We start from the raw sequence: 288,358 nt of genomic DNA, 5'->3' as shown, positions 1-288,358 counted from the left end.
AGTTGTGTGTATAAAATAACACTTTCAGTTATCTTTCCTTGATTGGTTTTTTCTAAGGGTTTATCAATGTTATTAATCACTGCAAAACATCAATTTGACCTTGTTGCTTTTCTTTATTTTATGCTTGTTTTCTGTTTCATTATTTCTGCCTTTATTATTATTTATGCCTTTATCATTATTTCTTTTCTTTTTTCATTTACCCCAAGTTAAGATGTAATTGACATATAACATTGCTTAAGTTTTAGGTATGCACAGCCCAATGATTTGGTGCACGTTGTGGAATATTACGAAATGATTACCACAATAACATACCACAATAACATCTCCATCACCTCACATATTTGCCTCTGTGTGTTTGTATACAGTGAAAACAATAAGATTTAATCTCTTAGAAACTTTCAAGTATTAATGTTGTACTGTTAAGTATATTTACCACACTGTACATTGGATCCCCAGAACTTTTTCATCTTATAACTGAAACTTCGTACCTTTTGACCAACTTCTCTCCATTTCTCCCCACACTAGCTCTTGGAAACCTGTTATTGCTGAATTGCCAAGTTGTGTCTGACTCTGCGACCTCATGGACTGTAGCCCTCCAGGTTCTTCTGTCCTCCACTATCTCCCAGAGTTTACTCAAATTCTTGTCCATTGAGACAGTGATGCTATCTAGCCATCTTATCCTCTGCTGCCTCCTCCTTTTGCCTTCAACTGCCACTCTATTTGTTTCTATGAATTCAGCTTTTTAGATTTCACACATAAGTGAGATCTTAGAGTATTTGTCTTTCTCTGTCTGATTTGTTTCACTTAGTAGATATACCCTCAAGGCCCTTCCATGTTGTTGCAAGTGGCAGGATTGCCTTCGTTTTTATGGTTTCCATAAAGTGGCTTCCTTGTCTTGGTTATTGTGAATAATGTTGCGATGAACATGGGAATGCAGGTATCTCTTTAAGAAACTGACTTCGTTTCCTTCAGATATATACCCAGGAAAGGACCTTTTAGTAATATGGTAGCTCCATACTGTTTTCCATAGTAGGCTGTACCAATTTACAGTCTCTCCAACAGTGCACAAGGATTCCCTTGTCTCCACATTCTCATCAACACCTGTTATCTTTTGTCTTGATGGTGGTAGCCATTCTGACAGGTGTGAAGTGATGTCTCATTGGGGTTTTGATTTTCATTTCCCTGATGATTAGTGATGTGAAGCATCTTTTCCTATACCTGTTGCCCTTTTGTATGTGTTCTTTGGAAAAATGTCTATTTGAGTCTTCCACTCGTTTTTTTCAACTGGGTTATTTGGTTTTTTGCTGTTGAGTTGTATGAATTCTTTATGTTTGGATATTAATCCTTTATCAATCATAGATGGTTTACAACTATTTTCTCCTGATTCATAGTTTGCCTTTTCATTTCGTAGAAGCTTTTCAGTTAAAAAAAGTCTCAACTGCTTATTTTTGATTTTGTTGTCATATTTTAAAATGTTATGTAGACCAATGGCAAGGAGTTTTCCCCTATGTATTCTTCTAGGTGTTTGACAATTTCAGGTCTTACTTTAAGTCTTTTTTTCTTTTTCAATAAAGTTTTTTATTTTATTTATTTATTTTCAGCTGCACTGGATCTTTGTTGCTGTGTGTGCATTTCTCTAGCTGTGATAAGAGGGGGCTACTCTCTAGCTGAGTGTGGGGTTCTCCTTGCAGTGGCTTCTCTTCTTATAGAGCATGGCCTCTCGAGTGCAAGCCTGGTAGTGGAGCACTGGCTTAGTTGCCCTGAGGCACGTGCAATCTTCCTGGACTAGGGATCGAACCTGTGTCTCCTGCAATGACAAGTAGATTCTTAACCACTGGACCACCAGGGAATTCCTTACATTTATGTCTTGAATTCACTCTAAGTTAATTTTTGTGAGTGGTAGAAGAGAGGGGCCCAGTTTCACTCTTTTACATGTAGATATCCAGTTTTCTTAACACTCTATTAAAGAGACTCCCCCTTGCTTATTGTGTGTTCTTGTTGCCCTTGTCAAAGATCAATTGACCTATACATGTAGGTTTACTTCTGGGCTCTTGATTCAGTTCTATTTGTCTATGTGTCTATTTTTATGCTAGTGCCATACTATCTTGATAATATAGCTTTGTAATAAAGTTTGAAATTGGAAAGTATTTTGCCTCCAACTTTGTTCTTCTTTCTCAGGATTGCTTGTTTTTTTTTCTTTTATTATTATTATTTTTTACTTTACAATATTGTATTGATTTTGCCACACATCAATATGAATCTGCCACAGGTGTACACGTGTTCCCAATCCCGAACCCCCCTCCCACCTCCCCCACCTCGCCCAACATCATCCCTCCAGGTCATCCCCGTGCACCAGCCCCAAGCATCCTGCACCCTGCATCGAACCTAGACTGGCGATTCATTTCTTATATGATATTATACATGTTTCAAAGCCATTCTCCCAAATCATCCCACCCTCTCCCTCTCCCACAGAGTCCAAAAGACTGTTCTATACATCTGTGTCTCTTTTGCTGTCTTGCATACAGGGTTATCATTACCATCTTTCTAAATTCCATATATATGCGTTAGTATACTGTATTGGTGTTTTTCTTTCTGGCTTACTTCACTCTGAATAATAGGCTCCAGTTTCATCCACCTCATTAGAACTGATTCAAATGTATTCTTTTTAATGGCTGAGTAATACTCCATGCTATATATGTACCACAGTTTTCTTATCCATTAGTCTGCTGATGGGCATCTAGGTTGCTTCCATGTCTTGGCTATTATAAACAGTGCTGCGATGAACATTGGGGTACACGTGTCTCTTTCAGTTCTGGTTTCCTCGGTGTGTATGCCCAGCAGTGGGATTGCTGGGTCATAAGGCAGTTCTATTTCCAGTTTTTTAAGGAGTCTCCACACTGTTCTCCATAGTGGCTGGACTAGTTTGCATTCCCACCAACAGTGTAAGAGGGTTCCCTTTTCTCCACACCCTCTCCAGCATTTATTGCTTGTAGACTTTTGGATCGCAGCCATTCTGACTGGCGTGAAATGATACCTCATTGTGGTTTTAATTTGTATTTCTCTGATAATGAATGATGTTGAGCATCTTTTCATGTGTTTGTTAGCCATCCGTATGTCTTTGGAGAAATGTCTGTTTAGTTCTTTGGCCCATGTTTTGATTGGGTCATTTATATTTCTGGAATTGAGCTGCAGGAGTTGCTTGTATATTTTTGAGATTAGTTGTTTGTCAGTTGCTTCATTTGCTATGATTTTCTGCCATTCTGAAGGCTGTCTTTTCACCTTGCTTATAGTTTCCTTTGTTGTGCAGAAGATTTTAATTTTAATTAGGTCCCATTTGTTTATTTTTGCTTTTATTTCCAGTATTCTGGGAGGTGGGTCACAGAGAATCTCAGGATTGCCTGTTTATTTGGGGGTCTTTTGTGGTTCCGTATGAATTTTAGGATTGGTTTTTTTATTCTGTGAAAAATGCCATTGGAATTTTAGTAGGGATTGCATTGACTTTATAGATGGCTTTAGCTAGTATAAACATTTTAACAATATTAATTTTTCCAGTCTATGAACACAAAATATTGTTCTCTTTGTGTCTTCAATTTCTTCCATCAATGTCTTATAATTTTCATTATCCAAGTCTTTTTCCCCCTTAATTAAATTTATTATTTTATTGTTTTTGGTGCTATTTTAAGTGGGGTTGTTTTCTTAATTTCTCTTTCTGATACTTTGCTGTTAGTGTATGGAAACTCAACTGATTTTTGTATGTCAAGTTTGTATTCCGCAACATTACTGAATTATTTTATACTAACAGATTTTTGGTGGCATTGCTTTTGATTTCTTCCTTGACTCATTGATTGTTCAGAAGTGCGTTGTTTAATTTCCATATATTTGTGAAATCTTCAGTCTTCCTCCTGTGACTGACTCCTAGTTTCATACTATTATGGTTGGAAAAGATACTTGGTATGACCTCAGTCTATTTAACTTTGCTAAGACCTGTTTGTGACTTGATATATGATCTATTCTGGAGGAGGTTCAGTGTGTGCTTGAGAAGAATGTGTATTCTGTTTTGTTGCATAGAATGTAATATATCAGTTCTTTTTGTTCAAAAGTGTGGTTCAAGTCCAATGTTTCCCTGTTGATTTTCAGCGTGGTGATTTATCCATTGTTGAGAATGGGGAACTGCCTCCTACTATTATTGTATTGTTGCATTTTATTACCTTTATTAAATTAAATATCTGTTAATTTGCCTAATATATTTAGGTGCTCTTATTGGGTGCATTTATTTACAATCATTTACCCTCTTGCTTCATTGATCCTTTTATCATTAGATAGTGTCCTCTTTGTCTCATAACATTTTTTGCTTTGTCTATTTTTCTGATAGAGTTTAGCTCACCTGCTCTCCTTCTGGTTTCCATTTGCATGGGATGTATTTTTTCATCTTTTTACTTTCAGCCTATGTGTGTCTGTAAAGCTGAGGTGAATCTCTTTTAGGCAGCTTATAGTTGGGTCTTGTTTTTTTATCCATCCAGCCCCTCTGTCTTTTGCTTGGAGAACTGAATACACTTATGTTCAAGGTAATTATTGGTAGATAAAGACTCACCATTGCCATCTTGTTCATTGTTTTCTGGATGTTTTACAGTCCCATCTTTCCTTTCTTTTTTTCCTGTTGTCTTCCTTTGTGGTTTGATGATCTTCCATAGTGGCATGCCTCGATTCCTTTCTTTTTATCTATTATGGGTTTTTATTTTGTGATTACCATGAGGCTTACATAAAACAACATATAGTTATTAATATAGCAATTTTATTTAAGCTTATAACTGATCACATACAAAACCTCTACTTTTTTATTGCTCCCCCATTTTATGATTTTAATGTCACAATTCACATCTTTTTATGTTGTATATTTGTTAAAACTATTATAACTATAGTTATATTAAACACTTTTGTTCTTTAACATTTACACTAGAGTTAAATGGATAACACTTAACCGTATCACAGTAGTAGAGTATTCTGAATTTGACTATATACTTACCTCTATCAGTGAGCTTTATACTTTTCAATGTTTTCATGTTACTAATTACTGTCCTTTCATTCCATTGAAGAACTCCCAGTTCTTAGAACAAGTAGGTCTAGTGGTGTGAACTAGTTTTTGTTTGTCTGGAAAAGTCTTTATCTCACTTTCATTTCTATAAGACAAGTTTGCCCGCTGAAGTATTCTTAGCTGAGCAGTTTTTTATTATTATTGTTCTTAGGTGGAAAGTTTTTTTTTTTCTTTTAGCACTTTGTACATATCATTCTATGATCTTCTTTTTTGCAAGTTTTCTGCTGAGAACTTTACTGATAGCCTTATGGGGGTTCACTTGCATGAGATGAGTTAAATAATTTTCTTTCTGCTTTCAGAATTCTCTCTTTGTTTTTGTTTTTTGACAGTTTTATTGTAATGTGCCTCAGTGAGGTCTTCTCTGAGTTGAATCTATATGGGGACCTATGAGCTTCATGTATCTAGATGTCCATATCTCCTTCCAGATTTGGGAATTTTTCAGCTCCTTTAAATAAGCATTCAGCCCTTTTCTCATTCTCTTCTCTTTCTGGGACTCTCATAATGCAAATATAGTAAGTTCCCTACATATGAATGAGTTCCTCTCTGAGAGCATGTTCATAAGTTCAGTTTGCTTATAAGTCCAACAAAGTTAGCCTAGGTATCCAGCTAACACAATTGACATATAGTACTGCCCTTTAATAGATGTATAATACTCTTCAGAATATTATCTATAGAGCATATGATAATAATAATATACAAAAATAATATATAAAAATAACATATAGTAATATATAAAAGTAAACAAGTAATATATAAAAATAAACACAAAAATAAAGAAAATATATTAAATCTTACAGTATAGTACCTTGAAAAGTACAGTAGTACAGGGCAACAGCTGGCATCAGGGGCTGGCTTTGAGTGATTGGAGGAGAGGCAGGAGATGGTAGAGCTAAAGGACTGTCAGCAATAGGAGAAAGAGGGCAAGCTGCAGTTTCACTCAAGCCTGACAGTGATAGAACGCACATGTGCATCTTCGGAAGCTCTCAACTTAAAGGTTCATGTGTACGAGTCTTGCTGCGTTGTTTGCACGTATGACATACTGTGTCATATAATTCATGCAGGCTTTCTTCACTCTGTTTTTGTTCTGTAAGAATGTTCAAGAATGTTCTTTGTTCTCCTCTAGCTGGATAATTTCAAATATCCTGTCCTCTACTTTACAGGTTCTTTTGCTGTGTCCTGTCTGCTCTTTATGCTCTCTATTTATTGCATTTTCCATTCCATTTATTGTATTCTTTACCTCCAGAATTTGTTTGGTACTTTTTTTTAAGTTCTTATCTCTCTATTGAACTATTTTTCAATATTTCAATATGCAATGATTCTACTGAATTATTTTGTTCATGTATTGGTTTCCTGGTTCCATTGAATTGTCTTTTTTGATATTTACTTATAGCCCACCAAGTTTCCTTAAAACAGCTATTTTGAATTCCTTATTGGACAAATTGTAGATATTCATTTCTCTGAGGTTGGTTACTAAAAAATTATTATTTTTTTTTGTGGTGTCACATTTCCTTGCGTTTGCGTAGCTTGAAGCCGTGCATTGCTCTCTTCCCATTTGAAGTGGCAATCACCGGTTTCATTCTTAATGACTGGCTTTGGGGTAGAAATATTTTCTGTCACCCCTGCTAGGCATTCTGGGGCTTTCTCAGACCTTTTCTAAGGGTACACTGCTCCATACTTGTCCCCTCTTGTGGTAGAATCCTTTAGCTTGCATACTTTCTCAGTAATGGTACTGAAGGCTAAAGTTTGTGATTTCCCCCAGGCCTACAGAGTTGGACTGGCTTTCTCGGTGGGCTTGCTTTGTTGTTGCTCAGTTGTTCAGTCATGTCTGACTCTTTGAGACCCTATGGACTGCGGCACACCAGGCTTTCCTGTCCTTTACCATTTCTCGGAGCTTGCTCAAACTCATGTCCATCGAGTCAGTGATACCCTCCAACCATCTCATCCTTTCTTGTCCCGCTCTCCTCCTGCCTTTAATCTTTCCCAGCATCAGGATCTTTTCCAATGGGAAAAGTCAGCTCTTCCCATCAGGTAGCCAAAGTGTTGGAGCTTCAGCTTTGGCATCAGTCTTTCCAATAATCAGAACTGATTTCCTTTAGGACTAATTGGTTTGATCTCCTTGCTGTCCAAGGGACTCTCAAAGTTCTTCTCCAGCACCACAGCTCAAAAGCATCAATTCTTTGGTGCTCAGCCTTCATTATGGTTCAATTCTCACATTCATACATGACTATTGGAAAAACCAGAGCTTTGGCTATACGGACCTTTGTTGGCAAAGTAATGTCTCTATTGTTTAGTATGCTGTCAGGTTTGCCACAGCTTTTCTTCCAAGGAACAAGCATCTTTTAATTTCATGGCTGCAGTCACCATCTGCAGTGATTTTGGAGCACAAGAAAATAAAGTCTGCTGGTGTTTCCATTGTTTCCCCATCTATTTGCCATGAAGTGATGGGACCGATGCCATGATCTTGGTTTTCTGAATGGTGAGTTTTAAGCCAACTTTTTCAGTCTCCTCTTTCACTCTCATCAAGAGGCTCTATAGTTCCTCTTCAGCTCAGTTCTGTCACTCAGTTGTGTCCGACTCTGTGATCCCGTGGACTGCAGCACGCCAGGCTTCCTTGTCCATCACCAACTCCCAGAGCTTGCTCAAACTCACATCCATCGAGTTAGTGATGCCATTCAACAATCTTATCCTCTGTCAGCCCCTTCTCCTCCTGCCTTCAATCTTTCCCAGCATCAGAGTCTTTTCCAATGAGTCTGTTCTTTGCATCAGGTGGCCAAAGTACTGGAGTTTCAGCTTCAGCATCAGTCCTTCCAATGAATATTCAGGACTGATTTCCTTTGGGATAGTTCCTCTTCACTGCCATAAGGGCAGTGTCATCTGCATATCTGAGGTTATTGATACTTCTCCCAGCAATCTTGATTCCAGCTTGTGCTTCATCCAGCCCTGCATTTTGCATGATGTACTCTGCATATAAGTTAAAAAAGCAAGGTGACAATATACAGGCTTGACATACTCCTTTCCCAGTTTGGAACCAGTTCATTGTTTCATGTCTGGTTCTAACTGTTGCTTCTTGACCTGCAAACAGGTTTCACAGGAGGCAGGTGAGGTGTTCCGGTATTCCCATCTCTTTAAGAATTTTCCATGGTTTGTTGTGATCCACAGTCAAAGGCTTTAGCTTAGTCAGTGAAGCAGAAGTTGGTGTGCTTGCTAACCAACTGCAAAAGTTCATTCTCACCGCTGCTGGGAGCACTGACAGGGAACCAGTCTTGAAGTGGGGGTGTGTGGCCCATGGAGTTCTGGGGGTGATGCGGGGCAGTTGGGGGGATTTGAAGGTGAAGCATCTCCAGTGGCCCATGCACAGATCTCCTGATGGAGTTTGTGGCACAGTTACTAGGATCTGTGTCCCTTGGAAGCCCTGTGTGGGCTCTATCTGCTGCTCCCTACCTTTCTGTTGTGCAGCACACCTCAGGTTTTGGGATGGAGCAACAAATAAGTGGGAGTCTTTGGCAGTGACCTGCACAACTGAGGATGCTGGGCATTCACTCACAAGCTCACTTTCCTCCATGGGAGGAATCATGGGCCAAAATGGTCCCTCTTAGCACTGAGCTGTGCCTCTCTGGGGGAAGTAAAGCAAAACTTGTCCTCTTATCATCTTTGTTCAATGTCAAATTGCCTAAATGGTTGCTTTTTGAGAGGAAGATGGTAGAAAGCTCTTATTCTGCCATGATGATAGCATAACTCTTTTGAGTCCCTTCAATGTTATACTATAGTCCAATACGATTTATTAGTTAATTCTCTAGGGGATGTACCTTTGACTTGCTATTACTACTAATTACAGCCTAGATTCATTGAAGTTACAAGTTGACTTGTAGATTTTGCCTCATAAAGGTGTAAATGATATTTGGCCAGTAGAGAAGATACCTCCAAATGTAGCGCAGTTCATTGTTCTGCTATAACACAGTACCATAGACTGGGTGGATTATAAACAATGGGGATTTATTTTCCACAGTTCTGAAGGGTGGAAGTCCAAAATCAGGGTGCCAGCATGGTCAGGTTCTGCTGAGGGCCCTCTTCTGTGCTGCAGACTGCCGTCTTCTCATTATATCCTTAATGCCAGAAAGAGAGGGACAGAGCTCCTTGGGGTCCCTTTCATAAGGGCACTAGTCCCATTCATGAAAAAAAGTGAGCAGAATGGGATTCATAAGTATGTTTAAGAAATAACTATGTTCTTAATTTTTTTTAAATGATCAGTATGGATATGGAATAACACCACATCGAGGCATATGAAAGTGAAAGAGATTTACCATACTCACAAGCTGTAGAAGAGAGAGGCAGGCATGCCATACAGGGGGCTTATGTGGGAGGATCACTAAGGGAGCCTGCTCAACCAAGCTGGGAGAGACTGAAGACGGTGGGCAAGTTCCTCCCTGAGGATCAGGGTTATGTACACAGCAAAAGGAATGAAGGGATTTCACTGGTGTGCTTGATGCCACTAGGTCACAGTCAGGATAGGACAAGAAGGGGAACTTGTGGCAGGGACCAGCCTCCTCATATCATGCACCTTTTCTCCCGGGCAGGTGGCTCACAGACGGTGGGGCTGTTGAGGCAGCAGGAAAGTATGATAGCTAGTCTGTCCCAGGTGGTCTCATACATCCTAAATGGTTTCAACTCTGTTATCTACACCTCCAGCCTAGACTTTACTTCCCAAGCATCTGACCCATATATCTATCTGCCTCTGGAATATCCCTATTTTGCTATCTCATGTGCTGTGCTGCGCTTAGTTGCTCAGTTGTGTCCGACTCCTTGCAGCCCCATGGACTGTAGCCCGCCAGGCTCCTCTGTCCATGGAGATTCTCCAGGCCTGAATACTGAGTGAGTTGCTATGCCCTCCTCCAGGGGATCTTCCCAACCCAGGGATTGAACCCAGGTCTCCTGCATTGCAGGCAGATTCCTTATTGTCTGAGCCACAGGGAAGCCCATGAATACTGGAATGGGTAGCCTATTCTTTCTCCAGGGGATCTTTCCCAACCCAGGAATCAAACCAGGGTCTCCTGCATTACAGGCAGATTCTTTATCAGCTGAGCTACAAGGGAAACCTGGCAATCTGATAGGTAACCTCAAAGTCAACCTGTTCAAAAATGAACTCATCATCTGTAACATGCCCTGAATCTGTTCCCCTTCCAATGTTCCCTATATCTTAGGGAATGACATAAGCAAGCTCCCAGAACTCAAGGTAAACACCTGGGAGTTTCCTTGGGCTCGCTTCTCTTCTCCAGCATTAACCTAACACAGCACTAAGTTCTGTCTATTTTATTACCTTAGGATAGACACATTTGTCAACTGAATTCACTTTTTATTCACTTTTGCATTTATTCAATGTCTTTTTATACTAGAACCTGTCCTGGCTTCTGGGAAACAAAAGCCAGTGCTTCTCAAACTATCCTAGTGAAGGACCATTTCTTTTCTTCTTTCTTTTTCCAACCAGTCAAGAATGGATTCTTTTGGGACTTCCCTGGTGGTCCTGTGGTTAAGAATCCACCTTGCAATGTAGCAGACTCAGGTTTGATCCCTGGAGAACTAAGATGTCACATGCCTCAGAGCAACTAACCCACAGGCCTCAACTACTGAGCCCACATGCCAGAACTAGAGAGTCCCTGAGCCACAGTGAAAGATCCCCGTAATGATGCAACAAAGATCCCGTGTGCCCTCACTAAGACCTGATACAGCCAAATAAATAAATGAATATTTTTAAAAAGAATGGATTCTTTTATAGAATACAATGAAAGTCAGTTACTAGAAAAATGAAAGGACATAAAAAATACAAGTCCCAGTTTTTCATTACTAGATTCAATCAACAGAAATTACTTGCCAAATTACTATAAAAGTTCATAAATGTTTCTCTCGATTCCTGTACCTATCTCATTGCAGACTGGTTAAGTTTGCAAACTGGTGTCATCCATGGACCACACTCTGAGTAGAACAGAGGAGAGAGAGAGCAAACAGAATGGAGGATGTATATGTGGGCCTCACAGTGAGAGGGGGGAAGGCAGAAAAGAAAGACTCTTAAGCAAATAAATAATAACCACATCATCAACAAAAAAGCAGTTAGTTATTTGCACCAAGATGTGGCTAACCCAAGGCAATGGGAGCCCAGAGAAGGCAGGTAGCCCAGTCTAGGTATCAGGGAAGACTACCTCATAGGAGGTGCAGGACAGATAGGAGTTAGCCAGATTGCAGATGCTCTAATGATGCGCAGGAAGGATACTCTTGCCAGAGAAACACGCTCTGGAGACATTAAGTAGCATATGGCTTTTGGAATTACCTTCCTATGATTTGAAGGACTGCTCTTCTCTGAGCCTCAGTATGTATAAATGGATGTGATAATCCTCTCTGAATGATGAAAGAAGTGGTGGTAGTGGTCCAGTTGCTCAGTCGTGTCTGACTCTTGTAGCCTCATGGACTGTAGCCCACCAGGCTCCTCTGTCCATGGGATTTCCCAGGCAAGAATACTGTAGTGGGTTGCCACTTCCTTCTCTAGGGGATCTTCCTGAACCAGGGATTGAACCTGGGTCTCCTGAACTGCAGGTGGACTAAGCCACCACAGAAGCCCTGAGAGAGATAAGGATGAAAGTGTAACAATATAACAATGCCCAGTGCTTGGTACCATGCTTTTCTGTCTGTTTGGAATACTTACAGGAATTAGAGCTACCTTGGATGGTGGGGTAGAGTGGGTGAAGTGACAGGTCACTGACCCAAGACCGGAGTCCAGAATGACCCAGGCTGAGGGGAAATAGGGCAGCATGCCTGCCCCTGAGTCATTCCCAGGCCTGAGGCATATTTCTCTAGGACAGTCAGCAGACCATGAGTGTAGTTTTAGGTGGGGGCAGGAGGCAGGACCCCAGGATAATCTCTTCCTCTCCAGTCCCTGGTGTTCCAGATGTCCACAACAAAAATATGTTCTATATTAAAAGACTGAAGGGTGGGTTGTCTCTGTCCTGTTATGCCTTGCCCTGGGGGAAGGGGAGCTGATGAAATAAAGACATGAATGGATTGTTCATGAATCACAGAGCTAATCCTCTCAAGTACTGGTTGCTAATAGTGAGAATCAGGAAGATTAAGCCAGAGATCCCAAATCTCAAAGCCAGAGTGATGTGAAATTGACATGAAATTAATTAATACATTTGATTTATGAAAATAATTTTCCCTGATGGCTCAGAGGTTAAAGCGTCTGCCTGCAATGCAGGAGACCTGGGTTCGATCCCTGGGTCGCGAAGATCCCCTGGAGAAGGAAATGGCAACCCACTCCAGAATTCTTGCCTGGAGAATCCCATGGGCGGAGGAGCCTGGTGGGCTACAGTCCACGGGGTCACAAAGAGTCGGACACGACTGAGCGACTTCACTCACTCATAAGAGGAATGTGGTGTTAAAAAATGACCGACTCTGTCAAATATGCTTCATTTCACAAATATTTTCTAAGTGCCATGTTAGAAGAAACACTAGGTGTAAGGTAACTGGAAGAGGCATCAAATGGGAGTTAGAGAAGGCCCATAAAGAGGTGATACCAGAGCTGACACCTGAGCAGGTGTTAGTTATGGAAGCATTGGAGCACTACTTCTCAAAGGCCTGCTCTCAGTCACACCCTTCTTAGTGAAGACACTGATTCTTTTTTTTTTTTTTTAAGACAGTGATTCTTAAGACTTATTATCTCACCTGTTACAATAGAGCAGAAGTCCCTGCTCTCACCAAAAGCTCTCTTGTCTATTTGTACCTTGGGTCCTGTCTATTCTTCCCTTATTATTGTCACCCCTATAATTGAACCCTCTCTCTGCTTAAATGTCAGTTTCAGACTCCTTGGAAAAGGAGTGTGTCTACCTCATCAGCACCTGTTCCCTCCTTACGCACTCCAGTCCGGCTTCCATCTCCTCTGTAACTGCCAAAGTCATAGTCAAAGTCACCAAGGCTCCCACCTTGTCAAATCTCATAGGCTCTTACCTGGTTCTGAGCAACATTCGATGTAGTTTAACATTTCCTCTTTTACATACATGTTTCCTTGTTTTTTTTTTTTTTTTTCTCTTGCCACATGGCTTGTGGAATCTGGGCCCCCTACCATGGAAGCCCAGAGTCCTAATCAATGGACTGCCAGGGAATTCCCTCTCTTGGCTCCTTGAAATATAATTTCCTGACTTTTCCTCTGTCTGGTGGTTATTTCCCAATGTCTTTGGATGACCTCACTGTTATACCTGATCTTAAATGTAGGGGGAACTTGGGTTCTGTCCTGTTATCTTCCTAGTTGATATCATCCATTCTTATGACCTTAAAACCACCATCTCTATGCTGACAACACCTAAATTTACATTTACACCCCTGATCTCTCTCTGAACATATTTGTTTGTTGTTTGTTTTAGTTGCTAAGTCGTGTCTGACTCTTTTGCAGCCCCATGGGCTGTATGTAGCCCACCTGGCTCCTCAGTCCATGGGATTTCGCAGGCAAGAATACTGGAGTGGGTTGCCATATTCTTCTCCAGGGAATCTTCCCGACCCAGGGATTGAACCTGTGTCTCCTGCACTGGCAGGTGGGTTGTTTACCTCTGAGTCACCAGGAAAGTCATCTCAAAGTCAACATGTCTAAAGTGGAATTCTTGTCTCAGCAGCCTCTATATCTTCCCAAATCCCTATCTTTCAGTATTACCAAATGGTGCAGTCAGCACTTGGTTGCTTCCCCAGTAATCTAAGGGTCACCTTTAATTCTTCTTTTCCTCCCAGTCCTTTACCATTCAAACCCACTACCAAGTCCCATCTTTAAAAATTCTAAAATATTCCTTAATGACCATCATCAGCACCCCCACCCCTGCCGACCACTGAACAGTGACTTCTCTTTCTTGGAGACCTCCTTTAGCTTTTTAACTGGTGTCCCTGCTTCTCTCTTGTCCATAAGCCTCAAAGGAATGGAAGGATTATTTTCTTTTTATCAAGGTATAGTTAATTTACAATGTTGTGTTAGTTTCAAGTGTACCGCAAAGTGACTCAGATTCTTTCCCATGATAGGTTATGGCAAGACACTAAGTATAGTTCCCTGTGCTATACAGTAGGCCCCTATTATTTTAAAATTAATTTTAAAATAATTATTTTAAAAACTTAGATCATACCAATTTCTTGCTTAAAAATCCTTCAGTGGATTTTTCACCCCTAGAATAAAACCCAAACTACTTTCCACAGTCTCCAAGGCCCTGCTTATCCCTGCTCTCATGTCACTCCATCCTCCCCCTTTATTCACATCACTGAGGTCGCCTGGCCCTCCCCTGCCCCACTGGCTCACCAAGTTCTTGCTTCTTCCACCTTCCTCCAATCTTCCTGTGTCTGGTTCCTTTCGGGCACTTGGTTCTCAGCTCACCTGAGAACAGCTCACTTGTCCTGCTTTGTTTTCTCCACAGTGCTCACCCCCATCTAAAATTATGTTTATTATATTTTTTTCCTGTCTGCCCATTTAGGATGAAAATTCCCTGATCGCAAGGACTTGGTTCTGTCTCGTTTGTCATTGTATCCCTAGTTCCAAAAGATAGCGCCCAACACACAGTGGGTAGTCCCGAAGTACCATAGGAAAAAAAAGGCTTTGTTTCCGAGAGCTCCCAGTTTTCAGCTGGTACACTCAAGGACATCGGTACCTGGCCTATAGCGGAGGCCACGGCAAGAACCCCGAGCTGGTGGGGTGGTGCTGGAAGCTCTCCTGTCTGCAGACGCCCCACACCCCGGCCTGCTGATCCCTCCAGCCTCCTTCCCTCGTCCCTCCGTAATGTCCACGTGGCCTGCCCGACGTCTGAAACCTCGGGGTCCCCACCCTCACTTAGGCCAAATGAAAATGCTCAGAAAGGCGGGTGGGGTAGGTAGGGTGGTGGAGACGTGAGCCGCAAGTAATGAAAGTCTTGAGGTCCCCTGTTAGTGACCCTGCGGCCTTAGGGCAGGCAGCGCGAGGCTGAAGCGCGGCAGGGTGGGGCAGCGGCTGCTGGGTGGGTCGGTGGGTGCGGCCCTTGGCTCCGCCCCCCCGCGCGGAGAGAAGTCGAAGCTGAGCGCGGTGATTGTGGCGTGGCAGTACCTGCGACGCGCCGCGCGTCTCAGCTCTGCTCGGGTGTGGGTCTGGACCGGAGCGCAGTGTCAATGTGCAACCCGTCCCAAGTTCAGATGGAGCAGGGGGCCGAGGGCCTGAACCAGTGGCGTGTGGCTTCCCACCAGTTCACAGAGGTGAGTCAGGGCGTCACCCCAGGACACCGCGTGGGGGCTGAGGGCACGGAGGTTGGGGTAGTCGAGGGAAGCAGAAATCTGGAGGATTAGGGGTCCGAGGAATAGGTTGGGAAGGGAAGGGATGCGAGGAAGAAAACATTAGTCATGTGTCGTTTGTTCCGTTAGTAGTCTTAGGGTTGGGTGCTGGGAGTAAAGATTTCAGGTAACTTCTGATAGAGACTTTTCTGAGTACTCTGGAAAGAAGACAAAGTTGGCGGAAGCAGACAGAGAGGAAAAAATTACTAATTGGCAGGCCTTTGACAGACACTGGGAATAGGATGGTGAGTTTACCATCAGATATTTCATCGATCGTTTTGTTAATAAGTAGCCGGATGATTGGAAGTGTAGAAATAACTGTAAAGAAGAAATATAGGGGCCACAGTAACAGAGCAGAGGTGTGTGATCTGATTTAGGATGTGGAGGAGACAGCTGAGTATTCATTCTGGAACGGGAGAGAAATGGTTAGGTGAAGGGTTGGCGGGTCCCGAGCCCGGAGACAGAATGCCTCCACCTTGGAGATAGTAAGGATGCAGGAAGAGACCGAGGCTAAGAGAGTGATGGGAGAGTGGTCAAGGGGAGGGGAGGCTGGGACTCTGGAACCACCTAAGTCCTGCTGGGCTTGAGTTGGTTGTTCCAAGAGCAGGGGAAAGCCATTGAAGAGTTTAAGTATGATCAATCACAATTAGATTTATCTTTTAAAAAAATACTGATTAGTAAATGGTAAAATATATGATGGTAAACTTACATTGTACTTCAAGTATCTGTCAAAGGCCTGCCAATTAGTAATTTTTTCCTCCCTATCTGCTTCCTGTCAACTTTACATGACTTTACAACTTTGTCTTCTTCCCTGAGTACTCAAAAGTCTCTATCAGAAATTACCTGGAATCTCTTTAATCCCAGCACCCAATGCTGAGACTATTAACTGAATAAATGACACGTGATTTATGTCCTGGTGGGTGTGGGCAGAATTCAAGGCAATAATTAGAAGCTATCATGATAATCCAATCAAAGTGGTGGCTGAACTAGAAAGGTGAGAGTGGAGAAAATGGAGTAGATCTTGGAGTCATTTTGGAGGTAGAAATCACAAGAATTGGTAATTAACTTGGATTGGCGACATTTTCTGGGAGCAAAGGATGAGAAGGAACAGGAATAATAGTTTTTTTCTCCTGGGGGTAGGTTGCGGGGTGGGTGAGTGGATAAAGCTGATCCTGGGTTTTGGACTTAGTCCAAAAACTAAGTGCCTTTGGGCTATCCAAATTGACTGAGCGTTAAGCATCTGGAAGATTCTGAACAGGTCTGCCCTGGAGCTATTGATTTAAGAATAATTGACTATAAACAGAAGTGGATGTATTAACATGAGAAAGGTCGCCCAGAGAGTAGCATAATGCAAAAGGGGACTGAGGAGGAAGGCCCCAGTGAAGGGAAGAAGAAAAGCCCGGCCAGTGTGTCCCTGTGTTCCAGAGGCCAGGGGGAAGGGGCCATTTAAGGAAACAATGGCCATTATCCTTTTTATGGGAGAAGAATCTAAAAAAGTGTGGGTGTATGTGCGCTGCTGCTGCTGCTATGTCGCTTCAGTCGTGTCTGACTCTGTGCGACCCCATAGACAGCAGCCCACCAGGCTCCTCTGTCCCTGGCATTCTCCAGGCAAGAACACTGGAGCGGGTTGCCATTTCCTTCTCCAGGTATATGTATGTATATAGGTATAACAGATTCACTTAGCTATACAGCAGAAAATGATACAACATTGTAAATCAACTATACTCCAATAAAAATTTTTAAAAAGAAAGAGAACAATGGCCAGTAGTCTCAGAAACTCGTGACAGGTCAAGCAGGGGAGGACTCTGACACGTGTTTGGACTTGATAACATGGAGATCATCAGTGACCTTTATGAAAGCTGTTTCTGTGGAGAGATGGGAGCCATCTGAGCTTGGAGGAATAATAAATTAAGATAGTGGTAAAGTGTTGTAGACATCCCCAAAGAAGTTTGCCTGTGAAGAATCAGGAAAGGAAAAGGGAGGGAAAAGTGGCTGTGTACCCCAGAAATACCCATCCAGTAGATCTCTGGATGGGTATTTAATAGGCACACGCCTATTATGTGCCTACTTTATGTTAGTTACTGAGTGTAAGGGGTGAATTAAATGGATGGAGTTTTGATAAAACGATAGGATGGCGATTTCTTTTCTTCCATAGTCAAAACACATGATCACATCTTCAGAGTTAATGAATGATAATTTCTAAATATCATCTTAGATGTAGTTCTTTCAAAATTAAAAAAAAATTGTTTTGAAATACAGTTGATCTACAATGTCTTGTTATTTTCTGCTGTTCAGCAAAGTGATTCAATCATGCACACTTATATATTCTTTTCCCTTATGGTTTATCAAAGGATATTATATCTAGTTCCCTGTGCTATAGAGTAGCAACTTGTTTACATAGATGTAATTCTTATTCAAATTCCCTAGTTGCTCTTAAAATGTCCTTTCCAGTTAGTGTGTCCAAACCAAAATCCACTTTAAGTCTCTTTGAAATTAGAAGAGTTTTCTTTTTTCTTTACTGACCTTTCATTTTTCATCATATTAACTTTTGCCTTGTAGACTATTCCTCCTTGTAGACTTATCAGATTGCTTTCTTGTGGTATGATTTCAGTTCAGTTCAGTCACTCAGTTGTGTCTGACTCTTTGCGACCCCATGGCCTACAGCACACCAGGCCTCCCTGTCCATCACCAACTCCCGGAGTTTACTCAAACTCATGTCCATTGAGTCATCCAACCATCTCATCCTCTGTCGTCCCCATCTCCTCCCACCTTCAATCTTTCACAGCATCAGGGTCTTTTCAAATGAGTTGGTTCTTTGCATCAGGCGACCAAAGTACTGGAGTTTCAGCTTTGACATCAGTCCTTCCAATATTAGTCCTGAATATTCAGGACTGATTTCCTTTAGTATGGACTGGTTGGATCTCCTTGCAGTCCAAGGGACTCTCAAGAGTCTTCTCCAACACCACAGTTCAAAAGCATCAGTTCTTCGGTGCTCAGCTTTCTTTATACTCCAACTCTCACATCCATACATGACCACTGGAAAACCTATAGCCTTGACTAGATGGACCTTTGTTGGCAAAATAATGTCTCTGCTTTTGAATATGCTATCTAGGTTGGTCATAACTTTCCTTCCAAGGAGTAAGCGTCTTTTAATTTCATGGCTGCAGTCACCATCTGCAGTGATTTTGGAGCCCCAAAAATAAAGTCTGTCATTGTTCCATTGTTTCCCCATCTATTTGCCTTGAAGTGATGGGACCAGATGCCATGATCTTAGTTTTCTGAATGTGGAGCTTTAAGCCAGCTTTTTCATGCTCCTCTTTCACTTTCATCATTATGATTTAGCTTGGTCTAAATGATTATATATTGTATTCCTTCTAAAGATCTTAAAGCTAATTGGATTCCTTATTTGGGGTAAAGATGTCTCCAAGGTAGTATCTGGAGATACATCTGGCTCCCACCTTTGGTGACATTAGGTGTGGCCCTTGAATTTGGGGAGAGAAAAGCCTCATTGATCTGTTTGAACTTATATTTCAGCTTTATTGTCAGAAAGTAATCTGTAATTTTACCTTTGATCCATCCAAATGTCCCCCTCCCAACTTATCATTCACTTTCATTTAGACAAATACTAATTTTTCCTTAATCAAAAGTTCCCTTAGAGGTTATAAATTGATTTTCCAATTCCACCATTCCTTCTGTATTAGTTTGTACTCTTCTGTAAAGTAGGATTTTTCTTAAACAACTGGAATCATTTGGTGAATTTGAAGTAATAGTTTCCTATCAGACAGAATAAATGCTTAATTTTTCACTTCAATTCACAATGTTCAGAGCTGGGGTAATAGCTGACCCATTGTCACTTTTGGTTCATGAATTTTCATAGATTTAATCTATTAAAATCAACAATTGTTCTTTTTGCATCTCAAATTGTTACAAATGTGGCCAGTGGGAATCCCTTCTGTGCCCCTTCTTAAACATTTAAAAAATTATGGTAAAATCTGTAAAACATAAAAATAGTATACGTAGTTATGTTTATATAGTTCAATGGGATTAAACACATTCACATTACTACTTTCTGTCTCCTTGAATTTGACTTCCTTAAGTATCTCATGAGTGGAATCATACATTGTTTTTTGACTGGCTTATTTCACTTGGCTTAATGTCTTAATGTTGAAGCCTGTGTCAGAATTTCCTTCCATTTTAAGACTGAATGCTATTCTACTGTGTATATATATATATATATATATATATATATCATATTTTATTTATCTGTTGATGGACACTTGGCTTGCCTCCACATTTTGTCTATTGTGAATGATGCTGCTCTGAATATGTGTGTTACATATCTATTCCAGTCCTTGCTTTCGAATGGGTTGCCTTTAGGCTCTTTTGATAGTGTCTTATGATGCACAAAGGTTTTAAACTTTGATGAAGTCCATTTTGTCCATATTCTCTTTTGTTACCAGTGCCTTCAGTATCATCTCTTAGAAATTATTGCCAATCCAATATCATGAAATTTTTCTGTTTTTTCCCCAAGAGTTTTATAGTTTGGCTCTTACATTTAGATTTTTTTAATCCATTTTGAGTTAATTTTGTATGTTTTTTTTTTTTAAACCCTTGCCTGAGATCAGCATGTACACACTGCTATATTTATTAATTTATATGATTTATTTCTTTTTGGCTGTGTGGGGTCTTCACTGCTGCATGTAGGATTTCTCTGGGTGCAGAGAGCAGGGGCTCCTGTCCAGCTTTGATCGCTTCTCTGGAGCACAGGCTCTAGGCCTTCTGACGTCAGTAGCTGCAGCACGGGGGCTCATTAGCTGTGGCTTGTGGACCCTGGAGCATACAAGCTTCAGTAGTTGTGGCCTGTGGGCTCCACACTGGGGCTTCAGTAGTTGAGGTGCATGGGTTTAGTTGTTCTGAGGTATGTGGACTCTTCCCAGACCAGGGATCAAAACCGAGTCCCCTGCCTTGGCAGGTAGATTCTCATCCACTGCATTCACCACCAAGGAAACCCATGTATATGGTGTTAGGTAAGGGTGTAACTTCATTTTTTTGCATGTGAATATATCCAATTATACCAGCACCATTTATTGAAAAGATTGTCCTTTCCCCTATTGAATGGTCTTGGCATCTTTTGACAATCATTTGACTATATATGTAAAGATTTATTTCTTGGCTTTCTTCCTTTCTGTTGGTCTGTCCTTAATGCCAAAAATAGGTTTTGCCTTTTGTGTTGTTTTTTGGATTTTTGTACCTATATTCATAAAAATGTTGGTTAATAGTTTTTTCTTACTTGTAATATCTTTGTCTAGCTTTGGTATCAGGGTAATGCTTAGCTCATAGATTGGATTGAGAAGTAGTCTCCTTTTTTTCAGTTTAAAAAAAAAGTGTTTAGCTGCATTGGGTCTTAGTGGCACTTGGGATCTTCGTTGCATCATGCAGGATCTCTAGCTGTGGAGCGTGGGCTCATAGTTGGCAGCACGTAGGCTTAGTTGCCCTGCAGAGTGTAGAATCTTAATTCCCCAACCAGGGACTGAACCCGGATCCCCTGCATTGTATGGTGGTTTCCTAGCCACTGGACCACCAGGGAAGTCCCCTTTGCAATTTTTTGTTAGAATTTGAGAAGCATTGACATTTTTCTTTAAATGTTTAGTGTAGGATTCAGCATGAAGCCGTCAGGTTCAGGATCTTTCTTTGTCCTGGAAGCTTTTGGTTACTGATTTACTAGGTGTGGGGGTATTCAGATTTTCTATTTTTTCATAATTTGGTGTTGGTATGGTTTTTCTATGATTTTATCCATTTCATTTAGATTATCCAATTTGTTGGCATGCAGCTGTTCATAGTACTCTATTCTTAACATTTTCATTTCTGTATAATTCGTAGTAATGTCTTCACTTTCATTTCTGTGATCAGTAATTTGAGTCTTCTCTTTTTCTTGATCAGTCTAGCTAAGGGTTTGGGATTTTGTTAATCTTTCCCAAAAGCCAACTTTTGGTTTCAGTAATATTTCTCTAGTATTTCTTTCCTGCTAACTTTGAGTTAATTTGTTCTTTTTCTAGCTAGGCTGTTGGTTTGAGATCTTTTTAAATTATAAGCATTTATGGTTATAAATTCCCTCTTAGCACTGCTTTTGCTCTACCTTGCAAGTTTTTTTAGTGTTGTTTTCATTTTTGTTTGTCTAAGTATTTTCTAATTTCCCTTGTGATTTCTCTTTTGACCTATTGGTTTTTTAAGAGTATGTTGTTTAATTCCATAAATTTGGATATTTTCCAGCATTCTTGTTATTATTGATTTCTGTCTTTTAAAATCTCTTGAGCCTTAATTTGTGACCTGACATATGATCTATTCTGAAGACGAATGTACCATGTGCATTTGAGAAGAATGTGTATCTTGTTGAGTAGAGTGTTCTGTGTATGTTTGTTGTATCTAGTTGGTTCATGTTTTGTTCAACTTCTGTTTCCCTACTCATCTTCTGTCTGGTTGTTCTATTTATTATTTAGAGTGAGATATTGACATCTCCAACTGTTACTTAGAACTGTTTATTTGTCCTTTCAACTGTCAGTTTTGGTTTCAGATATTTTGACTTATTATTAGGTGTAAATCTTTATAATTATGCATCTTTTTGCTATGTTGAACCTTTATTAATATACTGATATATAATATCCTTTGTCTCTTGAAACTGTTTTTGTTTTAAAGTCTATTGTGTTTGATAGCCACTAGTGTAGCCATGCCAGCTCTTTTGTTTACTATTTCCATGGAATATCTTTTCCCATCTTTTCACTTTCAGCCTATTTTTGTCTCTGGATCTAAAGTAGTCTCTTGTAAACAACATATAATTAGACCATGTTTATTTGAATCCATTCTTCCAACCTCTGTCTTGATTGGAGAGTTTAAACTGTTTATATTTAAAGTAATTAATGATAGGGAGGGACTTCTGTCATTTTGCTCTTTGTTTTCAGTATGCATTTAGCTTTCTTGCCCCTTGATTCCTGTATTATATCTTTTGTGTTTAGTTGAATTTTTTTTGTAGTGAAACGTTAATTCCCTTCTCATTTCCTTTTGTATATATCGTACAACTATTTTCTTTGTGTTCACTATATGGATTAAATTTGACATCCCATAATTATACTAATTTGAATTTATACTACTTTAATGTGATTAAAATAAAAGCTCCATCCAGTCCTGTCCCCATTTCAGTTCAGTTATTAATGTCACAAAGTTACATCTTTATGTTTTGAGTACAAAAATACAAACTAGTACATTTTTTATGCATTGGTACCTAAGAAAACTGTTTTCCTTCATTCTCACTCTCACAACACTTATGACAGCACATATGTGGGTTTTCTGCAACAAGAAACTAACTGCCTGGAATTAGTGCCCAGTCCTGCAGGTTAAGGGCTTAATCCCACAGACAGTCCCCTACCCTTTATTTCCTCTTTTCTTTAATATTTATTTTTAAATTTAAAAAATAATTTTATTTATGTTATTTATTTTTGGCTGTGCTGGGTCTTTGTTGCTGTGTGGATTTTTCTCTAGTTGCAGTTTGAAGGCTTCTCATTGCAGTGGACTCTCTTGTTGTGGAGTACAGGCTCTGTGGAGCTCAGGCTTCAGTAGTTGTGACACATGGGCTCAGCAGTTGCAGCTCCTGGACTCTAGGACACAGGCTCAGTAGCTGTGGTGTACAGGCTGAGTTACGCCATGGCATGTGGGATCTTCTCAGCCCACAGATAGATCCCACGTCTCCTGCATTGGCAGCCGGATTTTTTTACCACTGGGCCACCAGGGAAACCCTGTTATTTTTATTTATTTGGCTGCACTGGGTCTTAGTTGTGGCATGCAGGATTTTTAGCTGAGGCATACGAGATCCTCTAGTCGCAGCATGTGGGACCTGAGTTGTGGCCTGGGAACTCTTGAGGCATGTGACATCTAGTTTCCTCACCGGGGATGGAGCCCAGGCCATCTGCTTTGGGAGCATTGAATCTTAGCCAAGGGACAGCCAGGGAAGTCCTTGGCCCCGGATTCAGACACCAACAGATTCACAAGTCCAGGTTGTCACCTTGGCTTCGGACCAACTGTCTGTAAATTGGGACCCGTTTCTATGAGCTCCTCCTGAGATCTGATAATTTTCTAGAGCAGCTCACAGAACCCAGGAAAAGTTTATTTACTATTGCGGATTTATTACAAAATGATATCTTAAAGAATACAATTGAACAGCCAGGTCAAGAGCTACATAGAGGGTGAAGTACGGGAAAGGGGCACAGAGCTTCCATTCCCTCTCTTAGGTACACCACCCTCTGAGCACCTCCATATGTTCAACAACCCAAAAGCTCCCAGAGCTCTGTACTTTGGGGATTTTTATGGAGACTTGATCATGTAGACATCATCAATTATTAATTCACTTTCTAGGCCCTCTCTTGTCTCTGGAAAATGAGGGATACGGCCCAAAAGTCCAAGCTTCTAGTGATGGCTTGGTCTTTCTGGTGACCGGCCCCTATCCAGAAGGCCACCAAGAGTCACCTCATTAGAACAAAAGATGCTCTAATGGTAATAAACTCTTCCAGCATTTATCTGGGAATAACTCAATATCTCCTTCATATTTGAAGGACAGTTTTGCCAGTTATAAGATTTTTGGTTAGACAGTTTTTTCAGCATTTTGAATATATCAACCCACTGTCTTTTGGCATCCAAGTTTTCTAATGAGAAATCTGTTAATAGTCTTATCTGTGATCCCTGATATGTGATGTGTTACTTTCTTACTGCTCTCAAGATTCTCTTTGTCTTTAGACAGTTTGATTATAATGTGTCTCAGTGAGGATTTCCTTGATTGATTTTATCCTACTTGAAGTTCACTGAGCTCTTTGGAGGGCCATATGCATGCCTTTCATCACATTTGAGATGTTTTCACCCATTATTTTTTCAAGCAGTCTCTCTGCTCCTTTCTCTCTCTCTTCTAGGATTCCCACAATGCATATGTTGATCTGCTTGATATTGTCCCACAGGTCCTTTCGGTGTTCATTTCAGTTTTCTTCAATCTGTTTTTCTTCTTGTTCCTCAATTTGACAATTTCAATTGTCCTGTCTTCAAATTAGCTGATTCTTCTGCCTACTCAAATCTGCTTTTGAATCCCTCTAGTCAGTTTTATTTTAGTTATTATATTTTTAAGCTCCAGAATTTCTTTTTAGTTTATTTTTAGGTTTTCTGTGTTTATCAAAATTACCATTTTGTTCAAACATCAGTTTTGTGACTTTGTCAACATCTTCTTTTAGCTCTTTGAGCATCTTTAAGACAGATAGTTGTTTTAAATTCTTTGTGCAGAGGAGGGAGGTGGGAGGGGGGTTCATGTTTGGGAACACATGTAAGAATTAAAGATTTTAAAATTAAAAAAATAAATAAATAAAAAATAAAAAAAAATTCTTCGTGTAGGAAGTTCATCATCTCGTCTTTCTTAGACATTTATGTTTATTTTTTCCCCCCTTTGAATGGGTCGTAACATCCCTGTCGTTTTATGACTCATGATTTTTTTGTTGTTGAAAACAGGACATTTGAATCTTATGATGTAGGAACTCTGGAAATAAAATTCTTCCTCTTCCTCGGGGTTTACTGATTTTGTTTATAGTTAATTTAAATTGATGTATGTTGTCTCTGTGACAGCATCAGCCTGAGAGGTAAGCTTAAGGTTTCCCAGATATTTTATGAGTCTGGATCTTTTCTTAGGTATGTGTGGTGACTTTCTAAATTTTCCATATATGTGGTTGCTCTGGAGTATGTGAGTGTGTGTGTGTGTGTGTGTGTGTGTGTGCACGTGCGCGCGTGCGCGCGCTCAGTTGCTTCAGTTGTGTCTGACTTTTTTCGACTCCAAGGACTGTAGTAGACCAGGCTCCTCTGTCGTGGGATTCTCCAGGCAAGAATACTGGAGCAGGTTGCCATTTCCTCCTCTAGGGTATCTTCCTGATCCAGGGATTGAACCCTCTTCTCCTGTGTCTCCTGCACTGCAGGCAGATTCTTTACCCACTGAACCATCTGGGAAGCTTTTAACTATACTAGTTCACAAAAGGTGAAAAAGGGAAAAATAAAGGGAGAAAAACACAGATGCCAGGGACTTCCCTGGCTGTCCACTGGCTAAGACTCTGTGCTTCCACGGCAAGGGGCACAGTTTCCATATCTGGACTGGGAACTAAGATCCCACAAGCCATGCAACATGGCCAGAGAGAGAGAGAGAGAGAAATAGGTGCCGGTCCTTTCAAGTCCCCTGTGGGCGCTGTCATTTGGAGGAGGAGGTTTGTGACGATTGCAGTGGGAGCTGGAACAATGGCTTCCCATCTCTTTCTGCACCTCATGATCAGAAGCAGCAGTTAGTGATTAGAACACAGAATACCCATTATTTGGAGCACAAAGTTTTCATTGCCCACTCTGGTTCCCACAAGTTGAGGCAGGCTGCTCCAGAAATGTGTGCACAGCTTCCTTGTATGGGACCCAGGATGTTTGGGGATAGCCACTAACTACCTAAGAACTGAAACTGACTGAAATTAACTGCAGCCTACCTTTCACACCTTCCCTTGAAGTCACAAGCATTTAATAGACTCCATTGTTCCAAAGTAATTATATCAGGCAAATTCTACAGTCAGAGACGTGAATTTCTGGTGCTTCCTACTCTACTATCTTCCCTGGTGTCAACTTCAGCTGTGTCCATTTTACGCGTTTGAAGTGTGGTGTTGGAGAAGACTTGAGAGTCCCTTGGACTGCAAGGAGATCCAACCAGTCCATTCTGAAGGAGATCAACCCTGGGATTTCTTTAGAAGGAATGATGCTAAAGCTAAAGCTCCAGTACTTTGGCCACCTCATGCGAAGAGTTGACTCATTGGAAACAACTCTGACGCTGGGAGGGATTGGGGGCAGGAGGAGAAGGGGACGACCCAGGATGAGATGGCTGGATGGTATCACGGACTCAATGGACGTGAGTCTGAGTGAACTCCGGGAGATGGTGATGGACAGGGAGGCCTGGCGTGCTGCGATTCATGGGGTCGCAAAGAGTAGGACACGACTGAGAGACTGAACTGAACTGAATTATCTTGGGAAGTTCCCATATTTTCTGGCACAATAAGAAGCACCAGGTTCATTTATTCATTCCTTGCTCCAGACTTGGAGTCAGGAAATTCTCCCGACTCTTCCTTTTAGTAAGGAATGGAATTGAAGGCAAAAATCTGAGCATGAGGAATTTGTGCTTGTATAAAATATTTCCTATATCAATATATCATTATTTTTGTTTCTGATTTTTATAATTTCACTTATGCTGAAAATCCAGATTTCTCACAGTATTATGTTAAAACCTTTTTATTGTGATAAATAGCACTCAAACAAAAGTGTGAATGTAAGTGCACAGTTTAACAGATTATTACAGAATAAGACCTTTGAAACACTGTTAGCACCATGGCAGCCCCTTTGGTTTCCCTTATCATTGTCTCTTTGCCTCCTTCCCCTCTATTATTACTCATAGTCTATTGTGTGGACATAACTTCTTCGAATTCCTCTGTCTACCCTGTGGTGTTCCTGTAATTGGTAAAAGCTGCAATTGCTTTAAGTTTTGTTTTCCTTTTTTTTTTTAACTTGTGTTTAAATGTTGTTCATTTTTCCTTGATCTTCAACAACACTTTTCTGGTGAATTTTCTCTCTCTTTTGAGAAATTACAATCTTCAATTTCTGTTTTGGTGTTTTAGTATCTTCCATGGATACTGTATTTTGCTCATGTTTTGGTTTTCATATTTGAATGGATTGGTCTTTTCTGGAGAGATACTGGGGTTGTGTTCCCAGTCTCTCAGCTCAAGAGCTCTCTCTATTGCAACAGTAATTGACAACTTTAAAAAATATGATTCTTGGATGGTGTCCTGTTTCAAGAAATTCTACCACCAATCTCTTCTCTTTTCACTTAATATCAGTCAGTCAAGGAATACTACCCTTGACTTGCAAGACAATCCCCGACCCTTTCAAAAAGGGCTCTTAAAAGTCATCCCCTTTTCTTTACTTCCTCCAATGCTTGATCTCAGACTTAACCACTGCATTCCAACTCAGATGAGAGCCTTTTTTTCCCCCCCTAAATTAGGATCTCTAAAGTTTTTAAATTTAGTTTTGGTTGTGGTGGGTCTTTGTTGCAGCCCACAGTCTTTCTCTAGTTGTGGTGAGTGGGCTCCTCATTGCAATGACTTCTGCTGGAGCATGGACTTTAGGAGAGAGGGTTCAGTAGTTGTGGTGCACAGGCTTACTTGCTCAGCAGCATATGGGATCTTCCTGGACCGGCGATCCAACCTGTGTCCCCTGCACTGGCAGGTGGATTCATAACCACTGGACCATCAGGGAATTCCTGAGAGCCTCTTCTGTAGGTAAATGTTTGTGAATGGTTTCTAAGTTTTGCCAAAGCCGAGACCTGTCTGAACCTTCCATTCTTCTTACCTTTATGGTTTTCTGAACCTGTTCTGCTAGTTTGGGATGATCTTACACCCTCACACTTAAACATTATCTGGAATTTGAGAGTTTTCTCAAGAGTCATAGCTGAAAGTACAGATTGTGGAATATTTTATTTGCCCTTTATACTTTATATGAAATAAAACTGAAAGCATGCTAAGCAGGTAGAGTGGCATGGGTCCCTTCTGGGCTTCCGCCATGCTTCTGTCAGCCAGACTGGCATTTTATTTATTTATTTGCCACACTGTGTGGCATGTGGGATCTTAGTTTTCTGAACACGGATCGAACCCAAGCTCCGTGCAGTGGAAGCAAGGAGTCAACTACCGGACTACTGGGGAAGTCCCTCAGACTTGCATTTTAGGAAACCCAAACTGGAGAATGGCCTGAAGGTGTGATAATTCAGACAAGAGATGATGAGGGCTTGGATTAAGGGGAGGTCTAGAAATGGGGACACGTGGAAGTGTGGTTTAAGCTATGATGAATCTCCCCTGACTTTCTTTCTCCAAGGATGCTGAGAAGTCAATGTCCATCTTGAACATGTCTTCATCTCCCGGAAGCAGTGGAATGCACACCTCTTGGAACCATAGTCCATTAGGCATTCAACACATCCCTCAGTGCACAGAGCTGCAGAGGATCCCCTTGGCTTCTGCTGAGGCACCCAGGCAGAATGCCAGTGAAATGGGGCCACAGTTCAGTATGGCACTGCCTGACCACCATGTGAGCTACTGCCCCCAACTGACTTTCACCCCTTCCCAGATGACTTTCACTCAAGGAATGTCTCCTTCACAGCCAGGAATGATGATTTTCGAGGAACCCCAGATGATGCCCCTAGGAGAGCCCAATATTCCAGGGATGGCCATGACCTTTGGGAATCTAAGGATGCCCCTTAATGGGCCACCAGCCTCACCTCCCAGTGGAATCCCAATGATGTCCCACATCAGAATGCGAACAATGTCTTATCCTGGCCTCCCAACAGTAGCTTCTAACAGAGACCCTTTACCACCTAAAGCATTATTAAATCCAACCGTGCCTTCCACTGAGGCCCAAGCACTGCTCCCTCCTGTGGCTCAGATGTTGCCTCCTAGAGCGCCCCACAACTTTGGGATGTCCCCAGGTGGATCTCCAGTATTGCTGGCTTTTAAATCCCAGGGCTCTTTTGTGAACCAGCCAGTCTCCCAAGAAGACCCCTTCCTACCTAGGCAGCCCATACCTGCTCCACAAAGAGCAGAGCAGCAGTACTCCAGGACCCAGGAAAAGGCACCTAGGCAGAGATCCCCAGTTTCAAGGCCTTACCGCTGCGACTATGAGAACTGTGAAAAAGCTTACACTAAGCGCTCCCACCTCGTGAGTCACCAGCGCAAACACACAGGTAAATGAAGTATCAGACATGTAGGGTGGGTGGAGAAATCTCTGGGTTTTAGATTTGTGGGGTACCCCTGGTTTGTAATGGTTTGGAATTAGCCTGTCATCCTTAAAGCTTGGGATCAAGCTCTGTTGGCCCCACTGACCTGCTTTCCCACAGTCTGGCACGCCTGTGCTGAGATGATGGAGACTGCTCGTTACGCTATCTCCTCACTGCCTTCCTACATTTTTCCTTCTGATCCCTCAGCATAGACAGCTCTGCTTCATCAAGTCAGACCCCTTTCCTCCGACCTGCTAGCCTGTTCCTCTAAATCCCTTCTCTCCCTTGTCATTCCCCAGGTGAACGGCCCTATAAATGCACCTGGGAAGCCTGTACTTGGTCCTTCTTCCGTTCTGACGAACTTGGAAGACATACTCGGATACACACCAAACATCGACCACATAAATGTGACCAGTGCGGCCGACAGTTCATGAGATCTGACCATCTCAGGCAACACCAAAGGACTCATATGAGGACTCCAAGGTCTCCAGACCCACCGGCAGACAGTGGATGTGTGGCTGGTCTTCCTCCTACTCCTGGTCTTTAGGTCAATCTGCTCATCCCCTCATTTTGGCTTCTCCACCCAGATCATGCGTGCCTCTGACCAGCTAGTCTCTTTGGTGGGTGTAGGCTTTGATGAAGACACTAAGATTATGAGGCAATGGTGAAGCCCATATGAGCTCTGGACCCAGTCAGGGCTCCTCAGAAACTGCTGGATGCCCTCACATCTCTGGGGCCACCTACTTGTGCCAAGTTCAGCCACATGGGAAGATGGAGCAAAGTAAAGAATTGGAGCTTTATTCAAAAGCTCTTTATCTTATGTCACTCCCAGCTTGAAACCCTTTAGCGACTCTCCTTTGCCTGCTACCCAAAATCCAAGTTCCTTATTTTGGTCTTTGACAGTTTCCAGAGCCAGACTATGTTCAAATCCTGAATTTACCACTTACTAGCCATGTGACCTTGGGAAAGGTTTTTGACCATTGTGCCAGGTTTCCTCTTCTGATAAGTGAGAAAAACAGTATTGGACTGTTGTGAACACGTCTTATGTACAATATCAAATGCTCTCTGGCACTCACTAGCCACATATCCAGTTTGTCTCCTTCCATCATTTCCAGACTTGGATGAAATGCTCCCCACAGGACATGGGATCTGATATCTCAAGTAGCCACTAGCAACCCAGGAGTGTGGAAGAGTTAATGCTCCAGGCATAGTGTTTGACTGTTGGGAGCTGGGAGAAATCCAGGCAGATAAATTGCCTCTTCTTCCCTCCCTTGCCTGAACTGGTGCAGGATTTCTCCCATGGGGAGGCCATTTCTCCCATGGGGAGGCCTCACCGGCAGCCAGTGCGCACAGCTTCTGCGCCTCTTCCAGGCTTGTCACGGAGCAGACTGTGCTGTCGCCTCCCATTCTTCCTTACCTTGTGCCCCTTTTCTCATCCTCAATGCCCTGGGTTTTTGTCACCCAAATAAAACACTGATACTTAGTTCATGTTCCACGCTCTGTTTTCTAGGTGACTTGTGGGTGGAGGACATTAGACTGGGACAGAGAAGGATGAACCCCACTGTAATTTCCCCTCTGCTCCCCACCAAGCCCAGGTACCTGGACTCCTAAATCAGCTATCACAGGGCCTGTTCTGCCCTGTCCCTCCCCTGGGGTTAAGGGCATAATGACTCCCCTGGCAGCTCAACCACAGTTAGTTCAGAACCGCATTTCTGGACCTCAGCCTTACTGTTTTACTGACCAGCAAACTAATAGGAACTGGCCTAAGTCCTCAAGTAGCAGAGCTGGGATCCCAATCAGGAGCTGCCCACTTCAGAGGTGGATCGCTTACCTTAGAGGTGATATCTTCTGCAGGTGTCTCCTAGGCCCAGCACTGCCAGGAGATGGCCGCAGTGAAATGAGTCAGGTCTGGTTCCTGTGGCCCAGAGACCATCTTGGTCTAGAGGCTGAGAGGTCCACCTTGGTGCAATGGCCATGGAGAGGAGGAATACCTGAAGGGGGAAGATCAAAGACTTTCTGGAAGAGGTGACTTTGGAGCTCAGTAAGGAAGGGTATATAACATCTAGTAACCCCTTAGTGTTGAAAGAAACCCATTGGATGAAAGGAGAGAATTCCAAGCAGAGGGAAGCTGGATCTGGTAATCTGCTCTGAGGAAAGTCAACCTGCAAGCTTCCTTTCATTCAGCACATGTTCTTGAAAGAACCCACAATACAGACAGCACCACAGCTGTGAGGAACAACTCATAGTGAGGGGCTCAGAGAAAACGAAAGGATGAGTCAAGGAAGAAAGACTTCTCAAAGAGGTGCCTGACTCAGACCTAAAGGGTTTATGGGGGCTAGTTGGGTCTCCCATTTCCTGGATGTCTGCCTTTGATCATGCTCTGTGCTGGACAGTAAGGACTCAGAGAATGACAGTGCCTTGCTGGAGGGCAGAAAGATCATGGACGAAAGTTCTGAAAGTGCTCCATGCTGCCAAGGAGAAGAGTCAAACCTCTGTGGACTCAGACTTCTGGGCATCTGGGGGCATTCTCGTGGCCTTGCTTGTGCCTGCCTCTCTCCCTTCCACCCTGACCCTGTCCTGCAGGACACCTTGGTCTGTTTCCTAAGTGACTCCCTTATACCTGGGCCTGGCATCCTGGTGGCTTTCACCCCAATTGTGAGCCAGGGTAATGGATCTGATTTTTTAAAATTGGGGCAGAGGGCAATCTGCTGTGACCAATTTCTGGCCCCAGGGACATGAGTCTTAGGTATCCGAAGTCCCTTTGGTTTCTACCTGAGCACTGAGTCCCTTCCATGGAGTGGAGCATCCCAGACTTAGTGGGCCAGAGCTGGTCTCTTGGCATCCCTGCTGGTAAGGTCAGCAGGACAGGTTGCTGTTGGTGTGCAAGAAATCTGTTGGTGACCCATCACATTCACTGAGGAACGGGAGCAGGTAGGAACCAGAGTGGGCAAGAGTGCGCTATGTATACTGCAGTGGTGGGAAAAATAGGCTTCCACCCCTTGGAGGTCACAACCTCGTAGAGGAGGGATGTAGGAAATATACAGCATGCTGTGAGGACAAGTATCTGAAGGTGACTATACTAGGCCAAAGTATTCTTGCCTTGAGAACCCCATGAACAGTATCAAAAGACAACATGATAAGATACTGAAAGAAGAACTCCCCAGGTAGGTAGGTGCCCAACACCCTACTGGAGATCACTGGAGAAATAACTCCATAAAGAATGAAGGGATGGAGCCAAAGCAAAAACAATACCCAGTTGTGGATGGGGCTGGTGATAGAGGCAAGGTCCGATGCTCTAAAGAACAATATTGTATAGGAACCTGGAATGTCAGGTCCATGAATCAAAGCAAATTGGAAGTGGTCAAATGGGAGATGGCAAGAGTGAACGTCAACATTCTAGGAATCAGTGAACTAAAATGGACTGGAATGGGTGAATTTAACTCAGATGACCATTATATATCTACCACTGTGGGCAGGAATCCCTTAGAAGAAATGTAGTAGCCATCACGGTCAACAAAAGAGTCTGAAATGCAGTACTTGGATGCAATTTCAAAAATGACAGAATGATATCTGTTCTTTTGGATGGCAAACCATTCAATATCATGGTAATCCAAGCCTATGCCCCAACCAGTAATGCCGAAGAAGCTGAAGTTGAATGGTTCTATGAAGACCTACAAGACCTTTTAGAACTAACACCCAAAAAAGATGTCCTTTTCATTATAGGGGACTGGAATGCAAAAGTAGGAAGTCAAGAAACACCTGGAGTAACAGGCAAATTTGGCCTTGGAATATGGAATGAAGCAGGGCAAAGACTAATAGAGTTTTGGCAAGAGAACAAACTGGTCATAGCAAACACCCTCTTCCAACAACACAAGAGAAGACTCTACACATGGACATCACCGAAATGGTCAACACTGAAATCAGATTGATTATATTCTTTGCAGCCAGACATGGAGAATCTCTATACAGACAGCAAAAACAAGACTGGGAGCTGACTGTGGCTCAGATCATGAACTCCTTATTGCCATCTCAGACTTAAATTGAAGAAAGTAGGGAAAACTGCTAGATCATTCAGGTATGATCTAAATCAAATCCCTTATGATTATACAGTGGAAGTGAGAAATAGATTTAAGGGCCTAGATCTGAAAGATAGAGTGCCTGATGAACTATGGACGGAGGTTTGTGACATTGTACAGGAGACAGGGATCAAGACCATCCCCATGGAAAAGAAATGCAAAAAAGCAAAATGGCTGTCTGGGGAGGCCTTACAAATAGCTGTGAAAAGAAGAGAAGTGAAAAGTAAAGGAGAAAAGGAATGATATAAGCATCTGAATGCAGAGTTCCAAAGAATAGCAAGAAGAGATAAGAAAGCCTTCTTCAGCCATCAATGCAAAGAAATAGAGGAAAACAACAGAATGGGAAAGACTAGAGATCTCTTCAAGAAAATTAGAGATACCAAGGGAACATTTCATGCAAATTGGGCTTGATAAAGGACAGAAATTGTATGCACCTAACAGAAGCAGAAGATATTAAGAAGAGGTGGCAAGAACACACGGAAGAACTGTACAAAAAAGATCTTCATGACCCAGATGATCACAATGGTGTGATCACTTACCTAGAGCTAGACATCCTGGAATGTGAAGTCAAGTGGGCCTTAGAAAGTATCACTACGAACAAAGCTAGTGGAGGTGATGAAATTCCAGTGGAGCTATTTCAAATCCTGAAAGATGATGCTGTGAAAGTGCTGCACTCATTATGCCAGCAAATTAAGAAAACTCAGCAGTGGCCACAGGACTGGAAAAGGTCAGTTTTCATTCCAATCCCAAAGAAAGGCAACACCAAAGAATGCTCAAACTACCACACAATTGCACTCATCTCACATGCTAGTAAAGTAATGCTCAAAATTCTCCAAGCCAGGCTTCAACAATATGTGAACTTCCAGATGTTCAAGCTGGATTTAGAAAAGGCAGAGGAACCAGGGATCAAATTGCTAACATCTGCTGGATCATGGAAAAAGCAAGAGAGTTCCAGAAAAACATCTGTTCCTGCTTTATTGACTATGCCAAAGCCTTTGACTGTGTGGATCACAATAAACTGTGGAAAATTCTGAAAGAGATGGGAATACCAGACCAGGTGACCTGCCTCTTGAGAAATCTATATGCAGGTCAGGAAGCAACAGTTAGAACTGGACATGGAACAACAGACTGGTTCCAAACAGGAAAAGGAGTACGTCAAGGCTGTAAACTCACCCTGCTTATTTAACTTCTATGCAGAGTACATCATAAGAAACACTGGGCTGGATGAAGCACAAGCTGGAATCAAGATTGCCAGAAGAAATATCAATAACCTCAGATATGCAGATGATACCACCCTTATGGCAGAAAGTGAAGAGGAACTAAAGAGCCTCTTGATGAATGTGAAAGAGGAGAGTGAACAAGTTGGCTTAAAGCTCCACATTCAGAAAACGAAGATCATGGCATCTGGTCCCATCACTTCATGGGAAATAGATGGGGAAACAGTGGAAACAGTGTCAGACTTTATTTTTGGGGGCTCCAAAATCACTGCAGATGGTGATTGCAGCCATGAAATTAAAAGATGCTTACTCCTTAGAAGGAAAGTTATTACCAACCCAGACAGCATATTCAAAAGCAGAGACATTACTTTGCCAATAAAATCCGTCTAGTCAAGTCTATGGTTTTTCCTGTGGTCATGTATGGATGTGAGAGTTGGACTGTGAAGAAGGCTGAGCACTAAAGAATTGATGGTTTTGAACTGTGGTGTTGGAGAAGACTCTTGAGAGTCCCTTGGACTGCAAGGAGATCCAACCAGTCCATTCTGAAGATCAGCCCTGGGTGCTCATTGGAAGGACTGATGTTAAAGCTGAAACTCCAATACTTTGGCCACCTCATGTGAAGAGTTGACTCATTGGAAAAGACCCATCAGCAGGGAGGGATTGGGGGGCAGGAGGGAAGAGGATGGCAGAAGATGAGATGGCTGGATGGCATCACCGACTCAATGGACATGAGTTTGAGTGAACTCCGGGAGTTGGTGATGGACAGGGAGGCCTGGCGTGCTGCGATTCATAGGGTTGTAAAGAGTCAGACACAACTGAGGGACTGGACTGAACTGAGGAAGATAAAGGAGGTAAAAGGATGATTGGAGAAGAAATAAATCTATCCTTCACATCCCCCAATGTTATCTTGGTTTCAACACAAGACAGGATAATGGATGGGTAAGACACTGTGGGCTCTCGAGTAAGTCTAAGTTTTAATCCTGCCTTTGCCATTCCCTAACTCTGTGTGTGTGTGTGTGTGTGTGTGTGTGTGTGTGTGTGTGACTCAGTGTGTTCGTCTCTTTGCGACCCCATAGACTGTAGCCTGCCAGGCTCCTCTGTCCATGGGATTCTCCAGGCAAGACTACTGGAGTGGGTTGCAGTTCCCTTCTCTAGGGGATCTTCACAACTCAGGGATCAAACATGGGTCTCCCTCATTGCAGGCAGATACTTTACTATCTGAGCCACAAGGGAAGCCCTTGGGCAAATTAGTTATCTCTGCTTCAAATAGCAGTGAGGCCAGATTAATAGATTCAAGTTCAAGAGAGACAGTTCAGTTCAGTTCAGTTCAGTCACTCAGTCGTGTCCAACTCTTTGCGACCCCACGAATCGCAGCACGCCAGGCCTCCCTGTCCATCACCATCTCCCGGAGTTCACTCAGACTCACGTCCATCGAGTCGGTGATGCCATCCAGCCATCTCATCCTCGGTCGTCCCCTTCTCCTCCTGCCCCTAATCCCTCCCAGCATCAGAGTCTATTCCAATGAGTCAACTCTTCACATGAGGTGGCCAAAGTACTGGAGTTTCAGCTTTAGCATCATTCCTTCCAAAGAAATCCCAGGGCTGATCTCCTTCAGAATGGACTGGTTGGATCTCCTTGCAGTCCAAGGGACCCTCAAGAGTCTTCTCCAACACCACAGTTCAAAACCATCAATTCTTTAGTGCTCAGCCTTCTTCACAGTCCAACTCTCACATCCATACATGACCACAGGAAAAACCATAGCCTTGACTAGACGGACCTTATTCAGCAAAGTAATGTCTCTGCTTTTGAATATGCTATCTAGGTTGGTCATAACTTTTCTTCCAAGGAGTAAGCGTCTTTTAATTTCATGGCTGCAATCACCATCTGCAGTGATTTTGGAGCCCCCAAAAATAAAGTCTGACACTGTTTCCACTGTTTCTCCATCTATTTCCCATGAAGTGATGGGACCAGATGCCATGATCTTCGTTTTCTGAATGTTGAGCTTTAAGCCAACTTTTTCACTCTCCTCTTTCACTTTCATCAAGAAGCTTTTTAGCTCCTCGTCACTTTCTGCCATAAGGGTGGTGTCATCTGCATATCTGAGGTTATTGATATTTCTTCTGGCAATCTTGATTCCAGCTTGTGTTTCTTCCAGTCCAGCGTTTCTCATGATGTACTCTACATAGAAGTTAAATAAGCAGGGTGAGTTTACAGCCGTGACATACTCCTTTTCCTATTTGGAACCAGTCTGTTGTTCCATGTCCAGTTCTAACTGTTGCTTCCTGACCTGCATACAGATTTCTCAAGGGGCAGGTCAGGTGGTCTGGTATTCCCATCTCTTTCAGAATTTTCCACAGTTTATTGTGATCCACACAGTCAAAGGCTTTGGCATAGTCAATAAAGCAGGAACAGATGTTTTTCTGGAACTCTCTTGCTTTTTCCATGATCCAGCGGATGTTGGCAATTTGATCTCTGATTCCTCTGACTTTTCTAAAACCAGCTTGAACATCAGGGAGTTCACGGTTCACATATTGCTGAAGCCTGGCTTGGAGAATTTTGAGCATTACTTTACTAGCATGTGAGATGAGTGCAATTGTGTGGTAGTTTGAGCATTCTTTGGCATTGCCTTTCTTTGGGATTGAAATGAAAACTGGCCTTTTCCAGTCCTGTGGCCACTGCTGAGTTTTCTTAATTTGCTGGCATAATGAGTGCAGCACTTTCACAGCATCATCTTTCAGGATTTGAAATAGCTCCACTGGAATTCCATCACCTCCACTAGCTTTGTTCGTAGTGATACTTTCCAAGGCCCACTTGACTTCACATTCCAAGATGTCTGGCTCTATATTAGTGATCACAACATCATGATTATCTGGGTCGTGAAGATCTTTTTTGTACAGTTCTTCCGTGTATTCTTGCCACCTCTTCTTAATATCTTCTGCTTCTGTTAAGTCCATACCTTTTCTGTCCTTTATTGAGCCCATCTTTGCATGAAATGTTCCCTTGGTATCTCTAATTTTCTTGAAGAGATCTCTAGTCTTTCCCATTCTGTTGTTTTCCTCTATTTCTTTGCATTGATGGCTGAAGAAGGCTTTCTTATCTCTTCTTGCTCTTCTCTGGAACTCTGCATTCAGATGCTTATATCTTTCCTTTTCTCCTTTACTTTTCACTTCTCTTCTTTTCACAGCTATTTGTAAGGCCTCCCCAGACAGCCATTTTGCTTTTTTGCATTTCTTTTCCATGGGGATGGTCTTGATCCCTGTCTCCTGTACAATGTCACAAACCTCCGTCCATAGTTCATCAGGCACTCTATCTTTCAGATCTAGGCCCTTAAATCTATTTCTCACTTCCACTGTATAATCATAAGGGATTTGATTTAGGTCATACCTGAATGGTCTAGGGGTTTTCCCTATGTTCTTCAATTTGAGTCACAGTTAATCATATTCAAAAATGGTTTGACCTAAAAAAGAGGGAGGGATTTTTGTACTCCAGGTGAGAGTGGAAAGTGGATTTGACCAGGTTATGGAAATAGAGGTAGAGGGTAGTAGATTTAGGAGAGAAAATTAACCCTGGTAAAATTAATTGAATTTGGTTGGTAAGGGAGTGGTCAAGATGACACCTAGGTTTCTGGCTTGTGTTGTAAGTAACACAGAAGAGAACTGGATGACAATCATTTATTTTTATTGTGATATTTAATATGTGCAAAAAATCATATATATATATATACACACACACACACACACACACACACACACAATTAAAAGACTAATTAAAAAAAATGAAGATCATGGCATCTGGTCCCATCACTTCATGGGAAATAGATGGGCAAACAGTAGAAACAGTGTCAGACTTATTTTTTTGGGCTCCAAAATCACTGCAGACGGTGACTGCAACCATGAAATTAAGAGACACTTACTCCTTGGAAGAGAAGTTATGACCAACCTAGATAGCATATTCAAAATCAGAGACATTACTTTCCCAACAAAGGTCCATCTAGTCAAGGCTATGGTTTTTCCTGTGGTCATGTATGGATGTGAGCGTTGGACTGTGAAGAAGGCTGAGCGCTGAAGAATTGATGGTTTTGAACTGTGGTGTTGGAGAAGACTCTTGAGGGTCCCTTGGACTGCAAGGAGATCCAACCAGTCCATCCTAGAGGAAATCAGTCCTGGGTGTTCTTTGGAAGGAATGATGCTAAAGCTGAAACTCCAGTACTTTGGCCACCTCATGCGAAGAGTTGACTCATTGGAAAAGACTCTGATGTTGGGAGGGATTGGGAGCAGGAGGAGAAGGGGATGACAGAGAATGAGATGGCTGGATGGCATCACGGACTCGATGGACATGAGTCTGAGTGAACTCCGGGAGATGGTGATGGACAGGGAGGCCTGGCGTGCTGCGATTCATGGGGTCGCAAAGAGTCGGACACGACTGAGTGACTGAACTGAACTGAACTGAAGCTTCTTTAAAGTTTTATTGTCTTAATAAAATTTGGAAAAAATTCGGCCATTGTTTTGTCAGTTTTTTGTCACCCCTGCTCTCCTTCTGACACACAGACACACAGTCTGACACGCAGTCCAACAAAGGCGGACATTTTAGTCATGTCCGACTCTTTGTGACCCTCTGGACTTTAGCCCACTAGGCTCCTCTGTCCATAGGATTCTCCAGGCAAGAATATTGGAGTGGGGTCCCTGGCCTTCTCCAGGGGATCTTCCCAACCCAAGGATTGAACCAGCATCACCAGTGTCTCCTGTATTGACAAATGGGTTCTTTAGCACTAATGCCACGTGGGAAACACTGCCCCAAAGATCTGCTGCTGCTGCTAAGTCGCTTCAGTCGTGTCCAACTCTGTGTGACCCCATGGACTGCAGCCCACCAGGCTGCTCCTTCCATGGGATTTTCCAGGCAAGAGTATGCCCCAAAGATCAGTAATACTCAATTTTTTTTTTCAGTCTTTGAATGGCTGACTATTTATTTTCTGGATGTCAGGAAATTGTGAATTTACACTGTTGATTGTTGGATTGTTTTATTCTTTTAAGTGTGGTGTTAGCTTTTATTTCTAGCGTGAATTTTACTTGGAATTAGTTAGATCTCTTTGAGGCTTACTGTTTTTCTCCCTTTGTTGTTCAGTCGCTCAGTTGTGTCCGACTTTTGACGACCCTATGGACTGCAGCACACCAGGCTTCCCTGCCCTTCACTATCTCCTGGAGTTGGCTCAGACTCATGTTCATTGGGTCCGTGATGCCATCCAACCATCTCATCTTCCGTCACCTTCTTCTCCTGCTGTCAATCTTTCCCAGCTTCATGTTCTTTTCCAGTGAGTCAGTTCTCATCAGGTGGCCAAAGTATTGGAGCTTCAGCTTCAGCATCAGTCCTTCCAAAAAACACCCAGAACTGATCTCCTCTAGGATGGACTGGTTTGCTTTCCTTGCAGTCCAAGGGACTCTCAACAGTATTTCTTCAGCACTACAGTTCAAAAACATCAATTCTTTGCAGCCATCTTTGTTTGTCGTAACTTTTCTGCCAAGGAGCAAGCGTTTTCCAATTTTGTGGCTACAGTAACTATCTGCAGTGATTTTTGGAGCCCAAGAAAACAAAATCTGCCACTCTAACTTTCAAATAATGAATGACAACTAGATTTCTTTTCATATAGTTATTTCATATATTTTAGCATTCAGTTACTTTAGTACTGAACCCTTTTATTTTACCCTCACTGGCTTCCCTGGTGTCTCAGATGGTAAAGAGTCTGCCTGCAATGCAGGAGACCTAAGTTCGATCCCTGCATCTGGAAGATCCCCTGGAGAAGGGAATGGCAACTTACTCCAGTATTCTTGCCTGGAGAATCCCATGGGCAGAGGTGCCTGGCGGGCAATAGTCCATGGGGTCGCAAAGAGTCAGACATGACTGAGTGACTAACACATTTATGGTCTATTATTCTTTGATGTGAATTATCTGTTTATGATTTTGTCCATTTTTTCTTCTTGGTTTTGATGTATTTTCCCCTCATTTTTAGAGTTTGAGTTGTTTTTTGATTTTATCTACCATCTACTTATATATTTATGGCCATGTAAAAGATTTTTATTTTCATGCAATCAATTTTCCTCACCTACTTTTATCACATCTGGATTTGAGTCATAGTTAAAACCCTTTGTCTAAATTCTGGTTATAGAGGAATTCACCTATTTTTTTCCTAGTAATTGTATCTTGAATATTTTGCTTTTAGATTCTTGATCCATTTGAGATTACTTTTACTTATGGAATCAGCTATAGATCTAATATCAACTTTTGCTAGTAGGTTAAGCAGCTATCCCAGAACAGTTTCTTTTCTTTCTTATTTATTTTGTCCATACTGCACAGCATGTGGGATCTTAGTTCCCCGACCAGGAATTGAACCCGTGCCCCCTGCGTTGGAAGTCCAGAGTCTTAACGCCTGGATTGCCAGGAAAGTCCGTCTTTAATAAAACAATTCTATTGATTGATTTTTGGCTGCTCTGGGCCTTTGTTGCTGTGCAGGCTTTCTCTAGTTCCATTGAGCAGGGGCTACCTGTAGCCACAGTGTGGGCTTTTCCCTGCAGTGACTTCTCTTGCTGAGGAGCACAGGCTTCTGAGCACAGGCTCAGAACTTGTGGCACACAAGCTTAGTTAGCCCGCAGCATGTGGAATCTTCCCCCGGGATCGCATGTGTGTCCCCAGCACTGGCAGGCAGATTCTTAACCACTGGGTCACCAGAACACCCTCAGGCCCTCTGCTAACTCCCAGGGTTGTCTCCTCTGACTCCCCCAACACCACAGCCCTCCCACCGTGGACACTGTGTATTCTGTGCCTCAGGCTACACTAGCACCTCCTTTCCCTCCATTCTCAGAACTTCATAAAGTTCATTTTTCTTCCAGTGATTTGTTACTTTCATACTTATTTCCCCAATATCCTTCTATCTATTTATAGGCTTTCTAGTTTATCCCATTGATCCGTTTCCTCATCCACTGGCTCCACATTACTCTTTGTTGGCCTTGCAGCCAGAGCAGAGCCCAGAGATCACCCTCCCGCAACCCTGTCAATGCAGACACTGCACACTGCCGGCCTCCACCCACACCACCACCCTCAGGCCCTCTGCTCACCCCCAGGGTTGTCTCCTCTGACTCCCCCAACACCACAGCCCTCCCACCATGGACACTGTATTCTGTGCCTCAGCCCACACGAGCACCTCTATTCCCTCTCAGGCACCCAGCCCCTTTCTACAGCTCACCTGCATCCTGGAGGGTTCCTTCCTGCTTAATCAGTGACGGTGGACCAGCTCTGCTTCTGCAATGACTGCAAACCTGCAAAGTTGTCTGCCATCCACCTTCTGCAACTATACCTTCTTCAGTGAGCTCTGAACCCCGACCTCAGAGAGAGGGCCCATCTGCCAAGCTTATCCTTACTCTTAAGCTTGTCTTAAGAAACAGTTAGAACTGGACATGGAAAAATAGACTGGTTCCAAATAGGAAAAGGAGTACGTCAAAGTTGTATATTGTCACCCTGCTTATTTAACTTATATGCAGAGTACATCATGAGAAACACTGGGCTGGAAGAAGCACAAGCTGGAATCAAGATTGCCGGGAGAAATAGCAATAACCTCAGATATGCAGATGACACCACCCTCGTGGCAGAAAGTAAAGAAGAACTAAAAAGCCTCTTGATGAAAGTGAAAGAGGAGAGTGAAAAAGTTGGTTTAAAGCTCAACATTCAGAAAACCAAGATCATGGCATCTAGTCCCATCACTTCATGGTAAATAGATGGAGAAACAATGGAAACAGTGACAGACCTTATTTTGGGGGGCTCCAAAATCACTGCAGATGGTGACTGCAGCCATGAAATTAAAAGACGCTTGGTCCTTGGAAGGAAAGTTATGATCAAGTTAGACAGCATATTAAAAACCAGAGACATTACTTTGCCAACAAAGGTCCGTCTAGTTAAAGCTATGGTTTTTCCAGTAGTCATGTATGGATGTGAGAGTTGGACTATAAAGAAAGCTGAGTGCCAAAGAATTGATGCTTTTGAACTGTGGTGTTGGAGAAGACTCTTGAGAGTCCCTTGGACTGCAAGGAGATCCAACCAGTCCATCCTAAAGGAGATCAGTCCTAAATATTCATTGGAAGGATTGATGTTCAAGCTGAAACTCCAATACTTTGGCCACCTGATGCAAAGAGCTGATTCATTTGAAAAGACCCTGATGCTGGGAAAAATTGAAGGCGGGAGGAGAAGGGGACAACAGAGGATGAGATGGCTGGATGGCATCACTGACTCAATGGACTTGACTTTGAGTTAACTCTGGGAGTTGATGATGAACAGGGAGGCCTGGTGTGCTACAGTCCATGGGGTCACAAAGAGTCAGACACGACTGAGCGACTGAACTGAACTGAAAGCTTCTCCTTTTTCAGTCTCAGAGTCCCATATAGTGTTCCCTTATATCTTAGAGTTTCTCTTTTATTACAGTCTATTCATTCTGTGTATCAAACTTCTCTTGTGTAAATCACTGTTTACTGTCTCCTGATTGGACTCAGAATGGTGCAGTCACAGAGCATGTTTTTTGTGGTGTGAAAGGAAAATGCAATTAGTATCCCAAACTGTACTGTATCATTGCCTACTGCATACAACTGTGTCTACTAATGAGTTTATTACATTAGAAATATATGGAATTGGTTTTAATGCTTCATATAATATGAAATTCTTAGTGTGTTTTTATATGAATGTTTTAGTGAAATGTGAGGAAAGTAGCTGAGATATTTAATGGGGTGAGAGTGTGTTACTATTTTTCATATTTAGGTTAATGTCTAGAATTCATTGTCCAGCAGGTTAAACTTGGATAATGAGGGATGGCTGTATTATCTTTTCTCTTTGTGGTGGCTGCAACTGACATAAGATCCTAATGCACTCTCGTATCTCTCTGGTCTCCTTCCCACCCCGTTGAATTGATAATTTTCCTTGGCAGTTGTTACTGAAGATTTTGGAGGGAGGTGGGGCCTTTCCTCTTGGCATTCAGAATCTTAGTTCCCTGATCAAAGATGGAATTCATGGCCCCTGCAGTGGAGGCACTGAGTCTTAACCACTGGACAGCCAGGGAAATGCTTCGAAAAGCTATACATTTTTAAAATACATACATTTGTGATAAACCGATATAAGGAAAATCAAGGGAATTTACATATACAAAATTAGGAGTAGTAGTTAATCCTAGATGATAGAGAGTTGGATGGGAGAAGCATATGAGTAGATACAAAAGTGTCAGTAATATTCCAGTTCTTAAATTGGGTGAGGATTCTAATTCCAGTCCAAACCCTATGTGTGATTTTTTTCAGGGCTGACCTCAAGGCTGTGCCTGGCTGGTCTCCTGGGGGAAGCTGCCCTCCCCACACCAGACATGGTACACAGCGGGGCTCTGCAGTTTCTGAAGGGAGATGAAGGACCCGGGGTCCCTGGGAGCAGACAAGCTGGTGCATGGTTGTATTTCTTGCCTGCTCACCTCCATCCAGAGGCCTTCTTACCGGAGCCCTGGTGAGACATTCTTCTTCACCCAGTACTTTTCTAGTCTTAGCCCTTCCTCCCCAGACTCCCCAAGTGCATGAAAAGACAGCAAGTGTTTGTTTGTGCACCTTTGGCAGTGAGATCATTCCAGTCGGCCTGCATTATCTGACCCTTGACTGGTGCTGTTCTGAGAGAGTGTCAACCCAAATAATCGATAAACAGTCTATAATAAGGAATAGAAGAGAGTGTGATTCTAGCCATACTGAGGACTAGCCTGGGGGTGTAGTCTCCACCAAGAAAGAAAGTGCCCTGGAGACAGGTGGGTGCCATTCAGCACAGCTTTATATCTTCTCAGAACAAGAATATACATCAAACACAACATAAGTATATTCCTTCAAGGTCTCAAAAGAAAGAAACTAGCATGCGGTGAGTCAGTGTGGCCTTGGCACCTGAGAAGGGAATCTTCCAGTGAGTACTATCATTGGTGTCATGGGAAGGGTGGCATTGATCCCTATTCTCAAGACATTCTTTTCCCTTCTAGACAATGCATGCTGCTCTTCTAGACTTAAAGCGGATGTACAATGGATGTTTGGCCAAAAGCCAGGCTGCTGTAGCCACAAAAAGTTCAGGCCAAATGTTGCATATGCCAGAATGCTTTCCCCACATTCCAGTGGGTGAAAACCTTTTCCATTTTGGAAAATGGAGCATCAGGGAGCCAGCACCTCTTTGTTTCACCTCTTTCTTGCAGGGTCACAGGAAGTGAGTAGATATTTGACTTTTACCAGCAGTTTGACTTGTTGTCTTAATTAACCATCTTGGCACCTGGCAACTCAACAAATTCATGCAGCTGGCAGGGTGCTCCATTGAGCCCTAAGCCTTTCTGGAAGAATGAAAAGCCTGGGGGTTCCATGGGCATTTCCATAGCTCTGCCAGTGGACCTTGGGAGCACTAGTGAATGAGATGTGGCAACTTTTAGTTCTGAGAGGAACTGTTGGTCTTGAACTCCTTGGCTGAGTTTCCCTGTGGGTCAAATGAGCAATCCAACAGAGGGGCTCTGGGAAAGCTAGGGAAGCAGCTCCCTGGCCACTGCTCATGGTTCTGGGACCAACAACTGTCAGAGACACCTCCCACTGTGCAGTAACTGTTGTTGAATCCGAGCAGGTCCCTGGTGCCAAGATAAGCCTTGCAACCCCGTGTGTTATCGATTCTCACATAGTGCTAGCATGTGCAGGCGTGTGCTGTCATGTCCGACTCTTGCCACCGCATGGACCACCAGGCTCCTCTGTCCATGGAATTTTCCAGCCAAGAATACCCGAGTGGGTTGTCAAAAAACAAAAACTGAGATTCATGGTTTCTGTCAAAGAGTATAGACTCCTCCAGGGTCACTTTCTTCAGCAGCTCAAAGAGACCTGGAGACTTGGTTAGACTGCCATCACCGTGGCAGATATCACCTTGTTAAGCTTTGTGCTGGAGGGATTTCCCTGATTGTCCAGTGGTTAGGGTTCCTCGCTTCCACCATAGAGAGTATGGGTGTGATCCCCGGTGGGGGGATTAAAACCCCTCATGCCTCGCAGCCAAAACAAATAAACTGTGTGGTGGAGAGTCTGTTTTGGGGTGCATTACTACAGACCCTTCTTTCAGAGTGCCCTGACAGTGTTCGCTTTGGCTGGGAAGCATGAGGAAGATGAAGAGGAGAGGGCCCAACCATCTGAGACCTCCTTCTTCTACGAGTTGCTATTTGGCTCCCTTAGGTTTGATCCACCCGTGACAAGTTCCTCCTCTGGACTACGCTTGCAGAGGCTAGAGCCTCCTTGCCGCCATCCCTGTGGTCCTAAGGGAACCAACGATAGGGATTGAGGACAGTAGGTGGTAAGACTTAGCCAGATTCAGATTTCTAGGTTTGTAGATGCTGCTTGAGTTGGTCCTGGGCAGTTGGTCCAAGACACAGTTCAAGTCTTAACTGACACATTCTTAGATGTGGAAAAAGCCGCCACTGCCAAAATAGCGAAGATTGATGGAGAGAGCAGGTGTTAGAGTAATGACCTGGCGCCCTCTCCTGGGCAACCTGGGCTAAGGCCTCCTCAGAAAGTTCCCTGAACTTGATTCTTCGCTGGCAGTCTCAAAGGAGATTGACCTAGGCCAGGGAAACCCAGACCAAGGGCTGGCCATGGGTCACCTGATGCGGGGGCTCCTGGGGAGCCGGGAGATGAAGAGTACTGCCGCTCTTACGTGGACCTCCTGATGTTCAAAAAAAACAAATCAACAAGATTATGGGCCATGCTAAGATCCCTCTGTCACCACAAGGGATCGAAGCCCTAGGCCAAGATCAAGGTTCAACAAGGATGTGGGGGAGAACTGCACTTCTTGACCTTTTTTAAAAATTGAAGTTGACTTACAATGTGTTCATTTCTGGTGTACAGCAAAATGATTCGGATATCTATATGTGTATCTGTATGTATTCCTTTTCAGATTATTTTCCATTTTAGGTTATTACAAGCTATTGAATATACTTCCCTGTGCTGTACAGTAAGTCCTTCTGTTTACCTACTTTGCTTTTTTAAAAAATATTTCTTTGGCTGCACGGGATCTCAGTAGTAGCACATGGAATCTTCATTTCGTCACGTGGGATCTTTGGCTGCTTCATATAGACTCTCTAGTTGTGGCATGTGAGTTTAGTTGCCTCGTGGAATGTGGGATCTTCCCAGACCATGGGTTGAACTGCTGTCCCAGCACTGCAAGGCAAATTCTTAACCACTGGACCACATTAAGAAAGGAAACATCCTTTCCCTGGCAGCCAGCTCTTGACACCACCACCACCACCGCTGTGTCCTGACAGCATTTGGGGAAGGCAGAGGGGAAAATGAAAACGCTTTGCCTAAGAGAAAAACAGTTGAGACAACTGTTGAGGAGGTTCCATTTTTTTAATAGATTAAATTCATCCAAATGAGCCTCATTTAATCTGAGACCGCTTGACACTGAAGTGACCAAGTGTCCCCCTCCTCTTAACTCCATAGACATGGACTTTCAAAAAAATATGAGCTCAGAGATAAAATGCTACATTCTTTACACATTTGAACTATGAATACAATTCTCTACATATAAACATTTTTACATGTAGAAATAGAAGTAAATACACAGATAGTGATCTACAAGGATTCATAGCACGCTGATGAAAACATTCGCTATGTACAGGAAATTCAATGCAGAGTGCTTCTGATTCTACTGAAATGCATACACGTATTCATTATGTTTCAGAAAAAAATAAATGAAAACTTTACAACTAATATTAAGCATCTACTATATGCTGGCATGATGCTATTTGCCAAGCAAAGTCTTAGCAGGGAGACTCTTTCAGTTCAAGACATTTCCTCAAAGGCTGCTGGGTTTGTCATCATGGGAGAAATTCATCTGTGGACTCTCTGATGCTGCTTTAAGTGATCGGATCGGGCAAAGTCTTTGTTGCATATAGTACACCGGTAGGGCCGCTCCCTGGTGTGCCTTTTCTTGTGTCTGAGGAGCTCATCCGAACGGGAGAATGCCCATGTGCATCCATTCACGTTACATTTATAGGGCTTCTCTCCTGGAACCAAGAAAGAAAGAGAGACTTGTTATGATTCAAGGTAGCATGGGACAGGGAAGTTGGAAAAGAATGGAGAAGAAAAACGCTGGGCATGTTGCAGTGGGACAGAGAGAGACGGAAGACAGGACTGGACGATGTGTACGGGAAAGGAAGAGGAGGAGGGCAGGATAGGCTAGAGGGCTGAAGGAAGAAGAGGAAGAGAAAAAGAAAAGTAGGAGGGAAAGCAGGAAGGTAGTGGTGGATAGAGAAGGTTGCGTGGGGGTCATCTGTTGGGACTCTGGGAGTCCATAAAGAGACAGTCCCAGAAGAGGTAGGGTCAGGACCATCCTAAGGGCTCACACAAAGCCCTCCACTTCTTCCATCATCCCAGGCAGTCAACACCACAAAGCGCTGCAGCCAGGTTGCCTCTGGAGCAGAACTAGGGTCTGTTCTTAGGACTGCTTTTTATACCCTTGCAGACTGGCCGACCTTTTCTAGAGTCCTCTGGGTCCCAGACTTAGAGGGAGATGGCAATGATCTCAAATGATCCCAACGTTTTGTAAAGGCAGAGGCCTTTAGTTATTTTCCTGACACCCCGGTGCTTCAGTCTTTACTCACCTGTGTGCACACGCTCATGGATTCGCAGGTGGGAAGATTTGGCATACGCTTTCCCACAGTTATAGGTGCAGATGTAGGGCCTCAAAATGTCAGGCCTCTTCTGCAATGGGCACCTCTGAATCTTGGGATTCCACTTCTGCATTTCCACAGGTTGTCCTTGGATCAAATGAGAACTGGCAACATACAGAATTCTAGGATGTAGCAATGATGATGAGGATTGTGGCGTTATATGGGCTTCATGGAGAGTGTCATCATTGACTGTCTTCATCTGACCTCCATAGAGAATCTGGTCCCCACTGAAGTTCATCTGTCCTACACTGAAGGTCTGGTGTTCATCCATGGTCTCCATCTGAATCCCACAGATGGTCTTGTCTGCAGCGAAGGTCATCTGGGTTCCACTGAGATTCTGGCATACAGTGGGGCTCTTCATCTGACCCCCATAGAGGGCCTGATCCCCACTGATGGTCATCTGGCCTCCACAGAGGCTCTGGTCATCACTGAGGGTCCCTACCTCGCTACCCCCATTGGAGATTGTCCTCTTGTTTGCATTAACAACTGTTACTTGACAATCAGTGATAAATGTCGTTGGGGTGTCAGTGACATCCATTAACTGGGATGCTCCTGTTGGGTTTCTCTCAAAGGAGGTCACCTTGGGGCCAAAAAAAAGTCACTTTAGGTTTTCAAGGGGCAAATCAAGGTTTTAACATGGGTTGTGATTAGTTCTGTCCAGATGCGAGAACAAGCATAAATCATCATTGTGGGCCTCAAAGGATTCATTACCTGGCTGTTCACGGACTCCATTTGGCTGACATCATCATGGGCAGTCAGAGGTACGCAGAGCTCCGACTCTGGTGCAGGTGGGGTTTTTGCCTCGTGTATTTCATTGATCTCGTGAAGAAACTCCTCAATGTCCTCAAGTGTCACAAAGAAAGAAGTCGTGGAAGCTTCTTTGCTGGTGCCTGATAACTGAACTAGATCTTCAGTTGTGGGTTTCTGCAAAAAAGTTAAAGTTCAGATACCCTATCCTGTTCAAATTCCGATTCCGTACACCCACCATCACTGCTTAGATAAAAGCCTACAGTTGCCTCTTAATTGGCCTCTGTGAATCTGGAGTTGACTCCACCCTGTGTGCCCCCCACCACACACACATAGAGTAATATTTCTGAAATGAAAACACTTCCTTTGCACCTCCTATCTATTGGTGGAGGTGGGAATCTAGATGAATGCAAACATCCCACTATTCCCTGCAGATACCTTGCTGTACAGACTTCTTAAAAATTGATGTACCCTTGATGTACCATATTATACATCACAGGTGTACACTCTAGTGATTCACAGAAGTTAAAGGTGAAGCTCAAATTGTAGCTTATATAAAATATCAGCTTTATTCCTTGTTTTGTACAATACATCCTTGTAGCTTACCGTATACAAAATAGTTTGTATCTCTTAATCCACTATCTCTATATTGTCCCTGTTTCCACGCAGAGACTTTTCCAAAGCTGCCCCATCTCCCAGATATCCTACTGGACATTTGGTTAAATTAATGAACTCCCAACCACATTATCTCACTTTATTGACATTATTACCCCAGAAAGAGGAGCCATGATAAAACCCTATTAAAGAAGAACTCACAGAAGTTCGAAGAGGTGAAATGACTTAACTTGAATTGGACCTATCTTGCTCTGGGTGCTCACTGACCAGAAGCACTGTAGAAAATACCTGCTGAATCTTCCTGGGATTCCCTCTGGCATTGCAGCTTCCTGAGAACTATCCTGGAAAGCATCAGCTTCCAGAAACCAATCCAGGAAGAAGCTACTCTACAGGCAGAGGCTTATGTGCACATGCCCAGACTCTATGCTTCTCTTCTCAGTAGCCACCCTTATGCTTCCAGATCCCTATGCATTTGGTAGAGAGTTTACAGTTGACTGCCAAGAGCCATGGTGTCAGTAGCCTCACAGTTTTCACCCTGAGTGCCTCTTTGTAGCTCTTGTCATACTCTAGTCAGAGAAGTCTGCTCAGTTTTGCCATATCCCTGCCCTGTCTCGAGTTCAGCCTACCTCTGTCAGCGAACTGTCTTGGTACTATAACCTGTCTTATCAAATATGATCTCCATTCCCATCCTGCCACCAAAGCCTGGACACCATGCCTTGTCCTGACTCTCAGAACAGAGACACAGATATCATAATTCTTCCCAGGTTATGTTCAAAACTTATGACTATACAGCCATTGAATACGGTAGACTGAGGACACTCTGAAGTCTTCTTCTACACAAAATCCATAGAAGAAATAGATGGCCTTACATCTGTTATCTACAATCACACTCTGAAAGAAGTGGAATTTTCAAAGCCACAGTGTAGCAGAGGTCACTGTCACTTGGAGGTGTGGAAATGGATACTTTCATGAGGCCAATGTCATTGTGGAGACGCTCTACCAGAAGGACCATCAAAACCTACAGACTGTCTGAGATGAAGGCCTCACTGAAAGTCAACTTCTAATAATGTCTTACTTTGGCATTTCCTTTCCTCCCATTTTTACTCTTGAAATGGTGTCATGCCTGTCTGCTCCTCTTCCCCCATCACTGAACTTAAAGTTCCTCAAGGCTAGAGGACTCTATTTTTTCCTTAGAAGGGTCTGACAGATCCAGTTGGACATACATCAGAGTAAAGGGACCAAATGAAGGATTTCTGATTCCCACCCCCCCCCCCCACCCAGTTCTCAGTCTGCATCCAGCCTCTAAAGTCTCAGGATGTATTTGGCATGTCAATGACATCTGTCATCTGGCACGTTAGTTACTTGGATTTACTCTCATCAAAGCAGTTCCCAGTGGGGTCAAAAATTGGTCTCACTTAGGTTTCCAGGGGGCAAAACAAGAGTTTTAACATGGGTTGATGTTAGTTCTGCTTGAGAACTGTCCCAGGGATGTTCAAGCATGCATAAATCATCAAAGGATTCATTACCTGTCTCTGCATGGACTCCTTTCGGTCATCTTCCTCACGGGCAGTCAGAGGCTCTGGGGCAGCTGGGGTCCTTGCCTTACGTGTCTCATTGGCTTCCTGTAGAAATGCCTTAATTTCCTCAACTGTCTGAAGATAGGAGTACCTCGACACCTCTTTGCTGTTGCCTGATACCTGAACTAGATCTTCAGTTGTAGGATCCTGCGAGGAAGAAGTTCATGGGTCGTACCCAGATCTAATCCCAGTTCCACACTCCTTTCTTCTCCGTCCCTGCTGATACAGTCCGAAGCCCACCAACATATGTTGCCCAAAGTCCGTAATTGCATCTTAATTGGCTTCTATGAATTTGGAGTTGACTCCAGCTCATACGCCCTCCACACACACTAATATTTCTAAAATGAGAACTGTTCCTATGCTACACTCCTCTATTGGTAGAGGGGGGCCTCTGATGAATGCGTGGGTGCTCCACCATCCCCTGCAGAGGCTTTGCCCCGCAGACTATTTTTGAAATTGATGTATACTTGGTGGGTGATATTATATGTTACAGGGGTACAATATAGTGATTCACAGTAGTTAAAAGTATACCCCCCAAAAAAGTTATACCCAGTTTTAGTAATTATAAAATATTGGCTGTCTGTTTTGTACAATATATCCTTGTAGCTTATTAAACACATAAGAGTTTGTAACACTTAATCCCCTCTCTCTGTATTTCCTCCCCTCCAATCCCCAGAAAGACTTTTCCAAAGATGCCCCATCTCCCAGACATCCTACTGGAGATTTGCTTACATCAATGGAAGTCCAAACACAGTATCTCGTTTGATTCACACAACGACCCCAGAAACAGGAGCCATGCTTAAACCCTGTGAAAGAAGAATTCAGGACTTGTCTGGTGGCCCACTGGTTAAGACTCCACCTGCCAGTGCAAGGGATCACTTCCTCTTCTCTCCTTTCCTTTCTTGAAATAGTGTTTAGCCTGTCTACTCCCCTTCCTGCACCACTGGACTGAAAGCTCCTCAAGACTAGAGAGCTCTATTTCCTCCTTAGAAGGGTCTGACAGAGATAGTTGGGTGGTCTTTAGAGAAAAGGGATCCAATGAAGAACTTCTGATTTTGCTCCCAATTCTAGGTCCCCATCCAGCCTCTAAAGTCTCATAAGGTGTTTGAGGTGTCAATGACATCTATCATCTAGGGTGTTACTTGGGTTTACTCTTATCAAAAGACTTCACTTTGGGGTTAAAAAACAAAAAGGCCTCACATACATTTCCAGGGGGCAAATCAAGGGCTTTAACATGGGTTGATGTTAGTTCTGCAGAAAAAGTGTCCCAGGGATGTTCAAACATGTGTAAATCATCATTGTGGGTCAAAAGATCCATCACCTCATTCTGCATGGATTCCTTTTGGCTGTCCTCTTCATGGGCAGTCGGAGGTACACAGGGTTTTGGCTCAGGTGCAGCTGGACTTCTTGTCCCATATATCTCATCAAGTTTCTGTAAAAATTCCTCAAGCTCTTCTATCGTTTCAAGGTAAGAGTCTCTTGAAGCCTCTTCGCTATTGCCTGACCAATAAACTTGGTCTTCAGTTGTGAAATCCTGCAAAAAAAAAAAGGTTTGAAGTTCATGTTCTCTACCTAGCTGAAATCCCAATTCCACACACCATGTGCCTCCCTCTCTGATGACCTAATTCTAGTCTAGCCCACCATCATTGCTTGCCTCAGTTCAGTTCAGTTCAGTTCAGTCGTCAGTCATGTCCAGCTCTTTGCATCCCCATGAACAGCAGCACACCAGGCCTCCCTGTCCATCACCATCTCCCAAAGCCTACCAAAATCATGTCCATTGAGTCCGTGATGCCATCCAAACATCTTATCCTCTGTCATCCTGCCCTTCTCCTCCTGCCCTTAACCTTTCCCAGTATCAGGGTCTTTCAAATGAGTCAGCTCTTTGCATCAGGTGGCCAAAGTAAAAGCCTGCAATTGCCTCTTAATTGTCCTCTGTGAGCCAGAGGTTGACTTCATCTTGTGTAGCCTCCAAAGACAGTCAGAGTAATATTTCTGAAACTAAAACTCTTTCTATGCTACCCTTATCTATCAGTGGAGGTGGGAAACCCGATAAATACATGAATACCCTACAATCCCCTGCAAAGATATTGCCTTACAGAGTTTAATAAATTGTAACATAGTTTTGATGTTTAAAGTTTCAGGACCCATATAGTCTGAAAATGAAGATGAAATATATTCCATGGAAATAGAAATCAAAAACCAGGGTAGCTAAACTACCTCAGAAAATTTGCTAATCAAAGCTGTTGCATGAGACAAAGAAGGTCAGTACGTAATGAAGGTGAACAATTAATCAAGAGATATAACAACTATAAATAAATGGACTCAACATAAGAACACATAAATGTGTTAAACAATACTACAGTTCTGAAGCCAGAAAGAGACAATGACACAACAGTAGTCAGGGACTTCATTCTCCACTTTCAACAACAGATAGGTCATCCAGACAGAAGATCAATACAGAAATGTTGGACTTGAACTGCCTGTTAGCTCCTATGAACCTAACAGTCATACTCACTACATTCAGTCCAGAACAATCTCCAAGATAGATCATGATCAAATTTCACAGAACAAAAACAGACTTAAAAATTTATTAAGACTAAGATCATACCCAGTATCTTTTCTTACCAAAATGGTGAAAAAGTAGAAATGAAACAGAAAGATTGGAAAATTCACAAATGTGTGGAAATTAAACAACACTCCCGAGCAGCCAATGTATCAAAGAAAAGATCAAAAGAAAAGAATACATTGAGACAAATGAAAATGGAAATATATATATAACATACCAAAACCTAGGAGAGCAGCAGCAGCAGTTCTAGAAGAGAAGTGTCTAATGATAAATGCCCTTATTAAAACTCGCAGGATACAAAGTCAGCATACAAGAATTGGTAGTGTTTCTGTACACAAGGAACTCTCAGAAAGAGAAATTAAAAAAAAAAAACCCTTACAATGGCATCAAAATCATAAGATACTTAGGGATGAACTTAGCCTTAGAGGTGAAAAATCTGTACAGTGAAAATTATAAGATGGTGATGAAATTGAAGAAGACCCAAAGAAGTGGAAAGATATCCCCTCTTCTTAGACTGAAAAAATTTAATATTGTTAAAATGTCCATATTACCCAAGTTGATCTACAATCAAAGGGATTCCTATCAAAATTCCAATGGCCTCTTTTCACAAAATAGAAAAAGAACAATTCTGAAGTTCAACTCAACCCATCAAAGATACTAATTACAAAAGCAATTTGAGAAAAAAAATTAAAAAGCTGGAGGTAGAGCATCTCCTGATTTCAAACTTATATTATATAGCTATAGTAATTTAAACAATATGGTGCTGGCTGAAAAACAGACACACAGATGAATGAAACAGAATAGAGAGTCAGAAATAAAGCTATGCATGTAGGTCAACTCATCTTTGACCAGGGTACCAAGAAGACACAATGCAAAAAAGATAGTCACTGAAATAAAGGGTCTTAGCAAAACTAGATTCACACAGGCTTAAGAATGAAACTGGATACTTATCTTATAGAACTTACAAAAATTTAACTTGAAATAGACCAAAGAATTAAATATAAAATTTGAAACCATGAAGTTTCTAGAAATAGACATGGGGGGAAAATCTCCTTGACATTGATCATGGCATTGATTACTTTGGATCTGACACCAGAAACATGGGAAACAAAAGCCAAAATAAAGAATCAGGACTCCATCAAACTGAAAGCTTCTGCACAGTAAACAATGAACAAAGTGAAAAAAACAGCCTGTGGCTGGGAGAAAACCTTTGCAAACCATTTACCTGAGAAGGGGTTCATATCTAAATACACATGGAAACCATACCACTCCATAGCAAAACAACAATCTGACTTGTTCTTATAAATGGACAAAGGACCTTCGTAGACATTTTTGCAAAGAGATACAGTCAATAGGCACATAAAAAGATGCTGATCATAACTAATCATCAGAATAATGCAAAGAGAAACCACAGTGAGATAGCACCTCATACTTATTAGAATAGCTATATTAACAAAAAGAGAAGATATAAATTTGGGGCAGGATGTGGAGAAAAAGGGGTCCTTGTACACTGCTGATGGGAATGCAAATTTTTGCAGCTGTTGTGGAAAACAGTATGGAATTTTCTGAAAAATTTAATACTAGAACTACTATGAAAGTGAAGTCTCTCAGTCATGTCTGACTCTTTGCGACCCCATGGACTGTAGCCTACCAGGCTTCTCCGTCCATGGGATTTTCCAGGCAAGAATACTGGAGTGGGTTGCCATTTCCTTCTCCAGGGGATCTTCCCGACCCAGGGATTGAACCCAGGTCTCCCACATTGTAGGTTGACGCTTTACTGTCTGAGCCACCAGGGAAGTCCTGAACTACTATATGATCCAGTATTCCACTGCTGGATATTGAAAGGAAATGAAATTTATATCTGGAAAGAGATCTACTCTCAGAGGTTCGTTGCAGCCCTAGTCACCATAGCCAAGATATGGAAACAAGTGTCTGTCCACAGGATGAATGATAAAGAAAATGTGTTCTTTAGGTATCCAGAGTTTTTGGAAAGTTTTGTGGTCAATAATCTAAAAAAAAAAAGAAAAGAAAAACCCGAGAAAGAATTTTTGCTTTTACAAAAAGGGGTGAAAATGAAAATAGTGCTCATCATTTGTTTCGCAGTGAACTTGAGTAGAGTAGCAGCTCCTCCCTGGGGAAGTACACTCAGCATCTCCTTAGCAGCACAGCATTGAACTCTGTCTGTGATCTTCTGTGGTTTATTTCCATTTGTTCTGCTAATCCTTGTGCAAGAAGTGTCCTAAACTAACGGCCTCATTGCTGTATGCCATTTCAGCTTACACATGTTTTCATAGGAATGTGCCACTTTCTGAGAGCAAAGAAAGCCCGTATATATACTAGAGAACATTATTCGGCCATCAGAAAGAAGGGAATCCTGACATTTGTGACAACATGAATGAATCTAGAAGGCATAATTCTATGAAATGTCAGAGAGAAACATGAACTTCATGGTATTACTTATAGGTGAAATAAGAAAAGGGCGTTCCAAGTGGTGCTTGTGGTAAAGAACCAGCCTGCCAGTGTAGGAGACGTAAGAGATGCGGGGTCAGTCCCTGGGTAGAGAAGATTCCCTGGAGGGGAGCATAGCAACCCACTCCAGTATTCTTGCCTGGAGAATCCCATGGCCAGAGAAGCCTGGCAGGCTCCGTAGGGTCCCAGAAAGTCAGATGCAACTGAAACGGCTTTACACGCATAGGACTGGAGAGAAGTGTGGTGGTTGCTAGAGGCTGAGGGTTGGGGAAATGGGGGATGTTGGTCAAAGAGCACACAAGTCATAAGACAAATAAGTTCTGAGGATCTAAGGTACAGCCCAGGAATGACAGTTAATCACACTGTATTGGACACTAGAGATTTGCTAAGAGAGTGAATCTGGAGCATTATCACCCAAATTAGAAAGGTAACCACATCAGGTGATGATTGTGTTAACCACTTTGAGTGTGGTCATCATTTCACAACATACACATACATCAAATCAGCATGTTGTACACTTTAAAACTATGGGGAGTTCGTCAGTTCAGTTCGGCTCAATCCAGTTGCTCAGTCATGTCAAACTCTTTGCAACCCCATGAACCTCAGCACACCAGGCCTCCCTGTCCATCACCAACTCCCGGAGTTTACCCAAACTCACAGCCATTGAGTCAGTGATGCCATTCAACCATCTCATCCTCTGTTGTCCCCTTCTCCTCCCACCCTCAATCTTTCCCTGCATCAGGGTCTTTTCAAATGAGTCAGCTCTTTGCATCAGGTGGCCAAAGTATTGGAGTTTCAGCTTCAACATCAGTCCTTCCTATGAACACCCAGGACTGATCTCCATTAGGATGGACTGGTTGAATCTTGTTGCCATCCAAGGGACTCTCAAGAATCTTCTCCAACACCACAGTTCAAAAGCATCAGTTCTTTAGTGCTCAGCTTCTTTATAGTCCAACTCTCACATCCATACATGACTACTGGAAAAACCATAGCCTTGACTAGACGGACCTTTGTTAGCAAAGTAATGTCTCTGCTTTTGAATATGCTATCTAGGTTGGTCATAACTTTCCTTCCAAAGAGTAAGTGTCTTTTAATTTCATGGCTTCAGTCACCATCTGCAGTGATTTTTGGAGCCCCCCCAAAAAAGTCAGCCACTCTTTCCACTGTTTCCGCATCTATTTGCCATGAAGTAATGGGACTGGATGTCATGATCTTAGTTTTCTGAATGAGCTTTAAGCCAACTTTTTCACTCTCCTCTTTCACTTTCATCAAGAGGCTCTTTAGTTCTTCTTCACTTTCTGCCATAAGGGTGGTAGTTATACCTCAATAAATCTGGGTTTAAAAATATATTTTTTTCAAGGAAAGGGGAAATCAGTGCCCCCTCGTGGATTATAACTCCCTCTCTAGATTGTCCAGTTTCTACCAGAACTCACCCAGGCCCCTCCACACATGGCTATGCATTTTGCACCTCCTTCTATCCTTCCCACAGAGGTTGCAGCCACCCTGTACCACGCAGTGATCTGGGGACTCTGGGGACCATCCAGGCAGCAGCCTTGCCTTCAAGGGGCATTTGGGAACCGGAACCAACTGGACAAATCTCAACACTGTCCACTCTGCAGGAATGGGACTGTCTGGACCAGGGCACCCCCTGGTCAGTGCATGCATGCAGGGTTGCCCAGTCAACAGGGCCCCAAAGAAATGAACCATTTCGAATATTTGGGTTCCTCTTCCCCAAGTCCTAGCCCCCTGCTAGGATTCATGACTGTCCACCTAGGAGTTGCTGACCTTCCACCCCAGCGCACAGATTTCGGCCCCTCTGTTTAGCAAGTTCACACTCACCATTGACGTATCCATCATGTGCTCAGGGTCCTCAGTGTGGTGTGTCAAGAGTTACCAGGACTGGGCTGCTGGCTGGAGTGCCTGCCATTTTATAGAGCCTGGGAGGGATGTACCGGGGTCCCAGACCAACATTCTTTGGTTGGCCACGCCCTGCTGGGCGGATCCCAGCCGTCAGAAACCAATCACCTGGGAATTCTCGACCTCTCAGGGTACCTACCTGATTAGGTCACCCACAAGGCACTTCGGGACATTTTTAGTCTTTTGCCAGGTGTTCAAACAGTGTGGGGTAAATGAGTTACACAGTTCGCCTATTTAATCCTTACCATAGTCCTATAAGGTGGAATTTATAAGTGTCAGCGTACGATGCAGAAACTGAGGCTCAGAGAGGTTAAACAGGTTGCCCGAGGTCACACCCAGAGTCAGTCACGTGTTAATTCAAAAGATTTAGTGTTTGTAATCCAGGTCCTTAAACACATCAGAGGTGTCAACCCAGGATCCAATCAGCCACTGAGTTCTGTATATTTCATCTCTTGGCTATAAACAAAATCAGAAGTACCTCCAGGGTGAAATCCTGGATTTGATGAGAAATCATTTCCATCTCCCCTCTCCTATCCCCAAGTGTCACTGTAACTTGTTTCATCCCGGCGCAGTGATCCACGTCTGGGGTCACAAGAGTGACTTCCGATCCTCTTGCAACTCCGCTCCAGGTCCGTGTCTGGTCCCCACCGCCAATAACAAGCACCCAGGCTTTAACCATTCATAGACCTGCTCAAGGGGCCCCCCACCAGCCTCCGATCTGTAAAATTTTAAAAGCAAGCAGCACACGTCCCTTCACCCGTGCCCCAAGAGGTGAGGCTAGAGAGGTAGAAGGAGCCTTCCTGGGTTCTTGGGCCGACATCTAGGTCCTTGCTTCTGCTCAGGCTGCTGGAGGACGTCTCCTCCTGAGCATCTCCAGTCCTCTTGCCCTCCACTCACTCAGAGGCTACAGCTCTCCTGGGATCACGACTATATAATCCTAAGGTATTTGATTTAGGTCATACCTGAATGACCTAGTGGTTTTCCCTAATTTCTTCAAATTAAGTCTGAATCTTGCAATAAGGAGCTAATAATCTGAACCATAGTCAGCTCCGGGGTGTTTTTGCTGACTGTATGGAGCTTCTTTATTGTCAGCTGCAAAGAATATAATCAATCTGATTTCATTATTAACCATCTGGTGATGTCCATGTGTAGAGTCATCTCATGTGTTGTTGGAAGAGGGTGTTTGCTATGACCAATGCGTTCTCTTGGCAGAACACATTCTCTTGTTAGCCTTTGCCCTGCTTCATTTTGTACTCCAAGGCCAAACTTGCCTATTACTCCAATTATCTCTTGACTTCCTACTTTTATATTCTGGTCCACTATGATGAAAAGGACATCTTTTTTTTTTTTTTGATATTAGTTGTAGAAGATCTTGTAGGTCTTCACAGAACTGTTCAACTTTAGCTTCTTCAGCATTAGTTGTTGGGGCATAGACTTGGATTACTGTGATATTGAGTGGTTTGCCTTGGAAATGAACAGAGATCATTCTGTCCTTTTTGAGACTGCATCCAAGTACTGTATTTCAGACTCTTTTGTTTACTATGCTGGCTACTCCATTTCTTCTGAGGGATTCTTGCCTACAGCAGTAGATAAAATGGTCATCTGAATTAAATTGACCCATTCCAGTCCATTTTAGTTCACTGATTCCTAAAATGTTGATGTTCACTCTTGCTGTCTCCTGTTTGACCACTTCCAATTTGCCTTGATTCAGGGACCTAACATTCCAGGTTTCTACGCAATATTGTTCTTTACAGCATTGTACTTTGCTTTCATCACCAGACACATCCACAACTGGGCGTTGTTTCCACTTTGGTTCAGCCTCTTCTTTCTTTCTGGAGCTATTTCTCTGCTCTTCTCCAGCAGCATATTGGACACCTACTGACCTAGGGAGTTCATCTTTCAGTGATATATCTTTTTGCTTTCTCATATTGTTTATGGGGTTCTCAAGGCAAGAATGTTAAAGTGGTTTGCCATTCCCTTCTCCAGTGGACCACGTTTTGTCAGAACTCTCCACCATGACTCATCTATCTTGGGTGAGATATAATATAATATTCTAACTGATTAGTAACATAGGCAAGGATGTAGCCATTTCATTCTCAGTCGCTTTTGCTCTTATGATTGTGAACTACACCAGTTTTTCTGGCACTTTTGACTTAATCTTAGCTTTCTGCTGGATCCTGCTCTCTTTTGCATCCAGATTATTTCTGTGGTAACTATTTAGACCTTATTTTTATTTTTGCTTGTGAGACTGCCCAGAGAGACACTGAATATCACCAGAGGTTTGCTGCTCACTGCTTGGGCATCCTGAGGCAATGCACCACAAAAGGAATTTTAGAAACAAACAAACAAACAAACTACTAGGCTCCTAATTCTTCCAGAGTGGTTCAACAGTATGGTAAAAACTGCTTTTATTTGTTATTCCCACAATGTGAAAAAGACTGTTAAGACAAAGAGAAAAATGTCAGGGCTGCTGTGAGGGTGTCTCTACCCAGGAGTAATGTCATGTTCATGTCATATACCCTAACAGCACACTTCACCTCTGTGATGAAAAGGGGCATACATCCAATCTAGTCATAGAAAACTTCCGAAAACCTTTAACTGAGGGACATTCTATAAAATACCTGGCCAGTGCTCTTCAAAAATGTCCAGATGGGGAAAAACAAGGAAATAGAGAAACTACTATAGATTGGAGAGGATCAAAGAAGCATGTCAATGAATGCAATATGGGATCCTGGACTGGAATTTTAAACAAACAAAAAACAATAGTGGAAAACCTGTCAAAATTAAAATATAGTCTTCTTAAGCATTCTAGCTAAACATGTGTCCATTTTGTGAAGCTTTTACAAGAATCAGCTTTTGGTTTCACTGATTTCCTGTATTCTTTTTCTATTTCATTTATCTCTACTCTAATCTTTATTTATTCCCAAGCTGTCTTTGGATTTAGTTTGCTCTTTTCTAATTCCTTGAGGTAAACATTTAGATTGTTGATTTGATATGTTTCTTCCTTTTTAAAGTGAGCATTCCCTCTTAGTACTGTTTTTACAACACCTCACAAGTTTTTATTGTGTATTTTCATTATTATGCAAATGAAAACTTTTTTTTTTTAAGATTTCCACTTATCTCTAAGTATTTATTTCTGTTTTTATTTCTTTCTTGACCTGTTGGTTGTTTAATTCAAACAGTTTTGGGAATTTTCCAGTTTCCCTTTTGTTATTGATTTTAACTTCATTCTATTATAGTCAGAGGAAATACTTGGTAACTTTATCCATCTTTAAAAAAATCTATTGAGAATTGATTCGTGGTTTACTAAATTGTGTGTATTAGAGAACGTCCCATGTGGAGGTGGGAAGAATGTCTGTTCTGTTGTCGGTTCTTTGTTAATACTGATTGGTTTTTTGTGTTGTTCAAGTTGTCTTACTTCTGCCTGGTTCTATCCATCATTTACAATGTGATATTGACATCTCCAACTATATTACTGTGGGACTATTTCTTCCCTCATTGCCTTCAGTTTTTGCTTTATATACCTTGGTGGTCTGTTATTATGTACTTGCTGCTGCTGCTGCTAAGTTGCTTCAGTCCTGTCTGACTCTGTGCGACCCCGTGGACTGCAGCCTACCAGGCTCCTCCGTCCCTGGGATTTTCCAGGCAAGAGTACTGGAGTAGGGTGCCAGTGCCTTCTCCAATTATGTACTTAAATGTTTGTAATTATAATTACCTTCTTGTTGTATTGAACCTTTAAAAAATATGTAATAAAGCGCTCTGTCTCTTGTAAACTGTTTTGATTTAAAGTCTCCTATCAGCATAGTTACTTCTCGTTTGGCTACTATTTGTAGGGACTATCTTTTCTATTCTTTCAGTTTCAATCTGTTTGTGTACTTGGATCTAAATGGATTCTCTTGTAGACAGCATTTAGTTGGATCATGCTTTTTACTGCACTCCACCAGCCTCTGTCTTTGGAGTGTTTAGTCAGTGAAAGTAATCACTGCCAAGAGGGCATCACTTCTACCACTTTGCCGCCTCTTCTCTTCTCTGTGCTTCATAGCGGTTTTTGTTGCTCACTTCCTCTATTACTGTCTTCTTTTAGATTTAGTTGACCTTTGGTATGCTTAATTCCTTTCTTTTGTATCTATTGTACAGCCATTAACTTGTGCCTACCACGGGGACTATGTTTCACATTATGAAGCTTTATACTCTAATTTGAAATTATACTAGCTTAATTCCAAAAACATATGAAAACTTCGCTCCTCTGCAGCTCAATCTCCACCTTCTTTCAGGAAGAGCTAATGGGAACAATATTCCCTAAATTCTGGCCTGTTTAAAATTGCTTTCCGACAGCCTTGATACTATAGGTAAAGGATTCCACAGTTTCTTTCCTTGTGTAGGTGCTATCCCACTGTTTGTGTGTTGTTGCTTTTACAGATTATTTACATCAAGAACATAATTTCAAACTGATTTCTTCCGCTTGAGTCTTTCTGCTTGAAGAAAAGGAGAAAAAAATATCTGCTTATGGAAGAATTACTTTTTACTTTTAAAGTTTAAGAATTCTATGAGGATACATCTCAGAGTTCACTGTACCAAGCTGATTTCTCTAGATAAAGATGGTGCCTTTTAAATATATGCAGATGAATCCTATTTAACGTCAAATGTTTTCTTGAATTAGAATTTTAAAAAATTAGTTCCTTGACTTCTTTGGTTGTCCAGTGGTTAAGAGTCTGCCTGCCAATGTGAGGGACACAAGTTTGATCTCTGGTCTGGCAAGATTCCACATGCCTTGGGGCAACAGCTACTTTTTTTTTTCTTAATTTATTTATTTAGTTGGAGGCTAATTACTTTACAATATTGTAGTGGTTTTTGCCATACACTGATATGAATCAGCCATGTGTTTACATATGTTCCCCATCCTGAACCCCCCTCCCAACTCCCTCCCCGTCCCATCCCTCTGGGTCACCCCAGTGCACCAGCCCTGAGCACCCTGTCTCATGCATCGAACCTGGACTGGCGATCTGCTTCACATATGATAACATACATGTTTCAATACTATTCTCTCAGATCATCCCACCCTCTCCCTCTCCTACAGAGTCCAACAGACTGTTCTATGCATCTGTGTCTCTTTTGCTGTCTTGCATACAAGGTTATTGTTACCATCTTTCTAAATTCCATATATATTCGTTAGTATACTGTATTGGTGTTTCTCAACTGCTAAGCCAGCACTCGAGAGTCAGTGCTCTGCAACAAGAGAAGCAACTGCGATGACAGGCCTAGACAACACAACTAGGAAGTAGCCTGGCTCTGCACGGCCAGAGCTCCTTTCATTTTGTTCTCTATACCCTTTACTATATTTCCATCTTATTTATTCTCACTGACACCCTATAGTGTAATTTTCATTTCTGAGATCACTTTGTCTTTTTCAATCTGTTTCCTGCTTTAGTAAATAAGCTACATTTTATATGATCCTTTGGTTTGGCCCGTTTTTGTATTTTTGCATCTTTGTTTCTTGAGATCCCCTTCCCCCATATTGACAATTGCCTATTTAAATATTTGAGATTCAGGTTAGGTTCTTCTTTTGCAACTTTCCTCTGCCAGGGACTTTCGGGGGGCTTCCTTTGGTGGCTCAGATCGTAAAGAATCCACCTGCAATGCAGGAGACCTAGGTTTGATCCCTGGGTGGGGAAAATCCCCTGGAGGAGGGCACGGCAACCCACTCCAGTATTCTTACCTGGGAAATCCCATGGACAGGGGAGCCTGGCAGATTACAGTCCCTGGGGTCAAAAAGAGTCAAGCATGACTGAGAGACTAAGCATATGAGAGGGACTTTTTAATTGTCTTTTTGTCTGAGAAAAATAATTGCTTCTCATTTTTAACAATTATTGTATCTTTGTATCAAGGTTTGATTTTTCTTGTTTATGTTTAGAATGTTTTGGGTTTTTCTGGACCATTTATTTGAAAGGAATTTCTGAGATCAAATTTAGTACTTTTCAGTTCAAGACTGTCCTCTTTTGTTTGCACAACATAGAGCTATTTCTTTAGTACATGAGCACTTTTATTTCTGCTTGCTTTCTCTGATTCTTAGATCTACTCTAAGTAGAATCTTTATTCTGGGCTGTTTCCTTCTTTCTTTCATCACCTGCTTAAGCTTCCTGGAAACACTACTGTCTTCTAGGGTGCCCCCTCTCTCTTTTTTGCATTCTGCTACTGCTGCTAAGTCATTTCAGTCATGTCCGACTCTGTGTGACTCCATAGACAGCAGCCCACCAGGCTCCCCCATCCCTGGGATACTCCAGGCAAAACACTGGAGTGGGTTGCCATTTCCTTCTCCAATGCATGAAAGTGAAAAGTGAAAGTGAAAAGCTCAGTCGTGTCCAACTCCTAGCGACCCCATGGACTGCAACCCACCAGGCTCCTCCGTCCTTGGGATTTTCCAGGCAAGAGTGCTGGAGCGGGGTGCCATTGCCTTCTCTAATCACACATTTATTCAACAGAACTCTTTTACTCTGCCCAACAAAGTACAAACACAATATTATCTAACAAGCTGCAAAGTTACAAAACTCAAAAAAAAAATTCATAGTACTGAGTGTACAATAAAAGCCAAAAAAGCAATGTGCATGTTGCTAAGGTAACCTGCACCAATACCATGAATATCAACACAACAGGGAGTTCTGTGATGACCAGGCAGTTATTATTGTCAACTTACCAATTTCAGCGAGAGAGACATGTGTGTGTGTGTTTGTGTGTGTGCGTGTGTGTATGCATGCACGTGAATACATGTGAAAAGAACCGTTTGGGGCAGATAACAGGGTATTTAGATCCAGAGGTCAGAAGAGGACTCAGGCAGGGGAGCAGGGCCAGGCTACCAGGAAGGACAGCTGGGCATGCCCTTTCCTGTGGGACTCTGCCACACAGATAACCAGATAGGCCTCAGGTCATCTGTGGAATGGGGAAACATGCTCCCAGGTTGGGACGGTACCACCACCTACAGCCCTCTGCTCATCCTTGCATCTTTATAAGCATTATCCCAAACCAACAACACGTCTGCAGCTGGAACCCTGCCACCTGGGAAACATCTCAATTGCTGCCTTCACCTTGAGGGTGGGAGGGAGTTCAGCTGGGAAAGAGACAAAAGTGAGCTGGCTGAGATATAAGTCACAGGGGCAGAACTTTGGTGGCCCTGCTTATCCAGAGGAGTTGGAGCTCGAATGGCTCCTATGGAGGGAGTGGCAGGGGGCGGGGGGTCCCCATGGGAGGCAGTGGGAGCATTCTCCTTGGAGGGCTGGCTCACCTGGGGGATGGCTGAGGCCAGGGGGCGGGCACAGCAGTAGCAGTGATCTTCTGGCCATCAATCTTTCCTCTGGCCATGTGCTTTCAGAACCTTCCCAGCCTCACCTGGATTCTCAAACTTCACATAAGCCTAGCCTTTAGATGGATAGGGGTGCATCTTTTTGGCAGACATGTCAGTCATTTTGATTTTTCCACAGGTGGACAATATCTCCACGATGGGACCCTTGGTCACATTCCTGGTCAGCCTCCCACTGTGGACTTTGGTGGATTTAGGGAAAGGGCTCTGCCTTTTCCTCCTCTTTTCATCTCTTTTGGGTGGTTTGGATTTGGAACAAGAATGCCACTTGTCCTGTCTGCCCCAAAAAGGACTTGGAGAGCCTGAGGAGCCTCTGGAGCTGGAGCCATGGGAGGTGCTGGGGCTTCCGGAGTGGCTGGAGCCAGGCCTGGTGCTGCTACCACCGGAATCACTGAACCTCTTCCACCATCTTTCCTTCTTGCTTGATTCATTGAGGGGCCATTTATCTTTAGAGCGATCCTTTGACTTCTCATTAGAGCAGTCTTTGCGTTTGGTAGGAGAAGGAGCCCTTGTTATTGTTTTTGAGTTGTTCAGTTGTGTCTGACTCTCTGTGACCCCATGGACTGCAGCACACCAAGCCTCCAAATCCTTTACCATCTCCCGGAGTTTGATCAAACTCATTTCCATCGAGTTGGTGATGCCATCCAAACAACTTGTCCTTGGTCGTCCCCTTCTCTTCCTGCCCTCAATCTTTCCCAGCATCAGGGTCTTTTCCAATAAGTCAGTTCTTCAAATCATGTGGCTGAAGTATTGGAGCTTCAGCTTCAGCATCAGTCCCTCCAGTGAATATTAAGTGTTGATTTCCTTTATGATTGATTGGTTTGATCTCCTTGCAGTCCAAGGGACACTCAAAAGTCTTCACCAACACCACAGTTCAAAAGCATCAATTCTTCAGTGCTCAGCTTTCTTTATAGTCCAACTCTCACATCCATCCGTACAAGACCACTGGAAACACCATAGCTTTGACTATATGGACCTTTGTAGGCAAAGTACTGTCTCTGCTTTTTAATACATTGTCTGGGTTTGTCATAGCTTTTCTTCCAAGCAGCAAGTGTCTTTTAATTTCATGGCTGCAGTCACCATCTGCAGTGATGTTGGAGCCCCCAAAATAAAGTCTGTCACTGTTTCCACTGTTTCCCCATCTATTTGCCATGAAGTGTTGGGACCAGATGCCATGATCTTCATTTTCTGAATGTTGAGTTTTAAGCCACCTTTTTCCACTCACCTCTTTCACTTTCATCAAGAGGCTCTTTAGTTCTTCTTTGCTTTCTGCCATAAGGATGGTGTCATCTGCATATCTGACGTTATTGATATTTCTCCTGGCAATCTCGATTTCAGCTTGTGCTTCATCCAGCCCGACATTTCGCATGATGTACTCTGCGTATAAGTTAAATAAACAGGGTGACAATGTACAGCCTTGATGTACTCCTTTCCCAATTTTGAAGGGGCCCTAGTGCTGGACTTTTTATTATTTTTTTTTGGCTTATAGCATGCTCTTGTTTTTCACTCCTGATAAATTCGTTCTCCCCTTTAGAGGTGTTCAAAGCAGAATGGCAGCCTCACTTATGTGAACACTCACTTCTAGCTGGAGTCTGAGAAAGGATCCCTAATGAATTGCAGTTGACGCCAAAGTGCAGCAACTTCCCGCTGCCGCTACCTCCTCCAGCTCTCCTCAGCCTCTGAGGCCAGCACCGCCAGAGGTGCTTTTATTTACTCTCAATTCTCTGTTTGATTTTTAGGAAGAAGTGTGTGAAGTATCAGATCTGTTACCCACTGCCTCAGGTAGATGCGATGTCCAAAAAATACCTAGAGTGATTTTTAATAAATGCCCCCAGAGAAAATGGTGTTTGCCCCAGGCAAACTTTGAGTCTGGTCAAATATTGTCAGTTTTGCAACTGGGGTCTTCCAGGGACCCACCAGACAGGTCAAATAATGAGAGTTCTCTGGGAAGGGGTACTTTACAAGAATTCCAGCCTTGTTCTGTCCTCTATAATGGCTGCCAGGCTGCTAATTTTCACCATGACAGCAGGCTGTTAGTTTTCAAGTCCACAAGGAAGCCTTGATGGATGGAAACAGGACAAGCTGAAATACCACAGAGCTTGTTGTTCTTTTCATGTAAGCCATTTTCCTCATATAAATGCTCCCCAGTCTCAAGTCTGCGACTAATTTCTTGAGTTTAAAATTTTTTATTCTAATCCATTGTCATTACTTTTATGGAGGAGAGGATTTTAGAAGGTCCTTCACCATTTTCACTGCCTTCATTCTTCAATTGTAGTTTTCATTTTTACCCTTCAAATTATAAATGATAGATTTCTTTTCATATATGTACAGGCTATAAAAGTATATTTTCATGTAAATTGTCTATTCAGTGATTTTGTCCATATTTTCCTCTGGGTTTTGGTATATTTTCCCCTCAGTTTTTAGAGTTTGCCAGTTGTCTCTTGATTTTATCTGTCTGCCTGTTAATCTCTCCATTGTTTGCCCTGGGAAAGACTTTTATTTTCATACAGACAGTTTTACCAACTCTCTTCTTTTATTGCATCTGGACCTGAGTCTTAGAATTCTTTCTATAAATTCTGGTTATATGAGCCAATTCATTGGAAAATGAGCACCCTGCTGCTGAGAAAGATTGAAGGCAAAAGGGGAAGAGGGCAGCAGAAGATGAGATGGTTGATAGCATCACCAACTCAGTGAACATGATCTTGAGCAAACTCTGGGAGATAGTGGAGGATAGAGAATCCTGGCGTGCTTGCAAAGAGTAGAACATGACTTATCAACTGAACAGCAACGTAGAGGAATTCACCTATTTTTTTCTGGTGCTTGTTGTTCAGTTGCCCATACGGCTGCATGTTTTACTTTTAAACACCTGATGCATTTGTGTTTACTTTTACATATGGAATGAATTATAGATTTAATTGCAGCTTTCGCTACTAAGTTAAACAGCTATACCCACATTTTCTTCCTTTCTTTTCATTTTTTTTTTTTTTGGCTGCACTGCAGCCAGTTCTCTGACCAGGTATTGAACCCAGACCACAGCAAAGAAAGCCCAGAATCCTAACCACTGGACCACCACAGAACTCCCCCAGCACAATTTCTTAATGTTCATCTTTCTTCTATTGATTTGTCACTTTTGTACTTATTTCTGATATGTCCTTGTGTCTCTTTATAGGCTTTCTATTTTATCCCATTGATCCGTCTCCTCATCCACTGGCTCCACATTACTCTTTGTTGGCCTTGCAGCCAGAGCAGAGCCCGGAGATCGCCCTCCCACAGCCCTGTCAATGCAGACACTGCACACTGCCGGCCTCCACCCACACCACCACCCTCAGGCCCTCTGCTCACCCCCAGGGTTGTCTCCTCTGACTCCCCCAACACCACAGCCCTCCCACCATGGACACTGTATTCTGTGCCTCAGCCCACACGAGCACCTCTATTCCCTCTCAGGCACCCAGCCCCTTTCTACAGCTCACCTGCATCCTGGAGGGTTCCTTCCTGCCTGATCAGTGACGGTGGACCAGCTCTGCTTCTGCAATGACTGCAAACCTGCAAAGTTGTCTGCCATCCACCTTCTGCAACTATACCTTCTTCAATGAGATCTGAACCACGACCTCAGAAAGAGGGCTCATCTGCCAAGCTTGCCTTTACTCCTTAGCTTGTCCTCTTTCAACCCTAGAGTCCCATAAAGTGCTCCCTTATATCTTAGAGTTACTCTTTTATTACATTCTGTATTTTATTCTTCCACTGCTTTCAGTTCAGTCACTCAGTATTGTCCAACTCTTTGTGACCCCATGGACTGCAGCATGCCAGGCTTCCCTGTCCATCACCAACTCCCAGAGTTTACCCAAACTCATATCCATTGAGTCAGTGGTGCCATCCAACCATCTCATCCTCTGTTGTCCCCTTCTCCTCCTGCCCTCAATCTTTCCCAACATCAGGGTCTTTTCGGATGAGTCAGCTCTTCACATCAGGTGGCCAAAGTATTGGAGTTTCAGCTTCGGCATCAGTCCTTCCAATGAATATTCAGGACTGATTTCCTTTAGGATAGACTGGTTGGATCTCCTTCCAGTCCAAGGGACTGTCAAGAGTCTTCACCAAACCACAGTTCAAAAGCATCAATTCTTCAGCACTCAGCTTTCTTTACAGTCCAACTCTCACATCCATACATGACTACTGGAAAAACCATAACCTTGACTAGATGGACCTTTGCTGGCAAAGTAATGTCTCTGTTTTTTAATATGCTGTCTGCTGCTGCTAAGTTGCTTCAGTCGTGTCTGACTCTGTGAGACCCCATAGACGACAGCCCACCAGGCTCCGCCATCCCTGGGATTCTCCAGGCAAGAACACTGGAGTGGGTTGCCATTTCCTTCTCCAATGCATGAAAATGAAAAGTGAAAGTGAGGTCAATCAGTCGTGTCTGACTCTTTGCGACCCCATGGACGGTAGCCTACCAGGCTTTTCTATCCATGGGATTTTCCAAGCAAGAGTACTGGTGTGGGATGCCATTGCCTTCTCTGAATATGCTGTCTAGGTTAGTCATAACTTTTCTTCCAAGGAGTAAGCAACTGTCTTTTAATTTCATGGCTACAGTCACCATCTGCAGTGATGTTGGAGCCCCCCAAAATAAAGTCTGTCACTGTTTCCACTGTTTCCCCATATATTTGCCATGAAGTGATGGGACCAGATGCCATGATCTTCATTTTCTGAATGTTGAGCTTTAAGCCAACTTGTTCACTCTCCTCTTTCACTTTCATCAAGAGGCTCTTTAGTTCCTCTGCACTTTCTGCCATAAGGCTGGTGTCATCTGCATATCTGAGGTTATTGATATTTCTCCTGGAAATCTGGATTCCAGCTTGTGCTTCATCCAACCCAGCGTTTCTCATGATGTACTCTGCATAGAAGTTAAATAAGCAGGGTGACAATATACAGCCTTGATGTACTCCTTTTCCTATTTGGAACCAGTCTGCTGTTCCATGTCCAGTTCTAACTGTTGCTTCCTGACCTGCATATAGGTTTCTCAAGAGGCAGGTCACCTGGTCTGGTATTCCCATCTCTTTCAGAATTTTCCACAGTTTATTGTGATCCACACAGTCAAAGGCTTTGGCATAGTCAATAAAGCAGAAACGGATGTTTTTTTGGAACTCTCTTGCTTTTTTGATGGTCCAATGGATGCTGGCAATTTGATCTCTGGTTCCTCTGCCTTTTCTAAATCCAGCTTAAACATCTGGAAGTTCATGATTCACGTACTGTTGAAGCCTAGCTTGGAGAATTTTGAGCATTACTTTGCTAGCATGTGAGATGAGTATAATTATGCAGTAGCTTGAGCATTCTCTGGCATTGCCTTTCTTTGGGACTTGAATGAAAACTGACCTTTTCCAGTCCTGTGGCCACTTCTGAGTTTTCCAAATTTGTTGGCATATTGAGTGTAGCACTTTCACAGCATCATCTTTCAGGATTTGAAATAGCTCAACTGGAATTCCATCACCTCCACTAGCTTTTTTCGTAGTGATGTTTTCTAAGGCCCACTTGACTTCGCATTCCACTGCTTGACATAATGTAAAATCCTTAATGGATCTTAGTTTTAGTGAAATTTCAAGAAAATGGCTGGGATTTTTAATGGGGTGGGAATGTGTTACTATTTTTCATATTTAGGTTAATGTCTAAAAATTCACTGTCCAGCAGATTAAACTTGAATAATGAAGAATTGTGTATTATCTTTTCTCTTTATGGTGGTTGCACTTGATAAAAGACTCAATTGCATGCTCATATTTCTTTGGTCTCCTTCCCACCCCAGTGTGTTGATAATACATTGAATTTTTCTTTGGTGATTGTTATTGAGGGTCTTTTGTTTGTTTGTTTGGCCACACCTCACAGCACTCAGAATCTTAGTTCCTTGCTGCTGCTGCTGCTGCTGCTACGTCGCTTCAGTCATGTCTGACTCTGTGTGACCCCATAGATGGCAGCTCACCAGGCTCCTGTATCCCTGGGATTCTCCAGGCAAGAACACTGGAGTGGGTTGCCATTTCCTTCTCCAATGCATGCATACATGCTAAGTCGCTTCAGTCGTGTCTGACTCTGTTCAAACCTATGGACAGCAGCCCACCAGGCTCCTCTGTTCACAGGATTCTCTAAGCAAGAATACTGGAGTGGGTTGCCATTTCCTTCTCCATTAGTTCCCTGACCAGAGATCAAATCTGTGCCGCCTGAAGTCTTAACCACTGGACAGCCAATTCCCAAAGCTATACATTTTTAAAATACATACATTTGTAATAAATCCATAGAAGGTAAATCAAGGGGAGATATACATATATATATATATATATATATATATATATATATATATATATATATATGCAAAATTCAGAGTAGTAGTTATTCCTAGATGATAGACAGAGGGTTAGATGGGAGAAGCACATGAGTAGATACAAAAGCTGTCAGTAATATTCCAGTTCTTAAATTAGGTGAGGATTCTGGCTCAAGTCCAAGCCTTATGCGTGATTTTTTTTTCAGGGCTGACCCTAAGGCTGTCCCTGGCTGGTTTCCTGGGGGAAGCTACCCTCCCCACATGGGATGTGGTGCATACCAGGGCATTGCACTTTCTGAAGGTGACCCATGGCCCCTTAGATCAGACAGGCTGATGAAAGATTTGTTTCTTGCCTGCTCACTTCCATCCATAAGCCTCTTTACTGGAGGCACTGGTAAGGCACATCTCTTCACTATGACTCATATCTCTCCACATCTAGCCCTTCTTCGTCTTCCTCTCCAGGTCTCCCAGGTCCATAAGAAAGTAGACGACTTTTGTCTGGGGCCCGAGGTGGCTCAGTGGTAAAGATTCAGGAGCTGTGGTTTCCATTTCTGGGTCAGGAAGATCCCCTGGAGGAAGAATAGCAACCCACGCCAGTATTCTTGCCAGGATCATCCCACGGACAGAGCCTGGTGGGCTGTAGTCCATGGGGGTCACAAAGAGTCATATATGTCTGATCACACAAACGCACAGCAGTAAAAACATTGCTCTCTACCTGCAAACATCTGACCCTTGACTGGTACTATTCCGGGTGGTTGTCAACCCAGATAATCATTACATAGTCTGACATAAGGAATAGAAAAGAAAGTGAAAGTGAAAGAGAGGAAGTGAAGCCACTCAGTCGTGTCTGACTCTTTGCGACCCCATGGACTGTAGCCTACCAGGCTTCTCTGTCCCTGGGATTTTCCAGGCAAGTATACTGGAGTGGGTTGTCGTTTCCTTCTCCAGGGGATTGTCCCAACTCAGGGATCGAACCTGGGTCTCCCACATAGCAGGCAGACGCTTTACCATCTGAGCCACCAGGGTAGCTAAGGGATAGAAGAGAGTGTTATTTTAGCCATACTGAGGACTAGCCTGGGAGTTCAGTCTCTACCAAGGAAGAAAGTGCTCCGGAGATACGTAGCATTCAGCACAGTTTTATATCTCTCAGAACAAAAGCATACATCAAACATGACAAATATTCCTTCAAATTTTCAAAAGAAAGAAATTAGCATGTATACGGTAAGTCAGTATGGCCTTGGCATCTGGGAAGGGAGTCTTTCAGGGAGTACTAGCGTCAGTGTCATAGGAAGGGCGGCATTGATCCCTGCCCTCAAAGTAGATGTTTTTTTTACTTCAGGACAATGCATTCTCTTAATCTATGGTTAAAGCAGGTGTGCAATGGATGTTGGACAAGCCAAAAGCCAAGCTGTTCTAGTTGCAGGCAGTGACTGTTGCTGACTGTGAGCAGGTCCCTGGTGTCGGTAGACTTTCTGCAGCTCAGTGTGTTAGTGAGGCTTATGCTTTCCAGAAAAGAAAGCAAAGTCCTTCAGGGTCACCTTCTATAGTAATTCAAAGAGACCTAGAGAGAGACCTTGTTAGTTTGTCTTTTCCATGACAAAGATCATTTTCTTATACCTTGTGATGGAGCATCTGTTGATGGGGTGCATTGCCACAAGCCCCCTCTCTCAAAGTGCCCCCACACAGTACAGTTTGGTTGGGAAGGAAGAGAAAAAAGGGGACGAGAGGGCCCAGTATTTGGTGGGAGGCTTTAGAACTGGTGCCCTCCCACTGACCCATTTGGGGATCTTGATGGTATTTGTCTACTGGGTTACCAGAAAGGCTGCTTCCTTAGAGTGGGGACTCTACCAATGAAATGCCAGGAAGCCATCCAATGGCCCACCCAGTCACCCTTTTCCTGGGCCCCATTTATCTACATTTACTCTTGTCTTACATGTCTCCACAATCTCTCAGATTGGGCAAGAGAACAGTGTCATAGGCCAGGTGTGTTAGTTGGCTTTGGATTCATCAACTCTGATTTGCTTGAAAAGTGCATCTCTTTTGATAGGCAATTAGGGCCTTTCTAGTACCTCAAGTGCAGCAGCACCATCAGTGTGACATTCTTTGTTGATGCAACTGGATTCTGCAGGAGCAAAACACCTCCCTAAATGTCAGTTCACGCCTGTCAGAGAAGGAGGCCACTGGAACATCTGGAAGAGCGGTGGAAAATCCATCGTCAGAGAATTTTGGCCACACTAGTGGTGGCCTTCCTACACTCCTACTCTGCCCAGACTGGTAGTTTCTCTCACTGCTGGAAGCCTCCAACTATTAAAAAGTTCTATGCAACCTGCCATAGGCCCTTGTTGAAGTTAGTAATGATACTTTTTGAGCATTGAAGGCACAACAGAACCGCCCCCACTCCTTGGCCTGAGTAGCGCTGGCTAACTGCTTAGTCCTTGGCTTCCAGCTGCCCAGTCAAGGAGGGGATCTGTGCTATTGCCAACACTTGGATCAAGAAAACTGGCAAATTAGGGCAGTCCATTAGGAGGCTGAGGCAGAAGTCCTTCTGGCCCTCTAGAATAGACCCTAATGGGTTATAGGCCATCTTTATCTTGCTTAACAAACATAGGGGCTCATGGGTACACTCACTCCTCCAGGCAGGCCTAAGCGTTCAACTTGGAGTGGCTTAGATAATGGCCCTCATACCAGTCAGCATGGTCACACCCCCTCAATGTCTGGCTCACAGAGGACCTGATGGTGTAACCTTTGCTTCTCATTCAGATCCTAAAGGACCCAGGAATTAAGGAGTCCAGTTCCAGGAGGTCAATACCTATTTGTGATCTTCTGGGCCAGGCCATTACAAGACTATGGATGGCTTCATGCTGGAAGCTCCCTTCCCTACACCAGACCTGGGGCAGATCCCTGCAGTGCAAATCTCTGAAGCAAGTGGCTGCAAGGACACCCACACCTCCTTACTAGGGGTCTTGGCTGAAGCATTCTTCTCCCATCTGACTCAATATGTTTCCACTCCTAGAATTCCCCTTTCCCACCTCTCTCTCCCTTCCACAAAATGGTAGGGGTCTTTTGTTGGAGGCAATGAGAGAACTCCCCCGTAACTGTATGTAATGTAACCCTTGCCTGGTGTTTCACAAGGAAAGAAGGCACGTTGGAGAGCTGCCACCTCTTCTTCTGGTTCCCTGCTCAGTCTCCACAGTAAGTGAATAAAGCCTTGATCCCTACTTTCAGGTCGGCTCATTGTCCTGATTGATCATCTCAATACCTGAGTGCAGGCCATTGGGTGATGGGCTCTCACAGATGTTTATTTTTGTGCTTACATTAATTCATATCATACTTAATACCACATTAAGAGATAATTAATGTGAGACCCTCAAAGACCCAGGAATCTAGCTCCTGGGGCCTCTGGAGTGAGAGTGGGTGGGTCAAGTAGAACTTTAAATGCTGCAGGACAAACTGAAGCCCTGGGATTTGCAGTCTGCTTCTTTGTGAAGTCTTGCAGTAGAAAGTGCCTTTCTGAGGGGGCCCAAACTTGGAAATAAATGGAGGGCTTAGCCAGACACTTTTTCAAAGGAATATTATTCAAGCTGGCACTTGGAAGAGGGTTCAAGTCAGACCTAAGAGGACAGGGCCTGCAAGAGCTGGGAGAAGGACCTAAACAGCAGATGAAGATGGCTAAGCTCCTTAGGAGCAGGTGTTCAGTCATGCCCAGGACAAGAGAGACAGACCCCAGGTCACTGCAGCTGGAGACGTGTCAGCAGAAGCCTGAGGTCCCATGGAAAGGAAACATCTTTCCCCTGCAGCCAGCACTTGACCAGTCCTCCTCCTCCAACACCCCCACCTGCTGTATCCTGAGAAAGCAGAAGGGGAAAAGAGACACTTTGCCTTAGAGAAAAACAGCCGAGACAGGAGGTTCAACTCTTTAATAAACTTTATCCAAATGAGTTTCATTCAACGAGACCGCTTGACACTGGAAGTGACCAAGCGTCCCTTTCCCCTTAACTCCGTAGAAATGGACCTCCAAAGAAATAAATGAGGCGCTCAGATATGAAATGCTACATTCTTTCTTCTTTCTTTTTAACTGAAGGCTGACTGCTTTACAATATTGGTTTGATATCTGCCATACATTGCCATACAAGCCATAGGTGGACATATGAGCCTCCCTCCCACCTCCAGCTGAAATGCTAATTTCTTAACACATTTGACCTATGCATGCATTACAATCATCTACATAAAACATCTCTACATGTACAAATAGAAATAGAGAATTTCTATTAAAGGAATAAAGGATTTCTACAAGGATTCATAGCACATTGATGAAAACATTCACTAGGTACAGAAAAGTAAACGCAGAGTGCTTCTGATTCTACTGAAGTGTACATACATATTCTTTACACATTACATTTATACAAAAATTAATGAAAACCTTAAAATTTACAACTAATATTAAGGAGTTACTATATGCCGGCATGGTGCTATTTGCCAAGCAAAGTCTTAGCAGGGAGACTCTTTCAGTTCAAGTCATTTCCTCAAAGGCTGCTGGGTTTGTCATCATGAGAGAAATTCATCTGTGCACTCTCTGATGCTGCTTTAAGTGATCGGGTCGGGCAAAGTCTTTGTTGCATATAGTACACCGGTAGGGCCGCTCCCTGGTGTGCCTTTTCTTGTGTCTGAGGAGCTCATCCGAACAGGAGAATGCCCATGTGCATCCATTCACGTTACATTTATAGGGCTTCTCTCCTGGAACCAAGAAAGAAAGGGAGACTTGTCATGATTCAAGGTAGCATGGGACAGGGAAGTTGGAAAAGAATGGAGAAGAAAAACGCTGGGCATGTTGCAGTGGGACAGAGAGAGACGGAAGACAGGACTGGACGATGTGTACGGGAAAGGAAGAGGAGGAGGGCAGGATAGGCTAGAGGGCTGAAGGAAGAAGAGGAAGAGAAAAAGAAAAGTAGGAGGGAAAGCAGGAAGGTAGTGGTGGGTAGAGAAGGTTGCGTGGGGGTCATCTGTTGGGACTCTGGGAGTCCATAAAGAGACAGTCCCAGAAGAGGTAGGGTCAGGACCATCCTAAGAGCTCACACAAAGCCCTCCACTTCTTCCATCATCCCAGGCAGTCAACACCACAAAGCGCTGCAGCCAGGTTGCCTCTGGAGCAGAACTAGGGTCTGTTCTTAGGACTGCTTTTTATACCCTTGCAGACTGGCCGACCTTTTCTAGAGTCCTCTGGGTCCCAGACTTAGAGGGAGATGGCAATGATCTCAAATGATCCCAACGTTTTGTAAAGGCAGAGGCCTTTAGTTATTTTCCTGACACCCCCGTGCTTCAGTCTTTACTCACCTGTGTGCACACGCTCATGGATTCGCAGGTGGGAAGATTTGGCATATGCTTTCCCACAGTTAAAGGTGCAGATGTAGGGCCTCAAAATGTCAGGCCTCTTCTGCAATGGACACCTCTGAATCTTGGGATTCCACTTCTGCATTTCCACAGGTTGTCCTTGGATCAAATGAGAACTGGCAACATACAGAATTCTAGGATATGACAATGATGCTGAGGAAAGTGGCGTCATATAGACTCGGTGGGGAGTGTCTTCATCACTGAGTTTCTTCATCTGACCCAGATAGGTAGTTTGGACCCCACTGAAGGTCATCTGGCCTCCATAGAGGCTCTGGGCATCACTGAGGGTCTTCATCTGGCTACCCTTGCTAGGGATTGTCAACTTGTTTGCGTTAACAGCTGTGGCTTGACAATCAGTGATGAATGTCTTCAGAGTGGCAGTGACATCCATCAACTGGGATGCTGCTATAGGGTTTCTCTCATCAAAGGAGGTCACCTTGGGGTCAAAAAGAAAGTCACTCTAGGTTTCCAAGGGGCAAAGTAAGGCTTTAACATGGACAAAAACTCTCCCAGGGATGACAGAACATGCATAAATCATCATTGTGGGCCTCAAAAGATTCATCACCTGCTTCTGCAGGGACTCCTTTTGGCTGACGTCATCACAGGCAGTCAGAGGTACACAGAGCTCTGACTCTGGTGCAGCCGGGCTTCTTGTTTTGTACGTCTCATTGACCTCCTGGAGAAACTCCTCAATGTCCTCAAGTGTTGGAAAGTAAGATGTCATAGAAGCCTCTTTGCAGTTGCCTGATAACTGAACTAGATCCTCAGTTGTGGGTTTCTGCAAAAAAAGTTAGAAGTTCAGATGTTGTGGTGGTGGTAGTTTAGTCACTAAGTCAGGTCCAACACTTGCAAACCCATGGACTATAACCCACCAGGCTCCTCTGTCCATGGGATTTTCCAGGCAAGAATCCTGGAGTGGGTAGCCATTTCCTTCTCCAGGGGATCTTCCTGACCCAGGGATCAAACCCAGGTCTCCTACATTGCAGGCGGATTCTTTACCAAATAAGCCACCAGTCAAATGTTGTACCCAGTTCAAATTCTAATTCTACACACCCACCATCACTGGGTGTATAGGTTTCCTGAACATCTGGTAGAAAGTTTACAATTGACTGCAAGAAGCCATGATGTCGTAATCTCACCCTTTTTCACCCTGTGTGCCTCCCTGCAGCTCTTGTTTTACTCTGATCAATCAGTCTTCTCAGTTTTGCCATGTCCCCATCTGGTCCCTTTCTCAGCAAACTGTCTCAGTGACTGTAGCCTGTATTACCAAATATGATCTCTCATTCTCATCCCTGCCAAGAAAGCTCAGACTCTTCTACATTGTTCTGACTCTCAGAGCAGAGAGACAGCCGTGATAATTTGCCCAGGGACTATAATCAAAACTTATCATGATACATCCATTGATTAAGTAAGCTGAGGACATTCTGAAGTCTTCTTCTAAACAAAATCCATAGAAATGAGAGATGGCCTTAAATTTAACTGTTATATATAATTATGCCTGAACCTAAGTGAAAATTTCCCAGCCACAGTGGAGCAAAGGCCAATGTCACCTGGAGGTGTAAAAATAGGATATGCTCATGAGGCCAATGTCACGGTGGAGACACTCCATCAAGAAGGACCATGAAAACTTATGGATTCTCAGAGATGAAGGTCTCATAGAAAGTCAACTTCTAATGACACCTTAATCTGGCACTTCCTTTCCTCCCATTCTCACTCTTGAAATAGTGTCATGCCAGTCTGCTCCCCTTCCTCCATTACTGAACTGAAAGCTCCTCAAGACTAGAGAACTCCTTAGTGAGTTCTGACAGATATAACTGTGATGACCTCGGAGAAAATGGATGCAATGAAGGACTTGATGTTCACTCCCCCAGCTCTAGGTCTGCATCCAGCCTCTAAAATCTCAGGATGTGTTTGGGGTGTCAATGACATCTGTCATCTGGGATGATATCTACCGTCCTCAAAAGAGGTCCCCTTAGGTCAAAAAGGATCTTGCCTAAGTTTCCATGGGGCAAATCAAGGGCTTTAACATGGGTTGATGTTAGTTCTGCACAAGAAGCATCTGAGGGATGTCAGGACACGTATAAGTGGTCACTGTGAGTCCAGAGCCGCTTCACCTGGTCCTGCATGGGCTCCTTTTGGTTGTCCTCTTCACGCGCAGTCAGGGGTGCACAGAGTTCTGCTTCTGGTGCTGCTGAGGTTTCTGTCCCATATGCGTCATTGAGTTCCTGGAAAAATGCCTCGAGCTCTCCCATTGCTTCAAGGTAAGAGTCTCTTGAAGCCTCTTGGCTATTGCCTGATAGCTGAGCTTCAGTTGTGGAGTCCTGAAAAAAAAAAAAGGAAGCTCATGTACCCTGCTACCGCTGCTGCTAAGTCACTTCAGTCGTGTCCGACTCTGTGTGACCCCATAGATGGCAGCCCACCAGGCTCCCCCATCCCTGGGATTCTCCAGGCAAGAACACTGGAGTGGGTTGCCATTTCCTTCTACCTAGCTCAAATCCCAGTTCCACGTTCATGCTTCTCCCTTCCTATTGATCCAGTTTTAGTCTAGCCCAAAAGCCTGCAACTGCCTCTTCACTGGCCTCTGTGAATCAGAGAACTCCATCTTATGTAACCTTCAAGACAGTCAGAGTAATATTTCTAAAATGAAAACTCCTATGCCACCCTATCTATCACTGGATGTGGGAATCTAGATAAATGTAAAAATATCCCACCACCCCTACATAGATATTGTCCCACAGAGTTTTAAAAATCATAATATGATTCATGTTTAAGATTTCAGGACACAAGTAGGCTTGTGAAATGACGACCAAATATATTGCATGGGAAAGGAAAGCAAAAACCAGGTTAGCTACACTATATGAGGAAAATTCACTGGCCAAAACTGTTACATGAGAGAAAGAAGGTCATTATATAATGAAAGGGAACAATTAGTCAAGAGATAGACCAACTGTCCCCTGGAAGAGGAAACAACAACCCACTCCAGTATTCTTGCCTGGAGAATCCCAGGGACAGAGGAGCCTGGCTACAGTCTATAGAGTTGCAAAAAATAGTAAGACTGAAGCAACTGAGCATGTGTGCACAGATGTCCAATGGGCACGTGAAAAGATACTGTTTATTCAGTTCAGTTCAGTCACTCAGTCACTCGCATCCAACTCTTTGTGATCCCATGAGCCACAGCAAGCCAGGCCTCCCTGTCCGTCACAAACTCCCGGAGTTTACCCAAACTCATGTCCATTGGGCCAGTGATGCCATCCAACCATCTCATCCTCTGTCATCCCCTTCTCCTCCTGCCCCCAATTTTTCCCAGCATCAGGGTCTTTTCAAATGAGTCAGCTCTTCACATCAGGTGGCCAAAGTATTGGAGTTTCAGCTTCAGCATCAGTCCTTTCAATGAACATTCAGGACTGATTTCCTTTTGGATGGACTGGTTGGATCTCCTTGCTGTCCAAGGGACTCTCAAGAGTCTTCTCCAACACCACAGTTCAAAAGCATCAATTGTTCAGTGCTCAGCTTTCTTTACAGTCCAACTCTCACATCCATACATGACTACTGGAAAAACCATAACCTTGACTATATGGACCTTTGTTAGCAAAGTAATGTCTTTGCTTTTTAATATGCTATCTAGTTTTGTCATAACTTTTCTTCCAAGGAGCAAACAAGTGTCTTTAATTTCATGGCTGCAGTCACCTTCTGCAGTGATTTTGGAGCTCCCCAAAATAAAGTCTGTCACTGTTTCCCAATCTATTTGCCATGAAGTGTTTGGACCAGATGCCATGATCTTCGTTTTCTGAATGTTGAATTTTAAGCCAACTTTTTCACTCTTCTCTTTCACTTTCATCAAGAGGCTCTTTAGTTCTTCACTTTCTGCCATAAGGGTGATGTCATCTGCATATCTGAGGTTATTGATAATTCTCCCCGCAATCTTTATTCCAGCTTGTGCTTCATGCATCCCAGGGTTTCTCATGATGTACTCTGCATATAAGTTAAATAAGCAGGGTGACAGTATACAGCCTTGATGTACTCCTGTTCCTATTTGGAACCAGTCTGTTGTCCCATACCCAGTTCTAACTGTTGCTTCCTGACCTGCATATAGGTTTCTCAAGAAGCAGGTCAGGTGGTCTGGTATTCCCATCTCTTTCAGAATTTTCCACAGTTTATTGTGATCCACACAGTCAAAGTCTTGGGCATAGTCAATAAAGTAGAAATAGATGTTTTTCTGGAATTCTCTTGCTTTTTCGATAATCCATCGGATGTTGGCAATTTGATCTCTGGTTCCTCTGCCTTTTCTAAATCCATCTTGAACATCTGGAAGTTCACAGTTCACGTATTGCTGAAGCCTGGCTTGGAGAATTTTGAGCATTACTTTGCTAGCATGTGAGATGAGTGCAATTGTGCGGTAGTTTGAACTGTTTATTAAGGAAACACAAGTAGAAACTCCAGTGAGGTAACACCTCTACCTGATAGAAGAGCTATATCAAAAAGACAAGATATAAATCTGGGGCAGAATTTGGAGAAAAGGGAATTCTCAAGCACTACTGTTGGGAATGCAAATTTTTGCAGCTGTTGTGGAAAACAGTATGGAACCTCTTGAAAATTTAAATACCAGAACTACTGTATGATCCAGTATTCCACTCCTGGGTGTTCAAAGGAAATGAAATTCCTATCTCGAAAAGAGATCTAAATTCCGAGGTTGATTGCAGCCCTAGTCACCATAGCCAAGATATGGAAACAACCCAAGTGTCTGTTCAGCAGATGAATGATTATGTGTTATTCAGGTATCCAGCACTTTTTGAAAGATTACCATTTTCCTTTTATGGAAAATCTACACTAGTACTTGTTTTCAGTAATCTACAAAAGAAAATTTTTTTTTGCTTTTACAAAGAATTGAAAGTGAAAATAGTGTTCATCTTCTGTTTGCAGTGAACTTGAGTAGACTGGCAGACCCTCCCTGGGGAACTACACTCAGCATCTCAGCATGAAGTGCCATAGCCTTGAACTCTCTCCGTGACCATCTGTGCTTTGTCCTCATTTGTCTTGCTAATCCTTTAGCAAGAAGTGTCCTGAGGCTTTATACCATTTCAAGAGGTTTCATAGGAATGTTGCACTTTCTGAGAACAGAGGAAACCTGTGTATATATTACAGAACATCATTCAACCATCAAAAAAGAAAATCCTGACATTTGTAACAACATGGATGAACCTAGAAGGCATTATTTTATGTGAAATGTCAGAGAAACCTAAACCTTATGGTACTATTTTATATGTAAAATAAGAAAAAGCATTTGAACTCATAGAATCAGAGAGAAGAGTAGTGGTTGCTAGTGGCTGAGGGGTCGGTAAATGAGAGAGATTGGTCAAAGAGCAAAAAGTCTTAAGACAATTAAGTTCTGAGGATCTAATATATAGCTTGGTGATGACAGTTAATTGAATACCAGAAATTTACTAAGAGATTAAGTCTTAAGCATCATCACCCCAAACAGAGAGGTATCCATAGCAAGTGATGACTGTGTTCACCACTTTGAGTATGGTCATCATTTCACAACATATACATACATCATATTAGCATGTTGTATATTTTAAATCTATGGGAGTTTGTCAATTATACTCCAATAAAATGAAAGCAAAAGTCACTCATTCATGTCCGACTCTTTGCAACCCCATGGACTATACAGTTCTTGGAATTCTCTAGGCCAGAATACTGGAGTGGCTAGGCTTTCCATCGGAGAAGGTAGTGGCACCCCAATCCAGTTCTCTTGCCTGCAAATCCCATGGACGGAGGAGCCTGGTAGGCTACAGCCCATGGGGTCGCGAAGAGTCGGACATGACTGAGCGACTTCACTTTCACTTTTCACTTCCATGCATTGGAGAAGGAAATGGCACCCCACTCCAGTGTTCTTGCCTGGAGAATCCCAGGGAAGGGGGAGCCTGGTGGGCTGCCGTCTATGGGGTCACACAGAGTCGGACACGACTGAAGTGACTTAGCAGCAGAGCCTTTCCATTCTCCAGGGGATCTTCCCAACCCAGGGATCAAACCCAGATCTCCCGCATTGAAGGCGGAGCCACAAGGGAAGGCCTACTTCAATAAAGCTGAGCATAAAAATACATTTTTTCAAGGTAGGAAGAAATCAGTGCCCGCTCCTCATAGATTATAACTCTCTCTCTTAATTGTCCGGTATCTGTTAATGCCATAATACACCCAGACTCCTCCATACACGGTCACGGTCACACATTTTTCACATCCTTCCATTCTAAGCAGAGGTTGCAGCCACCCTGTTCCACACAGTGATCTGGGGACTCAGGGGACCATCCAGGCAGCATCCTTGCCCTCAAGGGACCTTCGGGGACATGCAACTGAACAGGTCTCAGCGCTGTCTGCTTGCAGGAACCTGTCTGTGTGAGGGCATCCCCTGGACAGTGCATGCACACAGGAGTGCCCAGTCAACAACCCCCTGAAGAAATGAGCCATTTCGAATGTTTGGGTTCCTCTTCCCCAAGAGTATACTCCTGCTAGGCCTCATGGCTGTCCACCTGGAAGCTGCTGACCTTCCACCCCAGCGCACAGACTTTGGTGTCTGGTTTAAATGGTGCAGACTCACCATTGGTGCATTCAGCGTGTGCTCAGGGACCTCAGCGTCGTGGGCCAAGAGTTTCCAGGACTGGGCTGCTGGCCGGAGCACCTGGCCTTTTATAGAGCCAGGGACAGATGTACTGCAGTCCCAGACCAGCTTTCTTTGGTTGGCCACGCCCTGCTGAGTGGATCCCAGCCTCAGAAACAAATCACTTGGGAATTTTCAACCTCTCAGGGTATCTACCTGATTAGGTCACCCAGAGGCACTTCTGGATGTTTTTTTAATAGTCATTTACCAGGTATTCAAACTGTGCAGGGAAAATGGTTTACACAAAATGGCAACCCACTCCAGTACTCTTGCCTGGAAAATCCCATGGATGGAGGAGCCTGGTAGGCTGCAGTCCATGGGGTCGCTAGGAGTCGAACACGACTGAGTGACTTCATTTTTACTTTTCACTTTCATGCATTGGAGAAGGACATGGCAACCCACTCCAATGTTCTTGCCTGGAGAATCCCAGGGATGGGGGAGCCTGGTGGGCTGCTGTCTCTGGGGTCTCACAGAGTTGGACACGACTGAAGTGACTTAGCAGCAGCTTAGCAGCACAGTCATATGTGGTAGAATTTATAACTGTCAGCGTGTGCAGAAAGTGAGACTCAGAGAGGTTAAGCAATTTGCTTGAGATTACACCCAATGTCAGTCACAGGTTCTAGATTTGAACTCAAAAGGTTTATAATCCAGGTCCTTAAACACATCAGAGGTGTCAACCTAGGATCCAATCAGCCTATATATTCAATCAGTTCTGTATATTTCATCTCTAGGCTGTAAACAGAATCAGAAGTGCTTCCAGGGTAAAATCCTGGATTTGATGAGATCACCTAGAAATCATTTCCATCTCCCCTCGCCCACCCCCAAGTGTCATGGAGACTGTTTTATTCCAGCAGCATAATCCACGTCTGGGGTCACAAGAGTGACTCCTGACCCTCTTGCAACTCCACTCCAGGTCTGAGTCTGGTCCCCACTGCTTATGGCTCATCCATCAAGAGTAAGCTTCAGGGCTTTAACCATTCACAGACCTGCTGGAGGGGTGCCCCACCAGCCTCGGGTCTCTAAAAATTTTCAAGCTGCTCATGCCTGTTTTCCTGGCCTGATGTGGGTTGAGAGGTGAGGTGAGTGGGACGGAAGGAGCCCGATCGGGTCCTTGGACCCACTTCCTGATTCTGGCTTCTGCTGTTGGCCGCTGGCAGGCTTGTCCTTATGGGCATCTCCAGGGCTCTCGAGCTCCACTCACTCAGAGGCTGCTCCTCTGGAGAGATCAGTTGATAATCCAAACAGTTTTCTCACACAGACTCTTTTATCCCCAGGCAAGCACTGTTCTGTTTTTTCTCACTGTCCCACATACGTGAATGACAAAGTATAATGTTTCTTTGTGTTTTTAGACTCATACGGATGGCATTGTTATTGTTCAGTCGCTAAGTCATGTTTGATTCTTTTTGACCCCATGGACTTCAGAACGCCAGACTTCCTTGTACTTCACAGTCTCCAAGTTTACTCAAATTCATGTCTTTTGAATGGGTGATGGAACCATCATACTGAACCACTCACTATGTTGGAACCATCTCATCCCTTGTCCCCACCTTCTCCTCCTGCCATCAATGTTTCCCAGGATGAGGGTCTTTTCCAATGAGTTGGCCTTTCCCATCAGGTGGCCAAAGCATTGGAGCTTCAGCTTCAGGATTAGTCCTTCCAATGAATATTCAGGGTTGATTTCCTTTAGAATTGACTGGTTTGATCTCCTTGCAGTCCAAGGGACTCTCCAGAGTCTTCTCCAACCAAAAACATCAGTTCTTCAGCACTCAGCCTTCTTTATGGTCCAACTCTCATATCTATACATGACTACTGGAAAAACCATAGCTTTAACTATACAGACCTTTGTTGGCAAAGTAACATCTCTGCTTTTTAATATGCTGTCTAGGTTTCTCATCGCTTTTCTTCCAAAGAGCAAGTATCTTTTAATTTCATGGCTGCAGTCACCATCTGCAGTGATTTGGGAGCCCAAGAAAATAAAATCTGGCACTGTTTCCACTTTTTCCCCATCTATTTGCCATGAAGTGTTGGGACCAGATGCCATGATCTTAGTTTTTAGAATGTTGAATTTTAAGCCAGGTTTTTCACTCTCTTCTTTCACCCTCATCAAGAGGCTCTTTAGTTCCTCTTCACTTTCTGCCGTTAAGATGGTGTCATCTGCGTATCTGAGGTTGTAAATATTTCTCTCTGCAGTCTTGATTCCAGCTTGTGACTTATCCAGCCCGGCATTTCCCATGATGTATTCTGTATATACATACATGATGGCATGGCGTTACTCAACTCGTATTCTGAAACTGGCCTTTTCTCACTGGACCTTGTATCTTCTGTCTGTTCTTGTGGATAGTCACTTAGTGCAATGCTTTTACTGTGGCTTTTTTTCACTTTGTATGAGTAGAGTAATGAGGAGATGCATCCAAGAAAATTTGGGCACCTCAGGAGGGAGTGGCTTTTCTTTTTAAAATTTTTTAATTTGGGGGACATGCCACGTGGCATGTGGGATCTTAGTTCCCTGATCAGGGATGAACCTGTGCCCCTTACAGTGGAAGCTCAGAGTCTTAGCCACTGGACCACCAGCATATTCAGGAGGCATCTGGTGTGAGCCCACCACCAGGACAAAGGAGACCTGGTTCCTTTCTAGGTTATCTTCAAATAAATTTGGAAATTGCTTTTGGTTAAGGACTAACGGTCTGTCCATGTTCATGGCAAAACAGCGGGCTCAGGCCTCTCAAATCCAGTGTCACTGACTGAATTTGCATTGATTTGTAAAAGAAATATAGTAAACAGTTTTAAGAAATTTTAGTCTGAATCTTATGATAGCTTTGATTTTGAAAAAATGTGTCTGCCTATTGGAAAAAGTAAAACTTTGGTTAAAAGATAAAAGTTACACTCTGGCAAAAATTTAAAACGTCATGTGAATAACCATATAAGCATCTAAGTACTGGCAAAAATTTAAACATCATTTCTCTGATATTTTTTTGCTTAAAGACTTTTTTTTAATAAGAAAAGAGAAAAGCTACCTGTAACATAGAATGAACATATGGGAGACAACATCAGCTCAATAATTCATAGTCATGAATGGAATTCTAAGAAACTCCTCTCTCTAAGATTTTTAGCTGATTTAGAAAATAAACTATTGGGTTAGCCAAAAAGTTTGGATTTTTCTGTACCATCTCATGGAAATAACTGAACAAACTTTCTGACCAACTCAATAAAGCCAGGAAATTAAAATTTCATCAAAGTTCATTTTTTATGCCTAGTCACAGCATACCTTTTGATAAATTAAATTTGGAGGCTGAATCTGGAGCTTAAAAGATGGTTATATGACTTCTTGATTTTACCACTGAGAGAAATAAATCTGCAAATATGTCATTTTAATTTATGTAGGATTTGGTTTAAATAAAAAGGTTAAATTAAAACAATCACCTAAATTCCTCATGGTTACCTCATGAGTCATATAGTTTATTATTACTTACAATAATGTTAAGGATTCTAAATGTAAAAATGGGTGTCTAATTAAGTTGGATCATAATTTGGATCACTAGCATCTTTTTATGGAGAAGGCGATGGCACCCCACTCCAGTATTCTTGCCTGGAAAATCCCATGGATGGAGGAGCCTGGTGGGCTGCAGTCCCTGGGGTCGCTAGGAGTCGGACATGACTGAGCAACTTCATTTTCACTTCTCACTTTCATGCATTGAAGAAGGAAATGGCAACCCACTCCAGTATTCTTGCCTGGAGAATCCCAGGGATGGGGGAGCATGGTGGGCTGCCGTCTATGAGGTCGCACAGAGTCGGACACAACTGAAGCGACGCAGCAGCAGCAGCAGCATCTTTATAAATTTTGTCCTTCTAAATCTTGGAAAATATAAAAATTATGTGAGTCTATGGAGTTATGCTAACTAAACTGAATAAAGTCATATTTCTTCATCAGATACTTATTATCAGCAGTTGTATTATTTTTTAGTGATAATTTAATTATGTCATGTAAAGTTGCTAACTGACTTTAGGATCTTGGACTAATCCAATACTGAGATAACAGTAGTCATTTTGTATCTGAAAGCCTCATAGAGGTTAAAATCCAGAGAGGGGGAGAAAATAAATTCTTAATTGCCATACAATCTTCAAATGATTTTTTTACAGTATAAAACAAATTTATTTGCAGGAATGCATAGTTTTAGATTGTTTGCCATGAGCATTTTGAATTTATGACAAGTCTCATTTTCTTGTTAAATGTGCATTTCCTGGAGAAACTGGTGTATAAAACCTTAATTAAGTATAAGTTCAAATGAGTTTTTAACCTATATGTATGATTTTTTTACCATATATTTCTTCTTCACGAGACTCAAAATAAGATGGAAAGTTATTCCGAGTATTAAAAAGTGCTTGTTCTAAAATAGTGCATCTTTGCACTAGCTTTAGAGTTTCTAAGAATCACCTGGAAAAGACCACAAATTACAAATGTTAGTGAGGATGTGGAGGAAGGGGAATGCTTGTACACTGCTGGTGGGAATGTAAATTGGTGCATCTGTTACCAAAAGCTGGGTCTGGCTGCTTGCTCCTCAAAAACCAGTACAGAGGAAAGGATGGGACTTTCCTTGTGGTTCAGTGGCTGAGACTCTCAGCGCAGGGAGCCTGGGTTGGATCCCTGGTTGAGAAACTTGATTCCACTAAGAGTCTGCGTGCTGTAATTAAAGATCCCACATACCACCACTGAAAGATCCCACATAGCACAGGAGTGTTGCAGATCCCTGCAACCAAGGCCTGGTACAGCTAAATAAATTTTTTAAAGAGAGAGCGAGGCAAGGTTGGTGAAAAGAATTTTGCTTTATTCTGGATGCTGGCAACCCATGGGAAGGTAAGAGCTTTTAGCTGAAGGGAGGAGTCTATATGGAGAAACAGTAGTCAGCTCTGACAGTTCAGTTCAGTTCAGTCACTCAGTTGTGTCCGACTTTTTATGACCCCATAAATCGCAGCACGCCAGGCCTCCCTGTCCATCACCAACTCCCAGAGTTCACTCAGACTCACGTCCATCGAGTCGGTGATGCCATCCAGCCATCTCATCCTCGGTCGTACCCTTCTCTTCCTGCCCCCAATCCCTCCCAGCATCAGAGTCTTTTCCAAAGAGTCAACTCTTCGCATGAGGTGGCCAAAGTACTGGAGCTTCAGCTTCAGCATCATTCCTTCCAAAGAAATCCCAGGGCTGATCTCCTTCAGAATGGACTGGCTGGATCTCCTTGCAGTCCAAGGGACTCTCAAGAGTCTTCTCCAACACCACAGTTCAAAACCATCAATTCTTCAGCGCTCAGCCTTCTTCACAGTCCAACTCTCACATCCATACACGACCACTGGAAAAACCATAGCCTTGACTAGACGGACCTTTGTTGGCAAAGTAATGTCTCTGCTTTTGAATATGCTATCTAGGTCGCTCATAACTTTTCTTCCAAGGAGTAAGCGTCTTTTAATTTCATGGCTGCAGTCACCATCTGCAGTGATTTTGGAGCCCAAAAAAATAAAGTCTGACACTGTTTCCACTGTTTCCCCATCTATTTCCCATGAAGTGATGGGACCAGATGCTATGATCTTCGTTTTCTGAATGTTGAGCTTTAAGCCAACTTTTTCACTCTCCTCTTTCACTTTCATCAAGAGGCTTTTTAGCTCCTCTTCACTTTCTGCCATAAGGGTGGTGTCATCTGCATATCTGAGGTTATTGATATTTCTCCCGGCAATCTTGATTCCAGCTTGTGTTTCTTCCAGCCCAGCGTTTCTCATGATGTACTCTGCATATAAGTTAAATAAGCAGGGTGACAATATACAGCCTTGACGGACTCCTTTTCCTATTTGGAACCAGTCTGTTGTTCCCTGTCCAGTTCTAACTGTTGCTTCCTGACCTGCCGGGGTCCAGCCCCCACAGGATCCAGGGGAACATGAAGGAAAAACGGCGTCGGCGATTGATTTAGAGAGAGATAAGGAAAGAATATTGTAGATAAGAAAATAGAGGAGAGAAAGAGGCTGATATTCCTTGGTTTACATAGAAAGCCAATAAAACTTTGAGACAAGAAGTTTGCCCTGTTCACGGAGGCCACAGGTGCCTTTCCGGTCTCCCAAGGGAGTGAAGACGCAGAACTTCTTCCCGTTCAGGTCTTAGAAACTTGGGCAGGTAAGTGAACGCAGGGAGCCTCTATGCTCCAAGGGATCAGCCTGAAAAAAGAAAGTAAGAGAGAAAAAAGAAAAACACGGGGTGACCAAGCTTCTTCAAGCGAGGCACATTGTTTTTATTTTCAAAAGGGTCTTTTATACCTTTACTTGTACATAGAGGGAAATGAAAGATGCAAAGTCATACAGAGTCAGCCCAAACATTACATCTGTTTTGTCTTTATCGAAACCAGGATTTTTTCTGCAAACCTTTCCCATAAACAATATTGTGTACATTATCTTCTGGCCTTGGAGGCCTATGAACATTTTATAACCCTCTTTTGATAAAGGCTTCTCAACCAGAAAACTTATTTTCCCTTGAAATGTTTTTTCTTATATTTCTAGTCTATGTCAGCCTCAAAAAGTATTAAATAAGTTACATTTCTCAGGGAGTAAAGGTGCAGTGAGTTACAAGAAAGAACCAATTAGCTCAAAAGTCTGATGTGGTTAATTCCAAGGCTACACTTGTTTTTCTTACTTTCCAACTTTGTTAACTAATGCACTCCCAGGTGCACAGTGGATAAGAGATATGGGAACTTAGCAACAAGCATTGGCCCAATAATGAAATCCTACATTAGCACTACTCTAATAATTTTTAACTCTTTGAAAGGCTCTATGTTTTAGGCTTTCTGTGCCTCTCACAGTTGGGAGGCTGTAAATAATCACATGTGTAGCTGCAAGAGACTGGATATATCTGCCAAGCAAGCTAAAATGCTAACAGAGGGGTTTTGATTGGAAATATTCTTCTCATGTCCGGGAGACTTATTAGCTATAGCCCTAAGTTGATTTTCTCCAGAGAAAGGTGGTCAGGAATAGACCCCTGTTAATGTCAGAGGAGTTGGTGAAAGTCATGAAATAGTAAAACAGACAGATTCTGGTTTTGGGGTAGATGCTCGAGAAAGCCTAGGGAGCCCGTTGAGTTCTGAAACCTTGCTTAACAGTTCTCTTCCACATGACTTTGTCATGGGTGGGATCTCCCATGGTGGCTCCTGGCACTGACCTGCATATAGGTTTCTCAAGAGGCAGGTCAGGTGGTCTGGGATTCCCATCTCTTTCAGAATTTTCCACAGTTTATTGTGATCCAAACAGTCAAAGGCTTTGGCATAGTCAATAAAGCAGAAACGGATGTTTTTCTGGAACTCTCTTGCTTTTTCCATGATCCAGCAGATGTTGGCAATTCGATCTCTGGTTCCTCTGCCTTTGCTAAATCCATCTTGAACATCAGGGAGTTCACAGTTCACGTATTGCTGAAGCCTGGCTTGGAGAATTTTGAGCATTACTTTACTAGCATGTGAGATGAGTGCAATTGTGTGGTAGTTTGAGCATTCTTTGGCATTGCCTTTCTTTGGGATTGGAATGAAAACTGACCTTTTCCAGTCTTGTGGCCACTGCTGAGTTTTCCAAATTTGCTGGCATAATGAGTGCAGCACTTCACAGCATCATCTTTCAGGATTTGAAATAGCTCAACTGGAATGGCATCACCTCCACTAGCTTTGTTCGTAGTGATGCTTTCTAAGGCCCACTTGACTTCACATTGCAGGAAGTCTGGCTCTAGATGAGTGATCACACCATTGTGATTATCTGGGTTGTGAAGATCTTTTTTGTACAGTTCTTCTGCGTATTCTTGCCACCTCTTCTTAATATCTTCTGCTTCTGTTAGGTGCATACCATTTCTGTCCTTTATCGAACCCATCCTTGCATGAAATGTTCCCTTGGTATCTCTCATTTTCTTGAAGAGATCTAGTCTTTCCCATTCTGTTGTTTTCCTCTATTTCTTTGCATTGATCGCTGAGGAAGGCTTTCTTATCTCTTCTTGCTATTCTTTGGAACTCTGCATTCAGATGCTTATATCTTTCCTTTCCTCCTTTGCTTTTCACTTCTCTTCTTTTCACAGCTATTTGTAAGGCCTCCCCAGACAGCCATTTTGCTTTTTTGCATTTCTTTTCCATGGGGATGGTCTTGATCCCTGTCTCCTGTACAATGTCACGAACCTCCATCCATAGTTCATCAGGCACTCTATCTATCAGATCTAGGCCCTTAAATTTATTTCTCACTTCCACTGTATAATCATAAGGGATTTGATTTAGGTCATACCTGAATGATCTAGCGGTTTTCCCTACTTTCTTCAATTTCAGTCTGAATTTGGTAATAAGGAGTTCATGATCTGAGCCACAGTCACCTCCTGGTCTTGTTTTTGTTGACTGTATAGAGCTTCTCCATCTTTGGCTGCAAAGAATATAATCAATCTGATTTCGGTATTGACTATCTGGTGATGTCCATGTGTAGAGTCTTCTCTTGTGTTGTTGGAAGAGGGTGTTTGCTATGACCAGTGCATTATCTTGATAAAACTCTATTAGTCTTTGCCCTGCTTCATTCCATATTCCAAGGCCAAATTTGCCTGTTACTCCAGGTGTTTCTTGACTTCCTACTTTTGCATTCCAGTCCCCTATAATGAAAACGACATCTTTTTTGGGTGTTAGTTCTAAAAGGTCTTGTAGGTCTTCATAAAACCATTCAACTTCAGTTACTTCAGTGTTACTGGTTGGCGCATAGACTTGGATAACTGTGATATTGAATGGTTTGCCTTGGAGACGAACAGAGATCATTCTGTCGTTTCTGAGATTGCATCCAAGTACTGCATTTTGGACTCTTTTGTTGACCATGATGGCTACTTCATTTCTTCTGAGGGATTCCTGCCCGCAGTAGTGGATATAATGGTCATCTGAGTTAAATTCACCCATTCCAGTCCATTTTAGTCCGCTGATTCCTAGAATGTCGACGTTCACCCTTGCCATCTCATTTGACCACTTCCAATTTGCCTTGATTCATGGACCTGACATTCCAGGTTCCTATGCAATATTGCTCTTTACAGCATCGGATCTTGCTTCTATCACCAGTCACATCCACAACTGGGTATTGTCTTTGCTTTGGCTCCATCCCTTCGTTCTTTCTGGAGTTATTTCTCCAGTGATCTCCAGTAGCATATTGGGCACCTAATGACCAGGGGAGTTCCTCTTTAGGTATCCTATCATTTTGCCTTTTCATACTGTTCATGGGGTTCTCAAGGCAAGAATACTGAAGTGGCTTGCCATTCCCTTCTCCAGTGGACCACGTTCTGTCAGACCTCTCCACAATGACCCACCCGTCTTGTGTTGCCCCCCAGGCATGGCTTGGTTTCATTGAGTTAGACAAGGCTGTGTTCCTAGTGTGATTAGATTGACCAGCTCTGACAGTCATCTTGAAATTGGTCCACAGGTAGTCTTCTTGGAACTGTGGCAGTTTACATCATGGCTAGAGTCTGGCCATCATGTGGTTAACTTCTTTCACCTGATAGGGCTCAGTATCTATAAAACAGCTCACAGGACATGGCTCAGAATATTATCAATAGCCCATGAAGTCACTCAGTCATGTCCAACACTTTGTGACCCCGTGGACTGTAGCCTGCCAGGCTCCTCCATCCATGGGATTCTCCAGGCCAGATACTGGAGTAGGTTGCCATTGCCTTCTCCACAATAGCCCATGAAGAGGAACTAAATGTCTTAGACTTTTCTTAATGACTAAACCCATTATTTACTCTTGTTGGACTGTTTTCCTCTTCTCGTCCCCATGGACTGTAGCCCTCCAGGCTCCACTGTCTATGGGATTCTCCAGGCAAGAATATTGGGGGAGGGTTGCCATTCCTTTCTCCACAGGATCATCCTAAGGTAATGCTCCCCACAATGTGTTTTAGAAAAAAAACTACTAGGCTCTTAATTCTTCCAGAGTGGTCCAACAGTGCAGTTAAAACTTCTTTTGTTTCTTATACCCACAATATGAGAAACAACTGTCAAGACAAAGAGAAAAACTTCAGGGCTGCCATTAGAGTGTTTCTGCCCAGGAGTAATAAGTCATGCTCGTATCTTGTACCCCAAGGGACATTTCACCCTTGTGGTATTCTTCCTCAAAGGGCATAATAAGTTCAACCTAGTCAAGAGAAAACTTCAGAAAATCCTTAATTGAGGAACATTCTATAAAATATCTGACCAGTACTCTTCAAAAGTTGGAAAAAATAAGGAAATAAAGAAAACTACCATAGATTGGAGAACATCAAGGAAACATGTCAATTAATACAATGTGGAATCCTGGCCTGGATTAAAAACAAACAGACAAAATCGTTCAGTAGTGGGAAAACTGTCAAAATGCAAATATAGTCTTCTTAGTCGATCTAGCTGAAGGTCTGTCCATTTTTAAGCTTTTAGGAGAACCAATTTCAGTTTCATTGATTTCCTCTGTTCTATTTTCTGTTTCATTTGTTTCTTCTTTGTGCATTGTGTGTCTTCAGTCACTTCAGTCGCATCTGACTGTTTTCAGCCCCATGGACTGTAGCCCACCAGGCCCCTCTGTCCATGAGATTTTCCCAGCAAGAATACTGGAGGGGGTTGCCAATGCCCTCCTCTGGGGATCTTTTAGACCCGTGGATCGAACCCACATCTCCTGTGTCTCCTACACTGCAGGCAGATTCTATACTGCTGAGCCCTGGGGGAGGCCCTTATCTCTGTTCTAACCTTTATTATTTCTTCTTCCGACTAGTTTTGGGTTTAGTTTGTTAATTTTTTCTAATTCCTTAAGGTGTACATTTAGGTTATTGATTTGATATGTTTCTTCCCTTTTAAGGTTAGTATTCACAGCATTAAATTTCCCCCTTAGCACTGTTTTCACTACATCTCACAAGTTTTCATCTTTTCTTTGCATATTTTCATTGTTTTGCAAATACAAACAGTGTTTTTCACTTGCATTCATCTTTAAGTATTTTCTTATTTCTGTTTTGATTTCTAATTTGACCTGTTGCTTGGTTAAAATGGTTAAAAGTGTGTTGTTTAATTCCCATAATTTTTTGAATTTTCTAGTTTTCCTTTCATTATTGATTTTAACTTCATTCTGCTGCAATCACAGAAGATACTTGGTGTCCTTAACATCTTTAAAAAATCTATTTGAGAATTGACTTGTGGTCTAACATATGGTCTGTATTAGAGAATGTCCTACGTGCAGGTGAGAAGAATGTTTATTCTGTTGTTGGGTAGAACGTTCTCCTTGTTAAAACTAATCGGTTTTTTGTGTTGTTCAAATTCTCTTACTTATCTTCTCTCTGGTTCTGTCCATTATGGACAGTGTGGTACTGAAATCTTCAACTATTGTTATAGGACTGTTATTTCCTTCTTTTCCTTCAGTTTTTGCTTCATATACTTTGGAGGTTTGTTATTATGTCTGTAAATATTTGTGTTATCTTCTTGCTGTATTGAAACTTTTATGTAAATATAATTTTTGTACAGGAAGGAAGTGAAGTCCTATAACTATTGTTATAGGACTGTTATTTCCTTCTTTTCCTTCAGTTTTTGCTTCATATACTTTGGAGGTTTGTTATTATGTCTGTAAATATTTGTGTTATCTTCTTGCTGTATTGAAACTTTTATGTAAATATAATTTTTGTACAGGAAGGAATGGAAGCACTGATCCAATCTATTACAAAAGCCAAGTAAGGAAGTGGACAAAAACTTATGTAATAGAAAAAAGGCATTTTTATCTGTGGAAGTTAGCTCCTGCGCTAAGCTTAAGCTAATCTCTCAACCCAGTTGGCCAGTGGAAGCAGCAGATGTATTAAAATAAGAATAAATATTCTCCAATAATAAAATCCTCACATGGGGGTTTCTCGGCTTAAAAACTCTGTGCCTTGACTGAGATACTCACCAGCACTTGACTTTGGGGGAAGAGAACCTGTTACATTAGAGGAAGATTTTCTTAAAGTCTCTAGCTTGTGAATTAAGCAAGATCTTCAAGTCTTTGAGTGCATGAGATCTTTTTTTAAATTTTTCCTTCTGGAAGAAAGTATGAATTGGTTGAGAGATGGAGAGTGATTTTAGGAAAATTCTGCAACCCCAGAATTACTTTTTGAAAAAAGAAGTTTTATTCTGAAATCATTTCAAACTTACAGAAAAGTTGCAGGAATAGTACACAGGACTTCTATACGTCCAACCAGACTCCCCAAGTTTTAGTATTTTGCCACATCTACCTTATCGTCCTTATTGGAATTTTCTCTCTTTCTCTGTATATATGTAGACATATTTGTTTTTTCCTGAACCATTTAAAAGTCAGGTTGCCACACAGTAGCCTCCAATTAAAGTGAAGTGAAGTGAAGTCGCTCAGTCGTGTCCTGACTCTTTGCGACCCCATGGACTGTAGCCTACCAGGCTCCTCTGTCCGTGGGATTCTCCAGGCAAGAGTACTGGAGTGGGTTGCCATTTCCTTCTCCAGGAGATCTTCCCAACCCAGGGATCGAACCCGGGTCTCCCGCATTGCAGGCAGACGCTTTACCGTCTGAGCCACCAATTAAAATAAATAAATTTAAATTTTTTAAAAAAGGTTGCACACAATGCTCCATTAATACATCAGTTCAGTTCAGTTCAGTTCAGTCGCTCAGTCGTGTCCGACTCTGCGACCCCATGAATCGCAGCAGCCAGGCCTCCCTGTCCATCACCATCTCCTGGAGTTCACTCAGACTCACGTCCGTCGAGTCCATGATGTCATCCAGCCATCTATCTCATCCTCGGTCGTACTACCCTTTAATGCTTTAGTGTCGATTTGCTAAAAGAAAGGGCACTCTCCACAGTAAAACCAACCAGCAAATAAGAAAATTAACTTTGGCGCAATTTGCCTATGTAATTTATATACCCCATTCACATCACTATTATTCTGATATCTTCTCTAGGTCCAAGATCCAATCCAGAACCACACATTTAGTTGTTATGTCTCTTTATTCTCCTTCAATAGGCAACAGCTCTTTGGTCCTTCTTTGCTTTTTATCATCTCGACGTTTTTTAAAGAGTGCAGACGCACACTCTGGAGCCCGTGCTCTGCAACAAGAGAAGCCACCGCCCCGGCAATAAGAAGGCCGAGCACAGCAGTGGAGAGCGGACCCTGCGCACCACAACTAGAGAAAGCCCATGCGCAGCAATGAAGACCCAGCACAGCCAAAAGAAATAATTTAAAAAAGAAAGAAAATTGAAATAATGGAAGAAGACAAAAAAATTACAAAGGAAAGGCTAGGAAGGACTTTTACCAAAGATTTTGAGTGGAAAAGCTTACATTTCTGCAGGCAGAGAGTTCTGGAAAAAATAAGTACCTATACTGACGTCAGTCAGAAGTAATTCCTTGGGGCCACCTCTTTAGTGGGCTCAGAATCAAAACACACCTCCAAATCTGTCCTCCTCTTATGGGAGCCAAAGAATTAGAAGGTCATTTCCACATTGGGCTGAACTCCTAGGTCACTCGGGTCTTCCTGTTTTCCATACACTAGGTGGCACCCAAGTCAAGGGCTTGTCCCCATGGTCAGTTCGGGTAAGTTTTGGCTTATTCCTCTCTCTTCAAAAATATCTAATGTGGTGGGGATTACTAATCAAAGTGTGACTTCTTCCAACTCTCTCCCTGCAAATGTTACCTTAGGGCCATTTGGCATTTTTAATTAAATCCTCCTTTCCTGTCAACCTGATGTAGAGCGGATGGAAAGGGTTTCTGGATGACACCCCATTCCCCCAGGAAAGGAGGGGAGGGAAGCAGGCGGACATATAAGACTCCCAGGCACTTCCAGCCCTAGGGCAAAGGTTTAGGACAATGCATACTTCGCCACAAGTGTTACATTTTAGCACCAAAACATGCAGAAGCTTGAGGGAGGGCACACAGAGAAGATAAAGGGAAAACAAGAGGGTCTGGGTAGGGCCCTGCAGTGACCACTTCTTGTACATAAATCTATTCTCCAAGTACCTGCTAGGAGCTAAATTGAGTTCCCTTTAAAACCTCGTATTAATGTACTAACCCCCAGTAATTTCAGAATGTGACTGTATTTGGAGATAAGATCTTTAAAGAAGTAAGTTAAAATTGAGGTGATTAGGGTGTGTCCTAATCTTGGTATTAGTCACTAATACGACTAGTGTGTTTTTTATTTGTTTCGTTGGCTGTGCTGCAGCATGTGAGATCTTTCTAGTTGCTGCAATTTGGGATCTAGTTCCCGGAGTCAGGGATCAAACCCTGGCTTGGATCAAACTCCATGCATTGGGAGCATGGAGTCATAGCCACTGGACCACCAGGGAAGTCCCTGGTATCTTTATACAAAGAGGAAATTTGGCCACAGACACGCACAGAGGAGAGATGCAGGGAGAAGACAGCCATCTATAGGCCAAGGAAAGAGGTCTCAGAAGAAACTAACCCTGTCAACTCCTTGATCTTGGACTTCTAGCCCCCAAAACTGTTAGAAAATAAATTTCTATCTTGGAAGTCATTCAGTCCGTAATATTTTGTTACGGCAGCCCAAGCAAACTAGTACACAATCTATTGCATCTGGAAGCAGATTCTGTAATTATATCACTTTTAAAGCAAAGTATTTTCCAAACAAGAGACTTTCTGTACCTGGATACCTCTATGGAGGTCGCAAAGTTAGTCAAAATATGTTTTTTAATTAAAGATGTCCACTCTGTTAATGAAGCAATACTGCCCTTCATTTCCGGTTGCTCCCAACCCAGTCATAATACTGCTAAATATTTCACAGTCACAACCTTGGGTTCTACCTTTTTCTCCCTTCCAGGGTACTAAGAAAACATTCCAAAGAGTATCCATTTTTCCTAAATGCTTTGAAAGGGTTTAAATAATATTATGTTTCTTGGTTGTTTGGTCTCATCTGACACAGTGATGACCTATTGCTGTTCTGTCCTTCAGTAGATGCTTGCAAACAAAGCAACTATCTTTCTGTGTAGCCTAAGAGAGCCACAATGCTTTTGCGAAAAATATTACAAAATTTTATGGGACTCTGGCTCCACTACCTAGAACATAATATCTCTTCAAGGGAACAGCATCTTTCCAACAACTGAGAAAAAAAAACTATTTTCAAGGACTCCAGACATATTGCAGTTTCACAGATGTACTCTTTATTGGACATGATTGGAAATTTTCTCTTTTCTTTTCATGCATAAGAATAAGATAGACCTATGGCTAATGGGATTCCATATTCAAAATGTGTTGGGTTTCTTTGTGCATTTAAATGAACATGATTCATATGTATGAGTTACCATAACAGCATAAGGCACTTAACAAGCTTGGGGCAATAGTGCTGCCAGAGACATGGTGAGCAGGGGAATCAAATCCAAATCAGAATAAGTATCAATTCCCAGGAGGGTTAAATCACTACTATGTTTGATTTGTAGTGCCTGACTGTCCCCAAGTGCAGGGGGCTAAGGGTTTGTGACTTGCTCATAAATCAGGCCTCAGTAATGGCAATAAGGGCTTCCCTGGTGGCTCAGACAGAAAAGAATCTGCCTGCAATGCGGAAGACCTGGATTCGATCCCTGGGTCGGGAAGAACCACTGGAGAAGAGAATGGCTACCCACTCCAGTATTCTTGCCTGGAGAATTCCATGGACAGTGGGCTATACTCCATGGGGTCACAAACAGTCAGACAACTGAGTGACTAACGCTTCACTTCAATGGCAATAAACATGTCAACCTTGGGAAGGGGAAGTGCATGTGATTCGGCTGGGCTTAATTTAATTTTTGAATCCACTGGGCAAGTACTGGAGTGACTGGGGAGGGAGGCTGACTGACATCCACGGAACAGGTCATCTTGTTTACCAGGTTAAGGAGCGTCTCCTCCATTCTGAAGATTCTCAAGGTGAATAAATACTCTCATAGTCTAGACCCATTTTAAGAGGGTCTTAAATCCACCTACATATCTCTTCTCCAATCTTTCTTGTCATCGATTTTCTTATCTTGTCCCTTTCAAGTCCCCAACCATAACGTTAACAGTTTACCACTTTTTTGTATGTCCCTGGGGGGCTTTACCTTGGAACATCTTCCCTAACAAGGAAAGTGTACCAGTTGTGCTACCTGAGTTCTGCCCACTGGAAGGATTTCCCTTCTCTGTAGTCTGTCAGGCGAATAGAATCCAGTAGCACACTGCTGGCCACTACCAGCGTCCTGTGCTGAGTATTCTGTAAAAAGTTGAAATGCTTTCTTCCTTGGCTCACTGATCATAGGAAACTGTGAGGTCATTGGCGTTGGCTGAGAGATGGATGGCAGGGGATGAGAGTGGACAGAGTAGGAATGTAAACAGTTAGCTCGTGCAACTTTCATGCATATTCAGACTCGAGCCTGGTCTTAAGGGACCACTCCCACTTGATGGATGAAGTACCCTCTGTTTTATGGTTTGAGATCAGTTGGGGATGCATAATCACCAAGTGTTTTGTGGTTAAGTGTTGTTGTGCGCTGCTGGAGTCCAGGAGCAAGCCAGGTGCTAGTTCCCAAAAGAGCCATTTGCTGAATTCGACATGCTTTCTAAATGATACTCTATTTATTAGGATAAAGTTAGCTGGCAACTTCAGATGATTGTACTTGCAGACTTATTGTATGTTTGTTTCTATCACACTAGAGTATCTCAAACCAAAGGCCACCAGCCCCATTCTTTCAGTTCAGTTCAGTTCAGTCGCTCAGTCGTGTCCGACTCTTTGCGACCCCATGAATCGTAGCACGCCAGGCCTCCCTGTCCATCACCAACTCCCGGAGTTCACTCAGACTCACGTCCATCGAGTCAGTGATGCCATCCAGCCATCTCATCCTCTGTCGTCCCCTTCTCCTCCTGCCCCCTGGGATGCCTCCTTCCTCCCAGCATCAGAGTCTTTTCCAGTGAGTCAACTCTTCACATGAGGTGGCCAAAGTCCTGGAGCTTCAGCTTTAGCATCAGTCCTTCCAAAGAAATCTCAGGGTTGATCTCCTTCAGAATGGACTGGTTGGATCTCCTTGCAGTCCAAGGGACTCTCAAGAGTCTTCTCCAACACCACAGTTCAAAAGCATCAATTCTTCGGCGCTCAGCCTTCTTCACAGTCCAACTCTCACATCCATACATGACCACTGGAAAAACCATAGCCTTGACTAGACGGACCTTTGTTGGCAAAGTAATGTCTCTGCTTTTGAATATGCTATCTAGGTTGCTCATAACTTTTCTTCCAAGGAGTAAGCGTCTTTTAATTTCATGGCTGCAGTCACCATCTGCAGTGATTTTGGAGCCCCCCAAAACAAAGTCTGACACTGTTTCCACTGTTTCCCCATCTATTCCCCAGTCTTTACTTTGCTCTAAATAGTCAAATAGGAGATTTTTTCATGCCTCCATTTTTTCCCCATCTGCCTCCCATCCCGATTTTAAAAATTTTTTAAAAGAAGAAGAAAAGGAAGGATGGAGTGTTGGAGAGTCCTTTAGGAAAATTGTCTATACTGGGTCCTGAATTCCATAAAACTGCCATATAACTATTTATCCTCCTCATGGGAAGCATATGGGATTAACAGACTGTGACAATGGTCTTTTATTTTTCCATAATATTTTAACTTCTATCTGTTAAAAGGCTTTCAAGACCAAAGAAAGCAACTTAAATAAAGGAATTTATGTTATAAAACTTTTATTTGATCTAACATTTGATCTTGCTCTTTTGAGTTCAATGGTTTCATCTGGAGAGACATAGGAGTGACAGAATTCATACCTTTTTGTTACGGAAAATTTCAACCATACATAAAGTAGAGAGAATAGTATAATAAGCCTCTAAGCACCTATCTTCCAGCTTCAACAGTAATCAACATTCTATTCTTGTTATTTATACACTGTCCTTCCTACCACTATGTTTTTTCTTTTGCTGGAGTATTCTAAAACAATCTAAGACAGCATATAGTTTCACTTTGTAAATTCTTCAGTAATATAGACTAAGTTTATAAACATAACCACAATTTCATTATCATTCCCCCCAAAATCAACAATTAACTCCTTAATATCATCTAACAATTAGTCCATGTTCAGTTTTTCCCAATGGTCTCAAAATGCCTTTTTATAGCTGGGTTATTTAAATCAGGATCTAAACAAGATGTACATATTGCATTTGGTTGGAAGGTCTCTTAAATTTCTCTCTCTCATTTTCTAAGGTAAATACAGTCTTTTCTATTGGAGAAATTTGTGTTTTTTTCTAGTTCCCAAAATAGGCATCAGGTTTCTAAATATAAGGAAAAAGCCTTAGCTAAAGAGTCACATATTATTCAGACTAGTCTAAGAAAACTAATAAACTGAGTAAATGAACTTGAATAGATTAAAAGCGCACATCACAATAGAATTGTAGGCCTTCCCTGGTGACCCAGTGGTGAGGAGTCTGCCTGCCAATGCAGGAGACACGAGGAGGATGCCACATGAAACAGAGCGACTGGGCCCCTGTGCTGCGGCTATGGAGCCCAGGAACAGTAACTACTGAGCCCACGCGCGGCAATTGCCGAGGTCGGTGCCCTGGAGCCCCTGCTCTGCAAGGGGAGGGGCCCGCACAAGCCTGCGCAGAGCGACTGAAGGGTGGCACCCCACCCCCATCATCGAAACTAGAGAAAAGTGTGCGCAGCAGCAAAGACCCAGCACAGCCAGAGATAGAAAGAACAGGATTGTACCTGTTGGTCAGAAACATAGGAACCAAAGGCAAAAATCTGCCAAGCTTATGGCCAATTAATATATATATACACACAACATTGTATTTTCCCCATTTTGCATTTATTTTGATATTGCATCAAGTGCATTGCCAAGCTAAAATACAAGCTTCCTGGGACTTCCCTGGAGGCCCAGCGGTTAAGATTTTGCACTTCCAATGCAGGGGACACAGGTTCAATCCACGGTCAGGGAACTAAGATATCACAGGCTGAGCAGCCAAATAAATAAATAATAAAATAAATACAAGCTCCCCAATTAAAAAAATAATGGCATATGAATTTCCCTTTGTTTTAAAGTCTTCCTTATACCTATTAATGGTATTTTGGTTTTGCCTTCACTTCTTATAGGACATTGCTGCAACAATCATATGACTCTAAGGCAAAAGTTTGGGCACAGAGCCTGACAGCCTTCAGCATGATGGCCGTAGTAAGGAATTATTGCTTTTTTCTTTGTGGTTAAGTTTGTGTATATATTTTAATTGTGTATATATTTTATGATGTCATAAGTATAAAACAAGGTACATTCAGGGAGATACATCCGTACACTTTTCCTTATAGGTAATCATTTTTATTTATTAGTTTTTGGTTTATGCACTTTTAAATTTTGTATATATGTGTGTGTGCATGTGTGTGTGTGTGTGTATATATATATATATATATATATATATATACTTTTTCCATTCTTATACAAAAAGTATAATACTATACATACTGTTTTGCATGTTGGTTTTCTGCACTTTTACCCTGGAGGTCACTCTTTAGCAAGACATAGAAGTACTCTTGTTTTTACAATTGATGAATACCCCATTGCATGTATGTACCATTGTTTATTCACCTGTCCTCTGTAGATAGACCTGTGAGCTGTTGATACTCTTATATTATTACACAGTGTGCTGCAATAAATAGCCTTGAGCATTCATCATTTCAAATTTTTGCCATTTTATCTTACCTAGAAGGGAGGTTTCTTGGGCATAGAATAAATGCACACATAATTTTGCTAGCTAATGTCAAATCTCCCTCCACAGTTGCACCATTTCTCATCTCCATCAGCAATACATGAAAGTACCTGTTTCTGCACAGTCTCACCAGCTTAGTGTGTTATCAAGTTTGAGATTTTTACAAATCTGATAGATAAGTAGTGCTATCTTATTTTAGTATTAATATACATTTATCTTACTATACAAGTAGCAAATCAAAGTTAAGCATCTTTTCATATACTTAAGAGCTATTTGTATTTACTTTTCTTTAAGTTTCCCATTTACTACTGGATAGTTAGACTAAGATTTGAATTGCTTTTCAATGTTTAGAAAAATTTTACATATTAGGGATATTGACCTTTTGTGATATTAGTTACAGTTTTGTCTTGGTTTTTATTTAACTTTGACATTGCTCGTGGTATTTCAAGCATGCAATTTTTTAACTTTTGAAAATTTCAGGTAGATAAATTTACCCTTCTTTCTGTTACTGAATCCAGATATGGAATCAGAGGAAAGTCCTCCTCATTCCTAAGTTGTAAAAAAATTGACCTATGTTTTCCTCTAGTATTTGTGTGACTTTCTATTTTCACATTTAAATATCTGACTCACTTGGAATTTACCCTAGTGCAAGTCATGAAGAATGGATCCGATTTTGTCTTTATCCACTTCGCCATCAGTTGTTCCAACACCATTTGTTTATCAAACATTAAATGCCTGTATACCTTTGGAATCTGTCTTTAGGTTTTATATCCTGTTAAATTAACTATATATCCATTTATGCACCAATACCATGTTTTAATAAAAGAGTTTTTTAAAAAAAAACAAAACTAAAAACTAAAGAAAGAAAAGAAAACAAAGTCGCTCAGTTGTGTCCAACTGTTTGTAGCCTACCAGGCTCCTCAATCCATGGAATTTTCCAGGCAAGAATACTGGAGTGGGTTGCCGTTTCCTTCTCCAGAGGGTCTTCCCGACCCAGGGATCAAACCCGAGTCTCCCACATTGCAGGCAGAAGCATTATGGTCTGAGCCACCAGGTTGGTATTATCTTTAGATTTTTATATCCTGTTCAATTAACCTATTTATTACCTACTTATGCACCAATACCATGTTTTAATAAGAGTTTTTAAAAAAATAGAGTTGATTTACAATGTTGTATTATACATCATGAGAAACGCTGGACTGGAAGAAACACAAGCTGGAATCAAGATTGCTGGGAGAAATATCAATAACCTCAAATAGGCAGATGACACCACCCTTATGGCAGAAAGTGAAGAGGAACTCAAAAGCCTCTTGATGAAAGTGAAAGAGGAGACTGAAAAAGTTGGCTTAAAGCTCAGCATTCAGAAAATGAAGATCATAGCATCCGGTCCCATCACTTCATGGGAAATAGATGGAGAAACAGTAGAAACAGTGTCAGACTTTATTTTTGGGGGGCTCCAAAATCACTGCAGATGGTGACTGCAGCCATGAAATTAAAAGACGCTTACTCCTTGGAAGAAAAGTTATGAGCAACCTAGATAGCATATTCAAAAGCAGAGACATTCCTTTGCCAGCAAAGGTCCATCTAGTCAAGGCTATGGTTTTTCCTGTGGTCATGTATGGATGTGAGAGTTGGACTGTGAAGAAGGCTGAGCGCCGAAGAATTGATGCTTTTGAACTGTGGTGTTGGGGAAGACTCTTGAGAGTCCCTTGGACTGCAGGGAGATCCAACCAGTCCATTCTGAAGGACATCAGCCCTGGGATTTCTTTGGAAGGAATGATGCTAAAGCTGAAACTCCAGTACTTTGGCCACCTCGTTCGAAGAGTTGACTCATTGGGAAAGACTCTGATCCCGGGAGGGATTGGGGGCAGGAGGAGAAGGGGATGACAGAGGATGAGATGGCTGGATGGCATCACTGACTCGATGGACATGAATCTGAGTGAACTCCAGGAGATGATGATGGACAGGGAGGCCTGGCGTGCTGCGATTCATGGGGTCGCAAACAGTTGGACACGACTGAGCAACTGAACTGAACTGAACTGAACTGATTAGTTCCTGATGTACAACAAAGTGATTCATATATATATACATAAATATATATAATATATGAATAAATATATTCTTTCCCATTATGGTTTATTATAGTATATTGAATATAGTTCCCTGTGCTATACAGTGGGACCTTTTTGTTTACCTATTTTATACATCGTATTTTGTATTTGCTTTTCCCAAATTCTTAATTTATCCTTCCCCCATCCCCTTTCCCTTTTGGTTACCCTAAGTTTGTTTTCTATATGTGTGAGCCTGTATCTTCTTTTTTGGGCTGTGTTGGGTCTTTGTTGCTGCGTATGGCCTTTCTCTAGTTTTGGAGATTGGGCGCTACTCTCTAGTTGTGGAGCGTGTGATTCTCGTTACAGTAGCCTCTCATTGCAGAGCATGACCAGCTCTAGGCACATTTAGCTCTATTCATGTTGCTGCAAATGGTATTGTTTCATTCAATAAGAGAGTTTTAATAAGTGTTTCAATGTGAAATAGGGCTAGTTTCCCATTTCTCTTCTTTTTTAGGAGATTTCTGGTTAGTCTTGTATTTATTTTCCAAAATAATATATAATCAACTTGTCTGGCTCCAGAAAAAAAATAATAACCTGAAGATAATTCCCTGGTAGCTCAGCTGGTAAAGAATCTGCCTGTGCAGAGGCCCTGGTTTGATTCCTGGGTTGGGAAGTTCCCCTGGAGAAGGGATAGGCTACCCACTACAATATTCTTGGGCTTCCTTGGTGGCTCAGACGGGAAAGAGTCTTCCTGCAATGCAGGAGACCTGGATTCAATCCCTGGGTTGGGAAGATCCCCTGGAGGAGGGCATGGCAACCCACTCCAGTATTCTTGCCTGGAGAATCCCCATGGACAGAGAGCCTGGCTAGCTATAGTCCATGGGGTCTCAGAGAGTCAGACACCACTAAGCACAGCACAGAAGATAATTTTATTGGGATCACAAATTGTAATTTGTAGAGTATTGACCTCTTTCTGATATTGAGTCTTCTGATCAATAATATGGTATGTTTTCTCATTTTTTCAAATCTACTTTTTGTCCTGTAGGAGTATTTTATAGTTTTCCTCATGCAGGAGGCCCTGATTCGATTCCTGGATTGGGAAGTACCACCTGGAGAAGGGATAGGCTACCCACTCCAATATTCTTGGGCTTCCCTGGTGGGGAATTACACCTCATTACACAATCCTCATTACACAATTCTCATTAAATTTGTGTCTGCATTTTATTTCATTTTACTTTTGCTGTTGTGAATGGAATCAGGACTCTCTTCCTCCTTTATTTCTTACAAGTGATTACTATTTCTTCCAAGTGGTTACAAAGCTCTTTATTTCTATATGCTAATTTTATAACATGCTGCTTGACAAAATACATTTATTCTTCATAGGAATACATTTTCCATTTATTATAAGTTTCCTAGAACTATATTATTTGCACATGAACATAAATTTACCTCTTCTTTTTCCATTCTTATATTTCTAATTGTTTTCTCTTGTGTTAACATAGTGGACATCCTTGTCTTCTCTATGATTTTTGCGATGAGTTCCAACACTATTTGTCTGATACCAGCTGTGTGCCCTAGAATTCAGTTCAGTTCTGATACCAGCTACTGACAGTTAGTGAAGATTCCACAGGTTAAGGCTTTCAGTCCCACAAGGCTGCCCCCACATCAGGTCCTGGGTGACCCTAGCCCACCCACACTTCTGCCTGGCTGGATACAAATTTGGGACTTCCCACAACATCTTCAAGTGGAAAAGTCACTAGATCCACTCACAGAACTCAGCAAAGTGCTATATTTACAATTACCATTTTATTACAAAGGATATTGATGAACAGCCAAAGGAAGAGATACTACCCTCCTAGACTATTAAGATGTTCCCCAGCTGAGGAAGCTCCCTAAGCATGCTGGCTCTGAGTTTTTAAATCGTTAGTTTGGTGATTGAACTCAACCTCCAGTTCCTCTCCACTTCTTGAAGTTGAGCGTGGGGCTGAAAGTTACAATGCTCTAATCAGGTGGTTTGGTTTTTCTGGCCCCAGCCTTCATCCTGAAGCTACCAAATCCCTCTCTGCTGTGAATCATCACCATGAAACCCCTCATTAGCATAAACTTAAGTATTGAGTTTATAAAGTATAAAATATATAAATTCAAGTATTGAGTTCATAAATTCAAGTATCAAGGGGCTTGTTATGAGTAATAAGACACCCCTATCACTCAGGAAATTCCAAGGATTTTTGAAGTTCTGTGCCAGGAATCTGGGAGAAAAAAAAAATTTTTTTTTAAATTATATCACCAGTAGGAAAGCCTCTAGGGTTTGCCCACTAATTAATTTGGGGCCAAGATATTGTAAAGGAAATATCCCTCAATTTCTTTTTATTGAGTCTTTAACATGAATGGGCTTTGAATTGTGTTGAAGGCCTTTTCAATATCTATGGAGAATATCATTTCCTCCTTAGGTGTATAAATTTGATACATTATGTTAGTAGATTTCCTAGTACTGAATGATCTTTCTATTCCTGAAATAAACCCCACTTAGTTATATGTATTTATTTAATGTGTTATTAATATATTCTTACTAATATTTTACCTTTTTTATTCATTTACTATCAATGTTATACTTGTTCCACAAAAAGAAATTGGAAGTGTTTCTTCCTCTTCTATGATCTAGAATTCTTTAAGTGGCATTCAGTTATCTTATTTATTTATCTTATTTATTTCATCAAGATTTTCCTATTTATTTGCATAAATTATACAAATTAATAGGCTCTGTTTTGATGGCCCTGTCTGGCTTGTCATTAGTTTGTATGTTTTATACTTTATTTTAAAAATTAAGTTATTCAATAGTTTGTGTACATTGTTAGTGTTTTCCAATAAGCCTTTTGATTTCTGTATTACTTTTACTCTGTTTTATCAGTTCACTGATTTTTCACTCTTATTAATTCTTTGCTTGTGCTTTATTTCGGTTTTCTTTGATCTTTTTCTATCTTTGGGACATTAATGTTTCATTTACTTACTTTCATATTCATTGACAGAGATATCCAACATAATGAATTTTCTTCTGATAACTCTTTTTTTGCCATAGACCATTTATTCAGATGTAATGTTTACACTATTAGCAGTAGTCTTTTCAAGAGTTCTAAATTTTTAACTTTTCCTTCATTGAAGGAATCATTTAAAAGTATGTGTATTAAAACTTTTTTCCAAGTGGCAGAGACTTTATTATTATCATCAATATCTAGCATTGTAGTCACAGAACACAGCCTGTTATTTGCATTTAAATTTTTTACATTAGTTTATTTTATTATTTTTAATTGAGGTATAGTTGATTTACAATATTATGTTAGTTTCAAGTATACAGCATAGTGATTCATAGTATTTTTACATATCATACTCCACTAAAAAAGCTGACTCATTGGAAAAGAACCTGATGCTGGGAAAGATTAAGGGGAGGAGTAGGCGGGCAACAGAGGATGAGATGGTTGTATGACATCATCGACTCAGTGGGCACGAGTTTGAGCAAACTTCAGAAGATAGTGAAGGACAGGGAAGCCTGGCATGCTGCATCAGTCCACGGGGTCAAAAAGAGTCAGACACGACTGAGCGACTGAACAACAGCAACAGAAAGTTATTTCAAGATAATGGCTCTAATTTCCTGATACCTTGTCACTTATCTATTTTATACAGAATAGTTTGTACCTTTTAATCTCATACGCTATCTTGCTGCTCCTTTTTCCCTCTCCTCAATGGTAACCACTAGTTTGTTTTTTATATCTGTGAGTCTTTTTCTGTTGCTATATACATTCACTTTATTTTTTAGATTTCACTTATCATACAGTATTTATCTTTCTCTGTCTGACATTTCATTAAGCACAATATTCTTTAGGGCCATCCATGATGCTGCAAAGGGCAGAATTTCATTCTTTTTGTGGCTGAGTAATATTCCATTGTACATATATATCACATCTTTATCCATGTGCTGTTGATGGGCACTTGGGTTGCTTCCATTTCCTGGCTATTGTAAATAGTGCTGCAGTGAACACTGGGGTGTGTGTGTATTTTTTAATTAGCATTTTTGTTTTTTTCCAGATATATACCCAACAGTGGAATTGCTGGATCATATGGTAGCTCTATTTTTAATTTTTTGAGGAAGTGACATACTGTTCTATAGTGGCTGCACCAATTTACATTCCACCAATTGTGCACAAGTATTCTTTTTTCTCCATATCCTCTCTGATATTTGTTATTTGTAGACTTTTTGATAACAGGTATGAGGTGATATTTCACTGTTGCTTTGATTTGCATTTTTCAAATAATTATCAATGTTTGTTGCCAGTTTTCTTTATGTCCTAAGATGTCCATTTTCAGGAACATTCCATGTGTACTTCAAAAGGAGGCATATTCATTAATATAAGTATTCAAATTTGATATACATTTGTAAGAGTTACCATACCGATTATGCTGCTTAGGTCAGGGATACTCAAAGTAGCCAGTCTACTATGTCACTAAGCATACAATAGTTCAGCTGATTTTTTTTTTCTTTTTGTGGCAAGACTTTCCAAATGAAGGAAGTAGTGCATTGATTTATATTCTGAAGCAAGCTTCTTATCTCACTGCATCTGCTAACCACAGTTCTTGAATTGGCAGCAGTCTGCAACCACATTTTCAGTAGCACTGGATAAGGTTTCCTAGATCCTTATTCTTATTTCATCCACTTGCTTTGTCTTGGAATGAGCTTAATGTATCAGTCTTTTCTCTTGTTAATGTGTTTCTGTTTCCTCTGCATCTGCTGTAGTTTTTATTTGGTGGAAGCTGACTCTATGTTATTGACTACATTTTTAAATTAGCCATTAACGTTTCTTAAAGTCCTCCTTTTTCTTTTTAAAGTCTTTTGGTCAGAATTCTATCTTGACAGATACCAACATCATGACCCTTGCTGTTTTGTGTTTTGCATCTTGCCTGGTATAAATTTATCCATTCTCTTAATTTTAAGCATTCTAATCTCTTTGTTTTAGGTGTGTTTTTAAATAACACAGGATTAGACTTTGCTTCACTTGACAATTCAAAACTCCTTTCATGTAATACGTGAGTAAGCCTCATTTATAGTATTGGTAAAAATAAGTTTTTAATTATAAACTATTTTACCATATAGTCATCTCTCTCTCTGTTTTAAAAAATATTTCTCTTGACTTGGAGAGGAGACGAGATGGCAGAGTAGAAGGACCTTGAGCTCACCTCCTCCCACAAGAACACCAAAATCAAAACTAACTTCAGAACAACCACTCATAAAAAAAGACTTGAACCTACCAAAGAAAGACCTCCCACATCCAGAGACATGAAGAAGAAGCTCAACAAGATGGCAGGAAGGATGCACTCATCATATAATCAAATCCCATACCCCTTGGGTGGGCGAATCACAAACTGGAGAATAATTATATCAGAGAAGTTCTCTCACCGAAGTGAGAGCTGTGAACCCCTTATCAGGCTCCCCACACTGGGGGTCTGGTATGGGGAGGAGGACCCTCCAGAGCATTTAACCTTGAAGGCCAGTGGGGCTTGATTGCAGGAGCGCCACAGCACTGGGGGAAGCAGAGACTCCACTCTTGCAGGGTGCATGCAAGTTCTCGTGCACACCAGGAACCAGGGGAAAAGCTGTGACTTCACTGGAGCCTGAGCCAGACCTACATGCTGGTCTTGGGGAGTCTTGTGGGGAGGGAGAAGATGTCTGTTATCCTCTCTGGAGTCATAAAAGCTGGTGACAGAAATATCAGGAAGTCTTCATCTACTTGAACTCTTGTTGGAGGCAGATATCTTGCTTGGGTTGCTGTTATTCAATCTCTCAGCCATGTCTGACTCTTTGTGACCCCACAGATTGAAGCACACCAGGCTTCCCTGTCCTTCACCAACTCTCAGAGTTTGCTCAAACTCATGTCCATTGAGTCAGTGATGGCATCCAACCATTTCAGCCTCTGTCGTCCCCTTCTCTTCCTGCCTTCAATCTTTCCCAGCATCAGGGTCTTTTCCAATGAGTCAGTTCTTCACATCTGGTAGCCAAAGTATTGGACCCTCAGCTTCAGCATCAGTCCTACCAATGAATATTCAGGACTGATTTCCTTTAGGATTGACTGGTTTGATCTCCTTGCAGTCCAAGGGACTCTCAAGAGTCTTATTCAGCACCACAGTTCAAAAGCATTAATTCTTCGGCACTCAGCCTTCTTTATGATCCAACTTTCACATTAGAACATGACTACTGGAAAAACCATAGCCTTGACTATGTGGAGCTTTGTTGGCAAAGTGATGTCTCTGGTTTTTAGTACACTGTCAGGTTTGTTGTGCCTTTTTTTCCAAGGAGCAAACGTTTTTTAATGTCGTGGCTACAGTCACCACCTGCAGTGATTTTGGAGCACAAGAAAATAAAGTCTCTCACTGTTTCCATTTATCCCCCATCTATTTGCCGTGAAGTGTTGGGACCAGAGGCCATGATCTTCATTTATTGAATGCTGAGTTTTAATCCAGCTTTTTCACTTTCTTCTTTCACGTTCATCAAGAAGCTCTTTAGTTCCTCTTAGCTTTCTGCCATTAGTGTGGTGTTCTCTGCATATCTAAGGTTATTGATATTTCTCCTGGAAATCTTGATTCCAGCTTGTAATTCATCCAGCCCGGCATTTTGCATGAGGTACTCTGCATATAAATTAAATAAGCAGGATGATAATACACAGGCTTGACATACTTCTTTCTCAATTTTGAATCAGTTCATTGTTCCATGTCTGGTTCTAACTGTTGCTTCTTGACCTGCATACAGGTTTCTCAGGAGGCAGATCAGGTGGTTTGCTACTCCCACCTCTTTAAGAATTTTCCACAGTTTGCTATGATTCACACAGTCAAAAGCTTTAGCATAGTCAATGAAGCAGAAGTAGATTTTTTTTCTGGAATTCCCTTGTTTTTTCTATGATCCAGTGGGTGTTGGCAATTTAATGTCTGATTCCTCTGCCTTTTCTACAACCAGTTTGTATATCTGGATGTTGTTCGTTCATATACTGTTGAAGCCTAGCTTGAAGGATTTTGAGCATTATATTGCTAGCATGTGAATAAGCATGATTGTGTGGTAGCTTGAACATTCTTTGGCATTGCCCTCCTTTAGAATTGGAATGAATTAACACCAAGACCTGGCCCCACCAATCAGGCCCCAGTGCCTTTGGCCAAACAACCAACAGGGTGCGAACACAACCCCACCCATCAGCAGACAGGCTGCCTAAAAACTTCCTGAGCCCACAGCCAGCTCTACACATATCCTTTGACATGACCCTGCCTACTAGAGGCCCAAGACCCAGCTCCATTCACCAGTGGGCAGGCACCAGCCCCTCCCACCAAGAAGCCTGCACAAGTCTCTGGACCAGCCTTACCAACCAGGAGGGAGACACCAGAAGCAAGAAAACTGTGATCCCACAGCCTTCAGAACTGAGTCTACAAATGCAGTTCAGAACCTACCCTGGGACCAGCTGATCCCTGGCCCTTGTATGATGAGAGGCGACAAATATGACGTTCCCCACAGAGGGCACTTCTCCAAGGTCAAGAAACAAAAATAACCTTCCATATACATAAAATACAAACAGAAATTTAGACAAAATGAGTTGGCAGAGGACTGTGTTCCAGATGAAGGAACAAAATAAAACAGAAGAACAACAAAGTGATGTGGAGCTAGGCAATCTACCCAAGAAAGAGTTCAGGGACAGTGATGGTAAAAATAATCAAAGAACTCAGGAAAAGAATAGATGCACATGGAGAGGAGTTACAAGAAGTTTTTGACAAAGAGTTAGAAAATATTAAGAACAACCAGAGTTGAAAAATACAATAACTGAAATGAAAAATGCACTAGAAAGAATCGAGAGCAGAATAAATGAGGCAGAATGGGTAAGTGATCTGGAAGACAGAATGGTGAAAATTACTGCCACAGAACAGAATAAAGAAAAAAGAATAAAAAGAAATGAAGACAGTCTAGGAGATCTCAGGGCAACAGTAAACACACCAACATTCAAATTATAGGGGTCCCAGGAGAAGAGAGAAATGGCCTGAGACAACATTTGAAGAGATAATAGCTGAAAACTTCCCTAAGATGGGAAAGGAAACAGTCACCCAAGTCCAGGAAGTGCAGAGAGTCCCATTAATGTTTAACCCAAGGAGGAACATGGTGAAACATATAGCAATAAAATTGACCAGAATTAAAGATAAAGAGAAAATATTAAAAACAACAAGGGAAAAAATAATAAATAACATATAAGGGATTCCCCCATAAAGTTATCACCTGATTTTCCAGCAGAAACTCAGCAGGCCAAAGGAAGTGGCACAACATATTTAAAGTGATGAAGGCAAAAACTTACAACCAAGAATACTCTACCCAACAAGACTCTCATTCAGATTTTGGTGGGTCTCAGGACTGTTTGAATAATTTAAAACTCTTTCCTACAAGCAGAGGACACGGACAGTATGAATAATATCTTGATAGTACTGGGCAAAGACTTTGATAGTCAGTTCAGTTCAGTTCAGTTCAGTTCATTTCAGCCGCTCAGTCATGTCCGACTCTTTGCAACCCCATGAATCGCAGCACGCCAGGCCTCCCTGTCCATCACCAGCTCCCGGAGTTCACTCAAACTCACGTCCATCCAGTCGCTGATGCCATCCAGCCATCTCATCCTCTGTCATCCCCTTCTCCTCCTGCCCCCAATTCCTCCCAGCATCAGTCTTTTCCAATGAGTCAACTCTTCGCATGAGGTGGCCAAAGTACTGGAGCTTCAGCTTTAGCATCATTCCTTCCAAAGAACACCAGGACTGATCTCCTTCAGAATGGACTGATTGGATCTCCTTGCAGTCCAAGGGACCCTCAAGAGTCTTCTCCAACACCACAGTTCAAAACCATCAATTCTTCGGCACTCAGCCTGCTTCACAGTCCAACTCTCACATCCATATATGACCACAGGAAAAACCATAGCCTTGACTAGATGGACCTTAGTCAGCAAAGTAATGTCTCTGCTTTTGAATATGCTATCTAGGTTGCTCATAACTTTCCTTCCAAGGAGTAAGTGTTTTTTTAATTTCATGCCTGCAGTCACCATCTGCAGTGATTTTGGAGCCCAGAAACAAAGTCTGACACTCTTTCCACTGTTTCCCCATTTATTTCCCATGAAGTGATGGGACCAGATGCTATGATCTTCGTTTTCTGAATGTTGAGCTTTAAGCCAACTTTTTCACTCTCCTCTTTCACTTTCATCAAGAGGCTTTTTAGTTCTTCACTTTCTGCCATAAGGGTGGTGTCATCTGCATATCTGAGGTTATTGATATTTCTCCCGGCTATCTTGATTCCAGCTTGTGTTTCTTCCAGCCCAGCGTTTCTCATGATGTACTCTGCATATAAGTTAAATAAGTAGGGTGACAATATACAGCCTTGACGTACTCCTTTTCCTATTTGGAACCAGTCTGTTGTTCCATGTCCAGTTCTAACTGTTGCTTCCTGACTTTGATAGGGAAAGAAGCAATAAACCCCTTTTGATCAATCTGTGCCTCCGAGTGAGGTTTCAATTTCCAATCTATTATGTAATATGAAATCAAAGCATGTGGTCTTGTTTATGGGGCAGGGTGTGGTACTCCCAGATTCTGAAATGAGATCTGCTGTATGAAGCTGTTACACTCACTTTTCAATCACCTCTTTCATTTTTACACACAACATTTTTTTTTTGCCGTATCGTAATGCAGTATTTATTCTGTCCATTAGTAACTACTATTTGATAACATTATGATATTATTAGAACTTAATATAAAAGAAGTTCAACCTACTTTTTTTTTTTACATTTCAACACTGGATATTAACCAAAAAGACAGTATAAATCAGTATGGTTGAAACCTTTATGTCAAAAATTTATAATAAATGTTTGGTATTAGTCCACATACAATTAAGTTTTTGGGGTAAAGTTATTTGGCTTAAAGAAAGAACATTTGGTTTACTTCACTAATAGGAATATCTCTTAGTGCTGGGATGGCCTCTTCTTGGTCCTTCTCATCCTGTTGATTTTTGGCATAGTCATCTGTGATATTATGAATGGAGTCGAGTGGAGAGGTACTCATCATGTTTATTCCAAATAAGAGGACATAACCGATGCCTACGGTAATGAGGAGATACACAGGCAGAGCAACAACCCAATACTTTTAAGGCCAAGAAGTTAAGCCTAAGGAGTTTAGCCAATATTCAGGAATAAAAGCCCACACTAGAAGCCAAATTGGGAACTTAAGAAAAGAACAAAGCCATAAATTGCTCTTTCTGGCAATGACAACGGTGAATTTTCCACCATTTTCCCCGTGGCTTTAGATATTCTTGGGTCCTCCAAGCGCCGACTCCTACACACAGTTTTGAGTGAGAGTAATGGTCCCTGCCTTGTTTCTGTCTTTATGGGAGTATACTTAATGTTAAACCATTTAATATGATGTTTGCTCTTCAGTTCAGTTCAGTTCAGTTCAGTCGCTCAGTCGTGTCTGACTCCTTGCGGCCCTGTGAACTGGGGGTTCAAAAGCACAACAATTTTGAACTGAGGTGTTGGAGAAGACTATCGAGAGTCCCTTGGACTTCAGGAGATTCACTAGTCCATTCTAAAGGAGATCAGTCCTGGGTATTCTTTGGAAGGACTGATGTTGAAGCTGAAACTCCAATGCTTTGGCCACCTAATATGAAGAGCTGACTCATTTGAAAAGATCCTGCTGCTGGGAAAGATTGAGGGCAGGAGGAGAAGGGGACGATGGTTGGATGAGGATGAGATGGTTGGATGGTATCACCGATACAATGGACATGGGTTTGGGTGGACTCCGGAAGTTGGTGATGGACAGGGAGGCCTGGAGTGCTGCAGTTCATGGGGTTGCAAAGAATCGGACACGACTAACCGACTGAACTGAACTGAACTTAGTTTCTCAGAAAAACAAAAGAAAAGACTCTTCATCATAGTTAGGAAATAGCCTTTGTCTCTTGTTTTACTTAGTGTTTTTTCCAGAAGCTCTTCTTGAATTTTCTTAGCCGTTATATAATTGTACAGTTTTCAACTTGATTTTCATCCATGTGATTAGTTAGGTTGAGGTTTCCTAATTTTGAACTATCTGTAAGGGGCCAAGGTAATTTTTATTTTTAGGTTTATTCTTAGGTGGTTAATAGTTTTTGCTGCTATTGTGAATAGAATCTTATTTTCTATTACACTTTCTAATTGGTTATGGCTGGTATATAGGAAAGCTATTGACTGTTTTTTTAACGTTAATCTTGTATGTGGTCATCTTGCTGAATTTTCTTATTAATTCTAATAGTTTGTCAATTGATTTTCTTGGGTTTTTCTATGTAAACGATAGTGTCATTTGCAAATAATCACAATTTGCCTCTTCTTTTTTAATGCTTTTACCTTTTATTGCTTTCCTTCTCTTTTTGAATTAGAGAAAGTAAGTGATACCATTTGAATAGTAGTGGTGATGAAGGTCATTCTTGTCTGTTTCTGACTTCAATTGGAATGTGTTCTATTACTTCACCATTAAGTATGGCATTTGCTGTAAGTTTTTATCGTTGTTTTATTAAAAACAAACAATGCATCAAATTAAAGCTATTCTTTTCCTACATGCTAGGAAATTTTTTCTTTTATATCATCAGTGGATGTTGAATTTAAGACAGTCATTTAAATTTTTTTATTTATTAATATAATAAGTTAAATTGATATATAATCTAATGCTGAGCCATCTTAGCAATGCTGGGATAAATCCTCTTTGGGCTTGATGAATTACTCTTTCAATACACTGCTGGATTTAACTTGTTAAGATTTAATTTAAGACTTTTGCTTCATTGCTCATATGTGGGATCATGTACATATATTTTTTCTCTTGCCCTTACCTGGCTTTGGCTTCAGGATATGCCAGTCAGTAAAATGTGTTGGGTGGCTTTCCATCTTTTTTATTTTTTTCTTCTCCTTTCTATCTTCCTTTCTTTCTTTAATGAAAATTTGTTTTTTATACTTAAAGGCTGCTGAGAAACGATTTCTAGTCCTATTAAAGAAAATCTAACATCATAATTGAAAACTATGGTAACTATATGTACTCATTAACTACTATTGAAGTTTTCTAAAACAACTTGAAAACATCATGTGCATGTTTAATTTCAGTATAATGGTTTCAAGAACAGGCATACATGTTACATGCATTAAGGCTAGATTATAAATGACTTTCATCACCATCATCATTTTATCAATATTACCTTCACATTTTCTTTTAACTTGTTTGATGACTCATTGCAAGTCTTTTATGATGGTGTCAGTTCAGTTCAGTCGCTCAGTCGTGTCCGACTCTTTGCAACCCCATGAATCACAGCACACCAGGCCTCCCTGTCCATCACCAACTCCCGGAGTTCACTCAGACTCGCGTCCATCGAGTGCGTGATGCCATCCAGCCATCTCATCCTCGGTCATCTGTTAGTGGTAATAATAGTGGTTTTGGACTCCAGTACTCTTGCCTGGAAAATCCCACGGATGGAGGAGCCTGGAAGGCTGCAGTCCATGGGGTCTCGAAGAGTCGGACATGACTAAATGACTTCACTTTCACTTTTCACTTTCCTGCATTGGAGAAGGAAATGGCAATCCACTCCAGTGTTCTTGCCTGGAGAATCCCAGGGACAGGGGAGCCTGGTGGGCTGCCATCTATGGGATCGCACAGAGTCGGACACGACTGAAGCAACTTAGCAGCAGCAACAATGATGGATTAATCCGAATATGGTGAACTGCTGCTGTTGCAAGAACTGATGCTTTTACAGCTGGGGACTGTGAAGCAGGAATCTGTACTGTAAACCTTGGCTCTGTAAGGGACATTGGAGTCCCTATCCTAGTTGAGGGCTTCCCTGGTGGGCTCAGCTGGTAAATAATTAACCTTAGTTGAAACAAACATGGTTTGTGGGATTGGCTGACTGGAGTGGGAGTACTTGGAGAAGGCAATGGCACCCCACTCCAGTACTCTTGCCTGGAAAATCCCATGGACGGAGGAGCCTGGAAGGCTGCAGTCCATGGGGTCTCGAAGAGTCGGACATGACTGAGCGACTTCACTTTCACTTTTCACTTTCCTGCATTGGAGAAGGAAATGGCAACCCACTCCAGTGTTCTTGCCTGGAGAATCCCAGGGACAGGGGGATTCGGTCGGACACGACTGAAGCGACTTAGCAGCAGCAGCAGCAGCAGTGGGAGTACTCGGTGTGCCAAAAACTGAGCCAACATTTACCTGTGGAACTGTTACTCTACCTGCAGAGTATATGTCTTTGTTTGGTAAGGATTAAAGTCTATAGGTTGGAACAGCCAAGCAATATCTATCGAGTGGCAATCTGCTGCTGTTGCTAAGTCGTGTCAGTCGTGTCCGACTCTGTGCGACCCCATAGACGGCAGTCCACCAGGCTCCCCCGTCCCTGGGATTCTCCAGGCAAGAACACTGGAGCGGGTTGCCATTTCCTTCTCCAGTGCATGAAAGTGAAAAGTGAAAGTGAAGTCACTCAGTCATGTCCAACTCTTCGCAACCCCATGGACTGTAGCCTACCAGGCTCCTCTGTCCATGGGATTTTCCAGGGAAAAATACTGGAGTGGGTAGCCATTGCCTTCTCCAAGTGGCAATCTAGGGCCTGAATATGGCTTGATTGATTCCAAAAGAGTTTGATTTCTTTCTTCAAAGTCTAATAAAAAAATCTCTTGGGGAAGGAGAGGTAAAAGATTGGTTAGCACAGCACTGGATTGCCAATTGCAAATCATGAGCATCAACGGTAACTCTCTTAGAAATTTTTGCATCATCTAAAATTGTGGTCACAAATTGAAAGGCAGACTCCAACATCTGATTTACAACTCTTATCTCATATTCTGTAATCTCCATGTCCTTCAGGATTTGTGCCATCATCTCTGCATCTTTCAGCATGCTCTTGGGAGAAGGCATCTTGCCAAACTCCATATAATATCCAGCGATCAGACTTCTCAAGTTAAATCACTCACATGAATGTATTTCAGTGGTTTTGATGCAAATCCTTTGCCTAGTGCCTGGTTTACCTTGCCTAACCTACCCTCCATCTCTGCCCTGTTGTGCACCCTGACCAGTGAGCAGGATGTTCAGCCTTTTCTTCTTTTCTTAAAGAGATTTTATAATGTGAAAATTATGTATCCTTCAAATGTGTTTCTCTCTTTTTTAGGCTCTGATATCATGCTACTTTCCTGAGTTGAGGAAATTTCATCTCATACGCTCTAAAGTCAACTTATTTATTTATAAACAAGGAATAATCTTTCCCCTGAAGGTCAACTAGAACTCACCTATTTAAAATTCTCAGCCTGTTACCTTTTAACTTTGTCATTCAATGACAATATTTTCAGTTTTTCTATGATTATTGCCCCATTTGGTTTTCTAATTCTTTTTGAAACAATTTTGGCTACTTTTTTTAAAAACTGGAAAACATAACTCAGAACTATGAGCTTTAACTGGTAAAGAAATTGGTATCATAATAGGCACAAATTTGTTATTTATTTGGGGGCAGTGAAAAATCCAGGTAATCTTAAAGGTAGCCCTTGGCCTGCTGCCAACTGATTATCACTTGCAATCAATTATCACCTGAATGAATGATGAAGGCAAAGTGTTGGCGAACTAAGTGGCCTCTGCCACAGAACAGTATGGAGGGAAGAAGGGATTTGTGAACACAATAAAGAGGAATTTCCTTCTGAACAGAATGAAAAAAAAAAAAAGACAAGAATGTGAAACTCAATACCCTAAAATTTTGATTCAAGACAAGTCCCAAACCATTGACTTTCTATGTCTATCATAAAAATAATTTATCTCTTGCAGTCATGGGGCTGATAGTAACTGAAAATCAAATCCAAAGTGTGATATTGAGGATTACTGTAGTATAATACCAATTAAATTCACAGCCTTGCCAGTCTGTTATGTGAATGTCAGAGTGTTGACAAGAAAAGAAAGCAGTCATAACTCTGAGCATCTAAAATCCTACCCGCCTTGAGTCTCTCCGGCCAGTGGAAGTGGCTTCTCTTCCCCTGCTGAGGCTGATGGGAGACTTCTGAGAATCCTTGTCAGCAGGAGGAAATAGTGACACAGTTCTGTGAAAGCCTTTTGTTGACCCCTTCTGGTAAATCAAACTAAATTCCATGAAAATACACGCGAGTGATGTTTCTGCAGAGCCACTGTTCTAGACGGTATCACAATGTCCTTTCCTAAGTACCAGTTGCTTCACCTGATACCCTCCTACCATATGAAAGTGACAGAATGCTATATGTTACTGACTCACATTTTAAAAAATAAAATGTTGTTGAGGCAAAATTCACATAACTTAAAATTAATTATTTTAAAATGAACAATTCAGTGGCATTTAGTTCATTCACAATATTTTTTTCCAATATTCTAATACCTCTGAAATGGAATTTATGTTACAATCAATGATATGCTATAATTTAATTGATAATGTTTCATAAAATTCTTCATCAGTTCAGTTCAGTTCAGTCGCTCAGTCATGTCCGACCCTTTGCGACCCCATGAATCGCAGCACGCCAGGCCTCCCTGTCCATCACCATCTCCCGGAGTTCACTCAGACGCACGTCCATCAAGTTCGTGATGCCATCCAGCCATCTCATCCTCTGTTGTCCCCTTCTCCTCCTGCCCCCAATCCCTCCCAGCATCAGAGTCTTTTCCAATAAGTCAACTCTTCGCATGAGGTGGCCAAAGTACTGGAGTTTCTTCATAGTGGAATATAAATAAAGGTGCACCTTTCAACTGATGGTGTCTTAGAGTAGTTGAATTTGGGTACTTGGTGGTTTTCCTGGATTTTTGAGGAAGCACACTTTATATTTGGATGTCTTGCCAGCCACTCATCTACTGAGTTGAACTGAAAGACCATTATTAGCTTTGAGAGGAATCCAGAGCAAAGGAAACTGTCCAACTGGTCTAGCCTGCAGTCTAAGTAAATGGGCCAGTTGGTCTCCATGACCCTCCAGATTCCAGTCATGTTGCAATCACCTTGCTGGTGGAGACCATAGCAAGCCCAGGAGCAGCAATGCAGAAGTGAAGAAAACCATGCTCTGTTTGATAAGTAACTGATCTCCTTTGAGAAACAGCTTTATCTTACTACTAGGCCCCGATAGAGACTGCATGCTTGTCCCTGGGACAACCAGGTGACCTTCCTTCCATAACCTGGAAACTAGTTGATCCATTCTCAATTCTGTAGTGTCCAAAAGCATTCATCATCAGATGGAAAGGATACAAATGAGACCAGGCCTAAGCGTCTTCTCCTTTGCCACCCATCCCTCAATAAACACATATGTCTTAACAGGCAGAGGTTGTTTGAATGGATAAAGAAAAGCAAAACCCAAATACCTGCTGTGTGTAAGAGATGCACTCTAAAAGATGAAATAAAATGGAAGGAAAAAATATATACCACGCAAACAGTAAGCTTGTGAAGGCCGGAGAGACTATATGAGTTAAAGTATATTTCAAGACAAAGACTAGAGATAAAGATAGATACTTCAGGACTTCCCTAGTGGTATAGTGGTTAAGAATCCACCTTCCAAAGCAGGAGATGCAGGTTTGATCCCTGGTCAGAGAATTAAGATCCCACATGCCAGGGGGCAACTAGAGAAATCTCACGTGCTGCAAGGGAAGATCCCACACATGCCACAACTAAGACCTGACCAAAATAAATAAATGAAATAAATATTTTAAAAGATAGATATTTCATAATGGCAAAGTGATCAATTCACCAGGAAGCTATAGGAATTACAAATTTGTGACAACAGAGATCATAACCTAATGACAGAGTTTCAAAATACATGGAACAAAAATTGACAGAACTAAAAGAAGAAATACACAATTCTACAATCATAGTTGGAGATGAAAAGAAACCCTCAGCAATAGACTAATAGACATAAAAATATCAAGAAAGACATAGATTATGTGAACAATATCATCAAATATCTTGCCTTAATGGAAATTTATAAAACTGTATACCACAACTGCAGGATATATATTCTTTTCAAACATTGTACACATTGTACACATCATGGACCATATGCTGAGCCATAAAACAAATCTCAATAAATTTGAAAGCTTTGATATCATACAGAATATGTTCTCTGATCACAATGGAATTAAATTAGATATCTATAATTATAAGCTACCTAAAAAACTCTCAAATATTTGGAATTTAAGCAACACAATTCTAAACAATCCATGGATCAAAGAAGTAATCACAAGGGAAGTTAGAATGATAATGAAAACATAAAATTATTAGCAGGATGCAGGATAAACTTTATAGCTCTAAGTACTTGTGATTGAAAATAAGAAAGGATATAAGCATCTGAATGCAGAGTTCCAAAGAATAGCAAGGAGAGATAAGAAAGCCTTCCTCAGTGATCAATGTAAAGAAATAGAGGAAAACAACAGAATGGGAAAGACTAGAGATCTCTTCAAGAAAATTACAGATACCAAGGGAGCATTTCATGCAAAGATGGGCTTGATAAAGGACAGAAATGGTATGGACCTAACAGAAGCAGAAGATATTAAGAAGAGGTGGCAAGAATACGCAGAAGAACTGTACAAAAAAAGATCTTCACGACCCAGATAATCACCATGGTGCTATCACTCACCTAGAACCAGACATCCTGGAATGTGAAGTCAAGTGGGCCTTAGAAAGCATCACTATGAACAAAGCTAGTGGAGGTGATGGCATTCCAGTTGAGCTATTTCAAATCCTGAAAGATGATGCTGTGAAAGTGCTGCACTCAATATGCCAGCAAATTTGGAAAACTCAGCAGTGGCCACAAGACTGGAAAAGGTCAGTTTTCATTCCAATCCCAAAGAAAGGCAATACAAAAGAATGCTCAAACTACTGCACAATTGCACTCATCTCACATGCTAGTAAAGTAATGCTCAAAATTCTCCAAGCTAGGCTTCAGCAATATGTGAACCGTGAACTTCCAGATGTTCAAGCTGGTTTTAGAAAAGGCAGAGGAACCAGAGATCAAATTGCCAACATCTGCTGGATCATGGAAAAAGCAAGAGAGTTCCAGAAAAACATCTATTTCTGCTTTATTGACTATGCCAAAGCCTTTGACTGTGTGGATCACAATAAACTGTGGAAAATTCTGAAAGAGATGGGAATACCAGACCACCTGACCTGCCTCTTGAGAAACCTTTATGCAGGTCAGGAAGCAACAGTTAGAACTGGACATGGAACAACAGACTGGTTCCAAATAGGAAAAGGAGTACATCAAGGCTGTATATTGTCACCCTGCTTATTTAACTTCTATGCAGAGTACATCATGAGAAACGCTGGGCTGGATGAAGCACAAGCTGGAATCAAGATTGCCAGGATATGCAGATGACACCACCCTTACGGCAGAAAGTGAAGAGGAGCTAAAAAGCCTCTTGATGAAAGTGAAAGAGGAGAGTGAACAAGTTGGCTTAAAGCTCAACATTCAGAAAACGAAGATCATGGCATCTGGTCCCATCACTTCATGGGAAATAGATGGGGAAACAGTGGAAACAGTGGCTGACTTTATTTTTGGGGGCTCCAAAATCACTGCAGATGGTGACTGCAGCCATGAAATTAAAAGACGCTTACTCCTTAGAAGGAAAGTTATGAGCAACCTAGATAGCATATTCAAAAGCAGAGACATTTCTTTGCCGACTAAGGTCCGTCTAGTCAAGGCTATGGTTTTTCCAGTGGTCATGTATGGATGTGAGAGTTGGACTGTGAAGAAAGCTGAGTGCCGAAGAATTGATGCTTTTGAACTGTGGTGTTGGAGAAGACTCTTGAGAGTCCCTTGGACTGCAAGGAGGTCCAACCAGTCCATCCTAGAGGAAATCAGTCCTGGGTGTTCTTTGGAAGGACTGATGCTAAAGCTGATATTCCAATACTTTGGCCACCTCATGCGAAGAGTTGACTCATTGGAAAAGACTCTGATGCTGGGAGGGATTGGGGGCAGGAGGAGAAGGGGATGACAAAGGATGAGATGGCTGGATGGCATCACCGACTCGATTGACGTGAGTTTGAGTGAACTCTGGGAGTTTGTGATGGACAGGGAGGCCTGGCGTGCTGCAATTCATGGGGTCGCAAAGAGCTGGACACGACTGAGTGACTGAACTGAACTGAATATACCCCTTGGGCTTTCTTATATGGGCTTCCCTGGTGGCTTAGACGGTAAAGCATCTGCCCGCAGTGCGGGTGACCTGGGATTGATCCCAGTGTTGGAAAGATCCCCTGGAGAAGGAGATGACAACCCACTCCAGTACCCTTGCCTGGAAAATCCCATGGATGGAGGAGCCTGGTAGGCTACAGTCCATTGGGTCGCAGAGAGTCGGACACGACTGAGCGACTTCACTTCACTTCATATACCCCTTACATTTTATCATGGAATGCTGGCTGGCATCCCCAACGTTATGGTCCAATGGATCAAATAATTCTCAGTTCTCATTGGGTGGTTTCATGGCCTCTCACAGACAAGTGTTTAGTTTGTACAACAGTCGTTGTAAGCCAAAAATCCCTTCTCAAGTAGTGGCCTGTGGTTTGTGGGTGGGATCAGAGACTTGCTTCAGAATCCTGGGTGCCCATGCTGTGATTCCCCAATTGGAACTGCCTGAAGGTATTAAGTAAGATTTCTATCACAAAAATACATCCAAAACATTGGGTCTGTTGGATAATCAGGCCCAACTAGTAACATGGATTGCACTGCAACCTAGGCCTATCTTTTGGAGCCAGGCTCCTCTCTAAACCTACAGGTTACTGATAAATGAGTCAGAGCAGCACTCTCAAATATAGTACACATGGCCTTCAAACCCAAGAGGGCCACCAAGCTTTCTAACTCTTTGAGGTGAGTGGTACAAGGTGTGGCCTCTTGTTTCTTACTTTAATTTTTGTTTATTTATTTTTAGTGTAGACAAGCAAAAGAATTGTCTCACAAGGAAGTCTGTAAGAGACTCCAGATTTTGGAAAGACTGGCTCAACAAATAAAAAAAATACATGTGTTTAAAAGAAAAAAAGAAAAAAAAAAGATGTCTTAGCTTGAGCTGCTATAACAGAAATAACTATAGACGGAGTGACTTAAAAGAAATGTATTTCTTAGAGTTCTGGCAACTGAGGAGACTGTTCTGCCAAAAAATAAAAAAAGCCAATAACATAAAATAGACCACAGGAGTCCGCTCAGGAAAGCTGATAATTGATGACATGCAACTGGTAGGGGAAGGAGAAGGGAGATACCTGCAAGAGCTAGAATTTCAAAAAAGCTGAAATGGTACAGGGAGAGACCTCCCACAAATCCTGGAATCCATGGGAGTTGAGTGTGAAAACAGAAATCTTTTCCTTTGTGGAGATTGTTGGAAGCTTCTTCAATCTACTGCAAATTCTGGAGACTTCTGGGGGTGGGGACAGGGGCAGGGCTCCCAAGAATATCCCAGGAGACTCCATCCTGGGAGGAGGGAGCCACCCCCCACTCTGCCTGCTCGACCCCCACTCCCCACCTCTCCACCCACCGCCTCCACACACACACTGTCCTGGGACTGCTCCGGGTTGGGGCCACACGTGCCCTCCAGCCATCCCAGAGAGGTTTTCATCTTCCTTTCGCCCCTAGAACTGGAGGGGGACCACACAGGCCTTGCCGAGACCCCTGTCCTCCAGCTCCTTGCCCTGGACTTTGTCAATCCTGCTCCCCACTGGCTTTTGCCCCAGGGGCACAGAATGCTTTGGAGAGGTAGTCATCTTGATCAGGCCTCACAGGCACCTCCAGTTCTCATCTACTTGGTCCTTTATATTGAGGTACAATGTTCACGCCATCAAGTGCACAGTTCTTAATGTACCAGCTGAAGGCAGTAATCACATTTTCCTTCAGGATGGCTGGAGCCTTTAAGGCACAGGGCCTGGCATGTAATGGCCTACCTAAATGATTTCCCTGGTGGCTCAGAAGGTAAAGAATCTGCCTGCAATGTGGGAGACCTGGGTTCAATCCCTGGGCCAGGAAGATCCCCTGGAAAAGAGAATGGATACCCAGTCCAGTATTCTTGCTTGGAGACTTCCATGGACAGAGGAGCCTGGCAGGCTATACAGTCCATGAGGTCACAAAAAGTTGGACATTACTGAGTGACTAACACTTTCACTTTCACTTTACAGTTAAATACTGAACAATTATTTGTTGAATAAACTAATGAACAAAATCAAGTCAATGTACATTTCCACCAACAGTATATAGAAATATGGCGCCTATTTCAACCACACCCTTGTCAAAAATAGGTATCACAATTATGTTCAAGTTTTAGCTATTTGATAGTCATAAAATGATTTCACATGATAGCTCTCAGTTCTTCAACTCTTTGAATCCCAGTAAGGTGGAATGCTTATCTGTATGGTTATTGGCTGTTGCACTTGTGTGAATTTCCTAATCATGTTCTTTGCCCATCTCAAAACGTGGGAAATTTGTCCTGTTCGTTGGAAAAAGTCCTTCATAATTCGCCTGAGCAAGACCAGGGCAGATGGAGTGGCTCTGGATCTTGATCACAGCACGAACACACCACCTCCCCTTCCCCACAGTTTCTAAGAAGCCCCTGAAAACAGGGCACATGACCACTTGCTGGGAGAGCCCAGAGGATGACAAAACCCACTGCCACACTTAAGGAGTGCATAGTCCTGGTGAAGAGAGGGGAGGAGGGGGAGGGGTGGAGGAGAAAGAGAGAAGGGAGAGGAGGAAAGGAAGAAGAGAGCCAGGCCAGACCCTCAGGGGCGCCAGTCTACTATTTTCTAGCTGAGCTGTCAACAGACAGGGTGAAGAGGGATGGGCTTCTAGGATTCCTTTTCATTCTTCCTCCTATATCCACATCCCATCAGTTCCTAGTTCCAGTTGACCCTACCATCGCCTCCCACCTTGTTCTCCTGTCTCTAGCTCCCTGCACCAGCAAGCCACCAGTGATCTTTCTTAAAGACGAATCTGACTGTTTTCAACCTTCTTCCCAACTCTCCTCCCCATGCCGCTGCCCCTCCATACCCTTCAGTGGCTTCATATTGCTCTCAGGGTTGAATGAAAACTCTGTTAAAGTTGACTCTGCAGCCCCATGGCACCCCAACCTGAAATCCCTCTCCCAGGGCCCTCAATAGGACACTGCAATGCAAGAGTCTCTTCAGAAGTGATGCTGGGTTTCTGTGGAGGGTCAGCTGTGTGGGCACCGCAGAGCAAGCTCCCCTCGGGCCTGGCGGAGAGACCCACTGTCACCCGCAGTGTGATACAGGAAGTGTGGCAGTGGCTCCCAGAAGGGTCAAGAGAGAGGCATCCCTCTCTCACTCCCTTTTCCCCAATCCTGGACTCCATTTCCCCAAGGAATGAGACGCTCTGGACCAATCATTCTGAGGGATTTCCTAATGACAGCAGCTAAGGTGGCACTTGAAGAAAAGGAAAGAAACCATGCCATGTCCAAGACAGAAAGATAAATGATTACTCTTAGAATAAAACCCAAACTCATTACTGTGGCCCCTAGTGCCTACCTCTGATCTTAAGTCTTCCTGTTCTTCCCCTCCTTACCCAATGGCCACCACACCAGCCTCTTTTCTTTATGTCCTTTCAACATACAGTGTTCCTTCCATTTTAGGGACTTTGTACTTGTTATTCCTCATGTCTGAAACACTCCTTCCCCAGGTATTTTGTGGCTGTTTCCATCATTTAAACCTCAGCTCAAATTTCAGCTCCCCGAGAATCTTTTCCTGACACACTGTTTAGTCCCCTATCCTATTACCCTATTTTTTTCATAGCTCTTGTCCCTATGAAACTTACACTATCTATTTTATTGTTCATATGCTAGATATGAGCCCCACTGGGAAATTTTTGTATCTCATTCACCTGCTGCATTCCCAAAGCCTAGAATAATGCCTATCACAGACACACATTGGTGTACCACATCCTTGTCCTCACAGGAATTATTCTATCAGGAGAGAAATATGTTAAACAAATAATCATGCAACACTGATTACAAACAGAATCAAGTGTTTGAGGCTGAGGTGCAGGACCCTTTCCCACTGCTTTGTCCACTTCTGGCGCCAGATACCCTGTGGGCATTTGCTGCTGCAAGACCCTGGCTTCCCCTGGAAACTGATTAGAGCTCAGAGCATTCACCCAGGAATTAGGCCTCAGAAGCAGGGCAAGGTTTGTATCTCTAGGCCCACTTCTCCAAACTTTTGGGATCTAGCTAGGTTTGTGGCTGCAGCAGCAATTTCCCCCTCCCCCTCCCCCTCCCCCTCCCCCTCCCCCTCCCCAGGTCAGAAGAGGATACAACATTGATAGCTCACTTGAGTGGGCTGTCTGTTCCTCCTAGATTTTTGACAAGCCCCTGGCTTGGGATCTGGTCTCAATACCTTACAACAGCAGTCCCCAAGCATTTTTGCACCAGGAACCGCTTTCATGGCAGACAATTTTTGCACTGATTGAGGGGAGGGGGTGGTTTCGGGATGCTTCAAGCACATTCATGTATTGTGCACTGTATTTCACACCATCAGCTCCAACTGAGACCATCAGGCATTAGATCCTGGTGCTTGGGGACCCCTGCCTTACAAGCTCCACTCCATCTCCCATGCCCAATGCCCAGGGTCTTCCATGTCTGCAGGCTATTTTGCAAAGGCTGAAGTTAGGAGCTGCTTCCCCAGTCCCTTTGTCCTTTCTCAGGACCTTCTGCCTCTTGAATTGTCTCTCTCTCTCCAGGAAGATCAGCAAGTTTCTTCCCTTGTGGGATACTTCTTCCAGTTGCTACCTGCTCGGGGCTGTGCTCTTGGACCTCTTTGGAACCCACACAAGCAGCTAGCTCCCAGACAAGTGAAGTTTCAGAAAGCTGGGCTCCAGTAAAGTCCCACGGGACCCCGATCCGCAGACAACCCAATCAGAGAAGTTGCAACCGGGGGTCCCCACCTCACACCATCTTGGCAGCCGCCCTGGCAAGCTCTGCCTTGTCTGGTTGATCTCTTCAATGCTCAGCAGTGTCTGTTACGTACTTAGCACTTAATGAACAGAGGCAATTAACACCACTAATTCATTTAATGGAAAAAGGCACCGTGTTAATGTATTACATGGATTATTGGCACTTCGTTTACGCAGGTACCATGACAGTTTCCACTTTGAAGAAACGAGTGCAGAGAAATTAAGCGACTCCCAAGGTCACAAAGCTGTGCACTCTCTTTTCATTGCGCGATGGCGCAACGCAGAGGGAAAATGCCAGAACTCCAGGCAGTCCAAGAAACTGGCGAGCTCCTGGGAGGCAAGGTAGGTGACAGGCTCTGCGCGGTCAGTAGTTTTCATACTGGGTTGCCAGCCGGCTTGCTTTCCGCTAGCACAGACCGGAAGCGTTCCTGTCGGCCACGTTTCTAAAGCGCACGACCGGAAGTTTCTGTCCGCGGCTTTGAGGAGATAGTGGAGCCGCTGGGCTGCAGCCGGGAAGCCTAGGTGTGGAGGCGCTGAGACTTAGGAGACAGCTGGGGCCGTTGGGGAGACTCAGGTGGCGGGACACTGGCGAGGTCCCGACCTGACCCTGGGCCAGTCTCGTCCTCGCGGCCCGCCTCCTCACCCCGCCCCCACTTGGGGCTGAAGTGGCTCCGCCTCCTGATCTGAGCCTGGTCCCTCTTCAGGCACTGACCCTTGACCTCGGGGCGCTCCCCCATCCTTTGGGCGCGATGGCTACAGGTGCGGATGTCCGGGACATTCTAGAACTCGGGGGTCCAGAGGGAGATGCAGCCTCTGGGACCATCAGCAAGAAGGACATTATCAATCCAGACAAGGTAGCAGTGGTGCCTGGCAGTTGGGTAGCGGGAGTGAAGTGGTGAGGAGGAGTGACAACAGACGAGGGCTCGAGGAGAGATGGGGTGCCGCACTGGAGTGAGACGGGCGGTAAAAGATGTGGCATAGCGGGACAGAGAGCGTGTGTCACCTTGGTGAGGTGGGACGGAGGGGGGGACACGCGCGGAAAGTGGTGGGGACCAAGAGAGTGTGACATGTGTAGGCGAGGACCTGGAGAGTGACACTTGTGTGGGATATTTGGGGGAGGGGCATCAAGTCGGGGTGACCATGCTGAGATACTGGAGAAGTAGCTTCTCCTCTGACAGGTCGCGCTCTGAGGTTAGAGGCGCCCCTGGAGTGGGTTTCTGTACCTTCATAGTGGGTCATGATGTGTCAGAGTGTGAGTGTGTGTCGCTCTACCTGTAGGTGCTGGTTTGTTCAGGGATTGAGCTGGGCTAAAGAATTTTCAGGAAAGGGAGTTTAGGCTGTGGTTCCTCTCCTGTGGTTTCCCTCCCCAGAAAAAGTCCAAGAAGTCCTCGGAGACACTGACCTTCAAGAGGCCCGAGGGCATGCACCGGGAGGTCTATGCACTGCTCTACTCTGACAAGAAGCAAGTATTAGAACCCCAGGGCCCCAGGCTTAGGCCCCTGACCAGCCTGCCTGTCCCTAACTCCTGATTATCCCAGCCAGTTTCCTCCTCACCCGGGGCTCTTGCTTGCCTACTAGGATGCAGGAGCTCGCTGTCTCACTCCAGGACGTGACTTTCTTGCTCTAGGGTAGAGCAGTGGCCTGGGTCCAAAGGCTCTCTGCACACCTTCTGACTGTATAATCTCCCACCTCCTTAAACCCTGCTCCCAGGGATGCACCCCCACTGCTGCCCAGTGACACTGGCCAAGGCTACCGCACAGTGAAGGCCAAGTTGGGCTCCAAGAAGGTACGGCCCTGGAAGTGGATGCCATTCACCAACCCAGCCCGCAAGGATGGAGCCATGTTCTTCCACTGGCGAAGGGCAGCAGAGGAGGGCAAGGACTACCCCTTCGCCAGGTTCAATAAGGTGAGCCACCACCATGGGGACATAGGCCAAGGTTGTGCCCACCTACTCTGAGCCACATGCCTGAGCTCTCCAGTCTCCTGGTTGGCTCCAGAGGCACTCTCAGACCAGGTCTCGACCATGGTTGCCCACTCAGTCCTTGGGACGCATGCCTGCAGGGTCTTCTCTGCCCTTGGGGTCCTGTCCTCTCCTAGCCCTGCTCTGATTTTTGGGGTGCTGCCTTGGCCTTTCAGTTGTCGCTGTTCTTCAGAGCTATGTCCTAGGTGCTCTACTCTTCTCTCTCTCTCCTTTCTCCCTAGTGTGTCTCATTTACACCATGACCTCAGTTACCCTCTCTATGTCTCTAACCCCAGCTTAATATCTCCAGTCCAGAGCAGCAGTTCCCATATATCCAGTCGTTTGCTTACCTCTCTCCCTAAAGGCCCCACAGGTACTTCAGATCAAGTGGATTCCTGTAAGCATAACTTATCATCTTCCCTCTGTTCCCCACCCCTAAACCTGTTCCCCACATCAGTGAATGACACCACCATCCACCCAGTTACCCAAACCAGAAATGTGGGACTCATCCTTAACTAAGCCTCCTTTAGCACTCATATTATTTCAGTCAACAACAGAACAAAGAAAGTAGGGAAGACATACAACAAACATGGAAACAAATAAGTTGGATTCTTTCAGATAGGACCGATCAATGAAACCAGGATATGAAGCGAGATAAAGAGGGAACTTGTAGATGTAGGGGAGGCCTAATTTAGGTAGGGTGGTCAGGGAGGGCCGCTCTGAGAAGCTAGGATTTGAGCTAGACCTCAGTGATACATCTCATCATGAGTCCTGCTGATGGTTTCTATATAAATGACATCTGCCTATGTTCTTCATTCTCTGTACCAGCACCCTAGCCCACACTGATTTTTCTCTGGTCTAGATGACTGAGGCTCAGATGGAACAGGGCCCTACCCAGACTTACCCAGCCAGTGAGAAACAGCTGGGCTAGGCCAAGATTCCCTAGCCATTGTTTAAGCCACTACACAATATGGACCCCAGTCCCTGCAGCTTAGAGCAGCCTAATCTTTGAGCCTGAAAGCCCAAGGGTCTTGTAGCTGGACTCCCAAAGTCCTGACTTCTTTCCCCTCAGCCAGTACATCCACTTGCACCTGGATATGTTCCCCTGAATGGCTCACAGGCTTTTCAGACTCAGCATGTCCAGGTGTGACCCATCATTCTCCCCTATACTGCCAAATTGCTTTTTCTCCACCTCACCACCATCTTTAGGCCCTTCAGGTCCAGTGGAGGGAGAGGCTGGAGATGTAAGACTGAGTATCTAAGAGGTAGGAGGTTTGAGGTGGGGGAGGAAAGGTTGGATGAGACAATTCAAGGTGAAAAAAAGACTGTTCATTTTGTATTTTGTAAATACTGCTCCATGCCAGGACTTCCCTTGTAGCTCAGTGGTAAAGAATCCACCTGCCAGTGCAGGAGATGCAAGTTCGATCGCTGGCCTGGGAAGATCCCCTGGAGAAGGAAATGGCAACCCATTCCAGTATTCTTGCCTGAGAAATTCCATGCACAGAGGAGCCTGGTGGGCTACAGTTCATGGGGTTGCAAGAATTGGATATGACTTAGCGACTAAACTATATATGTGACACACACATTAGTTCAATTCAGTTGCTCAGTTGTGTCCGACTCTTTGCAACCTCGTGAATCTCAGCATGCCAGGCCTCCCTGTCCATCACCAACTCCCGGAGTTCACTCAGATTCACATCCATCGAGTCATTGATGCCATCCAGCCATCTCATCCTCTTTCGTCCCCTTCTCCTGCCCCCAATCCCTCCCAGCATCAGAGTCTTTTCCAATGAGTCAACTCTTCGCATGAGGTGGCCAAAGTACTGGAGTTTCAGCTTTAGCATCATTCCTTCCAAAGAAATCCCAGGGCTGATCTCCTTCAGAATGGACTGGTTGGATCTCCTTGCAGTCCAAGGGACTCTCAAGAGTCTTCTCCAACACCACAGTTCAAAAGCATCAATTCTTCGGTGCTCAGCCTTCTTCACAGTCCAACTCCCACATCCATACATGACCACTGGAAAAACCATAGCCTTGACTAGATGGACCTTAGTCGGCACACACACATATATATATAAATTTTCTTATTCTTTTCTGTTTTAGTTTATTACAAGTTAATTGAATATAGTTCCCTGTGTTATGCAGTAGGACCTTTTTTATCTGTTTCATATATGGTAGTTTGTATCTGCTAATCCCCAATTTCCTAATTTATCCCTCCCCTATCCCCATTTGGGAACCATAAATGTGTTTCCTGTGTATGTGAGTCTGTTTCTGTTTTGTGAATAAGTTCATGTGTATCATATTTGGATTCCACATATAAGTGATATCATCTTTGTCTTTGTCTGACTTCTCTAGTTGCATCTATGTTGCTGCAAATGGCATAATTTCATTCTTTTTTATGGCTGAGCAGTATTCCATTGTGTATATACACCAGTTTTCTTTATCCGTTCACTGTCAGTAGGCCTTCAGGTTGCTTCCATGTCTTAACTGTTGTCAGTCGTGCTGCTGTGAGCATAGGGGTGCATGTGTCTTTGAAATTAGAGTTTTCTCCAGGTATCTGCCCAGGCACAGGATTCTGGGTCATAAGGTATTGAACTGACTCTTGAAGGATGTCACCAGGTAACAGTAGGAAAGACTACAGTGACTTGTTCAGGCAGAGGAGTCATCGTGAGCAAAGACATAAACGAAAAATCAGTCATGTGTATGGGATGCTGTGGGCATTTCCCTGTTGATGAAGCCTGAAGTCCAGGACAGAACATGGTGGGAGAAGAGGCCTGAGAGGCTAGCAGGGCTGAGTCAGGCAGGGCTTGGCAGGCAGGCTCAGAAATGGGCTTTGCACTGATGTCTTTGGGGAGCCACTAGTAGGTTTTAAGTAGAATGGTGTCAGGGTCAGATTTGAGTTTTAGAAAGATTGTGGTGATTATGGGTGGAGAACGAAGCCAGGGTAAGGAAACTAACCATCTTCCCGCCAATGCTGCTCATTCCTGGGGTCGTGCTTTGAGTCAGTGGCTCCGCATATGATTTCTTGCTCAAGCCAGCAACTCAGGAGTTACTTGTGACAGCATCTTCCCTCACCCCTTATGGCCAGTTGTCACAACCTGTGATGTTTAAAGCCTCTCAAGTCTGTGCCCTTTTCTTTACCCTCTGCTGCTACTGCTTTATTTCAGGCCTCTTCACTTCCTACCTGGATTATTTCTTAAACCTGCCAGTTGGTCTCCCCAGCTCATATTTCACCCCCTCTGTCTTCACTGTTGCCAGGGTGGTCTTTGTAGAAGAGAATCATGACTATCTCACTCCTCTCTTTAAAACTAACCTTTCTGGCTCCCATCACCTACAAAATGAATTCCAGACTCCTTAACAGGCGTATAGGCCTGCAGCAGCTCCCCTCTGCTGACTCTCCAGGCTCTCTCAGGCCTTTCCCTGTCTTGCCGTTTTCTTGTTCCCCTCATGTGTCCTGATGCTTCTGGCCATTTCTATCTCATCACTGTTTACATGGTCCCCCTGCTTAGGAGTCTCTCCACTGCATTCTCTCACCAGTTCACTTCTATTATACTTAACCAGGCCTCATTTATCTCTTCCCTGTCAACCCTTGTCCCAGGCTGAATCAGGTGTCACTCATTACATCCTAGGCATACCTTTGTCATCAATTTTGCCTCACTGTACTAAATTAGTTTTGCAGCCGGACCGTGAGCTCCGAGAAGGTAAGGCCCATCTTACTCAGCATTGTGTCCCTAGCATAGGTCTAGCAGGCCCATGATATTAATAAATATTGGCTGATCTCTCTTGATTGACTGTGAACTTCTTTTTATTTTTATGGCTGCGCCATGTGGCTTGCGGGATCTTAGTTCCCCAACCAGGATTCAAACCTGGGCCCCAGCAGTGAAAGTGCCAACTTCTAACCTTTGGACCATCAGGGAATTCCCTGATCATGAGCTTCTTGAGAACAGGACCAGCTACACTGTTCCTGAGCATATTTTTTTTTTAGTTAAATGGAATTAAAATGCATAGGAGGGATACGTAACCAACTGCAGAGAGATCAGAAGGATGAGAAGTTTTCTAGGTAGAAGAAATGTGGAAGTGAGAAGGCATTTCAGGCAAGAACAGCAAAGGCTGAGGGGGAGAGCCTGGTATATTCCAGTAACTGCTAGTTGCTCAGCTGGAACTTAGGGTCCATGAAGGACAGTGGTTGCAGAGGGAGGCCAGGTCATTTACCATGTGTTCACTGATTGATTGAGTAAATATTCATTAATACCTACAGTGTGCAGGTCCTGTGCTGAACCCAGGAGGTAGGAAGTGATCCAGACAACCCTTGATCTTGGCAAGTTTGAAAATTATCCAGAAGGCACTTTCAAAGTATCAGGGAGCCTTTGAGGGGTTTCATAAGTGATGGTTGGGTAACATCAGTTATATATTCTAGAACAGTGCTTTTCGAATTATCTGTGATAAAGGACATTTTTTAAAATTTCCCAATTCATCAGAGACTACTGAAGAGAGTAAAATTGTAAGAAAAGACAGAGCATCAGTCCATGCTTCTTCTGAATTATTTAGCAGCATATGATGCTGTAGAATTGTCGTGAAGCTTTCTAAATGCTTATTCTCATTTCTGTGCTTACTGTAGACCAGGTTTGTAGCAGCACTGGTCTAAAGGCTGCCCTTTAGCAGTGTCAGAGAGGTCCCATCTTGGCTGCAGATGGAGAATTGCCCGGAAGAGGATTACATGGAGGCAGAGAGACCAGTGGGGAGGCTGTATCTCTATCCAGGCAAGGGGGTAGTGATGGTCTGGACACGGGCATGGCAGTGGAGAATTGGGAGGTAAAAGCCACAGATTTGGGAAAGAGGAGGGGTTCAAGGGTAAAGGTAGGAATTAAAGATGCCTCCTAGGGTTCTTGCTTGGGTGATGCCAACATTGAGATCTGAACTGGAGGAGATAGAAGTTTGAGGGAGCACAGTGAGCTCAGTACTGAACATACTGAATTTTTTTTATTGAGGTATAACTGTTACATATATATTAGCTTCAGTTTAGAAGGTAATGATCCCGTATTTGTATATAGTGTGAAATGGTCACCCCAGTGAATCTAGTTAACACGTATCACCTGAACACATTCAGTTTGAGATGTATGTAGGACTTCCAGTAGGAAATGTCCCAGAGGCTGCTGGACACAAGGGTTTTGAGAGCCAGTGTCGTTTGATGGAGAAACTTCCCAGGTCCAGCCTAGCACTGTCTCCTTCCTGGGGTCTCTTGACTGACAGACCCAGCCCATAGTGGTGCTGTTTCCCCTGAGGGAGGTCTGGGGGACGGGGCATGGGGGTTGGGATGGGGGTTTATGCTGGGAGCAGGATTCAGGTGCCTTTTCTATAGAGATGAAACCTTGGCCAGCTTGGGGAGCTGCAAGTCTCCCTGTCACCACTGGGTGGCAGGAGTGCTTCAGACAAGTGTTCCCTGCTAGGGGCTCCTGGACCTTTCTCTGGAACTTAGCCGTCTGCCCTACTCCAGAGTTGACCCTTGGACTCCACAGACACGCTTACCTGTGGGCCCCTTACCTTAACCATGGGGTCAGGAGCATGTGTTTTGTGCAGTTAGTCCTGGAGTGGATCCAGAGGCGGGCGACAGTCCTGGAGCCTATCAGGGCCTTTGGTCAAGCCATCAGTTTCTTTCCTTGCTCTGGAACCATCTCCAGGGGTCCTGTGCAGGGTCCCAGGCAGAGGATCTGCTTTTGTCCAGCGCAGGGATGGGCAATCAACAGGAGGGACTGTGGTCACGGGGCTGCAGCCTGTGCGACGTGCCATGACGCGGGCGTGCCTGTCCCCCTCCGCACCGCCCCACCCCTGCTTGTAGACAGTGCAGGTGCCCGTGTACTCAGAGCAGGAGTACCAGCTCTACCTTCATGACGATGCTTGGACAAAGGCAGAGACCGACCACCTCTTTGACCTCAGCCGCCGCTTTGATCTGCGTTTTGTCGTCATCCATGACCGGTATGACCACCAGCAGTTCAAGGTGAGCTGGCGCCTTGTTATCTGCTTGTGTGCCCAACCCCCAGGCCCGGCAGGCCGGTAGCTCCGTGCCTTCTTTTTCACACACCTCTGAGCGTTTGTCTCTCTCTCCATGTCTGTCCTTAGAAGCGTTCTGTGGAGGACTTGAAGGAGCGGTACTACCACATCTGTGCCAAGCTTGCCAACGTGCGGGCTGTGCCAGGCACAGACCTCAAGATACCAGTATTTGATGCTGGGCACGAGCGACGGCGGAAGGAACAGCTGGAGCGTCTCTATAACCGGACCCCAGAGCAGGTCAGCGCCGAGTCCCACAGACTCTTCAAGCCCTGAGACCCCTGACCACTGCCTCCATCCTGCACGCCCTCGGCTCCCCTACTGCCCCCGCCCTCACTCCATCCAGTCCCACCCCTCACTAGCCACCCTCCCTGCTCCCTGCACCTCCCTCCTGGCCCCTTGCTGCTCAGAGTCCCTCACAGACTGCCCAGCACCCCTCCATCTCCCTCTCTCCCCTCACTGCCCCTTGAATTTCACACTCCTCTCAGCGTCTCTCTTTCCCAGGTGGCGGAGGAGGAGTACTTGCTGCAGGAGCTGCGCAAGATCGAGGCCCGGAAGAAGGAGCGGGAGAAGCGCAGCCAGGACCTGCAGAAGCTGATCACGGCGGCAGACACCACTGCCGAGCAGCGGCGCACGGAACGCAAGGCCCCCAAGAAGAAGCTCCCCCAGAAAAAGGAGGCTGAGAAGCCGGTGTGGAGACTAAGCCAGCCCAGCTCAGGGTGGGGGGCTGGGACTAACATTGGGCCCTCTCCCTGTGACACCCTGGTCTCCATAACTGCTCCTCCCCAGGCTGTTCCTGAGACGGCAGGCATCAAGTTCCCGGACTTCAAGTCTGCGGGCGTCACGCTGCGGAGCCAGCGGGTACGTGAGTCACCTTGTTCTCTGTGTCTGGGCTCTATGGCCTGAGCGCTGTGGCCAGGGGCCTGGAGCAGGTGGAGGCGGACACACAGGGTCTCAGGCGAACGCCAGGCTGAGCTCAGCCTTCAGCCTCTTCTCCTCACTGGTTGTAGACCCAGAGCTGCCTCTAGGGGTGAACTTCTCTCCTAGTCCTCCCCACCCCGCCCCAGTTCCTTTCGTCCCCTTCATTCTAAACCGCTTGTCGGGAGAGGGTCCTGCTTGAGCTGAGCTGCCTGGGTCATTGCAGATGAAGCTGCCCAGCTCTGTGGGACAGAAAAAGATCAAGGCCCTGGAACAGATGCTGCTGGAGCTGGGTGTGGGTGAGTGTGGGGGCTGGGCCCCTCAGGATGGACCTTCCCACCAACCCCCTCCCTCCTCCCCAGGCGAGGTTGTGGATGAAGGCTGGGTGGTAGGAGGCAGTTCTTGCTGCTGGCCTCCCACCACTGTGCCTCCTGCCCGCCCACAGAGCTGAGCCCAACGCCCACAGAGGAGCTGGTGCACATGTTCAATGAGCTGCGGAGTGACCTGGTGCTGCTCTACGAGCTCAAGCAGGCCTGCGCCAACTGCGAGTACGAACTGCAGATGCTGCGGCACCGGCACGAGGCGCTGGCGCGGGCTGGCGTGCTGGGGGGCCCCACCACCCCGGCCTCGGGCCCGGCCCCGGCCCCGGCCGAGCCAGCGGTGTCTGAACCCACTCTTGGCTCTGACCCCAGCAAGGACGCCATCATCGATGTGGTGGGCGCACCCCTCACGCCCAATTCGGTAAGAGGCTGGACCGACCAGGAGAGCTCCAGCTGGCCCTGCTAGTGAGCACATGCACGTGCATGCACGGGCCCCACCCCCTCTAGCACCCGAAACAGGGATCATCACTCTGAGGGGTTCTGAGAATGAGTGGGTGGCCAGTGGGCGTCACCTTCCTGACTCAGCATGAAACACAGGCACCGAGCCCGAGTCCAGCCATTGACCTCGGCACCTTGTGTCTCCTCAGAGGAAGCGGCGGGAATCGGCCTCCAGCTCCTCTTCTGTGAAGAAAGCCAAGAAGCCATGAGAGGCCCCACAGGGTGTGGGACGCTGCTGTGTAAATAGAGCTGCTGAGCTGGACTGGGCTGCCTCCTTTTCCTCTCACCACTTTTGACGCCCCTGGCTGGGAGGGTGGCCGGGAGGAGTGGCCCTGGGGCTTGCCTGCGCTGAGGCCCTTGGCAGCCCTTTAACCAGTGACCAGCTCCCCCAACTCCTGTATCCGGGAACACCCATCGTTCTACACTTGGGTTGGTTCGCACACAGCATCCCAGCTGCTTCTCACACAGCCTCGTGCTCAAGACAGTCCCCGCAGCCCTGTGCATATTCAGAGGGTCTCAGGTGCTCCACTGATGCCAGCTCTGCTTACTGGTGGCCTTGAGCACAGGGCAGCCTGGCGTGTGTGCTGTCCCCCACACGTCCAGATGCCGTCAGGCCCGGCACCACCTGGTCCACACACACACACCCAGGGCCTCATTTCCCCGACTTTATTCAGTGGCACGTTCACAGCAGGGACGGGGGCAGACACGAGGTGGGGCCTGATCTGTCCTGGAGCCCTGGGGGCACCACACACCATGCACTACAGATGGGAGGGGGCACAGGGGGGCTTGGTGGCCCCAGCAGAAGCCTGTGTATTGGGAGGAGGCGGTGAGGAGGAGGTCCCCCAGCCCAGGCCCACAGTGGGAGGGGCTGATCCTGGGCTGAGGTTGAGAGGTGGGGATAGGGGGCACAAAGTGTCTGTTCCAGAGGGGCCAAGTGGCCAGGCCTTACCCAGGGCAGAAGCCCACAGGGCGGGCTGGGGGACACTCTGGACGCAGAGCTGTGCCACTCTCCCTTTGCCCCTCTGGTGAGGGAGAGGAAGGTTCTGGGCTGGGCCAAGCAGCTACCCTGTCCTGCCCCATCCCATCCTCGGCCAGTCAGAACGGCTTTGACGTCTGCTTGAAGATGAAGCCTCGATACGCGAGTGTCTTCATGATGTTGGCAATATTCTTGCAGTCATCTAAAAGGAGGGAGAGGAGACAGTTAGGTGGGCCCCAGATCCTTCCCCTGTGGGCCCACAGGTGCTCCTAAACGGGTGTTATGGGAAGCAGGATTGGATTCAGGAGCCAAAGGCTCTAAACCAGGGGGGTCCTATCCCCAGGTGGCAGCATCTCCAGCTTCAGGTTGGGTCGGCAGGAAGCCTGGTCTCAGGGCCTCAGTCCCATAATTCATGCTGGAAATTGGCCAGCGTGTCCCGCCCGGCCCCAGCGGTGATGTATGGGCGCCGTCGCAGTAAGAAAAAGGCAGAGTAAATGTGTAATTTCTCCCTTGACGGCCCCCGGCCGCTGGGCGATCCTTCTTGTTGCCGCCGCGTGGGGACGGCCCGTCCGCCACACTCCGTCTTCCCGCCACCCTCCTTGATGTCTCCATTTCATTACTGTGCGGCCATTCATCACGCCCACGGCCAGGGTGACTTTGCCGGCGCTTGCGTGTGTGTGGGAGATGTGGCCCAGGACATAATCACTGGTGACAAGGCACAAGCCTTGGCACTTCCAGTCGGGGCCCCAGGCTCACAACGCTCCAGCAGCAGCTGCCTGGGTGCCTGGTTCTGTGCAGCCCCGGCCAGCAGAGAAGGGCCAGGTCTGTGGTCCTCTCACGCCCTGGCCAGCAACCTTCTCCCAGACATGCCCGTGGAGCTCAGCCCAAGCTCGCTCTCCTTCCCAGGTAGGCTTCAGACCCTGACTCTAGCAGTATCTCAGATTAAAGACATCTGCGCCTGCCAGATCCTGGCAGCAGTGTCTTCAGTATTGATTCCCATGAGAAACTCCATGGTGAAAGCCATCCCAGACCCCAGACACGGGTAGCCACAGGCGCAGGTACTCCTGGAGCCTCAGTGTCATGGTCACGGACCAGGACTCCCTGCACCACCCGCCTCCCACATCCCATAGGTGGCTCCTATACCACAACCGGGACAGCTGCCACAGCCCTTACAAGACCGATGCCAGGACTGCAGAAGCACTGTACATCGATCTCATAATCAGGTGGGGGGGGGGTAAGGTCAAGGTGAGGTCAGGAGGCCCTGCATCTGTCAAGGACCAACCCCCTCCAGTAAGCTCCCAGCCTCTCCTTGCCAGGATCTTAGACTAGGAAAGGAGACCGACCAGAGCTAGGACAACTGTGGGAGTGGGGCAAGTCCGGTCAGGCCAAGCCTTATGCCATCAGCTGGACCCCAGCTCTGCAGACCCTGCAAAGGGCAGACAAGTCACACATGGTCCTGTTTCTCAGGGCTCAAGATGGATGTAGCCAGCTGGGGTGGATGTGGACACAGACAGGTGACCCAGGCATTTGGGAAGCCATGAAGGCTGGTCTGAGGCAGAACAGTGAGAAGACAGATGGGTGGGTAGTGGCGGCCATGGCAACTCCAGACATGACCCATCCTTGTGGTTTATGGGCCGGACACGCGCCCTGCTCAGCTGCCGCCCCGTCATTTGTCTCCCTTACTGTGCACGCCTAGTCTGTGGGGGTAGAGGGTGGAGGGAGGGGGCTGCGACAGGAGGAGCCAGGCAGCCGACAGGAAGGGGAATGGGGCAAGGCTGTGCAGGAGGGGCGGGTGTGGGAGCGGGACAGAAGGGCCTTAACGACAGAGTCCAGGAGCTGTGATGGTACTGTTGATAGGGTGATTTTCTTCCCAAGTAAATCTGGCCTTGTCAGGGCACCTCCAGTCCTTCCTGTCTCTGACACTCTGGGGACCATGGCCACTGTGCATATTAAGAATAAGTCCCCTCGTTATCTGCAATTACCCAGCGGCCACACACCTCATTTCTTCCAGCAGAAAAGAAAATTAGTTTTCTATTGACTTCATCTGGCTCCTCCCTCGTTGCTGGACAAATCGCTCAGTCTGCCTCCCCTGGCCCAAGTGAATGTGCCCAGCCCCTCCCCCCAGGCCACCAGCCATCCAGTGGGCAAGCACTGATCTCCCACCTGTGCCTGGCCTGGGGCTGGGTGAAGGTCCATGCACCCCACTCTCAGCCCTGACCTCTCCTCACTCTACACCCTGGAGGGGTCCATCCACATCCCGAGCTCCAGCTACTTCTGAAAACTGCCTCCTGAGCTCCAGGCCACAGATCCAGATACCTTGGGAACATCTCCTAGATTCACACACAAACTCAAAACGGCCAGCAGTGAGCTAGTTTCCTCCCCCCAGCTCCTTCACTCTCCCGTGTTCTCCATCACGGTGAATGGCACCCCGAAATGTCCCAGAAGAAGCCCGACCAAGCCTGGCATGCTGCCGGCTCCCCCAGTCCAATCAAGCATGAACTGAAGGCTTTGTCGTCCTCTCTCCTCTTCTTCCCTTCACTCTGGCACCTCCTCCCAGTCCAGAGCCCAGCATCTCCTGCTCTTCCAACAGCAGCAGCTTCTTTCTCCCCTTTAATCCATTCTCACAGCCAAAGTGATTTTTCTCACACAAATCCGATCACGTTCTTTTCTCCTTAAATCTCTTCAGTGGCTTCCCTGCCCTCAAGTCCACACACTCATTATGACTTCAAGGTTAAAGCCCTGCAAAACCGGACCCCTGCTATCTCTGGTCTCACCCCTGCCACTCTCTACCCTCAACCCCCGGATTCCAGCCTCAAGGGGCCACTTCCTGTTTTCTGAAAATGACAAAGTAGGTTTTGGAGTCAGACAGACCTGTTTCTAGTCTTAACTTCGCCCGTTGGCAAGTTTCCCCAAACTTCAGGTTCACCGGGGCGATAAGAGGTGCTACCTGAGTGTTATGCGAGGAATGAGCGAGTGAAACTGCCACCTTGTCTGCCCATGCTTTATGTCTGGAATAGCTCCTCTTCTTGATGGGTAGGGAAGGATGCTAGTTTTCAGGATGGTCCAGTGGTGAGAAGGTGTGTACTGTACAATCTGTGGTATAGGTGACATAGGGGCCAGCACACTTGGTAAAACCACTTATCACTCATGCCACAAACTCTGACTACCGACTTCGTCCACCGGGGATTCCGGAGTCTAACTTGTTGTAACTCGTCTATCATAATGAAGAGAGACCCAGACTGGGCTCATCCAGCAGGTCAGTACTACTGCAGTTTTGGGCTTCCACCCCTGGAAGCTGACCTAAGAGTCAGCACTCCACTGATCAGCACAGACACAAATCTGGGCTTTTAATAGTACGTTCAGATAGAGCTCTGGGTGAGCCTGATAACAACATGGCCTCCCGAAAGTCCTCGGCTCGAAGCCCTGGGTCAGCAGTCCCATCTTGTGGCCCATCACAGAGTGACTGGGAATAGCCTGAGGCTGTTCTGGGGGGTCAAGAGCAGGGAGCCTTGTGCCCACAGCAGAGGCCTCTAACAGTAGGTCTTCCACACCTCCAAATTCTAGAAGACTAACCTGTATTTGGAGAAGGCAATGCATCCCACTCCAGTACTCTTGCCTGGCAAATCCCATGGACGGAGGAGCCTGGTGGGCTGCAGTCCATGGGGTCGCTAAGAGTTGGACAAGACTGAGCAACTTCACTTTCACTTTTCACTTTCATGCATTGGAGAAGGAAATGGCAACCCACTCCAGTGTTCTTGCCTGGAGAATCCCAGGGACGGGGTAGCCTGGTGGGCTGCTGTCTATGAGGTTGCACAGAGTTGGACACAACTGAAGTGACTTAGCAGCACCAGTGGCAACCTGTTTTTATGTTCCTGCAGGATCATCAACTTGTGACAAGACCGCCCTCATCTTTTGGGGGGCATTAATATTTTCAATGTTGGAATTAATTCTTAATGTTTTTATATTGCCAAGGCTGTAATGGGGGGGAGGGGCTAGTTGCATACATTCCTCAAAGGTGAGTGGGGTCAGCACTTAACAGGATGAGCTTGCTGGCTGGGCCCAAGGGTAGTCAAATACCTGCTTGGCAAGGTAGCTGCTAGTGGAGGGTGGCTCAGATCGCTCAGGACAGCCTGTGAGAATTCACACGGGGCAGCCCCCTGCAGCTGACACGCTCCAGCTGGTGCCCTTGTCTGGGACCTGAAAGAGGACAGGATGCGGAGCCTGGGCCAGGGCCACCCTCAGGAGGGAAGGGGCAGCAGGAAGCTCTTGGAGGGCTATCTATCCACACACTCACTCATTCAGCAAATACACTGACACCTCCTGGGTGTCAGGTGCACAGGCCCATGCTGGGCCACAGCCTGCAGACCCTGCAGCTCCCTGCCCTCGAGGAACTTCAGAGACTGCATCTGCAGGTGGCACAGTGTGAACAATGCTGTGCGAAACGCAGGCACCAAAAAGGGCACTTCGTTCAGTCAAGGATCAGGAGAAGATTCCTGGGAGGAGTAAGTTAAAAATGCAGAAGCAGCTAGCCAGCAAGGTGGGGAGGTGTTCTCAGCATAGTGAACAGCACAGGCGCACTTTCAATGGGAAATGTGGGGTGTCCCCCCAAATTTAAGATGAGCAGATGGTGGGTGGAGGTGAAGAAGAGACAGGGGAGTGGCGAGGTCAGCACTGGCTGGCCAGAAGAATGCAGAGCCCCAAATGCCAAACTAAGGAGCTTTAATTTCTTTATTCTGGGAATGATGGTGAAGACACATGTTTGAGGAGCATGATGGGCTCCGATTTGAGTTTCAGAATTATCCTTTGAGGACTGGAGGGGTTAACCCAGAAGGCAGAGATACCAGCTAGCAGACTGTACTATGTATTTCTGGTCTAGGTCAGAAATGCTGGCCCAGAACAGGCCAGTGATGGTGGAGATGAAGGTGTAGAGAGAATGGTCATGTGGAGAAGCGGAGACAAGAGATTTTCAGGAAATAGAATGAGCAAGACTTCATGAGGGGTCTAGGAGGGCTGGAGGAGGCACAAGTCTAGGATGTGAGTACTATTCACTGTAATAAGGCAAACGGAGAAAGTACAGGTTTAGGTCAGTGATGAACTCAGGTTCAGATGTATTAAGTCTTGAGACGTCTATGGGGCAACTAAACTTATCAGGCATTTCTTTTATGGCTTCTGGGCATTATAGCTTGCTTAAACAGGCCTTCCCTATCCCAGTATTATTAGAGAACTATCATATATTTTCACCTAATACTTTGTTTATAAAAACTCTGACTTTTTAGTCTGCCTAGAATTTACTTTTCTATGTGGTGAGAAGCAGATCTAACTTGCTTTTCCCCTAGTGGATAGCCAGCTGTCTTGTCACCACTGACTCAACTGTCCACACCTGCCCCACACTTTTGAAATGATCCCTCTCATATATACGGAGAAGGCAACGACACCCCACTCCAGTACTCTTGCCTGGAAAATCCCATGGACGGAGGAGCCTGGAAGGCTGCAGTCCATGGGGTCCCTGAGGGTTGGGCACGACTGAGCGACTTCACTTTCACTTTTCTGCATTGGAGAAGGAAATGGCAACCCACTCCAGTGTTCTTGTCTGGAGAATCCCAGGGACGGGGGAGCCTGGTGGGCTGCCCACTATGGGGCTGCACAGAGTCGGACACGACTGAAGTGACTTAGCAGTAGCAGCTCATATATACAATTTCCATACGTGGATCTGTTAGAGCCAGGAAAGAGAATGAACATGAAATGACCAGAGAGGCAAATCATACTGAGAGGACACCCAGAGCAGAAGGGTAACAAGCTGCTGACCTTATGAGGCTGTGAGGCAGTGAGGCCTAAAGGAAGACTCAGACACTACTGAGGTCCCCTGCCTAAAACACTCAGCATGCAACACACTGTATAGTGATCTCCAGGAGCCAGCGAGGAACAGGGCTGGAGCACGCAAAGCAGGGACCCAAGAGATGGGTGGAGAGAACAGCGCAAGGAGCAGGAACCACTGGAAGGCAGACGGCAAGAACCTGGCGCGTGTCAGCATTCTAGAACCTCAGCCCATCTCTACCTCCTTCTGCCGCAGCACGCCTGAGCGCAAGGGATCAGAGGGACTGCCAGAGCAAATTCGCTCCCAGCCCCACGTGGGACATACTTACTCTAAGAAGTTATTGGCTGTTTATCTGAAACCCTAATCTAACTGGCATACTATGTTTTTATTGCTAATTCGGCTACTCGGTGCTGAGGGCAGCATCTCAAGCTATGGCTGGGCGCAGTTCAGGGCACAACAACAAACGGGAGCTCAGAAGACAGGAGACCAAGGCAGGGAATACAGGACTAAGCCAGCAGAGGGCCCCTGTGTATCCCTAGATTCTGGGTTCGAATCCAAACTCCATCACTGGACAACTGTATGAACACAAGCAGATTACTGTACTTTACTTAACCTCTCTGTGTTTCAGATTCTTCTCTAAAATGGGAATAATAATTCATAACTATAGCAACTACTTCCCTCAAAGGGTTGTTAAAAAGATGAAATGAGTTTTTATTTGTGAAGTGCTTAAAACAGTGGCTGGGTTAGTTTATTAGTAGTAGTATTGGTAGTGTTATTCCAATAGTATCCAATGATAATATTGTTATTCCAACAGAAATACTCTGCTATCCCCCAACTCCCATTCCTTGTCCCAGACACAGCCCACGCAGTCCCCAGGGACCACAGACAGGGTGACCTTGGCCCATCGGAAACACCCCACCCCAGACACAGATTCCCTTCTCCCCACCAACAGGGCTCCTGCAGCTCCCTGCCCTCCCCCCAGACAGGGCCCTCTTAGCCTCAACTCCAAAGTGACCCCTTCTTCCAGCCGCCCTCCACCCCGCACAACCCCCCTCCACCCCACCGAGGTGCCTGGAGGTGCCACAGGGCTGATGGTGAAGGATGACGGTGGTTCCACAATAAGGGGAAAAGGCAATTTCATCTTGATTAGCAGGCGATTTCTCTCTCCGTAATAAGCGCGCTCCAAATAATTAGCGTGTTTTACGTAATAATGAAATTACAGAAATGCAGTCCACTTATTCAAACAACTCACCATTACCATATTTTTAAATATTAGACTTAATTAGAGTTTATCACTTCAGAGAAGTATGCGGACCGAAGATGTTTTTAAAAAAATCCTCATAAAGTGTTTATTAAGCGCTGGTAAAGCTGGGATAATGATGTGTTTGGAAATTAAGGCAATCAAACACTTACCGCCGCTCCTGGAGGCCGGGCATGGAAATGAGGCCATTACACGCCCATTACCCGCCAGCTCGAAGCCACTTGGGGGGCGGGGAGAGGATGCGCCTGGCCGAGAGGGCACAGTGCCTGGAAACGCCTGTGCCAACAGCCCGAGACAGCCTGACCAGTAAGCACAGAATCACTTATAGGCCACTAACATGTGGCCACCAGGAGCCTGACTCAGACTTGGCCAGGCAGATGACGGGACAGGTTCCAAATGCCAAAGGCACCCAAGACTAACCTGGGTCCAGACTCCCAGGCCTGGCAGGACAAGTCAACTACATTCAAACCCCAGTGGAGTCTGGGACAGGAGCCTGATCAGGTAGCCAGAGAGGTCAATGAAAAGAGGCGGAAGCTGCAGACCCAAGTGTCCTCTCCCAATTCTAGGCCACACAGGTCTAGGCCACACAGGAAGGGAGCTGGCATGGTAGAGCAGGGGTCTAGGAGGAAGCCGGGGGACTGAGTCAGGGGCCGGGCTCAGGAACACACCTAGGGACAGACTCGGACTGGGCAAAGTAGGCAAGAAGGGTGGTGGCAGAGAGGGGCGGGTGGCTCCAGGCCCCATTTATCCCAGTGAATAACTAATTCCAGAATTTATAGTGCTGGGTTTTTGTTCTGTGGCCATTTATATCTGCGAGGGGAGGAAATGAAGAGGCAGCGCGGACGCCACATCTTTCTGTGTTATTGCTTGTCTGCCATTTGCAAATCATTATTAATTGTGGGCCCTGGTGGCGGGCCGGGCGGGGGCCGGGCCGGGTACATCCACATAGCTCTTCATCAAGGACCCCAGCCGCTGCCCCAGAGAGCCAATTACCCCGCCCTGATTGGGATCAGATAAAGAGGGAATTTTTACAAATTAGGGAATAAATAGAATTTCCACACAGGGCGCGGGCAGGACCTGAGAGGCTGTAATGAAAAACCATCCGTCACCATCAGCGCGGGCTGGGCACGCAGCCCCGGCACTCCCTCCCTTTGTGGGCCCGCCCTAATGCTCACGGGCCCAGGCGTACAGGTCTAAGGACACCCCAAAGCCCTCCAAGGCCTGGAAGCAGGGAGAGGAGTTCCCACTGGGGCGCATGCACACCCACTGGGCCCAGCTTTGACACGATCCCTGTTGCCTTACCCTTTCCCTGTCTGCCTCTCCCTCAGGGTCTTGACAGGAGGAGACTGAGGCAGTCCTGAGTTGGGGACCATGGGGCAGAGACCACATCCATGCCCCTCCAGCTATGGCAGCCCCAGGGCAGAGCCCCAGCCCCGTGGACCAGTCACTCTGGGCTCCCATTAGCGCTCCTCCCCTTGGATCATTAAATATGTATATCTTATTACACGCCTTGTTAGAGTATCGAGCTCTATTGACTGATGATAAATCCTGAGCCTCGTCCTGGCCATAAATTTATCTGGAGATGATGAAGACTCAATAATCTAGTCAGGCAGATAATATCATCGGGCCTTAAAAAAGATCATTACATTATATGTCAGAATTAAAAGTGAAATACGCCGTAGTAACAGGGCGGCTGCTCTGGCCATTACAACGGGTGCCTGCCTCCCCCCACTGATCCCCAGCCAAGACCCCACCGGGCTAGAGGGGCCAAGAAGCCTCACCTTCCTCTTGGCTCTGGACACCATAGCTAAAAGTGCTTGATAACCTAAGGCCAAGTAAAGAGGATCTGGTGTGGGAGGGGAGCAGGGAAGAAGTGGCCACTAAGAACTACGGAGCACACCTGCCATGCCTGGCAGCCTCTTCTGCCCCAACCAAGCTCCCACCTTAGCCTGTCCCTAGCGGTCTCCTGTGGAACTGTCTTCCGGGGGCCCTGGAGTGGCTCCACTGGGAAGGTGATGGGGCTTCCCCTCCTTCCAGAATGGCCTGACCAATGAGGGCAGATTCTTTCCAGAATGGACACCCAGGACACAGAGAGGTTAGGCTGCTTGTCTGCATGCCCCAGGCACCTGTGACCTGGCCCCAGACCCACGGGACAGCAGCCTATCTGAGGTCTGTCCTGGGAGCATGTGCTATCAACACAGACCACGGCCACCTCCCTCCCGGGAGCCCTGCCTGTCACGGCCTCTGCATCCTGCCGTTTGCGAACCTTGCTGCCAGCCTCTTAGTGTTTGCCGTCGGCACTAACAACCATCTCCGTTATATCTTATTTTCACCCATTTCCACAATCACACCTTCCACCTTGCTAACCTCCTCCACTGTTCTTCCTTTGAAATACTAAATTCATATATCCCTACTGAAAGTGAAGTGAAAGCGCTTAGTCATGTCTGACTCTTAGCGACCCCGTGGATTGTATCCCACCAGGCTCCTCCGTCCATGGGATTTTCCAGGCAAGAGTACTGGAGTGGGTTGCCATTCCCTTCTCCAGGGGGTCTTCCCAACCCAGGGATCGAACCCGGGTCTCTTGCATTGCAGACAGACGCTTTACCGTCTGAGCCACCAGGGAAGCCCCAAACAGGGGTTTTCCCAACTCAGGGATTGAACCTGGGTCTCCTGCACTGCAGATTCTTTCCCATCTGAGGCACCAGGGAAGCCTTTCTTTCCCCTCACTGGAACCTCAAAACCATTTCGATCCCTCATCTCTCCAGGTACATCCCCCTTCTGGTCTTTCTGCCCACTGTTGACTGCTTATCCAACAGCCACTCCCTCTCTGCAGAGCTAGTGGAGCCCGCTCCTCCTTCACTGACCCAGGGGGAACCCCCAGGGTCTGAGCCATTTGTGGGGATCCTAACCCCTTGCCAGTCATGGGTTTAGGAGCGGCCAAGCATTCTGGCTACTGGGATATGATGGTAAGTTTGCTGAAAGACGTTCCAAGAAAATTTCTTGACTCTTAAGAAGAGAAGCATGAGGGGGAAATAGTCCTTTATATTCTGGCTGGACGTTTTCATGTCTGTACATCATGTCTGGGACCAAAGAAGCCATCTCCCAGCCTTGAGGGCAGTTAGTCTGTGAAAAACATGCTGAAGATAAAAGGACAGAGAAACGAAAAACAAAAAAACCCTGAATGTCCTTGATGACACTGCTGAGATGCCAAATGAACCAACCCTAGGATAACCTTACCTCTCTTGTGATGTAATAAACCCTCTTATTGTTTAAGATTTAAACTGGGTTTTCTTTTTCTTGTAGGCAAAAGCATAGTAACTGATACAGAATGTAAAGGCAGGAAAGAGAGTGAGAAAATAAATCAGGGGAGGCAAAGGGCAGCAAGGGCACTATTTGAGGCTAGGGAATTGGTAACCCCTGTTATGTTATCTTAAAATATTTGCTCAAAATGTTTTCCTGCTATATCTCAGGATACAGGCCATGTTACCATAAAGGCTAAAAGAAGTCAAGCTTAGATGGGAACCCAGGAGAAAACAGAGGGAAGAAAATACAACTTTACTGAGAAAGGATTTTTATGTATGTGACGTGCAATTTAAGTAGACTTTTTCAAAGTCCCACAGCAATACAAAGTCAACAGACTCACTCATGGTTTCTTCTTCCTCCCCTGCCCTTCTTAGCAATGTCACTTCCAATGTCTAGATTATCTCATGGTCCAAAATGGCTGCTGAAGCTCCAACCATCACATCCACATTTTAGGAAAGAGGAAGAAGTAAAAAAGCAAGACTAATGTACTTTCCAGCTGAGTCATTTCCCTTTCAGTATTGCTCCTGAAAGGGATAGGTGTGTTCAGTGTGTTCAGGCCCGCACACTTTTCTTTTTATCTCACTAGCCAGAACTCAGAGATATTAGCATCTAGTTGTATGAGAAACTTAAAGAAAGTAGCATTTAACTGGGTACATCATGTTACCCCTAATTATCCAGGGGCTCTATCTAATGAGGAAGAAGGTCAATGGCTATTGGGTACATACCAAGTAGTTTTGGTCCAGGCAACGTAACGGATACACCTCACTTTGGAGCCTGGATTCCACAGTCCATCATCTCAGTCCTTTCTTGCCAGTAGTTTCAACTCTCTCGCTCCCTTTTCCTCCCATCACCCTTGCCTGGAAAAACCAAACTCTGCCTTCTTTAAGCTTACATCTGGGCTGAGTGTGACTAGAGAAAATAGTAACCTTACAGGCTCACGTGACTCATAAAATCAGAGTCATCGACCTCAGCTGGGTGTATAAACACCACCCCATTTTCTGTGTGCATGCACTCTTTTTCCTTAGTGACAATCTCATGTTTTCTCTACTTTCTACAACTCTCTAACCCCTACCCCCAGCATCACCCGACTGCCTCACCCACACAATCTTGTCTCCTACTTCACAGGAAGCACAGAAGCCAGCCCCCTGCACCTGGGCCGGTCCCAGCCTTTCATCCTGATACAGCAGAGGAACTGTCCTGAAGTTACTTCCGAAGCCACCCTCTCCCCAACTCTACCTGGCTTCTGGAGTCTACCCTGACTGCTTTTCAGGGGTCTTACATTGTGAGTAACCTCCGTTCTCTCTGATACAGCTTCAGTGGGCTGACTCCGGCCTTGAGACGCTTCTCTGGGTTTCAGTGGCACCACCCTTTCTCCCCTCCCCTCCTCCAGCCTCCAGGCCTTTCCTCCTGACCACGGTCATTAGCCTTCCTCCCTTTAGACTCTCTGCACTCTCCCTCAGCAAATGTAAGCTTTATTTACCACCTATCTTCTAATAGTTTCTCAACCTGTACACCTACTACCATCCTCTTGGTCCAGGAGTCAACCTCTCTCAACCAGGTGACATTACTGCCCCCTCTCCACCTCCTCCTCCATGGTGTCCTTCTAAGCCACAAATCTGGTCATTTCACTCCGTCTTAAACCCCTTCAATGCTCCTGGAACAGAAAAAGGACATCAGTAGAAATGTCGTGAAACTGAAATAAGGCCTTTTGTTTAATAAGCAGTAAGGGACCAATGCTAACGGCCTGGTGCTGATGGCTGCACTGCAACTGGGCAAGAGGCTAACACTAGGGAAAGCGGGGTAAGAGAAGCTTCTGCAAACAGAAAACCAGTTCCAAGTAAAAAGTTTAAGAGTTCATAATTCAAACCACCACCACCACTTTCAACAAAGCCTCACTGCTCCAAGGATAGTGTCCAAACTCCTCCACTCAGTTCCGGGGATCTACCCAGGGTCCCTCTCGGGCCTCATCTTTCCCACACTCCTGTCGGACTGTGGAATTCAGCCTCTTCTCCCTCTTGGCTTTTCCACATGTTCTTCCTTCTGCCTGGGAAGCTCTTCCCCCACTGCTAGGCCGTTCTGAGGGACAGAAGTTTGCTGCGGTTTCCTGAGGTCCTTGCCTGCACCCCCATGTTGACGTTAGGAACCCCTTCTGTGTGTTCCCACAGCACCCACTGTTCCTCCATGTGACTGCCTCTTGTCACCCCCTGCTGGACCACAAATCCCTTGACGGCACTCCTGTTATCTCCACAGAAGCCCTCAGTAAATATGCAATAAGTGGAGGAAGGGAAGGACTGGAGGAAAAGAAAGAGGGAAGGATGGGGGGACAAGATCACGTGAGCCTACTCTGGCCCTGATACCTGCTGCCTGCAGCCCAGACAGGCCCCAGCCCCAATCCTGCCCCAGGTTCCCACGTGCTGGCAGCTTCGGCTCCTTTCCCACCTCCACTCGTTCCGAGTATCTTTATCTCCCCAAGATCTCCTGTGCCAGAGACAGGTTGGGACCTGAGCTCTCATTGACCTGGCCAGCCCGTCCTGAATCAAGACATCTAGGGGCAGAAGGAGCAGTGTTGGGCTCCACAGTCCCTGCCAGTGATGCCCTGGAGAAGGGCCTAAGCAAGCCTGGGGACTCTGGGAGCGGGGGCTGCCCTCCCTAAGCCCAGTCCCACCTGGTAAATATTTCATCCTCAAGCTGCTCAGCTAATCCCTATTAATTTCAATACCGCCGCCTTGCCTGGCTCAGCTCCCAATGCATTATTTATCCCCTTTGTTTGTTTGTCGCTAACAGGTGGGCCCCAGCGGAGGCGCTGACTGGGGACAAGCCCACTCCATCACAGTGTGGCTGTGAATTAATCATGAGGACTAATGGGAACCACCTCAGCTCCAGGCACTTCCCTAGCCCCCTCCCCCTGCCCTGGCACCCAGGGGTGGGCCTGAGCTGTCTCAGCACAGCTTAACTCAATTCAAAACAACACATTTTATCCACTATCTACCCATAGGAGTCAGACACTATGTTATGGTTCGGGGACACAAGCTGAACGAAACAGACAGAAATTCCTGCCTTCAGGGAACTTTCAATCTAGTGCAGCGGAGCGGGGAGGGGGCATTTAACAGATTCTTAGTGAGGACTATGACGGCATGCTCCAAAGGTCGAGTGTGCAGGGGAGGGGACCTGACCAAGGCTAGGAGTCAAGGACTCTTCCTTGAACAGCAAACTGAGCTGTGCTCCGAAGGATGCGCAGGACTGAATTAGGCTAAGGGTGGGAATGGGGGCTCCCAAGGAAAATAAAGCCAGGTGGGAAAGCCCGGAGGTAAATGAAGGCATGGCAGGTTCCAGAGAATGAGGAAGGGTGCTGTGTGCTGCAGTACAGGGGGCATGAGGAGAGAGGCTTCAGAAGGGGCCCCTACATCAACGAGGCCCAGCCTGGGTATGCTCCTCTCCCTAAGTGACCAGCATTTGTCCCAGGAGATTAGCACAGAGTCCTCCCAAACACCTGGACACAAGCACACACTCACACCACCTCTGCTGACTTGAGCAGTGTCTGAATTGCTTGCCCTTTGTGCCTGTGGCACTGGACAAGTGGTCAAGACTGTAAGCCTTCAGCTGCACAGATCAGGAAATTCAGGTGAGCATTTGGCCTGGAGGACTCTGAGGAGGCCAGTGTGGGCCTCTGAATGCCTGGAAGCTTAGGTGTGGCAGGCCAGGAATGGGGACACTGACTGGCCTCAGCCACCATGCTCAAATCACCTCCTAGGAAGGAAGTGGCCTCATCTCTGAAAACTCAGCACCAGACTGGGCACCCAGAAGACCCCAGCAAACACCTTCTGAATGAATCACTGCACAAAAATGAATGCCCACCATCTCCCACAAAGATCTTTCCCCAGACACTCGCCTCAAGTTTCCCAGAGATTTATATAGATAAACGAGCTAACTCATAAGCAGGGTGGTACAATACTTTCATGGTAAGCCTCACAGGTAGGCACCATCAACAATCCCACTTTAAAGAGGAGGAAACAGAGGCCCTGGAAGGTGGATGACTTACCCAGGACCACACAACCCAAAATGATGGATGTAATCAGAATGAGATCAGCATGGCTCCAGGCTCCTGGCAGGTCCATAGATCTGCCCCTTCTGTGGAGGGATTTCCCCCAGGAATCTCCCTTGGTGACTCCAGGGATCCCCAATCTTGAGAGCAATCCTAAAAGGGACCTTGTTTATGAACCAAATGTAGCTCTGCCAAGGCAAAGACCTCACAGTGCACATGCTTGGGGGTTTGTAATTCTATTCAAAGTGGTCACTTTGAAAATCCATATGTCTCCAGGCTCTCCGTACATCACGGTGTCAAGTCATGGAGCAGTGGCATCCATCAGCAGCTCCCAACGCCAGGGCCTGGGTGCCCAGGTGCCTGTCCTTACTAGGGGCTGCTCTGGCAGCATTAGCCACGCTGTGAGAAGGCTCAGGCTAGCCTGCCTGCTTGACCCAGCCTTACCCTGACCCAAACGCCTGCTCTACCCCGCTCAGCCCCTGTCTTCTTGGAGCTAGGCAGCCAGCATGCAGGCAGCCTCGATAACTCGCTAACGTGCTGCCCATGCTGTCCTTAAAAATTTATGACTGTGCAACATGAAAAATCCGGCTGAGGAGCCGTCATTAGCAGCGCTGCCTCCCTCCCCCACCAGAGCCGCCCTCGTAAATTGAGATTTATGGCTGCAGCAGGCAGGGCGGGGGCGCGTGCAGACGATGAGGATGTTGTGGGGGAGACAGGAGAAACCGATGAGGCCGCGGTGGGGCCGGGGGCTCCCTCCTGCGGCAGCTCCGGTTCATCGCAGTCTGCGGAGATACCTACCGAGAGCCGCGTCTGGCCTGGGGTGTCAGCCTAGCGCCCAGGCTGATTCCCTTTAGCCGCCGCACCGGAGGGGCGGAGCCTATCTATGCCAGTCACTGGCTCCTTGAGGTCTCGGGCCATATCCTCAGGTCCAGGGGCCAGCAAGCGAAGGTCTCTTAGTAGGATGACTTGGGGAGGGGGAAGGTTGGACCGACTGGGTCTGCCTCCCCTCCCACCCCGCCACTGTCCGTTTCTCCAACCAGAGGCATCTGGGTTGGGCTGTGACTGTGGTATGCCACCCAGAGAATAGCAGGGAAGGGAGGGAGGGAGGATGTCAGGAACCCTTCCGAATTCCCTCTCTTGCTGGTAAGAAAGGCCTGAGGAGAGGTTACAGGCGGGAAGGCAGGATGCCATCAGTCTCAGAGCCTCCCCAACCAGAGACCAGGCTGGGGCTGAGAAGAGGAGGTGAGACCGCGAGCCCGCACCCCCACCCCACCCCCCGCCACAGGCCCTCCCTATTACCTCCCCTCCGCCTACCCCCCTGCTCACTTAGCCCTGTCAGCCAGGCCATTATGAAATTGGGGTTTCATTTACAGACTAATTAAACATTACAGCTTGTTCACAATTACAACGCGGGGATGAGGGAGTAACTAATTACGGAAGAAATGAGCTAACATTTATCTCTGCTCCCACCCTCCCTCTCCCCCCCATCCCCCCCAGTCCGGCTTCCTCCCACTCTCTGGTCAGTACCAGCTCGCAAGGCTTATTACCTAGGATGGGGGACTGGAAGGGCCCGATACCCACCCACCCCAGACACAAGGTCAGACTGTTCCCAGCCACCCCAGGGGAGGGGCTTAGTTCCCAGGGCCCTGCCACCACAGACAGTCAGGGCTTTTGCGCAAGACCCTGTGGGTGTACGGGACCCTGTGATGGTGCCTGTGGCCATGAGATGAGGGTGGGGTCCTGCTTTGGTGTGTGAGTGCGACAGCAGTGTGGAGCCACGTGACTCTGTGCATCTTCATCTTTGGGGCAAGGCATGGGGCTACAAATGATGATCTCTGTGATGGAGTATGAGGATGAATGACCCACGCCCTGACCCCCAAGCCCCCAGGGCAGTACAGGAAAGAACCAGGAGGCTGCAGGAGGTGATGGTCTAAGCGGGACCCAGGACCAAATTCCCCACTGGGCGACCTTATTCAATCAGCCAGAAGCAAGAGAGGCGGCAGGTGACCCTGCCCTAGGGCTCAGCTCGTCCCAGTCCTCCAGCTGGCCTTGGCTTCTGGCCAGATTTGCACACCCCCACCCCCACCCCCGGGGGCCCAAGGAGCCTCCTAGGGGTCCTGGGGTGCCCCCTGTGGGCAAGAGTCCTGGGGTCTGGCTGGCTTGCCGCAGAGTTTAATAATAGTAACAGTGAGAGTAAGCGTTTCCATCCTTCCTGCCTTTGGGCAGAAGAAGAAAGGAAAGAGGAGGGAGAGGAGGGAGTGGAGGGAGCGGGCTGAAGGGAGGCTTTGAGGCCTCAGAACTCACATCAAACGGCCGGATCTGGGCCTAATTGTCTGACCCCTGCCCCTGCCTTCAATCAGCTCTGCGGCTCCCCGCCCGCCCCTCGCCTAACTAGCAGCCATGTTCTCCTCATTAGGACAAGCTCCCCTTGCACACGTGTCCCCGGACATGTCCCCAGCACTCCCAGCTCCCAACCCTGCCTGGCGGGAGGGTATAGCGGGGACCCCGTTCTGGAGGGGCTCCTGGGACAGCTGGCTGGCCTGAGTGGCTCAGCACCTCTACGAGCGGCGGGGCCCCGGGGGCCACGTGCTGTGACATGTCCCTGGGCCAGCTCAGCCGCTATGTGCATTCTGTCCTGTGTGTGTCCTTCTTGTTACAGCCCGACTGACTCAGACACAGCTCCTGAGGGTGAGCTGTGTTTGAATCCTGCCCCCTTGGGGCTGGTTCAGCCTGGCCGGGGGTCTGCTGTGGGCCACGGTCTGCATTCAGAGGCCAGGAGCTGAAGGACTTTGTCGGCCTACTGTGCATGGATGGTTCCCTTAAGCAGATCCAGGCTTGGCGATGTGTGAGCATCTGGGGCTGGTGGCACGACAGGGAGGCAGGGGAGCGGGGTGGTGAGCTCTGATCCTAGAAACATGTGTTTGAACCCCAGCTCTCCCACCTCCTTGCTCTGCTGCCCTGGGTGTGTGACAGCCTTCCTCAGCTTCCTTAAATACGATATAGGTGACAGCCCCGATCTCACAGGGCCTGAGGAGTCACTGAGGTAGCAGGTGTAGAGTCGTCTCTACTACACGTGGCACCAGTGAATCTTATGGAAGGGTACAGTGGAAGGGTGGTGGATTCGGACCAGGACAAACAAATTCCCTTCTCCACAGGCCTCACTTTGCCCAGCTGGGTCAAAAATGTCAGGGACAGAAAAAGCTGTGAAGAAGGGTTCAGAGCCCTGTAGGAAAAAAAAAAGAGCAGCTCCCAGGGGACCCAGCTGATACCAGGGGCAGGAGCTCCGATGCTGGAGCCACAATTTGGGGACAGGGATGTCACACAGCAGTGTCAGGTGGGAGGGGCAGGGGCCCAGCTTAAGGACTGTCAGGTGGCACTGAGGTCAGATGAGGCAGGTTAGTAGGGATGGTCCATGAGATAGATTGTCCCTTGAGTACTGTGGGCTTGGGAGGAGAGGGTGCTAGGACCACCACAGGAATGCAGGCTCTCTGGGTCACTCTAGGTATTCATTCTCGAGGTACCAGACCTGTACGGGACTGGGGGAAGGGCTGGACTGGTCTGGGCCTTGACATTGTCTCTCACCTTAAACCAGTGGTAATGACTTGCAAATATTGATGGAAACGCAAACTACAGAGATTGTGTTTTTCGGGGAGTGAAGGTGGGGAGAGGGATAAGGAGAAAAATAAACTGAAATGAAGTCCGGTTATCTCCCATCTGTGGCTGCTCCTAATCCCCCAGCCCAAAGGAATCCAATGCAGCCCCTTATCTGCCCTGTCAATCACTCCATCACCGCCCAGTGCTTGGTGGGCACTGCACGCCCTCGCACACACTCAAGCACATGCTCACACATGCACACACTCACTCCACGACTCTTGCTCTGACACTCCCGCCCACCCCAGCCCATTACTCCTCTGAGTAGGAGCAGCCAGCACGCAGGTCCTGCCAGATGGATGCAATTTGCATAATATCAGCAGCGGAGGCTGCAAGATCACCAGGGGTCAGGGCGCTGACATCCCCGCACAGTCTATCTGCAAGTGCTAATTTGGCCAGCATTGATCTGTCTTTCTGATTTCTTTGTCATTTACGTCTGCGATGGTTTGACAGGAGATACAGAGAGAGACAAGGGGAGGCCAAGCCGGGCCTGGGGCTAGGAAGGTAGGGAAACAAAGATTGTACTTCCCAGTGCATCATACACACACAGCACACACAGGCAGACACCAGAACCTCCTTCGCCTGCCCACCACTCCACTCATCCATCCATCCATTTCTCCATCTCTTGTATCTGGCAAGGGCCAGTTCCTCAGATGTTCCTGGGCTCCAAGTGCGCCAGCCCAGGGAGGAAGGTGTGAACAGCCCCAAGCACTATGCAGGCAGCCCAGTGGAGGCCCTGTGGATGCCTAGACTTGTCCCTTCTTGTGGTCAGCCACCACCCCCGGCTCATCATTTTCTCTGGGACACTCTAGAAAGAACTGGATGGGGTTAGGGGAGAGGGGGAAGGGGGATGGTAGTGCTGGGGAAACACACACTCCAGCTGTCCCTCCCCGCTCCTCATAAGGGAGCTGTGCTGACTTCTCCCCTCCCAGCCTGCCTGCCCTGAGGATGGCCAAAGCCAGGAGTGGGGGGCGAGATACCCCTCTGCCTCTCCAGGATGGCCAGGAACAAGTCTGTCAGGTCGCAGAGGCCTCACCTCAACACTTCACCACCCTCAGGTCATCCGAAGAAGTCCAGACTGGGCTCTGGCTGATTCTGAAGCCCTCTAGCTCAGCCAGCAAGTCCCAGGTCAGATCTACATCCTCCCTGCTGGGCCCTTGGCCAGAGGCCCCACGTTCTCCCCTGCCTTGGGAGGAGAGTTCAGCGCAGGGATGGGTAGGAGATGTCATGGGGTGGGGAGGCGGGGAGAAGATGGGAACTCTGGGAAGGAAGAGCCCACTGCAGAGAAGTGGACATGGTCACCCTGTCAAGGGAGGCAAAGGAGCTGGAGCCTTCCAGGAGTGACCCCTCTGCCAATGGCTCTGTCCCAGCCCCACCTCTTTCCCTCGCCCAGGGTAGCAGGAGCAGGGTGATCAGAAGGAACTCCCTGCTGGGCAGTGGTGGGGGGGGTTGCTGGCGTTTGGTGTGTGCTAATCCCGGCCCCGAGGTCTTCAGAGGGACCGGGGAACTTCAAGGAGGGGAAGGCAGAGCTGTACTGCAGACGAGCTCATTAGCCAGCACCCCCACCCCCCCCACGAGGAGGAGGGCGGGCGGCCCAGGGAGCTCGGCGGCGGAGGCGGCAGAGAAAAGGCTGTCACTGTCCTTTCTTCCTTTTGGTACAAGCATCTCCCCGAACCGACGATTCTCCTGCAGTGACATCTCTCACGGGCGCTAATGAGATCCGTGTCACAGAGCTAATGCGCTCTGACTGGACTCTTGATAGACACCCCACTTCTTCAGGGGAGCCTACAGGCGGGCACTGCCCCCCAGGGCCAGGCCCCACCCAGCCACCTGCCAGCCCAGCTCTCTTGCCAAACTGTGCTGGGCAGCAAGCTCCTGAGAGGGCTCACCCAGTGATTTGCCATCCCATCTCACCTGGAGCCTGTGGAATCCCCGGTCCCTGAGCAGAGGAGCTAAGCAGCCAGGGCAGGACCACCCAGCTGGGCACCAGGGAAGGTTTCGATTGTTTGCCCCACCTGTGACACCGGCAGTCTGCAGGGCCTCCATGTCCCAACAACAGGGGAGATTTTACTGAGGTTTCCTGTGTGGATTTCCAACAAGAAAGAAGGGCCTGTATGTATGTATGGCCTGTATGTAGGGTATGTCAAGTGTGTAGGGCCTGATCATTACCTCTACCTGGGGCCTAGGGATGTATTCTGTGCACTCACACTGGGAGGGCTAGGCAAGACCCTCAGAGGGGTGGCCCCTAGCTGATGCTCAGGATCTCCAGGATGGAAGGCAAACGGAAATCACTGTTAAGGGGCAGGGCCCTGGCTCCCAGGGCGACTGTGCCAGGGTGGCCACGCCCGCTTCCCCTTTCTTCCTCACCTGCTGCTACCAAAGCTTTGCAAAGACCTGTGGGTTTTATGTGACACAGAGAGAAATGCCAAACGTAAGCTTGTTTTCTTCCTCACTGCCTCTGCTGGCAGCACAAGGCCCAACACCAAAAAAGGTGCTCCTAGTTCAGCACGGTGGTAAGAATGCAGACTTTGTGCTTGGATGGACCCGAGAGTGAATCCTGGCTCCTCGGTCTGCCTGCCTGTGTGACTGCAAGTAAGTTACTCATCTGAGCCTCAGCCTCCCAATCTGTAAAATGGGGATGACGATGGCTGCCTTCATCAGACTGTATGAAACCTAAATGAGTTAATACAAAGCGCCCCCAAATAATGTGAATGTGCTGTGCTGACCACTTGCTGAAATGAAAGAAGGCACACTCAGCAGTGCCCCGTGGAGGCTGCCCGAGTCAAGAACACTAACGGAGCCCGCTGACACAGCCGGTCAGCAGTTCTGCAAATGGGTAGTCCCCCTCACCTGCAACCTGCTCCATGCCACCCTGCTCCCCGGGGTCGCGAGGCTGAATCCACTCCCCCAGGAAGAAGCGTCTCTCCCTGAGCCCGAGGCCACACTGACAGCCCCTGAGCCCCTCTCTGGCAGGTGTTCCAGCCCTGATGCTCCCCTACTGCAGTCCCCAGGGCCACGCCCTCTCCCCATCCTGGTTACGGAGCCCAGTGGGGCAGGACCAATACAGGTTTAGCACCTACCACAGCTCCTGAAACACAGCAGGTGCAAGGTAGCCATTCACCACCTCCTTCCCCTTGCCCATGGCCAGTTGGCCGGCCCTGAATAACCACCACCTCCCGCATAGCTTACTGCCTGCATCCCTCACCTACCCTCCCCACTGCCCCCTCCATTGATTGCCCTGTGGCCTTCCCTTCCGTGATTTCTCATTGCTAGTCCTTTCTACACAGACTCTCAGATGGCACTGACTGGAACCAGCTCTGACCAGGTCATTCTATCCAAACACCCTACGGCTCCCCCTCAAACAGCCCAGCCATGCACATCTATCCCAGCGGGCCCCTCCATTCCACAGCCAAGGTCCCTGTCCTGCCTGGCCGGCCAAACCTCCAGCACACCTGCCCCCTTACTCTGTCAGCACCTCCACCACCCCAGTGCCCAGCAGGAGTCCCCGCCAGGTAAGCCCCACAGCCCTGCCCTGCCACCCATACCTTAGAAGGAGACTCGGGAGATTCCTCCAGGGGCCAGGATCATTGGAGCTCAGCACACCTTGCCACTCCCCACCACCCGAGGCATTGCAGGAGAAGCCAGCAGCCCCTGGAGAGGGCTAAGCTATGGGACCTGCAGAGCCCTTACCCAGAGTCACCAAGGCTGCCTCACCCCCCGGCAAGATACATACCACTCCCCACTTGGGGCTGGCAGCTCCTCACACAGTTAATTAGCACCATGTCACTGAGGACCAGCCTGAGTGGCCAGTGACAGGAGCTGACCCCTGACCCCAGGGCTGGGAAACAGTCCACATCAAACTCTTACAGCGCGACCCTTTTAGCACGCACAGTAACTCAGGGCACCGCGAGCTGAAGCTCATTAAAGCTGTCTCTTTGGCGCGAGGGCCATTAACCTCACCGCTCAAAATCTGCACCTCCCCTCCCCACCTCTCCCAGCCCAATTAATGCCCTGCATCCTCCCTTCCTTCCAAGCACCCTCACCCACTCCTCAGAACCAGCCAGCAGCTGGCAGGGCAGCCCCCTTCATTCACAAGTACAAGGATCGAGTGCCAGGAACCCCCCGTGCCCTGGGCAGAGCAACAGAGGAGGCAGCTCCTGGAGCACCCACTGTGCGCCCAGACTGCGCCAGCTGTTCCTAACAGCCCAGGGAGGCAGGTGGCACTGTCTCTGATCTAAGGTCACAGGGCCTGAACTGCTGCTAGCTCCAAAGCCCTGACTTTGCTGCCAGCAGCCAGAGCCTTGGGTGGCCCCTGGGGCCCACCCAGAGGGAAACATCTTCTTCTCTGAAGAAGGAGGGAATACTTCAAGGGTCCCCACCTCGAGCCAACAATGGGTGAACAGACAACAACGCCATCACTGAGTCCCAGGAGGCAGCAAAGAGTGGGAACAAGGCACCCCTTCCTCTCACAAACGCCCCCAGGACAGATACACAGAAGCAGGGAGCCCCGCTCAGGCTGTGGGGTGAATCACCCTAGTCCTGCCAGCCCCTCCGCCTCTGGCAGCTCCTCTTTCCCCGGGCCAACACGCCTTCCCACGGGCCCAGGTTCTCCGCTCCCTCGCTTGCCCAACACCCTTGCCTGATTCATCGCTCACTCACCGTCCGTTCATCCACCAGAGCGTTTGTCGAGCACCTACTTAGAACTAGTGTGTGTAGCACTCAACTGCCTCATTGATTCTGGACCAGAGCTCTGATCCTGTCTTTTCCTGTCTCCTTAAAACCTCACAAAAAGCCACATCCTCTGACCTGGCATTCAAGGCTGGCTTATTTCCCCATTTATCTTCTAGCCATTTCATTCCCTAACCCAAATGTTCCACTCCAGTCACAGGAAACTACTTGCAGATGTCCAAAATTGTCCTCTCATCACAACAGGCTGCCTCCTGCCCTTGCACTTTGGTATACAGATGGCCTCCCCAAAGTAGAAAACCCTTCCCCCAACTGTCTGCCTAGCAAACTTCTATTCATCCTTCAGGGATCCCTTGACTCAAGTCTCATCTTCTCTAGGAAACTTCCTGCTGACTTCGAAGGCCCATCAGCATGATAGGTTTGGGGTCTCCTCTAGGCTGTATAAAACAGCTCCTATGGGAGGGAACAGCAGTTGTGGGGGATTCCCAATTCCCCAGGCCTGATGGCCACTTCCTCTTTCCCCCGGGACCCCAAGAGAACCTTGAGGGCCAATAAAAATGATATGGGGGCATCCTCAAGCAGTGAAATGTAAATGAAGGAGCCCTTGGCAACTGACGGCAGGGAAACCATCCTTGGGGCAGCCCAGGTGTTTCTATCCCAACCCTGAGCACCCTGGGTGGAGACTGCCCAGTTCAGTCTCTGCCTCCTCCCAGGAGCTCCCTGAGGACAGAACCATCCGCTCAGCATGCCCAGCCCCAGCAGGCACCTGCAGTGTCTGTGGAAAGGATGAGGCCAGTCTGCAGCAGGTGACTGGACACCTTTCAGTGTATCTTGCCGGGCCCCTTCCCTGTCATACCTCCACAAAGGTACACAGGCTATGCTAATGCGTAACATCACCCAGGAACACCCCTGCTCCTCCCCACTTGGAACAAAGCCTATACCTGTCAAGTACCCTGCTTGAAAATATTTGCATGCACACGTGTGCAGACACACACACCAAATGAGATGCACAGAAATGAACAAACACGTTTTCTGATGGATACACACACAGGCTGATGGTTGCTTCCACAGAGACAGGTGCCCTCAGGAAGGTGTACACAGAACACTGTGACCCATACACACATACACGCATCCCTCAAAAAGACACATTACAGGGACACTTACAAACTCCCAGACACACACACAGAGACATGCAGCTGAAGGTGCCATTCACCCCCTCACAGACACACGTCCACAATGGTGTATAAGAAGCCAGCAGAGCCTCCCATGCCTAGAACCAGCCCCCTCCCATGGAGCAATCCCCCTGAGGAGGCACCCCCATCTGGTACCCCAAGTGGCCCCTCCCAGCCCAGGCACCACTCAATGGCGGCTGCTGCTCCTACGGGGGAGTTCAATACCCTGTGGACGGAGCCATCGGTCAGAAGGACCCGGACTAATTAAAAGCTGGTGAGGTTTAAATAATTCATCTCCTTAACTCCCATTGATCGCCCAGTTTAGTGGCCACAGACTTGAAACAATATTAAACAGCCTTCTCCAGCTCCACGGGGGGTGGGTAAGCTGACGTGCCCACCCCTCTGAGGACATCACCCGCCAGAGATGCAACCCAGGGTGGGATCCCTTGGTCTGAATCCAAGGCCACCTGTGATCCACCCAAAGCCCAGACCCCAGCCTCCTCCTGAAAGTTGTTTTGAGAGACCCTTTCCTTTCCAGCAGTCAGGTTCCACTCTCCCCTCACTCCTCCCCTCCTTTCCCGCTCCCCCCAGCTACGGAGAGCACCCTGCTGGAGCACTGAATGAGCCCCAGAACCCCTCTGTGTGCCACGGGACTGGGGTGTGTGGGCAGGGGACTGACCAAGCTGCCAGGGGGATGTGTGGAGGGACTGACCAATGCCGCTGTGGGGCCGGCCTATGTGTTGCAGGCTGAGGCCCTTGTTCATGTCTAGAAGTCCATTCTTGGGCCAGCAGCCCATGGCGAAGCTGTAAGCCTGGAAGACAGGAGGCAAGAGTGGTTACCAGAGGCCCTGACCCAACCCCATCACTCACCAACACCCCCAGCCCCCCATGTCTTCCCAGCAAGGGCTTACTCTCATCACGCCACTTCATGAGAGTCCTCCCTACTTGCTGGGTTCCCTTTCCACCAGAGTCCCTCCAGAAAACCCTTTCCACCTTCAGAGCTCCCTCTCTCCTGGGTGTCTCCCCATCAGAGGTCCCCAGGCCGCATGGGGTGCCCCTCACCAAGCTCCTCTCTAGAGCTCCCATTTATTAAGATCCTCCTTCTTAAGACTCCTCCTCCCACCAGGCATCCCCTTCATCATGCAACCCCCCTCCCCCCCATCCAGAGTCTCTGGGCCTCATTGGGTATTACTGGTCACAAAGACTGGTGGTGGGAGGGACTTGGAGATCAGTATATCTAGACTTCTCTCCAAAGACAGGAAAACTGAAGCAAGAGACGAGGGGGCCAGCCAAATGCCTGTGGTCAAGGTGCTTTAGACCTGGAGGTAGGCCAGATTGTGGAGCTGAGTGCCATATGGGCCTCAACTGAAGAGGGGTAAGGTCACCTGGCCGACTCAAGCAGCTGTGAGGGGAGCACACGAAGAGTGTGTGTTTGTGTGTGTGTGTGTGTGCGTGCGTGCGTGCATGTGTGTGTGTGCATGCGTGTGTGTGTGTGTGCAGCTGTGAGGGGAGCACACGAAGAGTGTGTGTGTGTGTGTGTGTGTGTGTGTGTGTGTGTGTGTGTGTGTGTGTGTGTGTGGTGGGAAGCAGATCTCGCTGAAGGTCAAGTGCTCACTTATGCATATTCAAAGCGGCCACCCATCGATCTGTACTTAATTGTTTTCCTGGGGTTGGGGAAGCAAGCACTGGGGGCATCGATCTGTTCAGCCCCCAGCACGCCATTGCCCCCCTCTGTCTCCAGGCCACCACCCACCTCCTCCATGGTCGGGGGTGGGGCACACATCAAGCAGGGACAGCACCTCCTCTCACATCCCTTACAGGCATGACAACCAGCTATCACAGATGAGGAAACTGAGGCCCAGAAAGAAGAGACTCACAAGGGTCAGAACGCTATTAGGTGGCCCAACAGGGTTTAATTCCTATTCAGCCTGCCGGCAAGTCCCACGCTTCTATCAGTGGGCTTGCATAGCTAGCTGACCCTTCAAACAGTACCCATCTCTTCTCCCAAGAAGTCCCCAGCACCAAGCTGTCCTTCTCCCAGTGGCAGGAAGGTGACAGGGTGGTTAAGACAGTGATCACTGCAAATGATGTCTGGGTAAGTTCCCAGAAGTTGGATGGTGAGTCCACTGGTGGAACTAAGGTGACTGTTAGCCATGGGCAGGCAGGCACCACAGAGCTCCCGTCCACCACTGAGCCAGAGAAGTCCCCGTCCCACCACCGACTGCCTCCCAGCAGAAGAGTGCCCAGCACGGGGTCAAAACAGAGCACAGGAGGCTGAACACGCAAGCTGTGCCAGGACCAAGGGGCTGAGCAGAGGGCTGGCACCCTTCCTTCCCAGCTGCAGGAATCAAGTGTCAGCCCTGTGGGCCCTGGGAGGCCAGGAGAGAGTGCACCTAAACCTCAGCTCCCTCCAGAGCCACTTTGCTTGACCACAGGGGTACCAGCCACCGCCCGACTTCCCAGCCCGCTCTCCCACGCTTCCCCAGGCCACAGCTGTACCCACAAATCGGGGGCTGAGCACGAGGCTCAAGGACAGGGGAGAGGACGCTGGCTTGGAGCCAGGGCAGCGCCGGGATACAGGCAGCAGGGAGAGCAGCCGGTGGGCGGTGCACAGCTGGAGAAACTGCTGAGCATGGTCAGGGCCGCGGCTGGAGCGCAGTGGGCCAGAGAGCAGTGGCAGGCCGCCTTTCAAGTACTTTAAAATCACTTACAAAGGCCGGATTAAACGATCAGAAATTCCATTTAATAGGACAAATAAAGAAATAACAATCTACTCTATCAGCCTGGAGAAGGCGAGCTGGATGGGTTTTCTTTCTCTCCCCCCCCACCCCCCCACCAAAAAGGAAAAAGGGAAGGAAGGGGGAAAAAAGAAGGATAATGTGTGTTTACTCAAGCAAAGAAAAAAATATTTAAGTGATGTCGGGGAGAAGATTGCGGTAACTAGTGAAGAATAACACCGTCTACTTTGCTGTCAAATCACACCCGAATTTCAGTAATAGATTCTCGGCTGACACTCAATTCAATTCGAAGGTGATCCTGCTTTATCCCAGCCCATCAAATATTAAACACTTGCATTAGCAGGTGCTGCCGCTTCCCGGCTTAAAGCGGCGGGCGGGCGGCAGGGCTGCGGAGGCCCCTCTGCTCTGCGTGCGGCTCGGGGACAGGGCAGCTTGGCGTTATCTGCGCGTCATCCTGAGCCTTATCGCCGCTAAGCGGGAAGACCACTTCAGATAACATTAGGCGCCTGCCCCAATGCGTCACCGTGATTAGATTATTATTATAATGATGACTCCCCAAGATCTTCTGCAGACTGGGAAGTGAGGGGGCAGCAGAGCCCAGGAGGGCCTGGCTGGTCCAGGACAAGCCGGGGCCCACAGTGGGGAAGCAGGGGTACCAGACAAGGCGGCAGCCCGGTCCCGCCTGACGAATGCCTTTCAGGAAGGGCAGTCTAGCTTGTCAGAGCCAGGGTGAGATGAATTGGCGTCTCTGCTGTGGCCGCCAGTGGCACGCCCCACGGTCTCCTATTCCCAGATAAGGCGTGCTAACCAATTGCTGCCATGGCATGGCCTCAGCCAGCACTTTCTCCGGGGGCGCGGGCGGGGGCAAGGAAGGCGCGTGCACATGGGTCTGCCAAGCTCCTAATAAGAGGGATTTAATTTTTACAAATGCTGCTTCCAGCGGGGCCTTCATGTACCAGCCAAAGTCCAAAATGATATTAAAAACGGTTAATTAAAACTGCTCTCCTTCAGCCTGGGCTCTCCCCGTGCTAGAGAACCCTGGCAGGCCTCCTCCAGGTACTGCCCCGCACCTCTACAGAGCCCAACCTTCTGACGTGACGGCCTGCCTCGTGGAACCCCCCCGAGGCACAGTCCCAGGGCACAGCACCACAGCTCCCCCCAGCTCCTACTATCTCAGGCACCCCTCAGGCACAGCTAGCAGACAGCAGAGAACACAGGGTTCTTCCACCACCTAAGCATCTATCGGTGTGTTCTGGATCTTCTTCCTGCTGCCCCTCTGGGCCTGTACATTTAGGCCCACCACCCCCGGCACTCACTGCTAAAGTCCCTACCCCTCCCCAGATACACACACCATTGAGCACGGGTATACACACCCATACAGGCACCAAATTCTCCCTCAGGTGACTCAGCCCATCCTTCCATTCCCTACGCCCCTCCCGACGCCCTCCCTCAGAGATCACATCCATCTGTGAATCTGAGCAGAGCCTTCCCAGGAGCCCAGCTCAGGGCAAAGTGATGTGGGCTGTGTCTTACAGGTTCTGGCAGAGAGGTCAAGGCTGGCACCAGAGAGTCATCAGAGCAGGAGGATCAGGGACGCTGAACCCTGTGGGTTGCCCACAAGGACACCGGAGACAGACAGGCCCATGCTGGAGATGACTAGGAGAGCTTCCTGAAGGGAGCGGTACTGGAGGCACCAGAAAGAAGACACAGCAAGGACAAAGGAGGATGACAGGAGCAAGCTGGATGGCAACAGACAAGGGCTGGGCTGGGGCGGAAAACGTGGAGACATCTTGAGGTGCTGTCTCCCAGCTCCGTGCAATGCTGGCATCAGTCAAGGGGCCCAAGTACCATCTACTGCCCCCCTTTACTCCTGCCTGCTTCCTATCCCCACTCCCTCTCTCTCTTCTGCCAATCTGTGGGGCATGGGCTAAGGGACCCAAAAGCTTTCTGACCTGATCAGTGCTGGGCAGAAATCTGAGAGCCAGAGCCTGTGCCCGAGCCCCTGTCCCATGCTGGTTCCCAGTTCTCTGGAGGCCACTTCTCCAGCTGCACCTCTCCTAGCTAGTGGGCCCACCTGCCCAGCTGAGGGTTCCTGGCCAGATGGTGGGGCAGGGGCAAGGATGACTGAGGAGTCCTCTCCAGGGCAGGCAGAGCCAGGGTGAAAGATGCTGGGCCTCCCAAGCCACCCACCCCAGCCCTGTGCCAGGCAAGCATGCACACTTCCCTTCCCCTGAGCTGCTGTAATTTCCATGCGCAGGGAAGCAGGTGCCGAGCTGTTCCCGGCTGGCTCTCCCCTCTCGCGGCTCTGCCTGCCTTGGCTGCTGCCCCATTAGCTTAGTGGCCAGCCATCTGCGACGGGCCTGCCGTGCAGCCCTGCTGTAGGCGCGGCGGGTGGCCCCCTGTGAGACAGGGAGCTTTGCCATTAGCGCCTTTAATATTCTGACACCTCAGCACAGCCTGCTATTACATGCAAACGCTGATCGCCCTGTGAAATTACATTGCTGGGCCCGCGAAATGGAATCGTGTATAATCAGCCTCCTCCATGCACTGTCAGTCCCATCACAAACACGGCACCCGGCGGCTTACGGGGGCTTAGCAGCTGCGACAAGTGTATTGGGTTTAATAGATGAAGTAGCCCTCATCGGCAGCAGCGTCAGATCCTTCAAAGAGGAAAGAAGAGGCATTGACAGCTGCTAGGGTGGCTCTGCCCACTGGTTCACCACCCGCCAGGGCCCTGAGAGTCAGGTGGACACAGCGTGGGCAGGGCAGTGGCTGGGGCTAGAACCCAGTTCAGACCACAAAGAGAAGCACAAACTGGCAGAAAACCCAGAACCTGAAAGTTGGCAGCGGCACGTCTGAGCCATCCAGCCTCCCCACGAGATCGCCCTGAGGGGTGGCCTATGGGCGGAAGGGCCATTTCCCAAGACGAGGAACCAAATCAAATCACCTGTGTTTCCCATAAATGCCCAACAGACAAAGACAGGGAGGTGATACTCTGGAGGATGCAGGAGAGGAAGTCTGACAGACAGAACTACTACCTAACCTTTTCTTTAACCGGACAACATGTCGATAGTTGGTAAACCAAACAGCAAGGCTACAGAGATACATGAGGATGGTGTACCCAGCAGCCCGGGCCTCATGGAAAGCTTGTGCGTTCAGAAGTTGGTTCCCAATTCTGCCCGTTATTAGCAGTGTAACTTTGGTGATAACCTAGAGGGGTGAGATGGGGTGGGAGGTGGCAGGGTGGTTCAAGAGAGGGGACTTGTGTATACCTATGGCTGAGTCACGTCGGGGTATGGCAGAAACCAACACAACATTATAAAGCAATTATCCCCCAATTACAAATAAATGCTTTTTTTAAAAAAAAAGCACACCATAACTTTGGATGAGTCATTAAACCTCTGAGCCTCAACTTCCTGTACTATAAGATGGGATGATAGTTCTTTCTCCCAGGTATACCTGAGGTCACTCAGGAACACCCAGTCCCACCGCCACCCCCAAATGTTCTTGGTGCCATCACGCAAAATGCAGACTGTCTTTGAGAATGCTATCACTCCTTTTTCCAGATTCAGCTTAACACTGATTATGGCAGACTGTATTTGCCAGTGATGGTCATTAACATTATCTTCAATCTCACATACACTCTACTTCTGATATGACTCTGATAAACCTGCCGTCAAGAGGGGAGTCTATACCCCTTTGGAAAGGGGTGGGCTTCTGTTATGACCTCAACCAAAAGAGTAACGCACAACTAATGCTGTGTGATCTCAAGGCTATTTCAGAAATGCCAAGGCAGCTTCCTCCTCATTTGCTAGAACACTTTCCCTGACCCTTGAGCTGCCTGTAAGAGGTCAGACTGCTCTAAGGCAGCCATGCTGTGAGGAAGCCCACATCAGTCCAGGAGGAGAGACCACGTGGAGAAGCCCTGGGACTAGATGGAGAGAGAGAGGTGCCCAGCCAGCCTCCAGCTGCTCCACCCACTCTCTTCTGAGTGTCCCCTTCTCGGATGTCCTTCCTCGCAGTCTCCTGTAGAGGCTCACCTGGTCATGTGCGGCTCCTGCCTGCTCCCTGCCTGTCTCTGTCTGCTCTACCACTCTCCCTGCGTGATTTGCTCAACTCCTTGGTCTTCAACCTGTCCAATTTTCAAATCGATTATTCTTTGCCACTATTTAAGTGTCAAACAGATATCTTCTATTGCCCACTTGGCATTTCCACCTGGAGTCTACTCAGGAAATTCATTTTCAATAGGGTTAAAACCCATTTCAACATCTCCTCTCCAAAGTGTTCCCTTTCCTGGGCTCCTCAATCCCAGTGAAAACTCTTACCATCTACCTGGTCTACCAGAGATGCAGGGGGTCAGCCTCGCTCCCTTCTTCTTCCTTACCTCTCCTCAAGTCCTGGGATTGCTGCTTTATGCCCCACAAGACTCTGCTTGAGCAACTCCTTAGCCTACCTAGGGTGCCCTCTGCCTTCTCCCAGTTTTTATCCCTAATGAACACATACTCTTCTTTCAGCATTCAGTTCAAAAGTACCTTCCTTCAACTTTCCTGGTGGTCCAGTGGTTAAGAATCCACCTACCAATGCAGGGGACTCCACTTGTTCTGGAAAGACTCCACTTGCTGCAGGGCAACTAAGCCTGTGAACCACAAGAGAAGCCACCGCAACAAGGAGCCTGCGCACCACAACTAGAAAGTAGCCTCTGCTCGCAGCAGCTAGAGAAAATACGTGCACAGCAATGAAGACTCAGCACAGCCAAAAATTAAGAAAAAAAAATTTTTTAATGTATATATACATAAAAAAGTACGTTTCCTTACCAAGCCTTCCTGACTCTTCCCTTCCTTAAACACACCCCGACTCTGAGTAGCACCTGGAATATTAGATTTTTTTACACATCTGATGCCCCATGATGTTGGGAGTGTCTTGGGGTGGGACTGTATCTGCTTTCTCTGAACGGTCTCCACTGAGGGAAGGGCATAACTCTGCCAGGCCTGGTTTTTGGAGCGGCTGCTCCTGCCAGTCCTATTCCATCTCCTTCAGGAACCATGGATGATCTCGCCTAGCAGAAGAGCAATTCCGCCCCATCCCCAGCCGTCCTTGGAACTGAGGGCTCAGCTACCTGGGTTAGGAAAGAAGGGGAGACTACTTCTGTCTCCTCCTTTTCTGAACTCTCTGGGCTTATGGATAGCCTTGACTCCATTCTTCAGGCCAGCAGAGACCTGGGCAACACAGCTACAGCAGCAGAAGGAAGGATGCTCCCATCAGGCGGCACAAGACCATCCTTCCCGACCCCCAGCCGGCAGTTCTGCATGTTCAGTGTTCCCTGGCTGCTGACACACTTCAGGGGCACCAGAGCTGCTGCTGCCTCTGTCCATCAACAGAACCTGAGTGGGATAATTATCTTCTCTGTGTACTTAACCTTCCTGTTCACTGCCGAACAACAGGACAGCTGCCTCGAGTACATGGGACCACCACCACGGCAAAGGCAGGAGCTGCGCTACAGGTCCAGGACCCACAATTATTTGGAAGACAGCTGCCGGCTCAGTTTGATCCCCTGGGTCCTGAGTCTATTTTTAGGTGGAGTGATCTCCTTCATGTTCCCAGAGCCCTTGCTTCTCTGCTGAGTCAGAGAGGACTTGGGGACACTGAGGCTTCTGGGGAGAGAAGCAGGTAAGGAGCATAAGCCCTGCTGCCTGAGCCCCCAGAGAAGAGGTTGGCCTGTCTGGGGCCCCACGTGCCACCAAGTCAAGGCAGCAGGTCAGCCCGAGCCAGCTGCCCAGGGAGAAAGCCACATTGTGGGTTTTCTTTGTTTTCATTACAATTTTCTCTCCCATTGCTTCTTTGGAGCCGGCCCTTTCCTCCCCGGGGTGCTGAGGATTGAATGAAACACCACCCCCGGCTCCAATAAGTGTATTTCAATTACATCTGTCACTGCATAACGATATAATGATATATCATGTGATATTAAATCCATGGTAATCGTATCAGGGATTTTTTTTAATCGTGCACTAATCGCATTATTACATCTCTATAATTAACAACAGGAGGTATGGAAATTCAGTTAAGGCAGAAGGCTCAATGTACTCCCCCACCACACCCCCGCCCTAGCTCCCCCAGATTAGGACCCGATTAGGAGATGGGAACTGCAAAGCACTAGCAAGACGGGCCAAAGCGTCCGCCTCTCAGGACCAGAGCCATGGGCAGAGCCTTCAGCATCCAGGGCTGGCAGACACAGGCCAGACTGAGACCCGGGTGCTATCTGTCCTGTGGCTGCTCAGGCAAGAGCCTGGGGCAGAGGCCACACAGAGAGGCCCAACTACAAGGCAGCTGGGCCTTCCAGACCTCCGAGCCATTGCGGCACCAGATCTTCTCCATGGGGAGGGGTGTGACCTTTCCTTCAGACCAGCAAGGCCCCCAAAGGTGCTGGTAGGGCACAAGGCAAGCTCCTGCCTCATAGCCTCCTGAGCCAGAATTCTTCCCTCTGCCCTAGTCCTTTGTGTTGGCAGCTCTTAACATCACCAAGTCTAACAGCTGTGATGTCTCTGCCTTTTGGTCCTGTCATCCCTGAGCTGAGCAGATCCAGTTCTTCCAGGGGCCATTCCTCCCCAGTTCTCTCTCTGAAGTTTGGCCCTGAGTACTGCATGATAAGTGGGTTTCTGATAACCATTGGAGTCATTCCCCTATCCCCCACAAATGGTCCAAGTTCTTATGTCCTCCCACCCAGGCCTATATGGAGAAGGGAGGGGCTTGGGATTGCGGCCTGAACTATGTCAAATGACCCTGTCTCTCCCACCCTCTTCCTGATACTGAGCTGTCAGGACTAATCCCCTCAGGGGTGTCAGAAACCAGTCTGCAAAGCAGAATTTTGTGTTTCAAGTCCAAAGCTTTGAACTTGGCATGTAACTAGTCCTCAGTGAGGGGCAGGCATTTTGCTAAGTTTGACGCTCAGAAGTCAGACAGGCCTGAAGATGAAAGAGAAAAATCATGTCCTTTTTCCTAATAAAAAGGAGACACTAATAGCAGTCAGCACTTAGGCAAAGCACTCTAAGTTTCTAAAGTGCTTTCCAAATTAAAATATAATCCTTCATCGGGCATGTGACACCACCACCACCACAGCCACCCAGCCCTCACACGCGAAGGCATGCGCATGCTGGCACCAGGACACACCTTCCCTTCTCCCCTGCACATGCAGAAAACGGAAAAAGTGCTTCCACCTTCCTCCCAGACCGCCCTCTCTCTCTGCTGGCGTGTTCATGTAACACACACACCTCATGAGCAAATCCATGTGCCAAGCTCTGTGCCCAGTGCCAGAGATCAACCACGCTAGGCCACTGACTTCAAGCAGCTTCCAAGCTGGAAGGAGACACATGTCAACTCACACAGGGTCGGGGACTGAGATCCGACAAGAGCCCCAAGGGAGAAACCAGCCTTGGAGGGAATAACCAAGAAGGACTAAGATGGCCTTCAATGCGACTTCCAAGGTGATGGGCCTGTGGAAGGTGGACACGCAGGCCAGGAGCTCAGTTCAAGAAAGTCCTCGGAAAGCACAGGGGTGGTGCAGGAAATTGCAGGACTGGTTAAGATCACCCAGGTATAGAATAAGCCTTGAGGGTCAACGAGGCCCTTCTTCCTCTGCTGTCTGGATGGAAACTAGGAAGGCTGAGAGACGGCAAGGCTGAACACCAGTGTCTCCAGAGCTAAGGCTCTCTGGGCACACCCAACATCCTGGCCTCTGCTCTCCTGTTATCTCCACCTTCACTTAACCCAGATGTGACAGGATGAAGCAGCGCAGACTTCTTGGTCACACTGACTTAGTCACGATGAACACCACTGAGAGTCTGTTATATGCCAGACCACATGTGTGAGTGAGTGAGCGCTCAGTCATGTCCAACTCTGTGACCCCACAGGCTGTAGCCAGCCAGGCTCCTCTGTCCACAGAACTTTCCAGGCAGGAACACTGGAGTCAGTTGCCACTTCCTGCTCTAGGGGATCTTCCTGACTTAGGGATTGAACCTGCGTCTCTTGCATCTCCTGCATTGGTAGGTGGATTCTTTACCACTGTTCCACCTGGGAAGCTAGCAATATAGACACAGTACTGTCCCCAGAAAGCTTCCAGTCTACTGGAGAGAGCCCATGTTAAATAAACAGCAACATATATAAGCACTAAGTTATAGCTTTCAGAGGGACTCAAAGAAGAAAGGTAGGCTGTCTACAGGACAGAAGAGGGGAACCTGACCTAGATGGGGAACTCTGAGGACACTCAACAGAAACTGACTGACAGGGAGGTGACAGGGGAAAGACTAGTGCTAAGGCCTCTAGGCAAACAGCACTTAGAAAGAACCAAGTCAAGGCTAGTGTCCCCGGAGCACAGACAGCCAGCATGAGATGAGGCTAATGAAGAAGGCAGGAGATGCCAGGGCCTCAGAGGACACGATGAGGGTTCCGTACCATTTCCTAAGGTGATGGGAAGCCATCAAAGTGTCTGCCACTGCCATGCTATGCCATCTTAGGTGCTCCAACAACATCAAAAGTTAGTTCCTTGGCACATCTAACCCTCCCTATTCCTAAGGGTGGACAGGCCTGGGAACCAGGGACCATTTTTTTTTTTATCTAGAAGGAGAGAAAGAACCTGCATGAGCAGATGACCTCATTCATTCATTCTAAGATTCACACATCCACTAAAGGCCTGCCAGACCCTGGCAACTCAACTGAATCCCTTATAAACCCTGTCCTCATGGAACCCCCAGTCCTTTGCAGGGAAACAGATGCCAGGAAATGCCTGATCACAGTGATATGGAGTGATTAGAGAGAACTGAGGTAGAGACAGAAAGAAGGACAGTGCTCAGGCCCGTCGGAGGCATCCAGAGCTCAGCACAGGGAGCGCTGTCCCCGGATCCTCTCCTCACCGCACCAGCCAGGGTGGGTGGGGAGACTGCACTCCCAACATAGACTGCAGCCCGGGCGGGGGGCAGGGGTGGCAGGAGGGCCCTGAGCGGCAGCGAACCTAAGCCAGGATCTTCCCGTTGCAAAGATGAAGGCTGAAAGGCTGTGACCAAAGCCACTGAGGAGAAGACGGAAAAGCTCACTGTATCATCCAAGGATGGGGGACGGAGCACCTTTAAAACAAGCAACAGGACTTGAACAGAAAATCATTTCCCAAAATGGCAACTCCAGTCCCCAGGCTGTTTCCTCTTTGGAAAATAAGGGGCTGGAGGGTGATGGCGTGGAGGAATAAATTAGGAATTTGATATACACTACTATATATAAAATAGATAAACAACAAGGACCTACTGTATAGCACAGGGGACTATATTCAATATCTTGTAATGACCCATAATGGGAAAGAATCTGGAAAAAAAAAAAACATATATACACATATAGCTGAATCACTCTGCTGAACACCTGAAACTAATACAACACTGTAAATCAATTATATTGTGAAAACTAAAGAAAATGGGGGAGAGGAGCTTAATTACCTGATTTCTTAGGTCCATTGCTGGTCTGAAATTCACCAGTTGGTTCTTCAGGCTCCCATAAGAGTCAGGCTTATTTCTGTTCCCACATCTTTGCTTATACTATTTTCCCACTTAAAACACTAGCCTTCTTCTACCCTCTCCAAGTCGTACTTCTACCCTCTCCAGGTCATACTTCTACCCCCTCCAGGCCTTCTTGTACCCTGCCAGGACACCACCTTCAGGGAGCCTTTCCTGATTTCTCTTCCTCCAACCTCTACGACCCACCCTGACCTCCACAGTTCATACCACAGTTCTCCCAACAGCACTTTGCTTAATTACGTATGGTCTGGTACCCTTACTTAACTGGTCAAGAGACTGTCTCGTCACTTTCAACCCCTGACATCCATTTCAGGGGCAGCAGGGAAGTTTCACCAGCACAGCCCAAAGAAGCAGGCGGAAGTCTGGGTCCCCACTCCCTCTGCCCACAGCCCTTTGAGAACTCAACAGGCCTCCACTTGAAAAGGGTGCTGAAAGCAATGATGTCTCCAAGTGCGATGGGAGATATTTGTGTCTGCTTTACCCTTGGCTTTTTGCTCCGGTTCAGGTAGGAGCGGGGTGGGCCGGCTGGCAGATCTGAGAGCGCGGCACGCCCCAGCGGGCAGGGCGCACAGCGCGGAGGAAGGCGCGAGTCAGTCTGGAGTGCTCCCCATTTATCAAGCTCACGCAGGCCGCCAGCCGAGCGAGTCTTTCTATCATTACACCTCTCAAAATCCGATTCATACCACTAATCCTGCCTTCATTCTCCCAGATTAATAACATCTCTTTCAACCTTCACAGTGTGATAAATAGACAAAGAGAGAACAAAAGGAGAGAGAGAAGAGAGAGAAAGAGCTGGAGCAAGTCCCCATAATAGAGAGAGCCGAGAAAGAGGAGAGGGGAAAAAAGGAGAGCGGGCCAGAGCAGGCAGCGGCCAGAGACTGCGACGGTCTCAGAGAGCCGAGAGGAGAGAGCGGCTGCGCCCCGCTATGCGCGGCGCTCTGTCCCCGAAGAGAAAGAAAGGCTCGTTAACAGCTCCTTCCTGCCTGCACTTTTGTTCAAATTCTTTTCTTCCCTTCCAATCCTGCTTTAGGTCAAATTCCAGTGAAAATGAGTCTCCTGGTTTCCTGGTCTCCTCCCAGCCTCCCTACCAGGCCCAGGGAACCAATCTGGCCCCTGGCGCAGGGCTGGGGCTGGGCAGGGGCTTAGCGAGGGGCGGAGCGAGCTGGCCTAAAGCCCAAACCCCTGCCCTTTTCCTGCTCCTTAGGTAGAAGAGGGGAGAGAACAGAGCAGAGCCAGGGGCCCAGGGCTCTGTCCTGCGTATTTCTCCAACTAAGGCTCTAGCTGGGCCAATCCAAGGCCCCAGCTGCTAGCAGCTCAGCTAGATGGTGAAAGTGGGCACCCCTTAAGCTTGCAAAACACCAAGGTATGGCCCGCACTAACACATGGGGCCTGTGACACTTCTTGCTCTCCCTGCCCACGTGTGCACCCAGACTGGTCTCCACAGCACAGCCCCCACCCTCCTCTCGGACAAGTGCAAGGGCCCTCTGGATGCCTGGCTGAGCTCTTCCAAGAGGATTCAGGCACTCGCTTGCTCTGGGCTCTGGAATACAACACCGTTCATATTACGCTATAACTCACATTAACCCTTGCCTTCACTCCACTAGGAGTCTGTCCTTTGAGTTCTCTAGGCGCAGGAACAAGGTGCCCATGGCGCTTCCGTTCATCCTCAACTTTGCCCAAAGTAGCCCTGGCAGGAGACTAAGCCAAACAAGGCTTAAGCCGTCCTTAGGACTGAAAAAATATTCCCATGCAACTGGCAAGCTTTGCTCCGAGGCGAGGGGACAGAAGCCCTCCATGTGCACCCACTCACTTCCCAGTCCATCATACTGGATGGGGATCAGTCAAGCTCCCTGGACCACTGTCTCTTTCAGCACACCCTCATGACAGGAGGTGGGGCGGCATATATGCAGAAGGCAGGCCTGTCCTGCCCAATCCAGCGTAGTAGGAGGAGTCTTCCATGAAAGTCCAGTCTTTCCCAAGGATGGAGCCTGATGGTGGACGGGAAAGACCCAGACTAGTCCCACAGTAGAAAGCTGGTAGCCTGGTGATTTCTTTAGAAGTAGTTTCCTCCTAGGGAATATCTTGCAGACACCTGTCAGATACTTTCCTCCAAAAAGCCTCCCTCTACCCTCTGCCCCAATCACAGTCTTCCTTTTGGATCAAAATGGCTGCTACCTACTCCCACCACTCACTATGGGGACCACATCGCTTCCAGTCCCAACTCTCGAGCTTGACCATAATAGCTCTGCTTGGGGAAAGTCTGGAGAAAAGGAGGCTTCATAGGGGCAAGGTAGAGAGCAATGTAGGTAAGAGGGTACTCCTTGGGATCAAATCCCATTCACCAAAACCCCAGTTCTGCTGACCTTCCCTCAGCCCCATATGAGAAGGGCTGTTCACATTGTCACCTGCTCCATCTGGCCTCCAGGATCAGATTCTTATAGTAGGGAAGCCTGGAAGAATGACCGTGACTAATGTTTGTCCAAGAGTCCAACTGACCAAAGGACTGAAGAGGGAGGGCAAGAAGGAGAGAGAATGATTGTCTCGGTAACCCTATAACCCACCTAGCCCACCAGTAGTACCCTGGGCTCCAGGGCAAGCTAGGTCCAGCTAGCACACAGGCCCATGAGGCCTCCAAGGCCAAGGTCACAGCAGAGTTCCAGAAGCACTGAGCTCAGGCCCTTCCTTCCCTAAGAGCCCAGATTGCTGGCAGATCAGAGGGCCTCAGCCAGTCAAGCCTGCAGCTTTCAAGACACAAGCAGCCAGCAGGCCCAGACACCCCTAAACTTGCTCTAACCAGCTCCCCCAGGGGCTCAAGAGAGCTATCCCCCCCAACAGTGGGACAGTTCTGGCCCTGGGAAGAGAAATCACGGTGGCCCCTCTATCTGTTGTCTTTACCCAACATACAAACCAGGGCCTCCCTGCAGCCATCCAACTCAGAGGTGAATCCCCTGCAGCAGAGAGTCAACCTTCACCCCAGTAAAGGACCTGCCAGTGGTCAGACAGAAGAAAAGTCAGCCAGACACAACAGGGTCTCCAGCAGATCAAGAGGCCAGACCCGAGTGAAACTCTCCCCGCAAACCAGACTTGAAAAGCTCTTTCCCTGAGTACCTGGTACACTCTTTCCCTGAGTATACTCTCTGAGGCGGCCGGGGGCACAGAGCAGGGAAGAAGTTGGGTCCTAATGTGTAAAAAGCTCCAGCAAAGCAAAATCATTTACTCTTCAGTGCGACTGCTCAGCAGAGCTAATAAATCTTGCATGAGCAGGGCCGATTCTAATTTCCTAATATGAAAAGGCATTTGGATTGAGAGAGAGGGGGAGATAAAAGTGATTGAATCTCCAATAGTCCAGGTTACTGACAAGAAACATCCTGCTCAGCCCTGAGAGAAGGATGGCAGCGCCCGGCCGCCTGCACACACCCATCCGTTCTGCCCCCCTCTTGGCGCGATACATCTCAGTCTCTTCTATTGACAGGACGTGGCTTTAAACACAGTTACACAAGTTATCATTTCTGCCTTCTGATCAATCTGAATTTTCAGGACAATTACCCTCTTAATCAATGATTGCTATCAGCAGCCCTGCGCCTGGACGGATTTCTCAGCAAGGTAATCATGCCGCCAGGCTGGACGGCGCGTGCATAGGCAATGAAGCTCCGGGTGGGGTCTCCTCCCTCCCTCCCAAGCCCCCATATCCCAGCGCCACTGCCAGTATGGAGGACAAGCACGGCAAAGTGTGAAGGCCACTTCAAGGAGCGATGGGAATAGAGGACGGGAGGGAGGGGGCCCAGCCGCCCCGCCAGCCTTCCAGGCCGCCCGATTACGGAACAAACCTATTAAAACCCGAGATTTACTGCCTACCACGCTGATACATCTCCACATGCCCTCCTGCCATCATTCCTACCTCCTAATTAGCCTAATAAAGCCCAATTCTAATTATGGGCTCAAACTATTAGGGTGAGTAAGTGCAAAGAAAAGAGAAATATTGGTTTTACTAATCTCTCAGAGGCTCTTGGTTCCAGAAACTCCTTTTCTTCTATACACTCGGTTCACACGAGCTCCTGACTGGAATGGCAGGAATCACCTCCTCCTGCTCAGAGGTCCGGGCATCTGGAACAGTCACAAAGCTGGCCTGGCCTGGAGCCAGGAGGCCACCCAGCCCCACACTCTCTCCGGGGTACTTCCACAGAGTCAGCCCTCCATATAAAGAAGCGCAGGGCCCCTCAGGAGAAGAGGGGAGGTGAGGGGAGGGTGGAGTTGGTCTCTGCCTCAGGGTCAAAGTTAGCCAGACGCTACATCTGCCATCATGGGGGCAACTCAATTTCTCAGATCACCTGTTGTTGCATAAAGGATCTACACCAGAAAGGCCAACGGTGGAGTGAAAATGGCATGGTCCAGGACACTGACACATCAACTTATGCTTCAGCGTGGGTGGCAGATACAAGTTATACGCGGGTAGAGTGGGTTATGGGATGAAAACAGGCCCTCACAATTTGCTATTTCATTCTGAGGGGGAAAGAGAATTAGAAAGCATGGATGTACTCACTTTCCGACGTTTACTGAGTGCTAACCATGGGTCGAATGTTGGGGATACATCAGGGAACAGTAGAGAAGTGACCCTTACTCTTAGGAGGTCACAATCTACTGGGAAAGACAGACAAGTGTCTTTCTGTCTGCAAAACAAAAGCAATAAAACAAAACTGCACACAAATGTTCATAGCAGCATTATTTAATAGCCATAAGGTGGAAGCAGCTTAAATGTCCATCAACTGATGAGCACATAAATAAAATGAGGTATATTCATACAATGGAATATATTATTCACAATAGAAAGAAATGAAGAGCTGATTCAAGGTGCAACACGGATGACCCTTGAAAATTATGCTAAGTGAAAGAAGCCAGAAACAAAAGGCTACATTTAAGAACTTTCCAGAATTGCATGAATAGGCAAATTTATAGAGACGAAAGTAGATCAGTGGTTGCTTAGGGCTGGGGTGTTTGAGGGGAAATGGGAAGTGACTGCTAGTGTTTTAGGGGTGACAAAATGTTTTAAATTTAGATGATGATGGCTGCAAAACCCTGTGAAGATACCAGGAAACACAGAATTGAAACTATTTATTTATTTATTGGCCACACTACATGGAACCTTTGTTCCCTGACCAGGGATCGAACCCACATCCCCTGCAGTGGAAGTGTGGAATCTTAACCACTGAACCACCAAGGAAGTCCCTGAACTGAAACACTTTAAATGGGCAAATTGCATGGTATGTGAATTATATCTCAATAAAGCTTTTTTTTTTTCTCTTTCCTAAAACATGTACAGTAGGATGGAAGTAGTACAGGCTCACCAGCAATGAACAGAGCCAGGGAAAGCTCCAGCACAGAGCCTGACTGTGTCTCAGGAACTCGAAACAGGTGTCTGAAGAGAGAGAGTTACCGATGGGACAGGGGGACAGTCTGCACAGAGGATAGAGTTAGGTCGTGAAGGGTCAGCAGGAGTTCACAAGGCAGGAATGAAGGAAGGGACGTCCCGTGCAGATGCAGCCAATGTGAATAAGGCCTAGAAATGGACAGTCACACAGACATTCTTGGTGTTACTGGAGAGGTACATTCAGGGGCCAGGGAGCTTGTACTTTATTCAGGAGACACCAAGCTTTCTCAAGCAGAGAAGTTAGGTGATCAGTACAGGATAGCTTGGGGTCTGATGGTTCAGGTAGGAGAAATAACACGTCCAAGTAGCAAGGACATGTTTTTGGAGTCAGATATCCAGGATTTAAAATTCTTCAATTCTTCTTCAAATACACTCAAATAACCAGCATGTGCTGGGAATTTGCTACTTTTCTCACTATTTTATCCCCAGTGCTTGGCAGAGTGCCTGACCTAGTAGGTGCTCAACAGCCATCTACTGAACGAAAATGAATGAATGGATGGCTATGTTGAATTCAATCCCATTTGCCAAGTGTTTATTGAATACCTACTGTGAAGCTGGGACTCTGGTTACACAGAGTGAGCTCTTCAAAGGTAGGGACTCTGTCTGACCTCTGATCTCTTCTGTCTTACTGCCTTACACAGGTTCTGTTTGGCATAGGGCAGGTGCTGAAGTCAATGTTAATTCCCTTTCCTCTCCTGGTCCAGGAGGTTTTCCTGAGACCCAGTGATTCTTGGAGAGGCATGGCCTGAATACCTCACTGTGGTTGGCAAGAAAAGAGAAGTTGAAGCTATAAGGGTGGAAGGAGCAGAGGGTGATGCCCATGGTATTCATCCCAAAGTCAGCCATGGTGCTCAGGAAGCCAGGAGGCAATCCGAGTTGTCCAAGTTAGTAAAGGACTGAGCAGGAATGAGACTGTTTCCACAGCGCATTCTCAGAACCCTCTGCAGACCGCCCTGCACCCGCAGCAGCAAGCCTCCTCGCAGGGAGCCAAGCACAGGTAGGGTGGGAACAGAAGCTCAGGACTTGCAGGTAGAGGAGGGAGGAGGAGGGGAAGATCTGGTCCTTCTCTCCTGAGCACCGGTCCTGCCCCTGGACAGCTGCCATTTCCATACCTCCCCTCTGGTCGGGAGGGCCCTTCAGCTCATGGCTGACCACAGTAGGAAGGGGGCTCCTCCATCTCCCAGCCCTCAGGCCTCTCCCCTCCCCTCGCTTTCCCTCCCTCCTCCTTCCTGCAGAGCTTCCCTCGAGCCATAAAAATAAAATAAAACACAAACACCCACAGTCCAGGAGGAGGGCGTCAGACAGATAATGGGCATTTTATATCTTTTTATGACACTCCCCATAGGCAGCTCGGCAATCACAGCGCAATAAAGGCAGGCATGCAGCTTGCATAGTTAAACAACTGCCGGGTAATTAGGCACAGCAAACACTCCACTGGGGAGGCCGCAGGGCTGCCCTGGGATCTGCCTGCAGCCCGCCCTCCTGCTTGCAGCCACGTAGGTGCCAAGCCCAGGCCTAGCACCAGCAGACCTGGTGGTGGTGCAGAGGACAGACCACCGGCTGCTGCCGTATGCATACTTGGCCTCACGCCTGTGCATGCTCACAGACACACCTGCCCACACCCACACACAAGCACTTCCTGAGCAGCTAGCTTGGACCTCATCTCCCCAGGAAGGCCGCTCCTCTCTTCCAAGTCAGATAGCCAAGGGCTAGAGAGAGCCCTGCTCTAAGGCCCTTGAAGAGGTCTCAGGCCTGGCTGCAGCAGGGGCTCTCTGCTGCAGGGAGCCCCGAGCTTCCTGAGCTGCACAGGCAAGGGGACATCTGAGCACAGAGGCATGATTACATGGGCTCTTTCTCCTGTAAATGCCAACTCAGTACAGAGCTGGATTCAAGTGAGTCTACCATACACACATTCCTATTGCTTCATTTACCACCTCTACTGCATTTCCCCCTATCTGCCTTGACCCATCCATCTTCCCTCCTAGATCCAGAGCTCTGTACAGGTGGAGAGCGGACCTGATTCATTTCTGAGTCTACATGCCCTGAGGCACAGGGCTGCGACGAAGAATGGTGGTAAGTGAGGTGTTAACTGAGATGTGCTGGCCCAGGCAGAGAGCAGGTCACTTGCTACCTGAGGCTTAGGTCCAGGCTGATCGAAATACAACCAGTAGAGTCAGAAGCCCTCACCAGGGCTGAGGCAGCTGCACTGTGAGTCCACCAATGCCCATTCGTCCTCTAGTGATCCAGTCAATCAAATTCAAACTTTCAGGGAATGAACGGCTAATTGATGAAACAGAAGAGGCAAACCCCCACTCCAATCCAACTTGAAGACTGAAACAGACTCTAGGAGCCACACAGATCAGCCCTGAGTAGGCTGGGGAAAACTTACGCACCCAACCCTATACCACTCTTCCCTCAAATGGAGCTGACAGCAGGCCAGGTGAGCTCACAGAAGGGCCCTGGGTTAACCCAGCAGAGTCCCATATGAACGTGAACCCAACTCAGCTACTTTACCTGGTGTCTATCTGGCCATCAGTCCCTGTCTGCCAAGATCACAGGCCAGAGGAAGGACCTGGACTGCACCCTGCCTTTAGAGTACTGAGAGGCCCTCTCCCGCCACCTCCTGTAGAAGCAGGGTGACAAGCTTCTCCTCACCCCATATTCTCATGGAGAAGCCACCCAAAACCTCAATAGCATTAAGCTCCAGTCCAGGTCACCTCAAACTCTGGGATGACCAGCCATCCAAACTCCTTCCCAACATCTGAGTCCCCAGCTCTCCCGACCTGATACCAGGCGATGCCTTGCCTTTCCCAGACACTCAGTTTTTCCCAATAGGATACAGCAGTAGCCCCAAGCCTAGAGCTCAAAGTAATAAGAGTCAAAGAGGGACTTCTCTTGCCTCCCTTGGATCTGTCACATTTTTTGCTGGGAGCAAACTGAGGAAACCTCAGGTCCCATAAATGATCTCAGGATGGCAACGGGAGAAGAGACCACAAGAGAGGTCACCCTGCTCAGCTTCCTTATTTGTTAGATGAGGACACTGAGGCCTCAGAAAGGGCACAAGACCCAACGCTAGAGCCCACGTCTTTATCCTCCAGCTTCGAATTCAGTCCAGAGTTCTTTGTCTTGCACCACGCTGTCCTCTAGAGACAAGGCCTGCATCTGCACAACTCCAGGTGGGGTCAGACCACAGGGCCCATACCCACACCCTCCCCTGAATTCCCACGCGAGGGCACATACACATAGTTGAGTATACACACACACGCTTCCCCACAAGGAGAAATACAAGATGCACACCTTTAATCACACATAATGTGCAAGTACACATGGGCTCACTCTCTGACACACAGATTCCCATTAGACAGGTGTTGTTCCCAAGAGAGCTGGAGCATGAGGCCAAACTCTGTCCTTCCCCAACCACTGCCTCATCGGCCATACAACTAGGAATGGCCCGTGTGTGTCTGCCCAGGCCTCCAGCCCAGGCCAGACCAGAGGAACTGCCTTCAGGTAATATCTGCTATGGGACTAGTCACAAGAAGAAAGTCATGGAAGCAACCTGGATTAACACCCTGGTCATGTGACTTTGAGCAAACTTCTTAATGTCTCTGAGTCTCTACTTCAGCACCCACAAAACAGGGACAATGGCCCGGTCTTGGGGAGGAGCTGTGAGGACTATATGTACGAAGCGCGTGGAGCACAGAGCCTGGCTCCAGCTGGGACTCTATTACTGATACTGACAGAGGTGACCACACCTGCCTTTCCGGAATGGACTGCAGGGTAAAACAGCAGCTGGGAGACAGGGCTGTGCCTCCTGCGTTCAGGAAGTCTCTGTGCCCTTTTCTCCCCTTTTTTGTAAGTCCTCCCAGTTTCCAGGGTCCAAAGCAGCAACAACAACAACACAAGAAGGAAGGAAGCAAAGAAAAAAGAATGAACCTGTGAGAAGGCAGAGTAACTAAGGGTGCCCTTGGCTTCTCAGACTTCACACTGAACTCTGATGAGCCCACCTCTTCCACAGTATCTATGCCTCTACAAGCCTCCTGACATCCCCTCTGCTCACCTCACCAGGTAGTCAGAGAAGCAGCAGACCTGGTCCCTTCCCTTAAGTGGCTTACCGTCCTGCACAGGGACAGACCAAACCACACACAACAACCAAGAGGCATGGACTAGCCCCTGGCCCGAGGGTGAGAGTACAGGCTCTGCAGTCTGGATGCCAAGGTTCAAATCCAGTCTCCAACACACCCAGGACAGCTCCCCACTCTCCCCTACTCCAGAGTGGGCTGGGAATTCACTTCCTCAAAGACACAAAAGAAAGACAAAGGAGGCCCTGGGTGGGACCAGGACCGAGACGCTGTGTCATTTGACAGGACACTGACTCTGAGCAGCAGCCAGCCAGAGGCACACAGAGCAGGGGCAGGCCTCAGGGTGAAGACCTGCCACGGAGGGCACTGCAGGCCACCCCCAGCTGGAGGTCGACTTGTAGCAGCTGCAGGGGAACCTCACAGAGGAAGGAAGGATCCTGGCTGCCCTGAGCTGACTCCTCTCCCTTCCCCCTCATGGCCACACCCACCAGGGATGCAGAGCAAGGCAGGCTGACTCCCTGGCTGAGGCTCTGCCGGGCTGCCTAACCCCACGCCAAGTACCAGCACTCTTCTAGAACCTTGACAAACAGCACCTAATTGATTCTTCACTCTGTAATTTCCTACGTGTTACCGTAAGGATTCTGGGGTCTTCTGGCCAAGCAGTCTCAGACTGTTCACAGCCAATAATGCGACAAAGCCTAGTGGCCTCTTTCCCTCCCTGCCATGCAGGCCCACAGGCTCTTTTCCCTCACCTGCACGTAAACACGGCAGCTTCCTGGAGCAACTGCCCCACTGTTAGAAGGCAGCTGAGGCTGGCTCCACCCCAGACCACGGGAAATGGTTCCTTCCTGTGCTCACTTGCTTTCTCCTCCACTAAAAGGCATACACACAGCTGGCCCACATCGTAGCTTAAAAATTGAAAACTACTGTTTGTAGTTCCCAAGTGCAGCAAGCTCCTTCCCTCCAGGCCTCTGCTCACATGTCTCCCATTTGACTCCTGAAAATTCTTGTGTCTTCCAAGGCTCACCTCGAGTCTCCTCAGTGAAGCTTGGCTGACTGCCTCTCCCACACCCCAGGGGAAACATCGGTTTGCACTGGAGACAACAGGGCAAATCAGTTTTGAGCGTGGTCCCCGGAGTAGACTGCCTAGATTCAGGTGCATAACTCCATCACTCATTGGCTGCTGAATCTCGTGGAAGTTACTTAACTCCTGTAACTCAGTTTCCTCATCTGGAAATTGGCTAATAGCACTTATCTCAGAGCTGTTTGAGGACTCAGTGAATTTATAAAAAGCATTTAGAGTGGCACCTATTTGTTATTATTAATTAACTCTACAAGTGAGGAAAGCAAGGACTGAGAAGGTAAATAGCTTGTCCAAGGTCACAGCACAGCGAGGTGGCAGAGCCGGGAACTGCCCGAAGGTGAATGTGACTCCGTGCCCATGAACAGCCAGGCACGCTGGTGGCGGCTAGAATCCAGGACATGAGATGACAGACTCTGTTCCTTGGTGTCAGCTGAGGGTAAGTCAGTCCGAGGATGGCATTCGGCTCCTCCTCCCTGGGCTCACTTGAATTTTGCTGGAGGAACCCCTCTTTCCTAGCTCCTGCCCACAAAGGCTTATACGTCTACCTTGAACTTCTGTCTCTTTGGCCCTCATGGCCTAGCTGCCTCATCTCTGGTGCTCTGTGTGAGGGCAAGGGAGGAACAGAGGCACGTGCTATCACTTCATGCCCAGGACAACTCTCGGAGTGGGTACTGTTCTTGTTGTTTTACAGAGGATGATACTGAGGCTGAAAGAAACGAAGTGACTTTCCTAAAATCTCACAGCTAGTAAGCGGGCAGAATCAAGATTCTAAACCACGCCTACTGGACTGCAGTCTGCGTGTCGGATACTGGTATCTCTCATAGTCAGAGAGGTTAAGGAACTTGCCCCAGATCACACAGCTGGTTGGCGGTAGTATCATCTGGTTTGAGCCAGACTCACCTGGCTCTGAAGCTCTTTCTCTTGCACCAGGGGTCTCTGCTCTGAGCCACATCCACAGGGCCCAGTGTACGCATGAAGTATCACCTGAACACTAAGTGAAGGCTAAGTGTCAGCTACGGCCATACCATTTGTCTAGGATGATGCAGCTAGCATTGTAATTAAGAAAATACAAGCTCCTTTAAAAGCCAACCAAATTCACTGCAGCTTTTTTCATTATGCAATTTTATCACCATACACCCAATATTAGTTCCACCAGATGTTCAAGGCCAAAAGCAATGTCCTGTGAAGTTTTCTAACATTACTAAGAGCCCCATGTGCTCTGTCTGCCTACCTCCCTAAGAGCTCTCCAAAACCACACTTAGTACTTTTCTCAGGTACTTTCCTGATTCTCAGTCACAAACTCACAATACACAAGTAGCTTTTGCGTGGAAGAACTGTCTAAAGGTCATTAACATAAACAGGAGGCACAATCTTTGCCAGGTCTTGAGTCCCATGAGTATTAAGAAGTAGTGTAGTCTCCAGCAAAGAGCACCCAAGTCCTGAGCTAAGGAGGGAAGGAAGGAAGGAAGGAAGGAAGGAAGGAAGGAAGGAAGGACAGACGGACGGAGTCAGGGAAGTGAGCTTCTGCCTTTCCTATCCTGGCCTCCAACTCCTTCCCTTGCCCATCTGCCGAGGAGACATGGTGGGGAAAAGACCAACACCTATGTGGGTTCTAATCCTAGCTTTCCCTCTTCCTGGCTGTGTGCCCTTAGGCAAATTACTTAACTTCTCTGTCTGGGATATCTGGCAGAGGACTGGGCATCTGGACTCTGGAGCTCATTAGTCTGGTGTTAATATTCAGTGTGGGTTCAATGAGTGCTTGTTGATACCTAATGTGTACCAGGCCCAGTGCTGAGTACTGGACGTACAGAGATGGGTGGAAAGGAGGCCTCGAGGAGATCATAGCCTAGTACAAAAGACAAACATGAAAGCAGATGATTACAAGATCATGTGATATGCTCATTACAAAGTACTGAAGCCCTACAGAGAAGGAGGTGATTAACTATGTCTACCAGAATCGGTGAAAGTGAAAGAGGAGACTGAAAAAGTCGGCCTAAAACTCAACATTCAGAAAACTAAGATCATGGCATCTGGTCCCATCACCTCATGGCAAATAGATGGGGAAACAGTGGAAACAGTGGCTGACTTTATTTTCTTTGGCTCCAAAATCACTGCAGATGGTGACTGCAGCCATGAAATTAAAAGACGCGTGCTCCTTGGAAGAAAAGCTATAACCAACCTAGACAGCATATTAAAAAGCAGAGATGTTACTTTGCCAACAAAGGTCCGTCTAGTCAAAGCTATGGTTTTTCCAGTAGTCATCTACAGATGTGAGAGTTGGATTATAAAGAAAGCTGAGTGCCGAAGAATTGATGCTTTGATCTGTGGTGTTGGAGAAGACTCTTGAGAGTCCCTTGGACTGCAAGAAGATCCAACCAATCCATCCTGAAGGAAATCGGTCCTGAATATTCATTGGATGGACTGACGCTGAAGCTGAAACTCCAATACTTTGGCCACCTGATGTGAAGAACTGACTCATTGGAAAAGACCCTGATCCTGGGAAAGATTGAAGGCAGGAGGAGACGGGGATAACAGAGGATGAGATGGTTGGATGGCATCACCAACTCGACAGACATGAGTTTGAGCAAGCTCCAGGAGTTGGTGATGGACAGGGAAGCCTGGCGTGCTGTAGTCCATGGGGTTGCAAAGAGTTGGACACGACTGAGCAACTGAACTGAACCAGAATTGGGGTAGCATCAGAGAAGGTTTCACAGAAGAGGGTTTTGAAGGATAAACAGGAGTTTTTCCAAAACTCTAAAAGGGAAAAGGAATGTAAGCAAAGGGAACAGAATGAGCAAAGGGAAGTGAAAGTGTCCTGCCTACTGGAAGAGCGGCGAGAAGTCTGATATGGCTGGAATGCTAGAGGACAGGAGCTATGAAGACAGGGATGCTGCCATGAGCTGCATCTGCCAGGCCTTGGGTACCATGCTCAGGAGGAGGGAGGGGCCTCCCATACCTACCCTCTTGGCTCGGGTGCTCTTCCTGTCAAAACACGCACACTGCAATCGCACCCTTTCCTGGGGCTTTGATTTAAGAGTTCCTCTCCTGGCCCTGACAGTAAGGCATTTCTGTCCCACAGATTATAACTCACTCTGGGCTATTATTCAGCTCCCCAGCCTTGGCCCTGCTGCAGTTAGTCCAAACATAATATCCTTCATGCATATATTATCTGTCTCCCTATTATCTGGAATCATTCCGGAATTAAATTTCAGTCCTGCAATATTGGCTTCAGGAGCGGCACGCTTTATGGGCTAGTCAAAGGTTAGAATACCAATCAAAATAACAGTGCCGATGCAGCGAGACATTTTAATATTCCAAAACCCGGTAATTGTAAAAGGACATAATATTTTTTCCCTGATTACCCCAAAGGCAACACATGTTAACAAGGCGAAGGAAGGAGTGAAAGAAATTTCAGAGTTCAGACAGCTGTTAAGACATATTTAAAGGAAAAGCCCAGGCAGGGCACTACGCCATGGGGGCAGGGAGATGCAAAGAAAGAAGACAGCCTCTCCAGCTCCAGCTGCCCCGACTCCAAACACAGCACTGGTTCCTCTGCCACCTTTGGGCTTCATCTCAAGAGCCCATTCCCAAGGGGTGATGTCACAGGGGATGGGATGAAAGGAGTAAAGCTCAGGACATGGATTCTTGAGGCCCAGGTTCCAGTTTCAGCTCTTCAATCCAAAGCCTCCAGCCTCCAAGCTGACCCCTCCCAGGGTTTCAGCTTCGAACACCGTGGCAAACGCTCCAGGCTGCTCTCCCACTTGGCCTCTCCTTGTCCCTGCCCGTGCCCCTACCTCTCCCATACTTCTACCTGATGCTTTGTGTCCTGTTCTCGCTGCTAGAGGCCTTCATCTACCCGGCCGCAGAGCTAGTTCCCCTTAAGGCAGCGGCCTGTGTGACGCTGTCAACACCCCACAGACAGTGCTCTGTACTTTGGATGATGCTGAAGACCTGGGCCACAGCCCCTACCTTTCTGGTCCTGACCACTAAGTGGTCCAGAAGCATCCATCTCAGTGTGAGCCTTCCTTCCTCCAAAATAGAACAAAACAAACACCTGGCAGGGCCCCTACATCTTCACGCCTCTCTTGGTTTCTGTTTTTGTTTTGTTACTGTTTTTTCCAAATCACTCCAATAAGGGGTTCTGCAGCAGGCACCAGGTGGCCACCACTGTATAGAGAATCCCAGCCTCTGTCAGCCTGCCTATCACTGGAACAGCTCTCTCCCCACAGCACCAGAAAAGTGACCTGACCGGCAGAGTTCCAGACCCTTTCAGTCCTGACGGCTTTCCAGCTAGCTCAGCCCACTCATTGGAGCCTCCAATCTGCACCATCCCGACTTGCTGACCTGACTATGGCCCCCAGCGAAGAACTTCATTAAGGCCGAGAATTTATTCCTCCATAAGCCCTTAATTTATTACTGCACTGATTGGGACTCTGAATGCTCCAAGGTCAGGAAAAGTCGTACTCAATCGTAGACACCAACCCTCCCTTCAGCAGTTTCTCCTGCTGTCCACTCCCAGGGGAAGGGGGAGAAAGAAAGGCTTCGTGCAGGGACCCAAGAAGGTCTCCTCCCCTCTTTCAGAGCTGGTCCCAACCCCATCCCCTTCAGGGCACCCAGCAATTGTGGCAGGGTGTATGGCACAGAGGGCAGAGGCAAAGTGGAGCAGCAATCTTCACAACCTGCTTCATCTGAGTCTGTCAAATTCTAGGTGACCTCCAACCCTACAACTTCTCAGCAGGACTGTCTGAGCCCTGTCTGCCAGGACTGACTCAGAATCCTCCTAAGGCTGCCTGCCGGCTTCCCCAAAAGCCCATCCAAACAGGCCCAGGCAACAGAGGGAATTCCAGACCATTTGTGAATGTATATGCATACACTTGCATGGTGTGGTCTGACCATACATGAAGTGCTTATTGTGCAGGCATGTACTTATATACATTTATACCTGTGTCCTGCAGTGAATATACACATATTATGTATGCATATGTACATATACACATATTCACATCCTTTGGGACCTACCCATTTCTTGATCTCTTATTTACAATAACATTCTCCTCCACCTAATCTTGGCCACCCACCCCTTTGGACGCAACACCTAGAAGCGTCCCGTCTCTGAAATCACTGATTCAGATATGCCGCTTTCCAACCACAGTCTCTTATTCTTCCATCTGGCATGCTCCACTATGCTGGTTTTTACCTGTCCCTCATCTTCTTGGGACCCATCTACTTTTTCCATATCTGCCAGGTCCCCTGCTGTCTTCTCTTCCTTCAACATTCAGCTTAAACCCCACAGTCCATCCTGGCAGCCACTGTCTTGACAATATCTTCAACTGTTGCTTTCATCACACCCCTTGGGAATCTCTCTCCTGTGGGTGAATCTAAATGTCTGCTTTCTGCATGTGCACAGCCAGGCAGCTGAGCTCTGCTAAAGAAAGCCACACAGCTGAGCAGAGGTTCTGTTGTGAATTAGTGTCACCAACATCAACTGGACCCTCAACACTGCCTATAAATCCTACTGACCTTCTCAAGTAAAGCTCACACTGCTATTCTTTACTGAAACTATAGCAATCCTTTTCAACTTTCTCCCAACCTTCCCAGCCCTCCCCTAGTCATTATTAGCAAATGACTGATCTATTTCACAGAGAAAAGCAAAAGCCATTAGAGGGAAACTGCCTCTTGTCATCACCAAATCCACAAGCCTACTTGCACCTGTCTGCACTTCTCCTCCCCCTGTCCCAGTGGAAGAGCAGCCTCCCCCCTGAAGACAGTCAGTGTCAAGCGACTGGGTTTTCCATCCCTTCTCCTGTCACCTTCTTAGAGACCTCCCTCACCCCTATATTTCAACCTTTCTTCTCTAATACACAAACGAGAACATACATCTTCCACCTTAAAACACAAAACTTGCCTCGATTCCACAGCTGCCCCACCACAGCTCTTACCCTCCCTCCCTCCTTCAAAGCCACATTTCTGAAAAAGTTCAAATTTCTCTTATCTCATTTACTCCTCAATGTGCTCCAGCTTCAACCCATCCCTATCATGCCATCAAGAGGGTTCACCAGGGTCGCCAAGGTCCTTGAGCCCAGGTCTGGCACTTGTATTTCAGTCTTTACATCATGTGGGCCCTCTGAACTGACCAATCCTTTTTCCCAGAAGATACTCTTTTTCTTTGGTTTCTGTGGCCTCACCCTCTCCTGACCTACCTCCTCTTCTGCCATCCTTCCACTGTCTTTTTTCGCTCTGTTTATTCTCTTTGGCACAGGTGCAGGCAAAGCTAACTTTGAGTTCTAACTTGGTCACGTACCAAACTGAGACGCTGAGCAGGTTTCGTCATCACTCTGTGCCTCAGTTTTCTCAACCTTAAAATGCAAGAAATGACAGTAACTACCGTACAGAGTTGTGAGAATTAGGTAATGCAGGTACGTGAGCACAGCACTGTCCAACACAGACATAACGTGAGCTCTATAAGCACGCTAGGGATTCAATGCCCAGCCCAAGTGAAAAAACAAATGAAATTAATTGTAAGAATGTATTTTATTTAACTTGGTATATCCAAAGATTATCATTTCAATATGGACACAGCATAAAAAATTATTAAAGAAGTATTTTGTATTTTCTCATACCAAGTGTGTAATTTACACTAACAACACATCTCAATTGAGATGCTAAATCTTCATCAGAAATACTTCAGCTGTATTTAGATTTTAAACAATTAACAGTTGAAAATACAGATTTACCAATCCAATTCTAAACATACTTAAAAGTTCTTCTTGAAAGTTTTCAACTTATGTTTAGTTAAAATTAAATAAAATTTAAAATTCGTTCACCAATCCTATTAGCTACACTTCAAGTATTTGATTGCTATAGGTGACTGCTGCTGCTGCTGCTGCTAAGTCGCTCCAGTCGGGTGCGACTCTGTGTGACCCCAGAGACGGCAGCCCACCAGGCTCCCGTCCCTGGGATTCTCCAGGCAAGAACACTGGAGTGGGTTGCCATTTCCTTCTCCAGTGGCAACTATACTGGACATTGCCAGGTCTAGCAAACAAAACACAACCATTAATTAAGAAATATTATTACTACTAGTGACCACTCCCCCTCTGCCTCTAGTTCTGACTCTCCCTCCTGTATGTATCAAACATTGGTATTTCCCAGTCTTCTGTACTAGGCTCTCTTTTCTTCTCATCTTAATCACTCCATTCCATGGCTTCAATTATCACTCACACACCAATAATGCCCCCAAATCTGCATCTCTTACCCAGATCTTATCCCTGAGTCCCAGGACTATATATTCAAATACCTTCTCAAAAGCTTCACCAGAATGCCTCAATGGCATCTAACTCAATGTGTCCCACACTGAATTCGCCTTCTCTTCCAATGCCTACACTTCTTCTTCCATTATCTCGGTAAATTCGTTCCAATTCTCCCAGTTGCTCAAATCATAAACCTCGGAGTCATGATGGTTTCCTCCTTCATCCTCAACCCTCACAGCCAATCGGTCACCATCTCCCATCTATTTTACAGTCGGTTCTGCTGGAACACTCATTTTGAAAGAGTAAGCTTGTTCCAGTGCAACTAGAGTATCAGGGGACGATTCAGCAGGACACACACTGTGCATTTATGTGAGGCTCTGTCCATAAACAATATGAGATCAACACAGGAAGCTACACCCAGCTGAACAGAGCTGTGCAAGAACGTACAAAATACACACATCCCAAACACATACCAGCTACCTGGACCACCACTTGTGCTACAAGCCACATCCATCTGGTTACCATCTCTGGTTTCAGAGAACTCTCGTTCTGCCACTTCATAGTAACTCACAAGCTGCAGCCCTTCTCAAGCTCATTTCCAAGTAAACTTCAAGTTTCTTCAAGGTAAAAATGCCATAGTTATTGTAGTATTTGTGTATTTCTTAATCATTTAATGCATGTAAAGTCATACTACCCATAGTTTTTATTTTATTACATTTTTAAAAATTAGATTCCCATCTCTTTTCATGTGCCACTGATGAAGTTTGTAAGGACTGTGCTCCTAACCCCACTCTTATTGCATAGCTTTCCACAGCATGGTGATCTACAGGGAGGCGTATGCTCCACCACAGGAGAACTGACGGTACCATTTAATAGTCCAGACTCAGTCCATTTCTCTACATTTCCACTGCTGTCACTTCAATCCCAGTAACTATCATTTTTCACCTGAACTAAGCAATGGTCTAATTCCATGGTTCTCAAGTAGGTACGGTACCTCCCCATTCCAACTTCGTCCAGGCCACTGGAAATGTATGTTTGTTTGGGGTGGGGGGTGGCACTCTCCTGGCATCCAACAAACAGGGGCTGGGGATGCTACAAGCTCAACCATGCTGCCCACACAATGATTTGCCCATCCCAACACGCCAGCTACAGCTCTATTACTGGTCCCCTGTCTCTACCAGCTCTCTCTACACTGCAGCCTGAGAGGTCTTTTTTTTTTTCTTTCAAAACGCAAATCAGATGACGCCTCTCCTATCTTCAATCGTGTCCCCTCACCCTAAGGACAAACAAAGATCAAAACCTAAAGTCTGGTCTACAAGGTGCTGCCTCCCCTCTAGTTTCAGTTCAGGTCAGCCTTCTCTCTTCCCCACATTCATGTGCTTCAGACAGTCATTTGTCCAGCAAATAATGACTACACATCTACAGTGTGCCAGGGACTATCCAGACTGACAAGGACGGAAGAGGGAACACAAGAGACAAACACTCTCTACCCTCATGGAGCTCACATTCTAACTCCATGAAGCTGCCAGGCTTCTCTTCACCCAAAGCCTTGCCATATATGGTCTCCTTTGCTCAGTCGATTTCTGCTCATCCCCCAGGTCTCAGCTTAGGCCCCCTTCCTCCCCCTTATCCCACTAAGTCAGGTGATATTATCCTATGATATCCTGTCATATCCCTTGTGATATGATCCTATGACTCTGAACTTTTTGGTATTATAACACAACTGAAATTGTTTATTTAACATACATATTTTCTGTTATATCCCCAGGGCCCAGCACAGTATCTGGAACACAAAAGGCACTCGAGAATATTCTGCTTATTTATGCAGATGTGTATGTTTATATATGTGCATGTGCCTTTACAGTTTATGAATATGTATATATAAACACATTTGTACATGTTTTCATGTTTCTGCAGGTGAATAGGTATATACACATGTATTCAAGTATGGATACATGCATACAGTGTTGGGTGCCTGAGTGTATTCATTCACATGAGTACACATGCGCATGTGTGTATACACTCTTCTGGCCCCTCAGTGACAGCTCTGACCTCCTGGAGGACGCTAGAAGCAGGGCCCTAAGTCCTCTCTAAGCTGACAGTTCAATAAGAGCATAGATCATTCAATGACATTCCAAATGTCAGCAAACACTAGTTCGCTCCTCTCTGCTACAGGGAAAGTAAGTGGAGGCGGGAGAAGTGGAGACTTGGCCCTGGAAGAGTTGCCCTTCCCTGAGACCACCCATGCCACCTATGGACAGGAGAGGGCAGCTGAAAGACCACATTCTGCCTCTGCTCAGACCGGAGGCCTTAGTCAAGTGTGGACGGAGACCTCAGTCCCAGTTGCTTGCTCACTCAGCAGGTCTAGGGGAACAAGCAGGCCCGGAGCCTCCCCATTCTTTTCATGGGGCAGAGCCCTCCTGGGGCACTGAGGAGAGGAAAGCAAGGGAAGGGGGCAGGAAAAGTAAGGTCAAGGATGGGAGAGAAGCCCAGACAGCCAGGGCCTGGGTCCCATGTGGGGAAAGAGGAGTGAGGCTTTTACATGGTATTCCCACAACCCTGGCAATGGCCTCTCTGGCTTAGCTTTTCTCATTGCTCTCTTTAAGGGTGCAGAAATCCCTGCGCAACCTGCACATGTCATGCAGTATAAAGGTCAGAAAGATCGCCATGTGCCTGGACCTCCAGGGTCCTGCAGCTTCCCTGTCTTGAATGGCTGATGAGGACTACAGCTGGATCACCTCAAGCACAGCTACAACACAGTGTGGCTGGAGAGCAGAAAGGAAGGGGTGAGACCCCTGGTTTTTCTTAGACCTACGTGGTCTACCTCCCAGGAGGCGATCACAGAGTCCTCCGTTTCCCCTAGTACCCATTTCCCCTTCTACGACTCAGCACAGTCTGGCAGAGAACCAAGCTGAATAGGCTCAGCACAGCTTCCTCCACTGCCAGCAGCACCAAGGTAGTCCCGAGTGGCAATGTTATCACACGGGTCGGCTGGTTTCCTGCCTCTCTGCCAAGGAACCTAGAGGCAGGGAGCTATCCATACACCACAAAGTCTAGTGAACTTCACAGAGCAATTGTTCATGGTCAGCGCCCGCCTCGCCTGGCCGGCCCTTCACATTGCATTTGCAGAGACCAGCAAGCAGCCTCAGATGCACTCTGACAGCTGGCACGCCGTCTCTTCCAGGCGCACGGGCCTTGCCACACCCGCACGCATAGCCCTGCCAAGGCCCGCGTGAGAGGCCCTCTCTGGAGCCAGCTCTCAAGGATCAGTCAGCCAGCTAGCAATTGCTCACTGGGCATACACTCTGCACCTAGCCTTGATCTGGCCAGTGGGGACACAGAGAGGAACTAGGCTCAGTCTCTGTGCTTTGGAGGGACACGCCTGCAAGGAAACACACGGACTCAAAGATCATGGATATCCAGAGTGTTAAAGCCTTAAGGCCAAGATCGACTTCTGAGCTTCTCAGCTCAGGTGAGACCTGAGCTGAATCATCAAGGAGAGGGAATATGCCTGATGAAGATGACTGGGGGTGCTTCAGACAGAGAGAAGGCCTCACGCCGAGGCCCAAAGGCAGGACAGAGCCTGGCCTCCTCAGCCCCAGCTGGGAGGCAGTAGGAAGCTATTGTTCAGCTGCAACGAGATCAGCAGGAGAGGTGGGGAGGGGTCAAAACACAGACAAGCCAGAGGGCAAAGGACGAGCACACCAGAGGACAGCCAAGGAGTGCACACACACCGCCACAGAGAGCAGCTGCCCCGGGACCTGCAGAACAAAGCCCAGGGTGGCTGTCTTCCACGGCTCCTCCAAAAGCTCGCTTGCCTCCAGCACCCCCACACACCAAAGAATGCTGCTCCCCCTAAGCACAAGTCCCCTCTTCCCAGATCCCGCCTTCCGAGAATGCCCAGTTCAAGACCCTAATCCTTACAATACCAGAGGGCCTGGCCCTCTAAGATCTCTCCTTCTCTAAGCACTCCTCTCCCCCCACCCCCAGGGAATCACTGTTCTGACTCCTGGTGTATTCTCCCTCCTCTGAGCTTCCTGGGAGTCAGTGAGCTGGCTAATGGCACAGGTTCCTGGGGCTGCCCCTGGTCTGTTACCCTTCCATCAGAGGGATTCATGGGAGTAAAGTCTCCTGAGTGGCCTGGGCCTCCCACAGCCAGGATCCTAAGACAGCAGGGATCTGGGAAGTCTATTCCTACACCTCCCTTCTTCTGCTTACCTAGGAAGTACAGCACACACTAGGAAAAGTACAGCTTTCTGAGTGATTCATTCCCTGCCAGGGTCCACTTTCCTAGCTGCACGGGGTCCCTCCTGGCCCACAGCCTCAGCGCCCACTCCCCATGTGCTTGGGGCTAGGTGAGTGCCAGCCTCCTCCCCCACGCCCAAAGGGAAGTGGGTACTAGTGTTCACAGGCTCGGCTAGGGGTAGATAGAACCAGAGCAAGCCTGGGCCAACTCCACCTCGCCACCAGAAGGAGATGCCAGTGCCAGTCAGGAGGGTCAGAGGTCACACTCATGATCACTCCTGGCACTTCCCTCCTAGAGGAATGCAGCTCAGCCCAGAGCGGGAACTCTGAGCAAGAACCGGAAACTCCCCTTCATCGGGACTTCTCTGCACATCTAGGAGACACCAAGGAGGATGGTGTCAAACTCCACCCAGCAGCCTGGCCCCTTAAGCAGCTCCCCACTCTCAGAAATAACCACAACCTTCCATATTAGATAGGGAGGAGGAAAGAGTATTGAGGAAAGAAAAGAAAAGAGAACAACAAGATGGAAAGAACAGAAATGAGAAAAGAAAGCAAAAGGGATGGCATCTGAGGCACAGGAGAACCCGAGGACACGTGGAGAGGGGCTCAGATACAGTACCTTTTTCAGGTTAATCCACTGCTTGAAGTAATCTGCTACTGGCAAGCCCAAGTACTGGCACTGTCCTGGGAGCCTGAAGAAAGAGAGGGGGGAGAGAACAAGTTGAGCAACCCATGTCGCAGGTACGGAGCCTTAAGACAGGAAATTAAACAGAGTCTATCAGTCAGAGAGACCCTCAAAAGGCTAACAACCCACCAACCATGGGTCTTACCCCACCCAAGAAAGGCACCCCACCTTCAGCACCCTGGACACCAGGCTCCAGCTGCAGTCTTCAGATCCAAATGTGAGAACCTGGAGACTCTATTCAAAATAATATCAGACACTGCTTTCTGATGGCCTATGATATTGCTAAGGTTCTTACTTACATTTTCACATTAATTCAGGGTGATGCTGGGAGGTGGTAGATCTGTACACTTTATAGATGAGAAAACAAGAGTCAGAGAGGCTACCCAAGTCCCCACAGCTAAAACACGACCGTGTCAAGAGCTGAACCCAGGTCTGTCTCATGCAAAAGCTTGTGTTCTTTCCAGTGCAACAGGATGTTGCCATTTTGTTACAGAGACAGGAGGAGACAGGAAAAAGAGCACATGATTTGGAGACAGCTGGGCAGGGCCTTTGCCTCACATTTAAGTCTCTAACAATAAGCTTTCTGTGATAGAGAGGAGAGAGATAAAAAGATGTCAGAATGTAAATCGAGAGTCTTTTCTTGATTTTTCTCTAAATTATAATTTATAAACTCTCCCCTTCTAGCTGATGATGCCATTTTGCCTACACAAATCCATTCAAACAAATACTTATTAAACACTGATGTTTAATAAGAGTTAGGCACTCAGGACTCAAAAAGTAAAACTTAACTCCTGCACATGAGGGACTCACAGTCTGTTCAGCAGAATGAACAGTAAAAGAAATGGATTACAAGCCTTAAGTTAATGCATTGGGGTACATGGAAGGATGGAAGAAGATACAAGAAGTATCAGCTGGGGAAGATCATAGTTTTCTTGCTAAGAAGAGCTTGGCCACAGGCAATAGAGAGCCTCTGAAGAGTTGTGATTTACAAAGATAGTTCCGGGGGCAACAAAAACAATACATTACAAAAGCCAAGTAGTAGCCAGGAGACTAGACAGTAGCCATAGAGACAGTGAGCAAGCAACAGAAAAAAAGAGATGGAAAGGAAATCTTGGTGAGCGAATGAGAGAAAGTGGTAGAACCCAATCCAGAGGCAAGTGGCTAGACCAGCTTTGTGCTTTTGTGCTTCTTACTGAGACAAAGTTAGGGACACAGAGAGCATATGTGACAACGCAGACGAGACCAACCAGCATTTAGTAGTTTCATTACTGTTTTTAAATTCTCTTCGTACAGTATCTCCCTAGACGAGGCATCATCCCACGGCCTTCCCTTTACTAGCCCACCGGATGGAGGCATTGAGTTTGGGAATGCGAATTGAGAGGTATGCCTGACGCCTGCTAAGCACTCAATTATCTGTTGAGTTTGAGAGCCCTAGGAGACCTTTGGCAGTGGAATGATGTCTAAGAGGCAGATGGATATCCAGTTTTGAAGAGAGATCTGGCCTGGAGATACAAACTGCTGAATCACTCGTGTAACTTAAGTAAAATTAAAGCCACAAGAGAAGACAAGATTACCCAGGAAGACTATGGAATGAGAGGAGCAAGAGCGCCCAGGTTAATGTCTCACAAAGCTCAGTCAGTGAAGAGTCCGCCTGTAATGCAGGAGACCCCGGTTCGATTCCTGGGTCAGGAAGATCCACTGGAGAAAGGATAAGTTACCCACTCCAGTATTCTTCCCTTGTGGCTCAGCTGGTAAAGAATCTGCCTGCAATGTGGGAGACCTGGGTTCAACCCCTGGATTGGGAAGATTCCCCAGAGAAGGGAAAGGCCACCCACTCTAGTATTCTGGCCTGGAGAATTCCACGGACTGTATAGTCCATGGGGTCGCAAAGAGTCAGACACAACTAAGTGACTTTCACCAATGACAATGACCACCAAGCTTTGCTGAGCTAAAATGAAATGAGGCCACCTGTACCACATCAACACCAGAGACCAGGAACTCACTACTACACACAGCAGTCAGCTCTAATTGTGGACTCCTCCAGTTAACAGAACATCCTTCCTTAATGCTAAACTTTAATCTGTCTTTTGTAATTTCCACCCACAAGTCTGAGGCATGTCTTTAGAAACTACAGAGAATGAGACTTCCATCTCTTCCTTGCAGAACCTCTCAAGACGCGCCAGCCTAGGGAGCTTCCTTCCAAGTTCCCTTCTCCAGGTCACATAGCCTCAGCTCCTTCGAGATAACGTGTCATGAGGCAGGACTCACCCAATCCACCTCCATGCCCAGAGGGCAAGGCTCCTCGTATCAGAGAGCCAAGGTAACACATGCTCTTTGGACCCTATGTCACATCACCTGGGGCCTCCCCGGTGTCTCAGATGGTAAAGAATCCACCTGCAATGCAAGAGACCTGGGTTCAATCCCTGGGTCAGGAAGATCCCCTAGAGAAGGGAACAGCAACCCACTCCAGTATTCCTCGGTGGCTTCCCTGGTGGCTCAGACGGCAAAAGCATCTTCCTACAATGTGGGACACCCAGGTTCAATTCCTGGGTTGGGAAGATGTCCTGGAGAAGGAAATGGCAACCCACTCCAGTGTTCTTGCCTGGAAATTCCCATGGACGGTGGAACCTGGTTACGGTCTACAGACTACAGACCATGGGGTCACAAAGAGTTGGACACGACTGAACGACTTCACTTTCACTTTCCAATATTCCTGCCTGGAGAATTCCATGGACAGAGAAGGCTAGCGGGCTACAGTCCGTAGGGTCACAAAGAGTCAGACATGACTGAGTGACTATACTTCAGACTTCAGATCACCTGTGGTCAACCTAAAGGATGATGAAAGCTTACCCCTTCTGGAATAATTGATTTTTGAGCCTAAAAAGCAAGTCATTAATGTCAAATGCCATAAAGCAGTCAAGTAAGAGAGAGATGAGAATAACCCAATGAATTTGGCATCAGTGGGCTGGTAGGGACAGAAGGCAGCAGGTGGCGTGTTGAAGAGTGAGTAGAAATAAACTGGAGATCACAAGCAGAAACTCCTTCTTGAGGAGGTTTGGCAACAAGAATCCACTTGAAATGACTGTTTCTACCCTAGAAAGTGTTAGGGCAGTCAACCTTCCCTCCATTGCTCTTCAACCGTTTGACAGACACTAGCTTTTTCTGCTTTATTGACTATGCTGAAGCCTTTGACTGTGTGGATCACAATAAACTGTGGAAAATTCTGAAAGAGATGGGAATACCAGACCACCTGACCTGCCTCTTGAGAAACCTTTATGCAGGTCAGGAAGCAACAGTTAGAGCTGGACATGGAACAACAGACTGGTTCCAAATAGGAAAAGGAGTACGTCGAGCTGTATATTGTCACCCTGCTTATTTAACTTATATGCAGAGTACATCATGAGAAACACTGGGCTGGAAGAAGCACAAGCTGGAATCAAGATTGCCAGGACAAACAGCAATAATCTCAGATATGCAGATGACGCCATCCTTACGGCAGAAAGTGACGAGGAACTAAAAAGCCTCTTGATGAAAGTAAAAGAGAGTGAACAAGTTGGCTTAAAGCTCAACATTCAGAAAACGAAGATCATGGCATCTGGTCCCATCACTTCATGGGAAATAGATGGGGAAACAGTGGAAACAGTGTCAGACTTTATTTTGGGGGGCTCCAAAATCACTATAGATGGTGATTGCAGCCATGAAATTAAAAGACGTTTACTCCTTGGAAGCAAAGTTATGACCAACCTAGATAGCATATTCAAAAGCAGAGATATTACTTCGCCAACAAAGGTCCGTCTAGTCAAGGCTATAGTATTTCCCCTGGTCATGTATGGATGTGAGAGTTGGACTGTGAAGAAAGCTGAGCACCAAAGAATTGGTGGTTTTGAACTGTGGTGTTGGAGAAGACTCTTGAGTGTTCCTTGGACTACAAGGAGATCCGACCAGTCCATCCTAAAGGAGACCAGTCCTAGGTGTTCATTGGAAGGACTGATCCTGAGGCTGAAACTCCAGTACTTTGGCCACCTCATGCAAAGAGTTGACTCACTGGAAAAGATCCTGATGCTGGGAGGGATTGGGGGCAGGAGGAGAAGGGGATGACAGAGGATGAGATGGCTGGATGGCATCACCGACTCGATGGACGTGAGTTTGAGTGAACTCCAAGAGTTGGTGATGGACAGGGAGTCCTGGCAAGCTGCAGTTCATGGGGTCGCAAAGAGTCGGACACGACTGAGTGACTGAACTGAACTGAACTGAAGTGGGAGTCAATGTCTGTGTTTTAGGCTGCTAGTAGAATAAGCACTTACTTTTCTAAGACCTGAAATACCTTACCATGGGGAAGGTTCCTCTCCACACCCAGATGATACAGTGACACTAACTACAACCAGTCAGTTTCCTGGGAGGGAAAGTCTGGCTGAGACCAAGAGGATGAAGGGGTATCCAGGCAGGACGTCTCCATGTGGGAACCAATGACCAAGATTATAAGGAAATGAGGCAAGATTCTGAAAGACAAGAGGTAGCTTTAGGAACTAGAATGTGGTTGCCTAAGACACAGAACTGTAATGTTTGGGAAATTTTCTCATTCCCTTCAATTTTTCTTTCATGTTCCTTATCCTTGGTGTTTATGAAAATGCTTGCTCAGGTCAGCTACTTTTAAAACATCACATTTAAGGCCTGTGAGTGAAGGGGGCCACCAGAAGCAGCAGAATCTGCAAACGAGCACATCAGGGGACTGGCTGGGAAAAGGCAAAGGTCCGGGGTCACCTATCACGCTCCCCAGGCACCCTCTGGTTCATTTAGTTGACCCAGGCCAGGAGTGCTCCTGGCTGTGGCTGGCCATGGGAGAGGAAGGGCTCCCCCTTCAGCAGGATTTCAAGGGCAGATGTCAGCTGTCGGCTGTCAGACAGAAAGTGTCCTCTACCCAGGCAGGAAGTGTCTCACAGGATCCTGCCTGGTTCTCTTGAAGGAGGACAGACTAGACAGATTGTCAGGCTGAAGACACAGCTTCAGATATGGTTCGGCAGCATCTGGAGTGCTGCCTGGGCTCCTTGTCTGACTGAAGCAGAGAGCGGCGGGACCATCACCCTCACTCGGGGCTTGTACAGTCACTTGTGGGTATACCTGCCATTTGTAGACTCACAGGCATTCCAGTTGTCGAGTCCTCCAGCTGATGGAAGGTCCTAGCTCTGTGACTTCAAGACACAAGCAGTACGCCTGCTACAGGTGTGGCAGGACCCAGGCCTGTCTTCACAAGAAACACAGAGCTATATGCCAGAACTTGAACTCCCAGGTGCCTCATGGGAAGACAGCTAGCTACACATCTCTATGACAGAACCCTAGCCCAGCTCAGAGAGCACCAAGAGAAACCCCATGAGGAAGGGTAGGTTACAGTAGTTGTCATCCCTTCATAAAAGAGGAAACTGATGCCCAGAGAAGAAAAAGGATTTGCTTGATCAGACAAGAAGCCAAGGGCAGAACCAGAAATGGGATCTAAGCCTTCTGACTACACAAGGCATCAGTCATGTAGATGCAGTCTTTACAAGTCCCTAGGAAGGCAAGGTCTGGGTTTCACAGGGGCAGGTAGCACAATGGTTGGTGCTCAAGGTCACTGCTGGGTCCACAGTTCTTAGGAGCATAAGGCTACTGTCAGAGGGTACTAGTGGGCACGTGGTGCCACTAATTTGGAAAAGAAAAAGGTGAAAGTGCCCCTGGCACAAAGGGCCTGAATGCTGTGAGTTTCTACCAGACACTGATCCCAGGAAAAGAGCCACTGGCAATGGGCCCTGGACTAGCCTACGGGCATGAACGTGCAGGCAGGTTTATGGTGCCCAGGCCTCCATGCAGCTGGGATCACTGGGCACAGAGCTCCTCAACTGCCCAAACATCATCTGGCCATGCTTATTACTGCTGCCCAATGAAATTTTATGCACCAAGTCCACAGGTGTGATTTCCCCTTCTTTATGAGGGTCGGAATGACATCACTGATGGCCAATAGAAAAGAGCCAATTATGTCCAGGCCATAAAAAGGAATGGGAATTTTTTTTCAAGCAAATCAAAACTTCCTTCAGCCTCATGAATGCAAGGGGCCCTCTTTAAGGAAGCCCCCCACCCCAGTCCTGCCTGTGGGCTCTAAAAGGGATATGATTGCTTTCCAAATACTATGGGGCCTAAGGGCCAGAGAGGGGCTCCACCTTTGGTGTTTACCATGGGGCTCATCTCTTATCACACTGGCCGCCTAGGGTCATCAGAACAGACCATGAAACCTTCCCCTCTGAGGCCTGACTGGCTCCCTGCTACTCCATCCAGGGGGAAGTCAGAAAAGATGGGGTACTCCTCAAGTTCCCTTACTACTTCGGCTAAGTAACAGAATGCAAAGAAAGCCCTCTTCTACTTAGAAAGAAGAGTATGGGAGGAATAAGGGTATAAGAAACAGCCCCCTCAATAAGCATATAGCACAGAGCAAAGGGAGCCCCACCACCTGCAGCCCTGCGCTAGGGCTAGGCCTAGACAGCCCTGATGGCAAACAGGTGTGACCAGCTCGGCGCCAGCCAAGGCAGGGGACTGGCTCATTAAGGGAACGCCACCCTCGCTAATGGGTAAACGCGGGATGAAGCCATTGTTAGCAAGAGCTCAGCTTTGAAGACTGGGTGACACAGAGCTGGGGGGCTCTGCTGGAACTGCTTGGCCTCAGCGGAGGGGGCCAGCGGCATCCATGGAGGTCTGACAAACAGACTGGCAGACACCAAGAGCCAGGAGCAGCCAGAGAGCAGGCACCAGTGCTGGCAGAGATCATGGACACTCTTCCTTCTGGGTTTCTTTCTCTGCAAGTTTAGGGACGTGCAGGTCACTCTCAAGCCTTTAAGGGGAGGAAGTCAGCTGAATCTAAGGGCTATGTTTGGCCCCTCTCTGCTTCTCTGGAAAGGCTGTGGGACCCAGATCTCGGAGTGATGTAGGCTGTCATTTTTTGTACCCAAGAGCACATTGTTGCTCACCTGCAAGGGCAAACTATTTTGTTCCATCTGATATGCAGAAAAGGGGGCATGTGGAGGTGCAGAGGCGAACAGCTGGGAGAAAGGCCCTGTCTTCTTTAAAGTCATCTCAGAGCACAGAGGCACGGAAGGCAAGCCTGGGGAAAGCGGAAGCGGCACACCCAGCCGACCAGTCAGAGAGGGAGCTCCTGTTGAGGGATCACCTATGAGGGGTGTGGGGCTTGTTTCCATGAGGGGCTCTACTCTTGCTCATTCTGATGCAAATCTTCCCACAGATGCTGTCACTGGCCGTCCTGCACCTCGGAACGCATTTCCTAGGCTTGTCTCCAAGTCCCACCGAGGCTGAGCCTCAGGAAAGGTCCCCTTCCCCTGGGCCCCAGTCTGCGAGTCCTAGTCAGAGCCCCACAGTCAGCGTGCGTCTGCATCCAGCTCAGGCAGGCTACCAGAGCCCAGGCAGCACTTTACTGGGGACGCAGCTCTTTGTCTCTCCTGTTCCCATTTCCCCACCCAGAGGAGATAAACAGACCCCGGGTGATAAACGGCCCACCTTTCATGATCACTTTTCCTCAAGTTGAGGAGAGTAGCTGGTGATGGATGGGTTAGAATTTGGTTATCAGGAAGGGCTGTCAGCCAGAGGTGCCTATCTCCTCCCCCACTACACAGGGCATCATTATGCTGTGGCATCAAGGTAAAATATGAGCAGGGGGAGAGAAGGAAGCAAGGAAGGCTGGGCTTCCTTCCCTGTGTGGGGAGGACGGCTTCCCACAGAGCCAGCCGAGCTACAGTGAGAGCAGGCATGGGGCTGGGACCTTAGTTATCTGCCCATGACACCTTTTATCTCTGCACAAATTGGTCCTTCCGCCCCCACTGCATCCTCTTAGACAAACAGAGGCAGGCACAATGTGGCACCACTGCAATCACGTAGCAATTTAACCCGAATTAGTGAGAGGGTCAAACCAGGAAATAAGGGTTTCTCATTTCAACAGGTTCCTTAGTCTCTGCTCAGAACCACCACGCTACAGGAAGGAGGGGGGAGAGAAAGGAGACTCATAATTGAATTCACTCACTTGGCCTCTGCTGATGTATAAAAAATTAATGCTCGAGCCTCGTACTTATCAAAGCCGGCCAGTCTCCATCTCACCTGCAAGACACACCATGGTAGAAGACACAGCCCAGTCACTCCCGGCCAGGCAAGGACAGGAAGGGAGAGGAAAGCAATGCCTTGCACCAGCAACGCCTACTAGAAACCTAGGCTAATGTGTGGGGTGTGGGGGAAGGAGAGGGGCAGCGAGGGTATAGGAGGTGAGCACATCAAAGACGATCCTGGACAGTTCAAGAACACACTTCAGGGCTTCCCTGGTGGCTCAATGGCAAAGAATCCGCCTGCCAATGGCAGGAGACATAGGTTCGATCCCTAGTCTGGGAGCAACTAAGGCCGTGCGCCACAGCTACCGAGCCTGCATTCTAGCGTCAGGAACCACTACCACCGAAGCCCAAGAACCCTACAGCCCGCGCTTCGCAACAGGAGAAAGCGCTGCAGTGAGAAGCCTGCACGCCGCCCCTGCTCACCACAACGAAAGACAAGCCCGCATGGCAGTGAAGACCCGGCAAAAACAAAGCTAACTAATTAGACAAAACAGAGTACACTTCAGTCCACAGAGAGAAAAGACATTCTGGCTCCACCCTCCACCAGGAGACAGCCAGTAACCCCTCTCTGTCTGTCTGTCTCTCTCACTCACACACACAAACACACACACCCAGCTCTGTGCTGAAAGTTATCACTGCCTCTCCCCGTCCACCCCCACACACACCTATGCTGAAAGTGAGAAAGCCAATGGGTGTACACACACACACACACAGCTGTGCTGAAAGTTAGTAACCGCCCCCCACCTCTCTCTCTCTCTCTCTCTCACACACACACACACACACACACACACACACACACACACAAACACACTGAGCTGTGCTGAAAGTTAGTAACCCCCCACCCCTCTCTCTCACACACACACAGAGCTGTGCTGAAAGTGAGAAAGCCAAAAGGAACGCGCGCACACGTGCACGCGCGCACACACACACACACACAGCTCTGTGCTGGAAGTGAGTAACCCCTCTCTGTCTCTCACAAACACACACAGAGCTGTGTGGAAAGTGAGGAAGCCAACATGAGTGTACACACACACACACACACACACACACACACACAGAGCTGTGCTGAAAGTGAGAAAGCCAACATGAGTGTACACACACACACACACACACACGCACGCACACACGCACAGCTGTGCTGAAAGTGAGGAGGCCAACAGGAGTACTGACAGCATTGACAAGGCTGAAAAAGCAGGGAGTGGAGGAGTCACCTCTGCTCCCCAATCACTTCCCCCACTGCAGACCCTGGAGCTAGAAGGGCCCCTGATGGGGGAAAGGACGAGGTCTGTGGTTCTGCCGCACTAGGAGAAAACTTGGTCAAGTGACCATGTGTCCCCGGGCAAGTTATATCACCTCCATGACCTGCTCTGTGAAGGTTAAAGGAGCCAGCCAAGGGAAACATTTCATAAATAAGCACTTACAGAAGGGATCCCGGCTGTAAGGAGGTCAGCTGAGACCAAACCTGCAACTGCCTTTGGAGACGCTTCCAAGCCGCCTGCATTGAGAAGACAGTGCCTTGGTCAGGAAAAGGCTCTTGGAGAAGTTTTCCGGGGATGACAGTCAGGGAAATCCAAAACCACACACAGCTGCCAGAATGAATTCCAAGAAGCTTGGGGATGAGGGGAGGACTTGTGGACAAGAAGGCACCTTGGTACTCACTCTCCAAATCTAAAAATTCAGCATGCACATAGGAGGCAGCAAATGCCAAGGCTCCAGTTTACACACAAAGTGGGAGAACTTTCTACTTCAATTGAAACCACATATTTACAAGTATCACTGAGATCCAGGACCCTCAGGGGGCAGGGGCCAAGCCACCGCGATTCCTAGAGAGGCAGAGCTTTCAGGACCACCTAGGAGATAACCAGAGGATGAATCTAAGGATCACTCCAGGAGAGACTACTGCGAAAAGGCCGTATCATTTCCGGGGATGGGAGGGCAATGCTGGGGAGCACTTACAAAGATTCAGCTTCAATCCCCTCTGCTCTCTCTCTCACACACACAGACACTCACTCTCTCTCTCTCTCTCTCTCTCTCTCTCTCTCTCCCCCTCTCTCCCTCTCTCTCTCCCCCACTGTCCCTCCACTCTTCTCTGCCTGCCCACAGCCCTGGGAGGATGCACTGCCGACTTCTCGGCCCCCTTGGCCCCCACACTTGCCCCCATCCTCTGGGACAGCTGCAGGTTACAATTCCAACCACAGGCTTCAGAAAGATGATACACTTGCCGGAGCCTGCAAAGGGTCAGGAGAGAGTACTGTTTGAAATACCAGCGTGACAGCTGGCTCCTTGTCTGTCTCTTCCTCCCCCACCCCCTCCCCAAACTTGTCATGGTACAAGAAGTCTATAAGCAGCCCATCAGCTTTAAATATCAGTGTGCGTGAAGCAGGAGCACGGGAGCGAGGGAGCGGGAAGCAGACAGCGTGCCTCTGTCGCCACTGCCTGTCAGGGAACACTAATGAATTTCACCACCAGCAGCCATGCCTTAGATGGGGGTGGGGGTGGGGTGGGGAGTTTTCTAGGGAGAACTCTCACAGTATTAAAACGTCTCTTCCCAAAGCCCTGTGAATAAACGCCACTGCAGAACCGAGAACTATGCCTGCCACTAAGACTCAGGGCAAAGGAGGGAGAGGGCTTGGGTCGAGCCCTGAGGTCTTCCCAAAGAGAAAGGGGAGTGCAAGTGTGAGGCTGGAGCAAGACAGCTGAGCCCCTCAACAGGAGGTGACCGCCATCAACCGTATTCATCTCTTAACGGCCTTGGGATGCTTGGCTGAGAGGACTAGGAGGACAAGAAGAAAAGCCTCATGCAGGGAGAGAGTACCAGTCGGCCAGACTCACTCCTTCCCTGCTCCAACTTCTAGCAACTTCAGCCAGCTCACTTCACTTGAGCCCAGAAGCAAGGGCTCCTAGATCGGTCCAGATCTAGGGGAGGTGGGGTGAGGAAACCAGAGTACCAGTCAGTTCCAAGAGGAAGCTACTTCCGCCACGGATGTTACGAGCCAGAGCTTATTATGCTCTCCATTTTACAGATGAGCAATGGAGGCGGAAGGAGTAATGTGACTTTCCCAAGATCCTACAACTAGCAGGCAGTGGAGTCAACACTCAAACCCAGGTCTCTTTCACTTCTAAAGGCCCTGCTCTTTCCACAGTACCACGACCTCTCTGAGGAGGGGCTGACCACTCACCGGCTCCTGAGTGCCCTCAACTGCCAGGCCCTGCCCTGCCCCTCCACTCCCTCCCCTAGAGACACATGCTCCTCTGGCTGGCATGGGCCACAGCTGCCATGCAGCACACGGCTGGGCCCCGGGCCAGGGTGAACCCAGCCTGACAGAGCAAGCCCTGGGCATGAGCCAGGCCATCACCTGGGAGTCTCCACGGCTCAGAGGGCATGGCTGCAGGCAGGAGCCTTCCCTCGGGTGCCCTCCGTACAGCTCTGATCAGCAGTGTCTGATCTGGCAATGACCTGCTGTGCAGGGGGCAAATGACATTTAATTTCCTCTCGGTTTCCCTATGGTACAGACTAAAGGCCGTCACCTGCGTCTGGGTCTGGCAGCACAGCTGGAAGTGTTCCCAGACATGCTGCCCTGGAGAGTTCCCAAACAGAAACCAGAATACAGGCGGGTGCAGAGGGACGCCCCATAGGCCAAGCTGCCCATCCTCCCAGAGAAAACCAACCTCAAATCCCCACAGGCAAGCAGATGTTCCAAAAGGTTCTGTATGTGTGTGGTGCGCCTCCCTGCGCCACGGCTTTCCAGCCCACTTGCCACCTATCTCTAGTCCCATTTCTCCCTCGTGGAGCCCATATAAACAACCACACACAGCACACAAGAGCCACAAACACCCTGTGGAACATATAACATGCGCCTACCCAGTGCCACAAATACGCCACGAAATCAAATACTGTGTATCTCGCCCGCCCCTCTCCAGTGAAAGGATAAGACAGGCACGTCTCCAGAGCCTCTCCTGCTGCTGTTCTTCCAGGAAAAGGGCACCGTGCCCACCTGTGTGGCTGTGAGAAGTGCTGGAGTGGCTGCCAGGACTTGGGCAGGTGGAATGGCAGAGGCCCCAGTAGGCAGCAGGGAGTGGGGTTGGGGGAGGAGGGTGGGCAGGTGCTGGGAGGTTTCCAGCGCACTCTGGTCAGTGTCTCCGATGGTGAGCTCTTTGCTTTTTTGGCTCAGGCACTCTGTAGAGGTTTGAGCAGTCTCAAAGATAGCTCACTCATCCCCCACTAGAGTCTCCATCTGGCCTATGGCCATCTTGACCCTTTGCCTGGGCCCTTGGCCCTTTGCCTGGCCTACAATGCCCTCTGGAGGCTCCACAGAGAGCATCCTGCAAGCATTCGGGATGCGGCAGGCAGCCTGACCTCTGCTTCAAGGACACAGCTGTTCCCCACACCCCGCTGATCTCCTCTGCCCTGAGCCCGGCTCCCCCGGCTCCTTCAGAATGTGTAACCTAGCCTACAGAGTCACACTTCTGGTGGGCATTTTCAACTGTGCTCCATGGAGCTCTAGCATTCTAGGAGGGACATGGAGCTACTTTGTGGACTGGTGAGGGTGAGAAGAGGAAGAATGGGCAGGGTCTTGCCCCAGCTTCAAAAAGAACAGCTCAACTTTCATAGATTTTGTAATATTGGGCTTTCTTTAACAACATTTTTTTTTTTAAGTTTCCTGCTAAAAATACTACCCATTCGATCTCTACTGTGCTGTCTGGGTTCTCGTGGCATTCACCGTGTATCTTCTCTGTAGTGTTTGTTCTCAGGCTCTACCTTTCTTATTACTTAGCCTACAACTGGTTTTGCACATGCTGCTCCTTCTGTCCCGATCACCTGGTGGTCCCCAGAGTCCCCAGCACAGTCCTTACTGGGCCCAGAGCAACTCTCAACAGGGGCTCACTTTAGGCTCCTGCTGGAATACTCTTCCAGGACACACAGTGGCTAGTGTCTTCAATGGAAGTTTCTAACAGTATTCCTCGGAAGACAAGAGTTGCCGTGGGTGGTAACTGACATTTACAGCAAGGTCCCAGTGAAGACGTGTGGCACGTGCCACTCTTAAGTCACCAACTGCAGCACACCTGCTACCATCATCAATCATCTAAACCAACCAGGGACCAAGGAGGCTTTTGCATCTGGCCAATCTATGGGCAAAATGCAGTACATTCCAATAGGAAATACCACTCATTAGAAGTTTCCAAGCCACAGAAGCAGGACCACTGGCACACAGGACACTGCTCCTCAGCCAAGTACTCAAGAGCCTGCCCTTATAGAGGAGGCGCTCGCACATGCGTGCTCAGTACTGTCCGACTCTTTGCGACCCCATGGACTGTGCCCGCCAGGAGTCACGAGTCCCACAGTTCTGCTTTTCGGACTGGAAATGGGCAAAAGCCCTTGGCCCATCAACCAGGCCTGCCTCCTGGGTCTCCTCCAGCCAGCTCTGGGGAGGCAGCAGCAGGAAGGCAGGGGACTGTGCTCCTCTGCGCTGAAGCCACTTGTTAATAGGCCCCAGCTTCCCTCCTCCCCGGGGAAAAGGCGGCAGCAGTGAGCCCTCTCCCTCCCTCCACAGCCCCCAACCCCGCATCCGCCTCCCAGCAGGGCCAGGGAGGAGAGCCATTAGCGTGTGCCTCAGCAGACAATGGGGAGGAGAAGTCTCCAGAGCAAAGGACAACTGCAGCAATTAGAATGCAGGGAGGTTCAGAAGCTATTTAACTGGGTGACCCTGAGGTCGCTGCATCTGACTCCCATCCCTGGATAAATATTGTATGAGAGGGGAGGGGGGCCGGCGAGGGAGCCAGCGGAGTGCTGCTCCTCCCTCCACTCCTTTCCCCACCCGACACGGCTGCCTCCAGCCACACACACCAAGAACATTATTTACAGCCCTGACAGTCAGAGCAATCACTCTGCTAACCAAGAGGGAATGGACAAAGTCGACTTACCCAAAATTGACTATGGCAATTGAAGAAGAATCCAGGGCTGTGGGGGAAGGGAGCAGAGCCAATACTGAGATGTAAAGCTTCTCCCAGATTATGGGTTCAGCTAGCATGAACACTCTCCATCACACCAAAACCACCAGCAGGTGAAGCTGGTCCCAACTGGTAGACAGTCATCAAAAATGGAGCACTCTTCCACCATCTGGGGGCCCCGTAACAGAAAAACTCCTGGATCTCACCACTACCCAGGCTGTCGCTGCTCAGTTGCTAAGTTGTGTCCAACTCTTTGCGACCCCGTGGACTGTAGCACGCCAGGCTTCTCTGCCCTCCACTATCTCCCAGTTTGCTCAAATTCACGTCCGTTGAGTCGGTGACACTATCTAACCATCCCATCACACCCAGGTGTTCCCTAGCAAAGATGGGAGTCCCAGCTACCTGCCCAGAGGAAGCCACATGCCACTTACTTATCCAGCAGGTTCCTTAGCTGACTTAGTGGGTTAAGGCCACGAGCAGGAAAGTCAGACAAAGCAGCAAGGGGTCAGGGTGGGGGAAGAAGAGGAGAGCGTCTGAGCACGGGCTGCGCCTCAGCCCCCACGTGCCGCTCCTCCAGTCCTGCTCTAATGCACCCTGACATGCCTCTGAAGACAGAGAGCTGTTTGCAGTCAGCACCGTGATTTGTTAGTAATTATTTCCATGGTGTCACATTGCTGTCACTCTGTTAACAAAGAGACAGGCTGCCTCGGGCTGCCTGCAAGAAAGAATCGCAGAGAAAAAGGCCTGTCAGGCTCCCGGGACTCTCTGGGCTGGCTGGCTTTCTTCCCCAAACCAACATCCTTGCAGGCTTTGGAAGAAACAGTTTTACAGAACTATCAAGTCTGAGTCGTGTCACCCGTTAGCCAGGGACAGAGAATTTATCTCACCCGCTCACAGGCGCCCTTCCCAAAGCCCGACAGAGCTAAGCCCCCAGAGTCTACGGATCATTCAGGCATGGGCCAGTCTGCCAGCGGCAGCCTTGGGATCCCTGGCCCACACCTTCCCAGCCCTCTGCTTCCTGACTTCCTCCTCACTGGGGTGTTCACAGCCTCCTCCGTGCTCTCAAGAGCCTGATCACAGTGACCAATTTCAGAAGCAGCTGCCTAGCTGGCATGGATGGCGGTTAGGGAATACACAGTGGGGGCATCTTCCCTCCTTGAACCTGCCAAACACCGTTCAGGACCAAAGATGCTCAGGTGCCTGAGCACCTGTGAGGAGATCCTCTCTGAGCTGCCTAGATCGGGACAGAATCCACACTAGGAGAGCTGCTGGTGGTTTGCTTTAACACAAAGTAATGTCTACATTACCCTGGCTGGGAATTAGAGGAGAGATTGGCGAGCACTGACAAAACAGAGGTCACTCACCTTACAGGCATGGAAAGTTGGAGATTAATTCTCTCCTCCCACAGAGGGAATCAGACTCCAGGATAGTAGAAGGAGGCGCCAATCTTGAGAAACCCTTTCACTGCCAAGCAGCAGTAGTAGCAGCAAAAAAGGACGACGAAAGCCCACAAAAGTCTGAGAGAGGCCCTGTCAAGGTGGCGAGGGCCACTGCCACTCAGCTCCTACAGAATACCAGCGGACAAAGGAGCCTAGACGAGACTCCAAGTCTCCTGGCATCAGCGTCCAAAAGACAGGGCAGTGCTGGCTGCACGCACTGAAATGAAAGCCCCCTGAAGGCAGGACGTACGGAAGCTTTATCTCTTTGTTCACTGCTAAGTCCTCAGTACCTGGAACAGTATAAGACATATCATGGACATTCCATAAATACCTGTTGAAAGAATAAATAAACGGGTGACCAGGGCTCAAAGGCCACTTCCACAGCCCTGGGGTCAGCCTCTATCATTGGGGGTTCAGAAAAGAGGGAGGCCGGTGCAGACTCCACAAGAGACAGGGAAGACCACATGTCTAAGGGGCTGGAATTAGGTTTAAAAGGACGAGGGAGATTAGGACAAGCTGGCAGGACTAGGCGATGCTCGTATTAGATTGAACATTCACATACTCACTTGATAAACATGAACGAAAAGACCAAAAGAAGGTATACAGTCCAACAAAAGAACACTGCAGTATAGTAATACAGTGGAATCCTACCCAGCAATAAATAGGGTGAACGACCAACAACGACATGGATGAAGCTCTTGTATATTACATTGAGCACAAGAGTACATCTTGTATGATTCCATGTATATGAAAGCCAAAAAGAAGAAAATGAGCCAGAAGTAACGGAAGTCAGAGTAGTGGTTACCTGGAAGAGGGCAGGCATTACTGATAGCAGAGGGGCACAAGGAAACTTTCTGGGATGATGCAAAAAGTTCACTTTGATTTGGCTGGTACACAGGTGTAGACATGTATAACAATATACTGAGCTGACCATTTCACACTCGTATACTGGATGTACCCTACTGTACCTATTTCATACTTCCATTTCTAAAAAGATAAATTTTTTTTGGTTTTCCTTTTTCTTTTTTTGGCTGTACCACACGGCATGTGGGATCTTAGTTCCCTGACTAGGGATCAAACCTGAGCCCCCTGTGTTGAAAGTGTCGAGTCTTAACCACTGGACTGCTGGGGAAATCACAATAAAAATTTTTTTTTTTTAAGTTGTGTCTCAAGAGTCACGCGAAAAGTATCTCACCCATACAAAAATATTTTCTAGCACCAACAGTGGAAGTTCAGGAGTTCTCCCTGGAGTTCAGGACACAAGCCCCCCATTTTTCACTCTCTGTTTTCCAGAGGACATCACTTCAGTCGTGTCCAACTCCATGAGACTCTATGGACTGTAGCCTGCCAGGCTCCTCTGTCCATGGGATTCTCCAGGGAAGGATACTGGCGTGGGTTGCCATGCCCACCTCCAGAGGATCTTCCCAACCCAGGGATTGAACCTGCATCTCTTACATCTCCTGCATTGGCAGGCAAGTTCTTTACCACTAGCGCCACCTGGGAAGCCCTCGCCAGAGGACAGAAGGGCCCAAATGAATGGCCAAGGCCTGTGAAGGTCCAAAACTGTTCAAAACACAAAGCAATGCCACCTGAGTCTTAGGTGGAGCCTCTATTCCACACAGACTCCACAGAAGTAGAGCTGGCACCCTGGTCAAGCCATGCCCTGCTGGTTCTGAGGTTCTCTGAAGGAGCCTCTCAGGTTCTTCCACGGAGCACAGAACTTCCAGACACTGCCCAGAAGAGCCACAGACACAGAAACAATCTGTCTTTCTGACAAGCCAGGCAGAGACCAGCTGATCCACTCCAGCTCTAGGTGATGGTCAAGGTCCGAGTGTCTACAGCCCCTCCTGCCAGCAAGGAGGAGGCAGTGAGACCCTGAAGGATGGTCGAGGGGCACTCCATCCATCAGATCGGGGGCCAGACACCTGGCAGCCACACTCACCTCAGGACCAATGAAGCAATAAAGAGTCGTCTAGTCAGCAGCGCCACAGCAGGCTCCCACCACCAGAAACATCTCAGCGCCTGACTGGCCACTACATAAACACCTCCGTCTTTTATCAGGGTTTTAACTGAGCAGAACTCCCACTCCAGGGATTCCCACAACCACTGAAGTGCTTAAGACCCTCCGACACCTTCCCAGGGAGCGAGGAGATGAGTCTGCCACTGGAGCCCCACCCTGCAGCCTAGAAATGCCCAGAAACTGGAATACCAGAGGCTCCGTCTGCCCGGGAGGGGCTGTGCCCGCACACCTGATGGAAAAGCTTCTTTCTCCCCGAGTGTCCCTGCAGGCCGAAGGTCCCTCCAGTTCTTCCCTGGACTCAGGCTCTGAGCGAAGGCTGCAGGCTGCAGGGCCTGCCAACCCGCAGCTCCAGAACCACGTGGAAAAGGGTTGGGAGGAGTGCCAGCTGGGAGCCAGGAGCCTACTCCTGCCCGAGGCCCACACACTGGAGATGGGTAATCCTTAGCCAAGCCCACCGTCAGCAGCCCCTTTCCTGCCAGGTCCCGGCCCCAGGACAGGTGCAGGAAGGGGCTCGCCCACATCTGTGAGAAGGCTGGCTCCAGAGGCCGGAGCTCTCAGGTGGAGGCGGGGCACCCCTCGCTCCCCAGCGCCCAGGAACCCTGGGCCCGAGGAGCTGTCAGGCTAACGAGGCTACCCCACCACCACTCCATCTGAGCGTGGTAGGCTGCGCCGCACGACTGGCTTCAGGTGGCTCTTCTTTAATTAATGGCATCCCAGGCTCTGCAGGGAGCTTCACCCCACAATGAATGGCCCTCTCTCATTAGAGGCAGGCCTGCCATGATGTATTCAGGGCGAGGACCAGGATTCATTTCCCTGTCTGTGGGTTGGGGATGGGAGGGAGGGGGGAAGCAGCAGGGAGAGATTTATATCGAGTGACTTGGATTAGCTGCAGCTGAAACATGACCCCATCAACGCAAGCTGCCTTCTTGGGGCTAACCCGACACACCTCTGCTGACGAGAGGGCTCTAGGGAAGCTAAAGGGAGGGTAGAAGGTCTGGTTCTTGTTCGTTCTGGGCTCAGGCTGCAGCTCAAAGGCCCAGAATTCCTATACAACCTCCAGAAGCCCCTCCCCAGCCCACCCACACACACGGTGTGCAGCGCAAGCCTGGCCTGACTCTGAGCTGATCTCGCCTTACCGAGAGCGTCTTCGTGGCCAGGAAGCTGACCCACGGGCTTCACAGCTATATCAAAGCGCTGACCATGGTAATCAGTTGTTTCTCCTGCTTTCTATGGGAAACACCCTCACTCCCTACCTCAGAGTAGGAGTCCACAACATGGGAAGGCCCCACGTCTGCAGCTGTGTGGGCAGAACCCAAGTATGTGTGGCCATCTCAGACCTCGGGCTACCCAGTGCGCGGGAAAAGGCAGGCATCAGTCTGATGTGGAAACATGTTGGCAGTATCGCACTGCGCTGACCCCTTAGGCTGACCTCCCTCCAGGGTGGGGGAATTCTGAGCAACACTCCTTCTCTCCCCCTGGAGCCACCCCACAGCGATCATGAGCAAGGTGGCCTGAGGTCTTCAAGGCAAAAAAGGAAAACGTGGCCCATGCTTCCAATGTACTTCCCATAGCCCTGCAGAGGCTGCACTCTGCTAGCCATACAAGGTGGTTTTAGGCCGTGGAGCTGGGTAGGTTTAGGCTGGCAGCAAATAGCACACAGGCCTAGAAACTTACCCTACAAATCCCATTAAACTTGCTGTTCAGTTTTGCTTGTGCTTGGGAGAAAAATCCTACTTCAGAGCCTGTCCTCCATCCTCGGCCCTCTGAGAATGCCCAGTTCACTTAGACAGATGGAGGGTGGGCCCTCAGCTGCTGCTGCCAGCCAATCAGAAGGCTGCTTTGCAGGCCTGCTGTGTCCCAGGGAGGCCAGGGCAGAATGCCAATCATCTGTACACACAGGCTCCATGTCGTCCACGCTTTCCCCGGCCCTCGTGGTGGAGCATTCATATATCCTTCCTTCCCTACTCAGAAAGAGATGTAGCTCAGTTCCGCTTTGCTAAGCCCTATTTGGCAATGTGTCTAAACACATGCAAACTTAATTAGTTCAGGAGGGGAGCCCAAGCGCTTGCAGTGACAGATAAAAGTATCAGGAAATGAGACAAGTCAGGACTGCCAGGGAGTTCTGACTCAAGCCCCTTCCCCCAACAGGCTGCTAATCAAAGGTGATACAGCTCCGTGCCGGAACCAACTGGCAAACCCATGGACAAGGTTCTCACGAGCTTAGAGACACGGTGAGATGCCCACGTGCTTTCAAGAATACTATAGGATAGAGGTGTCCAAAGTAATATTGGCAGTGGTTTCCTTAAAACAGATCAGCTGTTTTAAGGAACAGCTTCCTGGGTCAGCTTCCTGGCCACGAAGACGCTCTCGGTAAGGCGAGATCAGCTCAGAGTCAGGCCGGGCTTGCGCTGCACACCGTGTGTGTGGGTGGGCTGGGGAGGGGCTTCTGGAGGTTGTATAGGAATTCTGGAGGATTCATTCATCTGTAGATCAGCAAGGAGCCTCTCAGACAGCCCCAAGCCATCCCCCACCACACCTCCCGGCCAACCACATCCCCAGAGCAAAATAAACACAATGGTCCAGCCCTCCAACCAACACCAGCCCAGGTACCAGAAGCCCAGGGTGTCAGAGAACATCCCAAGGTTCTGTCACTCAGTGCAAACAAAAGAGAGGAGGAAGGGCACTCCCACCAAGCCCAAAGCCATGCTGGAAGACAGAAGCAGATGGGCAGATAACCAAGCAGTCAAACACGCAGCTTCCAGAGTTCAAATCCCTGCTACAAAGTGGTTGCGTGCCCTTGACAACTTACTTACCTCTCCGTGCCCCAGCTTCCTCGCTCATGTGTTAAAAAATAATTTATTTCATAGGACTGCAGTAAGGATTAAATGAGATAATGCATAAATAGCACAGCAGGACTCCTGGTATGTAGTAAGTAGTCAATAAATGCTGGCTATCTTTATTATCTGATGTCACTTTTCCAGAGCAGTTCTAGCCCTCAGTCCTGGGGACACAAATGTCTCAGAGAAAGCCCTTCACATTGCTCCTAGAACCAAGCCCCTTCTCCCTCACCCAGGCCCTTGCACCATCTCACCCAGTACCCACCCTGCAGGACCCAACATCCAGTGCTGGCAGGGGAACCCAGGAGCTTCTTGGTGAGCAGTGCAGTCCTCTACCCCCTCACACTCAGTCTGGGGCAGGAGGAGCTGAGATTTTTTCTTCCATTCCATTCTCCCTGAATCCACTCACTACCACCTGCTGCCATTCTTCCTGGGCAGGGATTCTACAGGCCCACTCCATGCCTTTGTCGTCGTTTCTTGAACACACATTTACTGAACAATTACTACATGTCAGGCATTGTCCTGGGGTTATAATGGTGCACACAATCTAGGGAAAGAGACAGACAAGTCGAGGCAGCTACAACACAATTTCATGTATGAATAAGTACATGTACTCCAGGAACGTACAGGAAGGCACCTAAAAAAAAAATGTTAGGAGGGATCCTTAGGAACTGGCCAGTTAGAGCACCTGGCTAGGGGTAGGGGGAGCCTGACTACATAGAGAGCATCAAGAGATGAGGCTAGAGAAATAAACAAGAGCCTTGAAACCTTCAATAATCAGTGTGACTTTGCCTAGAGGACAAGGGGAAGCCTTGAAGGGTGTTAAGTGGGTATGATGTAATCTGCTACAATTAGGAGAAAGAAATGTAAGAAACAGGACAGCTGGAGAGACCAACGAGCAAGAAGACATTCGTAGGAATTCAAGAAGAACATGTGACCTGAACTAGGGCAGGGGTAGCAGGTTCGGAAAGAAGGCAACAACTTTGAGAAACCTCTGGGAGAAAGGATCAATAGGGTCTGGCAATTAACTGGTTATGGCTAGAGGAGGGAACCAAGGAAGATTTTCAGTTTTCTGACAGAACTACTGAGTAGATGGTACCAGTGAGTCATTATTCAAGAAAATTCTGGAGGACAAGGTGTTGGGAGAAAAAATAACACCTGAGCTTTAAGTTTTAAGGCTTCCTTGAGAGCTCAGCAGGTAAAGAATCCACCTGCAGGGGAGGAGACGTGGGTTTGATCCCTGGGTCAGGAAGATTCCTTGGAGGAGAGAATGGCAACCCACTCCAGTATTCTTGCCTGAAAAAGCCCATGGACAGAGGAGCCTGGCAGGCTACAGTTAATGGGGTCGCAACAGTCAGACAGGACTGAGCAACTAAGCACAAGCTTTAAGGGTATCTAGGTAAGACAGAGAAGAGGAGCTGGATATGAAGGCTCAGAGTTCAAATGGCAGAGGGAACAGATTCCTTTTCTCCAGTGGGATCACTGCTGCATGTCGGCTCCATTTCTCATATAGAGGAAAAGATGAGAAGACAGCGTACAGAGAATAGCTGAAGCTGAGAAATAGATGAGATCACTCCCATAAGTGTGAGTGTGTAGAATAAAAAGAAAAGACAGCTAGGAGAGAGATCAAAGAAATGCCAGTAGTTAAGAAACACCAAATTTAAGAGAAAAGGGAAAAAGAATCATAGAAAGGAAAGGGAAGGAAAAAGTCAGAGAAATAGGAGACATAAGTAGAGATGAAGAGTGCTTCAAGAAGGAGGAAGTAGGCTGATGAAAGATGCCCAGAGGGCCCAGGATGACCCCCAGCAAGCCTTTCAAACTTTACCTACACATCCCACGAGATAGTGTGTACCCCACAGAGTTCTCCCCAGCATGTGCTTCCTCTGCCATGGGACTTCTCTCCAGGGGACAGCACTCTCTGCTCTCCCACCGTCCTGGCTGCGAGACCCTCAGAAGTCCCTGTTGAGACTGTGTGTGTGTGTGCGCGTGTGTGCATGTGTGTGCATGTGCGTGCATGTGTGTGTGTGCGTGCACTAAGTCACTTCAACTGTATGTGTGTATGTGCACGTGCACGTGCATGCATTGTCACTTCAACTGTGTGTGTGCACGCGCACGCATGCGTGCGCTAAGTCACTTCAACTGTATCCAACTCTTTGTGACCCTATGAATGTGTGTGTGTGTGCACGCACACACGCATGTGTGCGCGCTAAATTGCTTCAACTGTATCCAACTCTTTGTGACCCTATGAATGTGTGTGTGTGCACTAAGTCACTTCAACTGTATCCACCTCTTTGTGACCCTATGAACTGTAGACCACCAGGCTCCTCTGTCCATGGGGTTCTCCAGGCGAAAATACTGGAGAGGGTTGCCATGCTCTCACTCCAGGGGATCTTCCTGACCCAGGGATCAAACCCACATCTCTTGTCTCCTGCATTGGCAGGTGAGTTCTTTACCACAAGTGCCTCCTGGGAAGCCCAAGCCCCCGTTGAGTATGTATCCCCAAATCAAACAGTAAGTAGGATAATTTGAAAAGTGTCTTTTTTTTCCAGAGACAATGTTTGTCTGTACTTGAAACAAGAAGGGAGGGCAATGTAGTCTAGAATGGGTTCAATCATCTGAAAAAACAAAAGGAGTGTGAATTCAGGAGTGACTCTCACAGAGGTGCTTCCACCTGCCTCCTGACTGGGTCTTCGTCCTGATGGATTAAGAACAAAATAATACAAAAAATTTCATGTCCGAGTATTGAAGTAACTGAAATAGATCTCATTTTCTTTGGCTAGACAGCCTAGTATTAAGAGCTCTCCCCTAGTTGCCATTCTTATAAATTATCATTATATTTTCAAACAGTTTGCTACCCAGGTGGCTGAGTTTTTCGTTGCAAAATATTAGTTCAGATGGTCTCACACAAACTTCTGTTAAATGTTAAATATCTTTTGATCTCCAGACTTCCTGGTCCACATCTGCACAGCACCAACAGAGGGGTGCGGCATGCAAACTGCACAAGGAGAGCCGGGGAAACACCCAAGTCGAATGCCAGCCCTGCACTCACACACTTGGCCTCCAATGGCAGGAAAATGCCCTGCTCCCAAGCTGAGGGGAAGCTGCATGAGGGCCCTCCCGGCAGACCCGGAGTGGAACCCTGGACCCTGCTCCTCCACAGCGGGGTCTGAGAATCCTGACCCTCTCCTCCAAAGGGCCTCTTCCCCTGAGGCACGGAGGCCCAGGTCCACCCTCATATCAGCTCTTCTTACCCCCCAGCCCACTCCACAACCCCCAGTCCTCCTGATCTGCTCCTCTTCTTAAACCCACATGCCACTGAGAAACCCTGTGGCCTAGCTTCTAAGCCACCTGTGCTGTTCAGCTGGCAGACCCAGCTCTCCAAACTACAGGCGAAAAGGCAAGCTCCGCAAAGGCAGCACCTGTGCAGGTGTCCATCCTCACTGCATCTTCCCTGTCCTCTCACCATGCCAAAGACGGAAGCCTTTTACAGAGACAACACAGAGCCCGGATAAGTGGAGGAGAGAGAATAAGGTGAAAGAACACTAAACTCTACAAGGAGCTTCAAGAAACAACAGGTAAGGCAAAGGAAAGGTACGTCAGGTAGGGAAGGCAAGCTGACCAAGAGCCAAGACTGCTAGTGTCGTTTCTTAAAAAGGTTTAGAAGGAAAATGAAATCTGCACCCACTGTATTAAAACCCACCTGAGATGCTAAAGCTGAAACTCCAGTACTTTGGCCACCTCATGCAAAGAGTTGACTCACTGGAAAAGACTGATGCTGGGAGGGATTGGGGGCAGGAGGAGAAGGGGACGACAGAGGATGAGATGGCTGGATGGCATCACTGACTCGATGGACGTGAGTCTAAGTGAACTCCGGGAGTTGGTGATGGACAGGGAGGCCTGGCGTGCTGTGATTCACGGGGTTGCAAAGAGTCGAACACAACTGAGCGACTGAACTGAACTGAGCGGAATCTGAGATGACAGCATCAAAACCCACGTAAACCTGAGTGTCACCCCATTCAGGCTGACAAAAGATGGACACAAAATTAATTCGTCAGGATGGGGGGAGATTTCTTTTCTCCAGTGGGATTTCCACTGCCACTTCAGTCCCCATTTCTCAGTGCCACACTAATCAGGCCCTTTCCAACAAAAGTGATGTGAAGCTGGCTGCAGGGAGAGGGAGGCTGGTGGGGGCAGGGGGCGCGGGGGAACAGCAATGAGGGGGAGCCGTGGCTCGGAGAGACTAGAGTGGGAAGTGAAAATATTTGCTGAGTTCCTTAGACTTAGTTAAATTTGAAAATAGATGTCAAAACAAGAAGTGAGCCACATACTAACAAGTTGTTAGGTCAGTTTAACACCACCCTTGTCAGGCTCATCAGCAGGCTTTACTAGGCATGTGAGAAGGTGATGCTTCTGATGAGAGCCATCTGACAAGAGGCTCCGGCAACACGGAGAAGCTGTGCGCCGTCACGCAGCACTGCTTAGGTTTCCTCTCTGGCTGTTTTTATTTTGTTACACATTTAATTAAGAGCCTTCCCAGCAGTTACGTGGAACCCTGCTTCAAAAAGGCGGCCACAGAACTCTCCTCCCCACCCCCCTGCCACCAGACATCTGACTCCTCCCTGCACTCTCGCTTCCAGAGCTTGGCTGGCCTTCACGAGCCAGACCCACACCAGCTGCCAAAGTCAGCCCCAGTCATCTCTTTTGGAAGCTATGTGGCCTTAAGAATTTGATTATGCCTAGCTGGGTCTACCACTTTGAGCCTCGGGTTTTAATTTGGCTTTGTTTTCTCATCGATAAAAGAGAGACAACACCTCCTACCCAAGAAGACAGGTAGGAGGACTGAGAGACATACGGCATGTGCTCATTAACATTTTTTTAAATTGCACTTTATTACAGTCACTGCCACTTTCAAAAGGGGGTATTGTTTGTATTTGGTCCCTTAATTTCTTATTCCTGATTTGTTATCAATGTATCACTCTTTTTCCTTCCTTTTTATACCCTTGCCCCTTGCTTGTACCATGAGCTACCTCAAGAGCAGAGATGGTGTCTATATTTGTTTGCCTTCTCAGAGGCCCTGGCACTTATGCTGGGGGAACACACTTCAACCTTCCATGCCTAGACAAGTTATGGATTTTAAGATTCTGCCAATCTAACTGGTTGCTTTGCCTTCATCTCCCAACTGATCTAATTTCTTCCATTTAATGAAATTCTTTTGGCATCATAGAGTAGTAATGTTATCATAGAAATATCAACTAAGAAATAAGATCAGAAACATAAAATGTAGTTCTTGAAACTGATGTTAGCTGTCATTTTCACGTTTTTCCTTTTTTCCTTTATTCCCTCACTCCCTTAGTAGTTGAAATAAAAAAGTGAAACAGACTCTCCAGGAGATAAAGGAAAAGAGTAACCCAGAAACTGCGCTCATTAACATCTGAGTTTCCTTTCACATGTGCTCTGATTCCCCAGCCCGATCCCTCTTCTTGATGACATCAGTTCCATCAAGATGCAAAGCAGCCTCCTGAGTCACCAATATTTGTCCCGGGCTCACCATGCCAAGGCTTCCAATGCCAGCCATCTCCTCTCCTTGTCATGGAGAAACCGACCCCAAGCTTCGGAGGCCCAGCCAGATAGTCCCCAACATCACGTGCAGGAAAGCTCTCACATACGCATATAAGCACACCCATTCACCCCTATCACAGAAGATGCTGAAATTGGGTGTTTGGGACATGAACACAACAAAGAGAGGAAGCCACTGGGAGAGCAGGAGTCTCAGCTAACTAGAGAAACCAGGCCTCTGGCCTGGGCCACACGAGCCCTAGAACCTTGGGTGTCAGCCTGTACTGTGCCCCACCCCGGATAGCTTCTCCTGGGTTGGAGCTCCCTCCCCAGGAGTCCCTTCTCACTTGAGTGCTCAGAGCTGCCCAGGATATGGAACGCCGTAAACCAGAGCAACAGCATTCTTCCTCCTCACCTTCTCCTCGGAACCCTTCCCTGACTCAGCTCTGCCTCCAGGCACAGCCCCTATTAAGTTCCCCAACAATGGGCGTCATCGGGCGCTCTGGAGCGTGTGGTATGCAGTCAGCGTGCGCACATGATCTAAGGCCCGGGGAGACAGGTGTGCGGGCGAGTATGTGACCTGGGCCTGCTCTTCCTCCCACCTCACCTAGAGGGTTGGGTCCAATAGCAGGCTGGACAGCCACCCGGGTGCAGAACTTCACCTCAATGCCCAGCAAAAGGCATAGAAAGGATCTTGGTGAGAAAATAACGCCTGAATTGGAAGGAAATGTCACTCCAGAGCCACAACTCCCCACCCCCACCAATACCCCATCTTATGCTCAAAAACTCACATACATACACACACAGAATGCTCGTTGCTGCCTTCAGTCACAAAGAACACAGAGGTATCGATCCTATCAATCCTCAGTAAACAGCACCCTCCGCTCCCGACCTCCACCCTGCGTTCGTTCCCTGGGGACTTTCTGAAGCCAAGTATCCATGAGGGTAGACAAGAGGCAGAAGTGTCAACCCAGCAAAGGAACCAGGTCTGTCTTCCAGAACTGGGGCAGGATCAGGAGACAAAGGAGAAAAAGCAGTGGGGACAAGGGAGGGAAAGAGGAGGCTGGTGACCCAGCAGCAGCATCCCTCTCCCATCTCCACCCTGGGCTCTCTGGGGGCTCATCAGGGCCTCACATCCCACATGAGAGCCTAACATAGCATCATGGTTAGGAAGATGGACCCTGGAGCCAGGTTGCCTGGGTCTTAATTCTGGCTCTGTGTGTCCCTGGGCAAGATACTTAACCTCTCTGTGCCTGAATGTCTTCATCTATAAAATAGGAATAATAAGAGTCCCAAGGGTTAGTAAATGAGTTACTATTTTTAAAGCATTTAGAAGAGTAAATACTATGTATTTGGTTTAGAAGAAAATTAAAAACCCTCTTTTAACTCCTTTCTTTCAGGGCAGTACCGTGTAGCCCACAATAGGAAGAGCTCTCCCAGCACAGGTAAGAAGGCAACAGCAGGGCTGGAAAGGTCCATCCAGAGGCAGAAGGCAGAGCTCCCAGCCCTCGTTCTGCCCAGGCAGCCCCCAGATCCAAGGACTGCCGGACCCAGCTGCCCTGTAGGCTTGGACATTTGCAGGCTCCAAGCCCTGTCAGCAAAGGAGTCCTGCTCATACTCACATGACTTTTAAGTCCCAGTCTCCACAGGTGACAAAAATTGACTTGACGTTTGGATCTAAGAGGCCTTCCTTCGCCATCCACTCATCGACCCTCTGAAAAGTACACAACAAGAACAGATGAGATTTTCCTTTTTTTTTTTTTACCCTGAGTCTCTGAAGAGCCACAACAGTGAAACGCAGATAAGCTGCTTGTAATCAGAGCAGGAGAAAACTGTAATCTTATCCTACCACAGCTCCACTCTGGGCTCTCAGCCTTGGCTCAGAACTATGGAGGCCCTTGCAGGATGATCCCTGCAGGCAGATCCCATAAGCCCAAGTGCTGGAGGGGTGGGGGTGGGGGCAGGGAGCCCCTCCACTCTCCCAGAGCCTGGCAGCCCAACCAGGACAGGATAAGGACAGAAGCCAGTAGGTCAGTCCAAATACCTCTGGTCCTCAAACAAAGGTACTGCCTAGGACAGACACAGGCTGGCCTGGACCATGAGAACAGGCTGGAAGGAGGCCCCCAAGCAGGGAACTCCATAGGATCGTTCGCTTGTTTAGTCATTCCACCCTCCCACCAAATGTTTACTAACCAAATGCATTAATTTACTTATTCTCCAAATGAAGGTCAAGTTAACTTTCACCAAGAGGCTAGCAGAAGAGGCTCCTCTGCCGGGCTGTAGCCCCATTCTGACAACTGGGAGAGCACAGCCTGCTCCAGTCACTAGAAATTCATCAACTGGCCCCAGAATCTGTATTTTTCTCCTCCTGGTTGGGGATTCAAATTCAGCAGAATCTTTTGAAGGCTGAGCTCAATTCCTAGACAGGGAAAAAAACTGCTCCTAAACACACTTTAAGTCTTTCTTCCCCTTCATCCCTTGGATCCGTTTTATTATTTGCACTCACACTGCAAGTACAAATACTAAAATCAGTATATAACGAGAGAATTATCATAAAGCATTCACGAAGCAGTGCCTACTTTTCAGAAGATCCCAGGCATGGGGCAAGAGTGCAGCAGATCACACCGCTGTGCCACTCACACAGGGGGATTATTTTTAAAGGCTATATCGCACAGTCGTTAGAAACTCGGGATTGAAAAATCAGACACATCTGGGTTCTAACCTTGGCTCTTCCATATCCTGGCTGTGTCACTGATGGGAAGTCATTTAAAAGTCATTTAACCCCTCTGAACTTCAGTTTCCTTCATCTATAAAACGAGGCAGGATGACTAACCTTACAGGGTTGTTTTGTGAATTATATGTGATAATGGATTAAATGCCTACCTAAAAATAGACAGTAGGCTGGGAAGGCAAGGAAGACAGATCATCTTAATACAATATAACAGAGGCATCAATGGAGAAGCACCCAGGATGCCATCGGACCAAGAAGAGGTGGAGGCCAGCCCCACCTTTCACGGGGAAAGGCGTCAGAAAGGCTGCATAAAAGATGCCTGAACTCATGGCTGGGTGGCTGAGTTTGCCTGACAGCTTGGAACATGGGACAGGAGGCAAAGGCACAGACATTCTGCGTCTGAGAAGCAACTGTCTGTTTAAAGTCTGCCTTTCCCACCAGACTAACAGCACCATGAAGGCAGGGGCTCTTAGGTGTCTTATTCACTGTCCTAATCCCTGACCCAGCACGGTCTCTTCCCAATCTCTTGACTGAGATATGAGTAAGAAGTAATGTGACTGGAGTTCTGCAGTGACTGAAAGGAAGGGCAGGAACTGAGGCTGGGGGAGGCCAGACTGTGAAGGCCTCGTGTACCCAGCAGATAATGGACAGCCCATGACAACCCTGGGCTTCCTGGATCCTCAGAGGTTCTGGAGGTCTGGCCCAGCTGAAGCAGTCCTGGAGCAGGGGCAAGGGTCCCATGCAGTTTCATGGCCACGGCAGCCCTACCTCCTGGGACATCAGGGCCAGACTCTGCAGACCCTCTTCAGAGTCTGCACCCCAGAGCATCCTCTTCAGTGCAAGGGTCTCCCCGGCAGCTAAATTCTGGACCTTCCACTGCTGAATGTGTGTCTCCCAGGCCACTCTGGCCCCAGCCCTTGCACGGACACACACGCACACACACACATGCATGCACACATGCATCCTTTCCCTAGGGTGACCTAAAGAAAATCAGGAAGACATTACATAAGAAAAGAGGTAAGGCAAACCTGGAGCTCCCTAAGTCAGCTAATCTCGCTCCGGTTCACTGGCCTTAAATCCCCAAGGTAAGTGCCCCACCTGCTAGGGGGCTCCCCAACGCCCCAACTCCTGCACAGTGGTCCTGGAAAAGAGAGCAGGACAGGACAGGACTGTCAGGAGGCAACGCCCAGCAAGACCAGGCCTCTACCATGGGAAGCACTCGCTGCTCCTTGGAAGCTTAGGGCCAAGGCCATTCACTCATGCAGCAGGTATTCAGTGAGCAGCTTCTGCTACGAGGCTGTCCAGGGAAGTCATGTGTTTGGAATCAGGCCTGTCCTTTTCCTTCCCTTCTCTGTTTGAATGGAGAGATGGTTGGAGGGACCACCAAAACAACCCGCAGTAGCCAGCCTTCCTGGCTACTGAAGGTGTGGAGAAGCCTAGTCTGGGATCGGCAAGAACAAATGTGTTGAACGAACACCCATCCGGGCATCTGCTCAAGGCCTTGGTTAGGATGAGAACTAGCTCCTCAGCTCTTTAATCAGCTCAGGGCTCATGGGAAAAAGCGGAGCCCAGACTGGTCTCCTCGAGCCCCCAGAGACTCCCTCAATGAGAGCAATCTGCCCTCTTCACCCAAAAAGTACACTGAGACTGGGTGAGACGCAGACTCCTCTGAGCACCCTGTTTCAGGGTTGGCTCGGGGTCAGCAGGAGAAAGCCTCCTGAAGACCAACCTCCCCCTCAACCAGCACCACTCAGGAGAAAACTCCATAACCTCAACAGCCCTGGTTTGGTACTGGCCCAGAAAAAGCATCTTCCTCCCAAGATCCCAGCAAGAGACACTCCAGGGAAAAGCTGCCTGTCCCCTGGCCTCGCTCTGGGATGCTGGCTGGCAGACAGGGACGGAAGGGTCCCCTCTTTCTCCTTGAGTCTCGTCTTGGAGAGAGCAGTCCAGCCTGAGGAGACCCCTTAGTCATAAGGGTGAATCTCCCCACCCAAGAAGAGGGTCAGTGGGGCTGGGAGACACCTCAGAGCTCATCTTCTCCCAACCCTTCAAGAGCCTGACCACCCACAGAGCCTGGGCCTGCATGCTCCCTGAGATCAGAAACATACTCGGCCGCTGGGTGAGCCTAGACCTGTCTCTCTGGCCCTAGTTCCACCCTGAGGAGCCCCAGGAAACTCAGTCTGCATTTCTCTCCTCCATGGGACAGGCCCTCTGGGCTCAACAAAAAGATCTTCCTCCCTGCCACCACCCTGCTCCCTCCAGCGTAGGTGTGCTCTGCTGTCCCCCCAGACACACGGCTTGCTCCTGTGATCAGGGCAGAGCTTGGGGCTTGCCGCTCTTGCTGCTGCTGCTGCTGCTAAGTCGCTTCAGTCGTGTCCGACTCTGTGTGACCCCATAGACGGAAGCCCACCAGGCTCCCCCGTCCCTGGGATTCTCCGGGCAAGAATACTGGAGTGGGTTGCTCTTAAGGATAAATAAAGCACCTAATGTGATCCACAGGCTTTTTCTCCGCTCCCCTCCCCCTAGAGAAGGAAGCTGAGGCGGGGTGGGGGGAGCTCTCTCCCTCTCTGAAAACCCCAGGCCAGCGGGGGTGGGAGATGAGCTGAGGCCAAGCATAGCTTCCCAACTCCCTCAGGCTGGAGCACAAGAAGCAGCGTCTTAACCTTTTCCAGCTCCCCAAGGAGAACATCCCAGAAGTGTGGTCTCTGCCAAAGGTTCTAAAGCCTTTAATTTGATTTTCCTCACATAGGCAATTGTTGTAATTATTCTGATTAGGAATCATTACCCAGTGCAGCCTCCGCACCCCTGACAGGCACAATGCATCCAGCGGCAAGCTGCAGTGGGGCAGGCGGGCCGGCCGCACCTCCTGGAGGAGCTGACAGCAAACAAAAGCCATCAATGGGGAGTTCTGGGTGAGTTAATGAAGTGCTCACATGCCACAAGAAGCCAACACTAAAGCTAAACAAAAACACCTCCAGTCCCCGGGGCCGCCCACAGTGCCGCAGCTCGGCTCCCCTGCTCCCAGCCGCCCGGCGCAGGCTGCCTGATAGTCGCTGGAGCCACCGGGCAGCAACAGCCTCGGGCTGCAAGCAGGCGGGGCCTCCACCGACTCCCGGGGGCGCGCGGACATCTTGTCAGTAACCCTGACGGGAACAGCTGGAGATGACAGATCAATGGTTCAATACTCTCAACAGCATGTCACTGATGTGACAGCAAATGTTATTCTAATCAAGCCATAATCATAGTCAAATTACACGGCTACATTCTCAGGAGGGGAGGGAGAGGAAGGCGGCAGGAAGGGGTCAGAGGTCAGGAATTAAAGGTCACTCAACCTACCTCCAGCACTTGCTGCAGGCTTGGCTGACCATCCACCATGGCTTGAATAATCCCGGTGAGCTGAAAGGAAAGAGAAATAGCCTATGGGTGGAAACCGGGGACGCAGGGACTCAAAGCTGCACTGGAGTCTTTTCTGTTTTCCTCCTACAGTAAAGCCTCTGACCTGCATAGCTGTAGGCTCCAAACCTGGCAGAAGCCTTGGGGATCACGCACCCCCACAACTTCCTGCCCCAAGATGGGGGCACGGGCTGGGTCTCAGACCTGTTTTCAGCTTTCATGTTGCAGAAAATCTGATTTTACACATCTTTTGTATTCAGTAGGTGCAATAACTCCTCCCGAATTACTGTGCTAGTAGTCTGCCAGGCTCCTCTGTCCATGGGGATTCTCCAGGCAAGAATACTAGAGTGGGCTGCCATGCCCTCCTCCAGGGAATCTTCCCAACTCAGGGATCAAATCCAGGTCTCCCCCACTGCAGGCAGATTCTTTACCAGCTGAGCCATCAAGGAAGCTATCAAGGTTTTAGTTTTCACGTAGGCTGAGGGATCTTTCCAACCCAGGGATTGAACCCAGGTCTCCTGCATTGCAGGTGAGTTCTTTACCATCTGAGTCACCAGGGAAGCCCAAGAATACTAGAGTGGGCAGCCTATGCCTTCTCCAGGAGAACTTGCTGACCTGGAAATCAAACCAGGGTCTCCTGCACTGCAGGCAGATTCTTTAGCAGCTGAGCTACCTGGGAAGCCCAAGTAAATTCACCTCCAGGCTCCTTAGGAGTTCCTGCAGAACTCAGGGAATGCCCGCACACAGGACCAGCACCTCTAGTTCCAAGTCCCCCTCTCTCTGAGCCTCGGTGTCCAGCACTTCCCCCTCTGCACCAGTGAAGGGCCAGGGTGCCCCCCAGGCATCCACCCTTCACCCTGCATTCCTGGGCCCTTGATACCAGCTGGCCAAGCAGGAAACTGGCACCTTCAGCAGAGGAAAAAACCTACAAACCTAGTCTAGGGGATTTCTCACTCAAGGGCCTCTGTTCCACCCAGGTCAGGCGTAGTTTCAAACCAGCTTGGTGCTTTGGTCTGCTTTATTTTGAAGTGGAAAATATCCCTCAAGTACAGACTAGAGAGGCTGCCTTCAGGGCCTGCAGCAGGAGGCCCCTGCACAGGCGTGGACCCAGCTGGAAATCACCATGGCCGGCATGCCCCTGGCCACTTCCAGACGGAGTAGCATCTCAGGCCTGCTTGGAAACTTCTCTTTTTTTTTAAGTGTGGGGGGTGGGGATTAAACTCCAATTAAACTATAATTATGTGTAATGAATACCAAATACCCAACTCACACAAACCACTGGCTCTAAGAGGGAAGGTTATTTTCTCATAGCGACTTACACGGAATGGTAATACACACCTTTTAGGGAAGAAATTTTCATTTTAAGAACGCTGAGTTCCTCTAGGTGGGTTTCTGTAGTTCATCAAGTCATTATTAGGTGGTATTTTAAGGAAGTGTAAGGACACAGCCACTCTATTTTATATTCCAGAAACTGTTTTTATATTAATCTGTATTTTAATTGGGTAACAGCTGCTGCCTACAGACTTCCCATGGTCTAAAAGGAAAATAAATTAGAAAGATTAACTACACTGTTGTTTCGCGAGGCTTTAACCCACAGCATGCCCACCCGGCTGGCACTTCTACACCCTTTCCTTGCTTGGAAGACCAAAGAACTGCCCAGCAGAGGGAGGGCCTGAGCCAAAGAGAAGAAAAGGTGGTCCCTTGAGGGCTCCGGTGGGGATGGGGAAGAGCCCCAGGTTTGTAGCTTTCATCGTGGAGTGCTGAGACTTCTCCTTCCATTCAGTCAGCATCTACTGCTGGAAAGGCTGGGCCCCACTCAAGCAAGCAGGAATCCAGCAGTGAAGAAAGGCATGACAACCCTGCCATTGTGGAATCTGAGTTCTTGGCAGCCCAGTCCTGGCCCAGTCCAGTCGGCACCCAGAGCCACACTGAGCAGGCAGGGCCCTGTGTTTCATCTCGGCAGGGTCTGGAGCAGGCCTGTTGCCAACTCCAGGTCCCACAGCCAGATGACTGGTTGCACCCACTACTGCCCTTTCTCGCCCAGCTTCTCTCCTGCTAGGTTCTCCTAGGGCTGAGTCACATCCCCAAGCCTGGCGCTGGGGCTTTGGATCAGGACAATCCTGGAAAAGAGGGCACACAGCCACTTGTCAGGGAAAGCCCCAGGGCCTGCTCACAGTCTCGTGTCCAGTCTGAGTTTCCCGAGGCGAGGTTGGGTCTCCTCCTCTTGGCTCCCACCAAGTGTCACTCAGACGAACTCTGAAGGGCTTCCAGAAAATCCCTCTTACACAGGAGACCAACAGCATCCTTGCCAAGAACCCTCGCTCCTTGGAGATGGGACTGAGGTCAGCACCTGCCCTAGGTCCCAGGAAAAGCACAACATCGAAAACAACCACCGAGGTGCTGACCTGCGGTGTCTCTCACCAAAGACTAGGCCCGCCTCCTGTCACTGTGGGGTGCAGGGGTGCAGATGGCCTCCAGAATTCTGGGGCTTTCTCACACTACCCTGCAGTGGTCAGCAATCCTAGAATCATCAGCCTGGGAGGAGCCTAGTAAGCTTGGCTTCCTCCCTCTCTCCATGCTTCCCAAACCGCCTATGGGCCAAGGCATGGCTTACAGCTTACAGCTAAGGGACTTGTACTCAACCCCCAGAGACACAGGGGCTTGAGATCCTTTCAGGAACAGGCCTCGCTCCCCTGCATTAATGCCTCCAACAATGGACCACATCTGATCAGCTCTGTCAAGGCACTTGATGAAGATGGTGGAGGGTGAAATTTAAGAAGTCAATCCCCGTACCTGATATCGACAACCTATAAGACATACCAGAAACTGTGAGGAAGAGAGAAAATATAATAAAATACATACTGGGAAGTGATACCTTAGGCCTAACCTAAATCTTTCACGCTGCTATTTAAGCCCATTCCCACTTGAGTTAATATATGTTTGTAAAAAGCTTTCACATTCTCACAATGAAAGGTACTAGAGCAAAGCCAAGTATTTATTAAGCTGAGAACCAGGGCTCACAGGCTAAACAGAGCTCAGAGACCTTAACCACTTAAAGCAGGAGAGGTGAGAGGAAGGATTAATGTGTGCTCTGTGGCTCCTTTCACTGAGGGATTACAGATTAACTCCCGCTTCCCCAGACTCAGAAACCACAAGGCAAGGGGCTTCTGACCCTGACTGATAACGTAACTGGTGACTGAGATCCCCTACCCGCACCAGAGCTCTGTCTGGGGACAAGTGGGCTTCCTCGTTCGTAAATATGGGCAACTACACAGGAAGCAGCCCTGGATGCTCGCTGCCAATAGCATGTCAGCATCCAGTGCTTTCTCCCTTCACAGTTTATCTCCAGCACAATCGTATTCTGACACCAAGACAGTTTGTTGATTACATAAGCACTTGTCTCTGGTGTGCAATCTGATAATCAGACCCACTCTTTCTCCTCAGACAAAGAGACCAATAAATCTCACCCTTTACAAGTACAGGTGCAAGACAAAGCCCTTTACTGGCATTTAGCAAAATGGGTATTTTTTCCTAGTTTGTTTTTTTTCCACAGTGACAACAATAACAAAAAGGACTGCACGTGGTCAGGGACTGTGCAGTAGCCCAGCTGCTACAGGCAGAGATGTAATGAGCTGGAGTGGATTCTAGAGGTGGTAGGAAAGGGCTTGGGAAGGAAGAAAACACACCCCCATCCTGTTTCTGTCAGAACATCTCCAGGCAGCCTATCAACTGGGACTAAGAAAGGACCTCAAGAAGGCTAATGACATGCTCATCACTCAGAGCAGTGAGAGTGTCTGCATGCAGGCTGCAGACTCACTCGAGGCAGAACCCCTCTTCTGGCTGCCCGGCACTGAGCCCGCCTCTATTCTAACACAAGCATGTGCTTGTGCATGCACACAAATAGCCAGGGTTCTTTAAAAAAAAAACTTCTGGTCCAAGAGAGAAAATCCTCCCGGAGGACCTGCTTAGAAAAATCTGGAGGTTTGGGGTTGTTCCTTACCCTTACCAATGAAAGATTCCTTGTGGCTGGAATGATCTCACCCCTCCCCGTCCGCAAAGGCACATTCTGCCAGACTGGATGAGGTCTCAGAAGGACAGCCCCATCCTGTGTCTGTGCCTCCCTTGGCATTACAGTCCATCTAGTACGAAGACAGGGCGATATCAAGATGACCTGAGGTTTTTCAAAGAAGACGTTACTTACTCAAAAGAGCAGTGAGCAGTACAGCTACCCTGGGGGGAGGCAGGCTGTGGTAGAAAAACTCCTTGACACTAGCCACTTGAGGAACATGGATTTTTACTTGGTGCCAGGCCCTAAGGATAGGACCGACAGGGATCACACCTAGTTTCTGCCATCAAGGAGCTCACAGTCTAGTGGGGAGATGGACAAATGACTGCAGTATAACGTTATCTGACAGTGCTATGCTGGGTTGAGCACGGCCCAGCCTGGGCTCAGTGAAGGTTTCCCAGAGAAGGTGACCCTGAGCAGAGTGCTGGAGGACAAGCAGGACGGCAGGCGGGGCACACAAGCAGAAGGACCATCGTGTGTAGAGACAGACTGAGGAAAGTGAGGCGGAGATGAAGCAGGGAGATCTGAGGCTAGATGAAAAAGCAGGGACCAGGCCAGGGGGAGTTCTGAGCTCTGGGAGCCTGAGAGAGGATGGCAGAATCCATGCCTACAGCACAGTCACAGCCTCACTTCAGAGCAGGCTTCATAAGGAGGATCCTATGCCACCAAGCCCGCTACCCGCCAAATTATGTATGTGTGTCCCTCAGTGAGACTTTCCAGAAAAAAGAAACATCTCTCATCAGAGTCTTGCAATCCCTTCTCCCCTCCCTCAAAAGAGAAGCAGTAGCAACTTTGCTCTGAAAAACCCCCGTTTCCCAATATCCTCAAGCGTCCACTCCTGCCCAGAGCTGAGCTCCAGCAATGCTCCACTCCACCCCTAAACAAGTACCAGCTTCCCCCAATTTAGGCCTGCCTGTCGACGTCAGGCAGTGAGCTGGAACTGGAGGCCCCAAGGGGGAGGCCGCACACAGAAAGGAGGAAGAAAAAGATAAAGGGACACTACACTTTCAGGCCAGTGGAGGGCTCAAGAACCTGGCTAGTTTCAGGAAAGTCTTCCCTTCCCTTCCCATAAGGAAGGGGATTTTCATCATCATTAAAGTGATGATTTTTTCCCAAAGGGGGAAACAGGACAGATTAGCGCCCCCTAGTGGTACAGGTAATTCCCAGGGGAATGAGGGGAGAAAAGTTGTCCCCAGTGGAAACAAGAGCCTCATCATCATTGGTTGGAGCAACAAAAGGCTTGAGAGACTAGACACCTTGGCAGATGGATACCTACAACAAAAGGCCCACCTGGGGCACTGGCATCAAGGCCAGGAGCTCAAGACCTCACATCTGGGCTAAGTTAGTATCAGAGACCACTGAGCTCCCCAACCAGCACAGGCAAGCACTTCCCCAACCCCCTCCACACCAAAGGGATTGTTTGGGGATTACTTGAGAACTTCTGTCCTCCTGATTCACTCATATGGAGAAAGCAGGTCCCTGGATGATGGCACAAAGTCTCTAACGTACTCTCACCCAAACTGCTAGTTGTTCAGTCGCAAAAACATGTCCAACTCCTTGCAACCCCATGACCTACAGCACGCCAGGCTTCCCCATCCTTCATTATCTCCCAGAGTTTGCTCAAACTCAGGTCCATTGAGTTAGTGATGCTATCTCATCCTCTGTTGCCCCCTTCTCCTCTTGCCCTCAATCTTTTCCCAGCATCAGCTTCTTTTCAAATGAGTCAGTTTTTCGTATCAGGTGGCCAAAGGATTGGAACTTCAGCTTCAGCATCAGTCCTTCCAATGAATATTCAGGGTTGATTTTCTTTAGGATTGACTGGTTTGATCTCTTTGCTTTCACATTTTCCCAGGATCTCTGCTACCACACACACTTGGCCCATGATTCCACCACCCCAGCATAGAGCATATAACACGATGCACCACAGGGAAAAGCCCACAGAAGGCTTCTTCATACAGTCCTGAGAGGCAAACTCTTCTGGGGCACCTCCTCTCTGCCAATGACTCTTCTGAGTCCCTAGCAAGCACCAAGATCTCAGTCCCAGTTTCAAAATCCATAAAATGGGGCCACACTAATCTGTTGGCAAGGTGGCCAAGTACAGAAGCAGCCTAGGATAAGGATAAAGACATCTCTGCATTGGCCATGCTGTCCTCATACCCCACTTGGACTGCCCATCTCTTTCCTTAGTGATAGCACTGTGCTTCCCACAAATGCCATCAATGCTTCACAGAGGACCACTTCATTCAAGGACAGAAAAACATCACCAGACAGCTAAGCCTCAACATAACCAAGAAGCTGAAATCTTCACCTCCTGCCAAGGACCCTAAGGGGAAACAGAACTGAAAAGAAGCTGAACCCTAGAGGCACCACCCGACTCCTAGACTCCAAGTGTCTGGTTTACCAGGAAAGGTAGGGATGATGAGGAAGGGAAAGTGTCAGGGAAGCCGGGAATCACTACAGGGAAGAGTGAATCACTACTCTCCCTGGGTTCCCCAATGACCACAGTGATCCGAGGGGAGTGGCAGACTTTGTAAAAAGCCAACTGCTGGGCCCAACGTGTACCTGCCTTAACCACTGAGAAGACCTATGCTTTCCCTAAGCAGCCGGTATAGAGCACCAATGATCCCCAAGCTCCTGTCCCAGCAGCACCTGCCGCTAGCCAGGGCCCTTACCTCTGTACAGAAGGGAGTAAGCTGTGGATGGACTACGGGCTGGACATACATGTGAAAGGTAGACTCAATCTCCATGGTCCGGCCATTTAGCTTCAGGATGGGGAACTCGATGATTTCCTGGAATGGCAAAGGCACAGAAAAGGAAGAATCAGTTGTTTTTTTCTAAACTAACCATCTCAAAGAACTCCGAATCAAGAATGGGGGAGTGTTTTGGACTCATTAGCTCCTGCCAGGTCAAACTGAAGACTCTGAGTGAGAAGATGCCAGCTCAGTTATAATCCTGACCCTCCCACAGTTAACATCCTCACAGGTTCCAGGGACCCGAGGCACACTCCACCCCCACTGTCTCTGGGAAGGGGAAGGACACAGTGGGAGCATCTGGCCCTGTTTCCCCCCACCCCTGGCTCTCCAGCAGGGGTCTGCTCACTCCAGCCCCTAAAAGGAGAACCCCCTTCCTCCTGCCTGGGTCCCTTCCCTGGAAGGGGCCTAAGTCTCCAGCCACATAGATAACCAGCCATCAGACTAATGCACAGACCTCTGTGCATGAAGTTTAAACAGAGACAATGAGTTTCATTAGTTTTTACAAAAAGAAAAAAAAAAAGAGAGATAAGCAGTAAATAAAGTCAAAGGAGCCAAAGACGATACTGAAGAGGAGAAACCTGAGTAACAGAAACCTGAGTAAGAGTATAAAGAGCTAGTGCCTCCCACCTTTCTCTCAGGCAGCACATCCACCCCTCAGCGCCGGCCCCCCCATAACCCAATCGCTTAGCCAGCCCTTCCGAGTCCGCTGGAACGTAATGGAAGAGAACGAGGAGGAGTGACAATTTGTTTGGTGTCTCTAAGATTAATTTGTCTCCGTTATTTAATAGAGATGCACAGCACCAAGGTCCTGGTGTGCAAACAGGCTTGCAGCATGCCGACTGTGCAGCCCGCTTCATACATCGCTCCTGGAAAGGGAGGAACACGCCAGAGCGGGGGGAGAGGGCTGGAGAGAGCACGCACGCGCCGGAGAGACGAGGGGAAGCCAGGAGAGAGAATAAAAAAAATTACTGCTTTTTAATATTCAAAAACAGTTTGCAAAATTTAATCAAAGCAGAGGAAAAGCTAACATTTTTACCACTTTGACATTTTTATTAGTGCTTTCATAAATTTTTAAAACATGAATGGAATTAGTTTACAACACACACACACACAAAAACTGCCCTGAAAACATCTGGAAGAGACAAATAGGAAATAATAAAATAAATAAATAAAAGCAAAATCCTCTGAGTAAAATTAGCATGTGAAAGAGGCCTCCACTGCAGAGACAGGAGGGGGGCTTTGCCCGCTCAATGGCCCCCGCAGTCAGCTCCAGTGGCATCCTTTCCCCAGGTCACCCATTCTGCTGAGGACCTTTCCAGCATCACTAAAATCAAGGCAAATTGGTTCTCTCCAGGGACATCCCAGAGAAACAACACAGAAGCCGCTGACACCTGACTGCAATCAGGAAATGGATGAGTGGGGAGACGGAAGGAGAAATGGCCTGTCTCCCTGATATTCCACGGCAGCCTGGTGTCTCCCCACCAAACACACCTGCTCTATGGGATTCGTTTTTCAAGCATCTTTATCCAACAGATCACAGCAGGACTGAAGACCAAACCAAGGCAGCCAGATTTCATGACAGAAATTCAAAGCTTCTGGCTGCCTGGGTTCCCTGGGCTGCCCCAACGATGGGGAAGCTGGCAGGTGCCCCTAGAGACAGGAAGGGCGGAAAAATTAAGACTGAGGCAGAGGAGGGGCGGAGAGGATCCCCAGGCTGCTGCTTAAACTAAGTGGTGCCTCTCCTCCCAGAGTACCACAGGGTAGGCCAGAGAAGAGAGCTTGGCTCTGAAAAACAAAACACACACACACACACAAAGTACACACCAGCCCCCTTGAAAAATCAGATACCCAATATTTCCAGGCTGTAACTCTGAGGTGGGGGGCTCATCTGAGTTAGGCTCGTTTCTGATATATCCTTCCTCTGCCACTAAGTAGAAGAAACACTTCTCCAATGGAAAGAGCTCCATAGCCTGGTGGGTTTGGCAGCCCTGGTGTCTAAGGAAACAAATACAGCCAGCCTCTCACTAACAATGTTAGCTGGGCCCACAATGAAATTTAACCTGTGACACAACTGTACTTTTCATTTAAACTTTCATTTGGAGAGAAGCAGTGTTTGGAGACCTGCAGTTTGTCCTGCTAATAAAGACAAGTGTTGGGACCTTTAAGGATGCCATTCATCTCTGGCTTTTATTAAATTCAATTTTCTTAAGCCCATGATACATTATGAAATTAGGAGTTGACATTCCTCTGGAAACAAAAATATCTATCAAACATAAATAGAAAAAAACCCCTCTATTACCAAGAATTTATGGCTTAAAGTTGATCTCTTTCCACTTTTTTACAAGCACATGGTTTGTTTTAGAGATCTGAAATGTTATTATAGATCTAGAATTTTATTAGTATTTATTGTAAAATAGTAAGCGCTTCAGCTCCCGCTCTGACCAGCACCGAGTCAGCATTCCCAGTAGATACTCTTAAAACTTGGCCTTTGGGTTTCCCTACTGCAGTTCAATCCTTCCTGCCACTGGCTTCCTCGCCCCTGGGGAAATGGAGCCAACCTAAGCGCTCACACTCAAAATCACCCTCCCAGAGAGGGGGAACAAGTCAGCCTTGGCTCTGTATGGAGAGGGGTAACCCCTCTGAAATGTCTGCAGGCCAGCATGCAGCAGATTGGACCTATCCTAAACACCTCTCCAACGCTGTTTGGCCATCAGCCAAGACTTCTCTCCAAGACCAAGAACAAGGCCAATCTCAGAACATGACTTTGCAGGGGTCCTACCTCAGCACCACCATCAGCTACTGTAACAACGACCTTACACACTGGCATATTCTTTTGAGCCACGCAAGATGTAAAAGAGGAACTTCTGACAGAAGACCCTTTGGGGAGTTAGAACAAAAAGGATCTCATTTAGCTACTTCTAACCTTTCCATATTGCCCAGACAAGCCCAGAACCTCAAAGCACTGTTCTCAACAGCCCATTCATGGGAGAGGACCCCCAGTCTGTACCAGCTGACAAAACTCTGCAGCCTGTACCCCTAGGGTAGGCCAAACACTTCATAAGTTTTCAGCTGATAATGATCAGAGAGGGAACCCCAAAGCTACAGGCTGATCACATTCATTCCACCCAAAGCTTATGAAGATGTCCCTAAGTGCCAACTCCTAGGGGCAGGTATTCGGATCGTGAACCTGTTATTCTGCCCTTCCTCCTTTGCCCTCCCTAAATTTCCTCATTCCCCTTGGACAGAGTTTTTTTAAAAGGAACAGCTGAGTGTCTGCTTGTGTAAAGGCAGCATCATGAAGGAAAGAAGAACTGGTTTGTATTTAACAGACCTCTTTTCAAGCCCTAATAGTAATTTCACCATTCCTTACTTCTGTATGATGTTTGCATCCAATTAAACTACCTGAGCATCTACTCTGTATGGGACTCTGGTCAGGCTGTAGGAGTGTGATTTAGAGATAAGATGTGGTCTGCTTTACTTTACATGAACCAGAGAGCAAGAGAACAAATGACGAACAATGCACTACGAGAAGTATCTTAATGGAGCAAGATACCCAGGGTTATGCTTTTTATTATACGTTTTCAAATACATCTTCTCATCTTACCCTTTTTAATCCTGGAAGGTAAGTCATATTGTCATCATCATCAGGTCATAAACCAATACTATTAAGCACCTACTTTTACCAGGCGGGGGCTGGGTGTAGACACAAAGGCAAATACAATGTGAGGTGTCTCCTCTCTCCAAAGTGCTGGGAGCCTGGGCAAGGGGTAGTGAGGAGCCGGCCCCAACACCTTCAGAGACAAACACAAGATGGAATCATTTCATTCTTTCCATTCTGTCTAGTCAAGGGTATGGTTTTTCCTGTGGTCATGTATGGATGTGAGAGTTGGACTGTGAAGAAGGCTGAGCGCTGAAGAATTGATGCTTTTGAACTGTGGTGTTGGAGAAGACTCTTGAGAGTCCCTTGGACTGCAAGGAGATCCAACCAATCCATTCTGAAGGAGATCAGCCCTGGGATTTCTTTGGAAGGAATCATGCTAAAGCTGAAGCTCCAGTACTTTGGCTACCTCATGCGAAGAGCTGACTCATTGGAAAAGACTCTGATCCTGGGAGGGATTGGGGGCAGGAGGAAAAGGAAACGACCGAGGATGAGATGGCTGGATGGCATCACTGACTCGATGGACGTGAATCTGAGTGAACTCCGGGAGTTGGTGATGGACAGGGAGGCCTGGTGTGCTGCAATTCATGGGGTTGCAAAGAGTCGGACACGACTGAGTTACTGAACTGAACTGATGTGGCAGACAGTTAGAACTGGACATGGAACAACAGACTGGTTCCAAATTGGGAAGGAGCACGCCAAGGCTGTAATTGTCACCCTGCTTATCTAACTTCCATGCAGAGTACATCATGCAAAATGCTGGCTGGATGAAGCACAAGCTGGAATCAAGATTGCTGGGAGAAATATCAATAACCTCAGATATGCAGATGACAGCACCCTTACAGCAGAAAGTGAAGAACTGAAGAGCCTCTTGATGAAGGTGAAAGAGGAGAGTGAAAACACTGACTTAAAACTCAACATTCAAAAACGAAGACCATGGCATCCAGTCCCATCACTGGACTATTTCCCATTCATGGCAAATAGATGGGGAAACAATGGAAACAGTGACAGACTTTATTTTCTTGGGCTTCAAAAATCACTGCAGATGGTGACTGCAGCCATGAAATTAAAAAACGCTTGCTTCTTGGAAGAAAAGCTATGACAAATCTAGACAGCACATTAAAAAGCAGAGACGTTACTTTGGCGACAAAGGTCCTTCTAGTCAAAGCTACAGTTTTTCCAGTAGTCATGTGTGGATATGAGAGTTGGACCATAAAGAAAGCTGAGCACTGAAGAACTGATGCTTTTGAACTGTGGTGTTGGAGAACATGCTTGAGAGTCCCTAGGACTGCAAGGAGATCCAACCAGTCCATCCTAAAGAAAATCAGTGCTGAATATTCACTGGAAGGACTGATGCTGAAGCTCCAATACTTTGGCCACCTGATGGGAAGAGCAGACTCACTGGAAAAGACCCTGATGCTTGGAAAGATTGAGGGCAGGAGGACATGGGGATGACAGAGGATGAGATGGTTGATGGCATCACCGACCCAATGGACATGAGTTTGAACAAGTTCCAGGAGATGGTGAAGGGCAGGGAAGCTGCAGCCCACGGGGTTGCAGAGTCGGACACGACTGAGTGACTGAACAACAACAACAGCGGTGGCAGACATTCTGCTAAATGGGCAACAGGAAAGATGACACTGAATCCACCTAACAGCTCATGAAATGGGAATCCCTACTAGGCCTGTTTTACAGAACAACTAAGACCCCAAAAGCAGCTGTCACTTGCTCAAGGCTGCACTGCTAGGAAGGGACAGAGCTGGGACTCCAAACGGGGAAAATGAGACTTAAAGACAGTAGGACTAACAGCTCTCAAAATCTGAAGGGTCAAGAAAGATCTGATTCTTTTAGTCTGAAAGACTGTCTTTAAGGAGCTCAGTGCTCTATCTGCTAAGAAGAAAGGCTGTTCTTGAGTTGTAAGAGCAATGAATGTGAACCATCCAGGCAGAAAGTCCTGCAGGGTTCCAACTGAAAAGCCTCCACTGCAGCTGCAGGGACACACACAGTGCCGGGCTCTGTGCTCAGGGAGGGTGAGAACCATGAGCCTACAGTCTGCATCTCTAGCACGCAGGTCTGTTTCAGCACACAGACCCCACGCTCAGCTTTTGGTAAGTGAACACATAAAGGGGCTGATAAATGGCAAGAGAGAAGCCAAGAGCATGCCTCTAACAGGAAAATTCTGTTTTCACAGAGTTATCCATGGGACCAGAGAGGCGAAGTGACCTGCCTAAGGTAACAAGATGGGAGGTGGCAGAGCCAGGCTGCAAAGAACTTTTCTACCAGATCCCCTGCCTCTCATCTCCCAGCCTCCCTCGACTGCTACAAACCACCAACGTCCCAGTTTTCTGTGTGCCTGGGACCACAGATTCCTGGAGCAGAAAGCTGCTAAAATTAGGACAGCTGGTCACCCTCCACCATCCACGGCTACCTGCACTACTAGGTTGTCCAAGGGCAGAGCACCACAACCCCAAAAAGCTGGTCTGCTGATGATGGATGGGAACTAGCCATAACTTGACAACTAAGCACAAAAGCCTTAGAACTTGGATTTCTCAAAGTACCCATGGTTCCAAACCTATTGTATCTGCTGTCTCACTCAATAAAATGCCAGCTGTAAGTATTTTTTTTAAAGGGGAAGGAAGACAGAGAGATAAAAAGGAAGCACCAAGCAAATATTCTTTTATCTTCTTGAGTAGAAGTTTCTCTTGGAGCAAAGATTTCAAATACAGCTACTTTCTAATTGCTGAAGTAGGAACCCCAGTGATTCTCTTGATAAACTGAAGACAAAACTGCAACAGCATTTCAAATGAAATTTCACGCCCACAATCAGTAGATTATAATAAATAAACATGTAGGTTGCTTTCAGGGTATTCAAACTCCCTTAAGCTAAAGTGTCTGCAGTGGTAAGATTATATTCAAAGATACAACAACAAAAGGATTTTAAGCAGAAGGACTCTGGGTTAGGCATTTTTTGACAATGGGGCAGAGGGTTTAATAGTGCGGCATTCTTACAGACCTTTTCTCCAAAGCACAGATTCTTCTTTGCCCTGAGCCAATCTTTCTATGGTCTTCTCTGAAACGAGCAGATCATTTTTCATGGCTCCCCCTTCTCAATCTAGGAACTGGCATTCCCTCTGCTGCTGCTACGTCGCTTCAGTCATGTCCAACTCTGTGTGACCCCAGAGACAGCAGCCCACCAGGCTGCCCCGTCCCTGGGATTCTCCAGGCAAGAACACTGGAGTGAGTTGCCATTTCCTTCTCCACTGCATGAAAGTGAAAAGTGAAAGTGAAGTCGCTCAGTCGTGTCCAACTCCTAGCGACCCCATGGACTGCAGCCCACCACGCTCCTCCATCCATGGGATTTGCCAGGCAAGAGTACTGAAGTCGGTTGCCACTGCCTTCTCCGGCATTCCCTCAGTTTACAACTAATCTATGCCTTCTCTCCACCCACTGATTCAAAGTCCAAAAAGTGTGCACTCCTGCAGAGAAAGGTTTGACAAAATCCAAAAGCAACATCATCACACAACAAGGCAGAAAAAGCAGTACCTAGTGAAAACGTGGATTTTATCCAGACAAAGACTTTTGGATAAAAGTTTCACGCAAAGGCAAGACCTTTCTCCAAGGGATCAAGGAGCCTCTTGACCACAGGGAAGAGGGGAAGTTGAGAGGGAGAAGGGAGAAGTGCAGGCTGTGCTGGGGAATGAAGGGACCGTAGTTGACTTAACAGTTTCTCCTTTGGGGGGGAGAAAAAAAGACATTTTATGCACAAGGAGCTTATTTCTTAAACAAACACTCGTGGTTTTGATTTACACCACAGCCTGCTCCTAAATAATTTATGGCGGGTTAAATTTATTGCCGAGCCCTGGCTGGCTGCAAATTCGAATTGCCAAATAATTAGATTTTAGGGCAAAGCTTATAAATTACCCGTCGATTTGTCCGGACTTGTTTGTCAGTTGCTTTGTGCTTCAGGTCATCTTTGGCATTTGGCTGTTTGGGTTTTAATTGCTGATTTACACTTTGACAGATGAGAGCTGATGCTCGAAGTTTCAGGACAAGGAAGGGTAAAAAATTGAAGCTGTACAAGGCTGATTTTTCACCTACACGTCTGTCTTCACCCATTCCCACAGACCCCAAAGCAATTAAAATATAGAAAAGAGGGTGAAAATAGAGACTGCTGTTCTTTACGGCGGCGGAGGTAGGGGGGGGAGTGCAAACTGAATTACAATTCAGATTTTACTGAAATCTGAATTTTTAAAAACATATAATACCAATAAATGAAGGAGACCAAAAATCTTAGAAACTACATCCTCACCCAGGGGTGTACAAGCTGGTGTCTACACACACATGACTCTGAATCAGCCTCAGTTTAAACATCTTCAGATACTCAATTGTAAATAACTTCTGATATTAGTGGCCTCTGTGAAGCTGACCCTTCCGGGCAGCAAACAACCAAATGATTTCTTTATAGCTACCTGTATACCTACATTTGTCAGGGAATTAATTTAAACAAATCTCAGGTTGTGTGCAGGAGAGGTCCCCCAGGGGCAGCAGTACAGGAGGGCATGGAAGTGGAAGGGCGCCAAATTCAACTTACCATTCTAATGGAGGGAAAAACTCTTTGGATAGTGCTGTGGCTCCGTCTACATGTTGATAGAAGACCTGCAGGCTCTCTTTATGCTCCCCAGGGAAGGAGGGCCTGCCTCCCAGCTACCTGCTGTACCCCAATAGCTTACTATGAGGCCATGAGTCAAAATAACATTAGTAGGAATTCTCCTAACAAGAGCTGACACATATAGCTATTACATGCATGCCAGGCACAGTTCTAAGCTCTTATATTTTATCCTCCCAATAGTCCTATAAGATTGGTACTATTATTAATCCCGTTTTGCCAATAATGCCAACTAAGGCATACAAAGTACAAGTAACTCACTCAAGGCAGGTCATACTGCACCGCACACTGGTGGCGGACACCAGACTCGGATCCAGAGGGTCCATTTCTGGAGTCCCTGCTCCTAAGCACTCTGCTATACTGCTTCTCATAGAACAGCCTCTGCCTCGGTTCACCTCACTTTGAGGGGAGGTTGAGAGTCCACATTCTGGCACGAGGGCACATGCTGCAGCCAAAGCCTGTTCAGTTGATCACCCAATAGGGTGGGGAAAGTTATGTAACACAAAAGATGAATTAAGGGCTTGGTTTGACAAAGTCCATTTTTTCCAATCAATGCAAATATTGTACTGAAGACCCACTAACCAGGAGTGAAGAGGTGGGGCTGAGTAACAGGTGATCAAGGCAGACCAGGCCCACTCAGGCAGAGAGCGGGCTCTGGCCAGGCAACTAGAAGAGAAGCCCAGAGAGGCTAGTTGGGCTTCAGGAAGCCTTGCACAGTAATCCCCATTCACAGTCCCAGGGGCCGCTCATCTCTTCACAGAAGACAGCATCCCCCAAGGGAGCTTCATAGATTCCCTGCTCTCTGTGTGTGACCAACAGCCAGAAGCCAGGCCAGGGAAACACTTGTGCTGCCATGACGGCAGATTTTCAAAATCACTGACCAGTAAGCAAGTGACACAGACTGGCATCTTGTCCACGTTGCCTGAACACTTCTCTCGCACACTGGCTCATCGGAATCCACATCTCCATAAGGCAGGCATCACTGCCCTATTTTATACACAAGAAAGCTAAGGTGGTCAGTGACTTAAAAGCACGCTCCCTTACAGGCAGCATAAATTCCCATCTCCTGGGAATTTATGAGAAATGCAAGTTTCTGGCCTCCAATCCAGACTTTCTGAATCAGAAATCCTGAGGGTAGACCCAGCAATCTGTGTTTTAAAAAGCTTCCAGGTAATTCTAAGACTTGTTGAAGTTTGAGACCCACTGGTGGAGTAGAGCAGTGTTTCTCAGACTTCAAATTACCTGACATCTTGTCAAAATACATTCTGTCTAATGCTGGGCCTGATAACGGGCTTCCCAGGTGGCTCAGTGGTAAAGAATCTACCTACCAGCGCAGGTGGCCTGGGTTCAATCCCTGGTCCGGGAAGATCCCCTGAAGAATAAAATAACAACCCACTCCAGTATTCTTGCCTGGAAAACCCCATGGACAGAGGAGCCTGGTTACAGTCCACGGGGGTCACAAAAGAGTCAGACACGACTTGAACAACTGAACGACAAGGGCCTGATATTCCGTATTTCTAACAAGATCCCAGGGGATGGGGATGCCACTGGTTCTCAGACCACATTTTAGCCAAGGTATAGTCTAGAATATCTGTGTGACTAAGTCCTTATCACAGAGATACTGACAAAAGAACATCAGAGCCCAGGGTTCTTGACTCTCAGAATAAACCCTTGCTCGGCCCACTTTCAAGCTCCTCAGGTGAGCCCTTTGTATCTGCCAACCACTCCTGGCTTCTGCCATCAGACATTTCATTCTCCTGGCTGCAGAGATCCACGGTGGAAAGGCTGGCATGTCACACCCCAGAACTGTGTAGAGCAAGTTGACACATTTCTGTTAGGAAGCTTGCAAGAGGTTCTCTTGCCAAGGCAATGCCTGCTCCTTTCAATAACGGGATCAAGACCCAGGGCATCAGCTACCCACAGAGCACTCATCATACTACTCTCTTCAAAAAAATGAATCAAAACGTGGGGCTGGATACCTCTCCAAGGAAGACCTCTCATTACAGACATCACCCAGGAGCTTTCTTTATACCCCTGGTCCTGATTAAGCCTAACACTGGCCACAGATGTAGAACAAGATCACAGCAATTCCTACAATAGCCTGAGGCCCCGAGCTGGAGACACCTCACCGCCTCCACACGATACCATGAACTTCCTCTAAGGCCTGCCCCTGGCACTGTTTCTCTGGTCACCTTACCTCTCTAGTGAAAGGAGACCTTATCAAAATGGCATGCTTCCTCCCAGGCATCAGTCCCGCCTCCTCCATCTCCAGCTACCAATCCCTTTCAGCAGATCAGTTGGTTTTGCATTCAATGGCAACCCACTCCAGTACTCTTGCCTGGAAAATTCCAAGGACGGAGGAGCCTGGTAGGCTGCAGTCCATGGGTCGCTAAGAATCCGGCAGGACTGAGTGACTTCACTTTCACTTTTCACTTTCATGCATTGGAGAAGGAAATGGCAACCCACTCCAGTGTTCTTGCCTGGAGAATCCCAGGGACAGAGGACCCTAGTGGGCTGCCGTCTACGGGGTCGCACAGAGTCGGACATGACTGAAGTGACTTTGCAGCAGTAGCAGCAGCAGTGCTGGGGAGAGGTGGGGAGCACAGACTGTGATCAATATAGAGCCCCTGAACTCCATTTCAGACACTGCAATTTCAAGCCATGGCCCTCAGTTTATCACATTGGTAGAGCAAGATTCCAAGCTTTTCAGCCAATTATCATCCTATCCACCATCACCATCTACTTCCCAAAGGACATGGTCAAACAGTTCATCAAACAGATACCACAGGAGTAAAGTAACTGCCTACATCACTAAGCTCACCTACGTCAGGCGTCCCTGACACAGGCCTTCATTGCAGGGCACTCCATTTATAACCACCGTGGGTTTCTGCTCTCCACTCCTCATCAAATCTCTTAGCACTACTGACAACCAGACCCCACCAGTACCCCCAAAAGCTATGAGCTACTAAAGAGTATGGTTCTCAAGCTTGTTTCTTTCCCAGCAGATCTAAGGGCTACAACACAAAACTCTTCTCCATTCCCACCATCACCACCTTAGTCCAACCCACTAACCCACTTTCAAGTAATAGCTTCTAACCGGATTCCCTCTGCCCATATTTAACCCCTTGGAACACCTTCCCTTCCATTCCCTTGAACACTGGCTAACGACATCTACTTCTGTTTCCTCTCTTCCACTCAACAACATTCACACTTCCTTTCCTGGCTTGCCGATTTTACTTTATCAACCTTACTGTGGACGCTGCACGTCCTTCCTTTCAGCAACATCAGCACCTCCCAGTGAGAGCCTCTGCTAGCAGTTAGCCTTCAGACAAGCCCTTGGCTGGAAGGGCCTCCCCTGGACTAGACACCGACCAGGGCACTGGAACAGTGGAACTCACACAACAGACATTTACTACCATGGACCAAGATCTCCTACTGGCCACTACAGACAGTTCAGTTCAGCTCAGTTGCTCAGTCGTGTCCGACTCTGCAAGCCCATGAACCACAGCACGCCAGGCCTCCCTGTCCATCACCAACTCCTGGAGGCCACCCAAACCCATGTCCATCGAGTCGATGATGCCATCCAACCATCTCATCCCGTCGTCCCCTTCTCCTCCTGCACTCAATCTTTTCCAGCATCAGGGTCTTTCCAAATGAGTCAGCTCTTCGCATCAGGTGGCCAAAGTGTTGGAGTTTCAGCTTCAACATCAGTCGTTCCAATGAACACCTAGGACTGATCTCCTTTAGGATGGACTGGTCGGATCTCCTTGCAGTCCAAGGGACTCCTAAGAGTCTTCTCCAACACCACAGTTCAAAAGCATCAATTCTTTAGCGCTCAGCTTTCTTTATAGTCCAACTCTCACATCCATACATGACCGCTGGAAAAACCATAGCCTTGACTAGATGGGAGGGTCAGGGTCTAAACAAGCCCATTCCAAGGCAGTTTTACTTCAAGTGAAGAGCTTCCATAATGCTTGACTTCCCCTCCAGAGTCCTCCTCCCTCCTTTCTGATTCTCCCAGTACCTAACCAGGCTTTGCCCATAGCAGCACTCAACACACACAAACCATCTGTGCCTGTCCTAGCCTGCTCACCCTTCTGCTGCAGACCTGCCAGCCTGGGGGCGGGGTGGGGGTGGGGTTGGCTGATGTCAATCTGGGAACACTCTTGTTCCAGGCTTTTAGGCAATGACTCAAGTTCCACAGCTAGAGCTCAAAACTCATCACATAAATGTATGACTGTGGGAGCTTTTTAAGTATTGTGAACACCTAGGATAAGGGGATAAAAAATAATCATTTCAAAGCATCTTAATCAAAATGATGCAGGATCCTTTTTCCCAACAAGACACAGAGATGGAGGAAGCACCTCCTAATATCCGTTTTCCTCATGTCAGACAACCGATTCCTGTCTACAAAGTACGAAATGTAATCAACAGAGGGGAGAGGAAAAACAAGACAGGTCGGGGGCAGGGAGAAGTGAAGTGAAGTCCAAGACCAACCCTACATGCTCCTCAGGATTTCACTCCCCCTTCCCCTTCCAAAAGCACCGGCTTGCTTTCTGTGGCTGTTACCTGTTGCTGCTGCTCACACAGACAGCTCATTTTGTCCCCACCTTCCACCCTCTCCAGTCTGTAGCAAGTCATTTCTCTCCTCCTGCCTCTTCATTAATCCTTCCCTCCTTCCTTCTGTTCTCAGTGTTAAGTCAGCCAGCCATTTATCTGTTTGAAGGGTATAAACCTCCCCAGTCTATGGAAGGAGGTCTTCCCATGGGATGCCTAGCAGATTCAGATCCTAACTGCCAGTACTGGGAGCAGGGGGTTGGGGGTGATGTCGTCCCCTAGCCCTTGCCTCTCCCTAGAGACCTCACAGTCCAGCCCAGCGCTACCCTCTGGGGCAGCTCCCTGACAATGCCTCAGGGCCTCAGCTCACATATTTCTATTTGACCCTCACCCTTCTGCCTCTCACACTTTTATTGCACAAAATTCTCTTAAACCTTTTGTAGCTTTCACAGTCTCACTGATGTTCTTGAATGTGAAAAATACCATAATAATGATACAGACAATCCTACTAGCCAAATGGTGAAATCACTGGCTGGGTTCTGGGACTTCCTTGGTGGTCCAGTGGTTAGGACTCAATGCTCTCAGGGCCTGGGTTCAATCCCTGGTTGGGGCCTAAAAGATCCCACAAGCCACGTGGCACAGAAAAAAAAAAAAGAAAAGAAAAAAAATTGCCAGTTCAAAGTCTTCATCCTCCCTCTCCCTCATTTTCAACATCCACACAAGCAAGCTTGCAATCCAGCTCAGTTTTTTCAGACTTCAGTCAGTTGGTCCTGGCGCATTCTGTGAGCACCTTCTTTAGTTCCTGCTACAGCAGTTCTGAGAGCCCTTGGGTCCATTTGGCACTCCTGATCTCCTGGCTTTCCTTAATGGGGAGCTATGCGACCCCTCCAAAAGCAGGGCTGACCGTTCCCCTGCTCTGTGCGCCCACTGTGCCAAGTACTCACCCAGGCGATGGTGGTTATCATGTTCCTTGACTATGAGCCCTTTGAGGGCAGGAACCATTTCTTGTTTTTATATCCTGGCATCTAACATAGAGGTTGAAGGTTTTATCCAGAAAGTAAAAAGAGGCTTTTTCATTGCCTCTAAGGTGGTTACCATGAGGTCCTATTCTTTTACAGACTTGGTTGGTTTTGTCATGTCCAACAAAAACCTTAAAAGGCAGCTCAGTGTCACTGTTCGTTTATAATCCCTGATTTCATTCACCATTCATCAATGGCCCCATTCTTTAGAGCTCTTTCCCACCACCAACCTTAGCCCAGTGTCTAACAAAATCTGCATTCCAACAGCTGTCAGCCCTGGAGAGGCCACCAGATAATAACAGGCTGGGGGAAATGTCTCCTGATTTGCACTAAATTACGTGGTTGATTTTGTTACCAGTGACCCAGCGCTTCCCAAGGAAAGTTCCTGGTCCCACCCCCAGGCAACTCCAGAGCCTAGCTACACACTAGGGGAGGTTAAAGGTATAAACCCTGGGGAAGGCAGAGGGGCAGACTGAACAGTGCAAATAAACCCACTGCGACTGCATCTCTGCTATGCCAGACACACCAGAGAGCACCACCAGGCACCGGTGCCCCGCTCCCCGAGGTGTATATTTTACTTTCCCATTGCTATGTCTGCTCCGAATAAAGAAGGCCCGTTCGGCTTTCACTTGAAGTTTCAACAGGGCCAAGACCCGGACACAGCAAATGCTTGTTCCCATTCAGGGAGCACTAGTGAGGAGCCACAGTGAGAGCCTTGGGAGGCCCATCCCGATGAGGGACCACCAGGAAATTGCAGCCTGTGGAGGCGGGGCCCGGGGAGGGGGCAGGGGAGGCACCACATTTATGGAAGCAGCAACAAAAAGGACAAAAGGGCCTAGTGGGCTGCCCCATTCCCACCCATCACTGGCCACCAATAGAGGAATTCATTTATAGTGACCCTGGAAGAAGAGATGTGCTAAAGCAGACATATAACTAAGAAGAAAGGCAATAATTGGTCTGATGAGCAGGGGAAAAATTATTCCAGGAGTTGAGAGCCTATGCAAGAACACTTACGGCTCACACAGTCATCATAACTCAGCCCCCTCAAGCATTTTGTGCTCTGCTTATGGTGTTAACTTTAATGTCTTAACATATAACACCAATCGCACTAACACAAAATACTACACACGCCAGATGAGGCTGAGTTATAGTTGCTGTGGGAAGCATAACTTTGAATTTCCTGATTTTGGTGCATTTAATCTCAACCATAATGTTACATTAACGTCGGTTTTGCATTTCATTTCCCAGTTTAGAAGAACAGAATAGCGTCAGCGCCTTCGCCTGTCTATACAGAAAAAGGAGGCGGGCTGACTGGGGCCATGGGCAGATGGACCGCAACCCAGCAACCGGGCCCTTCTGCTAAAGAGCCTGACCTGACAACTCCTGCTTGGAGGAACCTGGACCAGGACGAGTGAAAGGCAAGTAAGGGGTGAGTTCTTTCTCTAGGGAATGACCTTTCCATCCACTTGCAAAGTGCAGGAACCAGGAGCAGAGAAGGCAAGAAGCTGAATACAGAGCAACAGCAATGTGTGTGTATCAGGTGGGTGGGGGGGTGGGGGGTGGGTAGAGGGGGTAGGGGCCTCCTGCTGTCCAGCCTCGAATGGAGGAGGAGACCAATACAGTGTGATCTGTAGGGATCGTAATCAATTTCCTGTGAAGTTTTCCAAAGTGTCTCTTTCACAAGACTAACAATGAGGAGTCAGCTTCAAATCATACCAAAAATCCACCAAATGCCCCTCTTCTATATTATCCCTTCTCCTGTCACCATCAACCCTCCCCCAACCGTGCCCTCCCCAAATAACCCAGCATCTGGACAACTTTCTATAAAAAAGAAATGCCTTTACTCATAGTTCTAACTCAAAATGCAGATGGAGTCTCTTCAAGGTTTCCTTAAAAAAAAAAAAAAAAAAAAAAGTCCCTGTGGACAAAGAGCAAACACTAGAAAACCTCAACCCCAAAGGTCATTTTCCTCCAAAGTTATGGGCACTTGAATACAGATGGGAAGGAAAACAGTCAGTGGGGCTGCTGCGGAGCAGCGAGGAAAAGACTGCACCTTGGGGCCTGACCGAGCCTGATGGACCAACTCCAGGAGGGAGGGGAGGGGCAACCAGCATGTGTGCTCCCAGAGAGGAGCCCTGGGCTACCCCTCCCTGGCCATCCGGACAGCCCAGGTTACTTCCTCCTCTCCACGTTTCGTGGCCTACCCCTCATTTCCCTCACTTACGTTTGCTTCGGGCTTTTCTGAACACTGAGGTGGTGAGAGAACTTGCCCCCAGGTTAAAGCAGCACAATTAAAGTTCCCACCAAAGCTTTCAGGCTGCTCCCTGGGCTTCAGGGTCACAGCCGCCATCATCTGATGCACATCCACACCAAAAGAGCAACGTGAACTCTTGCTGATTGAGGACAAGGCAGTCACGATTCTCAACCAGATAAAAACCTACTTTCACGTCAAGAAACAATTCCTGAGGCAAGAAAGGAATTGTATACCTCACGTTCTGAGTCTCTAAAACATGGTAATCCACCTAAATTACGTGAAAAAAAAATCTTCAAATGAAAAACAGTCTCATATTCAACCTATACCTATCATGTCAATCTGAATCAAAACACATGAAACAAAATGAGTGCAAATACCAGAAAGGCGAAAGCCTGTTACTGGCAAACCAGCCATTCCAGTTTCAGCAATCTGAACAAAGTGCAAAAGTAAACAGCAAAAATTATGACAAATGGAAAATACCAGATGTTTTACCATATTTACAATCAGTATTGTTAAGTACAACTGAGTTTGCGCCTGTCCGTTTGTATGGTGGCAATCCTTTTGGATAGTCCCTACAAGCTGACTCAGGGACTTCTGAATGGCAGACACAGGTGAGGGAAATGAACCCCACGCCAAGACTCCAGAGAGGCCCTGGCCCAAAACTTGTTCCTGCCTCCTACACAAATGAGGGATATGATACACTCCCAGAAGAATCAGAAGTGCACTGTACTCAAGCATTCTCAAGAGTTCAACTCTTGGGAGCCAGGCAGGAGAGGAGCTGGGGTGGTTCTGATTCACAGTCCAAATGTATCCCCAGGAGGCATGCAGAGCTTGCCTGTGAAGTATCTCTGCAGGTGGACAGTCACCAAGCCACTAGGGAGAGGGGACCTAACCTGTACAACATATTCAGGTTCTTTCACTGTCGTGTCTAGAAGCAGACACTCATCCCAAATCTCAATCTTTCCTGCTCCCATTCAAATTCTTTTTTGGTCTTTATTAAAATGACGAGCAAGTTATTATCATTCTCCTTGGAACAACTCCTTCCCAGTCTGGACAAAAAAATCAGTCACTAAAAGTATATTAAATTTTTTTTTCTAAGTCTTAATTTTTGTGCCTTTAGTGATTCTTGTTCCTCTTATCCTAAGCTTCTCTCCAATTCCTTCACTAGCCATGTTGATCAAAAGACCTAAACAATGCAGAGGCTATAATGAGAACCTGACCTGTGAAGAGCTCAGCGGAAGGACACGGTGTTATCTGGGACTGACAACTTTTCCAATCCACCTTCCAACTTTCTCTGAATTCTGTCAGGACTCCACCACCTGCAAACTTTAGGTAAGATTTTGTTTGTTTGTTTGTTTTCAGAGAGAGAGAGCGAGCGAGGAGGGCTTTAAGTTGCCAATAACAGTAAGTCTCAAGTCACTCTGAGCCACCCATCCCCTTCCTGAGAGCGGTCTGGTTCAACAACAGAGCTGTCTGGCCCCAAACTCACCTTCCTACCTGTTGATCACAGCACTGTAGAGACCTAATGAAGTAGAGATGCGTTACATTTATCACTTGCCCTAGATCCACTCAGATCCATCACTATGTCACAGCAAGAAGTTAGATTGATCTGACAGGATTTGCTCTTCTTCACAAACCCATGCAAGTTATTACTCAGTACCCTATGCTCTTCTAGCTGTTTGCTGATTGATTATCTGACGATCAGGTCAAGTATCTTCTCTGGAATCACAGTAAACTAACGGGTCTATAATTTCCAAGATCATTCGTATTCGCCTTTTAAAGATAAGCAAGACAGCAAATGCTTCTTCCTGAGTTCTCTACAGCAACAGCTAATGCTTTGCTAATAATGAACCAGGACAGCCAATTCCTTAAGTGCCCTTGGAATCACATCATCAGGGTTCATTGACTCTGGAGATAATCTTTAATCAGGCTCAGATCCTGGTGAACAGCAGGAAGCCCAACTTCAAACCCGGTCCAGAAGGTTTCTTCCTTCCTCGGAAGGAAGTTGGTGATACAAGTGATTTAAGTCTGCACTGCATTACATTTTCAGCACTGCAATAAATTAATAAAAAGAAAAATTAAAAGAACAATGTCCTTGAAAGAGAAATGAAAGGTAATACTGACAGACCAAAATGAGACATGAATCAAGCTTCATCTTCAATAACATTGGCAGAACCCTCTGTAGGGCAAGAGCACAAAGCTACATCATTATCTCAGCATACAATCTAACTGAAAAGTTCAGAAACAAACATACACAGGCAGGTGTCAGGAAGCAGAAAGCAGGAAATGTCATTGAGAAGGTACCCAGCAACCGTGAGGCTTCAGAAGAGGGCTGAATCCTGTGCAATAGGGATGTGTTAGATTTTTAGACTCATGTCCTGCTTGGGCTTACTCAGTGCCTGCAATCATCAGCAAGGGAGATATGGCACATTGGGGTATGGCTCCCTGATTCTCAACTCCAGAGAATCTATGTAACCAAGACTCCCAACCACCACCCAAGCACACCTATCACAGAATCTCCAGGAGGTTGGGGAGGTGGAGAAGATGACTCTGCAGCGTGGGTAGGAGCAAGAGGCTGAGAAAATAAGTGGCTCAGGCAGCTCCCAGGCCATCCTCCCTCTCGTGCAAAGTTCCTTTCCCTAGGACGCTCTCCTCATATGGCTCCTGTCTTCTCAAGCCTTAGCAGGCCTGCTTTCAGTCCTTTCCCAAAGTAGACCACTAGCTTAAGGGAGAATAGGAAAGAGAGGAGTAAGGGAAGGTAAAAGCATTATGGTATCTGCTTTCTGAAAAATAATCTCCTATCTAAAGATAGAAGCCTTTCCTGGGAAAAAACCAACCATGAGAAATGAACCCACTTCACCTCTGCAGGGCTCCTACCATCCTCTTCTCCTCCTCTAACTACTAAAAGCTACTCCCAGACCAACATGTCTACACACCCCCAAATTACACACCTGATAATCCAGCCCTACAGGGAAGAGTTACAGTTCTAGAGTCAGGCACACCCAAGACCCCCACACTATAATGAGCTGCCATATCAGCCCCCAGGCACACCCCCAAAGCAAATACCAAGCACTCTAGTATCACAGGTGCACGAGTCTCTTGCTGCTAATGCAAGCTTCCTAGCAGCACTACCTCCAAAGGTAAAAGATCCCTGAACACAGCTGGTAATTAACTAAGAAAAAAGAAAAGCAAGAAATTTTCCTTTCCAACAGTGCAACAATGGTTGTTTGAGTTATCAAATGCTGTGTAACAAATCATCCCAAAACTTAGTGGCTTAAAACATCAATAATCATTTATCCTCTCTCAGTTTTTATGAGCCAGGAATTCAGGAGTGGCTCGGCTGGTCAGTCAGACTCAGGGTCTCTCCTGAGGTTGAAGTCAGATGTCCACTGGGGTTGTAGTTATCCGAAGGCTTGACTGGGGCTGGCAGATTCACTTCGAGACAGGGCCAGGAAACATCACTAGCAAGTTGGTACTGGCTTTTAGCTAAGAGTCTCAGTTCCTGTACACAGGCACCTCTCCCCAGGGCTGCTTGAGTGTCCTCAAAGTATGGTGGCTGGCTTCTTCCAGAGCAAGTGATCCGAAAGAGCAAGGTGGGCTGCGATGCTTTTTATGACTGAGCCTCAGAAGTCACACAGTGTCTTCCGCGCTACTCTATTGACTATACAGGGCTAGCTCTGATTCAGTGTGGAAGGGGAACGACCACAGGTAGGAATATCGGGAGGCAAGGGTCACTGGGGGCCAACCTGCAGGCTGACTAACACAGTATTCCTTCGAACAACATGCAGCAGCAGCAGGAGAAGGAAGGAGGTAAGGGAAAGGAGAGAGGAAGGACGGGACAGAAGGAAATCTCTGATTCTCAAAGGCTGAGACCAGAGAGAAACAGTGTGCCAGTTGCCTCCAGAGGCCTCTCAGGTTTGCCTCGCCCTGGGATGCCTGAGGCAAGTCTTGCTTCTTAGGCAGGAGCTAAGAAGACAAGAGAAAGTGCCTCTGTGTCCCAGAAAGCCAGTCTCTCCTCCCTCCCTCCTTGCCCACCCCACCTTTGCTGAAGCAATGACGCAACAGTTACCTGAGGATGAATCTGTGGCTTGTCACACGTGGCCTCAAAGTCCAGCACTAAAAAGTAGTGATACCTCTGGGGAGGGAAGGACATCATTGCCGCCATGGATGCGCCAAAGCTGTGGGCCGCCAGCTTTCTGGTGGATATGGAGCAGAACTCCGGAACACCACAAGGAGAAAACAAGTGAGAGCCCAGCACTTTTCTTGCTCTTGAAAGCAAATATGAAGAAAATCGAGCTGCTCCAGTCTGTAATGGTGCTAGCATTGAACATCCAGAAGCATCTAAAACTTAGGAGGGGAAAGTTAAAAAAAAAAAGGAAAAGAAAGAGAAAAAAAAAAAAGAACAGAGTCTGGGTTACTCCCTCCCACCGCGGCCCTGTTCCATCTAGTCTTCAGGAATATTCACACAACATGAACCATTCCCCAGTGTTTCTGTGCCCCTTTTCTAAACCCCAGTATTCATGACTAAAGCTCGAGACCCTAAACACTGGCCCCCACAGCATTATGACAGCTCTGAGTCTCCCAGACCATCTCAAAACAAGATGCAGCACTGGCCTTGATCTTTAAGTGGAGCTCTGAAGTTCAAAAGAGAGGAGAGACAAAAATGCTGTGGTCACGTCTCAGGTGGCAACAGTTACCATTAAAGCTAAGTTTCCCAAAGTTACCCGGGGGTGACCACATTGCAGTCCGTAAAGGTGCTAGCATTGGGCGTTAAGTAGACTCAGACAAACAGCAGAAAAGGCCCAGGATTCTCTCCTCAGCTACATTCCCAGCCACTTGCCCCTGGCATTCCTTTCTGTATCTTGCTGTCTCCATATGCCCGCCTCCCTTCTTCCAACTGGAAAGCAGGCAGAGGCATCACAGGGAGCTTGCTCACCATAGTCTGGGGACTCTCCAGCCCCCAGACAGTAAGTGGCACCTGGGGGAATGAATGACGCCTGCAGAGCACAGCTGGCAACAGCCTCAGCCCTTTCCCTCCCCTGCCTTTAGACTCTCTACTAGAGGCCTTGAATGACTGCAGGACTTTTTTTAAATAGGGAAGAAAAAGAGAAAACCCAGATGTGGCAGTAATGGGAGCATTGCTAAAAATCTAGTAAAGTTTTCTGAGTGAACATGTGCAAAAAAAAAAAATCCAAATCACTTTTCAAGTTTTCCCTTTAAATTTGCAGAATCTCTGCTCCTTAGAGAGCTAATGAAATATAAAAATCAAAGCTTAAGTTTTACTCACAAATAACTCAAGCTTCCTTAAAAAAAAAAGAAAGGAGGAATAAAGCAGAAATTTTGTGTTTTTCCCATTTCATACCCAATACTCAAATTCCCTCAAACTTTAATCCTCAAAGTTAAACCAGAAATCTTGCTGCTCAATATGGAACAGCCACAGTTTAAGCTTTCTGAAGCCCCATTCTGACAGATCCAAAAGCTTGTCTCTGAAAGACTGCAGTGGGCACTCACTCCCTGCTGTAGCATGGAGGCCAGCAGCCGGGAAGTCCAGTGCACCCTCAAGGCAACGATGTTACTACCACCTGAGTGAACACAGACAATGCAAAGTATTACTTCTCATCCTGGCTCTCCTGCAACACACAAACTGACCTACAATAACTGGCCTGCATATTTATACGCTGGTGTGGGTCCACAATTTCCCTACTCCTATAGTGAGAGCCCATGTAGAACTAGGACTGAAAAGTATTTTAAGTTCTTCATGATCCCAGCACAAGCACAGTGCTTGTTTTCACCGTGGCTTCACAGCCTCTCCAAAAACGCAGCCCGACCCTGCAGCCCAGATCCGGAGCCTGAGATAGACAAAGGCTGGCTTGAGTTCCATTATGGAATCCCTCGGAAAGGCAAACGGGCCAACACTCCTTTGAAAGCTGGAATCCAAAATAACTCTTCACGTCACCCACTCCTGAACAGTATTGGAAGCCTTGCTGACATGGGAGACACCAGTCTGCTCAGGTTATACATTCTAGTTTGGATTCAAAGTCCCTCAGTGCCTCAGAACTCTTCTCTAAGTCCTCAAAGCCAGGCCATGTTTAAGTACTTTTGAAAGTTTTAATGTTTTCCAGTATGTATATATACTACGTAAAGTGTTTATGGTCAATCAGACCCAACTTGCCAAATACTGCAGGCAATTAAGCATCGCGATTAAGGAGCACTTCTGGCTTTGAATCCTGGTTTTACCACTTATTTGCTTGCCCATGGCACCTTGGACAAGTTCTGTTCAATTCCTCACCTGTAAAATGACAATAGCAGCTCCTACTCCTTAAATGAGAGTGAGATGAGAGCAGGGTTTGGCACATAGGGCTCAATAAGTATTAGCTTACCATTATTACTATCATCCTGTTGGGTTATGCCCACCTGGCCAACCCAGGACCCCCATACTTTGAGCCTATAAACCCAACGCATAAGGCAATCTCAGAGTAACATCAACATCTTCTGCCTCCCCAGACTGCTCTAGACCTACATGCCCTATCCCCTGCCATGGACAACAAACCCATTGATAGTCAAAGGTCCTCACAATGGCCAACGCTTCCTTTCTCAGCTGATTCCACCCACATCAAAAAGTTTCTCTCTTGTAAAAAGTCTTTGAAGGAAATTCAAAAAAGAGAGAATCCATGTATACATATAGCTGATTCACTTTTCTGCTATATAGCAAAAACTAACACAACAGTGTAAAACAACTATACCCCAATAAAAAAAATAATTTTAAAGAATTTTTTTAAAAAAAGCCTTGAGAGCAGACAGTAGACCAGGCCTCCACATGTATGCAGTCACTGGGTTCCATACTTCCCTTACTTCTAAAAATCGAGTTCAACTCATGTCAAGAAAAAGAAGGCAGCTCTTCTCTTCCTACAAAAGTCAGTCTAAAAGCTTTAGAGCCATTAATCGTGGAAGAGGAAAGTAGAAGTCTCCATCAGCTGCAGTGGGAGGAACAGAAGAGTATGTGTGTTGGGAGGCGGGGGGTAGATATCAAAATTCATAAAGAGGCAGGAAGGTGTGATGCAGCGCACCACAGCCCTAGCTGGGTACGAAGGGCATCCACTGGGAGAGAGGGCAGAGCAGCCTGGTGGGGGAGCCATGGGTAGGTAAAAGAAACACCCAAGAGGGGGAAGGACAGCGGCAACACAGGGAGATTAGTTACATACAGAGGGACTGACCCAAAAGGGGACTGCATCAAGGGTAGTGGGACCAGGCTTCTCACTGTTAATATGGAAAGGGAAAAACATCTGTATATCAAAGTGGAACTGGAAATAGCTTCAACTGGAATTGGAGTTGAACTCAAGGTTTCTGACATGTATGCTATAAAAATAAAGCTAGATGTAAATGCGAGGATGAGTATATATCTACACACAAATATATAGACACACGTATATATATTTTCTAGCTCTGTTTACTGAAGGGCCAGGGAGAAACAACCCTCTTTGGAGAAATGGCCGATTCCAGGGCTACAGCAGAGAAAGCTGTAGATGAGCTTAGAACATCTTGTTGTCCCAGAAAGCAGGGAGACACTCAAAGGATACAGAAGCCAGCTTGAAGGGGCTCCCACTGGCAAGTAAATAATATTAATGGATTATTATGCACTGAATAAAAAAAGGAAACCATGAGGCCTTAAGATAAAAATAAATGAATGAATAACTTCAAAAGTTAAAGTTTGGCAAGGGAATTCACATAGTTTCAAAGTATCTACCCACAAAATGCTTACTAACAGGGAGTAAGTTTACAGTGCAGAAGCCTAGCAGACATCACCCCAATCCAGTGAGCAAAATGAACATCATCAGTAATGGGATTAATCAAAATCATGCATCACATGACAGGATGCAATGAGAAAATCAAGGCATCATTTCTGTGATATTTCTATCAAAAATGCATGAAATGAAGTGCAAGTCGCTCAATCATGCTTGAGTCTCTGTGACCCCATAGACTGTACAGTCCATGGAATTCTCCAGGCCAGAATACTGGAGTGGGTAGCCTTTCCCTTCTCCAGGGGATCTTCACAACCTGGTGAGCATTGCAGGCGGATTCTTTACCAGCTAAGCCACAAGGGAAGCCCAAGAATACTGGAGTGGGTAGCCTATTCTTTCTCCAGTGGATCTTCCTGACCCAGGAATCGAACCAGGGTCTCCTGCATTAGATGCATAACCTGAATCTAATCACGAGAAAATACCAGACAAACCCTAAATGGGAGGCAGTCTACAAAATAACCAGCCTGTAATCTTCAAAAGTATCAAAGTCATGAATATCATGGAAATTTTACTGGGAAAAGTCTAGGAGAGATTAAACAGACCTGGTAACTAAATGCAATGCATGATTTTGAACTGGATCATTTTGTTACAAAGATCATTATTGGGACAACTGGCAAAACTTGAATGGGATTTGAGGATTAAATGGAAGCAACGTATCAACATTAATTTTGATGGTTGTGCTATGGTTAGGTAGGAGAATGTCCTTGCACGTAGGAAATACATGCAAAGTATTTAGGGTGACGGAGTGTTAGATAGGCAACTAAACAGTTCAGGAAAAAAAATTCTTTGTACTCTACTTCTAACTTTATATAAATCTGGCCTATTTCAAACTTAAAAAAAAAAATTTAAGCCACATGCAATGTTATTAAAAAAAAAAAAAAGTGAAATAGGGAACAGTACATGAAGGAGCCATAATCCCGTACTGCCTACAGAAGGTAGGCTGCCCGGAGGCTGGCAAAAGCCAGCCCTCAATGCACAGTCTCCATCCTAAGTGCCCCCGCCCAGTGCCCCCTCACTGGGCACTCCTGCCACTGCTAGCATCTGCTCTGGAAACACCCCTGCACTCCCTGCAGAGGTGCCCCACCTGCCTGTCTACCTGCTGACATCTTAGGGATTTCCCCTTTCTGTTGATGTCTTTATACTTCAGTCACAAGTCTGCAGAATGTAAGTCGATAACCTATATCATCAGCCGGGACTATGAGAATCTAGTTGACGGGCAGAACTCAAAAGGAACCATTTATGTTCTCTGTATATCTATTTGCACACCAGCTTTCACCCGAGACCAAGATTTACACACATTTACTCTGACACCCATTTCCTTCTAGCAAATTAAAGGTAGTAAGTAGCCTATGGCAGAGAGGAAAATGAATGATTCTCTCTCCTCAAAATAAAGGGACCAGCCTCCCGGTGGGGCAGGGGAGGGGAAAACGGCCCGATTCGGAGGCGCAGGCCCGCGCCACAGCCCCTGGAGGACCGTCTCTGGGCAGAGTATTTACACAACAGACACAATGGCTCCTCTGCAGCCATTACTGTCGGTCAGGTAAATAACGCATGTGCCAAAACACACATTTAATGAGGGAAATAATATGCCTTTATAAAAAGCCTCGATCCGTATTTACCTGAGAGACCAGAGAAGCACCAAATCACCAGATTAGTGGAACCACAGAGGAGTCATTCTGGTGTCTTGGGTAAATAGACATTTTATAGCCTTCCATTACTGGAGGGGGAAGGAAGGGCGAAAGGAGGGGGCCATCCTTTAATATCCACATGCAGGCCAGGGGAGCCTGGGGGAGAGAAAAGAAGAGAAGCCCATCATGAAATATGGGGTCCACTCCCACCCCACCTCCCCATCCACTTGGGATATCTCTGGGGAAGGTATGGGTTTGTACCATCCCTGAACTCAATCCATTCCATAAAAAGCCCGTCTGGGGAGTTCCCTGGTGGCCCAGTGGTTAGCACTTAGGGCTTTCACTGCTGTGGTCCTGGATTCAATCCCTGGTCAGGGAATTAAGATTCTACAAACCACATGTTGGTGAGTGGGGTGGGGGAGCCAGGCTGGGAGGCAGCGGTGCATTCCAGAGAAACCCCATGGCACTGAGGCGGGTTCTGGGTCCAGGTGACTGGAAGCACGTGGGACAGCCGCAGCATCCCCAGCACCAAATCTCAGGGCAAGTCCCTGCCCCAATCTGACCTGCAGCAGCACAAGTACTCGGGCACCTGAGCCACAGAGGCATCCTCAAGAACACAGTAACACCTGTCTGCAACTCATCAGTCACAGGCCCCGCCTCAAGCGGGTAAAAATAACCTGGGAAAAATATAAATAAACTGAATGCCTTTGAGAATCATAACGTTCAGTCTAATGAATGCATTCTTACTGCTGCAGCACTTTCTGTGAAAATCACAGACTGTCAAAGGTGAAAGAAAACCTAAGAGGAGACACAGTCCAGTCAGTCAGGGAAAATGAGCCCCCAAAAGAGAAAAGAACAGTCCAAGGTTCACAGAGCAAGTAAGGGTAAGAAGAGAAACTGGGACTCCCAACTCCCAGTTCAGAGCCTCGCCCAGCACCAGCAGCAGGCACCAGCACTTGTCCCCTCAGCTTTCCTGCAGTTTCACAGGGGAGGCCAGCAGCCTGAGGGCTCGGCCTAGTCTGCCGAAGGTGGCACAAAGCTTGACAGACCTACAAAAGCCTGGAACCTCTACATGACTTCCTGATGGCCCCAAAGCAGAATGGAAGCAGGAACTCTAAAGCTAGGTCCTCATCTCAAACAAAACACTCTCCTCCTCCGTGCAACCCACCGCCCTCCTGGCCTGGCACTTTAGCTACTTCAGCGCCACAAGGCTAGGGAGACTCTGTCCAACATCGGAAGCAGCTGCTAAACCCAAACTACCAGCAGAGCTACAGTCGCTGAAGACCTTCGGGAACACAAAACTCTGAGAGCAACATAGGAGCCATAGGAGGCTCCCTCTCCCCTTCAATTAGCCCACCTCAGCCACTCAAGACAGCACGGAAAAAAGAAGTGCCTGTTTGTGATTTGCCTGCTATTTGCTAACCCTCAGCCACATCCAGTGACTCGGGCCAACTCCTCTAAGGGGCCAAGGCTGAGAAACCTCTCTTTGCAAAGACCTGCATGTCAGCTGTGCCCATGGCACAGAAAAGGGGGCAAAGGCTCGTTTCCTAACACACCATAAACAGAATAGAAATGGAGAAAGGGCAGGGTATGGTATGGTACTCTCATCCCTTTAAGCTCCTCCCACACTCTTAGAACAGTATCTGACCCCAGATGGGAGGTACCCAGAACTGGCTACTTCCCTGCTTCCAAGATGGAAAACTGGAATAGAAACAAGTAGTTGTTAATAGGAACAAGCTGGTATGAGACAAACACTGGTTCAAATCCCGACTCCACCGCATGTTCTTTGTAATGATAGCTAGAACAATAATGCCTATCTCATAAAGATTAAATTAGATCACATAATATGTACAAACTGCTTTGCACAATAGTACGATCTCAGTTAAAGGGAATTATTGTTAATAAAGGAGAAAAAGGAAAGTACTATTTTCTGAAAATGTACTATAAGCCAGGCACTACAGTGGGTAATTTACATATTTCATCTCATTTAAGCCCCCTAACCATCAAGCAAAATAGGTAACAGCATTCCCATTTCACACATGAGAACACTGAGGCTGAGATGCACTCAGCTCTTCAGGGCTCTGTTCTCCTCTCCTACATTTGAGAGCCCACGGTCTCCACTTGGCTGATCTTCCCATCAGCCACGGGGCTAACAATGCATATCAACTGTAGTTTTTCTTCTGAGCTAAGATATGACTTTAACTAAAAGAAACTCAACCATAAGCAATAATTAAGTCTGTCCAAATCACCCAAATTTGTTTCTAAGAAGAAAAACAAATTGCAGCCCTGGGTACAAAAGCGGAAACAGGAAGCAATGTCTTGGATTAGAACAACTGCAGCACAACGAACTCAAAGCCTCTCCTCCAACCCAGTTCCTTAGGAGCAAATCTTCCCATCTCATAGAGCAAAGAAACTGGCAGGAAGCAGGGTGACAACCAGCTCGCGCTCAGGCCCCTTAACGTGACGTTTCCTTTTACAAATCTGTGCCTTGCCAATTGCTGCTCCCTCTGTTTTGAAATGTACTTCCATTTTCATCAGGCAAATGACTGCTCCTTCTTCAAAACCCAGCTCAAATCTCCCCCTTTTAGTAACTTTCTCTAACCCCTCGCCAGAAAGCTGATTGCTTGAGTGATCCAGCAGCACAGTTTATTCCTACTTCCTAACTTTCATCTCACTATACTGTAAGATTTTAGTTACCTGATTCTCCTCTTACCAGTCGTTTTCAGGGAGATGAGAATTTTCAGGGAGTTTCATCAGGTGAGAATAATGGAAGATAGGTGTAGGGGTATTATGTTATGTATGTGTGTGTAAAAAGTACTTCTTTAAGTTGGACCATTGAAACCATTTTAAAATTCCAAGTAGCATGAAAGTAAAGCATAGTTTTTCTCCATCTAAGGAGTATATGAGTTCTAAAAAGTGTGAGGAACACTGAACTAGGCCTAGATCCTTAAGGGCAAGGACCACGTTTTAGTCACTTCTGTACTCTCAGCACAGGGCCAGGCACAAAGTAAGTGGGAGGCAACTTTTGAACGATTTACAACGTCAACTGCTCTGGAACTGGAACATGTCAGAACAGAGCAGGGCCTAAGAACCAGGAAAAGCTTCTTTTCTTTCTCTCTTCTTCCTACCCCCCCACCCCCCACCAATTCTGTCCTCCCCAGTTAGAGAGAGTGAGGCAGCATTGCCTTGGTGCGGGAATACTATTAAAAGGATTAATTTAGGGACCGGTGTTTGGACTGTCACATCCAATCACTACCCACAGATCTACAGCTTCCCAAATCAAGCTCATGCAAAGAGGAATCAATGGCAAGGACACAGAGGGTCTGAACAGGCATACTAATGGCCTCTTGAGGTGCCAGCGGCCAGCTCTGACACTCCCATAAATTATCTGCCTTTTGATTTTACCTGTAGCTGTGGGGCACGAGGCACAATTTTGAACATATCAAAGCAATCTCTCGTCACCCAAGGCTCTCCCAAGAATGTCCCCAAAGGGGGATGGTCTAAAAACAATGACCCAAAGGGAATCTGCTTCCCAGCAGGCCTGTTCCTAGCAGTCATCAATTAAAACCCAACAGGACCAAGTGAATAAACGGACGCAGATCAAGACGGGCTGATGTGGACAAGGCACGCAGCAGACCACGGTTCTGCATCAACTATACCCCTCTCACTCAAAGGAAGAGAAATCACAGCAATAAACTCACACAATTTCATCGGGAGGCAACTGCACCAGCTGACAGCACACTCAACCATCCCGGGCCTCAGTTTCCCCACTTGTGTAGCAAGGACAATAACGCTGGCCACCTGACCCACTTCCCAGAGGGGCGGTGAAAAGTAACTTAAAAAAAAACATTCAAGAGGCACTTTACCAAGACGAAGGGCCACAAGGGTGGCAACACTAATAAATGGCCCTGACAGACTGGGAGAAATGACTGGTCACACTTTGATGAATTTCTTTCAGGTAGTTGCTCACCCAGTTCACTTCACTGATGGTGTTGGGGCTAAGGTCCACCCCAAAGAAAAGTTCTGGAATTCTGAATGGAACTCCTGCTGTCTGAAAATTTTCCATTGTGAAAAGCAGTGTCTTGCCTTAATTATAATTTACTCTTGTCTGCTGGCTGCCTCCGCCAGGGGCTGCATTTCTACCACATGGCCACAATGACAATTGTGAGGACCCCAAACGTACTAAGCCAAAGGCCAAGTCACCCGATTGCTAGCTGCTTTTTTAAAAAATTGTGTAAAATACTATTAATAACAAAAGTTAAGGACTTCGTGCTGGGAGGTTTACATCTCATCAAATCCTTAACCAACCTTCCATTTTACAGACACGAAAGCTAAACTCAGAGAAGTCAGTCACTTGCCCAAGGTCACATAAGCACTGCTATCAGAAACCTATAGGCTTCCCTCCAGCAGTGCACACCAGAGCTTGTAGGGGGAGGAAGACAATTCATCAGACACTGAACAAATACTTTATTTGGTCCCTGAACCTGACACATACCGTCATACTCAACTAGGAGACATTCTCAAAACCAGAGAAAGGTCACCGGTTTCCTACAAGCAAACAAAGGAGAGACTAAGTAGGACATATAAAGAATAAGGCAATATCCTGGGAAGCTTAGGAACATGGGTCGCCCTCCGTGTATACAGTTCAGGAAGTTCAAAGTAATTGACAGTAAGCTATGAGACCAAAGACTAAAATCTCTCCCAGGCTACCTTTATTTCTTACTTTTTTCAACAGAAAAGAGTTTCCCAAAACTTATGCATTCCACACCAACTTGTCCTTCCCACCCATCTTTTCTAGTCTGTGAAATAGGAGCTGGTATTGCCAACAATTTCTCAGGTAGATATCCTTTAAGCTCAAGTAGATAAACCGAAAATTAGTGAAGAGGACAGCATACACATCGATGCAAAGATTTGGGTGTACTCAATCTTTAGTTCTCAAAACATTGCTTCAATAGTGAAAATATAAAATGTCATCCATATGTAACTGCCACAGCCTCCTTACTGGTCTCTCTGCCTATCCCAATCTATTCTTAACGTTGAACATTGAAATCAAAGCAAACTTTCCAAAACACAAATGTAGTATTAGGCTGCTGCTTAAAACTTTTCAACGCCTTCTCACTACTTTTATGATGGTCTGATCTAGTGGTTGGTTCACAGGCCAAACCCAGCTGCCACCTGTTTTTATGAAGTTTTACTGGAACACAGCCATGCTCATTCATTTTCACACTATGGCTGCTTTTGTACCATAGCAACAGAGTAAACCGTTGTGACAAAGACCCATAAAGGCTAACTATTTACTACCTGGTCCTATACAGAAAGTTTGTTGACCAAATCTCTTTCCTACCCACTATTTAATCCTAAGAGTTGACAAGGCCCTGGCTTCTGCTTACCTCTCCCTCCTTCATTTCTTACCATATTCTCCTGTCCCCTGCCCATTGAGTTCTGTATGTTTCAATCACACTGAACTTCAGCTTCTCAAACTCAACAAAGCTCTGACCTTTACACTTAATTTTTCACATCTTCATTCAGTTCTAGCTGAGTAGGTTACTTCCTCCATAAAGCCTTCCCTGAACCCACCACTCTGGGTTGGAGCTCCTTCTAAGTACTCTCAGAGCACATATACTTACCTTGTTACAGCCCTCTCAGAGGTCTCGTAACTGCTTCTTTACTATCTGTCTCTCCCATGTAGGCTCCTTAGGGACAGAGATACCAGTTGTCTTGTTCACCACAAGCCCAACACCAAGCAAAATGCCTGGACCTCAGTTATTCAACAAACAGCCTCTGAGATCCTGGATATCAGTCAACAGAGTATAACTTTTTAGCCAGCCCCAAAAATCCTCATAAAATGGGAATAGGCTGGAATTGACCATCTACCCAGAGGTGATCCACAACCCAAATTAAACCATCCCAAAAGCCTTTGTAAAATGCATTTATAAAAAAAAAAACAAATAAATATGATCCTTTCTAATGTCTTAAGACGTGTATTTCTTAGGACAAAGAATTATTCCAGCTCTATTCAACATTCCTAAACTTCAAGTAGTGTTTGTGCGATGTCCACAAAGAAATCACGGCAGAACTTGAAAGTCTAGATACCCCACCTCCAACTCTCACCAGTTCATAAACTTTGCATACGTTTCAGTCATCTTTCAGCATGTGGTATTTTGTCAGAAAAAGCTACAGAAAAGTAAAATGTGCACCAGTCCCCACTCCCTTCCCTCCAAGCCCAAATACTCATCAGGAAGACGGCAAGCCAAAACGTGACCATGCAGTAAGATTTCTCACCTCTCCTTACTTCGAAGATGCCAAGACTGGCCGCTGGGGATGCTGAAGGTTCAGTGAGAGCTGGAAAGCCCCAATGCTGTGGATAAATACACATCTCTGCAACAAGTCTATTTCAATATAAATGATCATATCCCCAGGGGGCTGCTCTTTGAAACAACTTAAGACCACACTATACCTCAAACTCCTAAACTCAAACTACTTTGGGATAACAGTTATCTATGTGAAAGCACAGTACCAGTAGTTTTCAGAAGCTACAGCTGACCTCTGAACAACAGAGGTTTGAACTGTGTGGGTCTACTTCCTATGTTAGGGTGTTTTTCAATAAATATACTGGACACTTTTTTGGAGATGCGTGACAATTTTTAAAAACTTGCAGATAAGCCAAGCAGCCTAGACATGCCAAAGAATTTAAGAAAAAAATAAGATGTCATGAATGTGTTAAATGCAAGTACATATACATATAACAAAATATATGTGTTAATCAACTGCTTATGTTATCAGTAAGGCTTCCAGTCAAAGCTATTAGCAGTTAAATTTGGGGGAGTCAAAAGTTATAAGCAGATTTTTCAACTGTGTGGGGAGTTTGTCTCCTTAACTCTTGCGTTTTTCAGTGGTCAACATATATAATTTTGGAATGATGAATTTCATTTTCTCTAGTGGTTTATCTCCTAGAGACAATAAATATTTAAAATATCTGAGCCTGGACTGAGAAATATTGCCATGAAGTGGTGGCTCTCTGGATAATCCAGAATCCTAGTTTACTCAAGGAGGGGACACTAGTAACAGCTGACAATATTCATAACTCAGGAACTGAAGCAAGGATTGGGGCAAGCACTGACTGCCGCAAAACCACAGGCTATATTGCAAATGGGCCACATAGACCAGGTAACACTTGCAGAATACATGCAGGTCTGCCTCAAGTTCTAAAAAAGTCAAGGTAACCAAACCCCAAGTCAAATCATCAATGGATAACTATCATATTTATCACTTAATTCAGATCTTCCATACTTTCTCTTCATAGCACGTAAATCTTACACCTTTTACTAACCACATCTTCCAAAAGACTGGAAGTTGCAGAGGTGCCCTTGTAAGCCAGCAAGCAACGCACTTGCACAAAGAAACACCTAGGTTTGGAACCAATCTACTCCTGTCTACCACTCTACACATTTAACACTTTATTCTACTTAGATCCCCTAGGAAAATACCACTCGCCAGCCTACCCCACCACAAAGAAAACACTTTTCAAAATGAAAGGGAATAAAAGCACTTTTATTTGGAAATTTCAAGTTGCAAGGAGAGCTCTCAGCCAAGCTCTGTGACCTAGCTAGCCGATTATTTACAGGATCTTTGGGCAGGAATTGTTAATGAGCTTTTAATTTGGACTGCTTAAGTTGCCAAAGTGCTCTGAGCTCCAGTGAAGCACCACAGAATCCATAAAGGAAACCTTATCAATCACTTCCCGGCAGCTACCTTCCCCCAACCCCCACCTCTCTGAGGAGAGGCAGCCAAGTGGGTTTCTAACCAAGATCACAGACACACACATTAGTGGAGTCACACTCCAAGTCCCTGTTTATAAATTGGCTTTTAAATGGTAGGGAATTCAGGTATAATATACTTAAGCTCCAGGCATGAACCCACCAAAACAAGGCATGCTGTGTATGATAAAGTCCAAATAAAGCAGAATTTGATGAAGCCAATTTCTGGTAGAAACTCTACAATCAAAAATCATTCAGCCAATCACAACCTACTATAGTTCAAATAGTGTACAGTCTTTAGCCAATGGAATTCCTGTTTTTTTGCCCTTCAGCTGGAAGGCTGATAAAATGTCTGACAAGAACTAATACCAGAAACCTATAGCAGAGGCAATGATGGGTAGTACCAGTTTGCAAAATCCAGCCCTGAGGACAGAATTCAAGCCCCCAAAGAGGAGCCATGTTCAGCATTTTTCAAGTCAACAAGACGCAGTTATATCTTGCAAGACTTTGCAGTCAAGCCCCAATCCAAGTTCATGACTTTTTAAGAAAACACCTGTTGCTGGAGCATTTGCAGGAAAAGCAAACAGGAAGCTAGCCAAGTTAGGCCCTTTATTCACTCTTTCCACCATAACTACTACCACGGATACAGATTTACAAAGACGTAAACTGCTAACCTAGCGTGTCTGCGCGTTATGTGTGTCGGAGAAGGGGTAAAGGGGATGTTCTATCTACCATCTCCTTGCTAGTTTTCTATCCTCTTTGATCAAACCTCTTTCTCCTAACGAACCCCAGGTAAGAAGTCAGCATGCTTAATCACCTCACCTAGCCTGTCCTGCAAAGCCCTGCCCTTTTCCGCCAGAACGTTTTTCAGTAGACCATATGCATCCAGGGTGAGCACATGGGCCAGCACCCCAAGCTGCCCAAACTGCGCGCCGCGACCCTCACCCCGCATGCATTACCAGGGCCCAATCTGGGGGGCCTCGCCGCATCACCCACCCCGGGATGTTGCCCCCAACTCGGGCCCATCCAAGTCCAAGGGATTGTAAGCGGAGGAGCAGGGGGCCAGGAGACCAGCCCTCCTTCCCAGGGCCGCCCCCGCCCCCCGTCAGCAGCGGGAGAGGCTGTCGCCATGGCAACGCCCCCTCCTCGGGGCCAGCGCGGCAGGCTCCCTCCAGGTGCAGGCCCCGACGTCTCCCTCGGCCTGAGCAGAAGCTCAGGACAGTTTACGGCGGCGGGCGCGGCCCGCGCCGACTGCGGCGCCGGCCAGGCAGAGGCAGGGCCAGCTCCGCCCGCTCCCCACCGCCCGTTCCCGGCCGCCTCAACAGCGGCAGCCAGCACCACGAGTCCACAACACACCGACTCACCTCCGCGCACTCTGACCCCGGCCGACGCAGCGGACGGGCGGGCGCGGTGGCCAACCGCTGAGCCCGCCGCCGGCTCCTCCGACCAATGGGCTGCAGGAGGGCGGGGCTTCTTCTCCCCGAAGGCTCGCTCTCCCGCCGACATGCGCGCTAAGGTGTGCCAAGATGGTGACTCCCTTCGGCAGGCCTTATGGGACTTGTAGTTTTGATATTGCACGTATTTAGAAGAAAGTGAAGGGGCCTCACTTCAGAGCTGTGAAAGAAATTTTTAAAAAAAACGAAACTTTTTGAGGCCTAGAACGACCCAGGTAACCCACTTCCGTTTTCCCACCGTCCAATATGCTCATGAGGTGAGTATAGGTTCATAAGGTGACACGTTGTACTTAGATGTCACCTCATGAGTCGTTCATTCAACAAGTCATTATTATCATTACCTCTCTGAGGTGACCGTGGGGAAGACCTGAGAGGAGGGGGATTTTAGGCGAAGAAAATAGTTAGATTTCTGAAGGCCTTCCCAAGGAAGAGGGAGCTGAGTTGGTCAGATCAGCTCCACAGGGAACTTAAGAGTTAAAAGGATTCTGGCCTCAGCTACAGAGAATTTCCACAATTACTTCAGTCAACTGGAAGAAACTCTGGCCAAAGCCAGAGACGTATGTCTTCATCTTGGTTATGCCTCTCTGGGAAGTCAAGAGTACCAGGTTCTGAGCTGTGGAATCCCAGCCTTGGCCAAGCCACTGATGGCTTTGACAGCCTCCCACTCAGCCAGAAACCGTCTTCTGGGCCCAACTTCAGTCACCAAGCCCTCTGAATATATTCACTTAAGAAAATGATGTCATTTCTGGGCCTTACCACCTCCATGAGATCTGACATTAACATAATATGGTTTCCACCTGAGCTGGGAAAACCTGATAATCCCCATATCAGGGAATGCCTATCTTAATCCCACATGGTGGATTAGGCAATTCTGCTCTGCACCTACAGAATTTATGGCATGGTTTTATAATTGTCTTGTTTCTTTCTTGTCTCTCCCCCAGGGCGGTAAACTCCTTTAACATAGGCATTATTTGCATATTGTTTATGCTGTGAAGTAATACCCAGCACAGTTCCAGATATAAAGCAGGCATACACTAAATGTTTGTGAATAAATCAGGAAATAAGCATCAGCAGAGACCAGTGTCTCCTAACCCAAGGTCAGTAAAGTGAAAGTACATCTACCTGTCTCCTGTTTTTTGGAGCTGGAACTGGGTCTTCCTCCTCCCATTAAAGGCTTCCCTGGTGGCTCAGCTGTTAAAGAATCCGCCAGCAACATGGGAGACCTGGGTTCAATCCCTGGGCTGGGAAGATCCTGTAGAGAAGGAAAAGGCTACCCACTCCCAGTATACCCAGTATTCTGGCCTGGAGAATTCCATGGACTCTCTAGCTCATGGGGTTGCAAAGAGTAGGACACGACTGAGCAACTTTCACTTTCCTCTCATTAATGTTATCTAGATGTTAATCCCAGTTGATTAGATCAGTCAACATGTTTCATTATATAGTGCCTCTGATAAGTGTCAGGCACTGTTTCTTTTGCTGAGGATTCATTGGTGAGTGAGTCACACAGAATCTGTGTCCTCAAGGAGCTTTTACATTAGGGAAGAAGAGGGAGAGGAAGAGCAGACAATAAACAAATAGGTAAATAGATAAATAAAATTAGACCAATAAGAGGCCCTAGTATGGCCTCTCTTGCCTCTGGCTTTGTTATATCCTAAATCTAGTGTGAGAATAGGTCGTAGCCAGCCAGCCTTCTTGGCTGTAAGAATGAAGTAAACATACTGTATGAGGAGTGGAGATTTTCCTTAGTGCCCAGCCCCAGGATTCTCCATGGAGACTTCCATGGTCCCCTCGACTGCCCCAAAATATGTTCTTTCCACCTTGGTGCTCTAGAGCTCATCTGGACAACTTCCAGGGCCTCGCCAAATTGTAAGCTTTTTTGGACATGGACCAGGCAAAATGCACCCAAATAATAGGATAGTTTAAGTACACTTGGTGCCTTATACTGTTGCCTAAGCCAACATTTGGCTTCCTCAAGCCTTTGGCTGAGTTTTGTGTGTGTGTGTATGTGTGTGTGTGTGTGCATGTGTGCACACCCTCAGTAATGTCCAACTCATTACGACCCAACTCCATGGACTGTAGCCTGTCAAGCTCTTCTGCCCATGGAATTTTCCAGGCAAAAATACTGGAGTGGGTTGCCATTTCCTGCTCCAGGGGATCTTCCTGACCCAGAGCTCAAACCCACGTCTCTTGTGTCTCCAGCATTGGCACATGGATTCTTTACCACTATTCCACCTTGGCTGTGTTCTAGTTCCCTAGAAAACAGAGCCTGAGGCAAGGCTTATGTTGTAAGATTTCATTGGGAAGTAGAAATCCAGGATGGCAAGAGTCAGGGGAAAATGGAAGTGAGGCAAGCAAGGAGGTAAAGAAAATATAAATATTGAAAGGTTGAATATATAAATATAAAGGTTGAAAGGAAGCACAGCTAATCAGTCGTTTCGTCCTACAGACCATGTAAAACCATCACTACTCAGACAGGAAAGGAAGGTTGTATTACTTCACCACTCCAGCAGCCACAGTTCAGTTGAGTCACTCCGTCGTGTCTGACTCTTTGTGACACCACGGACTGCAGCACGCCAGACTTCCCTGTCCATCACCATCTCCCGGAGCCAACTCAAACTCATATCCATTACGTCAGTGATGCCATCCAGCTATCTCATCTTCTGTCGTCCCCTTCTCCTCCTGCACTCAATATTTCCCAGCATCAGGGTCTTTTCCAATGAGTCAGTTCTTTGCATCAGGTGGCCAAAGTATTGGGGTTTCAGCTTCAACATCAGTCCTTCCAATGAATAGTCAGGACTGATTTCCTTTAGGATGGACTGGTTGGATCTCCTTGCAGTTCAAGGGACTCCCAAGAGTCTTCTCCAATACCACAGTTCAAAAGCATCAATTCTTTGTCACTCAGCTTTCTTCAGAGTCCAACTCTCACATCCATACATGACTACTGGAAAAACCATAGCCTTGACTAGATGGACCTTTGCTGGCAAAGTAATGTCTCTGTTTTTTGCAGTGATTCTGGTACCATCTGCAGTGATTCTGGAGCCCCAAAAAATAAAGTCTTGGGGGGCTCCAAAATCACTGCAGATGGTGACTGCAGCCATGAAATTAAAAGACGCTTACTCCTTGGAAGGAAAGTTATGACCAACCTAGACAGCATATTAAAAAGCAGAGGCGTTACTTTGCCAACAAAGGTCCATCTAGTCAAGGCTATGGTTTTTCTAGTAGTCATGTACGGATGTGAGAACTGGACTATAAAGAAAGCTGAGCGCTGAAGAATTGATGCTATTGAACTGTGGTGTTGGAGAAGACTCTTGAGAGTCCCTTGGACTGCAAGGAGATCCAACCAGTCCATTCTAAAGGAGATCAGTCCTGGGTGTTCTTTGGAAGGAATGATGCTAAAGCTGAAACTCCAGTACTTTGGCCACCTCATGTGAAGAGTTGACTCATTGGAAAAGACTGTGATGCTGGGTGGGATTGGGGGCAGGAGGAGAAGGGGACGGACAGAGGATAAGATGGCTGGATGGCATCAGCGACTGGATGGACGTGAGTTTGAGTGAACTCCGGGAGTTGGTGATGGACAGGGAGGCCTGGCGTGTGGCAATTCATGGGGTCATAAAGAGTCAGACATGACAGAGTGACTGAACTAAACTGAAAATAAAAGTCTGTCACTGTTTCCACTGTTTTCCCATCTATTTGCCATGAAGTGATGGGACTGGATGCCATGATGTTAGTTTTCTGAATGTTGAGTTTTGAGCCAACTTTTTCACTCTCCTTTCACTTTAATCAAGAGGCTCTTTAGTTCTTCGCTTTCTGCCATAAGTGTGGTGTCATCTGCATATCTGAGGTTATTGATATTTCTCCCAATAATCTTGATTCCAGCTTGTGCTTCATCCATCCTGGCATTTCGCATGATGTACTCTGCATATAAGTTAAATAAGCAGGATGGCAATATACAGCCTTGATGTACTCCTTTTGTGATTTGCAACCAGTCTGTTGTTCCATGTCTGGTTCTAACTGTTGCTTCTTGACCTGCATACAGATTTCTCAGGAGGCAGGTCAAGTGGCCTGGTATTCCCATCTCTTTAAGAATTTTCCACATTTGTTGTGATCCACACTGTCAAAGGGGTGCCACAGCCATGGGGGGCACCAGATCCCACACCCCAAAGCACAGTGGTTCTAATCATAAGGAGCCTCTGGCTTGATCAAAATAGGCCATTGCAGTCTCACCACAAAGAAGGCAATGGCAACCCACTCCAGTACTCTTGCCTGGGAAATCCCATGGATGGAGGAGCCTGGTAGGCTACAGTCCATGGGGTTGCGAAGAGTCAGACATGACCGAGCGACTTCACTTTCACTTTTCATTTTCATGCACTGGAGAAGGAAATGGCAACCCACTCCAGTGTTCTTGCCCGGAGAATCCCAGGCACGGGAGCCTGGTGGGCTGCAATCTATGGGGTCACACAGAGTCAGACACGACTGAAGCGACTTAGCAGCAGCCGCAGTCTTACCGCAGTGGGCACATTGGAAGCTCTATCACAACCTAACCCTCCTCCTGAAGGAAGCTAAGACAGTCAAAGGTATTAGTGAATGATGTGGTAGTAGTGGCAGCTGGGCTGTCCAAAAAACAGGACGCCAAGGCCCAGGGTGGGATGTGAAAGATGGGGCAAGTGAATTGTTGGAGACAGATGAACTGAGTCCAATACAGGCACAGATACACCCTGGGTAGACCACCTGGCTACTGGATTAAGTGACTGAGCTAAAGTGAACACTGAGAGCAAGAACCAAAGAGAACCACATGGATTCTTCTGCAGCCCTGTCAAGCCACCAGGAAAAACAAAGATGACGGTCAAAGTTGGGATCTTAATTATCAGTTAAACGGCTCAAGGACCCAAGGACAGTGCCTGGCAGCCCTCAAACATGGCACAGCTAAGAGAACCCAGACTGAGTCTGAAACCATCTTATTTCATAACTAGAAAAACCACTCTGCCATTCTCAGTCCCTGTAAGCCATGTGAGATAGCATAGTGCAGTTATAAGGAGTGAGAGAGTGGATAGAGCCTGCTCAGGTTTGCAGCCTGGCTCTATCTGTGATCTTAGACAAGTCACGTATTCTCTGAGGCTCAGTTCCTTCATCTCTCTAGTGTAGATAATACTAGTCTCTACTTGCTACTAGAATTAAACATGCTTAGAACAGTATCCTGCATAGAGTTGAGTATGTATTGGCTATTACTATTATTCTTACCCCTCCCCCACCCCTCTGACAACTCCTCTTCCTACTGTGATCACCATCATACTACCTCCTCGCCCCTCACCCGCCACCCGCCCACCCCCAGCTTTTTCCACTCCAAGAGCAGTCAGGGCTAGACTTACCATGCCTTCTTCTCCCTGCTTTCCCCAGGGCTGTTCCCCAGGAGCCTGAGCCATTCATCTCCCTGGTGACCTGAATCTGAACTAAGAGATGGATGTGGGGTGGCTGAGGCCAGGGTGGTAATGTGCTCCCTTATCTCTCTGCCCCTCACCGGGGCCTAGTTAATTTTCCCTTTGATTTTAATATAGATTTATTGAAAGTTTCAGTTATCAAAACAAACTGCAGCAGCAAATTGGTGTTCTTTGCAGGCCTACAAGTGCCTATAAAGCTGCCATGCTCGGGAACGAATGGCGCTCTCCGGGAGGTCAGTCATGGCAACAGGAAGTCCCTGGGGACACACACACTGCAGTTTAATATTTTTCTTATTAGCCTTTTTCTTCTTGGCTATCTAAGCCTCCCCTTTAAATTGGAAATCAAATGGAGCCACCTGCCCAGGGAGGCTGTCTTCCCCAACTGCTCCACTGTTCCTTCTCTAGTCCTAGCCTTCCCACCCCTAATCCTCTGACTTCTCCCTGCCTTGCCCGTTGTTCCAGAGAGAATTGTGATTCACATGCCCCAGAGATAGGGCCCACCGTGCTGTCCCAACTGTGGAAGGTTGGCTTAGGCTATCCAACTACCAGTCAGAGGCAAAGAACCCCTAAAATAGATTTAGGCCTCTTCCAGATCTGTGCTCAAAAGGGAGGAAAAAGCAAAAATTTTAAAGCAAAAGAGTTGTTTTCCAAAAGGCAGACCACCCTGTCAGGACCTACTGAGCTCTACAGAAATGAAAAGGAAATGATGAGTCTAGAAATTGGGCAGGTTTTCCTTCCATCCCAAGAATTGTCTGATTTCATTCTCACATCCTCACTGCCATTCCCAATATGGCCCCTCCTCTCGATCCCAAGCTGATTTATGAAACCCTTCATTTTCTGGCTTGCCCCATTGGTTCCTAGAAGGAGAACCACTCACTGCCACCTCTACACTCTGGAACCATCCTGTCCCAGGGGAGGGGCTTCATGACCTGGTAACCTCTCCCCTCCTCATCACCATCTCCTCTTCTGGGCCTAACATGTTGCTGGGTCACTTGTACCTTCCACATCCCAATTCCTCATGTCTTCCTCTTGCTCTTAAATGTTTCCTGCCAGCAGAAAGACCTACTGTTCTTCAGAACTCAGACTATGACTGAGGGTCCTGACAGCTGTTGCTGTATAGAGTGGTGCTAAGTTTGGGATCCAGACAGTCCAAGAATTGAACCTTGTCTCTGATACTTACTCTGTGACTTGGGGGACCTCTCTGTGGTTTCAGTGTATCTTGTGCTTGCCTCTGTTCTTCTATAAGGACCGCTCTGTAATAAAATGATTTGTCTCTGTATCTCTTGCCTAAAATATGCTGAGATCCTCAAGGACAAAGACTGATTTAATCATCTTTATATTCCAAGTGCGTCTATTTGATATATAAGTGAAGATTGTTTACTGTAAAATGGAGGGAATACCTACATAAACATAAGGCAAGGAAAGCACCTTCAACAGTGTCCAACCAACACGAGGTAGGTTGCTCAATGAGTGAAATTCCCTTCATCAGTTTTCCTTTGAAGTTGGTCATCAGTCACCAGCACTCCCATTTTTTGCTTGTCCGTGTCTCATCTTTAAGTTCAGCTCTCGTTGCCTGCTAGAACCCTTCCATCGCTGTTCAGATGCCAGCATTCACCCTGGTCCCTTCAAAGTGGTGCCAATTTCTCCTCTCCTCTAGACCAGGCTCCCTCTATTTTTCCCAAAAGTACTCACAAACTGCTGTCTCCTGGTGGCTCTGTTCCCTGGCCTGCCTTGTAACAATGCATATGCTCCTACCATCTACACCAGCTTGTAGTAGTATCAGTAAGTTTACATTGTCACCAGTCGTGCTTATTCTAGGCCCTCACCCACCTCTGTGGAAACACCAATCCACAGCAATGTTCTTTAAAAAAAGCCGCAGTTGTGCCATTGGAGCAATCCAAGCTACTGTGCTCCACTGGCATCTGTCACTAAGAGCACCATGGATGCCGCCTTGAATGCTTCCGCTTGATGCATTCATTCTCATGGTACCATGACAGCGTGAGCGCATGGCACTCTCTCACAAAGTAAGAAGTTGACTCCCTCCATATTTCATGCAGCTAGGGGGACATAACACCCCATAGCACTGTGGTTTGAGCTCCTAAGTGTTTCAGAGACAGTTCTTCCCACTTATTTAACCAGACCTTTTTCTTCCCATTGTGCACACCTACTACCACAAGAGGAAGGAAAACAGGGTGAGTTTAATAAAAGCCATCATACTGAACCTTCCTACTGTGGAAACACTCACTGGCAGAATCCCCCTCCCGTATCAGTTTTCTCTTTGGAGTTCTGCTGGCTTTTCCAGCAATAGAGGGTCTATCAGGTTATCCGTTTATACAGGTGTATACCTGATCCAGTTAAGTATTCAGTTCAAATTTGTTTTGCTTTAAGAGGATTTTCAGCCTAATGTAAAACAATGGATTCAAATAGATACTTGGGTACAGGGTTGTTGCCTAACTCCCCAACACTGGAAGTAGCCAAGTATCAGCTCCAAACCCATCAGAACCCCCATTCCACTACATTTCCCCCCCAAGATTTAGTGAATAAAGTCCTTTTACTACCTGCCATCTTCCCTTACCTTCCCAGACTAATGAAGCCTTATCCTTACACTGCAGCCCTTATGGTTTCATAGCTCCTCCTTCCTGGTCTTAACTTGGCATCAGATCCTCTACACTTCAGCTTCAACCTATGCTTCCAGCCTTAATTCCTAGTAGTTCTTAACTCCATTATCTTCCAGACCAAAGGAGCTGATTATTACTTATGGAGGAGCTTCACACTTTTCTGCCTCTTAGACTTTACTGGTGGTGTTCTCTAAACTGGGGAAACCTTCCTCATTCCCATCTCTATGACTGAACTCCCAGAGAAGTGTGCCCTGCTTCAGGAAGTGTTTCCTGATCCCCTAAGTATTTCCAGATCCCCAAGTGGTCTGAAGATGAGGGACAAGTCACAGCTGGAAAGGTTTCTCCAAGCACGTGACATTTAAGTCAAGTCTGAAAAGTTGAACTGAAATTTCCCAGGCCCAGGAGGCGGGGAGGAAAAAAATGAAGAGGGCAACCCAGGCAAAGGGAATAACATGAGCAAAGACTCAAAGCAAAGAAATAGCCCACGTGTGGGTGGGAAGAAAGGACTACAGGTGGAGAAAGTGTGGAAAATCAAGTGGTACAAGAGGAGCTTGAAGCAGGCAAGAGTTAAATTCATGCATAGTCTATCTTTTTTATTTTTTTAATTTATTCTAGCCTGCACTGGGTTTTTGTTGCTGCTTACAGGCTTTCTCTAGCTGCAGAGAGCGGGTGGGGTGGGGGAAGCAATACTCTGTTGCAATGGGTGGGCTTCTCATTGCGGTGGCTTCTCTTGTTTCTCAGTAGTTCTGGCCCATGGGCTTGGTTGCTCCACGGTATGTGGAATCTTAGTTTCTGGACCAGGGATCAAACCCATGTCCTCTGCATTGGCAGGCAGGTTCTTAACCACTGGACCACTAGGGAAGTTCTCATGTGTAGTCTTGTAAGTAAGCCTTCTTAAAGTGTTTGGATTTGATTTTGAAGGCAGTAGAAATGCAAAAAAGCAAAATGGCTGACTGAGGAGGCCTTGCAGATAGCTGTGAAAAGAAGGGAAGCGAAAAGCAAATGAGAAAAGGAAAGATATGCATCTGAATGCAGAGTTCCAAAGAATAGCAAGGAGAGATAAGAAAGCCTTCCTCAGCAATCAGTGCAAAGAAATAGAGGAAAACAATAGAATGGGAAACACTAGAGATCTCTTCAAGAAAATGAGAGATAGCAAGGGAACATTTCATGCAAAGATGGATTCAATAAAGGACAGGAATGGTATAGACCTAACAGAAGCAGAAGATATTAAGAAGAGGTGGCAAGAATACACAGAAGAACTGTACAAAAATAAAACTTCACGACCCAGATAATCACGATGGTGTGATCATTCACCTGGAGCCAGACATTCTGGAATGTGAAGTCAAGTGGGCCTTAGAAAGCATCACTATGAACAAAGCTAGCTGAGGTGATGGAATTCCAGTTGAGCTATTTCAAATCCTGAAAGATGATGCTGTGAAAGTGCTGCACTCAGTATGCCAGCAAATTTAGAAAACTCAGCAGTGGCCACAGGACTGGAAAAGATCAGTTTTCATTCCAATCCCAAAGAAAGGCAATGCCAAAGAATGCTCAAACTACCGCACAATTGCACTCATCTCACATGCTAGTAAAGTAATGCTCAAAATTCTCCAAGCCAGGCTTCAGCAATACATGAACCATGAACTTCCAGATTTTCAAGCTGGTTTTAGAAAAGGCAGAGGAACCAGAGATCAAATTGCCAACATCCACTGGATCATGGAAAAAGCAAGAGAGTTCCAGAAAAACATCTATTCCTGCTTTATTGACTATTGCAAAGTCTTTGACTGTGTGGATCACCACAAACTGTGGAAAATTCTGAAAGAGATAGGCATACCAGACCACCTGACCTGCCTCTTGAGAAACCTGTGTGAAGGTCAGGAAGCAACAGTTAGAACTGGACATGGAACAACAGACTGGTTCCAAATAGGAAAAGGAGTATGTCAAGGCTGTATATTGTCACCCTGCTTATTTAACTTATATACAGAGTACTTTATGAGAAACACTGGGCTAGAAGAAGCACAAACTGGAATCAAGATTGCTGGGAGAAATATCAATAACCTCAGATATGCAGATGACACCACCCTTATGGCAGAAAGTGAAGAAGAACTAAAGAGCCCCTTGATGAAAGTCAAAGAGGAGAGTGAAAAATTTGGCTTAAAGCTCATTCAGAAAACTAAGATCATGACATCTGGTCCCATCACTTCATGGGAAATAGATGGGGAAACAGTGGAAACAGTGGCTGACTTTATTTTGGGGGGCTCCAAAATCACTGCAGATGGTGACTGCAGCCATGAAATTAAAAGACTCTTACTCCTTGGAAGGAAAGTTATGACCAACCTAGATAGCATATTCAAAAGCAGAGATATTACTTTGCCAACAAAGGTCCGTCTAGTCAAGGCTATGGTTTTTCCAGTAGTCATGTATGGATGTGAGAGTTGGACTATAAAGAAAGCTGAGCGCTGAAGAATTGATGCTTTGAACTGTAGAGTTGGAGAAGACTCTTGAGAGTCCCTTGAACTGCAAGGAGATCCAACCAGTCCATTCTAAAAGAGATCAGTCCTGGGTGTTCATTGGAAGGACTGATGTTGAAGCTGAAACTCCAGTACTCTGGCCACCTGATGCAAAGAGCTGACTCATTTGAAAGGACCCTGATGCTGGGAAAGACTGAAGGCAGAAGGAGAAGGGGATGACAGAGGATGAGATGGTTGGATGGCATCTCCAACTCGAGGGACGTGAGTTTGGGTGGCCTCCGGAAGCTGATGATGGACAGGGAGGCCTGGCATGCTGCAGTTCATGGGGTCACAAAGAGTCGGACTCGACTGAGCGACTGAACTGAACTGAAGGGAGCTTTTAAAGCAGGACAGTGACTGAGTCAGTTTGGTGTTGTGGTACTGCTCCAACTTTAATGTACTCACATTGCAATCACCTGGGGATCTTGTTAAATGCAAATTGTGATTCTGTGGTCCTGGGAAAGGCCTCGTATCCTGCATTTCTCATGAGACCCCCAGTGATGCTGGTCCTCAGACCACACAAGAAGTAGCCTGGTCTTTGTGCGATCTCTCTGGTCCAACTTTCCACTTTCCCCAATTCATAAGCTCACAGAGCATTCCTTTCACTGAAAATGGTTCAAGGCTGCTGTGGCTCTTCACTTTTATTTAGCATCTATCTTTTAGAAGCTGTTAATTGAATATGTGCCCCACACCCAGCAAAGGATCCGATGCAGAGTGTGCAGGGCTCAGGAAGACAAAAAGCAAGACATTTTCCTGCCCAAAAGTGTTCCATGTCATCTAAGAAGGGGCAGTTTTCTGTGAGCTGCCCTCTGCCAGACCTGTCATAAACATGGTAAATGAGGCCTGTCTCAGGAGTGCTCCCTGGGGCCCCACCTCCCCGGCAGTCCCATCCAGAGATGAGCTTGTTTATCCCTAACGGTTGTCTCTGACCTCTAAATCAATTCCCTGTCTGATACACAAACCCTAGTCTTCCCCAACCCTCCTCCCAATTCCAGACTATGTCAATTTGTAAAATTGGAGGCAGCATGTGATGACAGGAGTTACAAGCGCAGGCTCTGCAGTCAGACTGCCTGGGTTCTTCGCCCAGCTCCACTACTTATTAGCTGGGCAACCTTGGGCAAGTGGCTTAACCTCCCTAAGCTTCAGTCTTCTCATCTGTAAATTGGGGATAATAATTCTTCCTGTGTCACGAGTCTGTTGTGGGAGTCAGATGTGACAGTGCCCATAAAGTACAGCCCCTGAAAGAAGCAGAGAGCTCCTCATAACTGCTTGCTATTGTTTTTAAAAATACAAAATCCTGGGACTCCCCTGGTGGTCCAGCAGTTAAAAATCCACCTTGCAATACAGGGGACCTGGGTTCAGTCCCTGGTCAGGGAACTTAAGATCCCACATACAGCTAAGCCTGTGGAAGGCAACTAGAGAGTCCATGTGCCTCAGTGAAGATACAGTGTGCCTCAACTAAGCCCCAACGCAGCCAAATTAATTAATTAAAAAACAGCAACTAGATCCTGTGTGTACAGGAGCTTACCAGAGCCTTTTTGAAAGCTCATATGAGTGAAAGTCCTTGTTATCCCTGGGCCACCCAGGATGGCTTTTTCTGCTTGCACCACTCTCTCCCTGATGCTGGGTGAAGGAGGAGGCAGAACACCTCTCGAAGCCGGCAGTACAGAGATGCCCCGCTGGATGAGCAGCCTTTTGGGAGCACTTAACAGGGCAGGGGGCTTCAGCCTCCCAAAGCTGCAGCTCCACGTTGCAGGGGGAGGCTTTGAGGATTCCCTCCTACCTCCACCCGTCCCGACTATATCCCCTCTGTCCAGGGTCATCCAGGCTGCCCCTCCTTCCGGCTGCAGGGAGAGAGGCAGCTTCAATCATTCATCTTAATGTCTCTATTAAGCAGGGTTATGACCAGGATGAGACAAGAAACAAGGTCTTTTAGTGTAAAAACACGGCTCCCAGGACTTGGCCCCAGGGGACTCCTCTATGTACTGCTGCTGCTCCCAGCTACTGCAGCTGGAGGCCCGACGAGGCTCAGGTCAGGCAAGGTGATTCTGCCCTGGGTTCGCTCTCTCATTCCCCACTTCTCTGGAACTTTCTAAGGGCCTGCCCAGAGCTTTCCTATCCAAAGAGAAGAGCATGACTTGGCATTTGGTGGCAGCCCCAGGGTCCTCGAGACTGTCTGTTAGGCCTGCTTGCTGGCTTGGGATCACTCGTTTGCATGTGCAGGCAGCGACAACCTTAGCCACTGTGGCTTGATCAGCCCTGACCTGGAGTCAGAGCTCAGAGCCAAAGGGATAACAAACAGTATTCCTGATTATGGGAATATTGAGGAGGGTCCTAACAGGACCATTCCACAAGTCCCTGTCACTCAGAGAAGGTTTCAGAGCCATCGTAGAGTCAGCATATGGTAACTCAGGCCTGCTCTAGAGTGGAAGCTGTTGGCCCACAAAAGCAGGGATTAGTTGGCAGCAGCAGGGCCAATCCCCTCACCTGGAGGGAAAGATGGAGGCTCCAGGAGAACGAGAATCAAAAGGCATCAACCCAGAACACACCAGAAGGTCTCAAAGGGAGCCACGTGCACAGACCCACCCTTCAGAAGGGTGGCAAGAGTCCCCAGATAATTGTTCCCACATAATGTCACCAAGAGAACACGAGTCCTTTAGCTAACCGACATGGAGGATGAGAGTGTGGAGCACTAAGAGGTCAAGCCAGGTCCAGAAGGAAGACACAAGTCCCTCAGCATAGTTTGCTGACCCCCGCCCTGCTGATCCTCAGGCCACTGACTTCTGCATCCCACTGCTGCTGCCTTCTCACTGGCCTTGGTTTCTCCCTCTGTGTCAAGACTTATCCTGAACCTGAACTTCTCACATGGGCTCCCCTGAGGAAGGCTGGCAGAGGGGAAAGGCTTAAGCTGTGGAGTCACATGGTAAAATTGGGTTCCAATCCTGGCTCTGGTCCCTTTGAAGCCAAGCCACTCTGGGCAAGCCATTGCTGCCCCCTGTCTTGTTCTTGGGCTTCCCTGATAGCTCAGTTGGTAAAGAATCTGCAATTGCAATGCAGGAGTGTTCTTAAAGGTCTTGAGGAGTTGCTGGGACAGCCTGTGTCCAGCTTAGAGTAGGACTTGGAGCCTAGTGGAGGGGAGAAGGTGGAGGAAGGAACTAGGGGTCTCTGTTCTCCTCATGCACAGGAAGAACGAAGCCGTAGTCCCTGCTGTCCTCCCTGCTGGCAGTGGGTGAGGGGCCTTGACCAGAGAGGGCTGAGAGAGCAGGGGGGCTGGGGAGGGAATGCCAGAGCCTCTGAGGGCAGCACAAAGTCAGAGTGAGTTAGCACTGGTCCCAGGGGCTGCATGAGCCAGGCAGGCTTTTACAGAGATATCCAGGGAACAAGAAATACCAGCAAGGAAGTTGCCCCATTAATAAATAAGAAGGCGGGAAATTAATGATGGCCTGAAAATGGCTGAGCTACTGAACTCGTTCTTTAAATCTGTCTTTAACAAGAAAAATAAAGAAAAGAGATTTGGCCAATTAGGAGGTAATGAAGACATTGTAAAAATAGCACCTGACAAAAAGCACACGTTAGTAGTGGTTGGGGGAGTGGGGGCAGTAGGCACTGAGTGAATATCCAGTGGCTTTGACTGCCCCCCGCCACCCCAGAAGAAGGCTAACAACACAGGGTAGAACAGAGGATCATTGGAGGACCTGGGAAGGGGCAGGTAAGGAACTGGGATGGGGAGACTCCGTTTGGGCTTAATTGATGTTTTTCAGGAGCCTATTGTGAGCCAGTCAGGATGCTCGACCTTCTCCAACATTGTCTCCTGTGAAGCTCGACCTTCTCCAACATTGTCTCCTGTGAAGGCTGGAATGAAGGTGAGAATGGGGGTGAGAGTGGGGATAAAAGGAGAGCCAGAATGAGGGCAGATGAGGTGATTGAAGGGGGCTCAGAGTGGGGGATCTCTAAGGACATGGGGCAAAGCAGGACCCTGATTAGAACCATAAAAATTCTAGCCCCCTGTCATATTTGGGGTGGTCCCTTTGCAGATGGTGATTGCAGCCATGAAATTAAAAGACGCTTACTCCTTGGAGGGAAAATTATGACCAACTAGACAGCATATTAAAAAGCAGAGACATTACTTTACCAACAAAGGTCCATCTAGTCAAGGCTATGGTTTTTCCAGTAGTCATGTATGGATGTGAGAGTTGGACTATAAAGAAAGCTGAGTGCTGAAGAATTGATGTTTTTGAACTGTGGTGTTGGAGAAGACTCTTGAGAGTCCCTTGGACTGCAAGGAGATTCAACTTGTCCATCCTAAAGGAGATCAGTCCTGGGTGTTCATTGGAAGGACTGATGTTGAAGCTGAAACTCCAATACTTTGGCCACCTGATGTGAAGAGCTGACTCATTGGAAAAGACCCTGATGCTGAGAAAGATTGAAGGCAGGAGGAGAAGGGGACGACAGAGGATGAGATGGTTGGATGGCATCACCGACTCAACAGACATGAGTTTAGGTAGGCTCTGGGAGTCAGTGATGGACAGGGAGGCCTGGCGTGCTGCAGTTCATGGGGTCACAAAGAGTTGGACATGACTGAGCAACTGAACTGAACTGATCTGAACTTTGGAACGCTAGGTCTGTAAATAGCAGAAGGGAACAAGTGAGGAGGCATGGGACAGAAGGAAAAAGAAGCCTTCTGGAGGAGGGCTTCCCTGGTGACTCAGTGGTAAAAAAAATCTGTCTGCTAATGCAAAGGACACGGGTTTTATCCCTGGGCTGGGAAGACCCCACATGACACAGAGCAACTAAGCCTATGCACTACAACTATAGAGCTTGTGTTCTAGAGCCTGGGAATCGCAACTCTTGAGCGCAATGCCCTGGAGCCCGTGCTCTGCCATAAG

General features: G+C 46.8%; 3 protein-coding genes across 5 annotated transcripts; 2 read left to right on the top strand and 1 right to left on the bottom strand.

Annotated features, from left to right (window-relative positions):
• Positions 1–28,354: 28,354 nt before the first annotated feature.
• Positions 28,355–29,802, top strand: KLF17 (KLF transcription factor 17; the record flags this gene model as incomplete). The annotated part of the gene is made up of 2 exons (XM_052638077.1): positions 28,355–29,222; positions 29,555–29,802. Coding segments are annotated over 2 exons (1,116 nt in total), but the record flags the coding sequence as incomplete, so codon positions are not given.
• Positions 29,803–129,985: 100,183 nt separating this feature from the next.
• Positions 129,986–139,546, top strand: DMAP1 (DNA methyltransferase 1 associated protein 1). The gene is made up of 11 exons (XM_052637883.1): positions 129,986–130,071; positions 130,254–130,403; positions 130,920–131,011; positions 131,260–131,455; positions 137,340–137,498; positions 137,621–137,788; positions 138,053–138,238; positions 138,338–138,409; positions 138,693–138,765; positions 138,912–139,207; positions 139,434–139,546. Exons 2-11 carry the CDS (start codon positions 130,299–130,301, stop codon positions 139,491–139,493), a joined length of 1,407 nt encoding a protein of 468 aa, XP_052493843.1. The 5' UTR covers positions 129,986–130,071; positions 130,254–130,298; the 3' UTR covers positions 139,494–139,546.
• Positions 139,547–139,935: 389 nt separating this feature from the next.
• Positions 139,936–272,801, bottom strand: ERI3 (ERI1 exoribonuclease family member 3). 3 transcript variants are annotated; one of them, XM_052637888.1, is made up of 9 exons: positions 272,455–272,801; positions 269,984–270,059; positions 258,344–258,621; positions 238,040–238,156; positions 231,245–231,304; positions 226,800–226,891; positions 199,179–199,251; positions 164,903–165,002; positions 139,936–140,462 (listed from the first exon to the last, which is right to left on the bottom strand). In XM_052637888.1, the coding sequence occupies exons 1-9, from the start codon at positions 272,587–272,589 to the stop codon at positions 140,380–140,382; spliced, it is 1,014 nt and encodes a 337-aa protein (XP_052493848.1). In that variant the 5' UTR covers positions 272,590–272,801; the 3' UTR covers positions 139,936–140,379. The 3 variants fall into 3 exon arrangements, with proteins under 3 accessions (XP_052493848.1, XP_052493849.1, XP_052493850.1); XM_052637889.1 differs by lacking the exon at positions 164,903–165,002; XM_052637890.1 differs by lacking the exons at positions 258,344–258,621; positions 272,455–272,801.
• Between the last annotated feature and the right edge of the window lie 15,557 nt (positions 272,802–288,358).

Source organism: Budorcas taxicolor, chromosome 3, assembly GCF_023091745.1.
Source record: "Budorcas taxicolor isolate Tak-1 chromosome 3, Takin1.1, whole genome shotgun sequence".
NCBI lineage: Eukaryota > Metazoa > Chordata > Mammalia > Artiodactyla > Bovidae > Budorcas > Budorcas taxicolor.
Note: the sequence above shows the minus strand (reverse complement) of the source record. Positions and strands in the feature narration are given on the sequence as shown.

What these genes read in the sequence shown, in the direction of transcription:
- DMAP1 (XM_052637883.1), top strand. Translation starts at nt 130,299, where the DNA reads ATGGCTACAGGTGCGGATGTCCGGGACATTCTAGAACTCGGGGGTCCA. An exon ending in ATAACCGGACCCCAGAGCAG is followed by an intron (nt 137,789 to 138,052) that starts GTCAGCGCCGAG and finishes TCTCTTTCCCAG; the next exon opens with GTGGCGGAGGAGGAGTACTT. An exon ending in TCACGCTGCGGAGCCAGCGG is followed by an intron (nt 138,410 to 138,692) that starts GTACGTGAGTCA and finishes GGGTCATTGCAG; the next exon opens with ATGAAGCTGCCCAGCTCTGT.
- ERI3 (XM_052637888.1), bottom strand. Translation starts at nt 272,589, where the DNA reads ATGGCGACAGCCTCTCCCGCTGCTGACGGGGGGCGGGGGCGGCCCTGG. An exon ending in CATCTTCGAAGTAAGGAGAG is followed by an intron (nt 258,622 to 269,983) that starts GTGAGAAATCTT and finishes TCCCCTCCTAAG; the next exon opens with TTTTAGATGCTTCTGGATGT. An exon ending in CCGGCCCCACAGCGGCATTG is followed by an intron (nt 140,463 to 164,902) that starts GTCAGTCCCTCC and finishes CCCTCCTTTTAG; the next exon opens with ATGACTGCAAGAATATTGCC.